The sequence below is a fragment of the Chiroxiphia lanceolata genome, chromosome 1 (genome assembly GCF_009829145.1).
Source record: "Chiroxiphia lanceolata isolate bChiLan1 chromosome 1, bChiLan1.pri, whole genome shotgun sequence".
Classification (NCBI taxonomy): Eukaryota; Metazoa; Chordata; class Aves; order Passeriformes; family Pipridae; genus Chiroxiphia; species Chiroxiphia lanceolata.
The window spans coordinates 24,574,320-24,862,677 of NC_045637.1; the positions used below are offsets into that span (position 1 = coordinate 24,574,320).

The 288,358-nt window shown below is 41.6% G+C and overlaps 7 protein-coding genes and 1 long non-coding RNA gene across 24 annotated transcripts; 6 read left to right on the forward strand and 2 right to left on the reverse strand.

Moving 5' to 3' along the window:
• Positions 1–1,614: 1,614 nt before the first annotated feature.
• ESRP1 (epithelial splicing regulatory protein 1) lies at positions 1,615–36,323 on the reverse strand. 5 transcript variants are annotated; one of them, XM_032697558.1, is made up of 15 exons: positions 35,939–36,323; positions 35,604–35,732; positions 34,612–34,725; positions 32,070–32,184; positions 24,701–24,799; positions 24,544–24,598; positions 22,554–22,664; positions 22,333–22,465; positions 22,207–22,249; positions 20,468–20,769; positions 18,792–19,010; positions 16,649–16,835; positions 14,495–14,663; positions 4,451–4,556; positions 1,615–2,938 (listed from the first exon to the last, which is right to left on the reverse strand). In XM_032697558.1, exons 1-14 carry the CDS (start codon positions 36,068–36,070, stop codon positions 4,466–4,468), a joined length of 1,899 nt encoding a protein of 632 aa, XP_032553449.1. In that variant the 5' UTR covers positions 36,071–36,323; the 3' UTR covers positions 1,615–2,938; positions 4,451–4,465. The 5 variants fall into 5 exon arrangements, 4 of the variants coding, with proteins under 4 accessions (XP_032553449.1, XP_032553438.1, XP_032553462.1 ...); XM_032697547.1 differs by having other exon boundaries at positions 16,637–16,835; XR_004358769.1 differs by lacking the exon at positions 1,615–2,938 and adding an exon at positions 6,342–6,445 and having other exon boundaries at positions 4,475–4,556; positions 16,637–16,835.
• Positions 36,324–42,250: 5,927 nt separating this feature from the next.
• VIRMA (vir like m6A methyltransferase associated) lies at positions 42,251–69,815 on the forward strand. The gene is made up of 24 exons (XM_032708678.1): positions 42,251–42,337; positions 44,849–44,964; positions 45,838–45,924; positions 46,318–46,366; positions 46,829–46,997; positions 47,875–47,997; positions 49,191–49,490; positions 50,169–51,321; positions 52,299–52,790; positions 53,504–53,658; positions 55,627–55,709; positions 56,180–56,273; positions 56,402–56,946; positions 57,499–57,734; positions 58,446–58,692; positions 60,237–60,454; positions 61,661–61,793; positions 62,382–62,534; positions 63,871–64,031; positions 64,280–64,376; positions 65,450–65,616; positions 65,781–66,112; positions 66,932–67,075; positions 67,529–69,815. The coding sequence occupies exons 1-24, from the start codon at positions 42,275–42,277 to the stop codon at positions 67,684–67,686; spliced, it is 5,475 nt and encodes a 1,824-aa protein (XP_032564569.1). The 5' UTR covers positions 42,251–42,274; the 3' UTR covers positions 67,687–69,815.
• A 21,399-nt stretch (positions 69,816–91,214) lies between these two features.
• On the reverse strand, positions 91,215–125,801 carry LOC116797334 (RING finger protein 151-like). 6 transcript variants are annotated; one of them, XM_032708738.1, is made up of 8 exons: positions 125,703–125,801; positions 121,124–121,250; positions 119,918–120,143; positions 118,586–118,725; positions 116,723–116,885; positions 115,228–115,348; positions 114,054–114,296; positions 91,215–91,230 (listed from the first exon to the last, which is right to left on the reverse strand). In XM_032708738.1, the coding sequence occupies exons 3-7, from the start codon at positions 120,121–120,123 to the stop codon at positions 114,060–114,062; spliced, it is 867 nt and encodes a 288-aa protein (XP_032564629.1). In that variant the 5' UTR covers positions 120,124–120,143; positions 121,124–121,250; positions 125,703–125,801; the 3' UTR covers positions 91,215–91,230; positions 114,054–114,059. The 6 variants fall into 6 exon arrangements, with proteins under 6 accessions (XP_032564629.1, XP_032564652.1, XP_032564662.1 ...); XM_032708761.1 differs by lacking the exon at positions 91,215–91,230 and having other exon boundaries at positions 113,333–114,296; positions 121,218–121,250; XM_032708771.1 differs by lacking the exon at positions 91,215–91,230 and having other exon boundaries at positions 113,333–114,296; positions 119,918–120,158; positions 121,218–121,250.
• Positions 91,420–109,410, forward strand: LOC116797359. The gene is made up of 4 exons (XR_004360626.1): positions 91,420–91,823; positions 98,557–98,563; positions 107,989–108,002; positions 109,400–109,410. It is a non-coding gene; the product is annotated as an uncharacterized LOC116797359 (long non-coding RNA).
• Positions 125,802–125,968: 167 nt separating the features above from the next.
• On the forward strand, positions 125,969–190,216 carry RAD54B (RAD54 homolog B). Of its 3 annotated transcripts, none has more exons than XM_032708689.1 (15): positions 125,969–126,063; positions 128,990–129,143; positions 129,825–129,948; positions 165,492–165,692; positions 168,797–169,084; positions 171,538–171,700; positions 172,406–172,631; positions 177,510–177,717; positions 178,243–178,382; positions 178,970–179,260; positions 180,605–180,780; positions 184,237–184,498; positions 185,798–185,864; positions 186,176–186,382; positions 189,392–190,216. In XM_032708689.1, exons 2-15 carry the CDS (start codon positions 129,006–129,008, stop codon positions 189,616–189,618), a joined length of 2,718 nt encoding a protein of 905 aa, XP_032564580.1. In that variant the 5' UTR covers positions 125,969–126,063; positions 128,990–129,005; the 3' UTR covers positions 189,619–190,216. The 3 variants fall into 3 exon arrangements, with proteins under 3 accessions (XP_032564580.1, XP_032564586.1, XP_032564596.1); XM_032708695.1 differs by having other exon boundaries at positions 125,982–126,063; positions 128,995–129,143; XM_032708705.1 differs by lacking the exons at positions 125,969–126,063; positions 128,990–129,143; positions 129,825–129,948 and adding an exon at positions 150,384–150,745.
• Positions 143,624–150,289, forward strand: FSBP (fibrinogen silencer binding protein). Its single transcript, XM_032708719.1, has 2 exons — positions 143,624–144,471; positions 148,793–150,289. Exons 1-2 carry the CDS (start codon positions 144,101–144,103, stop codon positions 149,316–149,318), a joined length of 897 nt encoding a protein of 298 aa, XP_032564610.1. The 5' UTR covers positions 143,624–144,100; the 3' UTR covers positions 149,319–150,289.
• Positions 190,217–223,122: 32,906 nt separating the features above from the next.
• On the forward strand, positions 223,123–232,059 carry GEM (GTP binding protein overexpressed in skeletal muscle). Of its 2 annotated transcripts, none has more exons than XM_032691160.1 (5): positions 223,123–223,271; positions 224,982–225,324; positions 228,449–228,525; positions 229,014–229,218; positions 230,830–232,059. In XM_032691160.1, the coding sequence occupies exons 2-5, from the start codon at positions 224,991–224,993 to the stop codon at positions 231,105–231,107; spliced, it is 894 nt and encodes a 297-aa protein (XP_032547051.1). In that variant the 5' UTR covers positions 223,123–223,271; positions 224,982–224,990; the 3' UTR covers positions 231,108–232,059. The 2 variants fall into 2 exon arrangements, with proteins under 2 accessions (XP_032547051.1, XP_032547044.1); XM_032691153.1 differs by having other exon boundaries at positions 223,123–223,266.
• A 14,460-nt stretch (positions 232,060–246,519) lies between these two features.
• CDH17 (cadherin 17) lies at positions 246,520–272,458 on the forward strand. 5 transcript variants are annotated; one of them, XM_032675727.1, is made up of 18 exons: positions 246,520–246,634; positions 249,158–249,227; positions 251,963–252,061; positions 252,718–252,855; positions 254,385–254,523; positions 255,727–255,885; positions 256,530–256,729; positions 258,176–258,307; positions 259,147–259,297; positions 260,024–260,239; positions 261,529–261,605; positions 262,910–263,101; positions 264,328–264,572; positions 266,292–266,422; positions 267,351–267,587; positions 269,488–269,604; positions 269,711–269,827; positions 271,313–272,458. In XM_032675727.1, exons 2-18 carry the CDS (start codon positions 249,183–249,185, stop codon positions 271,417–271,419), a joined length of 2,502 nt encoding a protein of 833 aa, XP_032531618.1. In that variant the 5' UTR covers positions 246,520–246,634; positions 249,158–249,182; the 3' UTR covers positions 271,420–272,458. The 5 variants fall into 5 exon arrangements, with proteins under 5 accessions (XP_032531618.1, XP_032531625.1, XP_032531633.1 ...); XM_032675734.1 differs by lacking the exon at positions 246,520–246,634 and adding an exon at positions 248,730–248,777; XM_032675742.1 differs by lacking the exon at positions 246,520–246,634 and adding an exon at positions 248,742–248,774.
• The last annotated feature ends 15,900 nt before the right edge of the window (positions 272,459–288,358 follow it).

Sequence of the window (288,358 nt, forward strand, 5' to 3'; positions counted from 1 at the left end):
CTGAAGATATAGACCATCATGAAGGCTTCTGCATTTCGTTGATATGACCGTGGTGAGGCAACCTTTGTCCAGGTGAACGCAGCCCATGGAAGAGAAGACCCTCGCTTGGAGATGAAGGGCCAAGAGGGCTTGGATACCCCCTCATGTACTGGCAGAGATCCAGCTACAGCTGCTGCATGAAGTGAGATAGGCTGCTGCCCTGAAGACACTGCTGCTCTGAGAGTGGAAAGGATCTTTTCCTTCCTCCCTCCTGGACTTTTATTTGGAAGGGAAAAGAGATTTAATCCATTGTAAATACTGTTTTGTCATGGTAGAGAAAGTTAAGATTGTATATAATGCATTGTAGTATTTATTTTGTACAGTCATTGTAATATATTCCCTTCCCCCCATTTTGAGTCTTGTGTGGTGTCTGGAAAACCCATCTCACACTGAGTTGAGATGAGGGAGGGGGGCTTGAACTCAAGAATTGAATTTTGGGGCTCTCAAACCATGACAACAGTTCACTTGCTAACATCTGAGGCCAGAGTCCTAAGAAGAAAGCATATCACCACAAACAAGGCTGGAGGGGACCTGAAGAGGAGATCTTGTCCATGTCTGCATCTGACAGTTGGACCAGCTCTACCAGTGCCATCTCTAATGAGTGCTTGGCCAATCAGTCCCAAAAGATTACCTGGGTGGAAACTGAGCAGCCTCCCCAGGCAGTTCAGAGCAGTATTTAACTACTGCTGCTATAAGAAGGTTTGTTCTGATCCCTTAATCTGCCTCTGTAACTCCATCCCTTCTCTCCTGGCCCCATTCACCATGGGAAGAATTTATTCCTTCTCTCTTCATAGCCATATCTTTAATATACTGTTCTCATACCTCAGTCTCCTTTTCACCAAATGAAGCAATCCCAATGCCTTCAGCAGGCCTCTGGGAGCAGTTTTCACAATTCCTCTGTTCACTCTGCAGTTGATCCACGTTTTGCAATTTTTGTGGCAATTTTTGGCTATAACTTTTTGCTAAAGTTTTACCAGCACTGTATAGAACACTTGGAAAACATCCCAAACTAAAGGCCCATGTGTGTAACCCAACATAAAGTATGCCTTTGTTTTTCAAAAGCATTTAATTATTGTTGCATTCAGTTTGTGATTTATTTTTCCAAGCCTTTTCTGGCCTACTTCTTCCCCTCCACTCACTCCCGGTCTGTATTTGCACAGTTAATATGTGAAGACTCCCTTCCACCATCACTTCCCCAGTGGTTTATAGAGGCTAATGCATAACTATTAATTTATAATCATGCTACAAAATGAAAGGCAAAACCATCTTCCCAGAAAGAAAAGTTAGAAATACCATTTAAAAATATTTTGCGCCAATAAATCATGTTTGATGTACTCATTCTTACAGAACAGTGATTTTTTAAAAAAGGCTCTGTCAGATACTTCAGAATGTAATAGTTTGCCAGGAGAAAATGTAAATCTAGATTACTACAGCTGTAGTGACTGGGGGAGGGTGGTACATTGAAAAGAAAAGTGAAAAATAATAAAGGAAGAACGAAAGGGGGAGACTATCACTTGTCTAGAACAGTTTTCCTACTTTGCCACTCCACCATCCTTGTTTGGTTTTTTTTTTTTAATTCCCCTTTACTTCCTTTCAGAGATAGCAAGGCACTGTTGTGGAGTTGGGCTCATGGGAACTAAATACAGGAGGACTCTAAGCACCACAAACTCAAAGTGCTTGAAGCCCTCACTTCTGCAATATTTATTTTGAACATGCCAGAGAACCTATCCACTTTGCAACTTTTAGCCCCACAACTCTCTTTATTTCAGGGTTTCCTTCCCCCTTTCTTCAGCAGAAATGATGAGTGTAATTGCCATGGAAAGACGTAGTGATCTAACCCTCAGCCTGAAGCCCAGGTTCAGGGCAGGCAGGGAGACCAGAGGCTGCTAAAAGACATCAGTTATTTAAGTAAGAGCACATTTATCACCTGATTTCTCTGGTAAGAGTGACAGCTGTGGTGCTGGGTTACCTGCTCTAGTTCAGAGAGAGACTACCCTCAAACTACCATCCCTGAGTGACTCTCCTTTGAAGCAGATAAGGTGCTGGGTCTTACTAGAGATCACAATTCCTTCTCTTGCATGAAAGGTTGTCAAACACCAAGCAGGGTGGGTAGAGAAGGAAGTGGAAAAATAAAAGTAGTAGCACAGGAGAGACATGAACTACATTTCTCGTTTTCTGACTAAGCAGAGTGAGCAAAGTTTGAAAATGCATACTCCTGTAAGCCTTTTAAAATTTAAATACCTGAGTGCATATGAAAAAGCATACAAGATAAGAATCAGAGACAAAGCATTTAACATCCCACACGTATACTTTTACAAAGTTACAGCATTTTTCCCCTCAGATAATCCATTTTACATTCCTAATTATTTCTGCACTGTGTAAAATATGCCTGCATATAAAGTTTACAATGGTCTCTTTTGCGCAGTTTAGACATATATACAAGCCAAAAAAAAAAAAAAGGTTTTTTTAATTAAAATATCAAGTGCACAATTAGAGGTTGTAAAATACTTTAATTAAAAAAGAACTGTGTGCAAAATTAGACAAAAAAAGAGACTTTTTTGCTATTTCAAAGAACATAAGAGATCAGAATTTTAGGTTGAGGCTAAACTAGGTCTGTGTTAAGAGCAGCTGAATACTTTATCAAGGAGAAACCCTCAAGGACTTGCATGATTTCAACGCCTGTGCTCTCAGTGAAGGGCTTAGTGGTCTGTGTGTGCATGTTTGAAAATTGTGCATCAACTTGAACACAGTTAGAGGTCCATCTGCTGATTTCCAGAGTTCTGGTGATTTTTTTCTCTTGAGCACAACTGGCTTGAGAAGCAGTAAAACTGGGAATGTAATGATAATCTCCATCTATGCTCGCTGTGTTTGTTCAAAACATCAGAAAGGGTGGAAGAATCTGCACAAAAGAGTTGTGCAGGTCACTGAACACCATGATAAAAGCAAATATTTATTTTTTGATTTCCAAAATATCAAATATTTGTTGAAGAACCCAAAGCTTTAGTTTTCACCTTACACACACAGGATTTCAGTGACATTGCCTATTAAGAAAACAGTGTTTCACTAGGAGTATGCCAGAATTAATGCAATTATCACATGACCTTTTACCTCTCAAGGTGAAGTTTTAGTCAACTCCTACACAGCAATGCCATTACTGTCCCTCAGCGTCTGCTTTGTTCACTTCTACCCTCCCATCTCTGGGCCAACGCAGGTACTCGCACAGCTAAGCTGTAAACTTGCTGAAAACGGATTAAGAGGCAACCCCCATGGGTTCTTCCAGTTAGATCAGCTTCCCAGCCTAGTCACTGCATGGCAACACTCACTACAGACAAACAGCTGCGGGGTGGGAAGCTATGCAGCATAGTTTAGGCCGGGATGCTAATGAGCACCTAATTACGGCCTCAGACTGTCAGCTATAGGGATGGGGTTTAACTTTATCAGCGCAGATAAAAGCCAGCTTGTTAGCCAACTACTTGAGATGGTCACTTCTGCAAAGCACATGCAAAAGCAGCACACTTTGAGCAGGTGACAGTGAGGTGATGCTGCAGGTAAAGATTCTGCCCAGAAGCAGATTATACCCTGGGCTAAGTTACCTTTGCGTCAAAAGCAGGAGAACAAAACAAAGGACTGAGGAGAAGCTGAAGAACGAACAGAGGAAAGAAAAGGGCATAAAAGTTCTTTGACTATATGTTTTTAAAGGACTAAAGAGTACAGGACCATTTCTCATAAATATATTTCTATACCTTCCTCTGAGACTACAGCAAATGATAAAGCACCTGGTGCAGTCACCAATACATTGCTTTGCAGTTCAACTTGCATTTTTCTGCACAAGTGCTTTCTGGGTGACTTCACCCTTTGACTGTTCCTATACAGAAGATCAAGTAAACCAAGCTTGAAAGGCTAAAGTGGCCTGATCAGAAAGCTCACAAAGGCAAGAGAGTAGCTGCTGTTATACAAACACAGTTTACTTCATTGCTGCAATTTTACATCAGCACAAGGCTTAGAAATCAGATTCTGTAGTTACCTAAGAAAGTAGCTCATTCTGCCTAACCAACACTACATCCTAGTGCATTGCTAGAAGTAACATCATCTCTGCACTTTGTTCCACAGAGGAAACTGTCTCTGAGGATCTTTCTCTCAGTACTGGTATTAAAGCTTGAAGTGGTATGCATTTGAAGCCCTGGGAACCATGTAAAGCAGCAGCCCTTACAATGACTGGAGTAGTCAAAATCTTTTAAATGATGGCTTTAACAGCCAAGGCTTTTATACATTGCAGCATGACATTCTAGAAATAGGAAAGACTAGCTCTGTTCTCAGGGCAGCAAATGAAAAGTTATGTTGAATATGGTGGTTATCTGAAGCAAACACTATGATGCATCCAAACCCCATCTCCTGGGGTTCATATCCTTACCTTCTCTAAGGAAGTCTAACTGCTGGGGCCTTTAAATACAAATCCATTCTTTGGACACTGTCCTGGCAGGATCATTTGTGTGTACAAGTCCATCCTCTGCTGCATACTACAAACACAAGTTAAGATAGAAGCAATCAGAAGCCAAATTAGTGCAGAAGAGAGCCAGCAGCTGGCTATGCAACCTTAACCTTTCTTAAAGCCCTGGGCAGACAAAGTTCAGGCCACAATTAGACATTCATAATGCTTCCATCACCACGGTATCAAGAGCAATTCAACAACAGAAACCACACTGGGGTAATCAGCCTCCTCTAACAACGCAACACAGGGGTACACACAGTATTTTGTTGAAGATCACTGCCTCCAGACTCTGGCAGTCACAACTGACTGGCCTCACGAGAGTGTCCCTGGAGATCAGAGATAAACACATCTCCTGCATAGCCACACACATTCTCAAAGTCTCTAAAGGGAAAAGTTAACAAGTTCACCACTTGGAAGATTTGCATAGATCACTTGTCCTTCAAGTTGTCCTAATACTGAAGGATGCCACTGGCTACTCCTATTTATTATACAGTTTTAAGATGAAAGTTAAAAACAATGAAACAAACTCATTCCCCAAAGAGCCCATACTTCTTGCTCAAAGCCACATTGATAATTTTGTTCTATCTCCTGAGCATGGCTTCAAGCACCTACCCATTTCTATCACCATTTTCATGCTATTACTTAAACCTAGAATAACCTCTTCAAACTACACTAGAAAGGTAGTTCCCAGACTGCCTCCACTTCTGTTCTCCAAATTCAAGGCTATGAAAATATCATGAGAAAGTTTCTGCTGGGCACTATCAGTCTTCCCTTTCCTTGCTTATATTTGTGTTTAAATCCTTAGCTAAAATGATATTTATGAAGACTGACTTTAGCCCAAACGCTACTGCCTCAAGATGCCTTGTGGAAGACTCCTCCCTCACTCCTCATGAGACCTACACTGTTAGCCTATATTCCATCTCTCTAAGTTAAAGTTCATCTTCTTGAGTGCCTCTGCAGCTTCTAAACCCAGTAGCTGCATTTGCCTCCAAGCATGTGTTTTCACCAGTTTTCAGTCTCGCCCCAAGTTCCCACTATTTGCAAAGCCCTGGGTCATCTTTATGGAGCACAGTATCGAAGGAGATAGTTTAGTCACAGCAAACAACAAACAAATTCAGTAGAAAAGCCATTCCTGGACACAGTATAAACATGTTTGTGGCTTCTCTTCAAACTAACCTTTTCAAAGGGTTTCACAAAGCAAATGAAATTCAATGAAGTTTAACATCGTGAACAACTATCCATGTCTAGGAGAGTTGCTTTTTCCATTTTCCATAGGAACTGCTTATAATGCTTTTTTATCTCCACAGTTTTGTGTTCCTGCGTACCTTTGTGAATAATTCTTCACTAAACAGCAGAGACAGCCTGATGCCAAGGACAAGACTTGTAATCATTTCTATCAATTTTGAGCCTATTGTCAGAAAAACAGCTGTAGGAAGGTTTTATGCTGTAGAGTAACATTTTCACACAAACTCATCACAACACAACTCACTAATGGTTTCCTGCATACCTTTTCCATGATATTAATAGCCATACTAATCCCTAAAAAAATACTACCACAGTCAATATACCTAGGTACTACTCAGTTTCTTAAACACAAGATCCAGGGGTCACCTAATGACACTAATAAGTCTGAAAATAAGTCTTCCCCCTTCCATTCAGCTTTGGAACTTATTGCCATCACATGCTGTCTCCAACCCCATTTCTTTAAAAGTAGCTACAGAGTAAGGATATGAACCCACAGCAGATATGTCCATCCACAGTTTGGATGTCAGATCCGGGCCAACGGTCTCTATTACCTATCTGCCAAATATACCTGAGGGAGGAACTCTCCAGAGCTGCCAGCAAGGCAGTATTTGCTTCCATTTATTTCTGTTTCATGGACTTTTTAGACACAGCATCTTCTGCGGTCAATGGCAACTGTGGGATATTAAAGGTTAGTGCCACGAAGGAACGTGCTTGTCTTGCTTTAAAGCAATATTAATGCCACAACAATATAATTTATTCAGGAGTAATAATTCTTTTCTTATGCCCAAAATACTCCATTTGTAGATGACAGAAGCTTTGATATTCTTTGTCAGGTCTTTCATAGCCTTGTTCCAATTGCCACAAAACTGTAACTACTTAACTGTTTTGTTTTGAATTGGTAGTTCCAGAAAATATCCTCTTTTTGCTAAGATGTCATGTAATCCACATGACTATCCATCTACTGCTAGACGCTTGTATATATGTGTAATATTTAATAAAAAAAAAAGAATTATTTTGCTCTTGGATTTAGTGAGCAAGATGCACCACTCGAGCCTATTTGCACCTGCACAGCTTTATAAAAAAAGAGTGTCATTAACACTAGGTCCTTTTGGCCAGCCAGCTGAGGCTACCAGAAAGGATAATTTGTGCATCTGCAGTAATAGAGAACTTAAGATATAGAATAGTTTAAGTTTTTCTAGAATTCTTATGAGAACAGTGCCATTACTTCCAAAACTAACAGGAAGAGTAAGGAAAGAGACCTTTTGCCAGCTTTCTTTGCAGAGTTCTTATTAGTGGGGATAAAGAGCCCAGTCCCCAAAGTAGACCATGATGCAGCTTTCTTAAGTAAACTAATTTAGTAAGGCAATACAGAGGTAGCTTGTATCACCACTAAAAAAACCCCACCAACAAACCAAATAAACAAACACCCCCCCCCCCAAAACCCAAAAAAACCCAAAAAAACCCACCAAACAAAGCACCACAAAACAATGAGACAGACTCCTTGGGCAATCTTGCTTTCGTTTTGAAACACAGCTACAGCCCTTGTCTTTGGGACATATCACTGTTAAACTGAAGTTCCTCTGCCTCTGCTGAGAGACAGGCCACAAGAACTTGCAGTAGTGGCCAGGACAGCTCTACCTGGTGCTCCAGAGAGCAGCTTTCCCACCATCTCGGCCACTTGGCCCTGCTGCTGTGCTTCCATATGCTTTTCCCTCAGCTTTGGTGGGACAGCATTTGCTGGGGCAAGAGCGTTTCCCTTTCAGTTTTCTTCCTCCCCCCTTTTATTTTTATCATTCCTTCTACAGGGTCTTTGTTTCAAGGAACATGGAAACCTGTTTAAAACTAGCTATTCAGCCTGCTGGCTCTGCACCGCAATGGTAATTAGCACTTGCTAATTTGTAACTCCACCTTGGAGATAAAGGTAACAGCTTCAGCCACCGGTTAGACTAAGGGTGCTATCTGCTCCAATTCCCTTAGGGAATATATGGGCTGCTCCCAGCCAGGTCTGTGTTACCCCCAGTCTGAGGGGTGACAACCTCCTAGAGAAACAGTAGTGACTTAGAGTGGTCGTGTTTCCAGATGGAAAAGCAGGCGATAGAGGAGATGGGTAGTGAAAAGCGTCCAGAGAGGGATACAAGACAAACATTCCAGTCTATCTTCCCTAATTAAACAAATCTCAGGAACAAATACTAGCACATTTTACATCAGGTCAGACAGAATTTCTACAGTTGTTCTTAGTAGTTGTATATCACTATATAATGATGCAGTGCAAGGATTTAACGCTTAATACCCATCCAGTTCTTGAAATCAAACATGGTATGAAGCGTTTCCCAATGCAAACCTCTTTTCCTTATGAATTGATCCTTCTTGGATCTAATCAGGCAGATTGGATTTTTTTTCCAATCAATATTTCTGAGATTGTTGTATTCTCCAAAGACCCTCAAAATAAAACATAATTAAGTTTCAGAAATCAGTTTTGGATGCAAGACCAAGTTTTCACATCTTGTAAAGGTTGATGTTGGCATTTATACCCTTAAAGGGATCCCAAACATTGATCACTAAAGTATGTGGAAACATTGAGGATCACTGTCTCTCCTGATTTCCTAACATTTTTCCATTACACATTTGCTCAACAGATACAAATATCCAGAAGGAAGCTGTGGTTCATATTACAAGTGGGTGTGAGTTGGGAGCAGTCAGCACACATAGCCAAGCAGGTTTTCAGATCTCTGCCAAGTATCTTGCAGGTCAATCAACAGAACCACAGACATATCCAGCACTATTTGCACATAGGAGCAGATATGTGCCTAGACACCATCTAGAGGTTTCATTTCTCTCCCTGCAGATTTTCGATCCCTGTTTTTCCTATGACTTAGTTCTCTGTAGTCTTGAAAAAATCTTTTTTTTTGTTAAGTATTAACTATTTTCTACTTTGTGACAACAGATACTGAAGATAACCTTTTCTCAAGCTATGACAGCTTCTATTAATTTCAGGACTCTAAGACAGGTCCTGTGTTGCAGGATAGTCTTACTGCATATACCTCACTGTAATACACAGAAGAACACTAGTAGGCAAAGAAAACTTGTCAAACTCACCCACTAGCATTTCAACATTAAATTATCTCCCCTTTTGTGAGGTCTAGGAAGCTCAGCAGACCCTAAGCAGCTCTGCAGCATCCCAAAGTCAGATCCTCTGACTGAAGCCAGCAGAAGGGTCAGAAAAAGCAATGGACACACATCATCCATTTTGACAGATCAGTCCAAAATCCAACAAAGAGCAGATTTTTTTCAGAGACTGTAAGGGATTTTCAACTACTTCTTTGGCTGGCACAGGACATGGGTATAATGTGCACATACACACAAGCTTGCAGCATAATGCCTATAATGTTCATTGCTGGAAAGTAGCCCCAAATCAGGAGGAAATGCAGCTTTACTATAAGGTTTTTTTAGAAGTGGTTCATACAAAAGTTTGAGAGAAGCAAAACTAGTGAATTTTGTAGTATAATTACCAAAGTTGAAAGTTTTAGCATGGTACTTTGTTCACAAAAACTAACAAGACATGCTATTAGCAAAAGTATTTACATAACCAGAATAATTTTCCTTTTCCAAGACTGAAATGTTTATCCATTTAAAGAAAGGCCATGTAACTTGACAAATAGCAGGAGTAGTAGCACTAAACCATCAGGTCATCTGTTAATCAAATAGCAATACTTAGATCCCCATGGCTGCTGTTTAATCATGGACAAATATCACAGACTCTGTTCTCAACAAGGAAGACTAAAAAAAAAAAAAAAAAAGCTTTCAGGTGTAGAGGAGCCTTATTCCAAGATCAACCCAACTCTATCCCTGGAAACACCAAAAGTTCCTTCAGTACAGATGCCTTCCCCACATTTAACCAGATAACCTGCTGTCCACTCCATCTGACTACAGCAATCAGCTTCCCAACTGCGTAAGTTGATGGTAGCATGACGACAAGAAGCAGTGGGAATGGAGTCAGAAACACTTTCTGCCCTGGGTAGTGTTGGGACTTTTAACACACCCCATAGAAGGCTGCTTCTGAGTAAAGAGAAGTATCCAGCAATATATCTTTGTGCCCTGAATAATCCGAGACCACTGCAGTGTTTAAGAGAGCCACTTGCATGGATGACACACATACCTTGAGGCATAACAGACAGATCTCTCCCACCACTGAACTGTGTTGTAAATAAGTTAAAAGGAAAAACTACACTCAAACTGATCTCTGCAGCAAACTTGAGCAATGTTGCAATCCCTCAGACTAATCCAAATGTTTTACCAGCTAGCAGAGGAAAAGTCAGAAGACAACAGTGAGAGCTGCTAGCTGAAAGTCAAGTGATTCAGTATGTTACACAAACAAAAGGAAGAATCCATGGTGCCATTTTGTATGGTGGGTTGAGTAAGTCTTGGACACTTGCTACCAGCAGAAACATTTTTACAGGCTTACCAACTTGGAAGGAAGGTGGAGTTCATTTTGTTTTTTCATTTAAATAATTTTACTATCCTGATATACAAATACCTATTGATCCTACAGATACCCACCTTTCTGCTGCTTTTCAGACACCATGGTAATTTTACTAATTAAAACTTACAAACAAAGGGATAATGACAGTCTATGGAGGCATGCAACAATTAATCTTCCCTGTAATGCACTGCTCCTCCAACAAAATACAGTAGCAGTTCAAGGCACCCCTGCTGTTCTAATCCTTGGCAAGCTACATTCATTTACAGAAGTGAATCACTAAATGTCCCACCCAAGAAATCATTCCGGTGACAAGTTTGTGTCTTTAACTAAAGAGTTAAGGTTATTTTGAGAAATTCATGATGGAAACCAGCTCAATATGAGCAAGGATAGGTAAGGAAGAGTTCCAGATTCTGCCACTTGATGTAAACATGTGAACTCCATTTGCTGGACAGCAACTGAAAGCCACCAGTAGGCTTTTATGCCCAGTGAGCCCATTCACTGCAGATGTGACCTCATGCAAGCCAAGCTGACATACTTAGTACAATAATAATAATAATAAAGAGTGCAAAGAGTCTAAGAGCTGTGGTTCCGAGTGTTGCTATGATGCTGTGAGTACAACTAAGCTGATGAAGAGGTTTTGTTTCTGGCTGCTGCTGTTATCCATCTGTGACAAAGCTCCCAGGCTAAATACACATATGGTTGTTTCCTAACCCAGTTCTGTCAAGTGATACTGGTTAGCCAGACAGAGATACATAAACAAAGCTGCTGGCAGCAGCTCTGACTACTACCGCTCTGATCCAGCCTACTTGTTTCTAGCTTTGCCAGCTTTAAACTCCATGTAACTTATTGGTGCTTCAGTAGAGATCTGAGCAATGACCAAGGCAGGAAAAAGCCTCACTTGTTTTCCCATGATGGTCATTACAGAGGATCTGATCCATCACAGAGAACAAGTGAGTTTTTTCTAACCTTAGTTGTATTACTTTTACACACCCATACTTTTGTAGGTATGCATACATAAATATTAATGCTATATGTATGTTGCACATGTATATACAAGTTGATTAGTGTATAACAAGAAAAACCACACCTAATCCATAGCAGGAAGAGATGGAAGCAGACAGATGAGAACACTATGATTACTCTGTATTTCCTTGTGCAGGAAGTGCCATAATTATACCATTATTGCATAAAAAGACCTTTTAATTTAAACCACTCCAAGAGAGAGAACCGTATACACACTGGCACAACAGGAAGATAACCCAAACCTAGCCACTATTAGACCAGCACAACTGAATACAGCTAGAAACACATTAGAACAGGCCCACGCTCTCAAGCAGTGCCTGTATCTCAAGACAAGTACTAAGGTGTGAACGAACAAGTTCTCCTACACACCTCGGTTCAACAGCACAAGAATTTACCATAGGACACAGAACAGAAGAACACTTTTCTAGTTATTTTCAGTTCAAGGACTTCCTGAGCCAGCTGTGGTTTCTATGTGTTCACTAACTCACAATGAATTTCCTGCCATGGAATTTATCCAGTTTGTTTGAACCCATATCAGTCTTCAGCTTCCACATCATGTTTTGGCTGAGTCCTACAAGCACACTACCCACTGAGTAAGAAGCTCCTCTTTCCACTGCACTATTTAAAGTACTGTTAACAAAGTACAAATCATAAATTTACTACTAGATGTATAGACTTTGACAGATACTTTTGAGGTTTTAAAGGTGATGCATAAAAGTGATAAAAATGGCATTAGAATTCAATAAATACAGCAAGACTCATCTTTGTTTTAAAACTGCATACCCTGTAGCAGTAGCTTTCAAGTTTGTATATGGTAAAAAGTTCCTGTAGAACATGTTAGCAATTGCCAAGTAGAGTAGTTATTCATTACTTTCAGTGTACATATAGCACCTAGTACACTCATTTACTCAGGATTAGATAAAGAAAAACTCCTCCCTCCCATGAATCCTATTGTTCTTTCTTAAAAGCCTAGGACTAGACAGAGAATGAGACCACTGATTTGCTGTCAGAGCATGTTGCCAGATATAATTACAAGCTGAAGAGAGATATCAAAGACTGACAGATCCCGAATAACTTGCTCTCCCTCCTTTTCATTAGGAATTCACTAAAGCTATTTAAATAGCTTAGAAGGCATCCATTTCTTTACACAGTTGGGTTTCATCACCAAAAGCTATAAGAGCATTAAGAAGGGAATAAGACTCATCATTAAGATGAGTCTGAGAGTTTCAGGATTTCTGATAGATACCGAAGACCAAAACAACACTTGCCTCTACATTGATTGTTGTGTGGAAAACAGAACTGGATTATTATAAAGCAACCTGACCTTGCAAAACACAAGTGGTAGAACCTTTCGGCAGTAGGTCAAAGAAACTTTCCTTATTTCCATAAGTATTCACTAGTTAGATTTATGAACCATTGTCTGATCATTAGCCATCAGCTCTGTATTGCTTTTCCATGTACATGCATTTAAATGGATCACTTAGTAGAGAGGATACCCCATTCTTTCCTGTAGCACATACTTAACATTTTTGGAATTAGATTTCAGAATCAGAAGACTACATTTAAGAGAGTTCTGATTGCTACTTCAAAGGAACCCAGTTACTTATTGTATCCTTTACAAAGCAAAGAAACTTGTCTAAAAAGTAACGAAACTTCATTTTCTAGAAAAAAAATAGCCCAAAATGTCAGCAACAAAGGATCACTACATCTACTGGAGTATATACAATTTGTCTGTAGATTAAACATTTACTCTGGATAGAAAAGCAAGAGTCAAACACTGAATCTCACAACCCAGAAAGAAATCGACTCCAGAAATTTTTCCTTATTCTCTTTAAGATGGAGGTACTTGTAATTGGCACAGAAGCTATGTAAGAATGGTTTCTTAAGAACAGTAAACAGCTATCAGTTAGACAAGAATATAGAAGAGATATTTAGGGACTTGGGGCTGATCAGTCTGTAACACATAAGCCCACAGCCTAAGCAGCCAGCGACAGGACTCACATGGGACCCCATTCAGTGAGAGATCTGTGTGGGGCCTGACACTAAGCTTGCAGTGGCCAGTCTTATTATTTTAAGAAGTACAACATGTCAAAGTTATAACAAAACTTATTGCTACATTTTCATGACATATGGAACTGTTACTGAGAAACTTGGTTACATTGCCAGTGCAAGTTTGGAATTTTATTTTTCTTAATCTTACATTAATGAGGCTGAATTTGGTAACACATTATCATAACCATAAGACAGTTATTGAAGGCATTATAGAAATTAACTCATGAGTGAAGAAAACATTTTAATAGCACAACTACAACAGGCAGCTCACAGACATATTGGTTTAGTGTAAAGTAATAAGAAAACCTTTGTCACCTTACAGGTACAGGAGAGTCCATATTGCTTAACAGCTACCTAAGTAGCTATTCAGACCCTTCTCCAGAAACAAAAAAACTTGAGTTCTTTAACAGATGAATGGTTTATGGCTTATAAGTAACATGGCTCTTTCCAAGGCTTCATGACTGCAGAGGGCAAATGCTATCCAGAGTTTTTGTTCTATTGAAAACAGTTAATATATCCAGAAGAGCCAAAAGCTCTTTGTGAGAGGTGTTTGAGGTCAGGAAGAATATATGTGTCTTTATGCTTTACATATGCATTCAATATAGATATGCTTCAATGCAATACTTATTTCTAGAAGTAAACAGTTTTCACCAAAAAGGTCAAAAGTTACTTTGTTAAAAAAAAACCAAAAACAGGCAGAATTTCAGAAGTTGTTAGGGCAGACCCCCATCTACCCACTCTAAAGAGGGGCCACGGGCTTCTTTATAGACGTGGGAAGGAATACCTCACACATCAGTTCCCACTGAGGGCATAACAATGCAAACTAACAAGCTTAAGAGGCATGTTAGGTGGAAGGAAAAAGAAAAATCAAAAATATCCCACTTAAATGTGCGACCTAAGTTTAAAACAAAAACAAAACAAAACCAAGTAACCAAAAGCAGACAACAAACAAACCAACTCCAAAAAAAAACTATGGCTACCTGAAATACTCTAAAACTTGGAAAATCCTTAGATATCCTTAAATTTTTTCCCTGAACAAGATACTGAACAAGTTGTTCTTGGTAACACAAGCCTTTAGCAGAGCAGACAATGTTCTTTTGTGAGCTTTGTGCATTTGCTGCAAAGAAAGACTTCTTTGTTCCTGCTTGGTTTCTCCTCTGCTTTACCTGGGGTAATATGCTGTGTAGTTCATGAAGAGCTGAGCCCCAGCAGGGTAGTAGGCTGTGGAGGGCTGGAGTGTTCGTGGGTTGAGGAGCATGGATGGCTGATACAGAGCAGCTTCTGTTGGCATAACTGCAGCAGGAGCGGGAAAGGAGTAGGAAGGGGGTGAAAGGCCTAAAGGGAACAAATGGGAAGTAGATTAGGAACTCTTGAATTCCAGAGATAACAGACCATACGTACACCAACCCTGCAGTATGTCAAGAGCCTTCACAAGCTTCTCATTTCCCTTACTCATCACAGAAAATAAATCTGAGCCACCAACATGCGCTTGATAATAAATGTTGTGTCCACCCCCCAGTCAAAAAGCAAAGTCAGGAATACACTAAAAGCCACCTCTTGCTCTGAAAATAGGGTATCTTTCTGAGGAGGAGGCCAATTTTTTTTGTTCAGGCTTAGATTTTAATGAAGTCTGAAATCAAGAAGTATGAGACTTCTCCACTGTAAGAAAGAAACTTCCATGATAAAGATCTAACATCCTCCAGGAGAGAGGACACTTTCATCCAGATATTCTCCATCCCTCAAACATCTGTCTCCAATTAATCAACAGCAGATCGAACAGAGTCACCGCTTTGCAGCTTCAAGTGTTAATATCAAGTTGTAAAAAAAGAAAAAACACCAAAGTGCACTGTGTGCTGTTGCAACAAGATGTAAGGCCCTAAATGAATTCTCACTGATGAGAGCTCACCCTCCTCCTTTGCCATTCTCTTCTTTTGTTTCCCTTTTCTCCTCTCCAGTGTCATAAAGGTGAACATATAAAAGTTTTAAATAAAGTAAGCCTTTATTTTTGCTATTCAGAGTTAAAAAGACAGTCAGCAAATATTGTGAAATGGGGTAGTGACAAAGCCAAAAACCCTTATCTGAGGAATACATCACAAGCATTCGTAGTTGGAAATGGGAACACTGCCACCTAAGTGTTTCTGAAGTTTGGGACTCTGCCCAAGAACCTGTCCTAGGAGCTCAGAACATTCCAACTCATCTGGAACAGCTGTCACACATAGGACTACATACTTCTGATCCCTGCTCAGGATACTTTCATTGGAAAAAAAAAAAAAATCTCTAAAGGATTAGCTGAAGGTCTACTCATACTCATTCACAAGAAGCCACTCCCAAGAAGTTTGTTGCCATATTAGCAGCTCTGATTAGGGTTAAGGGACATTTCTTAAAAAGCCCAACAATAATACATTTGCATAGAGAGAAAGAGAAAGCTCCTACTTGACTACCTTGCCATTTATGATTTTGGAAGCAAAGTATTATTTTTCCCTTAGGCTCAGATGTATGTGGTACATATGCTTAGTAAGTTAGCCCTTAAGCTCTTAAAGCATTTCTCCCAAACATGGCCCAAAGTCCATGTTCATCCTAGTAGTTCTGAGAAGCAAAATTTAAAAGGAAATACAGTTTCTGCAATTTTCTGAGGGCAAAGCCAGAGTATTTTCTGAGGGCAAAGCCAGTATACTCCCAACACAGGGAACCTCAATTCTGTACAAACAACAAAAAGGAGACTGGATGTGGCACTTAGTGCCATGGTCTAGTAACCACAGCAGTAGTGGATCAAGGGTTGGACTTGATGATCTCGAAGGTCTCTTCCAACCCAGCTGATTCTATGAAAGGAAGAGTTTAGTCGGTAGTGGTTCAAAAGGCAGAACACTTGTGATTAAGTCCCAAAGGGGAGTATTGCCTATTCATAAGTTAATTTTGCAAGTAAAAGGGGAAAGGCTTTTACTTGGCATGTTCACCATGATGAAAAACATAAATGCAAACCAGTTTAAATGGGAGACAATTCTTTAAGGTCTCAGCAGGGCTTACAAATTACTTTTCAGAATCACCACTCACCCCAACAACGTTAAGTTTCACAGAGGGGAGGGAAAAATTACCAATGGAAGAGCAAAAGTAGTTCTCCAGTCATAATAATTCACAACCAAAGGGAAAAATAATGATTCCAAGCTGCTGAAGATTTAAGACAAAAAGACCTCATTTTAATACCCCCATCTGACAATTCTTTCCAGGAACCAGAATCAGAGTCAACAGAGCAGCTCCAACACCTACCCGCATACAGTGTAGAGTATTGACAAGACCCAAGCAAAACTTACATGGTAACTTACATGGTGGTGGGGACAAGCCATTTCGATTTAAAGTGCCCCCCATTAATACAAAGTTCATCTCCTCAGCAGAACATTGAAAGACTTCAACATATCTGTCCTTCATAGTCTTCTTATGACACTTCTGTGCAGCCAGGAAAGCTCGATCTGCAGATTTCATCTGAATAAAAGCGTCTCCTGATGGACGCCCCTATAAACAAGGCAGATAAAAAAATGTTTCTGGAGCTCCCATGAAGGAGCAGCATAGCAATAATTTGTGCTGTTAAAAGCTGTCTCTTTAGTCATTAATAAATTTATTTCCGAAGTCAAGTACAGTCAGTCAACCTGAGACCCATCAGCATGTTTCTCTCCAAGGTTTTTCCCACTTGTGGTAACTTGATTGTATTTATTCACCTGCTTTGATTAAGCTACACTGTAACTTGAGCCATGTTGCTTCTATGTTTAAAAAAAAAAAAAATATTCCTATGGTACTTTGGTGCTTTGAGACCTGCTCTTAAAAATTCAGTAAGAATGCAGAATTGGAAGATCTAATCCCCACTTATTACCTATGACTTTGAAAATCCAAAGATAAATACAGTCAAGTGCCAAATGTTAAATGATTTTTTAAAAAAAATTTAATCTTGTGAAGACCAATATGGGCTGGGATGTTTTATAAGGGTACTAACTAGCCTAAGGCTTGGTATGAGCTTTTTGCAGAGGAAAACAAAAAAAACCAGCACTTTACATATGTAGCTGTAAATGAGTGGGATACACCACTGGGAAGAGTCATTTTAGCCACATGCAGCTGCTGACTTGAAGTAGCCAAAAGTAGAGGTAGAAATCTGAAGCCAGCTGTAACTTAAGTTCTGGGCCAGTTCTTCTTGTTTTGGAGGGAAGAACAACTTTATCACCATCTTTTGTACAGTCATTCGTGATTAGAGGGTTAAACCAGAAATAGCAGGTGCATGGAGAAGGATACAAATCTAGTCAGGCAAAAGCAGTATCTGGGGAAAAAAATTGCTGACAGCTTTGGGAAGGGCAAGGGTTGCAAACAGCCCTTGAGACTATATGCACACACCAATTTCTTCATCCAGGTTCTTTCATTACTGCTGGCAAGTAATTACTGCTGATACTTCTGTAAATCATTATTTGTACTTTAACATCTGCATCGTTTCTTAGCCTATCCCAGCAGTGTGCATTTGTTATTGTTTTTCAGCCTTGACTAGGTCAAGTCCTCACAGACACAAGAATCTCCTTAGATAAAGAGGTACTGAAATAAATATAGTCCCTTCTCCCCCCCCATATTCCCAAAATACATAAGCCCTACTCTGGGACAAGGAAGTATTTTGTAGTTTTGGATGACACTAAGACTAAGTTGGAAGAATTTTAGAACCACCATTTTTATACCACAATTATCAGTTTAATCAGTTATCAGCTGAACCACTCAGAGCATCTCCACAGAGTGAAAGGAGCTGCCAACTCCTCCTCCTAGTCACAAGAATACAAAGGTAAAGATCACAAGAATGCACAATCCTTTGTCTAAAAAGTTCTGGTAGCAACTTCTTCCAGAAAACAGTGGCATTTTGCACTTCAATGAGCTGTTAAATCTTGGTTCTTAGCTGTGACTGTTTAAAGAGAGAAACACAGTGCAGGAAACCCAAAGCTTCAGATTCTGACATGTCATAGGAAATACTGTCCCTAGAAGGCTGCAGTCCCATTTGTCCTCAAACATACCTGATGCACATTGTTCAGCAAGGCAGGGGCAAACCACTCCTTTGAGAACTAACATTGCCCACACTTCTGTTTGGAAGGCACTCTTTGCCTGGCACAAGAGGAATCAAGCATGCTGTTGAGCAAGACTCTTCAGTTCAAGCCTCCTGCAGTGCAGGATCACAGCTGCTGCTCCGAGAGCACTAACCCCTCCAAGACTGTGGTTTAGCTTTCAGCACATGGGTCTCAGCAACAGAAATCACTCTACAGCAAATGCAGCAGCTTACACAGCAGGGTTCAAATCATTTATTGCCAGTACACCTTTAGAGGAGAGCCAAAGGCCCGCTAATACCATTAGTGCCAGTCCCAAAGGTGCTTCCCTACTGATATCCTCAGAAGGACTGTGTTCACATATACAAGCATTTGGCAGATGTCTGGCAATACGTTGCCTACCAACCTGGTGGTTCAGTACCATGTGAACTCCATGGGTCCGAATATCTGTAGAAAACTCTCCCAAGAACTCCAGGATGTCCTCTATAGTAGCAGCGTAGGGAAGACCACGCAAACGTATGCAGTCTCTGATGTTTGTGGGAGGCACAAATTGTTGAGGTAATACTGGAAGAATAGGAGGTGTTGGAAGAGGAATGAGAGGTGTGGAAGAGTACCTGTTCAGCACCTGTGCAGACAAAAACAGAGAGGTTACAGGAAGTCTCCTTACTCATTCTTCAGAGGGACAGAACATAAGCCTAGTGCCATTTGTTTTCACTCACTGTTTCCATTGCAGTATTTTAAGAAACAAGTGAGCTAGATTCTGAGCTTAAACCACAACAGCAGTGCTTAGAATTCAGATGTTTTAAAAATCAATGCTTTTTTCCTGAAAAACAATTTTGTTTTCGAGAATTTACTTGAACTGTAACTCTCAGAAGAGATCTTAGAACATGAAACCTGCATTTCTACAGTATTTTTACACCATACAGAGTCATGGTGACATTTTTATCCAAAAACATCTCCTCTGCAAAACTTTAGGAAAATCAGGGAACTAGAAGCATATTTCACTACCAAACACCCGATTTAGGATGCAATAGTCCATTGAAGTAACAGGTGGCGTTGCTGAATCACAGTATCTGTGACAGTCACGCTTTGAGATTTCTTATTAGTAATTTTAAAAGTAAAAACCCTGTCTGGTGAAGAGTTCTCTGAATATTCAATCATTACTCTTGAACTCTAAGCAAGATAAAGATTTATTTGCATTTACACAGTTACCAGAAGGTTTCACTAAAAGAAATATATGAGAGCACTTGAGAAAAATACAATGACAAGAGTGAATGTTGCAGCTCTGCCTTATCATTAGTGGTACCTTTTAAACATGACACTGAAATCTCTACATATTTGAGAGGACAGAGCTGCATCATTTCTTGGTTACAATGACATGGCTATAATTTGCACCAGAGATGAGACCTTTTAGAATTACATTTAGAAGTTAATGGCCTCAACTGAAGTTCTACAAGTCTTTGGAGACTTAAACAATCCTCTCAGCCCTACTTCCTTTCCCTAACAGCATAACTGCAATTAATAGTGCAGCAAACTCTGTTAACACCAGACTCTTCAGGCTCAGTTTCACAGAGTCGTGCCACCCTCTGCTAGGTAGCCTGTGCTGGCAGAAGATAGCAGAGATCTGCCCTTAGAGGCAATTTGTAAGACTCTTCAGACACATTGCTCTGAAGAGGACAACTACATCAAAAAACTCTGCTTTTCTGTGTCAGTGACTAAAGATAAGTCTTTTAGATCAAGATTTGTTGCTAACACTCCTTCTGAATAGACCATCATTGGACTTTGTAAAATTCAGTATCTGTAGTGCAAAGCACTAGACTCACATCAACTTTCTGCAAGGCTACTGGAAGCCAAAACCCCAAAGGTTTGTATATATGATTGAGAACATCCATATACCATAGTCTTATATTTTGAGGAAGCAGAGCCTCATAGAAATTCAGACAGTACTCATTTCAGCAAAAGTGAAGAGTGAGAGCAGATAAAAGAAGCTGTCAAGTCATGGCCAACTAGTATTTGCTTTCACTGCTGCCAGTGTGGAAGTTTGGATAACAAGAAGCCAATGTTTGCAAAGTTTGCACCCACCTGCTGAACTTCTGCTGCAGTGCTCCTGAAGAGTTCAATGTACCTTTTCCCCAGCAAGTCCTTATGCTTTTTCAGTGCATTTTGTGCGTATTCCTCACAAGCAAACAAGACAAAGGCATCCCCTGTCGGCCTACTGTCAGGGTATGTGACAAACAGGACTCCCTCCTTCCCTCCTGTTACAGGGCAGTGCTGGCCAAAGAAAGTCAGCACTTCTTCTGTTGTTACATTGAAAGGAAGACCTCGCATCCTGACAATCACTTGATTTTCTTTCGACAAGAACTGTGCAACCTCGTTGGAAGTGCCTTTAACAAGAAAAAGTACAGAAGCACTTAAGTCTAGGCAGCCACAGAAAATCATGAGCAAGTCTGGCATAGCTGAGTCCTCCCCACAGACAGTTTTTGAGCAGGTAGAACAGTATTTGCCTTGAAAGCCAGGAAAGATGTCCCTCTGATAAACTAGACATATTGTAGAAGACACCTCCCATTAAAGTATAATAATGTTACTCCATCACTTAGAGAATATTTCTCCTTGTTCAAAAGAAAAATAAGTACTTGCAGTGTTCAAAGTCCAAGGAAAGCACAGTCTCTGAATATCTAGTGTAACCAGTATCTGTGCTACTGTGCGCTTCACTTTTCTAAATTTGGAATACCTTCAGCATGCACTAAAGCCAAAATATATGCAACTAAGTATCTAGATAATCGTGCTGGGAAGGAAAGTTGGAAGGGCATGTTGAAAACAGCTCAGGAATTTCATCCTATCCTGACAGAACTGTCAAAGTCTGCCAATTCTACTTTCAGTACTTTTACGAGAAGCCCAGTGATACTCAAAACACTACCCCATCCAAAGGTAGCTGCTAACCAACTTCATATCTTAATTCAGTCCTTTCACTTACAGCTCTTGTGCTGTGAAGTTTGGTTGCACCAGACGTGCACCGTTCTTCACCAACATCAGCGTGCAATGTCTTTACTTTGGCTAGTATAACTGTTACCAAGCCTATCAGTGAGCTATTTAGTTGGCAGCTTAACAGCCTTTCCAACACTAACACCTCAGACTCAGATATCCAGTTAGTCACTTACAATCCCCAGAACAAATCTCTGTCAGGGACCAACAAGGACCTTAAGGTACTATTGTAGATATAACAGCTTATGGGATCTTAATTCAAATTCCATATACTTTTAGACATAAAGGAGATGAAAAGAGATGAAGGGGTAGTTCGTAGAGCAAATTTTGCTGCCTTTCAATTATCAGCAAATATTTCAATATTCCCCTTCAATAAGCATTTCCCCTAAATCCTCCCCATTATGTTTGAGGCAAAGATTTGATTTGAAGAAAGTTGGTCCCACAAATCTCTTGTATTTACAGTGTGATATCTGTTTGGTTTTATGTGCAAATCTCCACAGCAACAGCAGTCATATTGCTTCAAAAAACTACTCTGGTTTCATTTTTTCAGCAGTCAATAACATTTAGATCCCCACAGTTACGATGACCTAAAAAAATTAAGTTTGTATAGAAGATCACTTTGCCCAATCAAATCCTGCTTTGACAGGCTGCTTGAAAATGGCAAGAATGTGGAAGAGACAGGTGGACAAATTATGGAACATCTTTGACTTCTGCTAGCAGAGTACATAGTAATCAATACACCAGCCAACTTGTTCAAAGACAGAAAATTAAAAGTCACGTTCAATGGGAGCAGTTTAAAGCCAAAAGTTCGTGATCCCTTTTCATCCTCTAAAAATTACCTCCTGCAATTTTAAGGAAGTCTTCACCTGTTGCCTTGTATACCTAAAGGAAGAAAAGAGAACATGTGATTGGCATGCAATTTGCATTCCTTTTGAGAAGAGGATTTCAAAGCCAGTGTCACGCACCTCAATGTATCGATTCCCCATGTGATGCTTGTGCCTTTGTAGTGCTAGATCTCTATGCTCTTCACTTACGAACCTCACAAGAGCCTCCCCATTCCTTCTACCTTGGGCATTGAGACAGAGTGCAGCACCTCCCCTGCAAGATTTAAATCAAAAGAGATGAAACTCTGTGACTTCCACAGCTGAAGCACTACAATTGTACAGGTAAATTCTTAGCTACTAACTTGGCAATATTTAGGCCTTTGAAGAATCTCGCTATGTCCTGGTCAGACGACTGCCATGGCAATCCTCTTGCTCGGATAACAGCATTGTCATCCACAAGTTCCATCTTGCTGCTGCAGGCACAGAAACAGGGAGAGACATTTGCCTGTAGTATCTGTCACACACCACCCTCTCTTCTTGCCATTTGTGTTCCAGGGACAGGCTTCTGTCCCTGTTCCATGTCTACTGGATGGCAGAGGCTCAAGTGCCACCACCATCCAAAGCCACACCACAACTGAAAGCCACTCCTAGGTAAAGTCTATCCTAGGGAAAGTTTGCTTTGTTAAGCTGCCCCTTTCCCAGTTCCCTTTTCCTGCTTCATCACATTTTCTCTTTGACCTTTCACCTCTTTGATCATGTTCCCAATTTATTCCCCTCTCCTGACATCATTTGTGCTTCTCCATTATCTGAACAAGGTTGCTGATATAAAAATCAAGCACTTGCTATTCTAATCTAGATAGGTGGAAACTGAAGCAGAGCAATTAGATGTAACTGAGATTAGTGCTTATTAGTTGTACTGTGACAGTGTGTTAAGAGCCAGTCACCAGCCAAGACCAAATCTGTTCTTGGCTGTACTCAGCACACACAGAACTCCTGCCCCAAGAGTTGAGCTGTAACATTGCTTGTTCAGGCCATCACCATGCTACTAGGGACTAATATAGCTAAAGGCTACGTTGGCTGCTTAGCATGGGAATAGCTCAGCCACAGAAAGCCAGGTTTAATTGGTCATTACCGCAGTCTCTTTTGTTCTCTTACTCGTTAAAAGTGTCGATTACAACAAAACGCTCACAGCTACCCAAGGCTGCCTTTCTGGCTACTGCAAGAACAGGTTTTTGCACAGAAGAGACAATGTGATTGATTAAGCAGATGAAGTGCTGTTCAGTAGCAGAGGACTCCCTCATACAAACGGGCTGTGGTATGCCTTTTTATAGAAGGGTCATGTTTCTCACTCATATTTTAATTTCTCGGGTGGCCTTTCTGTCTGTAGCTGTCTGTCCCAAACTGTTTCCCCTTGTCTCCTAATCCTGTACTTCTCACTAGCGCAAATAAGATGGGAATCTTCCACCTCACCCCAGAATTTTGTTAGTGAAAAGGAAAAAGCTTAGAACAATGCTGAACATAATCTCTGAGCTAATCTATCTGGACACTTTCTGCCAGTCTTGTTGCATTTTTTCTTGCTTCTTTTGACTCAGAAGTGTCAGTATCATCTACCATTATGACAGATCCTTAATCTGGAAGGGGGAAGTAAGTATTTGTGGAAGATGGGAATATAAATAAAGTCAGTTTAACACCAGTCTCATGATATTGCCAAGGGAGCATCCAGCAAACCACTGAGAAAAATCTGTATTTATACATGGAAAGAGCACAGTTACATTTAAAAAACCCAAACCAAACAACAAAGCAGTCAAAAGCAGATAAAGTTTTATGTTTAAAACATATTTGGGAATAAGATAATCATTGCAGCTTAAGCAACTGACTGGTAGCACAGTATCTCTCGCCCAGTATCTTTACAAAAGTGTTTCTTCCCTATTAAAAAAAAAAATCATGATGTATATGCAGTAACTATGGAGTAAATTGCAGGAAGAGTGCAAGATTTAGTAACCAATAGGGTTACTTCTGCAACACTTCTTACATTCTTTGTTAATAGCACAGTACACCTAACACCCATTATAAGCACTTATTAGCAGAACCCAGAACTATCAGCAGCTAACACTGGCAACGTTGAAGCCTAACAAGAAAACTGGTTTGCATCCGATCATAGAATATGTGTTCCCTTTGCCACTTAAAGGATCCAATTGATTTCCACAGCAGTGGCAAGACAAATAGAAATAAAGGTAACAGCTATTTGAAAATTAGAAATACAGACAAGCACAGCTTACCTAAACAGTAACTTTAAACAGGAAGTGATGGGGGTTGAAATATGTGCAGCAACAAGAGGGAGAAAGTACTTACCAAGGCCCACTTTCAAATTTGTAGTTCACTCTTTCTGGATCTGAAAATCGGTGATCTGTGAAATACAGCACAAGTTATTTCCTATTTCATCAGCACACAGCACAGGCAGGAAAACCAAAGAAGGAACAGAGAAAACTCATTCATCACAATCACTTACTGTACGGTTCAGATATTAGTCTTAAAATAATATTCCCCATATCTTCAACTTGAGAGGCTCCATACGGAAATGCTGGACTGTTCTTATCAAGATTTAAATCTTTGTGCTGGAGTTAAGTCAATCATCACCAAACAGATTTCTAATTGGCTTCCTGACAGACAAACACACTTCCATGCTATCCCTGATGGAAAGTCACTTCTCAGGGGAAAATTTAATCCATTTCCCTGCCGAGATATGTTAGCTGCTCTGCCTTGTCCTCTAACTACTGCCACCTGCGGGAATGTGAGGTCATTTCAGGAAGTGTCTGCAGACATAAGACCCCATAATAAGGACATATATTTAATAAATCCATGAATTATGTATGTTTGACAGATACACTTCTGCATGTGGAAGAGACTGGAGTCCTGTCCTCTTTAACTGACGTCATCTTTAATCTCTAGGGAAAAATTTGGAGAAGCAGTAGCAAATAATAAACTAAAAGCTCCAGAAATAGGAGGATATACCACACACTTTCTGAATAAGTAAATCCCAAAGCAGAATAAGTATTTTACCACTTGAACAAAACCCACAAATGGCACTTCGTCTAAACCTTGCCTATTAGAAGTTACAACGCAAGTTTTGTGCTCTTATACAGAAGCATCTGGATAATCTGGTAAGAATCCACCACTCTTATGTTTTCCCAAGATGCAAACCAGTCCCACAACCCATATCTTCTTCAATTTGAAGGATTTTGGAAATGACTGCAATAGAGAGCAGGAAGTGCCCTGTCCTGGAAAGACAGGTCATAGAAAGACCAAATAAAAACCACACGTTCACAAACGGAGTCTGATTTAAGTTGCATATACCACCCTTTTTCACACAACTTCAAACAGTTTACTACAGTATGTCTCCCTCTTCCATTATATTCGCCCCTCTCCAACACCAGGTTACAGGACTAAGATTACTTGCAACTCTACTTCATGAAGCAAATTTTTAAAAAGGTCTTTTTCACTCACATCCCCTTCTTTGAAGAGTGTAGGGTAAAAAAGTAATCAAGAACAGAAAAAAATATAAAGAAACCTGGGAATAAAACTTGCAATTTTTTACTTGCCTTATCACTTTGCATCCAGACTTCAGAGCAAAAGTGAAAGTTTCTCAAACCAGACTCATGCTGGCACGGCAGTACAGTAATGCAAGACATTGAAAACTTGCCCACATCCCCCCCTAAACTACATTAGGCACATTTCAAATGCTCAAGAGCCTGCACTTTGGTGCTCAAAAGTTGCTTCATAGTCCAAGACAGCAGGTTTCTTCCTAAAAGACAAAAAAAAAAAAAAGCTTTCTCCACCTAGAGCTGAGCAAAGTTTGAGTTGGTAGATGCCTACGTGAAGTGCAGGGAACAGAACAGTTCCTGTTAGAAACAAACACCTCACAGAAGCTTTGTTGTATCATCTAATCAACTGGTGAGGCAGTGCAAATTCCTTTGGAAATAGAGTCTTACCTATTATTTACAAGATGACTGCAAGTCGGTTCTACAAAACAGATTTTTTTTGTCTTGTTGTGAGATGAAAAATAATTTCAACTGAATTAATGCATTCCTCTTCCACAGTAACAAAACGAAAGCTGCTGTGCCACCACAATACACTTGAGGCTAACTTGATTTTGAGACTTTGTTGGTTTTAAGTGTGCACTAGAGTATGGAAGGTGAGAGGATGATGTTTAGTCTTAGAACATCTGAAGTGAATTATCATAGTTTAAAAAAAAAAACCCAACTTAAACCAGTGATTCCTCCTCTCCAACTGCTTGACTATAAATAGTTTGCTAGTCATTGCCTTTATCCTCCTTCCTGGTACCTTCTCTGGGGTAAAGTACTGAGAAAATTAAATAGTTGTCTTAAAAACCAAGCTAAAAAACCTGAATAATCTCAAAAACACAGTTTAAGAGATTACACTATTTATGACAATAAAAAATTTCTTCATTGTAGTATCTCTTCCTAAGCTTTAAACTTGACATTGCCTCCTCCCCCTGTCCCTGGGAAAGAGGAGGTTGAAAAGTAACCCACACACAGACTCCCTTGCAGAGAGGGTACCTAAGCAGTACCACACAGATGTTTCTGGGCACCTTGTGTATTAGAGCAGAGGAGTGCATCTCCTCCTTTTCCCAACATCCTTCCCCCTGCAGCAAATAGCTCCACACTGGGCTTGTGCAGAGTCTCTTCTGTCCGTCCAGGGAAACACAAGCTGCTGAAGATGCAGGTATTGGAATAGTGGTCTTGCCTGACACATTTTTATGAAGATTTTGGAAATGTCTTTCCTCTGTCAAAAATGAAGAGAAATTGGGCAGCAGTTTCAATAGCTATTCCAGCAGGGGACATGCATACACATGTGCACACACATACACTTGGCTGTTAGACTGTGCTGTCAGAACTGAAAAGACATTTCAATATTTCCCTTGTACAGAGCCAAAGATCCCTACAAGTGATCAGCTGCCAGGGAGGGAATGCAGCAGTGTGAAGGGGCTGGGAATTTGAAGAGAGGCTATCACACAAGGAAAACAAACAACTCCACCATCCAATGTTCATTTCCTTCAATGAAAACGTTTTCTGAAGACACTGATCCACAGAAGCTGTAGTTCCTAAAAACACCCTAGTGCCAATGCAAGCTAGTACCAGATGTCAGACAAAGTCAGTTGTGCCAAACTCTAGATTAACATAAACACAGTGGGAGGGGAGGAAGAAAGTCATAAACATTAGCAGGAGTAAGAAATTGCTCACACCTTCACCTCCAATTAGTTAAAAGCATGGCTTTCAGCTAAGATTGGAGAAGAGAATTGATATTTTTCTGCACATAAGTCACTATTATTAACATGCTTTTAAGTGAAAACCCATATTCTAATGAACAAGACCAATTACATAGAGGTGGACTCCTGTGGACAGAAACACTAGAAGTTCTCAATACTTCTGTTAACTGAATAGTCTCTATAAAACCCACCCCTGGTTCTGTGAAGAGATAGGAGATCATACACATTTGTGTACATTTTTATTTAAAGGATGCCTCTCTTGGGCAACTGAAAAGAGGTAATTGCTGTGGATAGTCCAAGTTCACATTTAAAGAAGTGCTACAAACCAGACCTGGCTGTCTAAAGCTACTATATGCAGTAGCATACAAACGTATATTCCTAACAAAGCAACAAGCAAATGATACTCCCAAATAAGGCAGGATAGGAAACAAGGAACTACTTAATCTTGCTGTGCAGCTATGGTACCATCTCCTGCAACATTCAGGAAGTTAAAGGGACCAGGAGGAAAGGCATATTCTACATCATGGTGGCCTCTATAACACAGAAGAAGTTTCTAGATAGCTTCCTCAGATTCATCACCACAGCTTCACTTAGTGCCCTCCAAGACTTCTTCCTTCCCACCGTCTCTTCCATTTCTCAGTCTCTTAACTCTTTTCTTACCGAACAACTAACTTAACCTGAGATGACATGAAACAGCATTGCAACTGTGCTCTGCATTGACCCTTTCCCCTTTGTTCTGTTTCTTATTTAAGTCTCTTAAGACAGAAGATAATATCTTTTTAAATAATGCTTTGCATAAAGGTAATCTGATATTACCCAGTTCCTGAGTACTATCACAGGAAATACAAATAGCAATATCCAAGATTCTCAGGCAATGCCCAGTTAAGGGCTTTTCATTGCCAGAGTTAGGCACTATTGGTTTTAACTGTGCTCCACATCATTGTTTGCAAGCCACACAGGTCAAAAAAACCAAAACAATAAACCCTCAACAAACTAAGTTTCAGTACCACAGTATCCCACACATTAAGCAGGTTGTTCTGAAGTGCACCTGTGTTCCTACTCAGAACATGGTCAGATACTCCTAGTAAGGAGTTATTCTCATAAATCCAGTTCACAAGTGGAGCAAACCAAGCACCGGAGGAAGCAAGAGCTATTTGCCATTTAATGGCTCCTGCACACCCAATCTCGAGGCAAAGGATGAGTCTTCTGCAGACCTAATATGAATAGTCATGCAAGCTTTGTTCACTCCACCCTAAAGGCACTCACAGGGTGAAAACTGGCTCGGCAAGCTTTGCAAATCAAGAATTGCAGCAAGTATGGGAGGTACAGAGGGTGCAAGAACTACCCTGCTCCTTTTGTATGCTTACACATTAAAAAAAAAGATTTCAACAGATCCAAGTTCCTTTCTCTGCTGGGACATGATCACTTCTCTCAAGTTTTGTTATTCGAAATTTCTCACAATTGTCCTGCTGTCATTATACTTACACAATTCCAAATAAATTCTGCCAGAAGACTGTCTCCTACATTAAGAACTGTTTCGAGACCATGAGTTAAGCAGCAGTAGCACTCAGAGATTGAGCAGTTACAACTAGTTCCAGTTCTTCCTTGGTCCCTCAAATTTCACGGCATTCTAAAAATTGCTTTACCTTGAATTAAAAGAAATCAGTGGCTATTTGTACATGAAATGTATAATTTCTTGGAGGAAGGAAGAAGGAAGATATGTAAAGCTTTCCCTGAGCTTCTGGAATGGTGTCATTGCTGTACACAAATTTCAAGTAGTCTGCTGAAAGAATAGGTCCCCAAAGGATTTTCTAAAGGAAGAATAACCCAGTCAATTATTCAGTCTATTATCTCTATGTTCTTTTTCAAGATTATGCTTGCCTTATCTGCAAGAAATACACAGCTAATTCCCTACTATCCAGTGTGTTATATACTGAAATATATATCTAGAATGACTGTGCAGTAGGAAGTTATCTCCCCTGATTATTGGGAGCAATAGAGTACATCCTCCATTTGCCTGCAGTTTGTTGTTTAATCAAATGTTACGCATAAAAATAAAAGCTTTTGAAGATTTTTAATAATTTAAGTAACTGCAGATTAATACCCAGCTTTCCCTTAACTATTTTATATCATACAAGTTTCCTCTTACTGACCACAACCATTTTACATACAGATAAATGGAGATGTAAGTACATGAAGGGATGTGCCCAAAAATTATTCTATTCCTGTTCTTACCAGTTTGCAAATACACATTTCTTGAATCCCTAGTCAGTACCCCATCCCTGTACTAAAACCTTCCACCCTCAACAAATGCTAAGAAAAGCAGCACAGTATAGTTTATGTGGCAGAAATCATGGAAGATTCCCTTCATGCAGCCTCTTTAGCAACGGGGCTGAATTTCTGCACTTTCTACAAGAATAACAAGAGCTTGGTCAGATTCTGTGCACTAATCTTCAGTTTCATTTCAACCTAATGCATTTGTTTCTGTGTCCCCCACAGCATATCCACACATCAAGGAAAAGAAACCCAAACAATTCTGCATACATCTGTACTAGTCTTTAGACTTAGCACCTGCTTCAACAACCTTTTTATCTCAAACATTACATACATGTCCAGACTCTCCAAGTGCAATTAATTTATACAGCTTCATTTGGTACATTTCAGCAAGGTGGGGAGAAAAAAAATAAAAAATTATATTTGTCAATAAAATGAAAACAAAAATTGTTTTACCCTTTTTGGTCTCTCTATCCTCTGCCCCCAACACTCTTAAACAACACAGGGCAGAGACAGTCTATTTTAGCCATGTTGCATAACCATAGCAACTTTACAAATAAGAACATTAGCAGTTACAAAACAAGACAAACCACAAAGATTAATATAAGACCAGAATGAAGTTAGGTTTATATACCTTAAGAAGCATATCATATCCAGAATTCAGACTCATGCTGAGTGCCTTTGGATAGACTGACCAAGCCCCTAGGAACTTGGAGAAAATACTGTTGGCACCTGCCAAAATCACTCTCAGATGGTACTGACTCTTTAGGGGCTTCCTGACAATCAGGTAACACAGGGTGGTCTACTTTTCTCTCCCAGCAGCCAGGGAATACACAGTCCTCACCATGCTTTAGCTGACCAGTGACACTCCAGACAGCTACAGTCATACAACTCCTTCCAGAGTGGCAAAACATACCACAGACATTCACATGAAAAGAAAGCAAAGGCAACTCTCCAAAACAGTTGAAATAGCTCATTGTCTTTAACTTCTCTAGTTCATGTCCAAGTATTCCCTAAACAGTGTATTAAATTTGACCATAAGTTCAAGAAGCCTCCAACATCCAGTTTCTATGCAACACAGCCTTTATTTCACTTTTCTACATAGTCAGACTCCTACTTTAAGTGTACTGCTTCGCTTCAGAGTAGGGGGAGAAGTAGTTTCTGCCTCTTCACTAGCAGAGATTAATCTTAATTTGCAGATGACAAAGCACAGCAGGCAGCCTCCAGTATTCAACCTTATGGTTAAACACAAAAAAAAAAAAATCCATAAATACATATGTATTATGTATTTTATGCCCCCTGACACAGGTACAAAGCCCAGGCAATACTAGTCCTGCAGTGAAAGGACAAAATAATTCAGAAGCCACAGCTCCTAACGGCAAGTGCTCTACAGACACAGTAAGCTAGTCAAAGTTATTAAAAACAATAGCCACAACAACTACCAATAATAGAGAAGAACTTCAAATTCCTTTACTGCTCCTTCCTAGATAGCTTTTTGTGATCAATACTTCAACAGCTCAGTAGGGAAGTCAAGTGTTTGTGTCTAAGAGTATGTTTGAGATGAGGACTGAAGCTTGTAACAAGGGAAGCAAGGAAGAAGGCACTGCCAAATCATTCACAGCCTCAGCCCTCCTGACTGTACATGGCATACAAACAAAAGCATGCTGAGACTAGGTAAAGAGTCAGACAGAACTAGGTTACAGACCACTTCAGACTATTCAGAAAGTACTTTTAGACATCCCTGTCACTGAAAATGGAAACATATTACTGACATCATCTTAGTGCCAGCCGAGGCTTGTGAGGTGCAACATATGCACCTCCCAGGAGACTGAATATCACATGCCAACAGCATTCCTGCCTTAGGTTCACTCCCACATTGGAGATTCACTACAAGTTCACATCAAGAATAACCATTCACTCTCCTGAAAATTAAGATAGTCCCCCAACATTCAGTCTTGTCTAAAAATTAGATAAAAATCTAACTGATGCAATGAACCACCTCAAACTTTAATATTATGATTCACAACAGCAATTTGAACAGATGTGCCAGTTACACTAAACTGTGAAGTTTAAAGAGAGAAAACTATAAAGATGATAAACAAAACATAGAAGTCAAGAAGAAATACAGGTTTTTCTCCATGGAAGCACACATCTTCATATGTTTTTATCTTTGTGAGAAAGCTCAGTACAGCTCCGAGTCACTCATTAAAGTTATATCACCCCTAAGCATATGTTGCAAGCATTACTCACACACCTCTGTCCTAGAATTCAGCCAGGACTGTAACAGCAGCAGACACCATCACTGTTAAAAGGATACATTCTGTCATGGCCACAACATCGAGTTTGCTAACTTCAGGTGAGCCAGGGCAACACTTCTTGAACTCTTTCCGCAAGTCAAAAAAGGAGTAGAAGCATTCAGGCAGTAAGATATTCTGTAACAGGAACAAAGTAACTGCTGTCAGGGTGAGTTTAGTGTACTTTGTCTTTAGATACCAAACTGTCTAACAATTTCTATATAATAGGTAAGAAACACAAGCATCCTTTGCTGCAGAGAAACTCACGTAACTCTTCTTAGCCAGGTAAGTACGTTTTTATAAACTTCTTTGCTTAAGTAGCTTTCTCTCTATATAGTTTAAAAAGAGAAACGTGCTTTCGCGCTGCCAGAGAAATATTTGCGATTATTACTAGAGCCTCAAATCCAATATATATGCACAAGAGCAAATGCCTGCTATTGTAACTTATCATCAGTTCTTGATTCCAGTTTTAACCGTAAAAAGCCAGAGGGTACTCAGTTCAGCTTACAGAACCAAACACAATTTGCGAGACTAGCAGATGATATTTCAGTTTATAGACAAGGCTGAGTTTTCAGAGAGTAGTCACACTTCAAATATTTATTCCCAGCAAAAAAGATGAGGGTTTGACATGGTGCAGAGCTTGGCAATCTATGCATAGTAACTGCTTTAATTACAGTGTATGAAGCCAGAAGCAAGTTAGGTAGCCCAATAGAAGCCCATAAAACCCCTTTTGCCCCCCCGCTACATTTACCACACACTTAAATTTTTTTGGGGGGTGTCAAAGAAAAGACATGGAGAAGTCTTGGGGGAAGCTGTTGAAACCAACACAAAACCTTACTCCTTCAGTTAGCTCTTCACCCCAGAGGTTCCCCACAGACAGAATACTTGATACTCCTTTTGGCTGTTTGTTGCTTGCAAGGCTCTCTAGACTAAAAGTACGGACTTTCTGGGATATAACTACTAGTTAGCATCTTGACATTATAACAGAATAACAGGCTATGTGAAAGCATACTTAGGAAGCCCAAAGAAAGAAGTTTAGGCTCTAAAAACAAGTTCTGCTTTGAGAATGTTAGAGCTTATCTTAGCATATGGACATTGCATTAGGCAAACAACACTCTTAAAGACAAACTTATGAAAATGCAAGTGTGCTTGCCAAGATTTTCTGCTTTAGTTTTAGGATGACTCTTTCTTCCATGATGTAAAATGAAACTTTCACTTGGAATAGTTGATGCCAATTCATTCTCTGAATACCGTGAGTTGCTAGCTGGGTTCAGAATGGGCATCTTAATCAAGAGCCTAGTGATTTCTGCCTATCTGGATTTTAGTGATCACACAGTCAAATCTCTGAATTAGGGTATTTGCAAAAGAACTATTTAAGAGTCTCATACGCATCTGGTTTACTTTATCTGCAGGCATCACAGAACAAATTTTAGATGAATAATTCTTAACAAAACAGCAAGACAATATTTTGATGAAGATTTGATTCCTGTCTGTGACCCTGTGATGATATAGAAAAAGGATGCCTATCCCCAACATCAATCAACTTAAATAATTGTAGGAGTTGTCCCTTCTTTTATCCACATAATTTAAATGGATGAAGAGACTTATTAACCAAGAAGAAAGTCCGCTAAAAACCTGTTTCCACATTTTCTCACATTATACATCATGGAAGACAAGTTACAGGACTGTCCCTTTACCATGAATCAAGCTATTTCTCCTCTAAGCATTCAAAGCTATAAACACTTAAAGCCCCAACAAGTATTGCAACCAAACTCATTCAGTATCAGTTTTGTAATAACCCAGACTTGCAGCAGTGCCCTTTCAAAGATGAAGCAGCAAACTGATGGGCACAAAAGTCAGCTGCAAAGAGAGGAGCAGAACAGCTCAGTTACAGAGCAATGCATGTTCATACCACAAAATTAGGTGTTATTAATATTGAAGCAGTTATTTCAGAACTAGAGAGAGACAGCATATTGCTGGAACCCTATCACTAATGAAAAGTAGGTAGGACCTTGTAACACTGTTAGCGATTTGGCAACTCTGAAGTTATAGAAAACTCTAGACTATGAGACTAATCATCACTCATAGCCTGCCTCAAACTACTGTTCAGCTCCTCACAAATAAGAACATCGCCCTCAGAGTGTCAGCTGAATACACAAAGATTGAAAGTTGCCAAAGCTACACATGAACGTAAAATTTCAAAAGACAGTTTATGATTAAGGTGGTTAACTATTTAGCAACATTTCCAAATCCCACCTCTTAATCCATTGTAGCTCCTACAGCCGTAGAAGCTATGAGTAGTACTGTCAGTGCTCCTCTCTCAAACAGTTAAGAGTATCTTCCTTTTGATTCAACTTAAAAAGGCATCTCAAGGCTACATAGGCACAGGGCACTGTCTATTTCTTCCACATGGACAGGCTCTTTAGCCTGGTAAGCACATTAACATACGAGCGATGTTCGTGCTATGGTTGTGTGGAGGTACCCTCATACTAAAGAGAAGTTATCAGTTTCACAAGAAATCATAGAAAGCACATTAGGATTCAAATTTAAGCTACAACTACATACCTTTTTGGAAGCTTCAGGGTGCAGAACCTGCCTAATGTGCAACTGTCCATCAGTACAGAAACAGAAGGAAGTACCTACACCAATATTCAGCTCATTGCTCACAGACTGATTAAACTGTATGCAGGAACAAGAAAAAACATACATGTTAAAGAGATCAGAATAGTTGCGCTATGCAGTGTCATCAGTTGGTAACATGTTATTCCAGGTCAGCAGGAACATGGAGCTAGAATTCCTTTTTGCATAAGCCCACTACTTCACTTCTGTAGATTTGTTTCTTACTAGCTTGGCACATACTAACTTTCATAGTTATCATCACTGGAAACCACCCCTTTTCCCCTTTTTAAGGAAATATGGCTACACAGGCAGTCCACAACCCAGAAAAAAACCCAACCTTTTTGAGAAACATTTGCAAAAGCACTGCAATGAGACATAAAGCTGGTCGCAGAGAGCTGAGGCAGTCCTGGGGCAGAAGAGCTTTTCAAACAGAGTAGTCAAACACGTTGGAAAGGAAACAGGTTTTCAGCCCTACCCTCAATGGAAATCACACAAACCTCCTTATTAACCTAGGGACTTTAGTACTGTCACCTTCTCAGGACTGATGAACACAAGCTCTGACAGGGCCTGCCACCACCCAGCCTTTTCAGGGGACACCTAAACTTGGCTTCTTCCAACACTGATTGGGGCTCACTCTCAGGTGAGACTCACTCAGGGTCCAGCATGGCAGGAGAGCAGGGTAGGGGAATGTCTAACTCCGACCTTCCTCACTTGGGGGTTGGTTCCTCACAAGATGAATGAGCAAAAAGCAAGGAAGAAATGCCCACAAAGCCCTCCACATATAGGCTGCCTGGCCCACACAGATCAGTGGTATCCCTGTGCCAGGTTCCACTGTCCTGATAGTGGGGTGGAAAGCGTAAGTGGATGATAACTGCCTCTACCCCACGGGGGAGCTCCCAAGGGAGACCAGCACCCAGCAGCCAGTTATGGGGTGTCACCTGTCTCAGTGCCTGCTCCAGCGGCGGAGCCAGTGCCAGGCTCTCCACATCCACCTGGGTGATCTCCTGGCACTCAGCCGTCAGCTCTGGGTGGTCAGGCCGGACCAGCACGTCATGCAGGTGCCCCAGCTCCAGAGAAAGCAGAGGAGGGGTGAGTCAGCTCCCCAGGCTGGGGGTCCTCACCTGCAGCACCAGCCCCTGCCCTCCACCAGAGCCTGCTCCAGCCTGGAGCACCCATTGCCAGCCCAGCGCTGAGACCACCCTACCCGCACCCAGCATGGCAAGGGCCAAGGGGAGCAGCAGGTTGGGGTGCTCCCCCCCTCGGGTGAAAATACCTCCTTACTCCTCAGGTCGACCACTTTCCACAGGAGCTGGAGCAGCTCTCGCTCGTCTGAGCCCAGCCTTGCCCCGTTGGTGCCCGCCGTGGTCACAAAGAGGATCACCAGGTAGTCGGGAGACGCCGTCATGGTGCCACAGGGTCAGCAGAAAGGATAAAAAGGAGAGAAAGAAAGAAGAAAGAAAAAGGAGGAAAGGAAGGAGGAGAAGGGGACGAGAAGAGAGCGGAAACTTTCCCTGCCCGAGGCGCTTCCAGGCGAGACCCAAGCGGCAGAGCCCCCACCTGCAGCCTCGCTCCCCAAGGACCTGGCGCGGGGGAGGCGCACGGCTTCCCCCCCCCTTTCCCACCCCCTTTTTCCCGAGGCGGGCGGCGGCCGCTCCCACTCCGGCTGCACCCTTAGGAAGCGCGCAATGGCTGCGGGCTTTTCAGCGCGGGGCCGCGGCACCACCTGCCCACCCCCGGCCCACGTGGTGCAGGTAACACACACCTGGCGCCGCCGCCCATTGGCCCCGCCGGGCGGGGATGTGGCAGCGCGGCGGGGGCGGCAGCGGGAACGGGGGACCGGGATTGCGGGCGGGACGCCAAGCGCTGTGCCGGGATTGCGGGCGGGTTGCGGGAGCGCGGCGGCGGACGAGCCGCCCCCGGCCTCCGAGGAGCCCCATCGGGCACCGACGGCGGCCCGGACCCTGTCGGGCTCCGCCTCCCGCCGTCGGGGCGCGCTGCCCGGGGAGGTCCGGCTCCTCACCGGCGGGACGGGGCCCCGCTCCTGCCGGGACGTGTCGCGGAGGGCAGGTCGGTCCTGCGTCCGCGAGCAGCCCCGTCCCCTGGACGCAAGAGGAGGGGAGATGGCCACGCCGCCCGCAGCCCCCTGGCAGGTCTCCTCCCTCGGTCGGGGGCCGCAGAGGCCGGGTGCGGTGCCAGGAGCACGGTCGTGGCGTGCGGGCCGGCTGTCCCCGGGAGCAGCTCCGAGGGAGCCGAGGGGATCTGGGCGGTGGAGCCTCTTCCTCTGTCGTCCTCAAGGCAGCGGCATCACAACTTCTGTGCGGCTCTGGCACGGCGGATTGAGTGTTAAGAGCTGGCCAGTGAGGCTGTTGCAGCCTTCCCTCCGTTAACTTGTGATTTTGGCCCTTGTGACAACCTCACTTCTGCTGATCGCTGTTCCGCGGTGAAATCTCTATTTTAAATGCATAATGCTCAAAACCAGATCTTTTAATGACAAATCACTGAAGGCAGGGTAAACAAGAAACGCTAACTTTCCTCAGGGAAATTCTGTTGTACGCCTGGTTCTTTAGGATCTCAGTTGTTTATTTCCAATGTCATTGGGATGCAGCTTTTTGAAATTTTTACTGAGACCATAGAATCTTAGAATATACTGAGTTGGAAGAGACCCATTAAGATCATCGAGTCCAACTCCTGGCCCTGCTCAGGAAACCCCCAAGAATCACACCATGTGCCTGAGAGCATTGTCCAAATGCTTCTTGAACTCAGGCAGGCTTGGTGCTGGGACCACTTCCCTGCGAAGTCTGTTCCAGTGCTCAGCCATCCTCTGGGTGAAAAACCTCTTCCTGATATCGAGCCTAAATCTCCTTTGACTCAGCTTCATGCTATTTCCTCGAGTCCTGTTACTGGTCATGAGAGTGAAGAGATCAGTACCTGCCCCTCCACTTCCCCTTGTGAGGATGTTGAAGACCACAATGAGTCTCCCCTCAGTCTCTTCTCCAGGCTGAACAAACCAAGTGACCTCAGTCATTTGTCATATGGCTTCCCCTCAAGGCCCTTCACCATTCTCATGGCCCTGCTTTGGATGTCATTTTTATATTGTGGTGTCCCACAATATAAACCACACACAATATTCAAGGTGAGGCCACACCAGTGCAGAGCAGAGTGGGACAATCCCCTCCCTTGCCCAGTTGGTGATGCTTTGCCTGATGCCCCCCGGGCTGCCAGAGCCATCATGGCTAGGCTTCATGAACAAAGATTAGGGGACTGCCAGAGCACTGCTGACTCATATTGCCATTGACCAGGAAACAAAAGAATGACTCAACTTGCCACTGACCAGGACCCCCAGGTCCCTTTCCAGGTCCTCCCAATTTGGTGTGTCGGCAAATTTACTTAGTGTATTCCTTTGAGTCCTTCATCCAAGTAATTTATGAAGATGTTGAAGGGCTGAGGATGGAGCCCTGTGGAACCCCACTGGTGACTGGACACAAGCCCCATTCACTATAACTCTTTGTGCCCGACCTGTGAGCCAGTTGCTCACCCATGGTGCAATATGGTTATCCAGCTGTGTGATGGACATTTTGATGATGGTGTGCACTGTGTGTTTCTTCATCACCATTCCTTGCGTTGGTGCAGGTTCACAGCTTGCACCGCCTTTTATTAATGCATACGCATTTGCTTGTAGGAAGGGAGCAGATGTTTCACCACTACTGGGGATCTTGTCAGCCACTGACTCCTCCACATAGTGTCCAGAACCCTTGTCCTGCCCTGCTGCAGTTTGGTGCAGCCTGGTTCTCCTTGCAGGGGCTGCCACCAAATTCCTGCTTGATAGTTCATGTGCTTCAATAGACAGCATGACACAATGGGGTAATTTTCACTCTCTCTGGTACAAGATTTCAAAAATGGCATGCACTGTTAGCAAAGACTGCAATTTGAGGGTTAAAATATCAATTTAATCACTTCAGTTTTTTAAAGCGTAGCTGAAATTGGCCATGTGAATCTCACATTGGGAAACACCTGAGCTAGTTGTGCCCCATTTGTTGGAGGGTTAGAGCACCTGGGTTTCTTTGGGCATTTCACTTCTGATGTTCTGATGCATTGAGTGAAACATATGGGAAGGAGAGGACTGGAGTGTGTGTCCTCACCAGTGGCTGCAGCTGATCTGTACTCAGCATCTGAGGAGTTTGCTTTGTGACCTCTGCCTAGCCTGGAGAAGAGGGATTCAATAGGATAGGATTTCTTTGTGCAGTTTCCATTTCAGGTTTTAGTTTAGTGCAACTTCTTAAAAAAATCTTTACAGTTTAGTACAAAAGACCAGAAGTACATTTCTGAAATGATTCCACATTGGAGCACGCCAGACAGAGAGCCCCGGCTCCTCGTCTTTCAGTGAAACTTAATCATCCATTCTAGGAAGTTTGCTTCCCGATGCCTGCTTGGCTTTTGAGATGCAGCTCTTGTCTTTGTGAGAACGATTTTTGGATGGGCACCTGTTTCTTTACTTGTTGTGTTCTGCTTACATATATCTTTTTTTCTTCCCTTTTATACCTGATTATCTTATCCTATCTTGTCTCTTTCCATCTAGGAGTATGAGACTTCCCAGCTTATCACTAGAGCAGGCTGCATTATGTATAGTAACCCCTTTCAAAGGTAAAACTCTACCCTGAAAGTATTTTTAATTCCCACTATGTCCTTTGAGTTCTCGACTAACCCTTGTTTTATTTATTTATTTAGGAAGCTAGTCACCACTAATTGTTACTGTAGTGCTTTTATTTTTCTTATTCTTGGATAACACATTTCCTAAAACACCTGTTTTACAGTTACAGTTCCCATTCCACCCTCTTTCTTGCATGCTTGCAGCACCTGGTCTGACAACATGTACCAGTTGGTTAAGTTCCTTGTGTTGTGTTGCCCAGGCTCCTGGCATTTGTGTATTCCCATTCCAGTTGCTTCTCCCTGCCTGTTCCTTGTCCCAGGACTGGTTAAACAAAGTCTTTGCATGAAGTGTCACCTTCCAGATGACATCGGTGTTGTTACCTACAGGAAGGTACTAAGGTGCTTTGGGGCACGACGACCTCTCAAGGCTCCTCCCAGCACCCTGTTGCTGTATTTCTCTCCTCTGGCATGCCTTCTGTTTCCTGTCTGCTGTCCATCTGACCAGCCCCTTTGCTAATCCCAATGTAACTGTTTCTCTGTCCTTTTTGTATTAGTTCTGGTGGTTTCTCACCACACATTCTTTTGTTTCACTTTCTGTTTCAGGACATTTCTGAAACTACTCACACCTTCCTTCTTGCCAAGGAGCTGGTCCTAACATCCCCTCCTGAGCACTGCAAGAGACTGACAGGCCTGCTTACTTATTTCCCACATTTTCCTGAAGCTTCCCTCTCTCACTCAGTGATCCCCTTCCTCCCAGTTTATTTGAACAAACCTGTGACTTTGCACTGTGTCCAGGTTTTTTCTGCTGGTTCTGCATCTCCCACCCTCCTCTACAGGAGGGTCTTCAGCCCAATGCCACCTGCATCTCTGTTATCCTTTCCTGCACAGACCTTTGGTCTGTGCAAAGTGTCCCACCTGTATCACTCCTCCCTGTCAGTGCTCTAGTTTTCTTCCTGAATATAAACTTTTTACAACTGAAATTGGAGAATCATCTGTATGATGTTTTTTGAATGTGCTAATGTTTACCACCAACTGTTTTTTTTTAATGTCTCTAAGATAACTGCTGCTCCTAACAAAATTTTGTTTTCTCTACTTTCACTAGTGGAGAAAATACCCCAAAAATACCCAAATTATTTCCTGATACTGTGCAACTGGGTGTGACATTCAAACACTGCTGCTCTTCCTTGCAGCAAGGAAATACCATTGACCTGTAAGCCCAGCCATTTGCTGAAATCAATGACACTGCATTCACAGCCATCTGAATTTAATCCTGCAAAGCCAATTCTTCTCACATCCAGAGCTGCAGCTGTTACCAGCAATGAGGGAGTCACTGCAGATAAAAACACAGGGCTGGAATTCCCCTGCCAGTTACTGAAACAGCTCCTGCTAGCTGACCTGGTGGCAATACTGTTCCAGGCTGTCCCAGGAGAGAAGTCATCTAATTGGGACTGCGGTCCTCTGGCACAATGGCACACATGGTGTTGTTCATGTTTGGAGTAGATCTACAAAGGTACTCTCCCACAGAAGTCTCCAGAGTCCATAAATGTAACCAAAACAAGCTGTGCCTAGTGTCACAAGGCATTGTGCTACTAAAATACATAGAGAGGATTTTTTTGTTTTCTACATTTAAAAAAATATATATATATTTTACTTCAGGAGTTTAGATCTGGCTGTTAGTGTAAGAGAGGGTCCTAGCTTGGGGCAAATCTGCCAACATGGCCAAGGAGGCCCCTTGATTCTCAAATTCTGAAATGTTTCTGTCAAGGGATTTGCAGTATTTCAACTACATCTGTTGAAATGGTATGAGGCAGTACCATGTTTTCAGTGTATTGAGAATAAGTTTTAGCTGATGAGTCTCCTTGCAGTGCCACAAAACATTTCTTCAGGTGCCAGTAGAACTGGTTGTGGAATTGCATGTTGTGGCCAAGCTCCACAACACGTGCTGTGGGGACGAGAACTTCCTGAACTAGTTTCACCACTGCAGATGGATATATCGAACCACAGCCTTGTTTAAATCGATGCAACATTTTCATGTGGAGTCCGACCCAGAGGACTGCTGCTCCCAGTGTAAGCTGAAGTTTGGAATGCTGGCAAAGCACCAAGCTCACCACCTGAAATGCAAAAAGGGACTTGCGAATTCCTGATGCACGCACAAAATAGCACATTTGATTAAGCAGCTGTTTCAGAAACAAGATGCGGGTAACAAAGCACAATTATCACTCTTAAGGGACAAAATTATCATTGTTAAGGGAAGTGCAGGTATGTGGCTGAAGTTTTGGTCCAGAGATGTAACATGTCCTGTTGTAGCTTCCTCCAAAAGCACATGGTGCAGCTCTGCTATCACGAGAGCTCCTACTTGTGCAACCACACAGCGCTTGCGTAAGATTAATTCCACATCGTTCTCCTGGCCACGGGCTGGCTTTGGCTCCGTGGTGTCCCCGGTGCTATACAACTTCGTTGCTGTTGCAGAAGGGCAGTGGCTGCTCAGCAGGTACGTCAGGAGCTGCGGAAAGGTTGAGAGGAGCGACAACTCCTTACACCTGGAAAGGGTTTGTTTTAAGCACGGCAAAGGCTGCAAAAGAAATTTCTTAGGCAGGATTGAAATTAGCCAGCCCCGAACTTGTGAACCCCAAATATCAGAAGCAAAGGCTCGGCGCGGGCTGCGGTGACGCCCAGCGGGGACGGGGCTCTGTGGAGAGCGAGGGCACCGCCCCGCTCACAACCCCGACTGCGGCCCGAGTTTTAGCAAGTCACAGGTTAGAGTCGACGATCTCAGAGGTCTTTTCCAACCTAATTCATTCTGTGACTCGCTGAGTTCATCAAGAGCCCCAGCTCTTACCCTGGGGCTCTGCGCCCCCACACAGCGCTGAAGGCGGCGGGACCCGCGCCCGGCCCCGCCCCGCCCTCAGCCCCGGAAGCGCTGGAGCGCGCGCCGGATGCGCGTCCCCCTTGGCCGGCCAAGATGGCGGCGGAGGCCGCCACAGAGCTGCTGTTCCTGGACACGTTCAAGCACCAGAGCGCGGAGGTAAAACGGGGCGTGGGGTCCTCGCTCCCTTCACCCCCTCTCCCTTCTTCCCGGCTGCTGCCCGCGCCGCGGCCTCCGTCGGCCGCGGAACCCCTGCTGGGGGGGGCCCTGGCGGCGGCCGGGCAGGAACAGCCCCAGGGCAAGGGCCGCTGAGGGGCCGCCACCACCTCGCCTGCCCCGGCCCGAAGCCTTGTTCGAGCCGCTGTCCGGGTATCCTGAGGTACCGCCGGCCAGGGCGGAGGGTGGTGGGAAGGGAGCGAAGATTTAAAAGTGACAGAAAACAGAGGCGAGTGGGGAACAAAGAGGATAAACGTGCTTGCATAAGGCGATAAGGGAGGGAGCCGGGTAGAGGGCCATACCCGGCCACTTGTGAGGTTCCTGATGCTCTTGTATAGTTGATGATGAGAAGAGGTGTTTGTCTGCTTGTGAGATATTCTTTTGGATTTATGCAGTCTCTGTGCATCGTGCACAGATGAGTATTTATAGGTTTTTTTGGCAGTGGGAGATGGTGCAAATATTCCACTTCGAGGCCATTGGGAACCTGAGCATCCTTAAAACTGTTGGTCTTGCAGCAGGTTTGCCCAGGGCTCACTCTGTTTTGCTGTTTAGGGAGGAAGAAAGGGACCATTAGGGGGAAAATGGTTGTGTAGCGTAACACGACAAAGATGCTACAGTTATAGAATATCTTGACTGTGTTCGTGGACAGGTGTTAGGGGAAGAAAATTGAGTATTTTGAGCTGATGTTGCAATCAAAAGCAATTAAAAAGTTATTTCTAGCTGTCAGGATCAGCTAGGTCCGAGTGTATTTTTAATTCTATTATTTCAGACAATGTTAGGCAGAAAATACTGACCACTGCTGTTGCCCTGGGCAGGAAACAGTAGCCACTCCTGTTCCTCTCCAGGACAGTATGTTCACTTGTTGAACGTTTTTAATCATGTACTAGGTTTTCTGGCACTTTCATTCTTGCCAGTGACATTTTCTAAACCTGAATCATACTGAGTTTTTATTAAAGAAAAATACAAAATGTATTTTACATGTTCCTTAAAGGCCTTCTTTATGTTATGCTAATTCTTCAGCTAAGCAGATAATGAGTCTTGCCTTGGAACTTGTAGTTCTTGAAAACTACTGCTGTGTTTTTGAATAAAATTAATTATTTGGCTTAGCTATTCAGTTTACCAGTGTTGAGCAGTTCTGATGTAGGGTTTTCTTTTCTTAATGTTTTGTAGAGAAAGTGTATTGGATTCACTTGCCATCTCGATGATGTTGATGAGTGGCTGTCAGGGTATAATCACTTATCATTTAAGCAGGAATTTGTCTTTATTTTGAGCAGTGCTCCTGGGTACAAAAGCCTTCCCAGCAGCAGCCACCCTTCCTCCAGAAATCTGAGACCCCCACATGACATACAGACATGTTTTAGAGGCAAAGCCATGGGCACCCACCACCCTCACTCCTTGCAGGCTGCACTTGCCTGGTTCCTATTAATGGATCTGTGCTCCCCGTCCTAGCAGGATTCCTTCAGTTCCAGCATCCAGCTTTAATATCAGCCCTTAGGCCAAGGTGTTGTATTTGTGGGCTAAAAGATGTATGCATAGATTTTTCTTATTAGATGGCAGCAATGTGTTCCCAAAAGCACATCTTAAAAGCTTTTTAAAACTTTACTTGTGTCTATTTCATTGCTTATTAGCTTTCTAAAAATCTCAGTGCTTTCTTGCTTTCTGCTGGCTTCATTTGCTTTTTGGTTGTGGTGAGTTATATAAATTTTGACTGCCATTTTGACTTTTTAAATGTTCATTTTTTTTGTTGGTAAACACTTGGACAAATAATTGATGTGTGTGTACTGTTTTGTGAGCTCATATATGGTAGAGATGATGGATCAATAGGATAAGACCTAATACAGTTAATTTAGTGAGAGAAGACTTCCAGCATTAATTATTTGGTAGCTGCTACATGGGAGGTTACTGTGACTTTATGAGTACTTCTTAGTTTGCTCAAACATCTTTTTGGATTGCGTAAGAATTCTTTGTAACTGCTATTTCTGTGTGGGAAGTAGAAATGTTATTCGCAAAAGGTTTTCAGATGTTGTTTCAAAATTGGAGAAATAAACATATGGGATTTTTGTACAGGTCTAGTAAAACAGATTTATAGTGTCATTACAGTTTCTAGTGTTACATTTGAAATATTAAATTTGATAGTGTTTAAAGTTAAACCACATGTATCTTCTGTCTGAAAAAAACAACCTGTTACTGTTTAAAAGATTCTTGCAAATAAAGGTAATGAATTATGTAATTAAACCAGTAGCATTTTCTATAAAAAATACTGTTAAATATATGAAAAGTGCCAGAAGATTAAGTGAAACCCCCCATTTTTCTGTCTAACAGTGTTTACATTTTACAAAATTGAATTTTATTATTATTAAGATTGCAACCCTGGTTCTTTTAGTAAAGACTATGGCTACATTATGTTGTTTGCATTTTACCTTTCTTAGACTTTGTTTATTCTTTGTTTTGTAGCAGAGTACCAATATAGACGTAGTTCGTTTTCCATGCGTGGTTTACATAAATGAAGTCCGTGTCATTCCTCCAGGGGTGAGAGCTCACACAAGTTTGCCTGACAACAGGGCTTATGGGTGAGTGAAAGGCACCAGGTATCTGAGTAAGGAACACCTTCCTGTTTTTTTTTTTCTTTTTAAACTTTTATATCTCAATAGACGCTTCTATATAAAAATGTAAAATGCATTTATGTGTTTGCTGAACTTGTAAGTATTTTTGGGAATTACTTAAACGGTATAATTTTGGATTTTTTTTCCCTTGTTAGTCTTGCTTACTGTGCTGGTTTAAAGATAAACCAGCAGAGGAAATGAACTCAACTCAAAAGAGAGATTATAAATCAGAATAACAATTTAATAAAATAATACAATAAGTACGATTATACAGACAAACAATTGGTTTTAACCCACAAAGCCCAAATGTATAACCCAGCACCCTGGGGCATGAACAGAGTGGTGTTCTTTGGGCCCCCTGAGTCCAGAGTAAAAGGAGAGGGGAAAACCTGTTGGTGAGAGCGCTGTTGCAGTCTGGTTGAAAAGTGGTGTTTGCAGTCTGGTTGAGAGCAGTGGTCTGCAGTCTTCCTCTGGATCCCATGAGTGGTTAAAAAAGTCCCAAGACTCCAAGATTATATATCCTCCAGTTCAGGCAGGAATGCTCAGTACTTCCCTCAGGGCGGGGAGTTCCACAAAAGAGTGTGAGGACAGGGAGGCACCCTCCTATCTCGCAGGCCTCTTAACACCCAGTTTATAGCCTGAGGAGTGAGACTGCTCTGGGCAGAGGGTGTAAATAGTCTATTGATACCAGTTTCTGGAAAATGGCATGGAAGGCTATAGAATACACAGTTTTGGGTTACACCCATCCAGTGATGAACTGGTCCCAGCTGTTCTAACTAGGACACTTACTCTGATAAGGAGCTTGACTAATCTAATTTTTACCTTTGTTCTGTTTCTTAGAGAGACATCCCCACATTCATTTCAACTGGACTTGTTTTTCAACAATGTCAGCAAGCCAAGCGCCCCTGTTTTTGATCGGCTGGGGAGGTAAACTCAAGATCAGTGCATGACTTCATTATCTTCATTTTCTTCCTGAGAATTTTTATAGTGCAGAAAACGCACAGTAGAAAATTCTGTATCTCCCATGATTTTCATGTTTGATTTGGATTTTACTAGTTTGTGTACTTACCCTTTTCCTCCAATCTGTGTGGGAAGACAGGGTTTCATGCTTAAAATAAGAAAAGTTTTTGTTATTTTTAAACTTATATGTATTAATGAAAATAATTTTGTAGAAATAAGTGATTTTGCACTCTTGTTTCATCAGTATGTATTTGTTTACTGTTTTATTATTGGCTTATGTGTTTAGTACTGCTATGTTTTATTTCTGTAAGCATGCTTTATATTAATGAAGAAAATGACTTTGTATATTTTATTTAATAGCCTTGAATATGATGAAAACACTTCAATTATTTTCAGACCCAATGCAAAGGTAATGCAATGTGATTTGAACTTCCTCTTCTTTTTCTACATATCTGTCATTTAGGTATCAGTATGTGGTGTATCAGCACTCTGTGAGGCATTTGTTGTTTAAAACCATATTCTAAAACCTACCTGTACTTAGATACTCCTTACTTTAGGGTCTTCCTGGTGGTTTCTTGTTGTTGTTTTTGATTGGATTTTTTTTCATTAATAGGCTGTAGTAGATTAGGGATCTATCTAGGCAATAGGTATATTGCAAGGAATTTAATGCTTATAGGGAAAGATTATTTGTTGCAAAGACTGATGTATTTAAAGTTTTCTCAGTTTTCAAAATGTGGGATAAAGAGGTATTTTAATGTTTGGTTTTCCTCCTGGCTTTTATGCAGATATCGATACATTGATATTAAATTAACTTTTTTTGAAGTTGTCTTTTAAGTGCCTTTTTTTTTTTTTTTTTTTAAAACCCCAACAGGTCAACACAGATGGGTTGGTTCTTAGGGGATGGTACAACTGTCTGACCTTGGCAATATACGGCTCAGTCGACAGGGTAATAAGTCATGAGAGAGAGTCACCCCCTCCACCCCCACCTCCACCACCACCTCCCCAGCAACAGCCTGGTTTGAAAAGAAATCCAAAACATGGTGAGCCTTGTGAGAACACATAGACTTTTTTTTTTTTAAATCAGTGTTGTAGTATCCCATCTGAGAAACAAACTGCCAATCGTTTCACATGTTGGATTTCACTGGCTTTCATTTTTGCCTTTGTCCCTTGGTTTTGTATTTTCTTTTAGATTTATATTGAATGGTTTTAAGTATACTATCATCCAGTGCATTTTGAGAGTGGGTTACTTGCTCTGTTACTAATTACTTTCGATGGCCAAAATGCACTTTAATTTCTGTGAACTCATTAAAATGTAGATGACTGAAATATCAAAAAAATTATTAGAATGGTATTAAAATCATACCAAGAAAATTTCACAGTCATGATTAACTTTCCTTTTGTGACTTTGTAAAGTACATTACAGAAGACTGTTTGCTTGGCATTGGTTTTAGAATGGCCATGAATAGAATCCGTGATCAAGTTTTGGCTTCAATTTTGGTGTTAGATTTAAAATTAGAACTGTCTTGTTCAAAGTACGAGTATTAGACTGCAAAATTTGAATACTCTGTGTAGTAAAACCAGTTGGAAACTGTAAAAGCCAGTTGAGTAAAATGTAAACTCTTTTTTTAAAAGCAACTCAGATATTATTGGTTGAGTTACAATATGGCCAGTGTCAAAACCAAAACTGGCAGTTACCCATGAAAGTTTTAAACCAGTAGTATATTAAAAGAAATCAGTAGTGTTGAATAAGTGACTTCAGAAAACTGCCTCACCTACTGCAGATGCAGAATAAAGGTTAAATAAGAGCTGGGCAACAAAGGTGTTCCCTCATCAAAAGTAGCACTGAAAACAAAAACTTTCTGTTTCTATTCCTGTGATTCCATTAAATGAAAGTTTTTATTTTCACAATAAATATAGTTGATGGAGAGAAGGAAGACCAGTTCAATGGCAGTCCTCCAAGACCACAACCAAGGGGACCAAGGACACCTCCAGGCCCTCCTCCTCCTGATGATGATGAGGATGAACCTATGCCAGTGTCAGGTAGAATGAAAACAGACTGTGTTTTACTTGCTGCACATCCCTGCTTTAGAGGAGGCAGGATTTTGTGTTCCTGCCTGGTGTCAAGTTTCCTGTCTGCTGATATTCCTGCTGGACAGATTCAGTTTTAGAAAAGGGATTAGAAAAAAAAAATCTGTTGGCTATGTTAAATTGTATTATTTTTAAAGTTAGTAGATGGAGACTATTGACTGTAGATCAATACACTCTTGAAACATGCTGCTCATATTTTATATAAGTGTTCTGTTGACTCTGCTATCCATTTGTCCTTGTCCATCCTTCTGCAGCATCTGCCAAGTTCTCTGGTCACTCTATAGGTTAAAAGTGCCAAGAAACCTGTACATATTTCTTCATAGTCTTACCGAACTAAGTGATTGGTTTTATTCGGTCAAATCACCTGAAGGTTTAAGATGCCTTTTTTTGTGTCTCCACTATATGTAATGCAAAATTCTAAAACATACTTACTGCCATAAGAGGCAATAAAAATGATTCTATAAATATGTTAGCAAAAAAAAGGGGGCTAAGGAGAATCTCCATCCTTTATTGGATGCAGGGTGATACACACTGACAAAGGATGCGGAAAAGTCTGAGGTACCTAATGACGTTTTTGCCTCAGTCTTTAATAGGAACACCAGTTGCTCTCTGGTTACCCAACCCCTGAGCTGGAAGACAGACACAGGGAACAGAATGAACCTCCCATAATCTAGGAGGGAATGGTCAGCCAGGTGTGTGGGGCCAGATGGGATCCACCCATGGGGCCTTGTGAAGGCTCTGGAGCACAGTTGTTTTTGAGGAGTGGCTGAGAGAGCTGAGGTTGTTTAGCCTGGAGAGGAGGAGGCTCAGGCGAGACCTTATTGTTCAGTAAACTACGTGAAAGGAGGTTGTAGCCAGGTGATCTCCTCCCAAATAACAGGAGCAGAGGAAATGGCCTCAAGTTGTGCCAGGGCAGGTTGAGCTTGAATACTGGAAAAAATTTCTTCACTGAAAGGGTGGTCAAGCATTGGAACAAGCTGCCCAGAGAGGTGGTTCTGTCATGATCCCTGAAGGCACTTAGGGACAAGGTTTAGTTGTGGACTTGGCAGTGCTGAATTAATTGGTTGGACTTGATGATCTCGAAGGTTCTTTATCATTAGATTTCAGAGAAGTAGTCTTATTTCTGAAATTGTATGTATTTCTAGTGGTTGGGGAAAAAGAAGATGATGTGGACCATAGGGAGGATTACTTTGAGCCCATTTCTCCTGATCGAACATCCATTCATCAAGAAAGCCAGTATTCTGATGATGGAGAAGTGGAGGAAGATCAACCAGAAGAAGGGGAAGATGATGATGATGATGTGGATGTTGAGGAGGAGGAGGATGAGGAAGAGGATGATGATGATGATGATGGTCATACGGTAGAGAGTATTGCTGATGAGGAAGAAGAGGAAGAGGAGGAAGATGAAGATGAAGAAGAGGGTGAAGAGGAGGAAGAAGGTGAAGGTAAGTGAAGTTGTAAAGAGTTAAGGAAAAAAGAGAGGTTTATCAAATTTTGATGGCACTACCATTACACTGATTAAGTGCAAAGAGAACTGGATATGTTTTCCTTGGTTGTTGCACCATTGCCTGCCTTATTTATGGTTCCAACATCCCTTGAGAATGAATATTTATCCTTTATAGTAAAACTTCTTGTTCCTTTCTATAAATAGAGGAAAATGGATACAACTTGTGTGGGAGAGAGCGAACATTCAATCTTGTTAGGTTTTGTTTAAAAATATAGGAAAGTGGTGAAAGACATTATTTCCTAATTAAAAACCAAATTAAGTTATGTAATAGTCAGTTGTCATCTTCCCGTATTACTTAAAGTTCCCGCCCATGCCTTTGCAAAATTTCAGGTTAGAAGTTTTATGATAGGTGCAATCGAAAGAAGAAAGTTGGACAATATTCTTTAAGTAAAGTTATACTTTCTGCTTTATACATTTTTTGAAACGTTTCCATAATTACATAAAAAACCCCTATCAGCTGGGGCTTTCACTTATATCTGGAGAGAGAAGGCTTTTTGTATGTAAGTGTGTGATTGTTCTCTAGCCAGTAATATTTGTAATAAATAAATTATTACTTTGAAAATATTCTCTGCAGTTATAAACATGTTTATTCTTAACTGAAGCTTTTTGTTTTTAGGAGATGATGGCTATGAGCAGATTTCAAGTGATGAAGATGGAATTGCTGATCTGGAACGTGAAACATTTAAGTATCCAAGCTTTGATATTGAATATACTCCTGAGGATCTGGCATCTGTGCCTCCTGTGACATATGAGCCTTTTGAAAAGGAGCTTGGACCTCTTTTATACTTCAGCTGCCCTTACAAGACTGTATTTGAAAATGAAGTTGGTAAAATAAAAGACCAAGACCCAGAAAAAGAAAATTCAGGGGCAGTGGAAGCCTCAGTTAAATTAACTGAACTGTTGGAATTATATCAAGAGGAAAGGGGTGCAAAGTGGGTCACTGCATTAGAAGAAATTCCGAGTTTAATAGTAAAGGGATTGAGCTACCTGCTGGTGAAAGACACAAAGCAAGACTATATTACCCAGCTAGTAGACTGGACCCTGCAAGCTTTAAACCTTCAGGTGGCTCTCAAACAGCCTATTGCTTTGAATGTTCGACAACTCAAAGCTGGGACAAAACTGGTATCATCATTAGGAGAATGTGGGACTCAAGGAATAACAGCACTCTTGCAGGCAGGAGTTATTAATGTGTTGTTTGAACTGTTATTTGCAGATCATGTATCATCCTCCCTTAAACTTAATGCTTTTAAAGCTTTGGACAGTGTCATTAGTATGACCGAGGGAATGGAAATGTTTCTAAGAGGTGGCGTAGATGTACATGAAAAAAGTGGTTATCAGAAGCTCCTGGAACTCATATTGTTAGATCAGACTGTGCGAGTGGTTACAGCTGGTTCAGCAATTCTCCAGAAATGTCACTTCTACGAGATTCTGTCAGACATTAAAAAGGTGGTTGATCAGTTAGCAGAGAACACACCTCCTCTTCCTAATCACACAGAGCCAGAGCAGGACCAGGACTTGGCAGGACTTGAAAGAACCAGCCAAGAATATGAAAATGATGTGGAGGCTCCTATGGACATGGATCATCTTTTGGAGTCCTCTAATATAAGCGAAGGAGAGATGGAAAAACTTGTTAGTCTTCTTGAAGAGATCTTCCATTTGATGGAAACTGCTCCTCATACAATGATTCAGCCACCTGTGAAATCTTTCCCAACCATGGCACGCATTACAGGCCCTCCAGAAAGGGATGATCCTTACCCTGTCCTGTTTAGGTATGGCAGTGGCAAATTCATTTTCTAAAGCATATTTCCTTCAGCTTGATAGAGATATATTTCAGGGGTGACTTGGTTGACTTAACACTTTTCTAGATGTTTCACTTTGTTCTTCATTGGAGGATTCTGGATTGTGCTTATAAAGTCTGAGAGAGTTTGATAAGTTAATGTACCTGTTATTGTGTTGGCTTTCAATCAACCTAGCTTGCATATAACAACAAGAACTTAACCTCTCCTTCTTACTGGTGCTGTGTTTGTACTTCAGTCGCCTTCACAGATGCTGCCCAGTTGTGCTAGCTGCTGTCCCATTTGAAAATTGTTATAGATCTAGAGTGTTTTCCCTTTGTTGTCTATGTGTATGGATAAAACAGGTCGGGAATCCCTGTCTGCATGTCGAGGTGGCAAGATACAAGTCAGCCTCAGTTAGAAGTCATGCGGTTGTGTCAGCATCGCTCCCTGTTTCACTGCACAGGCAGGGGAGTTGAGGCCTGCCTGCCTTCAGCCACTTAAAAGATCCCATGAGTTATTTCCCTGTTAGCAAGTTTCTGTCTAGAAAGTGTTTCTCTAAATGCTAGCAGGTTTCTTTGATAGTAGAGTTGTAGGTCATGGCTGAATGTATCTAGAGGCAAAGAATCTTCAGAAATTCTCTTACATATGCTATAATGATTGATTTCTTAGCACATTAATGCAGCATTGATAACAATTCAGATGCAGCAAATTTAATAAAATATAATTTGCTACTTTGTGTAGAAAAGGTTCAGGGTTTTTTGTTTGGGATTTATTTCTTGTAAGTATTATAGCAATTACGTTGTGTAAGGTTGACGTTTTGTACTACTTTGTAATTAGTTATTATATCTCGAAGTCCACAGAGCAATAAGTACTGAAGCTAGGAGGCATGTAATTTTATATAATGTTTTCGTGCAATGTTGACAGATGATTGTAATGTTGCTGATTATTTTCCTGGGTTTTTTTTTCAGGTATCTTCACAGTCACCATTTCTTGGAATGCATTACTTTGCTACTGTCTCTTCCAGTGACAGGTGCACATCCAGGTGTGCTTCAAGCTATACGAGATATATTGCGTTTCCTGGCACAGTCACAGAAGGGTCTTCATTTCTTTATTTCTGAACATGAAGCAACAAACTTGTTGGTTAGAGCACTTTGTCAGTTTTCTGATCCAGATCAAGAGGAAGGTCTCCAATCTGATGGTGCCAACGAAGATACTTTTGCCCTGTGGCTCCTGCATTCAACACAGACGTTACAGTGCATTTCAGAATTGTTCTGCCACTTCCAGCGGTGCACAGCCAGCGAGGAGACAGACCATTCAGATCTGCTGGGAACACTTCACAACCTTTACTTGATCACTTTTAACCCTGTAGGAAGATCTGCTGTGGCTCATGTATTCAGTCTAGAAAAAAATCTCCAAAGTCTTATTACTTTAATGGAGTACTATTCCAAAGAAGCTTTAGGGTAATTTATGTGTTTCCTTTCAGTTTTTCATTTTAAAAGTATCTCTCTTTTATAAATTATTCAGTAAATCTAAAATATTTTTCTTTTAGATCATGATGTTTTTAAAAACAAAACAACATCTAAGTACAAGAATGTAATACAAAATCAGGTCTGTCTTTTGTAATCAGGTACTTAATACCTAAAATCTGTGTAGATCTTCCACAAAGTTTTTGTAATATATATAGGACAGACTTTTGGTTATATGAAAGAAGGTAAGTAGGTAGTTTTCATTCAAGCATAAAATGTTGACTGTGAAACAAGCAAAAGATTTGACTTGGAAACTGGACACTGTACACTTCTCTGGGCTTCTTTGAGTTCTTTTGAGTGCTAAATACAGTCACTGTTTGGACAGGCAGTTGTACTACTTTAGATAGCAGTGCATTTAAAATGAGATTTGTAAAACGGACAAAGTTATGGAAAATATTTTTGTGCCACTTGACTCACATTTTTTGTTGATGCTGAAATAAGTATGAAGTCAATGTACAAGAAAGTGTTTGCTTATCAAAAAGTATAGGTGAAAATTGTTTGGGAGCTTTTTTTTGATGAGTATATGGGCAATCCTTGGTGAAGGTAAAAGTTCTGTAGGTAGATTTTTAGGAGTCAAATAATGCAAATCTAACTGATAGCCAGATGTATTAGCTGAGATCTAAAGAAAATCCTTATTGTTGTTCCAGAGACTCAAAGTCTAAGAAGTCAGTTGCTTATAATTATGCCTGCATCCTTGTTTTGCTGGTGGTACAGTCTTCCAGTGATGTCCAAATGCTGGAACAGCACTCAGCACCTTTGCTGAAGCTTTGTAAAGCAGACGAAAATAACACCAAATTGCAAGGTATGTGTCATTATCAGCTGAATTGTTTGAATGTATAGAAGAAACCTTTTATGTGTGGATAATTGGTGCTTCACAGTCGTCTGGGTTGGATAATGAAATTCCTTTTCCAGCTGGATCTGATTAGTTGAGTCACTGAGATAATGTGTAATTTTTTTCTGTTAATGAGAGTTAAACAGCAAATTATTTATAGTTAAATTATTTCTCAAGCAGTGCTAACTACCATGAATTTTGGATAATTACAGGAAGTTTGAAATTATTTCTGTGTTGAAAATAGGGGAGAAAATAGGAGAGTAAAAGTGGACTAACTAGTCAGTAAGCTGACTCTTATTTTTGTTGTTCACTATCATGATTGTTGTGGTTTAACCCCCACTGCCAACTAAGTACCACACAGCCCTTTGCTCACTCCCTCACCCTCCCCTGATGGGGTGGGGAGGAGAATCGGGGAAAAACAATAAAACTCGTGTGTCGAGACTAGAACAGTTTAATAATTGAAATAAAGTAAAATATAATAATAATAATATTAATAATAATAATAATAATTGTAATAAAAAGGAGAGAATGAGAGAAAACCCAAGAAAACAACTGATGCACGATGCAATTGCTCACCACCTGCTGAACAATGCCCAGCCCATCCCCAAGCAGTGGTTGGCCCCATCCAGCCAACCCCCTCCAGTTTTCATACTGAACATAACATCCTATGGTACAGAATACCCCTTTGGTCAGTTTGGGTCAGCTGTTCTGGCTGTGCTCCCCCCCAACTTCTTGTGCAGATCCTCACTGTCAGAGCGTGAGATACTTGGAAGTCCTTGATCTAGGGTAAGCACTACTTAGCAACATCCAAAACATTAGTGTGTTATCAACAATGTTCTCATGCTGATTCCAAAACACAGTACTGCACCAGCTACTAAGAAGAAAAAAAGAGCTCTATCCCAGCCAGAACCAGGACAGGGATGTAGTCTTGTAGGATCTTAACTAATGAATAATCCTGGGATTGTTTTCTGTCACCAAGGCCAACTGGCATGGAATAGTCCATGTTACCCTGTTACTGAATCTTTTGACCTCCAAGCTGTGTCTTGTGTTCTTGGCTTGTGTTGTCTCACTGATCAGTCCTGCTGGGGATTATTTTGGCACATGAACATTGAAACTGGTATCTGGAGTTGTGCTCTGCACTGCCTACTTGACACATGTAGACATAACAATAATTTCTTCCGAAACTTAAATGCACTGAAAGAAATCAGAATACTTCAAAGTTTTAGTTTAATTCTCTTCTCTGCCATGCTTTTATTTCTTTGCTCCTCACCCGATCATCAGACAGTTTCATGAGAAGTGGGGCTAGTTTATTAAACTAAATCATGAAATCAGTCGTAGAGTAGTTGTCAACTCATATCCACTTGATCTTTGAATCTTCGTGTTCTTTTAAATGTTTTTAGGAACAATAGATTTTAAATCTCTTGTCACAAAAACCTGTGACTTTCAGGTGATTCTGGACTAAGAGAGAGACTGTTAATCTATAAGGATTTCCAGCATGAAGGTTACTGGTGCAGAGATTGGCTCCATGTGGGTATTTAATAGAAATTTTGTACTCAGTTTATGATAAGCTATTCTGTACATCAAGAAGAACAACGTTTTGGTTCTTGCTCTCGATGGCCTCTTTTTTTTTTTTTTTTTTTTGGCTGACAGTGACCCTTAGTGTCTTTTATAAAGTATGTTTAATTACAAATAATACAGTTAATGAGATGAAAATTGAGTGTTCTGGTTGACTTGAGTAATTTTGTCTGTGGACATGACATATATTGCCTGTTCTGAAGTCTTATTTTTTGATACTTTTTAGCTGGCTACAGCTGCACTATATGCCTCACAAATTTCAGACTTGGCCTTAGTACCTATCGTGTAAATTATGTACATTTTGATTGAAAAAAGTTTTATGTTCATAAATTCACTGACTTAAGTCTTTTTTTTTTCCCTCAGAGCTCAGCAAGTGGCTTGAACCTTTGAAAAATCTTAGATTTGAAATAAATTGTATTCCAAATCTTATTGAATATATCAAACAGGTTAGTAAAATACAGATAAAATGCTATCTTTTAGTTGTGCCCTATAAGCTTGGACCTTTTGTAATTTGATATTTTGTCCTAGATATGTATTAATGTCTGATATTTAAAAATGTATACAGTTATCCAAAACAGATGGTTTAATTAAAACTTCTGATCTAGGCCAGGTCTTGCACTATTACATTAATTGAAACAAAATCTAATGTAAATATATGATGCAAAGATCCAATTATTTAAATCTTTTTGCTTCCCATAAAACCACAATGCAAATGTTGACCCTCCTCTTTTTGCTTCTACCTTATTTGTGACTGCTTCCCAAAGAGTGGGATAATTGCACTTAAATTCTGGGACATACTTACAGTAACTAAATATTGAATTTGAATACTAAACTAGTGATGTACTCATAAACTCCTTCCTTGTAATATAGTTTCTTTCCTTTTTTTTTTTTAATTTTTTTAATTTTCTCCTAAAAGAATATTGACAGTTTGATGACCCCAGATGGAGTTGGTCTTCCTACTGCACTTCGTGTTCTTTGCCATATTGCATGTCCACCGCCTCTGGTAGAAGGTAACGGTTGACAGACATACTGTACAAACTGTAGTTTTTTAAGTCTTCTACTTAAATGTGCGTAAAGTGTAACTGTGGTTGCCCAGGAGAAATTAGACATACAGAAATGTTATTTGTTTTCTGTACAGGTCAACAGAAAGACCTTAAATGGAATCTTGCAGTTATTCAGCTCTTTTCTTCCGAGGGAATGGACACCTTTATCCGGGTATTACAGAAGCTGAACAGCATACTTATTCAACCTTGGCGACTCCATGTCAACATGGGCACCACGCTCCACAGAGTTACTACTATTTCTATGGCCCGCTGTACCCTTACTCTCCTTAAAACAATGCTAACAGAACTCCTGAGGGGTGGATCTTTTGAATTCAAAGACATGCGTGTTCCAGCAGCACTTGTTTCTTTACACATGCTCCTCTGCTCTATTCCTCTCTCAGGCCGCTTAGATAGTGATGAGCAAAAGATTCAGAATGACATTGTTGATATCTTACTGACTTTTACTCAAGGTGTTAATGAAAAACTTACCATTTCTGAAGAAACTTTGGCGAACAATACTTGGTCCTTAATGCTGAAGGAAGTTCTCTCTTCAATTTTGAGAATTCCTGAAGGCTTTTTCTCTGGACTTATACTGCTTTCAGAATTGCTGCCTCTTCCACTGCCCATGCAGACTACTCAGGTATAACTTAGATTTATTTGGTTTTTAAAGAATTTTTTGTATGTATAACCTTAGACCATTTTCATAGTTGTGGAAAAAACAGATGTGTGAAAGGATGAATTAAAGTTGTAAAGCATTTGTGTTCATATAGATTGTTTGTAGATTGGTCTTTTTCAGCAGAAACAAAATTGGTATTAGTTGGAGCATTTTTCTTGAATTAGCAGTCATACGTTATTCTTTCATTCCTTGGGAGATTATCTAGACTCCCATTCTGTTACTTAAATGATTGTTTATGAAGCCTTTGAATTTAACCCTGAATGCCAAACTCTTGGTGTATTAAGGCTCCCCTTTCTATTGTCATGGATCTTGAATTTGTGATCTATAAGTGAACATAAGAGCATAATGCTCCTGAAGGAGCCGGAATTGTGCCCTGTAATTTGGTTGTAATAATGAAAATGGCATTCCATGGTTTTGGTGAGGACAGTACTTGGTCTTTGTTAATATCTTGTGGTAGAATTCAGGTTTTATGATAAAAGTTGAAAGGAAAACCCTCCTGTCTTTCTGTTCCTGCAGGTAATTGAAGCACATGACATTGCAGTGGCACTGAACACCAGGAAGCTGTGGAGTATGCACCTCCACGTGCAGGCCAAGCTGATACAAGAGATCGTTCGATCCTTCTCCGGTTCATCCTGCCAACCTATTCAGCACATGTTGAGACGTATTTGTGTCCAGCTGTGTGACTTGGCTTCACCTACTGCTCTTCTCATCATGAGGACTGTATTGGATCTGATTGTAGAAGACCTGCAAAGGTATCTTTGTTTTCTGTTGCAAAGACTTTTTTAATGAACTGTTAAATTCACCTTGGTTCTGTGCAGTAGATTTAGCACGAGGAAAATACTTTCAGAAATATTATTTATTCATTATGGTCTGAGTGAATTCTCAGTCCATTGCTATATACTGTGTCCTGATAATGCTCAATGTTGCCAAGGAACCAGCTCGTACCTTTAAGTTTTGATGTAGACAGTTTCATGTTGTATGTTTATGGTAAGTATTTTAGGAAGATTTTTTTCAGGCTGTCCCTGCAAAGCCTTATCTTGCTTGTGGTTTTAAGGATCTATCTTGCATTAATAAGAAAAGTAGTCCAGTAAAGTTTGCATACTGGGATTACATATATGTAGATGTTTGTAAGATGGAGGAAGTTGAACAGTACCAATTCAGAGGGTTTTTAAAAGCGTGATTATCCACATAGATACTGTTTCTATAAAAGCATATTTATCTGTATATGATTAGATGCCCTACAGTATGTTAAATGCATAGTAGATTAGTTAATTTGTGATACAACCAGAAGTTCTCTAGTGAAAGTTGAGCAGTTTTCAAAGAGTGAATGAAACTGTAAGTTACGTACGTAAACTAGGCGGGTTTTTTCTAAAATGCAGAAATATGACTTCTGTGATGGTTGTTTTTGAGTTTTTGAGATCACTTTAATACAGCTTTTTCATGGTGCATTGGTATCCTTTCAGCAACTCAGAAGAGAAGCAGTACACTGGACAGACCACTCGATTGCTTGCTTTATTGGATGCCCTGGCTTCACATAAAGCTTGTAAATCAGCTATTTTGCATCTTATCAATGGAACTACTAAAGGAGATGAAAAGTATATAGAGGTTTTCCAGGAGCTCTTGGCTTTGATGCGATCAGCTGGAGACAACGTCACTCATCAGCAGTGCGCTGAATATGTAACTTCCCTTCTGCAGTCCCTCTGTGATCAGGTATTTTCTATATTTAATGCATAATGTGTGTTTTTAATTGTAGGAGACAAATTAAATGAGATTATTTCTTAAGTGCTTACTTTTTTTCCAAAAGGGAAAAAAAAAATCAATGTTGTTAAAACACAGAAATTAAAAACTTGCACGGTTGGCTGCTTTGGCAGACTTGTCTTGTTGCTCTTGAATGTAAATACTTTTATTTCATGAGATGTCTTCTGCATTATGTGCACTGTTTTGGTAGCTCATTAGAGACCAGAAACTCAATGGCACAAAAATTGCCTGTCCCCTCAGCTGAGAGAGGGATGTCATTTCTTCTTGTGGGCCACTGACAAAACTTGAGTTGTCACTATTCACCTCTTACCTAAATTTGTATCTCTGAGTTGTCTAACTGAAACCTCTTGAAAATATATTCCAAATATAAAGATATATAAGCTATGCTGTTACTGTAAAAGTCCTCCACTAAAAAAGGTGCAAATTACTAGAGCAAGGTAAGAGATGTTACCTGAAAATTGATTCATAGACTAGCCCTATTAGTTTCTCATTAGTGTGTATATAGATTGGCATGTCATTATTTGTCCTACTAGTGCATGTATTTGATTCAGTGCTTACCCACTTACATGAAAGACATTTGGGCATTGTTGGTCAGTAGAGATAATCAACCATTTGCATATAAACTAGGTCTCTCTGCCCATGCAAATTCATTTGAAAATCAATCTTGTTTTATTTAATGTAAAATGTGGAGGTGACAGTAGACCTTAAACTTCCTGGGTGGTGTCTGCAGCCTCCTAGTTTTCATGGAACCACAGAGTCATAGAATATCTCAAGTTGGAATGGATCCATAAGGATCATCAAGTCCAACTCTCTGCTCCTTGCTGGACTATCTAAACCATGTGACTAAGATTGTCATCCAGATGTTCTCTGAACTCTGACAGTATTGATGCTGTGATCACTTCCCTGAGGAGCCTGTTCTGGTGACCAACCAACCAACTTCTCAGTGAAGAACCTTTTCTTAGTGTCCAACCTGAACTTCCCCTGATGCAGCTTCATTCCATTTCCTTGTGTCCTGTCGCTGGTCACCAGAGGGAGGAGAGCACCTGCCCCTCTCCGTCCCCCCAAGTCACTTGTAGTCTGCAGTGAGGTGACCCCTCAGCCTTCTCTTCTCCAGGCTGAACCAGCCAAGGGACCTCAGCCACTCGTGGAAATCTGATCGGTGTTTTGAGGTTAAGGGATGTTTTGACTACTTAGGCAAGAAAATATGTATGTTACTCAACGACTGTTTGGTTTTTAGTTGTGGCTATGCCATCATATTTCACACTTTGAAGCTTTTATGTTTTTTAAAATAAATAATGGTTTGTAATCCTTTGCAGAACCAAATAAAAAGGATGCTCTAGATTAATATTTTACTGGTCAATAATAACTGAGATACAGGAATAAGATGATAAAGGGATAGCGAAAGAAACTAGTGCTTCTGACTTAATGTGTGGTTTCTAGTTACTGCTGGTATACAGAATGCATTTTTACTATGTTCGTAATAATCATTCTTTTAGGATATTGCACTGATTTTACCAAGTTCATCAGAAGGCTCTGTGTCTGAATCAGAGCAGCTTTCCAACTCCTTACCAAGCAAAGAGCTGATGCCCTTAATTTGTGACTCTCTGATGGAAACATTAACTAATTCGGAAAGCAGTTACAATTGTCTGCTGACATGTATCCGAACAATGATGTTCCTTACGGAGCATGACTATGGCTTCTATCACTTAAAGAGGTATGGTATTTTATGATATCACTAGCAGCTTGAAATTGTTGAAAAAATTCTGCGGTGTGAAATCATTTCCTACCCAATTTATAGAAAACGTTGAGGATAAGGCACCTAAACTTCTGTTTCTCCTTGGGACCTTCAGTGTTTTAGTCAGTATTTTGGTCTTCGTCGCTTGAGATTTTACCTCTGAATCATTTCTGCAGTGTGCACACAGGAGCACTTTCTTTCAAGAAATAAACAAAGCACTGAAAAAAGGTTTGTACACTCATTTCCTACTCCAAGGCTGAAGGATTAGAATGAGGTATAATGCTCGTGTCCTTCCCTTTTGAGAAACCCAGTAATTACAGCTCTTGACTGGGACATTGGAGAGCTGTCTGTAATTCCCTCTTTTTTGAGAGGATTCAGTTTGCACTTCCCTTGAGTATTCTGACCTCCAGGCAATTAAGGCTTTTGAAATGAGGATTTTTTTTTCCCCATACTATTTTTGTTGACTGCACTAACAGAATATATACATGCATTGGACAGTATTGTGTTGTTTTGACACCTAATTCCTTGTCCTGTATTTGGACCTGTTTCTGTCCGCTGAAAGTGAGGTGCAGAGGCAAGAAAGTTATGAGGTTCACAAAGAGGAAAAAGGAGCCTGTCGATAAAAAGGTGTTCAAAACACTCTTTTAAGTAGTGCTGTTAGACTGGAAGAAGCTGTACAACCGTAAATGAAAAGTGAGCCGGTTATGGATGCTGCTATTTCTACGATCCCATATATCCAACAGTCAGCTTCGGTGCACAGCCTTGCTATTTCTGTGTTGATGTTGCCTTTGCAGTTTGTTTTCTGCAGTTAGGCATCATGGGATGCAGTGAAACTGTAACAGCAAGCATGATCCTGCTTTATACTTAAGGCCCTTGTGCAAGCAAATATTTCTGTACTTCTGTCCCTTTTCTGCCAAAGATGAAAATGTAATTTCCTGCAGGTTTTGGAGCTAGTACATATAGTTGTATGGCGGTCTGAAATATCTGCAGATAGCACTGGTGAAAAGAACAGTCTTGTACAGAGAAAATAGTGAAGCTCCAGCTTTGTAATCAAAGCTCAACTTGATAATTGAAAATTTCCAGATTTACTTTGCGTATATGTGGTTTTCTTATAACAAGTTAAAGTGGTACGGTCACAATGTATGCACTAATAAAATATTTTCTCTCTTTTTGTTTTTAAAACAGCTCTCTAAGAAAACACAGTAGTGCTCTGTACACTGTATTAAAGCGAGTAATAACTAGTTTTAGCAAAGACACAGGTGAACTGGCGTCTTCATTTTTGGATTTTATGCGACAGATTCTAAACTCTGATACTCTGGTGAGTATGTATTGAATACTTACATTCAGCTGCATTTCTCTGAAATGTGCAGTCTGAGACACGTTCAGGAACAGTTATTTCAGAAAGCAGTTGACTGGAGATTGCTGTGTAAGCCTTTTCCATCAGTAGTGTTGGTGCCATCTTTAGTTTTTAATGAAATCTGTGAAAGCTGGGCAGAATAAATGTTTAGTAAGTGTTTTTTTTCAGTAGGAAGAAAGGCATATTGGTCCATATTGATTTCCTAAGTGAATAGCATGGTGTAATGTCCAGGTTTTAGATTCACAGAATCCTGTTAGAGAGTTGCTGTATTGCTGTGCAGTAAAGAAAAGACTAGAAAGATATTTGTTAATTCTGTGGTACAAACCTCAGCTTATGTAGGAAAGCATTGCATTCATCTTGGTGCAGCATCTAAACTTGCCTATTGAAGTGTCTTGTGTTAAAATAATTTACATAATATGTTTTCAAATCAAGAGAGAACTCTTGTTTTGCCAAACTTGCTCTAATGCAGGTTTGAATTTAAGGGGTTTGCAGTCCAGAGGTATAATGAACAGTTATGTGTACATATTTCCCAATTGTCAAATATTTCAGGGATGCTGTGGAGATGACGGAAGCCTTATGGAAACAGATGGATCCCATCCAGGCAGAACGCTGGGTCTGACTACTGCAGAGTTAAAGCATCTACTGCAGAACAAAGAAGAAACCCCAGAGAACCTGCTGCTTGATCTGGAGAAACATGTTATGGTACAAGAATTTAAATAACCAAGTTGATGTTGAGGTCTTGTATCTGAAGGAACAATATAAACTATACCTTCTTAGTGAGAAGGATGCACAATTCTTGGCATAGCTTGCAGAATTGGTACTTGCTGTTCCCATTGTTTTAATACTGATATCCAAACCCACCTGTTCCGATGCAGGATGGATTCTGACTTTATTGTTTGTAGCGTGGTAATGGCAAGACATTTCAGGTAGGTTTGGGATCCCTTGTGCTGAGAGTATCTGCATACATTAAGAGCATAGGCAGGTAACTGTGTCATGGAAAACAGCAAAGGAATACAACAGAGCGTTGGGTAGTAGGGAAGCAGGTTGTTAATGTAATAAGCAACATGAACCACTGCTTAATGCAGCTCGATGTTACTGATGACTGGTAACAAGCGGAGTTAATACTGGGGGTGTCATACTGGTGGATGTTTTTATCAGAGACCTGAACAGTGGACACATCTTCAGTGAAGTTGTAGATGACAGTAAGCTGGGGGAGTGACTAATATGACAAACAGCAGAGCCTCAATCCAGAGAGACTTCAGTAAACCTTTTAGGATTTATTTAGCAGAAAGCTTATGTGCTTCATTAGGAAAAATGCAAAGGTCTGCAGTGAGAGCAGGATAATCCCATGCCTTGGGAGCTTTTTTCAGACGTGGCTGGATAAAGTTATGGCTGACCAGATCTGGCTTTGATGATAGTCCTGCTTCAAGTGTGTGTGGAGGGGATTGGACTAGAGGATGTGCAGAATTCAGTGCATCCAACTCTTCTGCGATTCTAATTGTGAACTTAACTCTAATATTCAAATCTAATCCTATGTAACTGATGGCAGCCATGCAGCAGATGACTAATTTAGAAGAATCCATGAAACAGTTGCTCCACAGCCTGTTGGTCACAAATGCCTTTCCAGTGCTATATTCCTTTCTGTCCCTTCCCTGGCTGCCTACATCTGTGGTAAGAGATTAAAAGCTGCAGCTGTTCTGAATGAGAAATAGCAGGCACTTAGAACTTTGGAATGCTCTCGTAGAGAGATTCTTAAATAAAACCTGGGGCGATGTCTTCCTTGGGACTGTTAGGGAGGATATTGCATCAATTGGGAATGAAAACTAGAACATGCATGTGATGACATGGCTTGTTTCATACCACACTGAGGAGCTCTCTGCTCTTGTTTGTGTATTCAGGTTTCTTAGATTCCCTGTTTGTGGCTGGAGAGTCTGTTTTGTATAGTACCCTCCCCCCCCTTTTTTTTTTATAATTAACCAAAGCATATATTCTTCTCTGAGGAGCGGAAAAAGTTCTGACTTGTCCTGTTTTGACACAGGATCGTTCTAAGGAAGATGATGGCCTCGAATCCTTACTGGACAACATTGTTGGAGTGAGGCAGATGTTGGAATCAGCGGGTGATTCTTGTCCACTGAGTGACCAAGATGTAGAGCCTATTCTTTCTGCACCAGACTCTCTTCAGAATTTGTTTAACAACAGGTAAAATTATTACATGTGGGAGCATTCTACCTGTGATTTACTAAAGAAAATGCAGTAATTTATGCATGAGTATAACAGAATCTAAACATCACCATTGTCACTACTGCCTGTGAGTCCCAGTGTATTTAATGTCATGCAAGTATCAAGGATAAGGCAGCAACATTCACCCTGGGTTCTGTAGTGCTGTGTGTGCTTGCAGTCGGTTGTAGTTCACATCCAGACAAACATTTGGCATTGTTTTGTTGCAGGACTACCTATGTCTTGGCAGATGTGATGGATGACCAGCTGAAGTCTATGTGGTTCTCGCCCTTTCAGGCTGAAGAAATAGACACTGATCTGGACATGGTAAAAGGCTTCATTACCATAACTGAAGTGGATTTAAAAACGAGGGTTAATCTGAGCCAGTAGCTTCAGAAAGTCATGGCCAAGTGGTTTGTTTTCCTGAGCTCACCCTTCTAAATTGACCCAGATAGAGGGATTGGCATTTGTTAAAGGGGTTATCAAATGCCTTCAGATTCATCTGGAAGCAGGCACAAAATTGGGACCTCTTGCAGTGCTCTAGTGCAGAAATCGTCATCTTTAGAGAAACAGTTGTGTCACTCCCAACCTGCTTTTTCATTGCTGATGGGCCTTTTCTGCAATTGGTGTTAAAAGTAGAAAAAAATGTGGTTTATTTACTTCTCCTTGCTTATCTTCTGTCATTCCAGAAATATGCACAGAGCCTGACAGCTACACTTTTTATATTTTTTTTTAAATATTTGCTCTAATGTAACAGAAGTGAGAAAATGGCAGTAGTAAATGAAACTACTTGCACAAAAACTTCTCACAGTACTTGAAACTTTTTTTATGTAATCTAAATTGTAAAGCTAATTGTGAAAAATATACAGGAGCATCCCCCCTTTTTTTTTTTCCTGGAATTAAGCAAGTGGCACTGTCATAATTTCTTAAGTGAGAAATTATCCATTTCTGTTGACTTCATTGCCTTCACTTGTTTTTAGTTTTACTCTTCCTTAATTTACATGCAAAGATACTTGTGTTTTAATTGCTTAAGCAAAACCAAAACTGTTGATTCATATGTAAAAGTGGCATTAATAAATTACAGGGCCATAGCTTAAGCAAGAGAGTTGCCTCACTATAGGTCATTTAGTGACAAGACAGATGTTTCTATTTAAGAACTATGCCCCTCACTTTGCTGAGATTCAGAACTATCAGGAGAATTTTGCTGCAGCTCTGCTGCCTTTTTTTTTTTTATTACTGCTGCTCTTTGTTTTGAGCCACACTACAGCATTAAAAGGTAGAGGGTGGAGCTTTTTTGCTCCAGAAGGGAGTTGAATATCCTCTCTCCCTGTGCAGCATGTTTTCTTCTTCAGAGGTGCTAGTAATGACTGTTGTGATAAAACTCAATTCTGTCATTGCAGGTAAAAGTTGACTTAATTGAACTGTCAGAGAAGGGCTGCAGTGACTTTGACTTGCAAGCTGAATTGGAGAGATCATTTTTATCAGAACCATCATCTCCTGGACGCACAAAAACCACAAAAGGGTTCAAACTCGGCAAGCACAAGCATGAGACCTTCATAACTTCAAGGTAACATGAGTTTAATGAGTTAACACTGTGTTGTTCAGCACTGATTTGTGTGTTCTAAAAGTGTTAAATACCTTTCAAATTGCATCTCCAATGTGGAGAATGCCTGACCTTCAGTATGAATACAGTTTTACATTAACTGAATAAATCATGGTTTGTCGTGGCAGTGGGAAATCTGAGTACATAGAGCCTGCAAAGAGAGCTCATGTTGTGCCACCACCAAGAGGAAGAGGCAGGGGAGGATTTGGACAAGGAATTCGGCCGCATGACATCTTCCGTCAGAGGAAACAAAATACAAGCAGGCCACCCTCCATGCACGTGGATGATTTTGTTGCTGCAGAAAGCAAAGAAGTGGTTGCTCCAGATGGGATACCACCAGCCAAAAGGCCACCAAAGGTGTCACAGAAGATTTCTTCACGTGGTGGGTTTTCAGGGAATCGAGGAGGACGAGGAGCTTTTCACAGTCAAAACAGGTTCTTTACACCACCTGCTTCTAAAGGTATGTTGGTTCCATGTTAGAACTGGAGTAAATGCATGCAAAAAAATGCTTCAGTAATACTAACCCAATTTCTGAGCAGTGAATTGTCCCTAGTGTGAGATGTTCCTGAATCAGTGTTGAAATAAGTTGTTTGGCACCAGAAAAGGTTCTCTCGAATTCTGTGGAATTGAAACAAGGCTGTGAATTCCTATGATGGCTGTCTCTCCCTCTCTTTTACAAAAGGAGTCAGCTGTTTTAGCAACTGTTGGAGTGCTTCTCTGCCTTTTTTGACATTGTAGTTCCTGAAATCAAGCACGACAGTACATCTCTGGGTTTAAATGAGGCTTTGGAATAAAAGTATAGAAGTTCCTGACAAGAATAAGATGCAATTTCCAGTGGACCTGCAGATACTAGCTACAGTATTTAAGTTTCTGTCATATAGAGAAAAGGTTGCATTCCTTTCCTTTCCATCCTATAATTAGGACAAGTCCTTGCAAAATAGAAGCAGAAAATACTTCCATTTATAAAGTTATAAATAGTAGGATTTACTTTATCACAAAACCTGAAAGTATAGGAGTCTGTCTTAATACACTGGATAATGTATTTTAAGTTTGAGTTCTTGCCTGATAAATAGATATTTTCCCCCTATTTTGTGTAGAATACAGTAACTTGTAGACTTTGAGTTAGAATACTTGAGGGTATGTTAATGCAGAGTAACCTTATCGATCTGAATTATGTAAATATTATGTTGCCAACTTGAGTATTGTGAAGATTGAAATGGAAAAAACCACAGCCAGTGATGTTTGCTCAACAATGTGTGGGTTTTTCTCTCTTATCTAGGAAATTACAGTCGTCGTGAAGGCACTCGAGGCTCAAGTTGGAGTGCACAGAGCACGCCCAGGGGAACCTACAATGACAGTAGAGGTGGTCAAAGCAATTTTAACAGGGGTCCACTGCCACCACTGAGACCATTAAGTTCAGCAGGTACATGGTATTCATATGGGCATCGAACTATAGAGAATTCCTTGAATTTCATTTTTGCTTTACAAATGAAACCATGCAAGGATGCTGCAGACACCTTGAAATTCAGCAAATGTTTTAAGCATATATGAACAGTTGTCACTGAGACTGTGTCAAATACGTGCTGTCGTACGACCTGCCCTGTAAACCATAAAACTTGCTGAATTGAACACCTGATTGCAGAACCTAATTGTGCGTTCAGATTTTTGCCATTCGGTTGTCTTCGTACCTACATGGTAATTATAGCGCAACTCAAGCAGAAATGCTTGCCTAAGAGAAAGGTGAAAGTTAAAAGGAGGAAACAGACGCTGTTTGTATCTCATCTCGTTTTTGTTCCTTACGCTTTCGCAGCAGCTTCTTCGCCTAGGGCTTTTTTTTTTTTTTTTTCCAACTGAGTATACTTTTCTTTGCTTTAAGGCTACCGACCGAGTCCTCGCGATCGTGCTTCCAGAGGCCGCGGAGGAATTGGACCGTCTTGGACAAGTGCTAATAGTAGTAGCAGTGGTGGCTCAAGAGGAAAGTTTGTTAGTGGAGGCAGTGGAAGAGGTCGTCATGTACGTTCCTTCACACGATAAAATGAGACCTAATGGTGGAACAGCCCAACCTTGTGGACTTCTGTGAAGATGACAAAGAAAGCAGCGTCACTAAAGGACCAATTCAGAGTTTCTGGTATCTGGAGGACACCAAGAGAATATTTTTGTCTGAAGAAAAAGCTTTTGTTTGATACAAGACTTGAAATTTCAATAAAATTCAAGACTTTTTGTGTACAATTGTAAATTTTTTTGTTGCCTTTGGAAGAATGTTTCAATTTTTTTGTGGATTTCAGTAGACAATACTCAGTAAAGCAGCTCTTTTGAGTTGAGACTTGAAGGACTTCTAAAATATTCATTGTGCCAAAAGAAAGGTACAGGTGTTTTGTGTGTGACTTATTACTGCAAGAAAATTAAAAAAATATATATGTAAGACAATTTTAGTTTTTTTCTCTCAGGTTTAGAGCCATTAGACCTTTTCTTCCATTGTTGTTTTCATTTAGCCAGCCTGAGTTATTAATGAATGAGGTCCATCTGACAGCAGGTGAAGTAGCAGATGATAGAAGATTGACTGAAATGAATTATCAGTGAAAGAATACAAACGTAAATGTAATTTATGTAGGTTTTTTTTGTACATCTTGGGTAATGTGATTAGAAACTTAAGGTCCTGCACCAGGTAAAACTAGATTAAAATCTGTCACTGACTTCAGGGAGCACAAGACAACATTCCAGCACTTACTTTACAACTCTGGCTCATGCATTAGGAGCACAAGTGTTATTTCATTGGAAAGCAGCATATGCTTTGCAGTTAAAAATCAAGATACCTGTACCCTTAAAGGCCTGGAGTTAATTTGTTACCTGCCTCTCCTCTGACTTACATAGTGGAGGAGAAGGCAGAGACACAGGTGGATACACTGAGCAACCACACAGTGAGGCAGTGATGCTGAACCTTCCCCTTGGAGAGGTGATTTGGACTGTTGTTTCTGCAATTAGACTGAGATACAGTGCAAAAAGAAAAACTTTGAAGAGTAGGAATTAATAAAGAAATGTCACCACTAGAGTCAATTCTGAATTTATTTTCATATTGAATTCAGTGACTGAAATAAGGTTTACGTGTTTGTTTTACAAGTTTGCATTCCTTTGGGCTCCATGGGTCTCAGAGAATTAACAGATTCTCAGTAGCCATTTATTGCATTTTTGGATGGGATGAGGTGTGGTAGCCTTGTCTAAAGGCCATACGCAGTCTTTGCAAATGAGCTCCACTATTAGACTTAGCTGAGCTCGATTTTTCACTTATGCTTTGGTCTCTTGACATTACAGAAGTGGTATAAAGGGGTCTTAGTCTACTTAAATAAGTTAGTCCAGTTGTAATGGTCTTGTTTTACATAATTTTGACTTAACTTTGGACAGCTCATCTGCCTAGACTCATAAACTTTAACACCCTATTTTAAGTGATTCTAAAGTATGGTAATATGCTAAATTGATTTTTTTTTTTTTTTTAGCTTTATACTGCCTGGATAAGTTAAGTAGGTTTTTATTTGAACCACGAAGACCCCTATTATCTGTACTTTCTCTGTGTGGAGACTCTGAGGGAGTGTCCCACTGCCTGGGAGGTGATTGACATAACCTATGAAAGTGGGAAATTTCCCTGAGTTGACTGGGTGCACCTGAAGGGAACAGTATGAGTTCATAAAGGGTTTAACATTATTTAAAATAACATGAACAGATTTGGATTGGAAGCCAAATGGTAAAATAATAGGAAGATGTAATTTTACTGATAATTGTAATGACTAAAATGGGCGGAGCTCTCACAGGCATTACTGTTATTAATGCTATTTTTTTAAGGAGCACTGCATAAATATTTTTAAAGCTGACTCACTCCTTTAGATCATGTGTTTTAAGGTTGTTTTATTTTTTTAGAAATTTTACTGTTTTGGAAACTAGCAGGGATATGAATCATTTGGTTTCTGTCAGGGAATTTGAACTGAAAAGTAAAGAAAAGTGTCAAGCATGGAATAAATATGTAAATACTCAGTACTGGTTCTTCAAAGTTTAAAATATATGGCATGTCATTAGTAATTTTCAAACTAGAAGGAAATAAAGGGTTGGTTAAATTGATGTATGGAAGCTCTGTAAATTCAGTTAAACTCAAAAATGAAGTGTATGTGTATCATGATGGGGTTTTTTGTTGGTTTGTTGTGGGGTTTTGTGTTTTTGTTTTTGTTTTTTTTTTAATGAATTTAGTTGTGTGACCCTTCAATGCACCGTGGTTCCTTTCATGGATAAATCCAACATGAAATAATGCTGTTTAAAACTTAGGGGTTATTTGGTTGGCTCTTTTAAATGGGATTGTTACCATGAGTAAGTAACACTTTAAAGACTTAAATTTTACTTTTGGTACTCTGCCTAACAAAGAAATTTTCAAGTTTTGTTTCCTGACTGCAACATCAGAACACTCTGAGTGCCTAATGCCATTTTAGTGTAGACACTCCTGTGCTTAGTTGATGAGCAGAACAGGGGGAGGAGGGTGAGTGCAGCGGAGGAGATCTACAGTGCAACACAGACAGACAAAGGTACAGTTTGTGTATGGGATAAGTTGTGTGCATTTTTTTTTTTGCTTCCAAAATCTCTGCAGTCTGTATTGTGGCTGAGGGCCAGATGGAGAGGTGTAAGGAGTTAACAGTTTATCTACTTGCTGGTCTTTAGTTGTGCCGTGTGGGCTTTCAACCTTTTTTCTCTGAGTAACTCCTCCCATCAGGTAAGGGAACATGTCCAGACAACGAAGGTAGAGGACTGCAGCAGCAAATTCCTGCTTGAGTGCCCCATGTCCAGATTGCTCATGTTTACACAAATCCAACCACTCTTGTTTTGCTCTTACATGTTCATATCCCACCTGGGTTCTTGTAGTGGCTATGGAAAACCTCCATTAGGGATGAGATCCTTGCAGTTGAGGGACAGTGAATTAATTTTTCCCTTCTTGCCAGTTTATTGTCCTGTTGTCAGTGCAGGACTGGAGTCCATACTCTTGTAGTCGGGAGTTCTCAACTTTTGCTAGCTCTTTGCCTTCCAAAAGGCTGCTTATCCCATTCAGAAACTCCCATATGTGAGGCAGGAGGGAAATCCTGGATAGTGTTTGACTGAGCACCTGCTTTGTTTATTGCTTACTGTAAAGTAAGGGAAAGTGCAATCACACCTACTCCAGGGCACTGATTCGACATTATGGTTTATTCCTGATTTCTCATACCTAAATGTATTTCAAATTTCAAATTTATCAATTCTCATCTGATAAAGAGGGTACTCGAACTTGTGTAACACAAAGTGAACCAAAGTCCGTTAATTATGGTGTAGACCCTTTATTAGCTCAATTTTTATACAAAGTGTACTTCAAAGTGATACAAAGTGTTACTATTTCTTTTACAGACTAGATAGAGATTAAGATGTTAAGTGCTGGTTTATCCTTCTTGTGCATATAAAGGTAGAAAATGTAAATAGATTGGCAGCGACCGATAATGCTGGAAGACAGTTCAGTGTTTACTCGCTTAATAGAAAGTTGCATAGAATTGTAGGTCTTAATAAAGGCATTTATCTATGTGGTAAAATCTCCCTGTCCTACCATACTCCATCTGACCAGCAGTACAGGGAAAGGCAAGGCTAGTACTGCTCCTTGTAAATACTATCCAGCACTTCTAAGGAAAATGGCTGTAGAAAAGCACCATGCCAGAAACATCCAAGAGGACAGTACATGGAAAATTTCATTTGCAAGGCTACCCATTTCTATATATTGCAGGAACCGTTTGCCACCTGGGTCTATGAATACATTGAACTTCATAAAAGCACCTAGAACATTTGGGATAAAACCCTTGTATATGTGTGCTACTAAATGAATTTATATGAGACTGTTAATCCAGTACTAGAATCATAGCTAACTACAAACTGCCACCCTAATTAGGAAGTCCAACAAAATTCTTCCTTGCCACTCCTGTACCTGACCCATGCACCCCTCTCAGTTCCACAACTTCTGTTGAAACTCATCCAAACCTACTGGAAGCTCTCTCCAGAATTACTGTTCCTGCTCCAAATAAAGCAATCCTAGCAGGAATGGTCCATACTGGCTAAGTGCACTGACCCTTTTTTGCTTTGGGAAAAGTGCAGAATGGGGAATGCAGTTCTAATGCTGAAAGAAACAGTATTTTGCCTTGAATTTGACCTCTCAAGTGGAGAAGTCAGTTTAAGGGAACTAGTTTATCTGTATTTGTAACTGGGCTCTTGGATCTTCAGAATAAATATGTAAATGTTGGATTTTTCTTTTAAAGACTAGCTTACCACTTGCTTTAAAATACTAATTTCTTTAAATACATCCTTAGTGTTATTCTTTTCCACCTATTTTAATATAGGATAAGGAGTTGCTCAACTCCTTAATACCCTGCAGTCTCAAATAATTTACTTAATGCTTGCTCTCTGTTTTGTTTGTGAATGTCCCAGGCTTGGTACTATTACATTGTGTACCCACTTGTGGATAAAGATTTAATCTCCTTTTAATTCTAATGCCACGTTAACTGCAGTGCCACATGCTGGCAGCTCACACGGTAATTGGCTGGTGCAGCCTTAGCACTGCTTTTGGGCTGAGGGAATAGAGTCAGACTGCACACACTTGTTCTCTGCACTCTCCCGCCTCCACAGTCTTTGCTCTCTCTCTACCAGCTGCAAAGTGCCAGGAGAAATAATTAAAAATACAACAATTTGCATGGTTACTGATCCACTTGAGTAACAGTTCCACTTGCAAGGAAATGGAACTGATTAAGTGTGATGTAGTATGAGAATACTAATACCAGTAATTCCATGCCAAGCCCTCCTGTAATGCACTGTTAGCAGTGTCTCTCATATAATCCTAAAATATGATCATGACTAGGGAAGCAGCATTTCCAAGTGAATGTCTTTAACTTACATCAAGTCTAGTAAAATATTTGGAGCCTTAGTTTTTATGAAAAGGTGTGGGGAATCTCGCCTGGACCGAGACCCTAATATGGATCGAAAAGGTGACTGAGAATGGAGGCCTTAGTCCTGACAACATATTGATGCACCCTGCGAGAGGAGAAAAACACCAGGAGAAAGCTGTCCCATGAGAACAAGGACTTATTTTGAACAAAGTGACTGAGTAGAATGTAAACATGAGAAGAAAACAAGAACAGATGTGCAGAGAGACTGTGAGAAAGTAAGACTGAAGAAGTCCACCTATCAGCCATGAGAATTGTGGTTTGTGTGTTTGAATTAACCTATCTGTGTAGAATACGTGTGCCTAAAAAACTGTATATAAGAAGCTGTAAAAGTACAGCTCAGGGGCTTCTCTTTTCTTTCCAATAAACTTTCTTGCTGGATACTTTTGTGTCGCAGTCTGTTCCAACAGCGACAAAAAGGATTAACAGACTATTGGAAAGAAAGAAAAAATCCCTTGCTTCTGCCAAGTGCTATTAAGAGCTGTGTAATACACGAGACTGAAAAAGCTAGAAGTGGATGAAACATTAACATAATGGGCTATTTACTTTCAGTCTAGTCAGTTTTAAGACTGGTCAAATGATGACCATATTTCAGCAATACCAGCCTGTGAGAGCTTCATTAGCAAAGGAAAATCTGAAGTGCAGAACAGTTATCAACCCAAAGGAATAGGATAAAGCTTAAAGTCACTGGAGGGACCTGCTGTTACTAGGTACTATGTGCCCATTTAAACTATCTCTGAAAGTGCTTTGCTGCTGAAGGAAACCCAAGCTGACAGGTCATTCCAGCAGCACGTAGTCCCAAAGTGTTGCCACATTTTCACACTGGAAGTTCAGACTCTCCTGAGCTGGACTGCACAGCAGAAAGTCCTTCCTTTACCACCAAGAGTATGTTTTTTCTCATGCAGTTTCATGTCCATCACTTAGCATTTGGTCTGCTGTCTTTTCCCTGTGTAAACATTAAATAAACCCTACTTTCCATACTAGGAGGAATTAAGTCACGAATAGGTGGGTGAAATTCCTAAAGCAAACAAATGCAGAGATCCCATTAAGGGGAAAGCACAGAGCTAATAACTTGCTTTCTTCTGTGGTCAGAACAGAAAAGATTGGGTTACTGCCCTCCGAGTCAGGAAAGATGATCCAGCTCATCTGAATTCTATACGATTTTGAAGTAATTTTCTTTCACATTACGTAAAGTAATAAAGTCACATCACAGAACCACGTAGTTACGGTACACAGAAAAGCACTGAATCTAATAGCATGAAATCTGGTATTGCCAAAAAGCTTCAAAATTAGTGTGAATGCTGCAGTACTGTCACACACAGCACAGACACTCACAGCTTGCTTATTTAGAACACAAGAGAATAACAGGATTCTATCTTTCTACCGACAGCTTTAATACATGTAAGTATTAAACACACTGATTTGTGAATTGACCACCACACTGATAAGTGAATTGACCACCAAATGTTTAGTGTCAGTGAAGGTCTTCCCAAATTATAGCTACTGGTTTACTGTTCCAGATTGTTAAATATGGCTTCCTGAGATGTGCTATGTCGTGAGTTGGTGAGACTGCTATAGTGACCTAAATAGTCTCAATGACTGTCATTTACTAGAATATAGGGACTTAAAACATGTAAAGATTTGGACATAACTCTTCCTATGAATGTTTTGGGGGTTTTTTTTGTTTGTTTTGGTTTGGTTTGTTTGTTTGTTTTTTGGGTTTTTGTTTGTTGGTTTGTTTGTTTGTTTTTTTTCCCAGACAAAAGCACTTCTATGAAGAGCTATTTATGTCAGTTTTTAACTACACAAGACCTGAACGTGCAAATCTGCCTCAGTGGTACTAAAGAAACAGCAAGTTAGAAGGATATATTAACGCCTGAAATCCAGACAGCTTTGATTACAAGTCTTCGTACTGTAGACTGTACTAAAGAAGATTGCTGCCTCTCTCTTTGGTTATGCTGTTAGCCTGAGTAACAGCAGGGCATGCACAGTAATGTAGTTGCTTCTAAACTATAAAATTAACTTATTCAGGTTGTTGAAACTGCACACATGTAGTGGGTTGGTTTTTTGGATTTTTTAGGCCTTCCTTAGCAACGGGGTCAGAAATCTAAGGAAGTATTCCATATCATCCCTTTCTGTAACACAGCATATAAGAGAGCTCACTTTCTTCTCTCTTCCGGTGGCTGAAGGCGACAGGTCTCTCAGCAGACAGTCTTTGCTTGTATAGGCCAGGGCCTGTCTGCTCCAATCTGCCATTATCTCCGTTCCCTTTGGGAGGCGTGGGGGAGTTGGTTGGTGCTTCGCACAGTTCTGCTGTCTCATTCAGGGAAGTATTTAATTCATTTTTTTAATTTATTTGCTAGCTCTATAGTAACGGTGTATATTTGGAGGATATTTGTTTTAGTGGGTTTTTTTAATCCCTGTTTCCCCTTCCCTTTTCTCTTTTTTCCCCCTTGGGAGCTCCCTATCGTGTGTTCAATATATTCAAATTGTATATATATAATTGTTAATATATATTTTTGCTACAGCTTTGCCTGTTCAGGTTTTTTTCTTCCCTCTCTGGGGAGTAGGCTTTTCTGCTGGGTCTCAGCAATTTGTCAGAGAGCCAGCTCAAAACTCACACATTTTTTTTTTGGTGGCCCGTACGGGGCTATTTTGGTTAATTTGGGATTGTTTTGAAAACATTGCTTGGGAAGACAGCCACGGTGGTATAAACAAAACTCATTGTCTGGGGATATTGTCTAAAAAGCTGCCAAAATATATTGTTTATATAAACATACTTTATTATTTTGGAACACTACTGGGACAGCTGCCAAGAGTTTTTTTTGTTTATATAAGTATTGCTTTGTTTAGGAACAAAAAAAGGATAATATAAACAATGGCCTTTTTACTAATTTTTTTCATGATTCTAGCTGGTTTTGTACCTGTCCTGGGATATCCTATAAGGGATCGTTTGGATGGATGGAACGAATTGCTTCCTTTCCTTAATTTTGACATCCACAGGCAGTTTCCTTAATGGTGGCATTGAAGGTTTGTGGGGAATTTCGACTGGACCGAGACCCTGACATGGAATGAGAATGTGATTGAGAATGAAGGCATTAGCCCTGACAACATATTGATGTACCCTGAAAGAAGGGAAAAGCATCAGGAGGAAAGCTGTCCGTGCGCATCACCAAAAATTTTCAATAGGAGCCACTATGTTGCAGGGTGTGAAGAGACCCACATTAGCCCTTAAATGGCTGACTGACAAACCAATATGGGTAGGCCAGTGGCCCCTCAATCAAGAGAAACTTGAAGCCCTGCATCTATTGGTAGCAGAACAATTAAGAGCACACCATATTGAACTTTCCAACGGTCCCTGGAACACTCCTGTGTTTGTTACAAAAAAAGAAATCAGGGAAATGGTGGTTACTGCATGATTTGCGACGGATCAATGCTGTTATGGCCACCATGGGTGTACTACAACCTGGTTTGCCTTCCCCAGCCATGATTCCTATGCATTGGGAAATCATTGTCATGGATCTTAAGGATTGGTTTTTTACCATCCCCTAAGACCAGAATGGAGCACCTTAAGATCGTCAGGGAAAAGCCTGTTGGTCCCCTGTGCGTCGGTCTCCTGGAAAAGCGGTTTGCCGCTGCCGACAGCACCAGCCGGACCACGTGCGAGAAGCGGTTTTACCGCATCTCAACACCCCCAGCCACCGCTGACCCCTGTGGAGCCCCGTTCCAGTTTCTCTGTCCAGCAGAAACTGTCGCGGCTCCCCGCCTGCTCGCCACTGCTGACTGACCCTGCGGGCGTGCTTAAAAGCACCGCCACAAAAAAGCCCCCGTGCCGCATTCAAACCGCGCGGGCTTTACTGAAGGTGCCACGCCGCGCCTTCCTGATACAGCGTGCCCTGACCCCTGCACCGCCCAGCGAACTGCGGGAGCCCAGGAGCCGCCGCCGCGCTGAACTGCCGCCGCCGTGAACGCTGTCCTCACCAGAGACGGAACCAGACCCGGACCCGCGCCGAGCCGCCACCGTGTGACTGAGACGCTGCCGCCAGCGCCGCCGCCGCCGTTCGCCCCTTTTGCAGCCGCGCACACGCCGATCGCCTGCAGCCCCAAGCTGCCACTTCTGCAGCCAGCCCCGCGCCCGTTGCTACAGCTGCCCCGCACCTGACGCTGCCCTGCACTCGCCGCTTGCCGCCTGCACCGGGACACCAGCCGCCGCCGATGGGACGCCACAGCCCAGCCGACAGAGAGCCAACACAAATCAACAAACCGACAGACCCTCTTCAGCAGCGCACACTAGCAACGCCGAGACTCAAAGGTAACATGGGAAACTTCTTCCCCACTGAACTCTCACAGGACACAGACGCACTAACCACACTGCTGAAGCCTTATTATGTACAGGTTACAAGGGCTGAACTAACAGAGTTGGTATGGCTCATTAAAGCAGCCGTACCAGAACTGCCTCTGGTTGAAGCCCTCCACATACAAATTTGGGACAAAATAGGGAACCTCATCAAACTCCCCGCACGCCCCGATACAACAAACACATGTGACACAAGAGAGCAGACTGGCGATCTGTGCCCCTACACCCCAGCCAGCGCTCTGTGCCCCGCCACCCCAGGCAGCGCTGGGCTGGACTTATCCAACAGGGACACAGTCTTCATAACTTCCACTGAGGTAGTGCTAATCCCGACTGGACGTTGGGGTCCCCTTAGCCCAGGGGTGCATGCACTGCTGATTGGAAGATCCTCCACCACCAGAATGGGTTTGTTTGTGCTGCTGGGTGTAATAGATTCAGATTCTCATAGCGAGATTCTAATAATGGCATGGACCCCTTCACCCCCCTGTTTCATCCCAAAAGGACAGAAGATTGCTCAATTAATCCCCTTCTACAGTGCATCGCCTGCAGGGGAGGGGGAGAGGGAGCGGGGTTCAGGGGCCTTTGGCAGCACGGGACACCCACAGGTTCACTGGGCAGCAGCCATTACAGCCTCACAGCCACTGATGACGTGCCAGGTTAATGGGCACCGATTTACAGGCCTTGTAGATTCTGGGGCTGATGTTTCCATAATAAAAGACTCAGAATGGCCACTTGACTGGCCTACTGTTTGCCCAGCTGCAACCATTCAAGGGGTGGGAGGCACACAAAGGCCCAGACAGAGTGCTCAAATACTCACTGTCTTGGGACCAGAGGGACAATTAGCAAAGGTAGCTCCGTTCATAGCTCCAATCCCTTGCTCTTTGTGGGGACGGGATATTCTTGGACAATTCGACACAGTAATGCAAATTCCTCCTGCAAGCAGCCAGGTTTTTCAATAGGGGCCATTGGTCAGCCGTTCCAAGCACCGATTAAGCTAGTCTGGAAAACTGACCAGCCGGTCTGGGTAGATCAGTGGCCCATGAAAAGGGAACGGCTTGAACATTTAAAAATGCTTGTAAAGGAACAATTAGAAGCAGGACACATTGTGCCGACAACCAGTCCCTGGAACACCCCTGTATTTTGCATTCCCAAAAAGACTGGCAAGTGGAGAATGATTCAGGACCTCAGGGCAGTAAACTCAGTCATTGAGTCTATGGGGGCACTGCAACCAGGGTTACCCTCACCTGCTGTGCTCCCAGCAAACTGGCCACTAACAGTAATTGATTTAAAGGACTGCTTTTTTACCATCTTTCTGCACCCCGAGGATGCCCCGAGATTTGCATTTTCCATCCCGGCATTAAACAACTCAGAGCCTATGCAAAGGTATCACGGGGTTGTCCTCCCTCAGGGGATGAAAAACAGTCCCACCATTTGTCAAACAGTAGTTGCAAATGCTATTCAACCCATCAGAAAGCGTTTTCCCTCTGCAATAATTTACCAGTACATGGATGATATTTTAATAAGCATGGCCACAGAAAATGAACTGCAAATTGTTGTTACTGCTCTGACTGGTGCTGTCCAAGAAGCAGGGTTGCAGGTTGCTACAGAGAAAATCCAGCGATCACAGCCCTGGAGTTACCTTGGATGGAGAATCACACAACAACAGATTTCCCCACAGCCGCTGCAGCTTGAGGTAAAGGACACCCTAACCTTACATGAGTTGCAAAAACTTCTGGGAGCTATTAATTGGTTAAGGCCTATTCTGGGCTTAACCACAGAGGAGCTACACCCTCTCTTTGTGTTACTAAAGGGGGACTGATCTAACGTCTAACAGGGCTCTGACAGCAGAAGCCAAACAGGCGTTAGACATTTGTGCCAAGGCAATAGAAACTAGGCAAAGCAGAAGGAGAGATCCTGAACTGCAAATCTGCCTGGCCTTAATTCCCAGCAGGTACCAGCCATTTGCAGTCTTGTTTCAGTGGGACCAGACTGAAAAGGACCCACTGCTGGTTCTAGAGTGGCTGTTTCTGCCCCACACACCAGCTAAAACTGTATGGTCGATTAATGAAATGTTTGCTAAGCTTGTTATTAAAGGCAGAGGACGATTACAGGAACTCGACGGAAGGGATCCAGCTGTCATCTACATTCCAGCCACGAAGGACAATTTAGCTTGGATGCTGGCTGAGGATGCCGAGTTCCAAGCTGCCTTAGCAGGTTTTGATGGTGACATTTCAGTTAATCTCCCTAAGCACAGACTATGGGCAGAAATCAACAATTTACCTTTAAAGGCCACAACCAGATGTAAAACTGAACTGGTAAAAGGCCTCACAGCCTTTACAGATGCATCTGGGCGATCACAGAAGGCTGCAGTGACTTGGGTAAATCCTGATACAGGACAATGGGAATGGGAGGTACAGACCATGAACCAATGCTCTGTGCAGGTCCTGGAATTAGCTGCCATTCGTATTGCCTTGGAAAAGTTTTCTGAACAACCGGTTAATATTGTCACTGATTCTTGTTATGCTGCAGGGTTAGTTACACGCCTGGAATGTTCATTTCTTCGGGATGTTTCTAATCCTCATTTGTTGTTTGAAATGCGTTCTATTTGGGTTCTTGTCAATCACAGGTGGTTTGATTTTTACATAATGCACATCAGGTCTCACACTGACATGCCAGGGCCAATAGCTGAAGGGAACCGGGAAGCTGACAAGGCAGCAATGTTCAACACAGTACCCAGGACCCTTGAGCAAGCAAAATTGTCCCATTCATTTTTTCATCAAAATGCACACTCTTTAAAGAGACAATTCAAAATTACAATTAATCAGGCTCGAGATATTATATTGACTTGTCCAGACTGTCAAAAAATAATCCCTATGCCATCCCAGGAGGGTGTTAACCCCAGAGGCTTAATATCCAATGAGATCTGGCAAACAGATGTTACACATATTCCCGAATTTGGCACCTTGAAATATGTACATGTAACTGTAGACACACACTCACAGTACATCACTGCGACAGCACACACAGGTGAGAAAGCCAAGGACGTAATAAGACACTGGCTAAGCTGTTTTGCTACCCTTGGCACTCCAAAACAGATCAAAAGTGATAACGGACCGGCATACATCTCTGAAAAGGTAAGGAATTTCCTATCAGAATGGGGAATCTCACATGTCACAGGAATCCCACACTCACCTACCGGACAAGCAATTGTAGAAAGGGCACACCGCACACTGAAAGAGATGTTAGTAAAACAAAGGGGGGGGAGAAGCTATGTAGTCCGCAAGAACGTTTGTGGAAAGCCACATATGTGATCAATTTTTTGAATTGCGACAGTGCTGAAAGAAGTAGGTATGAGAAGCAGCACAAATCTCAGGTGTTTGCCTCTCCCAGGCCACTAGTCATGGTAAAAGATTTGATTTCAGGGCAATGGACAGGACCTTTAGACCTTATGACTTGGGGGAGAGGTTACGCTTGCGTGGCAACAGGAAAAGAACTGAAGTGGATCCTCCCTCCAGGTGTGTAAAGCCCTACTTAGATACACAGTCACAGCTGCAAGAACCAGATAACGCAGGAGTTTAAAAAGAGTTATGTTATGTTTCAGTTTATATTAATGACCAATGTGGTAACAAGCAATCTACAAATATCGGTGTGTGTATGTGTGTGCGTGAATGATGATGGCCGTCAGTGAGTGAGATGAGTGAATGAATAAAAGAATTGTATGACTGGACAAATAAAAAAACACAGAACACCTCACAAAACCACATTACCTACACCACAAGGTCACTTTAGAAGAATTGAGTTTTTGATATGCTTACCCTGTTTCTTAAATAAAGTTTGAAATCCCCAGTTATTAAAAAAACCCTCAGATTAATAAAGGTTATAGTTTACACACGGTTGGGCTAAGGCCCTAAGTTAATAAAATAATTATCCAAGTTGCACTACCCTATAGGACTATAAGAAAGTTATAAAAAAGGTTTACAGTAGAAGTATAAGGAGCCAAGCAAGCAGAGTACTGGGTTACTGCGAGTTTGGCAGTTTACAATGTTTTGAATGTTTTGCACTGTTGTTTGCACTGTTGTTTTGCACTGTTTTTGTGACTTCTTTAGATAATTAAGAGAGGGGATGTGTAGGAAGTGCCTCTGAAGGCACGAGGGATGTGCCAGGGCAGTGGGCCCAAGAGAGCATGCGCGGTCACATATAACTCTATTGGCTGAAGAAGTCACATGGCATACAGGGATATAAGGAGCGGGAATTTTGAAATAAAGCCTCTTTGTCCACACCACCGCACGAGGAGCGTACTTATTCCTTGTTATACAAGGACCCCGCCGCTACAACAAAGCGGACAACACCAGGCTTGAAAAAGCAGCAAAAGAGAAAGTGAGAAAATATCGACATTTGGAGAAGGAGATCAAGGAATTAACTAATACTGATAAAGTCATTTTCATGGGCTTTCCCCTTGGAGCAAGGGGTAAGTGATATAATAAAAATTTTGATCTTTTGCAGACTCTGGGTCTATCAGCCTCAAAGCAGGAAAGGACAGCCCGAGCTTTAGCATCCAGAGCTCTCCTCACCTCCGTTGACATCATACATATATTTGCAAGTAAAAGTTCCACACAGCTTTGTAAGTAGTTAAGTCTTTATGTTGTTACTTTTTGGCGCCCGTGTACAGGGACCAGAGGGGGTCCCTAGGAGATCAAGTCGGATTTCCTGGGTCGGAGTCAAGTCGGACTCCCGAGAACACAGTCAGGTTCTTGCAGCCGTGGTCGGACGTAGTAGTTTCGGTCGGTCTTGCTGTGCAGCACAAGAAGGCGAAAGGGTTGGACGAAAAGAGCTCCAACCTGCCGCTGCCGAACGCCTCCCTCTCGGGGATTTCGGACGGCGAAAGAGTTAAGTTCCGCGCTTCTGGCAATGAAATAGTTGGACCCAGCGCCCGGGAAGACTCCTGAAGAAGGAGGCCCACAGACAAAACCGCAAGAAGTCTCGTGGAAAGGGCTGCACAAAGCATGGTAACACGTTTTTAGGTAATGGAGAGACAGGCGGCACTATCATTACTCCAATGCTTTTTAGAAAAGCGGGGAGTTAAAGGGTTAGATTTTAAAAAGGATTTACCGGAATTGCTTAAGGTGGGGTTTGCGAAAGGGTGTTTTGTGGACCCCAATACGGTCTTTGATGAAGGTGAATGGAAACGGTACGGGGATAAGTTGTGGGAGGATTTACTGAATGATGATAAAGTAGCTAAAAAGTTAGGCAAGCAGTGGCAGGCTGTTTCTAATGCTTTGCAACAACATAAAGCCGAGCAGCAGGCTGCTCGAGCCGCTGCGCAGCGTCTGGGAGACATCGGCAGTCCTTTCGCAGCTGGTCTCCGTGCCCGCTGCCTCCCTCGACTAATGTTGTACATATCCCACCTGAATCCCAAAGGCAGGCTTCTATTACTCCCACTGCCCCTTCCCTAGAGTTCCCTAGCCCGTCCCCTGAGTCCCAGCAGATCTCGTCTACCGGGGCTGCGTCACTCCCCTCACCCGATACATCGAGTACTGTCGCGGCAGAGCGGCGAAAGCTCTGGCAAGGCATTGCCGCAGACACTTTGCAAGCGGGAGATAAAGAAGCGGCAGAAACTTTAACTAATGCCTTTCCGGTAGTTTATGCTCCGGCACAAGGGGGTGGATTGGTAGCGACTATCACTGCCCTTGATTGGAAACTGTTGTTGCAATTGCGTGCTACCATTAATGAGAGTGGAATCCAGGGTGAGCCTACCCGACAAATGTTAAATTATATTTGGGGTAGCAACTTAGTTTTACCAGCAGATATTAAAAGCATTATGAAGTTGGTTCTTTCACAACGCCAGTAAATGCTACATAATGCGCACTGGCAGGCGTTTTGCCAGGAGGCCGTAGCGGTCCAGAGACAGGCAGCTGACCCTTTGCACGGGGTTACGTTAGATGAATTAATGGGCTTCGGACAGTACACCAGAATAGAAGCGCAGGCATTAATAGGGCCAGATAAGATCAGGGAGTCTATGCGCCTAGCCCGTCTCGCTCTAGATCAAATCAAAGCTCCAGGAGGAGTTCCGTCGTATATGGGGATCAAGCAGGGAAGAGACGAGCCTTTTGGATCATTTATAGACAGGGTTGCTAGTGCCATTCAATCAGCAGGGATTCCTGAATTTATGTATGGAGCTTTGCTAAAGCAGTGTGCGCTGCAGAACTGTAATTCTACAGCTCGCAATGTCATTATCACGCTCCCGGGTAATTGGTCAATTGAGGAGCTATTAGAGCGAATGGTGCAAATACCCCAGGGGCCTAATGCTATGATAGTGAATGCGGTTAAGGAGCTAGGTGAAAGCTTAAAGGAGCAGGCGAAGGTTACTAGCTCTCAGGTTTTGGCCGCGCTTGCGCCCTTACAAGCTCCGACCGGAGCAATGCAACGAAGTAGACCAGCAAAAAGACGCTGTTTTCGGTGTGGAGAGTACGGACACGTGCGAAGAGAGTGCCAATCCGGTCCGGTGTGGTGTTCCTGCTGCCAGCAAAACACGCATGTTTCTGCTACGTGCTGGCATGGGTCGGGAAACGGGAAAGCCAGCGCGAAGGGGTCCCGCGCCAAGACACAAGTGACGGCTCCAACCACTCACAGCTTCCCGGCTCAGACCTCACACTGCATCCCGCAACCAGAGGGAGCCTCAGCCTGGACCTGGCAACCGCAATAGACTGCACCCTAATAGACCAGCGTCCTCAGAAAATACCGACAGGAGTGCACGGACCGGTATTAATTGACGGCAAACCAGTGGGGGCGTTGTTAATAGGTCGGTCCTCGTCCACAATGGCTGGATTAACTGTTTTAGTGGGACTGATTGATGCCGATTACACTGGAGAAATATCAGTCATGGTAAATACACTATTTCCACCTTTGCATATACCGGCCAGATCTCGTATCGCACAACTGATACCGCTCCCTCAGATCGCTTCTGGACCATTGGATAAGCCCGAACGAGGAGATCAGGGCTTCGGATCTACTGGTGCATCGGCTCTGCTAACAATAGATTTAACCAGACGACCACAAAAAGCTATTCAGCTCCAATGGAACTCCCAAACTGCACATTTAATTGCTCTTTTGGATTCAGAAGCTGACGTCAGTATTGTTGCAGCTCGCAAATGGCCAACATCGTGGCCCTTGGTGAATTCAGGAGCAACAGTTGCAGGAGTGGGTGGTCTGACTCTGGCAAAAAGGTCCCCTCCGATAACTATCACGTTGGATACAATGACTGTGAACTGTACGGTGTCTGTTCTCCCCCTACCCGATGGAGTACAAGCATTAATAGGGAGAGACATTCTCGCTCAGATGGGGATGGTTCTGACCAACGAACCAGGATCCCCTTTAGCATGACGACCATTGCCTGGACTTTCCCAATCCCGCTCCAGTGGAAGTCAGAAACACCAGTGTGGGTAGAGCAATGGCCCTTAAAAAGGGAAAGTCTTTTACAGGCACACGCATTGGTGTCAGAGCAGTTACAACAGGGACACTTGCGTTTGTCAACTAGCCCATGGAATACTCCTATTTTTGTGATCAGGAAGAAATCTGGGAAATACAGGCTGTTACATGATTTACGTGCAGTAAATGCCCAGATGCATACGATGGGGGCATTACAACCAGGACTGCCACACATGTTCCTGCTTTTGGTCAATTGAAATACATGTATGTGTCAATTGACACCTACAGTCACTTCGTATGGGCTACACTGCAGCCAGGAGAAAAGGTCCAAGATGTGAAGCGTCATCTGACAGATTGCTTTGCTGTCATGGGGATCCCTCAAACGTTGAAAACAGATAATGGGCCTGCCTATGTTAGCAGGATTCTGGGACAATTCTTGCAGCAGTGGGACATAAAGCATGTTACGGGCATAGCTCATTTGCCTACTGGACAAGCTATAGTAGAGCGAATGAATGGAACAATTAAAAGCCACCTTGAGAAATACAAAGACATCAGGGATGCCCGAGAAAGAGTTAGCAAAACTATTTTTGTCCTTAACCATTTGTGTATTTTCGGGGATGATTCAGTGCCTCCTATCGTCAAACATAATCAGAAAGAGCAGGTGTCGAAAGGACCACCCATGAGGGTTCATTATCGGAATCCTAAAACCGGGATGTGGGAAGGTCCAGCAGAAGTCATCTTTATAGGCCGAGGCTACTTCTGTGTGTCTACTTCTACAGGTACCCTGTGGGTTCCCAGTCATTGGGTCAAGCCAGCGATTGAGAGTCCTGGAGGACGAGGAGGAGGCTGCGGTGCCTGCAGCCTCACCTAACCTTAGACCATCACCTCCAGCCTCTTCAACACGTGATTCCCCTGCACCTGCTGATGAGGGAGACACTGGAACAACATCTGAATTAACTGAGTAACTGGACACAAAGGAACTGCAAGACTTACGTGCCTGGACTTGATTTACTGTTTTTGTGTATTGGTATAGCAAAGATGTTAAGATTTCTGTCTATTTCATTGTACGGCTATGTAATAGGTTTTCTTCTTTTTACGGGTATGATTGCCAATGTTGAGGCTCTTCACGCCATTGACCCTCGGAAAAACATGTGGGTCACCTGGGCAAATCAAACAAGATAATCATCCTTTTGCTTGTCCTTGGCATCTGCCTCAGATCCTTTTCATACTTGCTTATTTGGTATGCCTTTTAACTCGGTATATAAGTTAAACTTACTATTTGCTGGTTGGGTTTCATCATCGTGTGGGAAAGAAATAATTATCTCTAATACATCTGCGTGCCTTATAAAAGCTCTCAATACCTCTTTACCCCAGAGTCCCCAGGAGTTAGACTTAATGGGATCACTGTCTGTACGTAATACAAGTGATAATGGGACTCAAACTTGTTTTATGCTGGGAACATTTCATTCTGGGTTAAGTGCACGTCAAAGCCACGATTTGTCTAGATGGACTAATGTCACTTCAAGTACCCCAGGGTTTAATTATAAAAATGTAGGAGACTATTGTGGCACTAACAATACTAACAACCAAGGCCTTGGGGCGTATGGAGCTGAAGTCAAACCTTCCTCGCCAGGTATTTGGGTTAACAACACTGCACGTGCCTTACCACCAGGTGTATTTCTTATTTGTGGTGACAGAGCTTGGCATGGCATTCCTGTACGTGCCTTCAGAGGGCCCTGCTATATAGGGTCACTCACGCTGTTATCCCCATCCTTTTTACAGCTTATTAATCTAACTTCATCACGCAGACAAAAGAGGAGCCTAAACCAACTTTCCTCAGATTGTGATGACAAAGTAGAGCTATGGGGTAAGACAGCTACTGTCTTTGGATCTATTGTCCCAGGTGTAGGCACAGCACAAGCATTAACATCTATTCGCAAACCTGCATGTTGGGCTGTCAAACAATTAAACGTCACCACCCGAGTAATAGCAGAACTTGCACAGGACGTTAGTAGTTTACGTCATGCTGTCCTACAAAATCGAGCTGCTATTGATTTTCTGTTGTTGGCACAAGGCCATGGCTGTAAGGACTTTGATGGTATGTGCTGTTTTAATCTTTCAGATCACAGTAACTCCATACATAAACAACTGCAATGGTTAACAGATCATACAAAGAAAGTGACAGTAGCAACTAGTCCTATAGACTTGTGGCTTCAATCTATCTTTGGTTCTATATCTGAATGGGCTCTAAGTTATATTAAGGAAGGCCTACGATGGGTATTGACAGTTATTGTAATCTTAGTAATAGCTCGTGTTGCCTTTTCTTGTATTACTAGACGTGTAAATGCTACGACAAAGAAAGCATTGTTGGCCCAAAATAAAAACGGGGGAATTATAGAGGATTGGTTAGAAATGCGAGGACATATGAACATGGCTAAGGCCATGGATGAGCTGCTAAAGTATAAGACGCAGTCTGACTAGGCCCATGAGAAGTCTGAGATAGCAGGGCCGTGAGAAAGCGGCAATGTCCTTGGGTATTCTAAATTGAGCTGAAAAACAGGAGCTTGGCATTACCAAAACAAAGACACTTAACGAGCCACCTGTGTAAACAATGGAAGGCAGTTAAAATGATATCACCACCTAGCTGTGTACCAATAAGGAGCCTAATCCCTGTAATATTCATGAACCTATTATAGAGCGTATATTAAGCTGCTGTCAATCTACAATAAATGAAGTTCCTGGATTCTTACATTAAGCGTCTAGAGCTTTCCGTCGCGACAATCACCCATTGTGGAACTCCCCGCCCTGGGAGAGGTACTGGGCATTCCCACTCCAACCTGAGTGTATACAATCTTGGAGTCTTGGGACTTCTGGTACCACTTGTCAGATCCAGAGGAGGACCAGAACCTCGACTGGACTGCAACCACCACTCTTGACCAGACTGCAACTGTAGGAGGCGTGTCCAGGGGATGCGAGCGAGGCATCCCAGGAGAAGTAGTCCAGGACATGAGCGGGAGTCTGTATTCCCATTGGTTACTTGGTCACATGTTCCCAAAGGAATAAAAAGGCGCTATGTTTTGAAATAAATCCCTTTTGGCTGCAACCCAGCTAGGAGTCGGACTGCATTTCTTTATCATATTAATAAACCCAACATGTGGCACCCAACGTGGAGCTACACCTTATATTAGGACCCAAATTAAAAAACCCTTGTAGCAAGGGAAGCAGTAGATTCTGGAACATGCTTGTTACAGAACACAGGAATCTTTTACTGAAAGAAATTTAGACGTCTTAAAAATGTCAGTTCTCAGCCAGTACTGAGAGATGCAAACTAGAAATGAGCTCGGAAAAATAACAGAGAAAAGTGCATGGAAACAGAGAAGAAGAAAAAGAAGAATAGAAGCTGAGAGACCAGGACAGCACTGTGGCGAAAAGCAAAGAGGAGCCGGCGAACATGTGAGTGGAGAGTGGAGCAGCAGGAACCAGAAGCGGGCAGCGTGAGCAGCCAGTGCCGTGGCAGGGGTCGCTCCTGAGCAGTGACTGCAGGCACCACCGCTTGAAAAGCCGAGCAGGGTAGCTGCGTTGCTCAGCCAGGACCCCACTGCCACTGCCACTGCAACCGCTGCCGCTGCCTGCCCCGCGGGACCCTGCAAGCCCCATGCCACTGCCGCCGCTGAAGCACCAAGCGCTGTGACCACATGGACCGCCGCTGCCACTGCCTGCCGCAGCGATCACTTGCCCGTGCGCCGCATAAGCCCTCTTGCCCATGCCGCCGCCGGACCTATAGCAGCCGCCGCAGGATCCCACCGCCGCCCAGACCACCGCACTAATCCGCCAAGTGGAGAAGCCATGTGGACCGCCACCACCACTGAACGCAGCCCCGCATCCCCCCAACACAGCTGTGCGGGAGCCGCGCTGCTGCGACCCGTTGCCACCCGGACCACCAGGCCACTGCTGTTGCCGGACCTGCAGCTGCAGCCTGCGCCACCGCGAGAGAACATTGCGCTGCCGCCACTGCCCAAACACCGCACCACCAGCACCGTCAGACGTCAGCGCTGTGCCAGGAGCGACCCAGTCACCTGCAGCTGCCAGAGAAGCAGTAGCAGAGACCCAGAGAGCAGAAGCTGCTATACAAGTGCCGGAGCGAGAAAAAAACCACGGAGATCAGCCAAGTCGGAACCAAAACCATAACTGGAGCAGCCGTTCCCAAACAAAAGGACCCCACGCCTGTGGACCACAGCAATCAGAGTAAAGTAATATCCACCATGGGAAACTTACTTTCTACGGAAATAGCTCAGGACATAGAGGCATTAGCCCTCTTACTGAGACCTTATCACATACAGACAACAAGGGCTGAATCAACAGAGCTGGTGCGATGGGTTAGATCTATGGCACCAGAACTGCCGCTTGTAGAAGCCTTACACATAGAGACATGGGACAAAATTGGAAACCTCATGAGACTAAATGGCGGAGCAGGAGACCCCCAAGCTAATAATGCCATTCCAGCCTGGACAATAATAATGTCTGCCTTACACAGAGCCCATAAGTGAGTGGAACATTCACCCCACTCCAATACACAACCCTCCAGTCAGGCTGTTAGTGTCCTAGTTAGAACAACTGGGATCAGCTCATCACTGGATGGCTGTAACCCAAAACTGTGTATTCTATAGCCTTCCATGCCATTTCCCAGAAACTGTTATCAATGAACCATTTACACTATCTGCACATAGAGCCTCACTCCTCAGGCTATAAACTAGGTGTTAAGAGGCCTGTGAGATAGGAGGGTGCTTCTGTCCTCACACCCATTAAGGAACCCTCCGCCCTGAGGGAGGTACTGAGCATTCCTGCCTGAACTGGAGGATATATAATCTTGGAGTCTTGGGACTTTTTTAACCACTCGTGGGATCCAGAGGAAGACTGCAGATCACCACTCTCAACCAGACTGCAGACCACTGCTCTCAACCAGACTGCAGACCACCACTCTCGACTGGACTGCAACCACCACTTTTCAACCAGACTGCAACCATCACTCTCGACCGGACTGCAATCACTACTCTTGACCAGACTGCAGCAGCACTCTCACCAACAGGTTTTTCCCCTCTCCTTTTACTTTGGACTCAGGGGGCCCAAAGAACACCACTCTGTTCATGCCCCAAAGTGCTGGGTTATACATTTGGGTTTTGTGGGTTAAACCCAATTGTTTGTCTGTATAATTGTACTTATTGTATTATTTATTAAATTGTTATTCTGACTTATAATCTCTCCTTTGAGTTGAGTTCATTTCCCCTGCTGGTTTACCTTTAAACCAGCACATTTTTGGTGCCCAGCGTGGGGCAGAGAGAGAAGTCAGAATCACAATTTCATTTTCAGCATTTGTCTATTTGGATACAGAAACTCCCTGATCACCATGTTGCTTGATGCATTCATGTGGATGTTGTATCTGAGTCTGTTCATATTTCCACAGATGGGGAACTATTTGCCTGTTTTGATGCTCTCTTTAAGACCAAGGAGAGGGACCCGAATTGCTTTATTAGTATACTATGTTTATGTCATCATAACATCAGAAGCAATGAGTTTCATCGTAAATGTGTATTCAGTCTTGTTTGCCTGTCCTGGTTTGGGTTGCTACCTCTAGGGCCTCATTAAAAATCACAACCAGCCCTTTGGGGGAACAGGAGGGAATGGTTGTTTCCAGCCTCTCACCTCCTTCTTCCCCTTCAAACCTGCTACAACAGTTTTTGAAAATATTGAGTTCTCTTTTGATGTTAAGGACAGCATAATGTTATTGTTAGTGTTGCTTTGTCTGCTCTGTACTGTCTACACCATGTTTGGGGTTAGAACAGGGCCTTCTAGGGAGGTTGTTTGGAAGCCTGCCCTGGGAGCGGATAATGCTGAGTGGCACGGGAAGTGGGAGGACATTGGCCAGTATTTGGAGAAGTTTTCTCCTCCAATGATCTGGAAATTCACCCCTGAACAACTGCAGGATCCTGTTAGCATGATAAGACTGGTGAAGGGAAAATGCTCTGGCAGCTCCAGAGATGGCCAGCTCACAGCAACCTGCTGGGCCCTGGCCACTGCCTACCGGACACTACTTGACAGCACTGTCAGGGGGAGGAGAGAAGGAGCAAATCCACAGGCACCACCTCCACCCAAACCACAGCTGAGTCAGAGGGAGAAAGAAATGAATCAACCGGCACCGTGTCCACACAAACCATCGAGGAGCCAGAAGAACAACCGAAACCAATAGCAGTCGCCCCTGTCCAGAAAAGGAAATCAAAGACTAAATCAGACCGTATAGCAAATGATGACGAAGAGGCAGGACCTTCACATCCACTGGAGGAGACAGAGCCAGAAATAATCACTCAGTCCCTATCCCTGGGTGAGCTACGTGAGCTCCGGAGAGAGTTCACACGACAGGCGAATGAGTCCATTCTGACCTGGCTGCTCCGAATCTGGGATGCCGCAGCTAACGATACAATCCTAGATGGGAGTGAAGCCAGACAGCTGGGATCCCTGTCTCGAGACGTAGTCATTGATCAGGGGACTGGAAGGAGGCAGGAAACACTCAGCCTCTGGCGGCGACTGTTGTCCAGTGTGAGGGAGAGATACCTTTGTAAGGAGGACCTCCACATACAGCAAGGACAGTGGAACACGATGGAACAAGGTATCCGGTGCTTAAGAGAATTAGCTGTACTGGAGATAATCTTTTCAGAGGACGAAAGATTCCCTAAAAGTCCAGATGGTGTACAGTGCACATCCCAGATGTGGTTAAAGTTTGCATGACTCGGGCCAGAAATGTATTCCCGCTACTTAGCAACGCTGCAATGGAGGGAGGGAGAGGACAAGGTGTAAGGGGGGTACTTTTGAATTGATCAATGGAGCATAGAGGCATGAGAAAGGAATCATATTAGGATGTGAAACCAGCTAGAGTATGGTACAATGTAACTTCATGGTACAGGCTAATTGTAAGGTCCATTGTGCTTTTTAGCAAGTTAGCCTGATATCCCCTATTATCAGAGCTGAGTTCTTCCTTAGTTTTGCTACATACTGCAAGATGGATACATCTACCCTTGAAACACAATGGTAGAGGTCATACATAGGGGTGAGAAAGATGATGATGGGAGGAAGATTATGTGGGCAGGGGTCCCTTGCCCCTTGCCCTACAAGTAGGGCATGCGCAGACTGTTGCCATTAGGTAATGATTAGGCGGTGTTTGGCTGCCACTCAGGCATCACCTTATACTGCGTACTGGCCCTACATAGTGTAATGCGGAACTGATAAAATGGGGTGTCTGGACTGCTGAGTTGAGCGATACTCATCCTACCACCGAGACTGTGTTGCTCTGCGGGGACGCCCGCTAAGCATGGGTACCGACCAACTGCTGCAGATCCTGACAGCCCTGGCCTGTCTGTGTGGGTAAGCACAGTTTATTGATAGGAAGCAACTGAGGGAACAAACTTTTCTTTTTAATATCCTTTCAGTGTTCCTTTAATTCCTCATTTTATTATTGAATATTGTTACATAAATAAGTTGTTCATAATATATCCCTTTAGTTTCCCTTTATACTAACCAATATTGTGTTAATAGTTATCCATAATATTGTGTTAAGATCCCTTTTTTGGTATCCCTTTAACCCCCTTTTTCACTAGTTAATACTGTATTAAATGCTGCTCGTAGTATTTGTTTTAATGTCACCCGATAAGGTAGTTATTTTGTATCCCTTTTTTAGTTTTTGATTCCTGTTGCTAAGTTTATTACTATTATTATTATTCTCACTGTAATAAAAGATAGTTTGTGTGTTTGAATATTTCTGGCACTTGTCTTTATTCCAGACATGTATCCAAACGAACTGTTACACAAGGTGGGTGCATTGGTTAGTAAACTCAGGATTTATGAAGACACTGTCACCGCCCCATTACGAGCCCACGTCTCATCTGTGGAAACCAAACTGACTGAACATATCCGAAGCCTGGAGGAGAAGACTGAAGAGGGGCACCAGAAGCTAAGAGAAGAAATTAAGGAAGGGATCTTCCATATTGCGCCAGGACAAACAAGGGTCTCTGCTATTAGGAGCCAGCGTCCCCCAGCTAAGGAGAGAGGGCACACTCCACGTGGCAATCTATGGTTTTACCTCCGTGAGCACGGAGAAGATATGAGGAAGTGGGATGGAAAACCCACCTCTTCCTTAGCAGCCCGGGTACGTGAACTGAAAAGAGGAGCAAGTATCACAAGGAATTCTTCAAGGTTAAATGCTGTTCCAGTCTCTCGTGGGCTGTGGTGGATGAAAAAACAGAATGGGAAAGATATGTTGCCTGGAGAAGCATATATGGAAACTGAATGGACTTGCCACCTACTGGATAATTCATCTACCGGACTGATAGTTTTCCCCAGTTTGCCCCAGTTTATTGTTGTGTGTTTATGAAGTTTTATGTACCCCAGTTTATTGTTAAATTTTTATGAAGTTTGTTATACCTCCATATTGTCCCCATTTCTCCCTCAGACTTTCCCTCCAAAAGTTGTTTGTCACCCTGTCCTCCCCTGCTTTCCCGCTCCTCTGCCACTGATTGGCTACAGTTTGCTGCAGTGCAGAGAGAGCTACCATTGGCCCATTCCCCTGGAGACTCAGGAGTTCCACCCACCTTTTCTCTGTCTCCCTATCACACTTTTCCCTGAGTTGTCAGTCTCTTGCTCCTCCCCAGCTCTAGATCCTCCCCTCAGACCTACCTTATTTAAATCCCTGTTTTCCCTGAATAAAGTGGCATTGCTGCACAAACCCTCGACTGTGCCAAGAACCCTTATTGCAGTGCTTGGTCCCATTTCCCTTTTCCCCGCAGACCGTGGCAGTGGGCAAGACTCCAGACAGTACAGGAATGATGATACGTCTGATCCTCTTGAAGAGACCTCCAGGTCATACTCACAAGAAGAGCGTAATGAGTACCATGACCAGGACTAGGGGTGCCCTGCCTCTAGCCAGGCAGAGGAGAGGGACAATCGAGTCTATTGGACAGTGTGGATTTGGTGGCCTGGCACACCAGAGCCACAAAGATATAAGGCCTTAGTGGACACCGGCGCACAATGTACTTTAATGCCATCAAGATACGTAGGGGCAGAATCCATCTCCATTTCTGGGGTAACAGGGGGATCCCAACAGCTGACTGTACTGGAAGCTGAAGTGAGCCTGACTGGGAAGGAATATGGCACAGACACCTCATCGTGACTGGCCCAGAGGCCCCGTGCATCCTTGACATAGATTACCTGAGGAGTGGTATTTCAAAGATCCAAAAGGACTTCGTTGGGCTTTTGGCATAGCTACTGTGGAGCAAGGAGGAAAATTAGACAGTGGAACACCTTGCCTGGTCTCTCAGAGGACCCCTCTGCTGTGGGACTGCTGAAGATTGAAGAACAATTGGTACCAATAGCCACAGCAACAGTGCACTGACAGCAATACCGCACCGACCAAGACTCTGTGACCTCTATACATAAGATGATCCGTGACCTGGAGACCCAGGGGGTGGTCAGCAAGACTCGCTCACCCTTTAATAGCCCTATATGGCCAGTGCATAAGTCTAGCAGAGAGTGGAGGCTGACGGTGGATTACTGTGGACTCAGTGAAGTCACACCACCCCTGAGTGCTGCTGTGCCGGACATGCTGGAGCTCCAGTACGAGTTGGAGTCCAAGGCAGCCAAGTGGTATGCCACCGCTGACATTGCCAATGCCTTCTTCTCCATTCCTTTGGCAGCGGAGTGCAGGCAACAATTTGCTTTCACTTGGAGAGGTATGCAGTACACCTGGAATCGACTGCCTCAGAGGTGGAAACACAGTCCCAGCATTTGCCATGGACTGATCCAGACTGCATTGGAAGAGAGCGAGGCTCCAGAACATCTACAGTACATTAATGACATCACTGTATGGGTGAACACAGTGGGGGAAGTCTCTGAGAAAGGAGAGAAGATAATCCAGATTCCCCTAAGAGCTGGTTTTGCCATTAAACGGAGTAAGGTCAAGGGACCTGTTCAGGAAATTCAGTTCCTAGGAGTGAAGTGGCAAGATGGACGCTGCCTAATTCCAACGGAGGTGATTAACAAAATAGCAGCCATGTCCCCACCAACAGTAAGAAAGAAACACAGGCTTTCCTAGGTGCTGTGGGCTTTTGGAGGATGCATATCCCCAAGTACAGTCAGATTGTAAGCCCTCTCTACCTTGTGACACGGAAGAAAAAATGATTTCCAGTGGGGCCCTGAACAACAACAAGCCTTTGAACAAATTAAACAAGAGATTGCCCATGTGGTAGCCCTGGGTCAGTAAGGACAGGACAGGATGTGAAGAACGTGCTGTACACTGCAGCCGGGAAGAATGGCCCTTCCTGGAGCCTCTGGCAGAAGGTGCCTGGGGAGACCCAAGGGACGACCGCTGGGATTCTGGAGTCAGGGATACAAAGGATCTGAAGCCAGCTATACCCAACTGAGAAAGAGATCCTGGCGGCTTATGAAGGAGTTCGAGCTGCCTCAGAAGTGATTGGCACTGAAGAGCAGCTCCTCCTGGCAACCCCGACTACCAGTGCTGGGCTGGATGTTTAAGGCAAAAGTTCCTTCTACACATCACGCTATACCGATGCCACATAGAGTAAGCGGATCGCTCTGATCACACAGTGAACCTCGACAGGGAATCCTAATCGCCCTGGGATTTCTGGAAATTATCACCAGTTGGCCCGAAGGTGAGAGTTTCGGACTATCCTCTGAGAAGAGGAGGAGCAGGTGGCACGGGCTGAGAGGTCCCACATATGACAACTACCAGCAGATAAAAGGCGATATGCGCTCTTCACGGATGGCTTCCTGCCCGCATGGTAGGGACAACCGAAAATGGAAGGCAGCCGTATGGAGTCCCACATGGTGAGTTGCAGAAGTGACCGAAGGACAAGGTGTGTCAAGTCAGTTTGCAGAGCTTAAAGCCGTTCAGTTGGCTTTGGATATAGCTGAATGAGAGAAGTGGGCAAGACTCTATCTCTACAACTGACTCATGTGAGGTGGCCAATGCTCCTGTGGGGATGGCTGGAGCGATGGAAAAAGGCCAACTGGCAGCGTCAAGGGAAACCCATCTGGGCGGCAGAGAAGTGGCCAGGACATCGCTGGTCGGGTAGAGAAGCTGAGTGTGAAAGTCGGTCACGTAGATGCTCGTGTACGCAAGAAACGGGCTAATGAAGAGCATTGTAACAACGAGCAGGTGGACTGAGCCGCCAGGATTAAAGTCTCTCAGGTAGATCTGGATTGGCAGCACAAAGGAGAATTATTTCTGGCTCAATGGGCCCATGATGCCTCTGGTCACCAGGGGGGAGATGCAACATACAGATGGGCTCGTGACCGAGGGGTGGACTTAACCAAGGACATTGTCTCACAGGTCATCCATGACTGTGGAGACATGTGCTGCCATCAAGGAAGCCAAGTGAGTGAAGCCTCTATGGTATGTGGACGGTGGTCGGAAGTACAGGTATGGGGAAGCCTGGCAAGTTGACTACATCACCGCTCCCCAAAACCCGCCAAGGCAGAGCGCTACGTACTGACCATGGTAGAAGGAAGTACTGGATGGCTGGAGGGGATATTTTTGCCGGTCATATTGATCTGTGAGCATTCTGTCTATACTTCTCTGCTGATATCTGGCACCCAAACAGGGACCCCTACTTTGTAGAGTTCTGCAGGGACGTAAGGCGAACAGAAGGGGCTGAGGAAAGCAGTCGTGAGTGGTAGCGCTGTCCCCAGTGCTATGAAAAAAGCCGCGTGGGTGGTGAAGTTTGAATCTTGCCTTGGTCAGGTGAGTTGATTGGGGGAGGTAGCATGGGGGCCCGCACTATCCAAAGAGGAAGAGGCTGTGGAAAAGCTCCTCCAATATATGATCTCTCTAGAGAGCCAAATTATGATGAAAAAGCCCTGAAAGGGTTGCTAGAATGGGCGAGAGCAAAGAAGTTAATCCCTACCCGCTCAGGCACCTTTGAAGTGTCCACATGGGATACTATAAAGAACCACTTATGGGAAGAGATGTCTAAGGGGTCAAAGACACAAGAAAATATCCTATGCTTTGGTGTCTGGTAGTTGAATCACTACAGAGACGGAATGCTTTGCACCGAGCACCTATGGCTGCAGAGGCGGCTGCAGAGGGAGCTGCAAAGGCAGTCTTCCAGGTGACGGAGACTGTAGCACAAATGTGCGCAGAACAGTTTGTTTTTGGGGAGGTTTTGGCTTCTGCGCCTGCAAAGGCGCGAACAATAAAAGTTTTAAAAGCCGCGGGCTTGTCCTGGTTCAGCAGTGCGCCAGCGCTGGCACAAAAAGCAGAGACTGCGGAGAACAAAGCTGGCGTCCCGCCATCAGCAATGCCCTCTGTTGCTCCTGCACAGCCAACACTGCCATCTCTTACTGAGCCTGCGCAGTCAGCGGTGCCGCTCCCCACTGTGCCTGCTCCGGGTGCTACACCCAGCAACTGTTACCACACAGGCGCAGCCCGGAACAGCGATGCTAGGAGCCTCTGCGTCACCAGGGACGCTGTAGCGCTACCAGCCCAGAACCACCATGTCGCCAGAACTTACATCATCAGGAACCGTTGCGCCTGAACCCAGAAGTGAGCTGACGAGAACCGCTGCTATAGCTATAGCAGAGCTTTTCCGAAAGAAGCCGCCGCTACGCCGGTGAGAGCCGCCGCTATTTCAACAGAGGTAGGAGTTACCGGAGGAGGAACCACTACCCTTGCACAAATATTGCTGCAGAAGATGAAAGAACAACCGACTCATGACAATGTGGAACAGCTATTCCCTCTCTTCCGTCCCCAGTCTGACTTCTGATGATGAAAGCTCGGAGGATGAAAGTGAGAGATTTGCTATGCTTGCAACAAAAGATCAGATGAACACTTTGTTGCATTGCTTTGAACAGCTGTGGTGGTTTGGGCTAGGCCTTCCTTGGTGACCAGTTTGTAACCAAGGAAGGGTCCAGATTACCCAGTATTCCCTACGATTTTTATGTAAGCCAGATTATAAGAAGAGAGGAGGAGAGGCCTTCGCTCTCTTTCCTTCCGGCGGCTTGGAGGTGCAGGTTCCCTGCTGTTGAGTCTGCCGTGTTGGGGAGCGAGGCCTGGTAGGGCCTTGTCGACCTTGGGAGGCGAGGTTGCCGGCGATCGTACCGGAGCGACTCTCGGTTGTCCCAAGGAGAGTGGTGGGATAGTTTCTTTGCTAACTCTTAGTTACTAGATCTCGGGCTACTGATTGGGATATATATATATATATATATTTTATTTTGGTTTTGTTCCCTTTCCCTTCCCCCTTCCCCTTCCCTTGTGAAATTCTATATATTTTAAATTGTATTATATTGCAATTGTACATAAGTGTAAATATATTTATATATATCACTTAGCTGTCTCTCTTGTTTTGGGTTTCTAGTTGGTTGTTTTTTTCTCCCTCTTCTCCCTGAGGTTTGGGGGACTTGGGTGGTAAGGCTTGGAGACTTGGTAGGAGCCAGCTTCAAACCATATCACCTATCTGGTGTTTCTGCCCGGTTTATCTCTGGTTATCTCCGGTTTGTTTGGTTTTGCCACGTTGTTTGGGAATAAGTCTGGGAAGGGAGCCAAGTTGGTGCAAACACTGCCCATTGTTTGGGACACTACCGGGAGAGCTGCCAAGACCTATTGTTATATAAATATAGCTTGTTGGGAACAAAGAGAGAAAAATATATAAACATGGCCTTTTTATTCATTTTCGTGGTACTTTGGCCGTTTTTTATATATGCTGCTGGGTATCCAGTGAGAACTACCCAAAGGCATCTACCAATATCTGCCTTTCCTTAATTATGACATCAAAGGCCTAGTGGCTGAGGTCCCTGGGATCAAAATTGGCCCCAATCCTTACATAAATTGTTTGGCAACAGTTATACTATTCCATAAAAGCCATGGAAGTGGGGTTTAACATTGGAAAGGTGGTGCGGTAACTGCTTTCTTGTTGCAGGAAACGCCAAAACTCAAAGAGATTTGCTGGAACTTTGGGAAGGGGCCTTGAGAAAACCATTCCTGGATGGCAAGGAATCTGGGTCAACTTTGGTAAACTGGTAAGGCGTGTGACACCTCCCATTAGTTGGGATTTCACACCAGAGCAGGTGTTTGATCCTGATGAGGTGGCACGTCATCTGGCAGAAGGGTGTTTATCTTACGAGGACCCAAATATGCAGTTTTTTGCTTTGTACTGGGGCCTGGCGAGTGCCTATCGAGCTGCTGTGGACTATGCTCGGAAGACTAAGGCTGAGGCGGAAACTCAAACCCTGCCACCTGAGACCAATGCCACCTCTACTACGTGCACTGAAAGCGGAACCCAGACTACACCACCTGAGATACCTCTCGCCCCTGTAGTGAAAAGGACGTCATGGGTATCGACGCCCAAAACTTTAAGCCTACGATCAGATGGAGAGCAAAACAGGTCAGAAGACAACGGAGAGGGGACTGATACTGATGCCAGTGCCAGAACTCCACCTCCACGAGCAGCACCATCCCCAAAAATGGAAACTACAGAGTTGCGGTCAATGACCCCATCAGAACTCCGGGACTTACAAAAAGATTACACTCGTCGGCCTGGTGAGCGAATTCTATCGTGGTTGCTCCGATGCCGAGACCGTGGGGCTAGAGGTCACATATTGTCAACTACTGAAGCAGAACAACTAGCTTCCATCTCCGGAGACCGTGAACTTGATCGCTTAATTGCAGAGGAGAAACCTGACCTCAGTCTTTGGGCGCGACTTGTCTTAAGTGTGAGACAAAGGTTTCCATTTAAAGACTATTTACCGTGCCCCGTGAGGAAGTGGACCAAGATAGAAGATGCCATCCAGTACCTAAGAGAATTGGCATTGCTGGAACTAATGTATGATGACCCTCAATATGATCCCGTCACTGATGACCCAGAGGTTATTGCTTGCACAATGCCCATGTGGAAGAAGATAATCCAGGGTGCTCCTGCATCAGACGTCCATATCTTGGCAGGAGTAATGCTTCCAAACATGCCAGAAACGCCTGTGAGCATGCTGTGTATGGTTCTGCGACATCTAAAAGAAACAGTAGAATCTAGGAATGAGTTTTCTAGAGACTATTCTGATTCTAGTTACAGACAAAGACCTGAGAAAGATGAGCCTTACGGACACTCTGATTATGAAGATGACTACGGAGACCACAGAGACAGACGCTACAGAGAGAGATCAGCAGACCGGTCTCGACCACGATCTTGATCTTGGTCCCGGTCCTGCTCACGATCTCCTTCCGTCACACGCAGAAGGAGTGAAAACCCTAAGCGCAGATCTAAGCGCAGTGAGCTATGGTCTTATCTGCGCGCCCATGGAGAAAACATGAAGAAGTGGGATGGTGAACCTACTTCCAGACTTGAGGCCAGAGTGAGAGAACTAAAACGCAAGGAAGCCGATAAGAAAGTTGTCTACGTAGTAGATGCAGATTTCTTTGAAAGAGAACTGAGATCTCCCAGACGCAGGGGGTCTGGAATCCGCTTCCAGGATGACAAGAAAGCCTCTGAAAAGCCGAAGCAAAGATCTGATGGTGAATGCTCCGACCAGAACCAATAGAGGGGCCCTGCCTTCTGCCAGGAGAAGGAGAGGGATGAGAAAGATAACAGAGTTTACTGGACTGTGTGGGTTCGATGGCCTGGCACATTGGATCCTCAGAGATACCAAACTTTAATAGATACTGGTGCACAGTGTACGTTAATGCCCTCAGGATATGTGAGCACAGAGACTGTTTCAATTTCTGGGGTGACAGGAGGGTCTCAAGAGCTGTCGGTGGTAGAGGCTGAAATAAGCCTGACAGGAGACCAATGGGAAAAACATTCCATTGTGACAGGGCCAGAAGCCCCTTGCATTCTTGGCATGGATTACCTCAGGAGAGGATACTTCAAAGACCCGAAGGGGTACCGATGGGCTTTTGGTATAGCCGCGGTGACTGAAGAGGAATCCAAACGATTATCTGCCCTGCCCGGCCAGAAGATCCTTCTGTTGTAGGATTACTGCAAGTTGAGGACCAGTGAGTGCCAACAGCCACCAAGACAGTGCATAGGCGACAGTACTGGACGAATCGAGACGCTGTGATCCCCATCCATAAGATGATCCGCAAGTTGGAAAGCCAAGGGGTGGTTAGTAGAACACACTCACCCTTCAATAGCCCCATTTGGCCTGTACGTAAGTCAGATGGCGAATGGAGACTGACGGTGGACTATCATGGCTTGAATGAAGTCACGCCACCATTGAGTGCTGCTGTACCAGACATGTTGGAGCTCCAATACGAGCTGGAGTCCAAGACAGCAAAGTGGTATGCTACCATCGACATCGCCAATGCATTTTTCTCCATTCCCCTAGCAGCAGAGTGCAGGCCACAGTTTGCTTTCACGTGGAGAGGTGTGCAGTACACGTGGAACCGACTGCCCCAGGGGTGGAAGCACAGTCCAACAATCTGCCATGGACTGATTCAGGCCACACTGGAGAAGGGTAAGGCCCCAGAACATATCCAATACATTGATGACATTATCGTATGGGGGGACACAGCAGAAGAAGTTTTTGAGAAAGGAGAGGAAATCATCCAGATTCTCCTTGATGCCGGTTTCGCCATTAAGAAGAATAAGGTCAAGGGACCTGCCAGAGAGATCCAATTCCTAGGGGTGAAATGGCAAGATGGACGACGTCAGATACCAACAGATGTCATCAATAAGATTGTAGCAATGGCTCCACCGACCAACAAGAAGGAGACGCAAGCTTTCCTGGGGGCCATAGGTTTCTGGAGAATGCACATCCCTGGGTATAGCCAGATTGTGAGCCCTCTTCACTTTGTGACCAGTAAAAAGAATACCTTTCAATGGGGTCCTGAACAGCAGCAGGCATTCAAACAGATCAAACAAGAGATTGCACATGCTGTGGCTCTTGGACCAGTTCGAACGGGACCAGATGTGAAGAACGTACTTTACACTACAGCTGGAGATAAAGGTCCCTCCTGGAGCCTCTGGCAAAAAGTGCCTGGTGAGACGCGAGGGCGACCACTTGGCTTCTGGAGCCGAAGCTACAGGGGTTCTGAAGCCAACTACACTCCTGTGGAAAAGGAAATTCTGGCGGCCTATGAAGGCATACAAGCAGCCTCAGAAGTGATTGGCACTGAAACACAGCTTCTCCTAGCACCCCGACTACCAGTCCTGAACTGGATGTTCAAAGGGAAGGTGCCCCCTACGCATCATGCCACCGATGCTACACGGAGCAAGTGGATAGCCTTGATTACGCAGCGTGTACGATTGGGAAGCTCAAATCGCCCTGGAATTCTGGAGGTTATCACAAATTGGCCTGAAGGTGGGAACTTCAGTCTGGCAGAAGAAGAAGAAGAGCAAGTTAGCCGAGCTGAAGAAGCTCCGCCATTTGATCAGCTACCAGATGAAGAAAGGCGTTATGCTCTTTTCACTGATGGTTCTTGCCGTTTGTAGGAAGGAACCGGAAGGTGGAAAGCAGCCGTTTGGAGTCCCACCCGACGAGTGGCAGAAGTTACCGAGGGTCAAGGCGAGTCGAGTCAATTTGCAGAGCTCAAAGCCGTCCAATTGGCCCTGGACATTGCCGAACGAGAAGGATGGCCAAGACTCTACCTCTACACTGACTCATGGATGATAGCCAATGCACTATGGGGATGGTTAGACCGATGGAAGAAAATGAACTGGAGGCGTGGGGGAAAACCCATCTGGGCTGCTGACTTGTGGCAGGACATCGCTGCCAGAGCGAAGAGTCTGAATGTGAGAGTCCACCATGTAGATGCCCATGTGTCCAAGAAGCGAGCTAATGAAGAACATAATAACAACAGAGAAGCGGACCGAGCTGCACAGATAGGAGTGTCACAAGTAGACCTAGACTGGCAGTAGAAGGGAGAGTTGTTCTTAGCTCAATGGGCCCATGATGCTTCCGGTCATCAGGGCTGAGATGCCACCCACAGATGGGCACGAGACCGAGGAGTGGATTTAACCATGGATATAATTTCTGAAGTTATCCATGATTGTGAGACTTGTGCCACTATTAAGCAGGCAAAAAGACTGAAGCCCCTGTGGTATGGTGGACAATGGGATAAGTATAAGTATGGAGAGGCATGGCAGGTTGATTATATCACACTGCCACAGACCCGCCAAGGTAAGCGCTATGTGCTTACCATGGTGGAAGCAACCACCGGATGGTTAGAGACTTTTTCAGTGCCCCACACAACGGCCCAGAATACCATTTTGGGCCTTGAAAAGCAAGTCCTGTGGAGACACAGGACCCCAGAACGTATTGAGTCGGACAACGGGACTCATTTTAAAAATGAATTAGTCACCAATTGGGCGAGGGAACATGGTATCGAACGGGTGTACCACATTCCTATCATGCACCAGCTGCTGGGAAGGTTGAAAGATATACGGACTGTTGAAGATGAATCTACAGTCACTAGGTGAGGGAACTTACAAGAACTGGGATAAGAACTTAGCCAAGGTCAACCTGGCTAGTTAACACCAGGGGTTCTGTCAATCGAGATGGCCCTGGCACAAGCAGAATCCCTCCACTTGTTGATGGAGATAAAGTTCAGCAATCCATTTGAGGGGAATGCTAGGGAAAGCTGTTTGGGTTACCCCTGCCTCAGGCCAAGACAAACCCATTCGTGGGATTGTCTTTGCTCAAGGGCCAGGACATACGTGGTGGTTAATGAGGAAGGATGGAGTGATCCAATGTGTGCCCCAAGGAAATTCAGCCTTGGGAAAAAACTAATTGTATGTCCTGAGTTGTGTTTTTACAGGAAGCCAGTCACCAGATGAGAGAGAGAGACCTGAACTAAGCCGATGCCAGTATCCAGTGATGAGACAGCTCAGAATGACGAAACAGCCCTAAAATCAGAACTGCAATTGTGACTGAGGAGACCAAAGATCTGGACTGAACTGAACTGATGTCAGTATTGATTTCCAACGACGAGACAACTGCGCCGAGAGACCAACAAGGACTATATATGTATATGTGTATATATATGCGCGGGATGTAGGCGAATGTGAGACACAGGTGTTACGTAAAAATAGTATGGAATAAGGGGTGGAGAATGTGGTGGTTTGGGCTAGGCCTTCCTTGGTGACCAGTTTGTAACCAAGGAAGGGTCCAGATTTACCCAGTATTCCCTACGATTTTTACGTAAGCCAGATTATAAGAAGAGAGGAGGAGAGCCTTCCCTCTCTTTCCTTCCGCAGCTTGGAGGTGCAAGTTCCCTGCTGTTGAGTCTGCCGTGTTGGGGAGCGAGGCCTGGTAAGGCCTTGTCAACCTTGGGAGGCGGGAGGTTGCCGGTGATCGTACCGGAGCGACTCTCAGTTGTCCCAAGAGAGTGGTGGGATATTGTCTTTGCTAACTTTTAGTTACTAGATCTCGGGCTACTGATTGGGATATATATATATATATACATATATTTTATTTTGGTTTTGTTCCCTTTCCCCCTTCCCCTTCCCTTGTGAAATTCTATATATTTTTAAATTGTATATATATATTTCAATTGTAACATAAGTGTAAATATATTTATATATATCACTTTAGCTGTCTCTCTTGTTTTGGGTTTTCTTAGTTGGTTGTTTTTCCTCCCTCTTCTCCCTGAGGTTTTGGTGGTGGTGGGACTTCTGGTGGTAAGGTCTGGAGACTTGGTAGGGAGCCAGCTTCAAACCATATCACCTTGGTACCCCAAAATCGATAATGGACCAGCTTTCATCTCAGAAAAGGTAAGAATTCTGTCAGAATGGGGAATTTCACAGGTCACAGGTATCCCACACTCACCAACTGGACAGGCAATCGTGGAAAGGGCACATCGCACACTGAAAGATATGTTAGCTAAACAAAAAAAGGGGTAATCAGTCTGTAACCCGCAAGAACGTCTGTGGAAAGCCACGTATGTTATCAATTTTTTAAATTGTGACAGCACTGAAAGAAGCAGGTACGAAAGGCAGCACAAGCCTCAGGTTCTTGCCTCTCCCAAACCACCAGTCATGGTAAGAGATTTGATTTCAGGGCAGTGGATGTGACCGTTAGATCTCGTCACTTGGGGACGAGGCTACGCCTGTGTGGCTGCAGGAAAAGAACTTAAATGGATCCCTTCCAGGTTGTTAGACCCAACCTAGGTACACAACCTCAGCAGCAAGAACCAGAGTAACGCAGAAGTTATAAAAGAGTTACATTTACGCTTCAGGTTTACATTTAAGGATGACCAGTGTGGCAAAAAGCAGTCTGTAAAAAATCTGTGAATGTGTGTATGATGAATGGACGACGGCCGTCAGTGAATGAGCATGAATGAAAAAGAGAGTTGTTTGACTGGACAAGTGTATTAAACACAAAAACACCTCACAAAAATAACACTACCTCCGCCACATGGTCACTTTAAGAGAATTTAGTTTTGCTAAGCTTAGCCTGTTTCTTAACTAAAGTCGAACTCCCCAGTTATTTAAAACCCTCAGATTAATAAAGATTATAAGTATGCACAGTTGAGCTAAGACTCCTAAGTTACATAAAGTTATTTTCCAAGTTTCGCTACCCTTTAGGAATATAAGAAAGTTTTATAAAGTTTACCATAAATGTATAAGAGGCCAAAGCAAGCGATGGGCTGGGTCATTGCAAGCTTTGGTAGTTTACAATGTACTGTTCCGATTGTTTGCATTGTTGTTGTTGCACTGTTTTTCGTGACCTTCTTAAATAATTGAGAAGGGGTGATGTAGGAGGCATGTCCCAGGGGCAGGGGAACCAGGGGACATGCGCAGGGACAGACAACCCCATTGGTTAGAAGTTCACATGGTTTTAGGGGATAAAAGGAAGCGCCAAATTTGAAATAAACCTCTTTGATTTCCACCTCACGAAGAGCAGACTGCATTTCTTTATCATATAAAGACCCGCAACATTACAACGAGTCCCAGTGAAAACCTCCAAGAATGACCACGAAAACACAAAAAATCCAACTCAAAAATCCCTGATAAAGGACAAGCCCCAGAAAAATGAGCACGGCGGGAGGGAGAAAAGTGGCGCGGGGAACACGCAGTCTTTGGCAACGTGGCGACAGTGGGGGGGAAGGGTTGCTTGCATGCGCATGGGGCCAAGGTACGCGGGGGATGAACAAGGGAACGCACGCCATGTGGAAAAACGGCACACAAACTTTTGCGCGTGCTCTGTCGGTTCCGCCCCCTAGCTGAGATATCCTGGCCTGCTAAGAAACCCCAATACCAGTTTGTGATGGTCCATCTCCACGACATGAACGACATAGAAGCTTATCCTCACGGCATGCCCAGTCCCCACCTCCACGTGAGAGATACAGGGAGGAGGTGGGAGCAGTTCCACGTAGGAGCAGAAGAGTAAGAGGGAGGTGGAAAGATTCTACGTGGGAGAGATGGACAAGAATAATGCGAGAAAGCGAATTATACAATCACTGACCACAAGAGACGTTTGAGATTTACGGAGAGATTATATGCGCTTGCCTGGTGAAGAAGTCCTCACCTGGCTGCTGCGATCCTGAGACAAGGGAGTTGACAGTCATGTAATTGAAGGTGATGAAGTACAATTGGGTTCCATTGCCCGAGACCCTGTGATAGAACAAGAAATGGGGAGGGAGAAAAACGGCGTCCAGCTTTTGTTCCAAATCCTCCACGTGGTGAGAGCGAATACCATTTAAGGAGTCCCTGAAGAGTTCTTCAAGAAGGTGGAGGACTGCGGAAGAAGGCATCCAATACCTACCGGAATTGGCCATGCTGGAGATCATCTACTCTGATCCAGATTATTATGACATCCAAGTTCCCAAGAATGTTCCCTGCACACAACCAATGTGGAAAAAGGTAATTCAAGGTGCCCCTAAACCATATATCTACTGCTTGATAACTGCATATCATCCAAAGATGGAGGAACCAAGTGTGGACACCATGTGTGCCTGGATAAGGAGCATAGAGGAAAATCTGGAAGACTCCTTCAATCCCCTATACCGACGTACCTATGATAGGGAAAGAACAGAGAGAGATTATGAATACTCCAGATATGAGGATGACCCTAGAGACAGAGATGACAGAAGGTATAGAGATTACAGAGAAAGGCCAATGGAAAGATCATGGCGGGATCGACGAAGACGACCTCGACCTAGACCTCGATCCTGGTCTCGATCTCGCTCACGATCCCTGTCATTCACACGTCTAAGGAAAGAGAACCCTAAGCGTCGGTCACGTAACCAACTACGGGCATACCTTCGTAGTAAAGGAGAAAACATGAAGAAGTGGGATGGTGAACCCACTTCCAAGTTTGAAGCTAGAGTGAGGGAGCTGAAGCAAAGGACACTAACAAGAAAGTTGTCTATGTAGTAGATGCAGACTTCTTAGAAAAGAAACTGTGATCGTCGAAGCATAAGAAGACGGAGGTCCCACTTTGATGATGGGCCAAAAGTCTAAGAAGTCAAAGTCAAACTCTGATGACGAATGCTCTGATCAAGACCAGTAGAGGGGCCCTGCCTTCTGCCAGGAGAAGGAAAGGGACCAAGAAGATAAACCGAGTTTACTGGGCTGTGTGGGTTCGATGGCCTGGCACATCGGATCCTCAGAGATACCGGGCCTTGACAGATACTGGAGCCCAGTGTACTTTAATGCCTTTGGAGTATGTGATAAGTAAACTAAAGAAATTTGCTGTTCAATTAAGGGAATTAATAAAGTTGCTATATTGTGTTAACTGCTCAGTTAAAATCATAAGTTTAATTGTTGTGCAATGTTTAACCACAAAAGTTCTGTAAGCTGCGGATGACTAACACAACGCAATAATGATTTAGCACTTTACGATTTAAAAGCGGTTTGTTCCAAGCATATTAATAAGGGCCAAGATGGAGGGGTCGACCACGAGGAACCCGGGTGATCAACCGTCATCCTGATGGAAAATTCCAGGACCCCGGACCCACAGAGACTAATGACTTTAAAACCATTGTGGGCACCCCTCGGCAACAGTTATTGCCCGCGAAAGGAGGAACCAACCCCACGTTAGCCCGTGAAGAGGGAACCAAGCAGGATGCAGCCTGCGAAACCTCCACCAATGAACTGATGACGTGACTTTGGGGGGGAGGTGATTTCGAAGGGTATAATTGGTGCTGTTTCTGTTCCATTTTTTGTGGACGTGGCAGGAACTGAGGTTTCCTCCGGTCGCCCGGCTGGCCGTTTTTGCTTGTTGGTATTAATAAATCTTTTTATTACCTTGCAACCTAAATTGATAGCCTTGTTTCATCAATAACAGAGCATAAGAGTACTGAGACTGTTTCTATTTCTGGAGTGACAGGAGAGTCTCAAGAGTTGTCAGTAGTTGAGGCCAACATGAGCTTGACAGGAGACCAATGGGAAAAGCATCCCATTGTGACGGGGCCAGAAGCCCCTTGCATTCTTGGTATGGACTACCTAAGAAGAGGATACTTCAAGGATGCGAAAGGGTACCGGTGGGCGTTTGGAGTAGCCACGGTGATTGAAGAGGAGTCCAAGCAATTGTCTGCCCTTCCTGGTCTCTCAGAAGACCCTTCCATTGTAGGACTACTGCAAGTTAAAGATCAAGAAGTGCCAATAGCCACAACAACCGTACACAGACGACAGTATTGGATGAACTAAGATGCTGTGATCCCTATCCACAAAATGATCTGAAAGCTGGAGAGCCAAGGGGTGGTTAGCAAAACCCATTCACCCTTCAACAGACCCATCTGGCCTGTGCGTAAGTCCGATGGAGAGTGGAGACTGACTGTAGACTATCGGGGCTTAAATGAAGTCATGCCACCGTTGAGTACTGCCGTGCCAGATATGTTGGAGCTCCAGTATGAGCTGGAGTCCAAGACGGCAAAGTGGTATGCTACCATCGACATTGCCAACCCGTTTTTCTCCATTCCCTTAGCGGCAAAGTGCAGGCCACAGTTTGTTTTCACCTGAAGGGGCATTCAATACACCTGGAATCGACTGCCTCAGGGGTGGAAACACAGTCCAACCATCTGTCATGGACTGATCCAGGCCACACTAGAGAAGGGTAAGGCTCCCGAACACATCCAGTACATCGATGACTGGGGGGGACATTGCATGGGGACATTATATGTGGGTACATAGCTGAAGAAGTTTTCAAGAAAGGACAGAAGATCATCCAGATTCTCCTTGAGGCCAGTTTTGCCATCAAGAAGAGCAAAGTCAAGGGACCTGCCTGAGAGATCCAATTCCTAGGGGTGAAATGGCAAGATGGACGACGCCAGGTACCAACAGACGTAATCAACAAGATTGTAGCAATGGCTCCACCCACAAACAAGAAAGAGACCCAAGCTTTTCTGGGAGCCATAGGCTTCTGGAGGATGCATATCCCAGAATACAGTCAGATTGTGAGCCCTCTTTACTTTGTGACCCATAAAAAGAACAATTTCCAGTGGGGTCCTGAGCAACAACAAGTTTTCAGGCAGATCAAGCAAGAAATTGCACATGCCGTGGCTCTTGGACCAGTCAGAACGGGACCAGATGTAAAGAATGTACTCTACACTGCAGCTGGAGATAAAGGTCCCTCCTGGGGCCTCTGGCAAAAGGTGCCTGGTGAGACGCGAGGGCGACCACTGGGTTTCTGGAGCCGAAGCTACAGAGGTTTTGAGGCCAATTACACCCCTGTGGAAAAGGAAATCTTAGTGGTGTATGAAGGTATATGAGCAGCTTCAGAGGTAACTGGTACCGAAGAACAGCTCTTCCTGGCACCCCGATTACCAGTGTTGAGCTGGATGTTCAAAGGGAAGGTGCCCTCTACGCATCATGCCACTGATGCCACATGGAGCAAGTGGACTGCTTTGATTACGCAACGTGTCCGAATTGGGAACTCGAATTGCCCTGGCATTTTGGAAATCATAACCAATTGGCCTGAAGGTGGGAACTTCAGTCTGGCAGAAGAAGAAGAAGAGCCAGTGAGCCGAGCTGAAGAAGCTCCGCCATTTGATCAGCTGCCAGATGAAGAAAGGCGTTATGCCCTTTTCACTGATGGTTCTTGCCGTATTGTAGGAAGGAACCGGAAGTGGAAAGCAGCTGTATGGAGTCCCACCCGACGAGTGGCGGAAGCCACTGAAGGTAAAGGCGAATCGAGTCAGTTTGCGGAACTCAAAGCAGTCCAATTGGTCCTAGATATCGCAGAGAGAGAAGGATGGCCAAGGTTCTACCTGTACACTGATTCGTGGATGATAGCCAATGCCCTATGGGGATGGTTAGACCGGTGGAAAAAGATGAATTGGAGGCGTAGAGGAAAACCCATCTGGGCTGCTGATCTGTGGCAAGACATCACTGCAAGAGTGAAGAAATTGAATGTGAGAGTCTGCCACGTAGATGCCAACATGCTCAAGAAGCGAGTTAATGAGGAACATGCTAATAACAGACAGGTAGACTGAGCTGCACAGGCATGAGACTGAGGGGTGGATTTAGTCATGGATATTATCTCTCAAGTTATCCGTGACTGTGAAACCTGTGCTGCTACTAAGCAGGCAAAAAGGTTGAAGCCCCTGTGGTATCGTGGATGCTGGGAGAAATATAACTATGGAGAGGTCTGGTAGATTGATTATATCACATTGCCACAGACCCGTCAAGGCAAATGCTGTGTGCTTACCATGGTGGAAGCAACCACAGGATGGTTGGAAACATATTCGGTACCGCATGCAACAGCCCAAAACACCATTCTAGGTCTTGAGAAGCAGGTCCTGTGGAGACATGGCACTCCAGAGCAGATTGAGTTAGACAACAGGACTCATTTCAAGAACAGTCTAGTGGCTACTTGGGCACAGGAGCATGGTATTGAATGGGTATATCACATTCCATATCATGCACCTGCTGCAGGAAAAGTAGAAAGGTGTAATGGACTGTTGAAGACAACTCAAGAGGCACTAGGTGAGGGAACTTACAAAAATTGGGATAAGAACTTAGCCAAGGCCACCTGGCTAGTCAACACTAGAGGCTCTGTCAACCGAGCTAGTCCCGCCCAAGCAAAATCCCTCCACACTGTAGATGGAGACAAAGTTCCAGCGATCCATCTAAAAGGTATGTTGGTAAGGCTGTTTGGATCACACCTCCCTCAGGCCAAGACAAACCCATTCGTGGGATTGTTTTTGCTTAAGGACCCGGAAACACCTGGTGGGTTATGAGGAAGGATGGAAAGATCCAATGTGTGCCTCAAGGAAACCTAAACCTGGGGAAAAACTAATTCTGTGCCTTGAGTTGTGTTTTACAGGAGACCAGACACCAGATGTAAAAGACCCAAACACAGCTGATACCGGTATCCAAGGATGTCCGATGATGAGACAGCCCAAACCAATGAGCCAGCCCTAAACCAGAACTGTGATTGCGACAAAAGAGCCAAGAATCCAAACCGAGCTGCTGTTGGTGCTTATCTTCAACAACAGACAACAGCCTCAAAATAAACATAGACTATATGTACATATGTATATGTGCAGGATATAGATGAACACAATATACAGGTGTTACGTAAAGAAATAGTATGGAATAAGGGGTGGAGAATGTGATGGTTTCACTCTAGGCCTTCCTGGAGACCAGCTTGTAACCAGGAAGGAACTAGGGTAATGACTTAGGAAGTATTCCATGCTATTCCTTTCCGTAACACAACATATAAAAAGGCCAGCATTTTGCAAGTTTGAAGAATTCAGGTCACCTAACAAAGAAAATTGAAGAGATCAAATTGAAGAAGATATCTGTGGTGACCACCAGAGGGATGAAGGCTTGAGGAAAAGACCTCTAGAGTAGAAGACTGTGCATGTCTGGAAAGACTCCACTCAGAGACTAGCCTACTTATTAATATGTATAATAAATGATGTAACCATGTATCTAAAGTGTATAAAATGGCTTAGTTTTGCACTTTCAAGCTGAACACATTTGTCCAGTGTGAGCTGGCTTGTTCCCAACATTGAATAAACAAACACCTTGCTGCTTAAAGATACAGAAGACTGAGATACAAAATACTTCATACTAAGGTTTTTCGGCATCATGATCATGGAGGCCATCACACACGTTATTCACGAGTGTGAAACGTGTGGAAATCAAGTGAGCCACGTGAGTAAAATCTCCCTGGAATAGAGGGCAGTGGCTGGATTTCCAGTATGGTGAGGCCTGGTAAACTGACTACACTGGACCACTGCCACAAATGCCAAGGTAAGAGTTACATACCATGGTGGAGGCAATGACTGGCTGGCTGGAAACATATCCTGTAAACCAGGTCACTGCTCAAAACACCATCTTAGGCCTCGAGAGGCACATTCTGTGGCAACACGGGACCCCAGAGAGAATTGAGTCAGACAATGGGACTCACTTTCAGAATAACCTTATAAGCTCTTGCGCAAAGAAACATGGCATCGAGTGGATATACCACATCCCTTATCACCCACAAGCCTCTGCAAAGATTGAGAGGTATAATGGACTGTTGAAGACTATGTTAAGAGCGTCAGGTAATGGGACATGGAAGCATTGGGAGGTAAATTTAGCTGAAGTCACTTGGTTGATCAACATTAGAGGATCCGCCAACCGCCCCGGTCCTGCCCAAACAAAATCCCTACACACTGGGAGGAGATAAGGTCTCCCTGCTACACAGGGGAAGTGACTGGGGACTTTGGTGTGGGTTTCTCCTCCTATGTGGAGAGGCAAACCCATCTGCGGGATTGTCTTTGCTCAGGGACCAGGGTGTACATGGTGGGTAATGTGTGAAGATGGGGAGACCTGGTGTGTGTCTTAAGGAGATTTAACCTTAGGGGAAAGATAATATGCGTTTAAGTTGTATGTTGCAGGAAGTAGAGTAGCAGGAAAATGAAGAGTGAATTTTGCGAGGAGGAAGAAGAGTGACAGTGACCTGAGCTGGGCTGGTGCCCAATGACAGTGTTACTTCTACTGTCCTGAGTACCCATCTTGACAGAATGGAGCCCAAGATCTGGAGAGGTGGAAGAAAGCCATAAAGTAGAAAAATAATATCTACCTATGAAAGCACAGCAGATAGTCAGAATATATATATATATATGTGTGTATATATCTATATATAATGTGGGATCTGAGTATGATGCAAATGCTATGGAATAAGAGGTGGAGATTCTATTTCGTCTCGCTGAGCTGGAATTCATTTCCCCACAGTAGCCCTCACAGTGCTGTGTGTTGCATTGGTAACTAGAAGGTTGTTGATAACATACCAGTGTTTTGGCTACTGCTGAGCACAGCATCAGCACTGTAACATTCCTTCTGGTAGGGGACACAAGTAGGCCAGCTGACGCAAGCTAATCAAAGGGATATTCCATACCATATGGCATCAGCTCAGATACAAAGGCTAAGGAAAGGAGCAGGAAGGGGGCCATTCATTGTTTCCAATGGTTGCCTGCTAAGAAACCACTATGTGTTTTGAAAACCCTGTTTCCCAGGAAGTAGCTGGATGTTGCTGCTGGTGGAAAGTAGAGCATAAACCTTGTTGATTTTTCTCTGTGCTTTTGCATGCACAAGTTTTTACTTTTTTTGCTTTAGTAAATGCCCTTATCCCAACCCACAAATAGTTTTCCATCTTATTCACTGTCCCTTTTTCTGGCTGGGAAGGGGAGTGATAGCGCAACTGGATGGGCACTTGGTGTACAGCCAAGGTCAACCCACTACACTCTGTCACCCTCTGATGCCAGTGCCAGGCTCTGGCACACCCTGCAGGCTCCTGAGCACTAATACAGATGTCTGAAGTCCATGTGATTGAGCAAATATTCATCTGTTGTGGATATTAATGTTCAAGTAGCCTTAAATATGCCAAAAGAAAGGATACTCTAGGTATTTACACATGCTTTAAAGATACTGAGCACCGAATGGACTGGTCTTATGCATAAAGGACCCTGTAGAAATAGCTGATACTTTCACATATAAAAGCTTCAAATTTTTAAATAAAATGTAGATCCCCTCCCACAAGCTCCAAGTTACTCACACATCTATTTAAAAGGTTCTAGGTTGTTCTGTTACCTCGGGCTTTGGTATTAGTCTCTTAAGTGTGTATGAACTTGGGTAATTAAAGAAGTTCTAAAGCAACAGTCAACCTAACCTGAAGCTGTTACATAGCAGAATTACAATTTAAAGTGCTTGCTTCCACCTTTGAAACAAGATCTCCTACAGATTATAAACAAAAAAATTATTAATTTCTATTACTGACTTACTAATTCTACTATTCACTTTTCCCAAAATTAAGTACATCCCAAATGCCATTACTTATGAATCATATTTGCTTTCTCATGCTTTAAACATAGATACTCCAAGATTGTTTCCTTCCTGGTCCATTATAGTCTGTATCTCTAACTCTTAAAGAGTCAAGTAAATAATGCATTGAAGAGATAATAAATCAAGTCTCCTTCCCCCTTTTTATAAAAACATGAGCTAAAAATACATTTGCCAATTACTGGTTTTAACTCCCAGTGTTCCTGCAGAAGAAAATTCTCCCATTTGTTTTTATGCCCCCAAAGGAAATATAGTTGTAATTTAGACTTTAAAAGAAAACAAGTGAATCAGAAACGATATAAAGTTTACCAATCATTTGAAGAAAGTAGAGAGGTTTGCCAGAAGCCAGTATTAGAAGAAAACATTTTTTGAGCTTACTACTGTTTAGATAACTGTAACTTCTCTAGGCTTTCTTTTTACACTCTCTAGTCGTGTCAGAGGACGGAAATTCATTGACTTCTTGCTTCCCTCTGTAGTAGTTAATCGGCAGTCCTTCTGCAGCCCCTTTAGCAGCTCCATTAACTCCCGTTTTTCCAGCTCTGCCTGCTCCAGCTCCTGACGGTGCTGTCTCTCTGCAGCCATCAGAGAGCGTACATCTGACATCAGTCGTGATATCTGACTCTGAAATGCAAATGCAAATTTACTGCAAGAAATAAACCCTTTTCTAATGATGGTGGGATGAAGTTGAACTGGCCATGCATACAGAACAATGGATTATAAAGAATAAGCAACACTGAAATAATTTTTTGATAGTGGAACAAATGTAAACAATCTGACATAATCCAGCATCCCCCTTCTGAGATTGTCTTGTTTTAAAGATTCCAATACAGTTTTTCAAAAAGTTTCTTTTAAAGTATGATAAAAAACAGCAGATTTACCCAGTTCCTGCTTATATTTTCTATTTCAAGACCCCAGTCAAAATAAAGTTTTGGTTATGTTCAGATACATTCTTCATGGATTTAACATCAAATCCAGTAGAAACTAAAATGTAAACTATAAAGCACATCCATTGTTTTGGGCTTTACAAACTATTATTCTGTGATAAAACAACAACTGGGTGAATGAAAAGATAAGGTGCTCTTGCTTTTTACTTGATGACATTTATAGTGCAACTTTCCACCCTTCTGACCACAGCTGGAACACAGTGTAAACGACACTGTTGGCAGTAGTGCTCTGTGTCAGCTCTGGATTAAGCTACTTTGGATAGCATCAAGAAAAGGAGCTGGATATTTATTTGATTTGTGATCTCTGCTCTGAGTTTATAGACACTGAAAATCCACAATGTTACATATGCGCAGACCACTGCAATCCTTGCAAGGGGTACCCAGGTGAGCTCCAAGTGAATTTGAAGCAGATAAGCCATGGCAATACAGCGCTCAGACTGCTCCTCCACAGACCTGATTAACCTGACAAAGCTTTGCCAGCTTTGCTTCCCATACTTAATGTCATTCTCCTCTGTACAAGACTATTATTTACAAAATAAGAGACTGCTACCACTCAAAGCTAGACTGCTAAGAGAGGGAAAAAAAGGAAGGAAAGTGATCATATTTACCTTTAGTTCTTCAATTTCATTTTGCAGAATACTCTCTTTTTGGACCATATGCCTTCTCTGTGAATCTAACCTTGACTCCATCTCATGTTTTGCCTCCTCCACTCTGCAGATCATTTCTGACCTAAAAAATTTATTTCTCCTTGTTAAGTCTTGTAAGTATGGAAAAGAATGATTTTCAAATTCCAGAAAGCCTTCTTGCAATGGTCTGATCTGATTCCCTTCAAACTCTACAAGGCACACCTGTAGAGAGGCATGATTTATTAATCTAATAACAACTAGCATAAAGAAATGCATCTTGCCCAGGGGGACTAAAGTGCCCGTGAACAGCCTATAGAGGGTCAACTGGATCATATTCCTGAAGCAATTTTATGAGCTCAAAAACATGTATTTATGACTTTAAGTGATTTTCAGCCATTTGCCTACAATATGTGCCGGCTTAGTATTGCTAAATGCAGGGAGTCAAGATAAAAAGTCTGAATCCTGTAAAAAGGCTGAATCCTACAGTATTGCTAAACATGTAAAGTGAGACTGTGCAGATGTGGTACTTTGGGACACAGTTTTAATGATGGGCTCAGCAGTGCTGGGTTAACGGTTGGACTTGATGGTCTTGAGGGTCTTTTCCAGCCTTAATAATTCTGTGGTTCTGTGTACTCTTTTCACTTTCATGGTGCACACTAAATGACAGTATGCACTAAACCATATCTAATCACTCACCAAACCTAATCACTCAAACAGCTTCACATCCAAAAACTAGCTTGTACTACATTAACCTGAGTTCAGAAATAGGTAGAAGAATCCCTTGTCTCAATGCATTTAAACCATATCTGAGCCTGACTTCACAGCAATGTTCAAGAGCACAACACTTAGAGAGCTGAAAGATAGAAATGGGAGGGAGTATGAGAAAAAAAAAAAAGAGTGCAACTGGAATAAAATGGAAAGGGAAAGCTACAGAAACATACATAAGAGGAAAAGGAATATGCTGGTATGAAGAGTCATATTCACTTATTGTTATTTATCTATCAGAACTTTAACAAAAAATGAAAATTAGATCTTCAGCAATTTAATCTACCTGCACCTGTCAAAATAATTACAGATTTTTATCTTCTGCATCTGTAAAAACATAAACTTAATATAATTATTAAATAATGTGACTTTGGGTCTGTAACAGGCTAACGGAAAAATTAAATCGCCAACTTAAGTTCAGGTTTCTTAGGATTTTGTCATTTTATATAGTAAGCTCACAGTTTTGTTCAACTGTAAGCAATAGTATTTTATGACTTATAGCAACTTAGACAAAAAAAACAAAACAGAAAAGGAATCAAATCAGCAAGAATTTAAAATCTATGCTGACACATAATAAAACTGGCCCATTAGTATCAAGTAACTAACAGACTATTTAGCACACACCAGGATCCAACACCAGTATTCGAAGTGCTTTATGCAGTGATTTTAAGCCCAGACTAAAACAAACACCAAAGAAGCAGAAGATTTGTACCGAAGCAGTTCCAGCTCTGTTCTTAGCTCTGCTACACAATTGTGTTGTGTGTCTTCTGCGCTGAGAATGGTGTAACCACAGCCATTGGGGCACTCACGGCTCCGGTACTCGCACACGGCCAGGTGACCATCCAAGTTACGGCGCTCAATCTGCACCGTACAACCTGAACAAGGACGAGGAAGGTGCGCCAGTCAGTTACAACTAACAGAAGCATTTTGATGAATTCCAAACAAAAACACTCAAGAAAGGAAGCTGCAAAAAGCGATTTCTTTAGAACATGATATATGACAATTATACACACATAGCTGGTACTACAACACTGTTAAGAAATCCTAAGATATTTATCCATTAACTGAAAATAGAGATCGAAAGGAGGTATTTTCTGTAAAGTCTTCTGCTGCTGGTCTGGTATTAAAGCAACTTCTGTAATGACAATGCTGATGCCAATCTAAGACACTGGCAGTTTGCATTTGCTTCCATCACAGATTGCAGAGACTGGAATTGATGAAGAATGTACATGTATAAAAAAATATTAGGTTATTAAATTTAGAGAAAAAAGCCTAAAGATATGTAGAAAGAGAGACGGAATGTAACCTTGTTTTCCTGACAGTTTGTTGGTCTTGTCTATAATGTACTAGACCACATAAATAAGAAAGAACATTTACGTATGAACATTCAATACCTCATCCAAGAATTGAAACATTTCCACACAAATTCTAGGATACAAACTTTGCAATTCCAGAGTGATTAAAAGTAAAATGTAAAGAATCAAAAATTAACACTATATAAATTATTGTTATATTTAACAGTCTCAACTTGAAGTTTGTAGTCTTAATGTTTAATCTTTGAGGACCTGTGTGCTGTAATACACAACTGCATTTAATTTGAAGAGAAAAATCAACATAAGGGAACTGAAACAACAGAGTAATGAAACTTTCCAACAAACCGTATCAGAAAATGACAAAAGAGCCCTCGAGAAGAGCTTTAGTAATAAATATAATGATTTGTAATTGAGGTACTCAAAATACACTCCAGTGTATTCTTAGAAGAGAGTTCAAGACATGTAAGAACCCTCATACTCTGAATACAGACATCAGGTGTGGTAACTCTCTAGACACTGCTTCTGTAGAAACTAGAATAGGTGAATCTGAAGCATCTGCGGGAGTCACTTACTGCTGAGAGAAATTATAACTTCCAGTAGAGCGATTCTAGCACCTTAATCATCTTATAACTAATTACAGTGGCAGATTCAACTATGCCCTTAGCATTATTAATTAGAAATTAACTTTATCTAGAAACATACAACATTCTGAATGAGCTCAACCAGGAAATTTTAGCAGCCTTTTAAAAGGCATGTTTCTTCCTCAGAAGGTGTAGGCTTGTTTTAAATAAACACCTCAGCATGAACAAAACAATTCTAACAAGAACTTAGCTTAGAACAATTCTTATTTCCAAGACACATTTTTGTTAAAACCACGAGACAGAGAGAGCACCAGGCAACCAGCTGTTATATAAATAAATTGTGACCCATGAGTGTTCTGCAGGTCCTACTGCATTCATTCAAACATCAGAATATGCAGTCAGAATTGCAAAACAAATGCATCACTACATTTCATACATTTGAAGTCCATCATACTCATCCATTTTGATTAGTTCTTGGATAAGAAACAGCTTTTAATCATTGTGGCTGCCATAAATTGGTACCATGTTTTGTTCAAAAACACTGCTGTAAAGAGCAGATCATGCCAAAGCTTTGAATTTCTGTTTGAAAATAATGGCCATTACTGCAGTTCTGTTGACAGGAAGATTACAAACACATCTTTTCTAAACATAAAGGATTCAACTTCTTTGAATGTTACTCACCGGCATTGGAGCAAGGAATCTGACTGTACTCACACTCCCTTTCATGCCTGTCTATAGACTCCAGAGAACAAACCATTTCACAGCCGTACTCTCTGTTTCTGCAATGCAGCTGAAGACGGTTTAGATCATTTTTCATGTATCTATGTTCAAAGAAAAAGAATTTGTTCTTAAATCTTGGAACATTATTACAAAACTTTATTTTCAACTTTTGGACTTCCTAATTCCTCCATTAGGAAAAATTGTGAGCAACCAGCTTAATTTTTTAAAAAGAATTCAAGTGACCAATCAGAAAAAAAACAGCTCGAAAGAAACAATGTTAAAGGAAAATTCAGTCTCCAAAACTAATGTGCAAATGAAATCTTATTTTTGAATAATTTCTAACTGTGACCTTTCACTGACTCAGCAGATATTACCAATAACAAACACCAGGGCTACTCATTCATCATTTAAGTTTTGTATTTCTAAATGTGCTAAACTAAACAAACTACACTGAGTACAGACAAAATAATCTAAACATTAAACTCTAGTGCTCTGTCTACACTGCAGTTAACTTCCAGACAATAAAATCTCATTAATAACAAAACTAGGTTGTGAGTACTAATGAAGTAAATTTAACACCTGCAGCTGAAGACTTTAAACATAACAATTCTTAATCTGAGCAAGATTAGACAATGCAGGTGTTAAACAGCTGGGAGCATCTACTGATGAAACTCTCTCAAGTGGGCAATAAACAGAGTTTAAAACAGAATAGTTTGTTTGGAAAGGACCATCAACAATCATCTAGTCCAAGTGCCTGACCAGTTACGGAAGGCAGTTGTGAAAACAGCCTGCTTTACATGACAAGGTGGCTCACAACAGGCATTCTTTTGTCTAAAGATCTTTTTTTTTTTAAAAGAATTGAAGGTGAGAAGTTTGGGTCATATCTCCAGGAATTATTCATTACAAACCCCACTACAGTATAAGACTGAAAAGAAAGAAGATTCAGTGTAGTGACTGTTGTCCAGAGTTGTTTTGCTTGCTTTCTCTAAAATAAAGTATGGAATGTTTTGATGCTGCAGAAGGCATTCAGAATAATGTCCAGACAGGTATCTAGAAATGGCATTCAAGATATAAAAAGGTAGAGAATAAACTAAGTATTCTTTCAATTTTGAAATCTAAACACCCTGAAAGTTAGGAAATGCTAATGCTTTTATGCAAGTGATCAGATTCCGCCACAGGCATACTGGATAAAGACAGTCTGAGTGAGTAAATGACAAGAGATAAAGCTGTGCAAGTAAAATTGATAAATCCTAAATTCATGTAATTTCAACATACAGCAAGATTGTGGAATACCTGTAGAGAGGCCGTAGCAAAGACATATCAATCGCTTGTCTGTCTTCAGGGCAGTTACTGTGATGAACAAGCCAGCCATGGATGCAGGCAGTGCAGAAAGCGTGTTCGCAGGGAGCCTGCAGTGGATTCTCTAACACGTCTCGGCAGATGGAGCACAACAGCCCTTCGTTAACGTAGCCCACAAAACGCTCAATGTCATAACCCATGCTCTCCACACACTTTCAACCTATTAAAAAAAACCCTACATAGAAGTAAAGCCATCTTTGTGCTCAATCTGTATGGTTAGATCCACAAAAAGGCCTGAAAGCGATTCTAGGAACATGGGGACCTCAATGTGAATAAAGAATTTCACAGATGTGAATGCAAACACATACTTTGGAGACTTTGAGGTTTCAGTGAGAATTTGAGGATTGTACTGTTGGACATCAGAATTCCAATTTTATATCAATATTCTCTGAATTCTGAAAGCAAAGACTTTAGCAGATAGTTGAGCTGCACTTGCTCTGAACTCTGTTACTGAATGTAACTGTAGCAGCCACTGTGAAACATACAGTTTCTGTTTACATCAACTCTACTTGAAGCAGAAATATCATTGAAGTTCAAATGCAAATTTCTGCTTTCCATTTTAATGCCTTTTATGTAATGCTTACAAGCTTACAAAACTGTGCCCTTACAGACAATAGCTGTGGCACTTTCAACTAGCAGATCATGTATTTATGAACTACACAACCCTTAAGATATGAATTTCATACTTTCATACTGCAAAAAAAAAAAAAAAAAGACTAAGATTCTCTTTTCATTGTAGACTTCCATTCCAGAGGGAACAGCATGAAATCTCCACATGCCTAAAGAAATACTTAATATTCAGGAAGTAAAAGAAGCCAAAAATGCAGCTAACTCTGAAATCATGAGGAGTTACTGTCTTCTCCTACATGGTTTATTTTATAAAATAGAGTAGCCTTTAAATGGATTTGAAAGCTTTGTGAAGAAGAACTAATGGGCAATCTGCCTTCATCAAAATCCTATAATGAAAAGGCTAGTGGAACTCAGTAAGATTTCAGAGAACTCATTTAAAAGAATATGTTTTAGGTTCCACACTGCTCCTTAACATACAAAATTACTTTTGTAACCCCACTGAGACTTGTAAAAGACGTTTTCATTACTTATGAGGTCTTCTAAATAAAACAGAAACAGAAGATATCCTACCTTCATAGATTTTACTACATATATATGTAGTTTGTATGTATATTACTGAAGTATACTTCAGAAACAGTCTTCTGATCAGTAAGGCATATAATACCTTCTTCAGTGTCTCTTCACTGCTTTATTATGCCTAGGAGAAAAATTAGAAAGAGTAAGGTTCAGTAGTGTTTCCTAAGTTACTGAGTCCTATGTCTAACCAGCCAGCTACTGAATAGATGCTATCCTAACAGCCCATTAAAACCAATTTTTCCAAAGCAAGCCACTGAAAAACCCACAGCACAAGAGATCTGACTAGACTGTGGGGAAAAAAAATCATCAGTCTCTCTTTCGATCATTACTGATGCAGATACTTATCACATAACTGAACACCCTGCTGCCATTCAATTTTGAAGCCAGTTTTGTTTGTAAGACTGAAGACAACAGAATTCAATATTCTTGAAAAGCAGCAACTGAAATCTGGTAAAACTATATTCCTCAAAAAGATGGAAGTTTCTTATCTCATCTGTTTTTAACCAGGCATGACATGCAGTTAATTTTTAAAACAGAACTATTATAGTCAAGTTCATTGCATTGAGAAATATCATTGCTCTGATGTGTAGCATAACTTGCTACACAAGCTTGTTCACTTAAAACAAAAATGGTATAGCAAAACATAAAGAATGCCATTACTTAAATCCTTAAGTTGATATATAACAACTGCAAGGATCTCTAAGGACTAACACCAAATTTTGTTCTGAAGAGAAAAAAGAACTCCGCAATTCCTCTTCATGAATACAACATAAAACTGGAATTCAGAAGTTTTTATATCTGAGTATCAAAGCATATCTTCACTGATTATGAAACGTGCTTGTTTTAAAAGGGCATTTGCTAAGACTAAAGTTAATAAAAGCTATAATAACAGCACACATAACACAAGCAGGGGTGCACATTACCCGAACACAAAACACATCATCTGCTGCATGGTTTCCATATTGTGCTGTGTTTCTACTGGCATGTTTATGGTACAGCCAGCACCAAGGCTTGCAGAGATGCTTGAGCCAGCTTTAGATTAGCTGGGACACCTACCAGCCATGTCACCTACTGAGTGTTGCACAAAAGCAGGGCGTGCAATCCACACAGGCTCCTGACCATGTCCCTGGCACATTTTACAGGCTGCGTTTAACTCTGTGCTTCTGTGGCTACACTGTCACCAACAACACACTGCAAGCTAAATTTACAGGTATCTCGGCTATGCTGTTCCTTCCTCCACAGCATAGACTTCTATGTCTTAAAAGAATCTTTTTTAGTTTATCATCTTAGAAGATGCTAAACAATTATTTTTACACCATTGTTCCTTGTATGTTTTTACAGGTCTCCTGCAGACAAAAAACTCAAGATTTTCCCAGTTCAGTGCGAACAAAATGTCATCTTTGCACAAAGCTGTGATTGTAAGAAAAGTGAGGACCACAAGAGAAAGTTTAAAAAGCAGAGAACAGTGCTAATTATCAGTAAGGAGAATGTGAAATCAAACATCAGTTTCCAATACTGATGAAAAGATTGAAACATATAGTATGTTTATGCTAGAAGACAAACAGCACCCATACATTCAGTACTTTGAACAGTGAGCCTATATTTTGATTTGGTTTGGCTGATCCCAGAGGATTCTGCTTTTAGAAAACTTTCAAGGATGCATAAAAGAAGTCAACAAAACTGTAAGTATTTTTGATGTCCTAGAGTCTCTGTTCACTGGAATTGTGGATGCTGTAAGATACATTTTGCACACACACTGCTGATCCCTGAGGATCAAGTCTTCAAGAGACTCTTTGGCATCTTTTAATGAGTTTGAAGTCTAACAGAACAGAGGAAAGAATATTTTTATCAAAAAGAAACAAAAACTTTATTTGTGCCTGACAGAAAAATGAAGTGCAATAGATATATATGCATATAAATAAATATATGTATGTATAAAGCCCCAAACAAACCGTAGTTCCAATGAAGAGTGGATGGGAACTTTGAGGCAAAAAACACAAGGAAGGGGGTTCTAAAGATAACATTCCAGTTGTTACTGAAGTGCCAGACCTCTTCCAGTAGACTTTTCCTGACCTGAAAAACCAGCGAAGTTTTATGTTCTTGCCGGCTTCAAGAGACAGACTTCAGTCAAGAGAAAGGCAGAGAGAGAGAGCATCAGATGAATGCCACTCTAGCAGTACAGATCACTTTACTCAGTATTTCCACCAGAAAATGAGCTAATTTACAACCTCTGGTCATTCCCACATACTTCTCTTTCCTCCATTTGGCCTCAAAACTTATTTTTGTATTACAGTTCACCATTGTCACTCTCCTGTTTTGTTTGCACCTAAAAACTATTTTGTTGACAACTGTTAGTTGTTTAGCATAAAAAAGTAACTTTTAAATAGAATGAGCCACTTAACACAGTTACAACTCTATGTGATTTAGTATGCTGTTTACTTACGTTTATTTGTTTGTTATGAGTAAGCCTGAGTTGCTGGAAGCTGGCCACAAGCTGTGGACTTTCACTCAGATACGCTTTTGGCTGGAACAGAGTTAATTTTCTTAGTAATTTTCCTAGTAGTTGGTACAGTGCTGTGTTTTGCCATAAGAATGAGAAGAATGTTGCTAACACAGTGATGTTTTAGATGTTGCTAAGTAATGTTTAGCCTAAGTCTAGGACTTTCCCATGCTCTGCTGGAGAGCAGGTGCACAAGTAGCATAAACCAGAAGATAAGAAGCTCACAGCCATCAGCAGAAGCTACAACTCCACAAGATAAGAACAGTTAATGGCTTGCCTGCATGCAGATGGAGAGAGAATACACTAAGGTGTTAGAAGACCCCAGACCACAAAGCACCAAGACTAGCAAGGAGCATGAAGAACACATGGGGGAGGATGCATAAATTGTAAAGGGTATAATTGCACAGGGATGTCTTTGTCTGGGAGAAAAAATATAAACTATTACATGCTATTTGCTTTCCACTGTTTCACATATATTTTATTTCCCCCTGTTGCTTTTGACAAGCAAAAATCTCCTCTAGACTTCATAGGTATTAACTTCTCAGCAATTGTCATCCCATGTTGTTTGCCAGGCAGATGCACACCTAAAAACAGCCTTGAGCTATAGAGTTACTCCCTCTGAGTGATGCCCTGTGGAGTCTCACGAACATTGTGTAAGAGAAAGGGAACAGAAGAGAGTAAGAATGAATGGACAGCAATACCAGCTTACACTGGTGTAAACAACTGACTTTTTTCAACAGAAGCTTCTATAATGAGCAGTATGAGCTACACAGTTAATTTAAGGCCTCTACCAGAAACTAGAACTAATCTGACAAAGAGCATTTTTACACAACACGTGTCATTGCACTGCAAAACCCACTCAAAACAGAGTGATTGATGCACAACCCGTCTCTCACAGATCAGAGTCCAGAGAGGGGCAACAGAGCTGGTGAAGAGACTGGAGCACAAGTCCTGCGAGGAATGGCTGAGGGAGCTGGGCTTGTTTAACCTGGAGAAAAGGAGGTTCAGACCTTATCATTCCCTACAACTCACAGAAGGCTGTACCCAGGTGGGGGTTGGCCTCTTCTCAAAGTAACAAGCAAGAGGACAAGAGGACATAGGCTTAAGGGGGAGGTTTAGGTTGGACATTAGGAAGAATTTCTTCACAGAAAGGGTGATTAAACACTGGAACAGACTGCCCTGAGAGATTGTTGCATCACCACCCCAGAGGTGTTTAAGGAAAGACTGGATGTGGCACTCAGTGCCATGGTCTAGTTGACAAGGTGGTGTTTGGTCAGAGGTTGGACTCAACAATCCCAGAGGTCTTTTCCAAGCCGACTGTTTCCATGACTCTGTGTGAGCACCTCTGAGGCTGTGCAGTGCCAGGCTCTGCTACAGGCAGGAGCAGGGTCAGAGGAGCTTCTCTCTCCTCGGGGTCGTGGGAGGGGGAACTTTGCACAGGAAAAAATGGGAAGGCCTCTGGGTGTGGCCTGGAAAGGCACTTCAGGGAAAGGCAATGATCCTGGTCATGGAACACAAAATTGGCTGGAAACATCTGGAGCAGCAACCTGATACTGAGCAACAGCACCTACGTGGCCTCAAGCAGCTACAGACACCCCTAAAGCTGCACATAGACACACAGAGCGCTGCACACACACAGCTGCACCCCCCCGCCCCAGAACTGCACCCCCCCCCCCAGCTGCACACACACACACACACAGAACTAGAGACACACATACAGAGAACTAAACACACACACGCACCCACACAGCTGCACACACACGCACACACACAGACAGCTGCACACATCCCCCGCAGCTGCACACCCCTCCTCCCCACAGCTGCGCACACACACACACACAACTGCACACACACACACACACAATTACCTTTCCCTTCTCCACACGACGGCGACGCCGCCGCCAGCCCGGCACAGAGGGCGGCGGTCGAACGGGCCCCGACAAATGCTGCGCGCAGCGCCCCCCACCCCACGGCCCAGTCTCGCACGGCCCCGCTGCCCGCCACCGCTGCCGCTCCCGCTCAGGCGATCCCGCCCGGGCCCCCCTGGCCCCGCTCCACCGCCCTCTCACTCACCCGCCGCCACCACCGCCCGCTGTCGCGCAGCCCAGGTTCCCTTTACGGTCGCTCTCGCTTGGCGGCGGCGCGGCACGCGCCCGCTCCGCCATGCTGTGTGTGTAGCATTGCACACGCGCACTCAGCTTCTCCCGAGGGCGGGAAGGGCCTTCCCAGGGCCCCGCCCACCGCCCCCCTCCCGCGCGGCCCCGCACGGTCCCGCGCACGCGCGTCCGGCGGGAAGCGCCACAGCGCCCGGGCGGGCGGGGGTGGTTGCGCAGGGCGCATGCGTGGCGGGGCCGGTGGGGTTGCCGGGAGCCCGCGGCGGGACAATTGAGCGGCGCTGAGGTGGCGGGACCGGCGGGGAATGCGGTGACTGGAGGTACGGAGGGATCGGGGGCACGGACGGGGGACCTCAGTGCAACGGACCTGAAAGATCACCCAGTTTTATCCCCCTGCCGCGGGCAGGGACACCTCACTAGACCAGGTTGCTCATAGCCCCATCCAACCTGGCCTCGAACACTTCCAGGGATGGGGCACCCACAGCTTCTCTAGGAAACCTGTACCAGTGTCTCACCACCCTCATAGTAAAGAATTTTTCCCTAATATTTAATCTAAACTTACCCTCTTTTAGTTTGAAGCCATTCCCCCTTGTCCTGTCACTACATGCCCTTGTGAAAAGTCCTTACGGCTACTTATCATATGAAGTGATTTTTTCACTGATATCTATGTTCAAGGCGATGCACTCGCTGCCTTCAGTTTAAATGACTAAAAGCTGATCCCGTGTCACACCTTTGTAGTTGCCCACAGCCCCTGTTTGCCTCACCATCTGTGCCGGGAGTGCCTTTTCAAACACTCGGGAGAGCAGCCGAGGTGCTTTTAGCAGGGCTCTGTGCACACCGAGTTGGGCTGGGTGTGTAAAATTTTGAAATGTTCTTTGTATGTGTGTTTTGTTGTAATGCAGCTATTAGTGTACCAAAAGTACTACCGAATGCAGTGCTTGCCAAACCAGATGCACTCCCAAGACGGTTTGGGCTGTAGTTTCATGGTGCCCTGGCTTTGGTCAGGCCAGGTGGTTAATAAAAGGCAGGAGCTGTGCTTTTTGCATTGCTTGCAGATGTTTCCCTGCAGCTGTTCCCCTACAGCCAGACCTAAAGGTAAGGCAAGTACAGGATGGTTTGGTATATAGGTGGTGTCTCTGAGGAAAGGCCATAATTGCAAGTTAATTGATGTAGTTGTAGGGTGGAGCTGTTTCTTGCCCTTGCTACATCCACTCTGATCTCATCTACAAACAAGATTTGGCATCAGTCATTTGTTGCACATCCATGATGGTCTATTTTTTTCTGTGTGCTACTGTAAAGATACAAAATATAAACACTTTAATTATTATCTGTTGTATTTTTTTGTTTTTATTATATTTTATAAAAGCTTATATTTTGAAGACAGAGAGGAAGATGTATTGCTGGAAGCAATATTCCATTTTAAAAACACAAACCCCCTAAAGGTTTTTGTAGCTGCAAGTGGGTAATATTGGAAATATTCTTACAGGTTCTAAAATTTAACATGAGTGAAGTTATTGAGTTACCAAGGGTATTAAATTTCTTACTATTTTGGAATTTCCTAACGAGTCTGATTTTGTGGTTTAAGACCAATAGACAGCACAATGCCCAAATGAATTTGGAAACCAAAACACTTCAATCACAAATATGTGCAATTTATAAACTGCACAGCTCCCCTGTTCCACTGAAGATGTGACAAGCTCTGGAAGTGCATGGGCAGGGTTAATGTAGCAGCTCAGCCATGCTATAGATGGTCCTCACGCAGAGTCGTGGGGTGTCACCATGTATTGTTGGGTTGGGTAGAGAACTCAATCAGATTCACATGGCACCTGAAGCTGGCTGTGCTCAGTGCTGACACTTGCAGTCTGCTCATCTGGAAGGTTCTTGACTCCTCTGCAGTGTTCACAGTGACTATCAGGTGTTCACACTACGGATAGTCTTGTTATAATAACCAAGCTACTCCCTTATTGCATAGGGTTAACTAAAATTCATATGCTAACGCTGTTGTCAAGTAGGCCTAACTTACGTGAACTTCTGCTTACACATAGTCAGGGGCTTCTTTCCTTGTATTTTTAATAACAGTCACAGTGGAAGTGACAATAGTTCAGGCAATTTTGCCATTAAGGTTTACATATAGTAACAGCATCATATATATCCTAATTGTTCAGATATGGAGGAGAGAGCTTTGCTTATGTTAGTGTCTGCGTGTTTGCAAAGTGTTTTGACCATAATCCATTATTGCTTCTATGCAAACCTTGGGAAGAACGGTGGTTGTGCCCCAGGAAGCCACTGGAGTGCAGAGTAGCACCAAAAAAAGTGCAGAAACACACTGGCTGTTGCAGCAGGATGCAAACGTGCCTTCGAGATAGTAGAGAAGTTTGTATCTGCAATCTGTATTATGGTTTGTTTTTAACCTAGTAGTTGGAGGGATCAATTAAAGGAAACAGTCCATGAGAATTAAACCAAAATATGCTCCATAAGTTGCTGTACCATGCTTGGCTTCTTCATTTCAGCTACTGTGTTATTTTATTGGAATTTTCTTCTCTTGTTTTCTGTCTACTGCTTTGAAGCATTAAGATTATAACTCATTATTCTAGTGGTTGCAAGTAAACTTTGCCATATTAACATTGGCGTATTGGTTTTGTCCTAAGGTTGTTCAGGGGAATAATATTCTTATACTTTGAGGGAAAACCTATTATAGATTTCTTCCATTATTCAAGTGGACACAACATGGAGCTCCACTCTAATTCTGAGCTTATTTCTTGCCCAATTGTAATCTCATTATAGTGGATGAGACATACCTTCAACATTCATTGCTCATTGTGCACTAATAAAGGGCTTTTCAAAGTTACGTTTTAAGTGTTTAGAATAGTTAGTTTTGCTTCAAATTTTCTTTCTTTTTACAAACTTATGTAAGTTTGTTAAGCAGCCGGACAGTGTTTATCTCCAGAGTATTTCTTGTGATTGGTAACTGCACTATTGGCTTTTTAAAAGAAAAAGGAAGTGTTCAACCACAGAATTTGCTGTAGTTGATCCTTCTTAGTACTTAATGCATTGTAACGATACTACTTTTTCTTAAATTGTATTATGCTTGTGAATTAAGATTGTTATTTGAAAATATTTTATGATATCCTTTACGTTGTTTTAAAATAGTGCTTGCTTTGTTATCTTTGGATGTATTTTTGTATTTAAAGCTATTCTGACTACAGTTGACTTTATCTGCTTCCTTCCTTCCTGTCCACCTGCCAGAGCAGTACAGCTAAAGATGAGGCGATCTGCAGCTCCGAGTCAAGTCCTAGGAAATGTAGCCAAAAAGCCAAAGTTTACACCACCAGGAAAATGTATTGCAGTTTATCCCAAGAATGCAACTAAGGAGATGGACCAAGAAATGACATTAAAAGAGGTAAAATGAACAATGCACTCACTGAAAAGTATATTTGTTTGTACAGTATCGTGACTAAAAGATAGTATCTGAGCTCACCACAAACAACCTCTGCTAAAATTATCTGTTCAGAATAGATTTTGATAGCTTTGCTCTCAGCACCTTTGATCTTGCTTCTCAGGTAGGTTTCTCTAACTCTGTGAAGTGGATACAGAAAAATGTTTTTCAAGTAAATAAAAGTAATCAGTGTTGAGCCCAAATACAATTCCCAGTGTAGCTGAGGTAAGGATTGTATCTTTGCATGGGCTTTGTTGGATATTTTTGGTAAAAGTAGTTAAAAACCCAAGATACACGTAATAAAGTGTCAGTACATTGAGTTGCAGTTTTGCTGCGAGGAACTTTACCTGAAGCCTTTAACAATAACCCAAAAAAGCATCACAATTTCTATTTGTTTATCTACATAACTGAATTTGAATTTTATTAAATTCGGTTCATAAACTATTGGCACAAGTGGTGTTTGATACTGTGTGCATATACTTTCTCTTGTGAACACTGGGATACATATAGTTGTGTAGGGGTGTATATATTTATGTAGACAGTTTGATAACGACAATCACTGTGCTTGAGATCCCTTGCTATTTTCTCTATTTCTCTTCACCTGCATGAAAGAAATGCTATTGTGAACTCATTTCTCTTTTGCAGAGAGATGAGAAAGAGGGAAGTGCTTCATTGCTTTCTAAAATATGTGTCCAGAATCAAAATGAAAATTTTACACAGTCTGTGGAGTCAACTGGAAAAGTAAAGACAAAAGCAAGTTTCAGCATTGGTAAGTGTAGCAAGGTGGAAATGAAAACAGTAATTGTGCCCAAAGCTGGTAAGAAGATATTTCTTATTTACTGCCATGTATCATTAGAGAATTTTAAAGCTTATGAATAACATGCTGCTTACTGAATTTTCATGGAATACTATTATAAGGGTTGTGCAATGGTGGCATTATTTAGTATTCTATTGGCTAGAGAGTAAAAGAAACAAGCATTAAATGACTTTTTTAATAAAAAGGGGGGGAAAAAAGTATTTTAGAAGCCAGTTGATAGTGTCACTATTCAGATTTGTGTCTTCCAGAAGAGCACTATAGTCAACTCACTAATCCACAGTTATAGCAATACAAGAGCTGCGATGCCCTAAATAGTGGGAAAGTGTTGTAATTTGGAGACCTTGCTGATCTCGTGCAGAGAATGCTAACCCTTCTGAATGGATTTGGGTTTTTTTCCAAAATTCATGAGGGTTTCTCTTCTTCAGTGTCTCCAGTGGGCATTCAAGGCTCAAGCCAACTCTACCAGCAGAGCAGAACTGGCTCTGCTCATCTCTGTGTGTGTACTCTAGTCATTTGTGTTCTGGTAATGAATATTACTCTGAAAAGCTGGGTAGTAAGCACTGCAAAGACACTGAAGTGTCTGAACTGTAGCAAAGGCACTCTGATGGACTTGAACAACTGTGTGGGGTTGAGTGTCTTCATTTCCCAGTCTTGGTGTGCCCTGACCACAGAAAACAGCATAGTTCTGTGTTGTGCGAATACGACCTCAGAGTCGAGTGCATCTTGAAAGCCTTGCACTTGAACTGGGTTATTAACACTGATGGATGAAAATCACTCCTTTTGGAGCCAGCTCAGGCATTTCAACACCTGTCTTAACAGTTATTTCACTGTTGTTTCTTCATAATTAATGACATTGGATAATGATGTTTTAGGGTTTATTTAATTGATACTTTGTGTAATGAGTAGAGTTTTAAAAGAGCATTTCATGGTCACTTATCACCTTGAGTTGTTGGAAATATAATTCAGAAGGCTTTAACAAAGTCTTATTTTATTTGTGATAAAAGTTGCTAAATCTTGAAGCCTGACTGAAGCAAAGCTGCCATAGCTCTGCATCCCAATTAGCCAATAGTGAGGCTAATTCCCAATAGGGAATTATTCCCAATAGGCACTCATACATCCAATGTACATATACACACGGCTGGTAACACAGACCAACATAGAGAGAGAACACAGCATTCGGGCAAGCACAAGCAGTGCCAGTGGATGCATCCTGTTCCCCTCTCTGGTTGATTGGGGTGAAAGCCTATTCATGGAAAATAAATGAACATACATGTATCTATCTATAAATACACATGGACACAGAGAATACAGATCCCTCTGGTAACTGATCTTATGCACTCAGTCTGTTCAGTAACCAGCTCCTTGATTTGCTGGACACCCCAGCTGTGGGCACATGAGCCACAAAGGCCCACAGCTCCCAGTCCAGGTGCTGGTATGCAGACCTGCACTCCCACAGGTAAGAGCACACTGTAGGTCCCTCAAGTACTTGGCCTTAGCCACTTGGTCTAATTAGTGGTGGGCTCCTGGATCCACTTGTCTCCCAGCTGCTTTGTGCACTAGGGATGCACAAGTAAAAACGTGTCTGTCTGGTAGTGAGACTTACCAGTAGCCAACCCCCTGGTGTCCTGGTCTCAAGTAACTTGCTTGGACTTCTTGGTCCCGTCAGTAATCAACTCTCAAACTCCCTGGTCTCTCCAGTAGTTGGCCCAGACTCATTGCTGCTCCAGTATTTGGCTCCCAAGCCTCTTATCCTACTGCCAACTAATCCACGTTGGTGTTAGCCACCAATCACACACTGACACATGGATCCAGGCAGTGTATATGGTTTCTGGCTTCTCTGCTGATACTTCATGTACCTGGGCCCTATGACCTGTGTGTGGTCCAGCTCCAGCTGCTGGCATGTCCACTTCCATACACACTTATGCACACAGAATAGAGTCCTTTCACCTGGGAAAATATTTAGAAATGTAGTTTAGTACGAAGGTGGGACTGGCTCCAGCAAGAGGATGCAGTGTGTTGCTGAAAGAGCTTACTGACCATCACCTGTTTAAAGGTGGCTGCCTTTTTCCTCTTATTGTTACGTGCTTGGTCCTCCCTGAACCACCTTCGTCTCTCCCTCTTGCTCGTCCTTGTGGTTTTCTTCCCCCCTGCCCCCAATCAGAAATCTCATTATAAGCCTTGTGCAATCTCTAGATGCCCTTTCTTGCACAGGTTTCAGGCCCTAGGAGGCAGCCACCCCCTCCATTCTGTAAGGTGCTTTGGAGAGGCTTTCCCATTGACTCTTCCTGCTGGGTTTCACCTCCAGAAAATGGGGGTGTGATAGCCCTGAGAGGGTGCTGCCACTGGCATGTTATGTGACGCAGAGTAGTGTATGTACTCTGTTTGGATGAGCTAATATGGAGAAATTCAGCCTCCCTGTGTGTCTTTGTCTTACGGCTGGAACTTCCAGTTCTTCTGATGAAGCTTCCACTTGCAGAAGATTCTCTGTGTGCATGGGACAAGTAGTTTGAAGCGTCATGCTTCCCTACAGGTACATCTGCAAAAATTTCCATCTGCCGGTTCTGACTAGCAGTGCACTTGAAAGATAAACTGTGGATTTATTTCCAAAATAATCTGGGAAACCAGCAGTCTTTCCAGCAAAAAATGTTGTGAAATGGAGAAGATACTAAATGCCTTTTCAGTATCATGAATTCCGGGTGCGGCTGGTATGGGTCCTCTCTGATGACTTTTAAAAAATAACCAAAAATGCTGTGGAGTGAGACTGGGTGAGCTGCTTCAGTTGATGTGCTGTTGCCTTTCTAAGTAACTGAACAAGCCATTTTGTGTCAAAGCCTTTCTATGCCTGCAGAATGGAGCTAACCCTGCAAGGCTTCATAAAGCTATCATATAAAAGAAGGATATGGATATCTAATGTCAGTGTTAGTTATGGTCTTCAGGTTCACTGGTGATGCAAGCACTGTAGTGAGAAAACAATCCTGTCTCCGTTAAATCTTAAGTAATTTCTTAATAACTTAGATTTTCCAAGATGGTTTCTGCCCTTTATGTCACTTTTGTCTGCTATTCATTACACTAATGTAGCAATTACATAGATTGTGTAAACCATACCCTCCTTTGTAGTGTGAAATGAAATTGTTTTGTCAAAGCTGGTTTTGGTATGAAATTCAGAAGTAATGGAAACCATTTGTGAAAGCCAGAGTCAGTTTGGGGTTTTTATTATTATTAATATTGTAATGGAATTATATCTGACTGCCAGTCTCTGCAGCCAAAGAATACTTTCCTGTTAAAGGGGCACTAAAATAATTTTAAGATTGAAAAAGTTTGTGTGTATGCATTATTTTGGTTTATTGTCTCTGTATCATTTAATGCAGATGATAAACAGTTTGCTATTTTTATATCTTGCTCAAAGCCGCTGTGTTTGGGTTTCCAGTGCAGCAGTGGAATGTGTAAATAAATACCCTAGTTTCCATTGAGATTCTTGTGAAACACCTGTGAACCACTGGACAACTGCACACTGTTCACAGAGCTAATCTTTCTGAAACCCAGCCTTGAAAATGCTGCACATTCTTTAAAAAAAAGCTTGTTATCTGGCACATGGTGTCCAATTCCTGGAGTAGACAAGTAAGGATTTGATTAGATAGCAGCAGTCTAAAAATTACAGCATATCTGGCTTAAAAACTCACTTGATTTTCTAGGCTTCTTTTCAAAAAAACTTCTTCCTAAAAATGTCACTAATAAAAGTAAAGCATAAGGGACTCAGAAATTCTACAAGATGAGCTATTTCTAAAGACGTTTAATAGTTTGTAGCAACTGTAAGTGAAACCTGTCTATGTGTTGTGATTTTAAGACTGAACTGTAAGATACTGAACATGCTATTCATTGGGCAGTTTACTATTTGTGATTATAACTTCTGAATACTGGAAAATTATGTTATGTATCTTTGTAGGAAAATGAACTTTACTACTGCTTTTTGAACTGGTATTTGCTTGTGATTAAGAGGCAAAGAGCACAGCAATCTCCTTGGTACCCTTGTTTTGTATTCATAATACAGTACTTGTTGACACTGACAATGGATCTGGGTGGGGGGAGGTAATTTATTTGACATTGTTGTTAGTGTTTTTTCTCACATGCCTCCAGAGAATTCTATCAGCTAAGTCTCCATGCTCTTTAAAAATGAAAATCACTTTAACATTCCTAAACTATTTAACAGTAAGTGAAAACAAAATCATAAATGTGTTTGGAAGGATATTATTGCACCTCTTAAGTGCTTGGTTTCTATTTGTCCTCATTACATTCTGAGAATCTATAAGCAATAACAAGAAAATACAAATAATTTGAATGGAAGAAACAATGGACAGGCAGATCCCTGAACTGTACTTAGTATCTCAGTGTTGCTGGTGAGCAGGATTGGCCAGAACTCAGGTTTTTACTCACATTTTCATCTTCAACTTAATGTTTTTAATATATATATTTATATAAAACATAATGAATTTAATTGATGCCTATTATCTGAGTTTACAGCTTGCCTTCTGTTGGTATTCTTAATTTAGGAGAATGTTGCTCTGTTTTACTCTTTGAGCTTACTACACCATGTGAGGAAATCAATAGCTCTTTCACCTGCACACTTAGGTGCAACATTCCAGTTGGACTGAGATTTCATTCTTTGAACCTAATGTAAGTGAACAGAAAAACTGGATGTAGTTTTATTGTGTTACAGCTCACCTCCTGTTTGGTTTTTGGTTCAGGAGTACCTTGTCCTTCATCCATCTCTGACATCTGTTCATGTGTCTTCCAAGAGGAACTTTGTCAAAATGCATACTCAGATATTATCTTTGACCTAACAATGAGGACAGATTGTAAATATTTCACAACAAGGTTAATGTGTTCATCCTGTGTCTCTCAATAGATGTTGCTGAATGCTTTCCATGCTGATGATATTAATGGTATTTATTATTTGTGTGTTCTGAATATATTTTCTCTATCTTCTCTGCAGTGTTAATGTTTACTGAGTACATTGGTCTGTAAGGTTTGGACTCTCTACACACTTAAGTTTCCTTTTCCATAATGGGAATCTTTGTTGGCTCCTTCAGCTTTCTAGAACATTGTTACAGGTTTGTCTGGTACCTTCTATCACTTGATATGAATAAAAATCCTCTTAACCAATTAATTTGAATATTGTAAGAGACAATCCACTGTTCATTTATGACAGTAGCAATCAATTACCTATCACTTGTAATCAGAGGATTCAGAGGATTAAATGATGTTATTTTCAGGGTTTGTCATATTGTCCAGTTTCAGTCTAACTGCTTACTTTAGGTTTCTAGATAACACAAAAACATTCAGGCCTGGCATCTCATAATCAAGCATATTATTGCTAGAATTACTTGGATGTCTGCAAAAGTAGAAGTATTAATTCAATTTCTATTGTTGCACTTTACAGATGAACTGGAAAAGATATTCCAGTGAGGAGTATTTTTACCATCTGTCTATTTAAGCAGTGGAGCTGCATGTATAGCTGCAGCTCATTCAAAACCTTGAAATGTTTTTATAAATAGCTGGTAAAGCAGTTAAGTCTTTGGGTAAAAGATACTGCATAAACATCTGTAGCTCTTAATAATTACCAAGTACACCTTAGCACAGCTAAGGTGTAACTGGATGCCTGAGCGTAAGTAATTTATTACTGCATTGGTTGCAAGTTAGATTTTGCAAGTTTGTAAATTTGTTATAATTTCTTATTCAGAATATTACCAAAGTACTTTGCTAGCTCTTTATGTTTCACAATGACCTCCTTCTCCTTGCAATGTTCTAGACAGAATAGTTCGTAATAGTGAATAGACACATTAATAGACAAACCAATTCTCAATTCAGAATAGTTTCATTGCTATTTAGTGTCATCTGTACCTGTTTGATCGGGCCATCTTAGGAAATGGGGATTGGTTAATAGAACTGGATTGATGTACATGTATCATAAGAGAAATTGTCTATATCTCTGGTGGGAAATTGCTTCCACAAGCATTCATTTATTGCATCAGCCACAGTGGGTATACACGCACAGTGTCACTGGCCCAGTACCACACTGCCCAGCAGTCAATGTGTTGCAGGGAGACTTCTGTGCCCTAGATGGCTTGTGTTTTCACTTTGGGACTCTTTGGCATCTCCTCAGGACAACACCTTTTAGTTGGTGCTCTTCCTTAGGATGTGAGATGATGTCTTCTACTCTGCTGCTGTTTTAAGACCTTCCCTGGCATTTTCCCAGGTGACTGTAAACACTTGAAATTCCCTGGGCTGTTGTCATGTCCCTAACCATTGTTACTCATCCTGGATTTGGGATGCCCACCAGCTGAGTGGTGAGATACATGGTGCTAATAGAATTAGCAGCCAAGAGTGAGATGGGAAGAAGGAACTTGGAGAAGCTTCACCACCAAAAGCATCATCTCATATAATGTTCAGCAACTGCAAAGCTGCTTTCCTCGACAGGGCAGCCATCGGCAATGCTGCTGTAAAACAAATCCAGACTTGCATAATTCTAGTGTGATATTTCCACAGTTAGTACAACCTAATTTATAATTTCATGTGATCATATCTTGCTGTCATGTGAATAACTAGGCTTTATGTGATTATAAATGATATAACCAGGATATTTATGCATTTGAGAAAAGAGCAGTGAATTGACAGAGAAATGTACTTTTCATTTGTCCCAGTTAACTGTGCTCTGTCTTTAAACTTATGAAAATAATGAGAGGGGAAGAAAACCAGAAATCAGAATGGTATTACATGATCAGAAAATAAAGAAAAAGAGTTATATTAGATGTATGATAGTCAACATTTTCCAAAGAAGTTGGAGGGATTAAAATGAAAGTTTTCCAGTCACAGCTTGTCTATTGAATGGAACTGGGGCTGCTTCTTTACAATGAAAAAATATAAATTGCCAGGTTCCTTACTTTTGAGTAGCAATATATCCACTATCAAAGAAAGTTGTGCTCCATGTAAAGATGATAATCTTTCATGTATTTTCCTTTATATTGCTAAGTTACTGGAAATTAAAATTTGTAAACAAGAAAAAAAAAAAGACTCTTTCTTGTGCAGAAACAGATACCTAATTTTGAAACTGCAGACAGAAAGCAAACTCCCCTTTCCAAGAGCTGGCAGGGGATGTGGTGGGAAATGAACTTACTATTCCAATATATGTATTGCAATTTAGCTCCCTGGAGTTGCATGCAAACACACAGCATATAGTCTGCCATATATATAAAAAGAAATTATCTACTTTTTCATTGAATCATTAAAAATTAGGAACTTGGAAAATACTCTGTATAGACAGTATTTTAAACGATTCAGGTTTATCGGTAATAATTCTTTCTGTTCCCTCATTCATTCAGAGGGAAGGTATTCACACAGTTTCTTCTTACTTTTTTTCTTGGTTATCAAAATTTATTATCAGGCTATGTGAATGTAAGACGAGCAAAAGAGAAACACATGGCTATTCACATTTTCTTGCATGTTTTTCCTTTACATTCTTCCACACTTTGGAAAGTCCTAGTTTGGAGTGTTGAGGGTTGGGGTGTGTGTGTTCCCAGCTCTCCTGTCTCTAACAGATACAAAGGTGGACTTAAGGGAAGACAGAGAGAATGCAGCTATCAGGTGGAGGGACAAGAAATGCTTTACTGAAGGGAACTGGGAGGTTTTCTTGAGCTATCATCAGTATTATTGCAGACTAGGCCTGGATGCCTTCAAAGACAGTTGTCAAATCTTTCTGGAGCTGTGCTCATTGTTTGGATTCCCTCTGTTGCCATGCCAGCATAACTGGAGTCCAGTCCCAGCTTTTGGCTTTGGGCCTTAAGTTTTCCCCTGAAACAGAAGCTTTGTCACAATATGACTTTCCTGAAGTCAACAAGATAATAAGATGGTTATCTCACTGTCCTCAAAATATCCACTGAGCAAAATTAGAAGAATGGAGAATGCTCCTCTGTCTAATGCAGGGAGTAATGCACGGTAAAGTATTTTGAGGTTAGTATTTAAAAGCATAATCTCCCAAATTTACATGTCTCTATGAAAAAATGTCAGCATTGCAGGAACTTGACTTCTCTTATACCATTTCTTTTTCTAGGGATATCTTGCTAGTGGGGATGTGAGAATTTAAGCAAAATATCCTGAGAAAATCATACTTTCAAACCTTTCTGTATTTCTCAGCTGCTTCTCATCAGTCATCAAAAAGCTTGTTGGAAGAGAGGATCAGAGAAGATAAAAAGCATGTATTAGGAACGGACATACTTCTTAATTTGTAAAGAATGGTGCTCTTAGCTTTTCTATTTTTATGGACCTGACTTATAAAGTGAAGAGCTAATTCATGGTGCCATATAGTCACATAGTATTATAATTTATAGTTCTTTAGCTTTAGTTTGAAGGATGGTTACAGATCTGAATGTGTGGGCCTTGGAATGTCAGACTAAGATGAAGATAAATTCTTTAAAATTTGGCATGGAAGGCATTTTAATTGTCTAAGGGATATATTTATTCCCCATTTCAGTGGGCTAAATGTTGAGAGAATGCCTTACATCAGCAGAGGGAACGGAAGTGTAGTTAGGTTTTATGCTTGGAATTTTAACTGATAAGAGCCTTGTTGTTGTAGCAGTTGCAGGAACTGTTAGAGGTTAGAAGTTAATACAGGCTAGATGGTGATCATAAAAATAGATGCAGGAAAAAAAAGAGCTAGAGCTTCCCCTTGTTTGCCCCACCCCCAACGCAGGACAGAGGTTTTAGAATAATTGTACAGGAGAAAGGAAAAGAGTGGTCTGAGAGGTCCAGGTACACCAAGGATAAGAACAAGGAAGTACAAAAGTGATGGTAAAAGTGTTGATGAAGATGAGAGGAAAAAAATCAAGTGACATGAGAAAGCCATTTGAAATACAACTTAAGTAATCTAAAAGTACTTCTAAAAGATCTGGTGCAAATGTATTTAAGCACTCTTAACTTCCAGGTGGGGTTGTCTTGCAATTTTCATTTCACAAAACTTTGTCATCTTCAACCCTCTTCTTAATGAATAATGCCTGTACCCCTTAGCTTTAGAGATTGCCCATGAAACAACTCTTCCTATGAGAAATCTCTGGAGTTGAAAGCTTTCTCACCCACCCTTTGCTGCAGCAGGCTCTTAAAGACAAGCAGATCGAATGACTTGGCACTGTCTTGCTGTTGTGTCAGTAGAAAGGACTATATGATGACCTAATGGTCAACTGTCTTGATACTTGACAAATGTTTCCATTGCCAGTATAGCTCAGTATATTCACTGATGGGTAACATACACCATCCTAACTGCTGAATCTTCTTACTGTTTATCATGAGCACAAGAGTACTAGGGTTTCATTTTAGCTTTGATTCAAATCTTGCAATTGTCCTCTTGTTCTCTAAGACTTTCAGGCTCCTTGGTGATTGAAAATGCTAACCCCAGGTCTCTGTAGAGCTGGTTTACTTGCGTATTACTAAATAAGAACAGAAGTCCTTCAGACTTATCCTGGGGCTACCACTTTGTGGGCAAAGCACCTTCACAGGTCTTAGCAATCTCTTGGTTTGGTATTTTTTGCACTGGAAGGTCCCAGCCTAAATCACTCAAGCTGGCGTCATTCCCTTCAATATTCATGTTTGCTGTCTGATCCAAACTGCATCTTTCAAAACAGCTGCTTTCTTAGGGCATCCTTAATTCTCTCAGATGTCTTTTTGCCTTTGAATCATGTGCCTTATAGTGATTATTTTTTTTATGTCTGTCATGGAGAGATTCTTCCTCAGTTCTGTGTGACAAAGTATTCTCCCTCTCCCTCTAAGATGCTCCCCTGATTTAAGACACTGTCCTTTTCAGGGTGTTCTGTCTCATAATGTGCCTAAATTTACATGGGCCACTTGATGCAGTTACTGGCCATGATATAAACCTATCACTTGTAAAATTTGTGCCCTCTGAGCTTTTTCAGCAATTCATAGTAATGCAGCTACTTAATCCCTGATTGTGTTATAGCTGTGACTAATTAATCTCAATAGCTCTCCAGACTGGACGGTTTGTATCTTTTTTTGTTAGTAATTCTAGACATTTTCACAGCAAAACCCCTGAATTACCTGTTACCTGTAGTTCTAAGTCTTATTTCCCAGCTGTTGAAGTTCTGCAACTGTTGTTGTCCCCTCAGTTGTGTTAACAGAAGTCTTTAGGAATATGGTTTGCAATTCACCCTACAGTCATCCAGATAAGAGGCTGAAAAAGCTTTCTTTTTGTGAATTATTTGTCCTGTGGCATACTGGATCAGGGAACTACTGACCCAGCTCAGAAAAAATTATTAATGTGAGTACACATCAGTTCCCTGGTCTGATTTGCTCAGAAGATTTGTGAGTGCTCATACCAGCACAATGAAGGGGCAGGAACATGCCACAGTTGGGGGGAGGCAGAAATTACTGTTTTGGCAATGTACCACATTTATGTTGACTTAAACCAATTATTAAATTATTATGCTTGCAAAATAAATAAATAAATAGATTATTCTGTAGCTGGATCATCTTGCTGAACTGGCTGTACCCTATGTTGCGTAAGTGCAAGTGTTGGTGGTGGAAGGTGTAGGATGAAGGGTGGATTGTGGAAACTTTTTTTTTTTGTAATTGTCTTGGAGCTACAGCTATTGTTTCAGCTCAAAGTCTATATGTATCATTAATATCCAGGCTTTCCACTTTCTGTGATTTCTCATCCAAGTACTGGTATCACCTTAGGCTGATGAGCAGAGCTATTTTAAAAAGGAAAAAAAAAAAGGAAGGAAAAAATCTTGGTTGGCAGCCAGCTTCATTTTTTACAAGGGTTATTTTACAGTCATGCAGAACAATATGTAATTCAGACATTCCATCAGGCACTTGCTCAAAAGAAAACTTTATAGCAGTATTTTGCTATAATTATTTGAGTGTGGAAACTTGGTCTCTCTAACGACATTAAGGTGATAGAATGATACAAGTTTAGATAGGTCTAATATAAGGAGTTGCTGCATCTGGTAGCCCATTATAGAGGAGACTGCTGCAGTTCCTTGTGGCCAGGACCATAAGGATGTATCCCTAAGAGGCACATGTGCACACTGTATGTGTATATACAGCCAGACATCAAAAAATACAGCACTTGCACAAACACAAGCAGCTTCAGTGGCCTCATCCTTTCCCTTCACTGGCTGACTGTGATGAAAACTGTCTGTGGGGAATACTTATGTACATGACATGGATCCAGCCTTAAATTCTTATTCTGCTCAGTTACTGGTCCCTAGGTCCCCTTGTCTCCCAGTTGTCTCACAAACATGCACTGGGTCTCTCTGGCAGCTGGTCTGGGTTTATGACCTTGCCAGTGGCCAGTTGCCAGGTGTCCTCGTGTCCCTCCAGCAGCCAAATCTCAGACCTTCTGGTCTCTGCAGTATCTGGCCCAGACTCACAGTCACTCCAATTCTTGAATCCCAAGCCTACTGCCTGTCTAGTCTGGCTTGGTGTTTGCCAGAGGTCACACACACACACAGGTATCCAGGCAGTGTACCTGGGCTTCAGTCTCTCTGCTTGCCAGTACCTTCAGCACCTGGCCCATTGTGACCCGTGGTACAACTCCAGCTGCTGGCATATATGCTTCCATGCATTGTTATGCAGAATGAAGATTCCCCTCAGGAAAACAGTTTACTACAAATGTGGTGTAACAAGAAGATAGTACAATCTGCAATGATCAGGTGCAGGGCATGGCTGAACAACCATGAGCAGCCACCTGTTTACATGCACCTGGTCCCTCTTATGCCATTCCCACCCCCCACCCCCCGCCAGTATCTTCATGTGCTTGTTCTGTCCCAAACCACTTCTTCCATGGTTTACCCTCCCTTGTCTTGCCTTCATTTCTTCCAATCCCAAAATACTATTCCTGGCATCTCACAATGAGTCCCAACCCAGTGGGCAGTAAGCCCCTCCTTCAGTCTGCAAGGTGGCCTAGAGAGAGCCTCTTCTTGAAACTTGTCCCTCTGGGTTGCACCCTCGGCCCTGGGAGCAGCTGAACTGAGGGCTTGGTTTCCTTCATTTGGGTTATGTGGGTTCCTCTGCCTGACACTTTTCACTTGTGCTCCTTGTGTCTGCGGGGAGGAGCCTTTAATCACGCAACCTAACAGTGACTTCTTTTTGTCACTAAAAAGTCAAGAGAGTGGGCGGGCACTGCACAACTGCTTCAACAGCGGATGGTACAGCTTGCCTCTGACTATTTAATTCTAAATAGTTTCTGCCAGAGCCTAAACTACCTGAAGCACATCCAATTTTTTTTTTTTCGGTTACAGAAGAACAACAAAGTGCATAAATTAGGGGGAAAAAAGGATAGCCACCAGCTTTGTACTCTTAATATTAGTAAAGTGCAAAGTGAGAGGAAATAGGGAAGGATTAGGTGTTTAAAAGTGGTGGTTTTCATATAGTGCTTCTAACCACAAGAGTATTTTGTTTCTCAAATTTAAGTATAATGGGCTTCAGACTATAAAATGCTGTATTTAATCTTGGTTTGAAAGCAATTCCAGCAAAGTGGACTGGTCCCAATTTCGTTGGGTGGTACAGGAAAGCCAAGTCTCAGAAAGGGTTCCAGAAGTGCTTGTTATTCTAAATGCTAATTGATTTTCAGCAGTTAAAAGTCTCCTTTTGTTTAATGTGAATTTCTTGTTTTGAATGTGGCTTGTGTCTGCTTTGGGTTTTCTCCCCTTAGAGCAAACAAATTTATACCTAGGTCTTTATAGCCTTAGGATATTTCAAGCTATATAATTATTTCTCTTTCCTCCCCCCCCCGCCCTGCTTCTAGGCTCCCTTGTTTTCAAGGCTGAACATGTTAAGCTTAGGAAGCTGTTGCCACTATCTCAAATGGTGTTTGTTTCCACCCTCCGGACTCTTTCAGTGGAGTACGTAATTTTTCAAACTTAGTTTTTGCTTTTCGTGTTTGAGAGCACCTCTCCTTCCATCTGCAGGTTTTTCTCTTTCTCCCATTTGTTGATTTAGTTTAGACCACACAGATGTAAAGCCTTGCATGCGTTTTTATGTGAAGACTTGGCTTAAGGCGATACGTTGTCGAGTAGACATTAGGAATGCAGGCACGTCTTGCTAACAAAAATCAGATTTTTTTTATCCTGAAAGAATGCCTGGATGTGTTATAATAGAAGTCGTTTGTTTGCTGGTGGATATTAGAAGATCCCGGTACCCGCACGCTGTAACACACTCGGTGAAGCCGTCACGACTCGGCCGCAGCCCTTGTGCCTCCTCGCAGCCCGCGGCCGAGGGGCGATGCCGCGGGCCGGGGCGAGCCGCGAGCCGCCTCAGGGCCGGCGCGGCGGCGCTCGGGGCCCGCTCGCACCGGGGCGTTCGTGCCGCTCCCGCCGGTGCCGAAGCCCGGCCGGGGAGCGCAGCGGGCTCTTTAAGAAGCCCCCGTGTCGGTGGCTGTCGCCGGCTGCCAAGTGCGGGAGAAGCCGAGCTTTGCGGCGAAGCCCGAGCGTAACCAGCCGGCTGGGGGAGATGCCGCCCCGCGGTGACTGACAGCAGGACCAGCTCTATGCAAATGGCGCCGGGGGCTCTGCCGGGGCTCTCTCCAGACGCCGCCGCCTCTCGCCTCCCGCGCCCCGTAACGCGCCGCGCCTCGCACAAAGCAATTGTTGCTTTTTTGAGGGACGTCGTTTTACACGTAAAATCATCTCCAGCACGGTTTCAGTTTGAGATACGTGTGAGGGAGCTGGGGAGATGTGTCAGAGCTTGTTACTCAAGCTAAATTAGGTAATTTTTAGCTGGGTAACGTGCTAATCTTTAAACCTTTATGTTTCTAAATCCTGCGTATGTCTGGTCTCTTCATACAAAAGTGTATTTTGCTTGTTTCTTCTCGCCTTCTTCAGTCTGAAGCCTTATGTAGGTCAGGCTTGGCTTAAGCAGATTTCCTGAACCTGCGTCAGCTTAAGCTGAAGGAATTTTAATAAACCCTCCCTTGTAGGCGTGGGCCTAAATGAGACTAGCCTAGTTAAGCCTGATCTTTTTCTGTTTGTGGAAAAGAGCTGAGCAGAGCTAGGGGCTGCATGGTGGCTCCAGGAACGGCTTCCTTAATTCGAAGGTAACAATGGTTGGGAAGGCCAGATCTTCTAATTTTACCTTATCTGAAAAGCTCGATTTGCTAAAACTCGTGAAGCCGTACGTTAAAATTCTCGAGGAACATACCAATAAGCATTCTGTAATAGTGGAAAAAAACAAATGCTGGGATATCATAGCTGATAACTACAATGCCATCGGAGTAGATCGCCCTCCTCGTACTGCACAGGGCCTGCGCACGCTGTACAAGAGGCTCAAAGAATATGCCAAACAGGAGCTATTGCAGCAAAAGGAGACTCACTCAGATTGTCAAAGCAGCATTTCCGAGCCAACCAAGAAAGTTGTGGAGATGATTCCACAGATTTCCAATGTGTGTTTAAGAGACAGGAGCGGTGTTCAAAGGTGAGACAATTCTTTTTACTTTGTTACTGAATGAAAATTATGGCGCCTCCTATCTACTATGTAACGCTTTTGCTTGTGCTCAGGCTCCTAGAGGAAATGTTTATCAGAGAAAATTCCCAAATGGGGAACAATGACAAAAATAATACTGCTTTTGTTTTATGGGAAGCTTTATGGTGACTTAGCACTGCATTCTTTTTTTTTTTTTTGTTCAGCTCTCTTTCAAAGCTTGTTTCAGAGTCTTTGTCATACTCTGGAAAGTGAGGGTTAAGAGAGAATCAAAGGGAAACAGTAGCTCCAACCTCTACCCCTCCCCTACCTTTTAATAGGCAGATTATTCAAACACTGGCAAAGTGATGGCTATTCTCCTCCATTTAAGGTAATACTGCAGTCATTTTGCAACATATGGAACTGTTAGCAGTTTATATACGATATTTAATAAAGTTAGTTCCCAGAGCTAAGAAACCTCACTCACACATCTTTTTTCTTTCATTTACTCTGGTGTTTGCATGTTACATTTTAGTTGATTCCAACCCTTTAAAAAAAAAAAAAAGACTCCACACTGCAGTGCCTTTGTGAGTGCAAATGTTTTTTTAAATTATACTTTACTTACATTGACGGTGGTTCCCTGAAGCTGGAGCAAAGCTAATTGAAGTCTAAACGCCAAGCAATTCTGTGTCTTACATGAGGTAGTTTAAATACAGAGAGAAACTAAGAGGTACAGCATTAGAAGTTTTCCTTTTTTTCTTTATTTTTGGTTGGTGTTTTTTTTTTTTTTTTTTTACTGCTCAGTAAAGTGAGACACACTGTCTAGATTTGAGCCAGACATAATACAGGCAGGCAGCGTTCAGGCTTTCTCCCACAGCTGGCTAATGCCCCTCATATCTGACTTGCAACACTCTGCTGGTTCTGTATTGGTCCTTGAGGGATCAAAAAATGCCTGGGTCAGGTTTTAGTTTCTCCAGATACAAAAACTAAGCTTGGGGGGGGCGGGGTGGGGAGTCAAATAACTCCCCAGCAACCTTGAGAAAGCTCTGATTTTTCTTATTTTCCCAAGCAGATTAATGGGAAGCAAACTTTCCATATTTTAATCAGATGTACTGACAGTGGGTGCAGCAGCGTAACACTCTAAGAAAACCTGGCATGCGCACACTCGCTGAATTGGACTCATGGTGCCACTGGTTGAACTGAATGGTAACAATTGTCTAAATCCCAACATGCCAGATGCTCTAAAAATATGCTGTTGTGGGTCCTTTGCGTAAAGAAGTCTAAAGCAACTGGGCTGTGCTGCTGCTCCTGGTGAATGCCCCTGGAGGAACCATTCCAAAGAATTCTCTGGAACAAAATGAGGCTTTTAATTGCGCTAATAAAGGTTGTAGTGTCTTGACTACCAACTTTTGTAAGGAGGGGAGAGAAAAAATAGTGTGAGAACTTTGGTTTGTAGATCGGCTTATAAAAAGCACTGACGCTTTTAGTGAATGATTAAGAGCTAATGATCTCCATAGTTTGTCTCCTGTAATTTAAACAATTTTTGCAGTTCTTTATGGGTCTGGGAACACTGACTTGATTATTGCTTACCCAAAATGGTTCATCTCAGGAACAACCACTACACTGTGTCCTGAAAGAAAACAATATAATTTAAAAGATTATTTTTTTTCCTGCCCAAACACATCGTTGTTTGATACTTCTAATTTTAACTCTGAGTTGCATTTTACCCTAGTTTTATAAACCCTGTACTGGGTTTTAACTCCCTGGGATGTGGCTTAGGTTTTGTAGGAGGGAAATACAACTTAAAATGAGTCCAAATTCTTAATCGCACCTTTAAGCAATTTCTAGCTCGCTGTGATTAAGCAAAACCTGGTGAATCATGGGTGCCTGCAGGGTTATAAACACCATGCCCCAATTGTGGTAACTGTTGTTTGTCTTTCTTTCAGTCAAGTTGTCAGAAACCACATTAGTAACCACCATACAGGCAGCTCTTTTGTTTCTCAATTCCTTCTTTCTCTATTTGCTGTCTAATTGTTTTCCTCTTAAGAGGCTGACTAAGGGGAAAAAAAAAGCCTCATCAGAGTTACCTGAAGATTTGATAGTTTTTTAGTTCTGTGTGGATTTGACAGATGGATTTTTTTCACTGCTTGGAGGCTCTAGTCTATGTTAGACTAAATCTTACCTTTCTTCTATTTAACCTCTCTCACTTTCTCTTTCTGCTGTCTCTCCATTTCCTTTTGTCAGAATGACCTGCTTCTCCTGCTGGTTGTTTCCTATTTTCTCAGGCTAGAAGCTGGCCAGGAGCCAGCAAATAAGAAGGAGGGAAGCTGTATTAGAAGCTGCAGTTGGGAAGAAGGAGGAAACCCGGAATTACAGTCAGCACTAAAAAAAGTGAAAATTTGTGTTCAGAATAATGCTTTTGATGCTCAATAAGAGGAGTAAAAGGAATGTGAGAAAGAAGTATATAGGAAAAGGTGAAGCTTTGTGGCATGAGGAAGAGGCAGTGAGGGGATATAATTGATACTCCATAGGCAGCTCAGGTAACAGTCAATAGAATTAAGATTATCTTGGCGTTTTCTTTGGGGGATTAAGGAAAGGTCAGTTTTCAATACCTGCTTCAGATGGACTGTTTTCGGGGTTTTTTTAAAGAATCTTTAGTTAAAATAGTTTGTGTGGTTGACAGGCTTAATTTTTTGAAAATACATTGCTCTGACCCTGATGAACTTTTTTACAACTGATTATTGAGAAGCTTTCGTGCTTTTATTCTAGCACGAATTCTAGCATTGAATCTAGTATTTTCATGTTAATAGATGGCAGGCTAGTCAGGGTCCTTTAGAAATTGCAACCATGACTGCTTATTTCTTTTAAAACCGAGAGTTTTGAAGACCATGGGATATCTAGAAGTTATGATCATGCCACATTTTTATTAAGGAGTTAGTGCATTTACATGAGAATAGGAAGTACAAATTACATTTCTCCTTGCTTCCGGGAATTTGAACCCAATCTATTACTAACCAGGACAGTGTTTTAATAATCAAATAGTGTGTGGATTGTAGGGCTTTCAAGACACTTAAAAAGTGTAAAAAACCCCCACTTTCCACCCCTCCCAATTTAATAGAGAGCAACTTGGGTTCTTGTGTTGGGGAGCATCTGTGAATATTCTGTTAATCACGAGATCCACTCACTGCCTTTAACTGCTAGTTAAGTAGTGGCAGCCTAGTTTTCAAAGGGTTGGGAAGTGTCTCAAATCTTCAACCACCAGTTAGAGACCGTTTTAGGCAGCCATGGCCATCATGGCACACTGGCTTCGCTGTCAATACCAAGTTAATATATTTCTGTTCCCATGTTACACTATACTGCCTTCCCAGTCATGCTGCAAGTATTTATTCTTTGCAGATCTGTACTGTAATAGATCAAGAAGCCGATCTGGCTTAAAAAAGCATTACCTGAATAAAGGAGTGATGTGCAGAAGTGTAGGGTTTCAAGCACAACCGATGGTAGAGAAGTGTCAGGAACAGCTTGAACCATTATTATCATCAAAGCCAATGCAATGTCAAATTGTGATTTGAGATGCTGCTGACTCAGGAGTTTACACAAAGACAGATGAGTAAAGTGGGCGTTGTTCTTTTGAAAGGAAATGCACAGAACCATAGGCTTTCTTAATGGAAACACTTCAGTGTCTTCTCTTGAAACTTCAGAAAAGTATTAAGATTGCCAATTCAAAGAGAAGGAGCAGGGATTAGCTTGATTCTCAAATTGACTGACAAAGTCATCATTTGGGCTCTGGTTTCTTCTCCCAAGGCTCTTTGCGTAATTTTATTTAGTGATTATTGTACCTTTTAGAAAAAAAAAACAAATACTTAGGTGCATGAGTCAGAAACAGGGAGCACATTAGGACAGAGGGAGATTAATAAGTTTGTGAGATGGAAATATTTCTCTCCACTCAATCTCAGTTATCTCCTTGTAAAATCATATTATATATTATATAAACTCTTTTCTCTGTTACTTTCATGGCTTGGTGCTTGGTTTTTTTTATATTTTCATGTCACTAATAGCCTTCCTTGCTTCTCCAGTGCCAGAAGGGCCTCCCAAGGGAAGTTCTCTATTAGCTGTACTGCCTTTATAGCAATAGATTCTGAATGTGACATGGCTGTGTCTGTGTCACATTCTGTGTCTGTGGAAAGAGAGAGGGGTACAGGTGGTGTTCAGGCAATGAAGTAGAGGGTCCCAGGCATAGATAGCAGAGTAGTATTCAAATGAAGTTTTGGTTACTTACAGCTATGCCTTTCCAAATAGTTTTTAATGGATTATTTAAATATGATTTTGTGTGTTCTAGTGCTAGTATCGATAAAGAAACAATTGCTGGTACCAGTTCACCACAGGCAATGTTGGATCACCATCCTGCGACAGTCATGATGGACTTACAATCGGAAGAGGATGTCAAACCTCCTCCTTCTTTGATTATAGACTCACAGCAAAATGAGAACTTAGAACAAGAGGAAGAACACCAGCTGGTGCATATTATGGAAAGGTCTCCTTCAACATCAGTATCTTCAGTTGATATGAGAGTGATGATGTCTCCATCCCCTGTACCAAGAAGAGATGAGTTTTTTAGGCTTGAGGTTGGAGAACGCTTTAGACCAATGTGTAGTTATGACCCACAGATGTTACAAATGCTGAAAGAAGAGCATCAGATAATATTAGAAAACCAAAGAAAAATTGGTCTTTATGTCCAAGAAAAAAGGGATGGTTTGAAAAGAAAGCAGCAACTGGAAGAAGAACTGTTGCGAACAAAAATCAAAGTAGAGAAGCTGAAGGCCATACGACTACGGCGTGATCTGCCAGAATACAGCAATATCTAAATATTTTATTACTTCTGTCATATTCTTTGATATACTTAATAATAAATGCAGAATTGTTCCGTATGTTAATATGGATGGATCAAAAGCTGGACTTGAGACGTGAAAGCGTATTTTCCACATTGTTGTTTATGTACCTTAGAAAAATACCTCGTATGCGTTTGAATGCACCAACTCTTCTGGTCTAAAGTAGTCAAATCCTGTACATTTAAGTGTTTAGATTGATAAAAATCCAAACTTTTAAAATATTTCCACTTATCTCTATTGGAGTAGTGATGAGCTAATGAAATTTAGTCAGGTCTTGTTAAAATTTTGTTCATATGCATTGTTTTTTCAAATAATCACCTTTACTATCTTAATGAAGTTACAGGTTAATAAATACATATAAGAAGGAGAAATAAGAGGTTATGTTTAAATGTCTTACTTTTTTCAAGTTAGTAAATCTTACGACAGTGGTGAGATTTTGCTGACATATCAGCTTGGAAGACAAAATTACTGGATCGTTATATTTTTTTAATGTTCAGTAGACAGTTGAATAAATGTACATATTTTTTAAAGTTAATACTTTTTAATTGTTTCCAGTGGAGGAGTGTTTCCGTAGGATATTATCAAAATAGAGACAATGAATGCAACACTTGGTTTTTAAAACTGCATGCATGTGTAATTTGTGTGTACAGTTACCATGATCGTATATTCAGTTGTAGTAATTATACTGGTGATCAACCACATAAATGTCTGATTTCCTCTTTTGCATGCATAATTACTACAGTGCATGTGCAACCAAGACAGTTGCAGGTGCCTTTGATCAGTATGACTAGGACTATAAGCTACTGAAAAGAAATCCTTTCTGTATGTAAGTAACATGTGACTTGAAATCAACAGAGGATTCTGTGTTATTCTGGGTACCTTTTATAGATGCTGTTGTTCTGATCTTTCGATTAGTTTCAAATAAAAAGCCCCAAATAAAAATAAAATTGATTCTTCTGTCTGTCCTAGTAGCAGCTCTTTCCTCTGTAGTTTTGATCAATGTTCATAACTGAAAGAAAAATATCTGGAAAACATCAGTCCCAGATGATTCATTTCTTCATAATTCTAAGTCCTGCCCGTTATGAATGGATCCACAACTGCCTTAGACCTCTGGCTCCTTATTCCCCATAACAATACTTTCCCCTTCCTCTAACCTTTAGTGCAAGAAAAGGAAATGAAGCAGAGAATCAAGGAAAAAGAGAGAACAAAGGAGATGTAATTCCTCTTGTGCCTCCCATCTCAGAGGGCCCCAACAACATAATGAACAAAAGCAATAGGAAGGAGACTGTTTCTTCCTTGCTCCCGTCACCAGTGTTTTCCCAAATTTACTTCTTTCTCCACACCCACAGAACCTCAGCATGCAAGCATGAGGCACTGATCTGCATCAGCAGATTCTGAATGAGGTAAGCTCCTCGTGTGTCTTCTGAGTGAACCAGGTTACCTTTGTAGCTACAGGGATAGATGCTTATGGAAAACTGTGAAGAATGGGAGCATGTGAGTTTGAGGGCCTAGTGGAGCTTCAAGAATTGTGGTTAAATTTTGTGATAGTAGACAAGAGAATTGATCGTGACTGTCAGGGCCCAGGATAACTTTAACAGGTTACAGGTAGGAAAAGTTGAGGAAGCAAGTCTTTTGTTTACAAACTGAGGAAAAATACAGAACAGTGAAAACAGATGTTGGCAATACAGAGTTCCCTGATACTTTTTCAGTTGTTTTCTAGAGAAGAGAGAGCTGTAAATGTCTTGGGAATTTTTGTGTGCACTGAAAATTATGGTGCCTGGAAAAGTGGCCATCGTTTTTGTACAGTCCTTGGCTTTCTACTGTATTTTTTAGTTCAAGGACGTCGATCTGTTTTGTGTAGCTGGAAACATTTCAATGAGACATTCACTTCCTGAGTTCACAAGAATCAAAATGCTGCCTTTAATAAATAAATAAGGATTTTATTTGTTCTACTTCTCAGAAATAGGAAACAGCACTGAATTACCTGCCCTCATCTTGTAGTTTGGAAATGTCTGATCTTATCCTTTTAGTTGAAAATCAGAATTCTGGTTTTCACTGGTAAGGAATTAATTTCTATTTCTTGTTTCTGTTCTTAGATATTATGCAAATGAAGAAGTTTTTAATAGTTCAGAAAATAATTCCCATACAACTCATTGTCTTGCAGTGGGTTTGAATTACAGCTAGTCCTATGCTGACCACCAAAATGCTCTAGAGACTTAAGAATATTTTCTGTTGATGCTAGATGAAGAGGTGACCTCCAGGGTTTCTATTGGCATGGTATTTTTATTTCGAGGACTAGAACCAGAGGAATTTCCAGTCTTGGAAAGCTTACAGTCTTTTCTGAACTGGCAGGCAAAGTAGTTGCAATAATAGGACTCTGGGTAGAGCAAAGTCTCTCTTGTGTTCTTGGTGCTAGAAGGGGAGGAATGCAAATGAGTAAAGAAATAAAATACACCAGCCTGGTCAGAACTGTGCTGTTATGGTCAGTGTTCTTCCACATTTGGTTGTTCTGGCTTTGTCTCATTTGTTAGTGAGAAGCCTTTCATTCTTATCTGCAGGCAGCAGCTCTAGTTCAGAGGTCTCTCATGCTTCTTGTTTGCTTTGTTCTCAGTTTTGTTTCTTTTGGTTTTTGGGGAGCTTGGGGAAGGGGGAGATATCTGTTAAGTCCCCTTGGAGCTTGCTGATTTCTTTACTAGTGAGGTGCTCTTTATTTCCTTTCACTATAGACATGTTTCCTCCTTTAGTGACATTATATTGCTCTCAGAGCAGTGTGTTGCTGACTATATATTATACTTTCTATATCGATGAATCTGCATTTCTTTCTCACTCCACATCTGCTTTACAGTATCAGGTTATCTGTCTGAGTCAGACTTCACTTCTCTGTGCCTGTTCCTGGGTTTTGTTCCATGTATTCCTAATGTTGGGTATATGCACCACAGCTGTGGCTGGTCCTTCTGGACCATGAAGTGCTATGAATTTTTACTGTTTTAGCAAATGATTCTGTGTTAGTGTGTGTGAAAGGGATGATAGGAAACCCTTCCCTCCTTCACCCTCATTCTTATCCTCTTACTCCCTTCGCTACATCTGGCAGTGCCATTCACTGTCTGCATGTTTATAATGTACATAGTACAAGCAGAGTAATTTTAGGCAAGGACAGTTTTCTACCGTATGTTCATGTCCTTCTACTAAAATAACTGAAATAAACTGGCTCTAGAAGTAATTTAATTCTCAGCATCTAATAGATTTATGTTTAGGATTCGAATAAAAAGCTGTAACGATGATAACGTGATAATTGTGATAGCATCTTGTGTAATTTCATCTGAGTAATTGTCTAACGATCAGTCTATAATTTTATCTGCTGCTCCCTAATTATTTTGCTTTTTTTTGTACCTCTCTGCTTCCCTCGTGTAACCTTTTGACTCCTGTGGAATCATCTCAGTGGATGTGCTTGCCTTAGATCAGAATTCTTATCAGGTAAAACTGGTAGGAGAGAGTACTCCAGGACCAGGAGAGATTATTCATAGCTAAAACCTTGTTTTCTGAAGTTTTCCACCTCAGTAACTTAAATTCCTTTCTTTCATATATATATTTCTACACATTTTCAAACTTGGGATTTTTTCCCACATACAATGAAAACGCACAGACTGTCTTCTTTGGGAAGACTTGTGCCCACCTAATTTCCAATAGGCAAAGCCATTAAGTTGCTTAACATAAATAAATGAGAGCTGTTTCTGAGTCAGAGGAACAAATAAGGAATTGTGATACCCAGGCTGCCTGCATAAACTGTCTTTTAAAATTTCCTGTATCTTGTTTTAAGCTGCTTTAGAATGGTTCAGTGTGAATTTTCACTTCAATAATGTGATAAAAAGACTACTCAAGAAGATGATTAAGTTTTGTTTTCCTAAGATGTTGCTTACTTTTCCATTTTGCACATGAAAATAAAAAGAGGACTTTAAAACGATTGTTTTTAACATTAAAATGCATTAAATGTAGCTTCTCAGTGTGTATTCCTAACTAGTCATGCTACTATTCTGTTTTAAATATCTAGGTCTTAAATAATTTGAGAAATGTTGCTGTCTATATGTTAGATTAAAAAAAAAAACAACAAAAAAAAGGTGCTGTTTACAGTAGTTAAAATAGTGTCTGTTAGCTGGCTATGTAACACATAACTAAATTTCAGCCATTCTGTGACCTATGTTTCTATCTCTGATAAAAACAAAAGTGCTTGCCTTGGTGTTGACCACTGCTCAGTGGAAAAGTAGTTGAAAACCTCAGTTCTGATCTGTGTGTGTAGGAAGGTGGATGAGGGTCAGAGAACCCAAGGAAAGCTCAGCCATCTGTAGGCGTTGTCATTCCCCACCACCTCTGCCTTTCTTCCATGCTGTGGGATTTCACACTATTTTATCCTAGAGATTACACAGAATGATTTGTTGATATGTCCAAATATCTCTGAGTGAACGTAACACCTTGTTTGACTCTGTATTACACAAGAAGAATGTCATATAATTATCACTGAATACTTAATCGGCAGTTACTTCACATAATAGATGATTTTTATTTGCTCTTCAGCAAAACTGCAGACTTGGAAAATGCTACTGAATTTTTTGTATTTTACATATGCAATTAAATTTATTTTTTTAAAGAAATCAATTGTTTCCTGGCCATTTCCTTTTGGCTCTTGATTTTCATCTGTAGTTAGGATAATTGCAATAATTAGCATAATTAAGCATATGTATTGTGAAAAAATAATTCCACTGGATTATATTGCCCCTCTAAACTCAGTTGATGTCAGGACTTAGTTTGGTTAAGGCTCAGTCTTTTTCACAGAATCACAGAATTTTCTGAGTTGGAAGGGATCCACAAGGATCATCAAGTCCAACTCTTAAGTGAATGGCCCATATGGGGATCAAACCCACGGCGTTGGTGTTATTAGCACCACACTCTAACCAACTGAGCTAATCTCAGGTTTTTTGTGTACTGCAGCCTATGTGTTGCCATTTGTTTACTTTGTATGTCGTGTAAGATCCTTGTCTGTATTGCTAATGCTTTCTTGAAATACGTCAGTTTTCAAAGTTAGGAACTTTCTGCATGGTTGAAATAAGAAAATCAGTTTATAAATTACTGATTTTTTTGTTGTTGTTGTTTAAGCTTTAGTTTAACAGTGAAGCGATAGGACAAAACATTTATCTAGTTTGGGGATGGGGAGAAGGGATATGGGACTGCTTGTGGTTAGTTACATTATTCGTGTCCTGCAATTGCATCAGATAAAAACTGGCCATAGTGTCAAGTTGTATTTGTTATTAATGACTGACGATGTCATGTGAAAGAAAGTAATTTATAACTCAGCAGCAGTTTGCAGGTAAATTTGAAGTAGCCCACTTGTTGATACTATTAAGAGTATCATTTTGTGAAGTCAAAGCATTTATGTGTGGCATGTGCTGGAAATATAGAATTAAAATCGGTGTGTATACATTGCTATTGACACATTCTCTATCGTAGTATGGCGTTTGCTTGGGCCTACATGGTAAGGCCCCCATCCTCCCCAAAAAATTGACGTGTAAATCGTGCAGGTTTCACCCAGGTGATCTTTGCATCATTTTGCATTGTAAGGAAGCTTTGGCAGTAGGTTGTACATTGTGAGGGACTTCCAGATGACATTAGTAGCATCAACTATCAGTTTGGCCAAACTACTTCATGCTGTTACCTCCTCTTGGGTTATAATGTGTGTGCTCTGTGTATGCATTTGTGCTTGTTTATGTCTCAGTTTTTTTCTGTGAAACAGATTACCTGGAGAATACTCTGTTTAGGATATACTGAGTTTTGATCGTCTTTCCTTTGTAGTCTTCCAGTTTCCTTGTGCTTTCGAAAAAGTACTCAAAAGGCATCAAGCTGGTCTTTGGCCATTCCTATAAAACCTCATTCAAGTTTGTTTTATTTGTAAGTCATTGGCAAACATAATTTGGTAATTTTCAGTACAAGGTTGTTACACTTCGGATGTAGTCCATAATAAATGAATTCTTAGGAGAGCCTGTCCAGCCTGAGCACATTGAGCCATTGAGAATGGATCAAGGACTTCTCAGCTGTGAACGCCTTGAATGAGAGCAAGAAAATGTGTCCCTCATTTTGCCACTAACAGGACAGACAAACTCAGTAAAGGAACCACTTTGTTTAGATCCAGAGAGGATGACAGCAAGGATCCCAAGCACAGCTGTCCTTCTTTTGGGGCAGTAAGTTTTTAGGAGCTGTTGAACCGTTCAGCTAGATAGGTAATGGCCCAGCTCTTTTGCAAAAAAACCCAGCAATAGCCTGGAAAATACTGTTTGTAGCTCTGGGATTCAGAGTGCTGCATAGTATGTGCGCAGAAAAGGAGTGAATTAAGCTCATTTAGGGAATTTAGCCATTGCTGTTTGTTATAATTATTTCTGCTAGATAAAATCTATTCCTTTCAGAATAGTTTTTGTTATATAACTGTATATGCTAATTTGCTGTAGTTGAGTTTTGAAAACACATTGTTCCTAAGTGAACTCCTGAGATGACGCTAAAGATACTTTTCAGCAGTCCAGAAGTTAAATATATGTTAGGAGTTTCAGGTACTTTAACTCTGAAGATCTAGTGGGCATCTATAAAGATTGTTTTGAGATTAAATGTAGTAGAGGTAAATTTAATCTTTTCCTAAATCTCATCCTTCTCTGTTGAGCATGCACATGTGCCTATGTTCATAGGCACATACAGACCCAATGAGATACACATATGGTGAGTTGATAAGGAGCTCCACATGCTGCAGAGGCTTTACAGTGACATCAAGGGTCAAAGAAGTCCCTTGGGAATATTAAGTAGAGCTGGTCTGCTGATGGAAAGCTGCCACATCTCTATGTCTTCTAGTGTTTCCTTATATAAGTGGTCAGCTCAGGACCAAAAATAGGCAGAGTTGACACAAAGTAGGCTCTGCTAAAGGCATCCTGAATTTTAGGGTCCCTGTATGATTCCATACAGGGAATCATCTTATTAATTTGCATTGGAGTTTCTATGCAATTTAGGTTGTATTCAGTTTTCTTACATCCAGAGCCAGCAAAGGCAGCACAGTGAGCACTGCTTACCTCCACAAGGATGAATTTCTTCTCTTCCCTCCTCCCTCACCTTCTCTGTTCCAGTTTTGGTTTCCTAGTAAGAATTACAACTAGACCTCTAGGTTTTTGTGTTTGGGTCATAAATATTACTTTTTTGCTTGGACTACTGAATGGATTACACTTATGTAAATCAAAGTTATGTAACTTGATTTGGAAAGATTACTCTTTCCCTTTCCAAATATTTCATCAGCCACTCTGCAAGTAATCATTGCTGCATAACACATGAAAATTCTAAAAAAATATGACTCATCCCTTGTGTGCCTCTTCCCAGAGTAATGCCATAAATTTTAAACAGTCCTGCTTAAATAATTTAGGATAGGAATATATTGTGTTTCATGCTTGTGACAGTGGGCGCAAGTTTTATTGGTTATTTGTATTTTAAGGACTCTTTACCGTAATACAGGGACATCAAAGATGGTCATTAATAAACACAAACAGTACATTAAAAGTGGTTTTCCTTCCAGTATATACTAAAACAGATGTTAATACAAAGGAGACATAATCTTAATAAATCCCTTTCTGCATGCTTGAGTTTTGTTACAGATCTAAAAGTCTTTGCATTTTAGGAACAGAGATTTTGTGCAGTACAGAAATAGTTTTATTTTTGATAAAAAATGATAGAAGTAATAGCAAATGCTTAAGAGAATGCCAAACCATGTATTTTCAAAGTACCACATGTGGGATTAGCCGTGTACCTTCCATTAACATTTAAACACAAAAAGATCCACACTTACATCTCTGCAAGCTGCTTCAAAAATTAGTGCTTTTTGACAATGTTACAATTAACCTGTGATTATGTAATAGTTGATTAACTATTTCTTAGTGATTTGCTTTTTTTGATAATTTAAATATTTGGAATTTTTTCATATCCCATTTAGACTATAATTTATTGCAACAACATTCAATATTTACAGAACCCAAGGATAAATTTTACTTGCAGATATCAGTTTTGCATTTATTTTTTGAAGTAAAAAACCTTTACTTCACAAATTAATCAAAACAACTTTCAGTGTGGATGACAACATTAAGAAGTGTAGTAAACAATTGATTTGGATGTCATTTGACTGGTTCCAGTGTTTTACCAACCTGATCTGGCTCACTGCACCAAAAGATGCCTGCAGCCTTTCAGAATTCTCAATGATGCTGCTTTTTCCTTTGATAATAGGAGTTGCACATCTATTTCTGTGGACTTGACAGAAGCTTTCAGCTTAGTTCATTAAATTTTTACAGTGAAAGCTGGAGTCAGTTGCATTTTTAGACAGTTGAGAGGTTTAGGAAGAATAGTTTTCTACCATGGAGCTATAATTTTGAAAGTATGTGCTCTTCATCCTCCCTCCTCTGCAGCTGATACCCTTGAGAGGTAAACGTTTCATTAAATGGTGATGATAGGATTGTTCCTACTTGTTCAAATTAAGCACATCTGCTATCTCTGTTATTGTATATAGAAGATTCCTATCTGAAAATAAAATTAAGTTTACAAGCTCAAGTACCCAAAAACTTGCCAATAGCACAACCTGAACCCAGCTTTCACATTCTGTTGGGTATAGTAATTAAGTACATGATTAGGGGTTGTATTTCTGTACTCTTCCTTGCCAGTTCCAGTTCACAGAATGGACTGTGTCCACTCAGTGAGTCACTAGTCGGTATTTTCTTTCTACCTCTTTGTTGGGTTATAGACCTACCCCTTGTTCTCAGCACACTATTCAAACTATTTTGAATTAATTAGCTATTTTTTTTCCTCTGTTGCTCATCATGATACTATCTGAGTGCCTCCCAGATGTAATTACGTTCCACAACAATCCTTGTGAGATAAGAAGTTGGTATAATCTCCACTTTTTAGGAGATAAAGCAAGAGTTGAGGCACAGAGAGAGTAAAACCAAAAAGCCCCATTTTTATGGAAGGTGCAGACTGAATCATCGAGCACTGCATTGTCTCAGTGCTTTGCTATACTGTACAGTTAATCTTTCCACAACTACAATTTCCAGTTACACCCGTGAGTGTTCACTGTTAATACAAATGAGACTGAATCACAAGTCAGGTGCTCAGACAAATATTTATTGCTAAAATTGGGGTGAAATGGCTGCCATTACACCACAGAGGAACTCTAGGAGACGTGCAAGTAAAGTCCAGTTCTCTAAGGCATTATTCAGCTTATTTAACCACAAGACTGTACTATCAGTCCTTGCATTCTCAGCCTCCTTCATCCCACACCTTTTGCAGTTTACAACAAAGCAGTTCAGGGATGGCACAGGCAGCCCCAGCTTTTTTTCCTGCCACCTTTCCTGCCTTTCTAGCAGTTCAGTTCTCTGCACTGAATGAGCAAGAGGTCCCATGACAGTGTAGTGCAGCATGTTTTCTGTAAAGGCTTTATCATTAATGCATATGCAGAGTGGGGCAGATCAGGTCACTGGAACACTGTTATTTTTGACATCTTCAAACTCTGCTTGACTTCACAACCTTAAAACTATTCACTTAATGGAAGGTGGCTTATGGGGGTGATGAGTGGGTGGGTGACGTAGTTTTGTAGTACTGGGTGCAAAATGTTAATCTTTTGGCTTTTAGAGGAAATTAACATTTCTAAACAGATTATTCCATATCATTTGTTGTTTTCACCCATGTGAGACAGATAAGGTTGAAAATCTTATCTTTCTCCTTTGGGGTTATGAAGTGAATTAGTATACTAAGAGGTCACTGAAGTCAGTGTAGACCATTAATATCATGGCATGCAGTGTTTTGCCCAGTGAGTTTTGCACATGTTTGCTCACAGCAAAGAAACTGAAAGGCTGACAATTTTTCAGGTTGAAGAGCAGAATGTACCAAAGGGACTTCAGGGAAAGTGATATGATGATCCAAGCTTTGGGTCCTGCTTTGCCTTCATGGGCTTGTCCACTAGAAATTGTTTGATTCTGGGTCTTCTACTAGTCCTAAAGTCGGAATTGATTTGGGTTTGTCTTGCAGGCTGTGATCTGTCAAACGTAGCCAGTTTAGGAGCTGAAGTGCCTCCATCTGTTACGTTGTATCTCCCATTGCAGCCCTATCCACCTGTAGAGCAACTATCAAACTTGGGTCTGTAAAATTACATAAAACAGTGTAACAATTATAGTAGTTTTAGGTTCACTACCTTTAACACTACCTTGGTAGTCTTAAAAATTGAATTAGAGAAAAAATTGAAGGATGGGGGAAGAGAAGTTGACCCTGTTTACCATGAGGCTGTGTTGCTCTGAGTGCTCTTCGTGTCTTTGTGCAGTCAGTGCCCTTCTGCACTCAACTGCTTGCCATTTTTTATGTTGCACTGCCATGTTGCCTTTGGTCTGTCATCATTTTCTTCTTCTATTTTCCCTGTCATTGCCTAGTCTGCTCCTGTTCTCATTTCTTCCTCCCAAGTCATCCCTTGATTTCCCTTGATGGCTTTCAGCCATATGCTTTTTTTAGTGAACCTTGAATTTTGAGGGTCAGAGATGAGGGGCAGTAAGTTTCTCTTGCACCAGCTCCTGCTCAGAAAATCCTAATTCTCTCTCTACTCCTTATACTGTACCCCAGTCCCGGTCTGTCCCAGTAGTCCTCCGCATCCGTTCTCTTAACCTAATCTGTTGTCTTCCTACTCTTTTCACTCCCTGTAGGGTTTCTTGCCTTTCTCTGCATGCTTTGCTTCTAGCTCAGACTTATGGTCTTTTACTTAGTTGTCAGTTTTCTGCTGGTTTAACATCAGCCTTCCTTTCCAGCAATAATCTTCGTTTTCAGGCTTTGTCTCCCAAATTACTTTTCCTTGTAGATGTCCTTGTCCCCTCTGCCATCTTTCCCTGTTTGGTGTCAGGACAAGGGATGATGTGTCTAAAGGAGAGGGCCAAGGAAAAATTCCCTGCTGGCACGCGTGGAAGAAACCCAGCTTTGGTCTGAGCAGTGAGAGCTGTGCCTACAGAGAAGTCTATTCTTGGCCTCAGTTAGAGTATGTCCAGTGTGTAATCCTCAGGAAATTAAGAAAATGTGCAAACTACATTTATTTCCAAGAGCTTTTAGCTTTCAAGGGTGGAAAAGTTTTACCTCAGCCAAAAAAAAAAAAAAGTGTTATCTTCTTCCCAGATTTTTAGATTCTTTTCCAAATTATTGAGTTAGTAGAGCTTCTACAAGAAATAAGAGTTTATTGTGGCTATGACTGCATTAATCTGTTATTTTTGTTCTCATAAACAGTGATTTTTCTTTCATTGCCAGTTTTTATGGGCATTGTACATGTGTGTGAATATGTGTGCTTAAACTGAGACAGCTAGCATGGAAGATGTACTAGGGACTGATAGTTATTAGCTATGTAAAATAAAATCTACTAATGGAAATCCCTATAGTATTGTATGTTCAGCAGTCTAGAGGCTAGTTTGGTTGGCATTTCAGATTATAAAGAGACTTTGACAAAGAAGTTTAAAAACATTTAAATTTTTTGATCATTTGTATTTTTGTTTTAAAATAATTTTGGATGTAAAACAATAATGTGTTTTTCAAAGAAAATATTCCTACTTGAAATATCCATCTGTAGGTGAGTTTGCTAACAATGCTGATATGTTAATATATGTTAATATATTAATGACATAAACATTTTGTGTTTGAAAGGGATACAAAGCACTGGGTTGTAATAAGTGACTCTGAGATGTAATCCTAGCTGTCATTGATTCCTGTGGGTTTAGGGCAAGTCAACTCGACTGTTACTGGTTGCACTTCTAACAGTGTCACAGAAGTGTTGTGAGAAGAGTTGATACATATTTTCCATCTTAGAGGCACACTAATATACATTTACATGTTAGCTTAGTATTAAGTTTTATCATTAGACTCAAGTTGCTTTGCAAATGAAGGATGATGCTATCTGTCTCATATTTCTTTAAATATTCCTGGGATATCTTAGGAGTGTTTAACATGTAGGTATTTCATATGCAACTAGACATTTAACTACTATGTAAACATCTGTTCTCAAAATGTTATGAATTAATTTAATGAAGAAACTTTTTGATTACTTCCTCTGCTCAGAAGAAGGAGTTGGTACTGGCTCTATGGAGCAAGATCCATGGCACATGTTCAGAGTGACTGTGGAAGCTGTAGCAAAGCACTGCCATCAAGTTTGGGCTGGGATTCATTCAAAGCCCAAATCTCCTTTTACAGTTTTTTTGCTCTGCCTCCCTCCGTTTCCTAATTATTCCTTAGCGCTATAGAACGCAACTTGAATCAAAGCCGTCTTCTTTAAGTTGTAATTTTTGCATTGCGACAGTGCTTTTTATTGGGAAGATTCAGAGCAGTTGAGGGAAAATTCCCGATTGTTCCAGACGTGCTTTCAATGTTCAACTATGGAGCTGTTGGGTTAACTTGACAGGTCCCATGGTTTCAAAATCACCCCAGCCTAACAGCTGCTAGAGAAGAATGGGCAGACTCCCAGTCTCCTTGTTCCAAACCTCATGTACCCCTTCCCTGTACTGACTGTAGTTGCTGATGGGATTCATTGAGCTGGCTTGCCTGCAGCTAGTGGATGAGAAGCAGGGGGGGAGAGGGGAGGAAAGGTGAGCTCTTAGGCTTTGGCAGCAGCCTGCAGCTGGATGGGGTTAAGCTATCCATTAACCCACACCTCAGGCCAAGGCGTCGAGTGCTTGGCTCACTGGACCCCGTGTCCCTCACTCCTTGTGGTAACGTGTGTGTACTTACAGTGCTGCAAAAGCTGCAGTGCACAGTCCCCTGAAAATGCACGCTTGAGTTACCTTCTGTAGTCTTTCGTAATGCAGCTACTTTCTTGCTGCATTGGAAGTAACCTAATGCACTTAATTGATGCATTTTCTCTAAATCCTGCTCATCAGAAACTGGTTAAACTAGTTTGCCACTGGAATGCTCCCCATCCCCTCTACTGGATCCTGTCCCGATTTCTGTAAATCATCACCTTCCTGAGGCTGCTGAAACTTTTCCTCATATCAGTTAGGCTGTGGTTTATATCTTGAAACTTAAACCTTTGCTTTCTCAAGCAGAGAGAGAAAGCTTTATTTGTGGAAGTTTTTCAAAGCCCTGTTAGCCATGTCTTTAAAGTTCCCAAGGCCTTCATTCTGGGAGGAGAGACTTTTGCTGCTTGCTGTGGTTTCTTCATGGTTAAGCAAACCGCACTGCCAGGCCAGGTGGTTTGCTCATCGGGAGAGAAAGGAGTGGGCATGATTTTGTGATGTTTCTCGTACTGTGGTGCATGCATAGTTCCTGTTACTTATTGTTTTCACTCGAAACTGATTAACAGCAGAGCTCAGAATGTACAACTGAAGTTTGTCTTCCAGGGTCTCAGCAAATCCAGCTCTGTTTCAGATACTGTCTAAGGTCAGTGAGCAGCAAGGGGTTTCTGCTGAAACCGCTGCTGTCTGTACCCCTGTATCAAACAATGAACTTAGTCCCCGTGAGTAACATACCAGTCTCATTTCAATTCCTGAAAAGCTCATGACACTGTATTTATCAAATTTGAATATTCCGCTATTGCACTGGAATAAATCTTTGAAGTTAAATAGATGTGATGCTGATACAAACAAACTGATAGGATAAAAAGAAGGTTGAATGAAAGTACCTAATCAGCATTGTTGGTGAACAGGTTTAGGTTTTCTATGCAAGGAAATTATATGGAAGATAATTTTGAGAGGATATAATTATTTTTACATAAAAATGTTTAATTAAAAAAAATCCTTACACTTTTATATGAAACTAAGTCATAGTTATAGGTAAAAGGAAAATAATTTATGTAGCATAGAAACAAATTGTTATTGAATATTTCTATAAACAGGAGTTATGATAATTCAGAAGACAAATTGAGGGAAGAAATCTGAACATTGCAGAGTCTATTTGTTTTTTCTTTTTTCCCATAGGAACCTAGTACTATTGTATGGAATATTGGTGCTGATTTGCTTCTCACTGGGGGCAGATTGCTTTGGAAATCCTTTTCACTAAAAGTCACTTTTACAGAAGGCTAGCAATTTCCAACTCTGTTTATAAATTATTGGTTTTCTAATTATTTTAAATGAAGCAGGGATAAGAAGAGTTTGAAGACTTGTTATTGCCTTGAAAGTTAATCTGCCGGTGGTTCAGATAACACCATGCAGGATTCCCTGAGTAAAAGAGCAATGACCATAAAACGGATCTCAGGGGTCACCAAACTCATGTGAGAGGTCAGTGGAGGAGACAAAGAGGTTTGTTTGTGAATGGCCATCCTTCAAGAGAGAAGAAGAAAATTCTGCAATGAAATCTCCAGTTCTTGCAGTAACCGTTTAAAATCTTAACACGAGGGAAGAAGTTGCTGATTAAACCAAGAGAATCAGTTGGAGAAAAAAAAATCTTGTATTTTTCTGTCAAATCAGTTTGCAATTAGAAGCTCAATATAGAGTAAAAGTAGTCTTTTGTATTTTAGCAAGGTACAGGTTTCCCTCTTCCCCTCTCTCTCTTTCACTTCTCTAAATCTTATCACTTGTGATTATTGAAGATCCAATAGAACCTTTTTACATTTTTACAGAACTGCAAGGATTTATTATTGTTCTTTGGCTCGTTTACTAGGGTTCATCTACAAAGAGTCCCTGACATTACAAGAAGGACTTCTCTGTTCCATTTTCTTATCCTTCTGTGGCATAGCAGTGTTCAGTAGTTGCTCTGTTACTCTTTGGACATGGGGGCATCTGCCACATGAAACTCTGTAGATGTTTGGCTAATGCCCTAAAGAAACATCCACATATGGAAAATCCTATCTGCTTTAAGCACTGTATTAGCATAGGGTTGTATACAGACAATACAACTTTCAGAGCTCTTTGAAGAGAAAATTGGATTCAATAAATATAGCGTTTTTCATTTAGATAATACCTTTTTAGTAAATGCTAAAATGCACGTGCTTTAGGCATGTAACTTATGAGTATTTTGCAGTTTTCAGAATATGTAGACAATGTAGAAGTGGTAAAACTACCTCTCTATTGGACCATTATTGTGAGCAGTTTCCTCTTGCTGCTTCTCCTTTAAATACCAGCACACTTGGAAGTTTTGGAAAGGTTAGTCTGTGGCATAAGCACTTTTCTGTAAGAGATTTGTATAGTGTTGAATCCCAGATGGAATCAAAGGAGCAAACCGATTTAAGCTTTTAGCCAGAATGCAAGGGTATTTTAATGAAAATTAGTCTGATTCTCCCTTTGAAGCTGTGCATGTGCTGAAAAGGAATGCTACAGATATTCCTTTAGGTAATGCTGGGGACTTATTTACCATTACTTATCTCAGATTGCTAACTCTTGAAAGCATGTGTTTATTCTTAATTGATATTATAATCAACTACTGTCTGTTCTATTATGATTTCTTAACCTTATTAACCTAAATATTTCATATTAATATTTACATCTGTGACTCTTATAATTGGGTAACTGCTGACAAATCTAAATCAATCTAAGCCTGGTAACAACATTTGAGTTGAACTCAAGAGATGGTCTGTTTCAAGATTTACACAATTATTTATTTTTCAAGGGTGCAAGGAAAGGAGCTGAAATAATATTTCGCATTACTACATTTATGGTTATTCTGCCACTTAGTATGGATGACTTTAGCTCCAGATCTGTTTACTGGCTGCCTGTGTTCCCTTTCCTGAATTCTGTGTTCCTGTCCTTGCTTCCAGAACCTTGCCCAGCACTATCTCACCAGGACTCTGCTTTCATTTTCTGCTATGGTCATTTCCCTTTTGCTTTTTTCCCAGCCTTTCTACTCGTCTTGTATATGTGCCAAATCAGGAGCTCACTTACTAGTGCACCAAGTAACCTGCTTTCCCTGGAAATGCATACTTTCTGAAACAATTTAATGTTTTGGGGTTTTTTCAGGTTGAGTCCTGATGTACTCTTCTCTCTCAGTCCAAATTTACCATGAGCGGCTCAGGACAGGAAATGCACCGCATTGTTTATATAAGATGAAATGTATAGATTGTAATTGATTTTTTTGAAATGCAAATGCCTGTATGCTTTGTCAGGATAATCTGAGATACTCTTTGTTATTTTATTTCCCTTTTAGATGGGTTCAATTTGCCAACATCAGGGACTGCAAAGGAAGAAGCAGCTCAGGAAGCACCCGACTGCCTTGCGAAATATTTCAGTGTTGTGTGGTGTAAGGCATCAAAGAAAAAGCACAAAAAGTGGGAAGGAGATGCTATTCTTATTACAAAAGGAAAGTCAGTAATACTGAAAGATATGGAAGGCAAAGACATTGGAAGAGGTACTGTTGATTTGCATACTTGTGTAAGGGAGCAGCTGGCATAAAATCTCTTAGTGCTTTGAATAACAGACACGCAGCTCTTCACATAATTTAGTTCTCCATACCGATGTTGACCTTTGGGATGAAAAAACAGTTGGGTTTTTTGGGGGTTTTTTGGTGTGTTTTTTGTTTATTTGTTTATGGGTTTTTGTTTGTTTGTTTGTTTTTTATTATTATTATTATTTTTGGTTTTAGTTTTTTTGGGGGGGGGCAGGGGTTGGAAAGACTGCAAGAAAGCTTTATATTTCTTACATATAGGGCAGATGCATGGGGGAGGCTGGAGCAGGCTGATAACATTATTCACAGAAACACCAAACACTAGTCCAGAGAGAGGATCTGGAAATCAACGGCTGTACTAATTCAACAGAAAGCCAAATGAGGGATGAGTAGTTGATTTTAGTTGCTCACATAATGCAGAAGTGAAGGTGTTAAAATTAGGGGAAAATACACAGTTAAGTTCCTTGTAGATATTCCAGTCTGCAGTGCAGCAACCAGGAATTTCAGAGGTTGGATCTCTACTTTTCAGCCAGTCTAACAGCTAAAAATATTATCTTTATTGGAAAGTCAGGCAAACAGCTACATTTTCCAACACAGCCAAAGTCAACTGTGTAGCAATTTTTAGTCTTGTAGTTTTAGCAGCAGCTGCTGCTGTAAGACATAGTTTGGGTTGATATCAGAGTTAAAAATAAGACTTGCAAACCATAGGCTGCAGTCAACTTGAAGCAGTAATTTTTTACTGAAAGCAAAGCAAGAATTAACTTTGCTAACCGAGCCAAAAATGTTCAGTAAGGGAGTAGGATTGAACAGTGTTGCTACAAAACATAATTTGATAAATTTTAGGTCTGAGATGGCTACTCTGCTCTTTTGTTACAATCATGACATTGTGAGCCAGGCAGTTTTGATTTGCAAATCAGTCTGTAACTTAGAAGTTAATTTGAATTTATTTATAGCAAAGCAATATATGTACAGACTTGCTTGTTTTTGAAAAAGGCAGAGAGAAAGAGAGTAATGCCTGGAATGCATCAGCCACCACCCTGTTGTTCTTGTGTTTTTTTCAAGTCCTGTCTTCTTGAATTAGCAGCAAACACAATGGAAAAATGAACATTCCGATTTTTGCTGGTAAAAGTCTTCTTGCCATGTTTGATGGTGTCAGATAACACAATGATAATAACATCATTGGTGCTAACTTACCCGTTCAGAGTTGCTTTCAATGCTTATTGATTCTAAGAAAATCATAAATTGATCAATTAAAGCAGTGTGAGTTTTAAATTTGTGCAATTACTTAGCCCACCAAGTGAGAAGGAAAGGTCCAGTAGTGGTGCTTACTTCCAAAATTGTATTAAAACTCAGAAGTTTATAGTAAATGTGTATGAGCATTCAGGATTGTTATTTTTAAATGGGAAGAAAAAGTCAAAGGAAGAATTTTTGTCTTTTTCATAGGCTTACCAGGGCTGGATCTCAGATGGTACAAGGGAACCTAAAACCGGCACAGGCTATAACTTGGTTTTGAGACAGCAGAACATCTTGCTGTTCTCCTCTGCAAATGTCCTAATTCCTTAATAACACATTACAAAGAATTTAGGAGGTGGTCTCTTGTAAATTGCTGTATGTTACAGAAACAGTTATTTCTGGAAACTGCATCAACAGTTGAGCTGTGCAGGATGCTTTTTTACCTTTCCTGTTTCCAAGTACCCTCAAAGCCCATCTTGTCTTAGAATTAGACTCTTCAGACCAAAATCTGCACAGGGATACACCTGTATTCAGTATGTTCACCCTGAAGCTATGTGAAGGTAATAACAGAAAGCAAAAACGCAGAGCAAAGGAGAGGTCATAAATGCCCTCCCCAGCCACCTTGTTTAGGAAAGCTCGTGCATTCTTTTGTGTTCAAGCTCTTTTCTGAAACAGGCGTTCTTCTTTCAAGAACCAAACAAGGTTCACTGTGTGCTTTTTGAATACGTTTAGAGGAGAGGAAGAAAAGTAACTCCCTTTCCCTTTTGGCCAGACTATTTTTCAGCACTTGCTTAGACTGTGAAACACCTCGGTTATTTTTTTCTCTTAAAAGAATTCAAATCCAGACCTTCACCTTCCAACCTTTCATATCCCTAGAAGTGGGAGACCTGAGCTTTGCAAACAGCTTCCAGCAGTCTTTATATGTAGTGTTTGTTGGATAAAATATATGTAAAACCTTGGGAGGCCTTGCCCTTTTGTTCACAGCTGAGTGATTTAACTGCTGGTCTGCAGTTATTTTGGCCCAGCTGAGGATCCAAGCCTGTTTATCCAAATTCACACAAATTCAACAGTTGAGGTAAAGGATTCTGAAGTAATTAACTCTCTGAGTTAAGAAAATAAATTATTTATGTCCTCTGTTTCTTACGTGAGAGCTTCAACCACTAGAATGTTTGAAAGAAGGAACCCCCACTGTTACACTGTTATCTTAAAAGAAAGGAGCAGCTCTAGCTGTGTTTTGTAATGAGACTGATAGTATATGTAGCTGCTCTGAGAATGCCCATCTGATCGAGTCCACAGACTTTTGAGCTAACTGATAAATCCTGACAATAATCAGAGCATATATGTTTTGGAGCATGGGTAGAAGTAAAGATTTCAGATGTGTCTGAATCTTTAATTGTAAAAAACCTAATTTAGAGTTGTTTTAAAAGAAGAATATTCTGTTTAGATCAATAGCAAGAGATGCTAGGGGAGTTCATGGTGGGGCATGAAAGAAAGGAAGAAAGAAATAGAATGGTCATTAAGGCAAGCTGCTAGATTTTATGATATGGGGCAAGTTTTTAAAAATTGTCTTAAATGATTATCTGACATTCAGTAGACTTGATTGTGGATGAGGATGACTTGATTATTGGCTCACATATTCTGCTACCTGATTCTGATTGTTAGCACTCACACGTCAATCTCTGTTAAGGAGAGAAAGGCTTTATGTGTAACAATCAAATGTTTCAGAATCAATACCTTTCCACAGTTTTGGTTTTCTTTCCTGCAGATGAGTACTGGTGTTAAGGAGGTAGTAATTGCTGTGTTGTCCTAATTAATAAATATTTATATTCTTTTAGGTACTGGATATAAAGCTAAAGAGCTAGACAGTCTTGAAGAAGGTCAAACACTGATGGTTGGAGGAAAAGAAGTTGAAGTGATGAGTGTAATTTCAGCAGATGACTTCAACAGTGGCAGGTGTTTTCAGGCTGGAATAGGGACTCATGACACAGTCCCAACTGCATTATCTCAAACTAATATGAAACCATTCTGTAAACCATTCAAAAATGTCTGTCAACCCAGTAGTAAAGACAATATGCTCAAAGATTCTCAAAGCTGCAAACCTCGCCACGATCCAAACGCTTCAAGTAAGATGCAGATTTTTAAGTTTCTTTAAACATCCTCTGGCTCTCAAAAAATGTTGAACGTGTAACCAAAATTTTCATGTTCTCTTGTGTATTACTGAAATATTTCTGACCTATTGTAATAGTGTCTAACCATGTTAGGATTTTATCATGTGTGTTTCTAACAAGGGAAATACTCTACACTGCATAAAGTTTCTCATAGTTGTTACAGATGGCTGTGGCAACACATTAGAGTGATTTCTGAGAGTTTTGCCAAGGAAAATGAGTTATTGATCAGAGGAACAACCTGACACATGCTGGGAGTTCTAGATGATTTCCATCTTCCCACTGGGGTCAGTTAAGCACCGCCATAACGTGGCAGCATGGTAATTGCAGCGGAGCATCAGTAATAGAGAAGTTGAACCAGATTCAGAGAATTGCTTCTGACAGTGCCTGGTCCTTCACAGCCAGCGAGTGTAACTGCACTACTGAAACTCAACCCGATACATTTTGCAATAAAAGTTTTGGTTTATAGTGCTAAAAGTATTGTGTGCTGCAGACCCGTGGAAGTAGCATATTGTGTAGAAAAAGGCTGGTTAAGCAGTTGTGTAAGAGGGACCCTGTAAGTAATTGACAGCTTCAGGAAGTGGTCTTGGTTATCTAAACAGAAATACTCTTTTGTCTGTCAGTAATAAACCATTTATGTTCTGCTGGTGGCTCTGTCTTTCAGATGGAAAGACACAGTTTAAAAAATGTTACTAAGCAGAGCAATGCATATTTAAAAAAAAAAAAATTTTTTTCTACATTCTGACTATAATACCTCCATCTTACTTCTTGCCTCATATATTGATAATATTGAACTTTTTGAAGCCGCTTTCTGGCTGCTATGTAAATAACAGTGAAATCTTAATCAAGTGGTAATATAATTGGCTGTTTTGTAGGGGAGCCTTATTAAGACTAGCTTCCGGTCTGAATTTAACTTGATTACATTTTATCTACGAATGTTCCTTCCTGTGGTTGCAAGGTGATGCTGCATTAGCATTCTAACTGAAAATCTGGAAAAAAAGCCGATATATTCAACACACAAATTAACTTCTTTGCTGTTTCTGCACTAGTCTGTTAAAATGTTACATTTTATTCTGATTGTCTGCTGTGACTTCTCTTCTGGTGAATTTGAATACCTCCCAACAGGTTTCGAGAGCCCTCAACACACAGTAGGTTGGACTCTCAGTCGTTAGATTTGGTTACACAGAGGAATCACATTATTTAATGCCTGATTGCATAACCTCTTGCAGAAGTTACTGAGATACTTTACAAGACCAGGAACAGTCCAAGGTTTTCATGTTGAAGTCTATGACTATAGTTGATTAAAATGCAGCTTTTTCAAAGTCATTTATCCCTGTTCTCAGCAGAACAAAGCACAGTGACAAAGATGTAAAGCTGTGCCTTCCACGTATGATTTCTAAGCTTTTAGTCTATTGTTTATTCCCCATTTTCACCCAAATTTTTGTCAGAAAAGTTATCTTTTTGTCACCACTGGCTCTTAAATATATACACTTGCTGTTTGATGTAATCCATCAGAACTCAGCCCCTTGTCAGTCAGAAATAAAATCTCCCTGACTGATACAAGCCTTCAACCAGCCTATTCCCATGAATAAATTATCAGTATAGATCTACTCTAGTGACAGAAGACTGTGAGTGGCTATAAACTGCTTTCTCATTCTGTCCTCTGACGATACAACTTTTCAGCGAAGGTGTGTAGCATCAATAGAAGCAACCCAATATGGACATTGTCTAGCAGAATTAGGATGTTAGAGTTTGTAAAAAAATTATGGCAAGCAAAACTGCTATTCAGATGTAACCCAATACTTCATGCTCTCTTTATCTCTGTGTGTCTTCAAACTTGTCAACCTCTTTTATTCATGCATTGTGGCAGTCTTTTCAGCTCATGCTCAATCCTTGCCTATTTTTCTTCAACAGATCAATGCCTTTTACCTCTGTTTTTCAGGCAGAGAAGTCTTTTCTGGGAAACTACGAGAATATCTCCTTGAAATGTAGTGTCTAGACTTTATGCAGGTCATTGTTTATGTTCTTTTTCTTAAACTTTCAATTCAGAAGTCTTTTGAAACTTCTTCTGGTTTAAACCTATGCATTCAAAGTCATTGTACAACATTTATTAGGTAGGCAGTTTCACCCATCATAAAAAAACCCCCTCAGGTGTCTCAGTTTATCACCTTTACCTTTGAGAAAAATACAACCTATTTGGAAAAGCTTTGTAAAAGGATTTTTTATTTAGAAAGCAATCTAGGTACTCTGTAAATGCATTTTCTGGCTGAGAATGGTCAATATATTAAACAGTATCTTGAACAGTCATTATATCATTACTTTATTCTGCAGCTGAGTTAGACATAATACCCTTTGCTAACAGACTAAAATTAATGTTTTTATTCCATACTCACATATGCTTTGAACTTCAGATTCTCTAGTTATGCCACGACCAAATGCAAGTCATCAGTGGACGTTCAATAAGGCTGGTTTACCAGTGGTGGATGTAGTTGTAGATCCTTACATTGCAAATAATCTCCGACCACATCAGAAAGAAGGAGTTATATTTCTGTATGAATGTATAATGGGAATGAGGTAAGATGAAAATTATCCTTTTGGCTTTCAATACCTGTAATATTTTCATGCCCATGTTTGAAATTTGACAATTTGAATGGGAAGATTTGAGCTATTTTTCGATTAATTAATATTAGTAATTTTTTCCCAATAAAGGCTGCACAAGTTTTTTCTGACCTGAACGTTTCATCATGCTTACCGTGATTTTGCCAGATGTGATGAGAAGCTAGTGCACCAGATGACCTGTCTGGAAATACCGAGTCTTGTACACACAGATACAATCAAACCCATGCTGAAGAACACTGCTTTCTGGGACTTATAAACCATAGAATTCATCATTATTTGTGTAATTTATAATTCAGACATTTAGAATAAACAAACCATTTTGCCAACCTGTTGAAAAATACAGGACTGTTTTCAGAAGTGTTTTCTCAAGTCATAGTTTCCTTAAGGTATACACAGCTTTTAAAAATATTGGATAATAATTTCAATTCTAAAAGCAGATTAAGACTCTAGTTTTGGAGGACTAACACAATAATGTAGAAAAGGATTTTCACTCTAAGGTCTTCTGATATAACTGAATGAAACCCTCCAGAAGAGCACAGTAAATATAAATAGGTTCTGTATACTTCAGAAAACAACTACAGAAGCAAATCCCTAAACCAGTTGTAAATAATTATAGATATGTCTTTTAAAATATTACCGCTGCCTCATTATATCTTACAGAGTTAGTGGCAGATTTGGAGCTATTCTTGCTGATGAAATGGGCTTAGGAAAAACACTGCAATGCGTTGCACTTGTCTGGACTCTTCTGCGTCAAGGGGCCTATGGATGCAAACCTGTACTAAAGCGGGCACTAATTGTCACCCCTGGGAGTCTGGTAAAAAACTGGAAAAAAGAATTTCAGAAATGGTTGGGAAGTGAAAGGATCAAAGTCTTTACAGTTGATCAGGTAATAATTTATTACCAAAAGGAGGTTAGGTAATATTTGGCTCAGAGTATAGGAACTGTGATTTTTTTTCCCCCCCTTTTTTTTAGCTAGAGACCAAACCTAGTAATTCTCTGTTAATATTTATTTGTAATACTTTATTTCTTCCTCAGAGAATTGTCCATATGGGCATTTAGCTGTCAGTAACCAGGACATAACTCAAGCTCACCTGCCTGTGTAGCATATATCTGTCTTATCTTTCCTCAGGTTTCTCCTGTGAAGATGTAAAAGGTGACACACTCCTCCTTGTACCTCTTCAGTTTAAGGAGTTTTCTGTTGTCTGTCAAAGTACCCACCTTCCCTGCCTGACGTACCAGAGCATATACTTTGTTTCTGTGGTAGTTGCTTTTGTTCTGTACTGAAAACTTCTGATATGTTTCAACTGTGTGTTTTGGTTACTTCAGAAGGTTATTCCCTTTACTGTCACAGTCAAGAATCAGATTTCTGTAGGGATGGTTTAAGGTCTCCTGAGTTACCAAGCCTAGAGTCTCAGTGTTAGGTAATGTGAATATCTCTCATCTGTAGAAGAATGCAGACGAGTACAAATCTCATTAAGAAGCGGGATGATGCTGATCCCTGTCCCCTCCTATAGTGAAGCTGTTCCTGCTGGTGTTAACATTGCGGAGTTCCAAGGAACTACAAGTTCCAAGCTTGTAGTACCTGCATCAGTGCTTGCAACAGAGATTAAGATACTTGTATTCCAAAATTATTTTTTAATCTAACAGTTTCATGCTAGTAGCTTGAAGAAACAAATAGTACTTCATTCTAAAGGTCACCCAATTCTTACATCAACCAGATTTGCCTTTAGTGTCTTACATTATCCTTTTGGCTGTATGGAAGAGTGAATATTTCAGATGAAATGGAAGTTTTCAACCTGTTTTTTAACTTCTTGGTAGAGTGTAGAAAATTTTGTAACAATAATTATTTCTTTAAATTCCGCTCATTATTGTCGAACTCTTGAAATGGCTGATCTTCCACTGAAAACAATCTACATGTAATAGGTGCACCTAGCATCATTTGCTTTTCTTAGTAGCTTGTTTCAAGATGTGAAAATGAAACAAACTGACTTGTTAGGAACTGTAATGTAATATAGGTTAGGATGGGAAATATGAACGTTCCTAAAAGAAGCAGATACAAGGCAAAATATAATATGGCAACATTTTCACCTCAAAGGATAGTTGGAGATAATTGAATGTTTTCTTGCATTTTTTTCTGAATAATTTTGGGAGGAGAAAGCCTGAATTTGATGACAGTTACTATGGCCCAAAATTACAGTAGCTTGCATTTTCTTTAAATCTAAATAATATTCTTACATATCTTGTTGGACCCATTTGATTGAGGACACTCAGCAACTTTTAACATTTTGTTCCCAAATAGCAAGAATACGTTGTCATGCAAAACGAAGACACAATATGACTTGCCTGGGGTGTAATGAGGTGTTTCCAAATAATTTACTGTCTGTCATCTCTGGAAAAACAGCAATTACCATACTGTTACTTCTCCAGTATAACTCAAAAGGAAGAACTTGTCTCAAATGTTTTTTTTATCTTCTTGCCTTTGAGGAATATATTTAAAGAGCTGGCAGCTGTTTTAAAATGTTTTCCTCACTTTCATGCTGAAACACCACAACCTGATCCGAACCCCTCAGTAATAGACTTTTCAAAACACCAGACCATTATCTGCTTTCAAAATGTGATTAGAGTTTAATTCTGTTAAAATGCAAATGTCATGTAGAGGACATCTCTTTTAAAATGAAGGCATCCCCACAAAAGTTGATGTTAGGTCTTGTTAATCCGTGTTATCACCATTTGAGATGTGTTTGAGAGAATTATTCCTTTCTGTGTTTGCAGAGTATCACTTCTACTGTGGTTGTTTTAATTTGTTTTTTAAGTCAAAAAATCTTGAGAAATAATTTATTGAAGGTTTACATTGTTTATGATTCAGCATTTTTGAATTTACTCTTCACCAGCTACATTGGATTTAAACTAGTGCAAAGAAAGGTGAATTCAAAGAGGAAGTCTGGGACATTATGGATTTCTAATACTGATTGACAGTTGCTCCATATGTGGCTCCAGGCAACTCACTTAAACCTGTCAAGTCACTTTGGGTAATTGTGAAAATGGAGGCTATAATGCAGACATATCTTGCAGCCAGTTAAGAGAATGAATTAATTACTTGAAATTAGCTTGTAAATTTATTTTAATTTTTAGTCCATCATCCACTGCTGTTTTTATATACAGGCAGAAATATATTATATTTGTCTACAGGGGACTCACAATATGCCAGGACTCTCCTACTTTTTTTTTAAGAGGTTCAAACAGTCCAGAAGAGTTGATGATTTAGTAGGGGAGGGGTGTTGGAGGCTGTTTGCCAGTGCCTCAGCCCTCTCCTGCAGTCTCACCTCACCGCCTGAAAGTGCAGAAAAACAAAATGTTTTCTGAACTATGGACATCTTCTGATGCTTGACCATTGCAAGAGAAGTTTAGAGAGGCATTGCCTCTGTGTTCAAGGCTGCAATGTGGACCTGAATACTGGGCAGGAACAACATTGAGTGTTGCCTACAGGGCTTCTCTGTGTCTCTGTTCGTGTGTTGGGAAATTTTCTGCTCCTTTTTTAAAAATGTCAGTAAAACTATGTCCAGAAAACAGTCAGTTAACTACAGTACTGGGAACAACAGGAGTGCTGAAATCCAGTCCCAAACACCTGGGGAAATAGGTGCATGCCCTTGTTACCTGCTCCTCAGTAATCCTTGCTTCATTCATCATGTGCTGGGCTTCTTTGTGAGCAGGATGTGGGGTACTGATCCACCTCAAGGTACTTTGTGAGATTAATGTGCCAGATTCGTCCCATAGATTCATCTGACTCACCTGCTAGGAGGCTCTAAACGTTGTGATAATTAAGTGGTGCTGCTTTTACAGTGCATTACACCATCTGGCTCCAGATTTAGTTGTCTGTGTTTGGTAACTGATCCTGTTTGGAAATAAAAATATCTTCTGAGGTTCTAGATTGATTTGCTGTCATGATTAAAGAGGTTCTTCAGCTTGTCAGCTGCACTCATAGCCTGCTTAGTTAGTGAACACTGTTAGGAAGTAGGAAGAAGCAGGCAGGAAATTGGCATCTGGACCCAAGCCGAAAGGTAAGGGACGTACCCAGAGTAGATTTTTTCATTTTTATGCATAATTGCAAGACAGGTAAACAACTCTAGTACATTCACAAGTCTGCACAGAAATGTAACTATTTCTAGGAAGCCTTTTTTGGAAGAAGCTGGCTGTCCCATTACAATGAGTTTTTATTCATCGTGTGTATTTCCTTCAATAGACATGAAAATTCTTTGTGTCTGTTGAAGGAAAAGGGCTTGAGTGGTATGTAAAAGAGGAGATGCTCACAGACATTTTGTGACCAGTAGTACCAGGTTTGGAAATCTACCAGTAGACAGACAAGTTTTCTGGGGCTGGTTAGGGACTCTATTTCCTGAGTCCCTTACCTATTGGCCAACCCATCAATGTTAAGGGCTAGTAACAAAGTAAATGATAGAATAATCATAGAATACCAGTTTGGAAGGGACCTCAAGGATCATCTCTGAGATTAGCTCGGTTGGTTAGGGCATGGTGCTGATAACACCAAGGTTGTGGGTTTGATCCCTGTATGGGCAATTCACTTAAGAGTTGGACTTGATGATCCTTGTGGGTCCCTTCCAATTCAGAATATTCTGTGATTCTGTAATCTGATCCAACCTTTCTCAGCAAAAGCACGGTCTAGACAAGATGGCCCCGCATCCTGTCCAGCCAAATCTCCAAAGTGCCAATGCTGGGGAACCCACCACTTCCTTTGGGAGATTATTCCAATGGCTGATTGTTTTCATTGTGAAAAAATTTCCTGTTGTGTCCAATTGGAATCTCCCCAGGAATAACTTGTACCCATTACCCCTTGTCTTTTTCCATGTGACGCCTGGTAAAAAGGGAGTTTCCATTTTCTCTACAGCCAGCCTTTAGATACTGGATCATGGTGATAAGGTCTCCTCTAAGCCTTCTTTTCTCAAGGCTGAACAAACCCAGTTCTCTCAGACTTTTCCCCTCTGACAGGCTTCCCAGTCAGATGCAGAAGCTTGCAGTTAAGCCAAGGAGGTCTCTTGCTCCACCTGCTTCCCTTATCATTAAAGGGGATGAACTGTTTTCATGCTTCCAGGAGAATGTTCTTGAAAAACTCACAGCACTTGTGAGTTTCTTTACCCTCCATGGAAGCTTCCCACAGAATCCCTCCCAACTGAGCTCTGAGCAATCTGAACTTTGCTCTTCTATAATCTGATACCTAAAACATTTTCAATAGGTTCAATAATATTTATATAACATAATATTTAATAATATAATATTCAATTTAAAACTACAAGGGGAATTTTGGTAGAATGCAGCAACTTCCTATGGGACCACATTACTGCACCTTGCAGGTTGAAATCCCAAAGTGAATGTACGGGGAGCTACCTATGGCTCTTTGTTATCTTGGCTTTAATTATTCATTTGAAGCTTACCCAAACACCAGCACTGGGAAGCTGTTGCAGGAAGTCTGTGCTTTTCACCTTCACGGTAATGTGTCTCAGAGGATTTGAAGGCCTAAAAGAATAATAAATTTTCTTTTAATGAGGTGGTGAAATTCTAAATTGCTGTATCAGATCCCGTATCTCCTTTGCAAATTAGGAAAAAATCAATAATCCGGACTCATGAAGGAGATAGTAAATGTCTTGTGTCGTGCTAGAAGAAATTTCTCTGGATACACAATGTTTAAGGAATATGATGAGTGATCTCCAAAGATGTATGTTGTCTGATGTATTTTTCTTTATGCCTGCAGGACCACAAAGCAGAAGAATTCACTGGTTCTCCACTTTATTCAGTTATGATAATCAGTTATGAGATGGTATTGCGATCTTTGGATCAAATTCAGGCTGTAGAATTTAACCTCCTAATCTGTGATGAAGGACATCGTCTGAAAAATAGCACTATTAAGACAACTACAGCCCTCACCAGTCTGTCTTGTGAGAGGAGAATTATCCTTACTGGTTAGTATCTATAGTTACTTTTAATATTTTGCTATGCTAACAGTGCTAGGTTGGGTAAAAAAAAAAGGCAGGAGATCAATATGAATTTTGACAATGGGTATTAAATGCAGAAAAAACCAGTAAATTAAATTAAGTGCAGTAAATACAGGTTATTTCCAATGTTTTTTAAATAAAGTCAAAATTTGTCAGTGTCCAGGGGCAAGCAAGGAGCCTGGGAATTTCTATAAGGAAAGCAGGACTCTGTTTGCATATGCTTATTGTTTTCCTTTGTAGTTATTTAATAAAATTGATTTAGAACTTGACTTTTTAAATTCCTTTGTCAGAAAATTAGATGTGCAGTCTGTTTAGTTAGGAGGACAGTATCTTGTTATTCATGATAAAGTCTTAGATCAGTTCAGGACTCTGAGTAATTCCCATTGAAACAAAACATCTATTTTCAAGATGCATTGTCAACATTAAACCCTGCATTCAATCAGTTTCAAGAAAAAATTATTGAATGCAGAACTATTTTTTTTTTCTTTCAAGGTACTCCAATCCAAAATGACTTGCAAGAATTTTATGCTTTAATAGAGTTTGTTAATCCAGGAATACTCGGTTCTTTATCCACATATAGGAAGATATATGAGGAACCAATTGTCAGATCTAGAGAACCTTCAGCAACAAAGGTACTTTGTTGAAAAAATGCAGAAGAAAACTCATAGACAGCAAAGTGAAATTTCCTTTCTATGGAATAAAGTGAAGCTCAGGACTACTAATAGTAGCAGAAGCTTTTCACCTTTCTATTTGAAGTAAATTCACTTGTTCTCCAAAGGAAGCAGAAGGAGTACATGCATGTTGAGATCACCTCATTTCAGCTGCCAATTAATTTGCAGGCAACAATTGTTCTTCCAACACTTGCATTCCCCAAAATGCCATGTGCATTGCCATGTGACAATACTTCATTAATGCTTAGTTTTTCCACAGCACTGCAAAATCTGCATGATTTTATTGCACCTTGAGAAACTCTAGAATATAATTCAAGCCTTGGATGTCATCTGGGACATTAACTTCCTTTTTTAAAGGCTTTAGAAACCTGATGTAGAACTAAGCTAATGCAGTGATACTAATTGGAGAAGAATTGGTCATTACAGTCCCATGTCAGAAAGTGGTATCATACTTTTAAAACTTTATTTAAATACCTAATTGAAATAATACAGAACATCATTCTGATGAAATACAAGATTATAATTAATTTTGTGGTTTGTTCTTTTAGGAGGAAAAGGAATTAGGAGAAAAAAGAGCAGCAGAACTGACACGCCTCACTGGACTCTTTATTCTAAGGCGAACACAGGAGGTTATTAACAAATTTCTGCCCCCCAAAAAGGAGAGCATAATCTTCTGCCGACCAACAGCACTGCAGCTTGAATTGTATCGAAAACTGCTTAGTTCTCGAGTTATTACATCCTGTTTACAAGGCAGGCTAGAAAACAGTCCTCACCTAATATGTATAGGAGCACTGAAAAAACTTTGCAATCATCCATGTCTTCTGCTTAAAGCTATAAAGGTATCTATTTGCATAGGGGTGGGTGCCTGCAATTAGCCATTTCAGCAGACAAAGGTTACTAAAACTTTGTATGTCACTTAAGGTCATGTCCATACTCTCACGTACAACTTGCTTTAGGAAATCTGCTTTCACAAACAAATGTTAGGAAATCTGAATGTACTCAGGGAAGATATCTCATCAGTTTCCTATTGCCTTATGGTATTTTTTTCCATGTATTTTCCTTCTTAACCTTGTCTTTGAATATTTACAAAAAATACCAGTAAATGTGAATTTTATGAAGGACACTGTTAACTAGAGATCACTGTACGTACTTTGTCTGCTGATTCCTCTGAATCCTCCCTGTCCACATGATAATTTCGCTTTCTCAAGCTCAGTGACACTGGGAGCTGCAGGCCCAAGATTAGATGTCTCCATTTCCACTTCTCCTGGGATCCTGTCGTGCTGTAGACCTTGCTATTTCTATAGAAATGTTCTCATTCCTGTAGGTAAATAATATGATAATTAGAACTTGGTAATAGTAACTTCTATGGCCACTAGTTGAATTCCAAGTAAGGTGTGTGGAAATGTAAATCTTTCCTAAATGACATACTTCGTGACTTTGTAGGAATGTCCACAGCACAGACCTCCCTGTAATTTTCAGCACTGCCAGGTAAAGTTCATTGCCTTTACTTCATAGTATAAGCATTAGAAATTTTTCATATGCAAAAGCATAAGCCTTCAGAAAATACAGGGATAGGAAGGACTGTATGTGCAAGTCATTTATTGCCATTGTGGTTTTGACATTTAGTCTGGCTTTTTCCTCCCTGTGAAACATTGATTTTCTAAGTATAGCAAGATATTACCTGTATGTCTTCTATTTTATTGGTTTTGCTTGCTAGCTTTTCTTCATTTCCAGTTGTATAACTGAATCTTAATGACAGCATTTTCCTAAACAGAGTGAATGAGTAGGAAGTTCATGGAAAATATTATGGGATTTAGAAAGAATAAACAGTGTATTGATTTCCTCCTCACTCCCAAGGTTTAGATATGGGGTTTTTTCTGTGAATATATATTTGTGTGGTTGTTTAAATAGAGAAGTTTTATACATTTTTCAGTTTTAAATATTTCTACTTTCTACTCAGCTGCAAACAGTGTCTTAGGTTAGAGGGTGTAAACCAAAATGAACACTCACGGTATTTTAAAACTTTGCTTTCAATCCAGTGCTGAGAGGTTGTCATGATCACATGATACACTATTTTGTGGCAGCTTTTGATACCTCCTTTTGTTGTCGTAATAAAAATATAGCAAAGTTTAAAAAAAATATGTTGAGGGGATATGGAACTGTAATCCTCTTATTTTCGATAGGAAAAAAGCTGTGATCCTACGTCTGAGGAACACGATGAGTCCAGCCTCTACGAAGGTGTAATAGATGTCTTCCCACAAGATTATACTCCACACACTTTCTCTGAAACTGATTCAGGAAAATTGCAGGTGCTGGTGAAGTTGTTAGCTGCAATCCGTGAGCTCAACTCCTCTGAAAGGCAAGTGTGAAAGAAAGCTGGAAGGGAGGTAATGGGAGTGACCTTCTGAATATTGATTTGCTTTTCAAATGCATGGGGGCATAACATTCAAAATAAAAGCATTACAGGTATTTGCAGAGGTGCCAAATGTATTTATGTATTGTAGTCCTGGCTCTTTCTTGTTTAACTAGGACTTGCAGCTGACATAATTTTCAAAGATGCTCTTCGTATTTTTTCCAGATAGAAATACTTGTATTTTTCACACCAAATTCCAGCAAGTAAGATAATTTGCTACAGCCCTTGTGTTGTAGTTTGAGACCCCTAAAATCCAATTCCTGAGTCCAAGCCCCCCTCCCACATCTCACCCCAGTGTGAGATGGGTTTTCCAGACACAACACAAGACTCAATATGGGGGAAAGGGAATTATATTACAATAACTACACAAATAAATATTATAATACATCATATACATAATCTTAACTATCTCTACTATGATAAAGCAGTATTTACAATGGATCAGATCTCTTCTCCCTCCAATAAAAGTCCAGAAGGGAAAAGGAAGATCCTTTCCACTCTCAGAGCAGCAGCCTCTCTTCTTCCATGCAGCAGCTGTAGCTGGACTGTTGTAGCTGGACCTCCTTCTATTACACACAAGGAGGGTCTCTTCTCACCCCTTCTCAGCCCTTCGACTCCAATCGAAGGTCTCTCTCTCTTCCGTGGGCTGCATAGCAGGGACAGGCTCGCGTCACCACGTCATATCACAAAGGGGTCTTCGTGACGGTCCCTTTTCCTCAGGGGGTTTACCTCTGAGTCAGAACGTCTCGGGCAGCTCAGCTGACAGTCTTTGCCTCAACCGTTCTGTCAGAGCTCCTGTACTCCGTCTCAGCTGCTGCCAGCTTGGCAGAAGCAGAGGTGGGGGGGGGGCAAGATCACCCCCTCCACATTCTGTCTGGCCGTCCCGGTCCAGCTCCGGGACACCTGAGCTTCTTAACTCCTCTCTCCCTGGTGCATGCTGCATTTTAGGACTTCCATCCAGTAGGAGTCCACCACCCCTCCTCTCTAGGAGGTCTCAGAGGGGTTTTGGGGGGAATTGGTTCAGTTCTTACGCCAAAACTCTGTAGAGCTTAGTTCTGCTCTGTTGCTCTTTCTCTCTCTCTCTCTCCTTGCAGAAGTTCTCTCTGCGTTGCTGCATGCTGTCTCTGCTGCTTCTCCTTTATCTCTTGGCTTTCAGCCGTAGCCTCCATTCACTGCTGTCTCTGCCATTGCTCCAGCTGCCCACTCAGTGGAGAAAACCTCCCAGCTCTCAGCTACAGATACTTGGCCCAGTCTAACACTGTTCCAAGTTCCCGCAGCCCCCAGCCAGGGCTGGGGCGGGCCCAGCCCCCAGTGGGGCTCTGAGCCCCTCTCTCCTCATGGCCTCAGAACATGGCCATTCTCCTCCAACAACAGCCTCATCAACCTTCTTTTCCGATCTGGTTGTGATATGTTTATATTTTGCAGGAGCGCTGATTGGCTCAACCCCAAGGGACACCACCCCCTCGGGGGTTACCATTTTTTTAACTCCAGGGGGAAAAACCACCTTTTTTTCCCCACCACACCTTGTAGTATATTAGCTTTGCTTGCAGAGAGTTTCCAATGCTTTGTATCTCTTCGAGGAGATGTATCAATCTATTACATTGCACTAAAATATTTTCATTATTAGAGTATAAGTTTTTTTAATCATACTTAGCTACTCAGTGCTTGCTGCCTTTTCTGTTCAGGGCAACCAGTCTCAACAGATGAGACTGGAAGTGCTTATTTCCCCTGTGGTATGCCACTGGCATGTAGGAAAACCTCTGTTTATCATGGAGTAATAGGATGCACATGATTAATTTCTGTGCAGTTGCTGATTGTGGAAATCTCACATGACCTGGTGTCACATGATAATTTTTTATGGACTCATGCCTCAAAGTCCAGCTGTTCCAAAAGTGTTTAGCTTTTCTTTCAATTGATGCTTAAATAGGATGTTGTAATTCACTAGTGGGAAGTAACAGGAGATCTCTTGACAGTGATGTAATGCAGTATGAAGATGTTCTCTTTTTACAAATCAGAAAGATGAGCCTGTTGTTGGAGTTGATATACCTAGAATCCACTGAGACCAACAACAGCTAAATATCTAAAGTACTAGCTTTATTTCTTGTAGGTCAGAAAAAACAGGGGTATCAATAAAAAGCACATATCCCTGTAGCAGTACTGTAGGAGATGCTGAGTTACAGCTGTTGTTGAGGCATTATTTTACACCCTTAAATTTTGTTGATTTAATTCAGTGCTTTCTTTTGTTCCTTTTTCCTTTGTGTCTCTGCTCTCATGGGTACTAAATAGTTTTTGCAATATACAGACTCAATTCTGGTCCTCTTCTGAAGTTTATATTCTGTTTTTGAGGGAAAACAAAGGTGTGAATGTGGTGTTGATTGAGAAAAAAATAGTAAATCTTGCAAAGTCTTTGCAAACAAGTCTTGGATGTAGTTCAGTTGTAAAGTGTAATAATAAAAATATTCTAAAACATTTTAAAAATCTTACTATTTCTGTTTCTTCATGAAATTATTTGTCTAATTCTTCAGAACTTGTTTTTAATCAAAATTATTTTTAAAAATAATGAAATTTGTTACACCTATTTTGGATTATAAAAGACCTCTGAACAAGATATGGTAGAAAATGCCCTAACTGTCCCTATTATTTTATTTATGGCTTAAATTCAGAAGATATTTGTCAACTTAGTAGAATCATCCTCAATATCTGGGAGGATAGAAATGTTAGATTTGCAGATCTTTGAAACTTACTTAGGCAAAATTTCAGAGAAAATACACCGACATTGTTTGGGTCATTAGATCAGACTTATTTTGTTTTTCAAAAAAATAACAACAGACTAGCATAAACTGTATTGTTTATGGTATCTTTCGCTAGCCTTCATGCCAGTTCTTTTCAATCATAAAATGTCAAAAAGAATCTTGACTTTCCTACTCCACTTTCAGTATGTTTCTTATTAGAATTTTCTGAGGTTTTCTATAGGAGTTCATAGTAGCTTTTTCAGTAAGTGGAATCACATATATATTATTTATTTGTTCTTACAACATCCTCTGCAAATGCTGCCTTAACAACAGCTTTTTTGTAAAAACAGAGGTATTTTTTGAAAAATCTGTCTTTGTGATTGGTTCTGAATCCCTGCAATCTGTGCATTATGCCAAATTCCGTTGCAAAGGGAAACATTAATTATTTAACATTTAAACGCTTGACAGTAGGTATAAGACATCCAGATCTAGTACGTGATTCTAGTTAATAGGAAATGTTTTATTTCTTAGGAAATAAAAGTAACCTCAGGTTAATGTGTAATTTTTGCTTGACTTTTAATTTTATTTTCTTAGATGTCTTCAGTAATTTGTTATCAGACTTTAATTTTACCAAGGTATAAGATGATAACTTTGTTTTACTGTTTGACAGAGTCGTACTGGTATCCAATTACACTCAGACATTAAACGTATTACAAGAGACGTGCAAACGCTATGGATACTCTTATACCAGACTTGATGGAAATACTCCTGTCTCCCAGAGACAACAAATTGTTGATACTTTTAATAGTAAATTCAGTCCAGCTTTTATCTTTTTGCTGAGTTCAAAGGCTGGTGGAGTAGGACTGAATCTGGTTGGAGCATCTCATTTGATCCTATATGATATCGACTGGAATCCAGCTACGGATATTCAGGTGTGATAACAACTATGTATGTGTGGTTTGGGATGGGCATCAAATGAATTCTTGATTGATTTTGAATTGCCTGTCTTTACCTGTCTTATTGCTTCCCAGTTGTCACGTTGTGTCTGGACAAGTACAGTACTTAGGGAAAGCTCTTTCTGAGAAGAAAAGAGGAAATATTTCTCTAGCATATTGTATATATTAGGATCATTGGAATGCCTCTTGCAGTAAAAAATAAAATGATTAAATTCTGATTTCTTTGGAGGAGTGAATCATGTATCCTCTTTGTCTCCTGACATCTTTTTAACTGGAGAGTTGCTATGTTTCTAAAAAGAAAAGGAAAACAGGATTAGATTGCATAGGAAATGTTGCTGTTGATTTGCAATCCCTGAGAAAAAGGGAGAGATTCTGATCAGAATTACAAGAATGAGAAAATCCCATGGTTATGATGCCAAAAGAAAGAAAACAAAGCCAGTGCTGTGCTATTCTTGTAAAGGCACTGTTCGCCTCAAGGGATTATTTAGTTGGCATAAGAGTATTCAGTTAAAATAGTTCTTAACAATAACAATTAAAAAAATCTTTTTATGAACTCAGTAAGAAACTTTTTATTGTGGAGCAATGCTGTGTGCTTAGTACCTGAAATAAGCTCTGATTCTTGGCCCTCTTCCTCTTCCAAGGGTGAATTAGTACCCTCATGTGGTCACTTGTCTTGTTGCTTGAAACAGTCTGCTAGATCAGACAAAATTGCTACAGGTTGCCAGAGCCTGCAAACCATATTGTGGGTACTTCTACCCAGTATGTAGGTGTAGCCCATACCATTCTGAAAAAAATCATATAGTAGTACTCAGTTTTACGTTTTGTTTGTTGAAGGGCATACAAACCACCATTTTTATATTTTTAAAAGAAATGAAAAAGTCACTTTTAAAGACATATTGTGGCAAAAAAACATTTTGGAGATGTGGGAGAACAAGGAGTATTCCTGAAATATTAAATGGTTGTTAGTGCTTGGAAAACAAATACGAAGAGAGGATTTCTGGCAGGAAAGAGTTGAAACCCCCACTTTCCTACTATAGTGTACAGAGAGAAAGGGGAGCATATATAGCAGAAAGCAAATTACATTTTCAAAACTGTTTATAGTTAATACCAGAAAATTCACAAAAACAGTCAGTTATTGAGGAATGCTTTATTTGGACAACATCTTTTTGCACAAGGCAGTGGAACTGGTAATTCAATCAGTGGAGGCTACAAACTTTAGTTAAAATATCATTGTGGAGTAAGCTGTTAATGCCCTTCATCTTTTTGCTTCTTCAGGCTATGGCTAGAGTGTGGAGAGATGGCCAGAAACATACTGTACATATCTACAGGCTGCTAACCACAGGTCAGAGATGGTGCTCAAACTTACTGTTGAGTGAGACAGCTGTTGAAATTTTGTCCATAAAAGAAGGGAAGAGAGTGTTTTTGGAAATCACTCGATCTTTAAAAACATATTATTTGTTCTGAATTCAGTTAAAATGGAGAAATCACACTGGTTTATTTGCCTTTGCTTTGCTTTTGCTTAAATAACTGAATATACTGGTTTAGCATTTTCTATGTATACTGTTTTCAAGAAATGGATTTGAGTTCTTCTTTGCAAATACTGGTCAAAAATTATCCCAATTTATGTATTTTTCATTTTTCTTTTCAATACAGGCTCAATAGAAGAAAAGATTTATCAAAGACAGATTAGCAAACAAGACCTTTCCGGGGCAGTTGTAGACCTTTCCAAGACGTCTGAACACATCCATTTTTCCACTGAGGAGCTTAAAAATCTCTTTACTCTTCATGAAGATTCCAGCTGTGTAACCCATGATTTGCTTGAGTGTGACTGTGACTGTATGGGAAAGATTGACCATCAGAGTGAGTTTGTTTTTCTTTACCTCTGGCCATTGCTGAGGAATCCATTCTGAATATACAGTCTATCTCTGGAGAAAACCTTGATGCTCAGTAAAATAGGATTTAAATAGTGAAGTTCATTATAGGGTCTTTCAGATGTTGGCTGATTTATCTAATCTGTAGGAGCCCTTGACAAAACTAAGAGGAGAAAAGATTAATTCCTTGCAGTAACAACCAGTTCATTTATTATGCCTCTTAATTTGAATTAACTATGTCCAGCTCAACTAGTGATTCCTTACAATCAAATGACACAATATGGTGTTCTGTTTCTAAATATTCAAGGACAGTAATGAGTAGCTGGTAAGGGCTAGTTAAAATGCAGGTTATCTGAGGGTAGCTATACCAGATGAAGATCTGCACGAGCTCACTGTATATAAGCCTTCATTTCTGAGCTGTTAACTAAAGCTGATGCAGCATGATTAAAATAGTTATTTGAGAAATGCTGGAAGACTCCCTGGCAGTTGTAAAGTCAGGTTGCAAATATTTGCCTCTATCCTTTCTGTAGGAACTTGTCTCCCGTTCTTTTGGCATATCAAAATTGGTTTCATACCTTGCTGCATACAGATATATAGGTTTAGGTTAGGAGAAGGATTAAGAAAAAATAAATTGTCATAAGGTGTGTTTGCATCTTATCCATTTTAATTTTCATAGTTCATCTAGTTTCTTAAAGGAAACAGTGTCTGTTGCTCTGATATATTTCCTTTGGGCATGAAATATCCCTGTACACTATTTACAGGTGTGATAGTGAGGTACCAATACTGATATCTTCCAAATGCACACAAATATGTCAATAAAAAGGACTCAAGAAATGGGTACAAGAGCATGTGTTCTCAATAGACATGGGCAAGAAATGAAGTAATGTGGACCCAATATGGGACTATTTTGCTTGATGATTTGCATGTTCTCAGGTAATAGGCTAGAATTCTGTTTCTTTCTCATCTCATTCTACCCAGAACAGGGAGGACTTGGCTAGTGAAAACACAGAGCTTCTCTAGCCATAAGAATTTGATTTTCTCCTTTATTTTTGCTCCACATGCTGATTAAATCATCTTTGTATCTTTCTTTAATGATTGAAAAATTAGACCTTCTGTTTTTGCGTGAGTAAGTGATGTTCTAAAATATACCAGCCTCCACTTAGGTACTATTACAGGATCTGTGTGGGAAAGGCACCTTTCATGTTAAATGTTAGCCAGATTTTCTCAGTGGCGTTCAGTGAGGCAGGTACGGCTTCTGGACTGCAGAAATCCTGAGAAATTTTGTGTTGTCGCTGTGATGAACACTAGTCCGTGTAATTTTATTTAGCACTTTGCAACTGTCTTAACACTCTTGACTTCTTATCTTATGATTTGAACATGTCTTGGTTCCATCAATTCAACCACAGCACTAGTCTCTTGGATTCTGTAACTGGGACTTCATCGAGGGTAATTATATCCTGGTCCCAGTGAACAGAAAATTTTGGCAGTAAATCAAGGAATAGCCTGAAGGCCATTCTTAGACTTAAGTGGTGGTAATGACAGAGTGAGAGGAAGGTTAATTTTCTAAAGAGCAGGTGACAAGCTGGCTCATCGTTTCCCTGGTGAAATTGCTCGGAGTCATGGTCTTCAGTTTGATCACACCAGCATGCAGCTACCACTAGTTGATCTCTGCCTTTCCTGAGAACAGAAAACTGTCAAATTACTGCATCAGGGGACATCTGTGCACAGAAAAGCCAAGAACTCTCACTGATTTGTCTCATCCATTTTTAGCAAGTATGATTCCAAACAATATAATACAGGCTTCACAATATACAAGCTTTTCATAATGATCTCCATTAGATATACACCAGTAAGACTGGATATTCTTGACCAAGCTCCTGTGGTCCATTCACACTGGGACCATCTTTAGGAAACTACAGGAGCCTTCAAAGGAGAAAATTACCTGTGTATGGATCATGCAGATGTGTTGCTTGCTATTCTACTGGCCTTCAGATCAGCTATAAAACTGTAAGCCTATCGTTTTACCTCATCATATTATAATTTAAGGAGTTAAGAATGCAGAATCTCTAAATGCATCTATTCTAAATTTTCTTCTGGCCAGTAAAAGAATATATTTCAAGTCTACTTGAAATGTGCATCATGTGTCAGTCAAACGGAAAGTCTTGTGTGTATGAGTCTTTATGGACTCTTCAAAACTTTAAAAAGCTCAGGAATACTCTGAGTCATGCTACTTACATCCCTGGTCTTTCCTAAGGAGCACATAACGCTGCTATGAAAATACTTGGTAACAGGTTTTAAACCAGTAACAGCAGTGATGCAATTTTTCCTATCCAAAATAATTTGTTCATTTTCCTATGCATCAGATGAATCATAAAGCCACCAATCTGTGACATGCCCTGCAATGACTGGTTACTGTTTGGGGCTTTAGGATCCTTTGTTGAAAGTGAATTCATCTCTTTGTGCTTCACAGCAATTTCTTTTCCTTACTGTGATATATAGTATTGTGTATATTGAACAACTTGGCATAATCTGGATGTACAGAGTGTACAGATCTAGTGTGCTGAGTCAATGAAAAAGCTACATAAACTATTCTTAGCTGTCTGGAACGATTCCTCTGGGAAGCAATTGAAGCTAGTGTGAATTCTGCTGCACCATACATCTAGATTCAGGTTTACTTAAAGAAGGGGAGCAGCCCAAATGTCACAGAATTAAGGAAGATAGAGGAAAGGAAATTGCCAGAAAAGATATTTCCTGTCCCATCCATCTGTAAAAGGATTTGTCTTTATGCTAGCATATGGTGATTTTGATAAACTCAATCACTGAGGAAGAAACAGCCTTCCCCCTCTTACTGTGAATACATATGTTTGGGTTTGACACAGAAGGATTATATATGCTGTTCTATTTTCTCTCATTTGTTATCACCAACTGGCTTATTGATTCAGACTGAAATTTTCTGTCTTATTTTTCTCTGATTAATCTACTGCATCATTTTTTTCAGATACTTCCTCAGAAAAGCCTTCTGTATCTAGAAGTTGCCAGCTTGGACAAAACCATGGGAAGACTAATTCAAAGAAACCACTCTCCATGTCACAGTTGATGCAGTGGAAACATTTCGCTGGGCAACGTCAGACTCTTGCTGATCCTTTCCTTGAAAGGATAAAGGAGAATGTTTCTTTCATTTTCCAGAATGTAACCAATTCAACTTCCCCACCTAATAAAACTTAAGTGCCTTTCCCTGCCACTTGCATCGTTCTGGTCATGGGCCAAGTAAACAACTGATGTGCAGTTACCTTTTGTTCTTTTTACCTAGTTTTGTGTGTTTCTGATGAAGTTTCTGAGTAAATGTGATTCCTAGTGTTTATACAAAGTTACAGTTACATAATTGCTGTAATTATAATACAGATTTTTAAAGCTAACTTTGCTTTCCAGTCTTTTGTTCCTTTGATTAAAAAATTAGTAAGACTGTTTTTATGCACATTCCTACTGTAAGTCTACTTTGGTTTATAGTTTCCATTTGATCATGATGATTTACTGCTTGTAAAGCTGGCAACTCTTCAGCCAAATTTTACAAGATTAGGCAATGCTATATACAGGTATATGCTGTTAACAAGATTCTGTTTGGATTTCTGTTATGGCAGTGAAAAATTATGTATCTCTATAAGTGCGGCTTTATAACAAGGTAGATATTTTTTCACTCAAATTTACAACTTAATGAAATTCAGAGCAATAGTCACTAAAGTCCAAAAATCTGAGGCCACAGATTGATACTGTGTCAAAATATTCTGAAATTCTACTATTGCTTTTACTTGGGAAAATAAACTTTATTTCTCAGACGTACAGAGTACAGGCTTATCTACATTTAGTAACTCCTTTTAAGGACACTTTCTACCAAACACTGAGTACTGAGCATATTTTCATGGTTTATTTTTTAATGACTATATTTTCCTTCTTCTTTGAAAACATAAACATTCAAAATCAGTTTGTAGCTTTTAAGTGAAGTATTTTCAAAGGCCCACAAGAGCATAAGATTGGAAATTTTCAGAAGCACTGCAAACTTACAGAATTTGAAAGACCTTGAGCAAGGGCTCCGTTGTGGTAATTCTGCATTGCGTCACATGATGTACAACCTCTTGGTATTTGGTATATGTGACAACAGAGGTCAGAAGCTGAACTAACTTTCAGAAAACAGTTTAAATTGGTTTATTCTCCGTATTATAACAGTTAGTGCTCTCTTTTTCCCTAGACTGTCACTGAGTTCAGAGTCCATCCTAACCCATGATCAAACATTCTCTTTGCATTTTGATGCAGTTTGGGAACTGAAAGACATATGCACTGACCTCTATTTACTGTCCAAATTTACTTCAGAGGGTTTTTTGAGGTTTCTTTGACTCTAAATGCTGAATTACACCAGGAAATAATGAAGACCAAAGTGAGAGAATGATTGAGGAATTCATCAATTCTGAGCATCTTTTTGGCATGCAAATTGTGGTCTTGGTAGCAATTAAAATTATGCTAATAGGTAGGGTTTAATTCTTTAACATTTTAGGCTGACTGTTAAAGAGTGTGTTCTTCCCCCTGTGCATGGGGAGCGTGGCAGCTTATCCGGGTGCTGTGCTGCTGTGGTGCCCATTCGCTGTTAGACAAAGTTCCCACAGCTTATTTTACTTAGCAAGGACAAAGTTTGCTTTCAGCTTTGTAATTCAATAAGGAGATTCTAGCGAATCTGTATAATGATGATTATTGTAATTAATACTTATTTGAGACTGATCATACTTAGATCTGTGCTGCCCGTAAGTCTCTCCAAGTTCGCTCCCGTCCCTGTCTGTGGGAAGCAGGCCAGCCTTCTCTGTTCTCTGCTGATGCTGATCTCATATGTGGTTTCTTGCACCTGCATGAACAAGTGTATGGTTCCATGGAAACAGTTAGGTTCCATTGCTCATTTGTTTGTGGGACCATGATTGTCTCCACTTAACACACATGAGCCCACTCTGCTTTGGAGCAAACCAACTGCAGTGCTGTTGAGGAAAGCTGGGCATAGAAGAAGAGTTTGCTTCGGGATCCACACCAGGCTGTTTCATCTTTTCTGATGAACATAGCCCCTCAGGAGTATCTCAGCAGGCCTTCTGACCTCACCTGTGGATTCTTGTCTCAGACAATTGTGCTTGCTGTCACGTCATGCACCACCCCACACAATACAGCTGGAGCTGCATGCTGGCTGAACATGGGTCAGGACAGAGAAGCGCTTTTGTTTGTTGGCCTCCAGGGTAGTTTTATTCTGGTAGTTTTTAAATTAAAAGCCATCAGTGGACCACCGTGGAGCTCTTAGAAGGCTAGAGGAGAGGAGCCCCTGGACACATACTGCTGTATTTGTGCAGGTGATCCAGGTTCAGATCATTGTTCTGGGAAATGGGCTATCACACTTAAGTAATGTTGCTTCAAGGTTAAGGAGGCCAAAGCAGCCTATACAAACACACATAATTCCAGTTACTGCTTCAGTGTGATTCCCTGTCTGTGCCCTGCTATGCCAGGCTGCCCCAGATCTCTGACAGTGGCAGCTACATGGTGATGCTCAGTGGAAAGCTCCTCCAGCATCCACCCAGCCAGCCAAAGTGTCCTTCTCATTAACCTTGTATGATTTGGGCATAGTGGAAGTATGCATGTGCTTCTTGATTGTTTGGGTAAGACAATATTACCCAAATAACAGGTTGCACATGGCATTACCTGTGATGCAAATTGAAAATCTGATTCTGAAATTTGATGTATCCTGGAAAATTATGGTTCTCACTGAAAAATAGGTTGTTGAAAATATAGTAAGCATGAAGACAGACTAATTTATTGTGCCATATGTGATTCTCCCACAGCAGTCTGCAATAGCCTTCCAAATGAGACCTGCTCATGTAATCATAGTATAATAATCAGTGTTTTCATACAGACTGCAGCAAGTGGACATGTGAATTTCTTCACCCATAGGTGAAAAACGTCTCCTAGGAAAAGTCCCTGTGCCTAATTTACCCTAATTTGACTGTTGACTGGTAAGGTATATTGGGAATTTCAAGTCTCCGACAATGTCACGTTGCCCGTTCTCTTAGTAATTGTGAAACCCTAGAGGATGGGGAGGTGGATGGTGCTGAAAAGCAAGTATCAGGAGGACCTGATACTTGGTCTAGCAGATGGTCTCATCTGTGGCTTTGGGATTCACTGCCAGTGATGCAAGCTGTAAAGCACTGTAGTTTATGTTGCATGATCCCATCAGTCAGTCCTAGTCTCCTAGATCCAAGACTTGCACTGCTGAAAGGGGAAGGCAAGGGCTGTTGAAGGGCTGTGGTCTAGTGCAGTCTTGAAATACGAGTTGTTGATTAATATACTTGGTTGCCTTTTTCAGTTTTTGAAGGATGCAAGTGTTCATCCACCAAGTGGTAATTCTTATGGACACATGCCAAAGAACGAGGCGAGTCTGCCGAACAATAGGTCTCAAGAGGTGCTTCTTCAGTGCAGCATGAAGAGCAGCAGATACTACAGGTGTAAGCACAATGACAAGGAGCATATTTTTTCAATAAATGCTAATCAAAGATGGCCAGTATTTGACATTTATTAGTGCTATAGGATCTGCATGGAGGTATGCCTGGGGCAGGAGGTGGTGAGTGCAGTGCCGGCTAAACATCCTGGTGCCTTTATAGGTGTGAGATGTTGGGGGTTATCAGTAGGGTGTGCCCCATCTGAGCTGAGACTGTTGTTGGGCACTCCTGTGAATGACAGTGATTTGAGCTGGTTTGCACCAGTGGGCCCTGTCAGAAGAAGAGATCCCAAAAATGTGTTCTTAGAGAATGGTCTGCTAATCTTAGAGTGGCTGCTGCAGGTCTCTGAATCACAGTGGGCATGGAGGCCTATCAGCCAGTCCTCAGATTCAGCAATCAATACTGTGTTTGTTCCTTGCCAGCTCTTAGATGGGAGGAGGGGATTTTGGAGAAATTGAGTTACTTCTGGTACAGGGCATGCTGCCAGAGAGACAAGTGTACTGCATGTTCCTGCCTGAGAACAACCCTGATTTTAAAAAGCAGAAGGAGTGATGTTTTATTTATTTCTGTATACTGCAGCAAGGTTTTTTTTAACTGGTTTCATATGACTGTTTTTGTTGATTCAGCTTTTAACCATCTTGGCTCAGGTTTTCTTGTCATTGAGATGGTGACCCTTTATCATTAACAGTTGTAGAATAGCAAGCAGAATTGTAGCTCCATTCACTTATTGTCAGACAAGGAACTGTATAACAAGCTTTGGGTGTCTACACGTTTGTATGGCAACTGCCATAGATACATCTTGCAATCTGACAAGAGGTTGACATCAAGTGCGGTTAAGGGTCTTTTTCAAAGATCATAAAGTTCTTTCACTCGTCATCTGGTACAGAGAGGTGCCAAGTGCTGACTGAATGATTCTGTAATGAAATAAACTCATGGGAATTTCTCAAAATGCGAAATATGGAACAAGCTCTGACAACTGCCTGAGGTTACCACTAGGAATTTGGAAAGACATACTCCAGCCCTTGCAGGCAAGTTACACAGAAGGAAAGTAGTTCTTTCATGTGCTTTCCATTGAATGAAAAATTGACGTAAATCATGATTGTTTATGTGTGGCTTAATTCAATGATGTGTTTGTGGCTAGAAGATCTGGGAAGGCTATAAAGAACAATGAGAAAAACCATTTTGGGCTTTATAAAGTAACTGAAGAATAAGCTGAATTGAAATCTGTTTTTAACAAGACCTTGTGTGCTGTTACTTAGTACAAAAGCAAGACTGCTTTTGTAGGCATAGGTACTTCACAGGACTTACAACATATGATGCAGTGTTCCACTCTTGAGGTGACACGTTTGCACAAGCAGCACCAGTCAGGACCAGATAAGTAATCCTGAACACTGCAACCAACTTGTGAGAAACTTCCAGAAACTTCTTTTGTTAGGTACATTGGTTGCTGCTACCTTTCAACAGGCTTTTCATCAACACGTGGAAATACAGGCCTATTTGAAGGAAATATGTCTGTCTAAAAGCCTCTATGGATGTTGTTGCTTCCAGCCTTTTTTCCTCTTCTCTCTCAGCCTTGATCTCAGCCTGAGTTCTCCCTGTACTCCTTTGTTTGCTTAGTTTGATTTACGCCCACTTGACAACATATGCTCTCCATTCTCCTCTAATTCATTTCCTTCCAAATAGGCAAAATGTCAGTCACTGTGACAAAAGTCTGGGCTCCTACAAGCTAGATTTTTGGGTGTTTTCTGTGAGCCAAAAATCTTCTCCTTCGCTTCATGATGACTGCCTTGGCCCAGGTTTTAGTTTTCTAGGGTGTGAGTTATGGCATGTAACAGTGAGTTCCCTCTTGACCCTTGAACCTTTTCAAGGTTCCTTTTGAGGGATAGGGTTTGTTCAACAATAGAAGTGCAGCATGAAACTTCCTCCCTCCAGCTGAAAGGTGTTGCCTTTCATAGGGTTTTCATCCTGTCCTGTAGCTGGTTTGGAAACATGAGGCTCCACAGCCTCAATGAGTCAACAGAGTTTCGTGCAGGAGTCAAGGCTTATCCAAAACCTTGAAGACCTGGGATCTAAATAAGATCACCAAATCAATGAGTTAAGTAGGTGAACCTTTGAGGGTTGTTAATGCCAATGGTATATTTGATATACATTCTACAAATGTCGAAGGGGTTAACAGCAATTCTAGCTATACAGCACTTTTCTCCTTCTGTTGCTACTTTGAAATTTTTCCTGTTTGGACTAAATTTTTCCCCCATCAATTTTGTGCTGCCAGGCTGATTTACATTTGTGTTGCGTCAAAAGCTTCAGCCAAAATGGCTGATCTGTTCCTGAGACTGTGGGTAGGAGAAAACAGGGTTTTTTTGTCTTTATTCCAAAACTGGAAACCCTTCTGCTGAAATGCCTTCTTGCCTTCATATTTTGGGTTAGGACTTAGAATAGAGGTGGGAAGAGATAGGAGGAAAAGACATTACTTCTGTATTAGCATGTTTTTCACTGTTCCCCTTAGATTCTGCACCAGTTTATAAATATTTGCGAAAAACAGGCAATAGGAATATGTATGGTAAAGACTTCTTTCTTTTGAGCAGCTCACATGTTCTCACTTCTCCTGATTTCTTCCACACTAGAACTGGAAAAACTGCAAAGTTTTACCAGTTTGAGCAAGCTGCATTCAGAGCTTCTACCTGGGATCAGGCTCTGAATACCCCACATCCCACAGGGTAACTAAACATAGTCTGACCAGAGTTGTTTCAAGAGATTCTTTCTGTAATTCTTGCTTCCAGTTGCTCTCTGCTGGGCAGGGCACAGTGCAGCAGCTGACAGCAAGGAGCTTTCTCATCTGTATCCTAAATCAGCCTACCAACATCTCATCCACCTCCAGGAGGAAAAAGAACCAGGTCACAGCAGTAAAACTAGAGCCAAGGTGGTATGGGGTAAGGAAACCAGTGAGATCAGGATTGTCACAGAGAGAGAAAAGGAAGTGGGGAGGACTTAGAGGAGCAAGGAGCTGGTAGGGGGAAGGACCAAGACTGGGCAAACAAAGGCTAAGATGATGTCCTCCAATGTGAGTCTCTCCCATGGGAGACAGACCTCCACAAACCTTTCCAGTGTGAGTCCTTCCCACAGGCTGCAGTTCTTCATAAACTGCTCCAGAGTGGGTCCCTTCCATGGGGTGCAGTATTTCAGGAAGAAACTGCTCCAGTGTGGGTCCCCTGCAGGTCACAAGTCCTGCCAGCAAAACTGCTCCAACATGGGCTCCTCTCCTCGTGGGTCCACAGGTCCTGCTGGGAACCTGCTCCAGCTCTGCCCTTCCATGGGGTCACAACCTCCTTTGGGCATCCACTTACTCTGGCCTCCATGAGCTGCAGGTGGATCTCTGCTCCCCTGTGGAGGCTACAGGGGCACAGCTGCCTCACCTGGTCTTCACCAAGGTCTGCAGGGGAATCTGCTCTGGCACCTGGAGCACCTCCTCCCCTCCTGCTCTGCCGCTGTTTCTCTCACATGCTCTCACTTCTCCAGTTGCTGTTCCACATTTCCTACCCTTTTCTCCCAGCTCCGCTTAAACATGTTATCCCAGAGGCACCAACCACCATTGCTAACAGGCTCGGTCTTGAAGCCATCTCGCATTGGCTCTATCAGACATGGGGGAAGCTTGCAGCCCCTTCTCACAGAAGCCAACCCTGTGGCCCCCCTGCTACCAAAATCTTGCCACTTAAACCCAATACACCTGCAGAGTCACTGGCAAAGTGACTGTTTCCTCTCAGCTCATGTCTGTAAGCTTTCAGAGTCATTGAACTCTTTGCTATTGATTTGTGAATCACTGAAAATTTGAAAGTGTGGTCCAGATGAAAAAGTTTGCAACATTCATTGCAGCATGACCTCTTAAAGGGCACAGATACTGTTTTGTAAGATGCGGGTGTTCAGGATTAGCGTTGTGCAGTTAATAACTTTTCATCTGACAGCAGTGGTGTGAAGATAAAATTAATCAAATTCTCTGCAACACTTGGCTGTATATGGGGGAGGTAAAAAAATCTGACCTGTGATTTAGAGAGAAGGTGCATCTGAACTCTTATCAGAGGTGCACAACAAAAGTGTAAGAAGAGACAGCTATTGACTTAGGAATTAAAAAATTGACTGGATATAAATAATATAAAATAATAGTAATTTTAAAAAACACAAACTGAACCAAAACCAAACCAACAAACAAACCCATCAAAAAACCCCAAAACCCCACAGAAAATCCCCCAACCAACCAACCAAAAAACCCAAACAAAAAAAACAAACCAAAACCACAAAACAAAAAAACCCCAAACAAAACCAAAAACCACAGCAAAAGAGATTAACTCTGAAAGAGGCTTCTCAGGAGACTATGGAAGCTTCCTCCTTAGCGGTTTTTCAAAACTGAACTGAACAAAATCCTGAGTAACCTGATCTAATGTTGAAGTTGGCCCTGCTCTCAGTAGATGGTTGAACAAGGCGACCTCCAAAGACTACTTCAAATGTAAGTTCCAAAGACCTCCTGGACTGTATTAGGAATATGGAGAAAGTACAGATCTAAAAGGTCTGTGACTGTCACTGACTATTGTCAAGAGCTCCTTGGGGTCTAAAACCTGTGAGAGATGTAGAGCAAAATCTGCTCAGGTACAGTGAGATTTTAAAATTTCATATGACTAAAGAATTCAGGAATCCTGCTTTGTGGAGGAAAACTCAATACCATATGAAATCAGCAGCCTGGAAAGAGTTGTGAGGTCTTACACTATGTGTTGGCAGCTTCCAGAAGCCAGTGTTTCCCAAGGAGCCTGTGGTGTGCAAATGAATAAGTGGAAAGTTGCCTAAATCCAAGAGCCGCTTGAAATTGTAGTACCAGCTTTCCTGAGGATGCTTTTAGCAATGGCTCTACTCTTTGTCTCGTCATTGACAAAGTATGTTGTTTTGCATAGCTGTGCAATAAAGAAAAGCGTAACTCAAAAGCAATAGTAGTCAGTGTATCTCCTCCCAAAGATATTGCAAGCTTTAGTGGTGTGAAAAGCTCTTTAAGAAACTGCAAAAGTGTTGCAAGTTCTGAAACGTCGACTTTGATTAGAAAGCTAAACAGTCCACAAATTACCTCGCTATGGCTTTTCTTCCTAAAAGCTATGATGGTCTCAAAATCTATCAGACAAAATATTAGAAAGGAAGAACATACTGGACATAGAAATATTGCTTAACTTGACACTTTCATGAACAAAACTTGTTTGGAAAATAATTTCTGTTTGCACCCTACTTCAGCATGCAAGCAACCTCTGGAAAGAAGCTTCCAAGAAAAACCCTTATTATCAGCAGTAACCTTAAACATACACTGTCAAGAGGACATAAAATTTCCTCCAAGGCATGGTTTATTTAGTTCTGCACTTAGATGTGCCAGTAAATGTGGTCTGTAGATGATTAATTTCCTTTCCCTAGGAGAGTTGCAGAGGTATCACAGAGGTGAAGAGACCACAGGTATATCAGGAGAGCAATAAGAGCAAAGATTTTGCCCACCTGTCAAAACTGGTTTTTGTTTATCTGGCTAGGCTGTAAAAGCCTACCCCCTGGCTACAAAGGACTGCCAGAAGCCAGGTTTGCTCCACCAAGCTCATCCCTCCTCCTGCAATGCTGCAGCCCTGGAAGCAAGGAGGGATACTGCCTGCCTTCAGAACAACACCCTCCCTTACAGCACTGGCAGTTTCCCCCTCACTGCTCTCTCATCTCACCTGTGTCAAGGCCTGTGCCCCTCAGCTGGTACAAGCTCATGTAAGTGGTGCCTGATTGTACAAATGCAAGCAAAACACTTGTTAAAAAGCAATTAGGATTGCTTGATGCAGCGTTTTTTTCCAGCCTTGGCCACAGCAGTAGTCTGACTGAAAATGCACTATTACTACTGGGGAAGAGAAGTGTAAGGGTGTGAGTGTCTAAATCCAGCTGGGAATTTGCCTGGGGGTGTGCAAGTGGGGAATTCAGGTGACTTCAGGCCACCTCTTTCTTTAGCTCCGGTTTCCAGTTTCCCTCTTGCAGTTCCAGTCCTTACAGGTATCGCGTTCCTGGGGCAGGCACAGCTTGTTTTGAGCTATGTGTTCCTGCAGGCCAGGTGCAGCTGCCTGGCGGGTTGCCCAGGTGTGCTGGGCTCGGAGGGTTTTGGGTAGCAGAGAGCTGAGGCATCGCGCGGCAGAGAGGGATTGTGTGCTGCTCCCTGGCTGCAGGTTTGCACAGCAGCCCCATTCCTGAACCTGAAACTCAGTTCTACGAGGGGACTCAAGCACTGGAACAGTCTGGCTCGGAAAGTGGTGAAGTGGCACTTGGGGACATGATTAGTGGGGGACTTGACAGTGCCAGATTAATAGCTCTAAAAGATCCTGGAGGTCTTTCCAGTCTAAACAATTCTATGATTCTATGACCGTGGCCCTGCTGGTCCTCCTGCTGTGCCACTCACGTCAGAGATGCTTCTACTCCTGCTCTTATGTGGAGCATTTTAGAGCCGTACCCACAGCAAGCATTGCCAACATGCCAATAAGGTGTGAGAGTCTCAGCAGCTTTGCTGTGTTCGATTTTAATTTCATTTTGTTTTAGAGCCAGCAAAGGCAGAAGTCGAGGTTTCCTGGAAGGGTGACCTGAGGGTGGCAGCAGCTGCTCACGGTCCGTCGGTCCGAGTGCCGTCTCAAGGAAGCTGCAGAGCCCTTGGAGCGCTGGGTTATCGCCACCCCGAGGGACCTCGCGAAGGTGAAGGTGACAAAAGATCACTGTCATGCATCGGGAGCGCCTGTGACCAGGAAGGTGACTTTGCTATAAGAGACATGTGAACATGATTACTGCTTCCAGACAGCAGTAAGGCACGATCATTCTGTTTCTGCAATGAAATCAGTGAGGTACCATTGATCTGGTGACCGGCTCTGTCATGAATTATGATGGGATGATACTTCCCGGTGAGGAAAGGGCAAGCCGTGCAGGTTGATAACTGATGTGAAAGACCACAGTTTGTAAGTTAAAGCTGCAGCTTGCACCTGACAACCCCAGGACTGTGGGTTACAGCAACAGAGGGATTTGGGTGCCTAAGTACTGCCTTAGTGCTGCTATAGGCACTGGAAAACTCAAGAGTCCTGAAACCACTCTGCAGCTGCAGGCTGAGGTGTGAAACATCTGAACACACTAAATGCCCATTGGAACCAATAAACTCCCTGAGGGTAATCTCAGGTTGGTGTTTAGTTGCCAAAGACTTGTCACCATGATTAAAATGCCCTTCTGATTTTTCCTGATGCTATAGACATTTATGGACCCCATTGAGGTACTCAGCTCTCTCCAGGCATTGCAGTGTGCCTGTGCATTTGACTCATAACTGTGATTTCTGAACACGGGGAGAACACTGAAAATCTTGGTGCCATAACGGCTGACTTTCAGAGCACCTGCCTCTGCACATCTATCTGATTCTGGTGTCCTTCTCCAAGACTTACTTATGAGCCAAGAGGGAAAAGTAGAAATGACTGCATAGAACTGCTCTGTTCTTTTCATTTCCAGGACCAGCAGAATTCAGTAGGAGCTTATAAGTAATTTAAGACAGCCTGAGCACTTTCTAAATTACAATGTCTTGTAATAGTTTTAAGAGGTTGTTCCATCACAACCCACTATAGCCTTCAAAACTGCCCTCAGTGGTAGCTAAGACCGTGGAAGGTCCCAGCTCTATCCATTACCAAATTTGGCCACTTTGCATCATTCTATCAAGATTCTAGATCTTGGGGTTTTGTTTGGGATGGTCAGAGTCCCATGGGACATAATTCTTACTACATTACAATTAGTTAATAAAATCTTGAGACCACACATAAAAATTTCTTTCAGGCCACACTTCTGAAATCCTTGGGTAAGAACTGAGCAGAAGAGGAACAACGCTTCAAGTTTGGCTCTTTGGTTTTTGCCAAATCATGGACACTCTCAGAGTCAGTTCAAGCAAGCCTGGCAGTCTCCATCTGCTTTTCCCTGTTATCTGTGAGGCATTGCACCTTAGGAGTGCTCAGCTGCAAATAGAACAGAGTTTAAGGTACAGAGGGCTGACCTGCTAAGGAAGGTATCTAAAACTGCTGTGTCTTGCTTGTTTTGCCTCTTCAGATATGACCACTTCTACTCCACCTCCAGGTGCTCACCATGTGATTAGTAGATATCCCACTAAGACATATCTTCTACAGCATCCAAGCCAAACCTAACTAGGTTGATTCCAGCGTGATGACATCAGAAGGGCATTTGTAAGAATCAAAGTAGTACCACCTGAGAAAGGTCACAGGGAAAAGTTCGGCAAAATGTGGGGAAACATTTGCTAATAATCATCTATCGAAGTGGGTGCTGCTTCCATTTCATTTGTCAGTGTGCCAGGCAGACAAGTTCTGGTGACCAGAAATCCCTTGTAGAGGTTGCACATTATTAGCCAAAGCTATGTGCTGCTCTGCTTTGCCCAAACACATGAGAACTTGCTGAGCCGCCTGGAGATGGAACTGATGAGAGCTTGTGTTTGAACAAGTACAGCTTTTAGACAGTCTGCAGAGTCGGGTTTAATGAAAAGTTAAAATTAAGTATCCAATGTCCAGCCCCTGACTGCTACCAGCAGCTGTCAGCAGCAGGTCCTGTTTTGGGGTGGCTGAGGGTATGCTGGGCTGGTTGTGCTGCCAGACAAGCAGAAGCTGTGTCTGGAGCCACTACAGGCTTCTGCTGAGCTCTGCAGAACATCTGCTGTGGAACCCTTTTTCTCTCCTTTACGCTTTCTTACAGAGAAATAGGTCAGGAAGCAAAAAAACAAGAGCTGGGAAGGAGGATGAGAAGTTACAGAGAGCAGGTGTTCCCCTTAGACTGGAAATGACTTGCTGGGAATAATGCACTCTCAGTGCTGAGCTCCTTTGACATTCCCTCTCTGCCTGTGGGAGCACCTCTCCTATTTGTGGTCATGGCCAGCAAGGAGCTGCAGGCATGTCAGGGCGTGGGGACCCACACCAGCCCTGGGCATGGCTGAGTGGAAAGGTAATGGCTTTCTTTCAAACAGACAATATTCAAAATAATGTTACCCCCCTTCTCCAGCTGCCCATATGATTTGGAAAGCTAGGAAACCTATGGACCTTTTTCCCTGGGGAGTCTGATTGAGAGAACTCAGTACATGATTTGCAGCAAACAGCAGTTGTCCTGGTGAGCTGTTCTGGTAAGAAGTTCTGATCTTACACTGCTTGCACTGCGTTGGAGTGAAGGCAGCAGTCCCCTGAGGACTGTCCTAGTGCACCGGGGCTGTGGCTGTGGACTGGGAGGCTGTGTGGGGATGCTGCCAGTGTGACCCCAGGCCAGATGTGGTGGCTTATTTGCTGCTGCTGCCACGCCACTGAGTTCCCATGAGAATCCACCCCTGTGTCTTCCACCTACTATCTCTAGTTTTCCACCTAATGCTGCTGTGAGTGGTCAGGCTTGAGGACGAACAACTTCCAGCAACCTTTTGGCTGGCCATCATTAATAAAGGCTCTCTCTGTCCTTCTTAGGAGGGGAGCCACACATTTGTGGTGCTAGAAATGTGTGCGAGAGGAGGCCTGCAGAGAAGATGGTGTTGTGGCTGCTAACATGATGTCCTGGTCAGAGGAGACAAGTCTGATGAGGAATCATCCCAGCATCCTAAGTGGGTAGTGCAGTGCTGCCCAGAGGGAGGAGCACCAGCATTTCCCAGATCACTTTGGCATGCCTCTCGTTATCAGAGGATAGTTCAATGACAATAAAATGCATTTTATTATGTTTAAATGAAGAACTAAAAAATCAGATTTCTAGAAGTAAAAAATTATTTGCAAGTGTTAGAACAGAAACATATGTTTATAATCACTGGTAACATTGAGGAAGACTCCTGAGACCACCCCTCCCTTTGTGCACTCTAAGCTCACAGAATTAACCTGCAGCTGTTAAAGTTGTCTCAGTCCATCAAGTCTACCTTCATGCTCCAATATGTGATGCCAAGTAGGGGCCATAATCCTGAATGATCTCTCTTTATGTATATTATTTCCTGGAGATCCACTGGTTATAAATCTTTATTCGCGAAGCCTAGCCATGACTGATTATAAACATTCCTTGGGCTTCCTGGTAGCATAGTGTGTTGAAAATTAATTACTATATAAATTTCTGCTCCTCCTGTTAATTAATTTCAGCAAAGAGCACATACATTGACCTCCCATAGGTGAGGAAGCACAGCAGGTGGGTGCACATTTCAAAGTAAAGCAATTAGTGGAGGTAAATAAATGACATTGGTGGTGGAGTCTCCTGTTTTTTTATCAAGTGTAAACACTGAAAGCAGATACTTTTCTCCTCGCACTTCAGGATGGCTGAGATGCCTCTCTCTGCTAACTTTGCTTAGCTAAGATTTTCTAGTAAAAGATATATCTTAAAAAACACAGGGGTACAGATATTCTGAAGTGGCACCTTAAAAACCTGTCAATGCCAAGTCAGGCAGGGGGATTTAATGTAATATTGCAGAAAGTGGTTTTGAGGGTGGGATGTCACATTGCACTCACTAGTACATCTGTGAAGCTCCAGTGCTGCTGGAATATGGGGTCTGTAAACTACTCTTACGCAAATAGTGTACGTCAGAGTGACAAAAACTCATGAAAGTTGAGAATGGCCCTGCATCCTGGATGGACTTTCTCTGGCTATTTATCGGCACTTGACGCTGCACAAACTCAGTGACACAAGTTCAGTATTTAGGTGCCTTCCAGAAAGGCATAATCTGTGCTCTGGAATTCCTTGATGTTTGCTGTAGTGGACACGTTTGGAGCTAAGGTTTGACTGGCTGGCTTCATCAGACTTTTGGGAAAATGGAAGAGTTGCTAATTAACTATGTATTTTAGCATCAGACCTTCTCTTCCTGCCTGCTGTGACTGTCTGTTGGTCATGCTGTTTGTCAGCCACTGCTGGTATCTCAGAGAAAGCACTGAAGTAGGTAATGTTTCCTTTAAAGCCTTCTGAGCTCATGAGAGTGAGCTAGTGCATTCCCATGTGGTTAAGTTATACACTCACAAGCCCCGGCTAGAAGTGTTAGCAAAACAGCCTTGGGTTGCTAGGAGGTGCTGTGTGGGGATTAATTAATCAGGACGGTTGTGCCTTCTGCTTGCCATCATTGCTGATATAAAGGAGAGGTTTTCAAAGCCAAAAGCTGTGATGGACTCTTGCTGGGCTGAGAGATTTGCATATAGAAACACACATTAAGACAGTTGCGGCAAATGTTAGTCATTGCAAAATACTGTACAGAAAAAAATCTAAACTGTGAGGCCCATAAGAGGCTCTGTCTCCTCTAAGCTGCTCCTCTGTGCATGTTGTTATGTGCAGTAGCCACACAGAAACAGCTGAGACTCTGTTAGTCTAGAAGATTTACATATTACACTAAATGGGGAAAAGAGGATGATAATTAGCTGAAAGATTTTTATTCTGGTTTTGAAGCAACGTCCTAAACTTTCTTAATGCACAAGTAAGAGAGTTGTCTTGCCCCTTGCAAACACAGGGTATGCTACCACAGTTTGCAGCTCCTTTACTGTAGCCCGTTGAGCTGCCCAGATGATAATTTTCTGATATATTTCCATCTATATGGAGTAAGTCAATAGATGGGGAAGGAGATGGGATAAAAATAAATCAGCAGGCAAAACAGAAAAACCATGAAGAGACTGGTGAAACCTAACAGAGCTTGGAGCAATCTCTTAAACTGGACAATGATGAGTGCCCAAAGCTTCAAACTGTAGTAGACACAAAGCAGTCTTGACTACATGCACACACAGAGGGTTGAATCCACACAGCTTTTAAATGTTTTTAGACATCAAACTCATTGGACTCACAAGCTTTCGGCTAGTTGTCTCCAAGCATTCGTTCTCTGGGAGGTACTATCCAAACAAAAATACTTAATTTCCCCTCAGCTAAAGTCAGGTATTTCCTCTGCTCTTTGAGAAGAGTGTAGGAGGAAGGCAGGCATGGTTGTTTAGATTCCAAAAGCCCTTCACTGGTGACCCTGCATAATGAACTTTAAGACAACTGTCCCCAGGGTCCCATATTCAATATGCCCAGAACCAGAGATGGGTGCTCTAATTCTGCATCCCACGAGGCTAATGCTCCTCAGAACTGATCCCTTGTAAGTCCTCTGTGAGACTGGGATTCAGAGTTGCCCACAACTATTGTCTGGTGCACGAACAGGTCAGTGTGTGCAATCATAGCAGCATGTTCCACACTTGTTGAGCGCGTCGGGAAAGGAGAAGGCTGGATCCAAAAATGAGCAGGTGAGCCTTTCCAGTGCAGTGTAGGGGGACCTAGCTTTATAGAATAACCCACAAAATCACATCTAATGCCTGTGTGTACCCTGTTCTGTTACCTTTGTCTCTCTTTCAGCCATGAAAAGAGGGATCTGCACAGAAGGTAAGGCAACCTTTTGGTAAATAGTCAGTTCCTTACACTGTTCGTTCATAGGAGAGCTCCTTGTCCTGAAGGAATTCAGCTCTGCAGCTTCTTCTAAGGAGCATGCCTGAACTCCTGGTTTATAGAAGTATTGCAGGTGACAGGGAGCAGCTTCTTGCCAAAACTGACACAGTGGGCTGATAATATTCATGGAAACACTCTAATATATAAAAGCAGGAATGTAGTCTAGTGGTTAAAAGACTCAGAGTGGAAAGGTGGGCTTGAGCTTCCTTTCTGGGCTCTGTGTTGGTTCCTCAGGGATACATCACAGCAGCAGCCCAGGGAGTGTATGGCTTTGAGTCCCTTCCAGGAGAAGAGAGGCATATGTACTGTTTTCCCATTTCCTGCATGAGTGCTGTGTCCACAAGGCTGCTATGGGAAACCTGTTGGAATTCATTTCAGGATGGAAATGACTACTGTTTGGGCTGGGATTTTTGTTTGATTGTTTTTTGCTAAATGGATATTGCTGAATACTTTAGACATGCTGAGAATCCCAAAGGGACCAGGCTGTCAAGATAGTGAGCAGTTTGTGATTTTCAGACAAAGAGGTATGATAATCTTGGCCACAGAAGTGGCACCCGAGGGCATGCACAATGAGGAATTTTAACCACCTGAGAATATTGTTAATGCAAAATCCTTTATGCCTATAACCCCTCAGGTGTGCTGTTGTTCTAGTGGGGTTTGGTAGCTTGTTTTGCCAGTGCTAGTCACCTATATTCCCACTTGTATTGCACTTAAAGAACTCATGCACACATTTTTGTTCCCTTGCACCAGTGTTGGACATGAAGACTGATACAATCATTGCCTTGGCTGTACTCACAGTAATGTATAGGTTATAAGTGTTAGATGTGATCATAGTCACTTCTCCTGTACGCTGCACACTTCATTGCTAGCCTCAGTGTAGAACACCGCCTGCCTGAAGCGGAGAAGAGGGAAGGCTAAGCAGTTTTTGTTTTGTTTCCTCCAAGGCGTTTGAGCCCAGGCACTGCAGCATCATTGTTTCAGCTGCTGCTCTCACAGCCCTGCAGCACTGGAGCAGCACAGCGTTGGTAAGCTGTTCTGCAGCCTGCAGCGACACTGTCTGCTGTTTGTAATGAACAGGATTATGGAAATACTGCAGGACAGCAGTCAACAGACCTGCTGTGCAGGCTGTGGAGCTATGGTAAATCAGGCTGTGGAGTTAACACACGCAATTCCAGAAAAAGGAGGTTATGCTGCTGCCAGAATAACACATTGCCCCACTGGTGCTGACACTTCTCTCTGAGCCCTGTAGCTTCTAGCAAAAGATTTGCATAAAAGAGTCCTTACTATACAAGCCTCTGTTTCATACCTGTGGTTACCTACCCCTACAGGGCTCATCGTCTCATGCCCACCTGTGTTAATAGATGAAATGACCATCAACTGGCATGCCAACATCGTGGCACAGCTCAGGGCTTGTGGAACTCTCATCAGTACAGCCGATGAGGTTTATTAGTCACTGTTAAGAGTGCCTTTTAGTGCAGCTGCTTACAAACTGGTTTTTATTTTGTACCTTTTGGGTGAGTGATGGTGGCCCTCATTCTGGCAGTTATTTAGGTTCCTGCTACTGAAATCTGTGGGGGCACACTGTCTAAATTTAATTTTTCAGAATGTGAGACCTGTGGGACTGTTCTACTTGCTGCAATTCAAATGCATACAAGGAACCCTATAAATGTTTCATGGCCTCAGTGACAAACTGTGATGTGGCTGCAAAACTAGACACACGTACATCTCCAGAAGAAAAATCACATTGTGGCGGCAATGGAGAAACCCTGCTCCTAAGCTGTCAGTACTTACAGCTGACAGATGCAGAAAGACAAAGTATAGTTTATGTTTTAGTAATTGGCTTTGCACCAATATAGGTGTTCAGTTTTCAATATGTCTTTTAAATGAAGCAGAAATTACATGCCTATCTGCCCTCAGATTTTCCTCGTTAGCATTAATCAAGCACACTTGACTTGCTTACAAATGTATTTGATTATGACCATGTATACTCTTAGGAACCAAAAATAATGAATCATGACTTGAGTGTACGTGCTGTTACAGCCAACATTGTTGCTTGGTGTCTGCTGCAGCAGTGTACTAATAGAAAGCTCCTGGAACTGGGTTCCAAATCATTGGCAACAGGAGGTGGTAAATGGCACACATGAAGTAAAGCAAGACCACACAAAATGGAAGGCTACAAAGTGCACAGCTATTTAAATGACTATATTATTGGTTGAAATTCTTTATTTTCTGACATAGAAAGAGCTATAATGGAAACTTGATTTTGTCTACATACATATACAAATATTTTTGCATATGTTCCAGACTCTGGCCCACAATGTGTAGCTTTTAGACCTGCGAGCTCACTTACACTTCTCATTTTTTAATGCCAACAGATTCTTCTGTTCTTTTAGCACTGAAGAAAAAACTCTGTGTGCAAATCATTTTTTACACATTCACCTCTGCACATGTAAATTCATGCAAAACCCATGTGCTCAAGCACTGGTTCAGAAGCCAGCAGGGGGTGCAGCATTGGCTGCCTTTAGAAACGTTTGTTGATAAAAAGACAAACACAGAAGAGAAGAATGTTTCTGTTTTGACAGTATTGATATTCCACATAATTAATTCTGACCTGTCATCTTCTTTTTTTTTTTTTTTTACAGTTAGTTTTATTGTGCAGTAATTCTTATTCACACTCATTTCACCGGTGAGGTCCATGAGGACTGTCTGTGTGATAGAAGGATGCAGGACTATATGTGATATCTGTTATCCCTATTATCATGACAGCTGCTTGGGCCTTTGACAGATCTGCAATCTACTGAATCATTTACCTAAGTGCCAGAAAATATCTGTAAGAGGAGAAGTAGGCATACGAAAAGGGAATAATACATAAAGAAACATCTGCATTGAGATAATTTGTCATTTTTTGAAAGGCTTTGAAGAACGATACATACATTTAGTACAGTGTCATGCTCATGACACTACGGGCCTTTTATTCAACTGGCAGGCCTTATCTGGCATGTATCAAGCTTTTATCATGTCTGTAGGATCCCTGCTGTGTGCTCTGGCTGCAGGGCCTTCCCTGACCCTCCCCCGTACTCACACTGGATAATGAGACACTGCCCTCCCTGCTATGCCATGCTTTGCAAAGCTTAGTTTGCAGCAGGTGCCTTTTTCATTAACTGCTTGCTTTTTTTTCTTCTGCCATCTCCCCCGTTTGCCAAGCAAGCCCCTGGAGCTCTCTGTGCTGTCACTGCTTTCCAGTCTTTGTTGCTGTTGCTGCAGTCCTGGTTGCAGGGTGATTTCACCCCAAGCCCCTCTGTCACAATGACATCCTGTGCCTTCAGATCCTCCAAAGCATGTTTTAAAAACTGCCTTTTCAGGAACAAAATCTGCCTATATCAATATATGGCATGACCAGAGAAGGTAATTGTGCTGTTAACGAGCAGAGGATGCCTGGACAGCAAGTGCTGATAAAAGATTTTCACATTAATTCAGATCCCTGACAAAGAGTTGTAGTTACCTCGAATTCTCTTTGTGATAACAGCAACAGAAAAATTACATGGCATTGCACAACTTCTTGCAAGACAAAATGCACAGCTAGGGAGTCACCTTGGAAGGGAACTGAAGAGACAGCGTCCTAACTGGCTGTGGCCATAGGCTGATGGTACAACTCCCTCATTCCCACAGCTTGCTGGTTTATGGAACACTGGAATGGCCTCAGGGTTAGCTCACTGGCAAATATTGAGTTCTTAGGGGAATACACAAAGAAAGGAAAGTTTGAAAAGTAGAAACGTATTTCATACAAGGTTTTAATTGACTTTTTCAAGGGTAGATGTGCCAAAATGTTTCCACTGGAAACTTTATATAAAATTATTAATATAAAGAGGTTCTGCAATCCTGGCAACTCTCACCCCTCTCCTAAGAGCTATCATAGCTCATAACAGCTCTGTTTTGTATACTGGGAGCATCAGCAGCTGGGATTTATCATTTTTCAGTCTTAGTATTTCTGTAGCTCATTTCAGAAACTCCACTGGTAATGACAGCTCTTGCCCTTTTACCTTCAGGACAGCTTGGAATTCATCTTTTAGGGCCAGAAATCACTTAAGCATCAAATTTATAACAAGAAGAAAATAAACAAGCATTTAGTACAGTATCAGACCCGATCCTGGCATTCCTTAAATTCCTTCAAAGGACAGTCAGAGGGACGGAGTGTCATTGCAGCTCTGGGCTCTCTTTCACCACTGCTCTGCAATTGAGTGATGCTCTTCCTAAAACCTTCCCCTTGGTTTTTAACTCTTCCTTACCTTTCTAAAGATTTTAACCAAGAGTTTTCAGATGCCTCTTGGACTAATGACTACCTTTTAACCTCAAGGCTTTCTAATGAAGTCCCATCCCTTTCTTGCAGAGCTGGGCTCCTGCATGCAGATGTGACCGTCCTTGGCTGCCTACTTCAGTTCCTGAGCTATAGTCTCCTGCTTTGGTGGCCATGTGGTGAAAAGCAGCTTTCTCCAAAGAGGAGGAGATCGGGGATCTGCAAGTTTGGGAAGCACAGCATCTCCCAGGGCTTCTGATAAGGTGGATTATGGGACACTTATTTTGATTACAGCTTTACCACAATGTCAAGGTCTGCTGAACAGAGGGTTTTCCTGGTGGCTATTTGCTTTCTCAGAAAGTTGGGAGGATTATATTTTCTCTTCTTCCCTGGTTCACAAGAACTATTTCCTTGAAAAGGCTGACATAAATTGAATCCATACACAGAAACCAGAGGGACCAGCACTCCCTGTATGTCAGAGAATTTCTTAGAATAAACAGGGTGAAAGAGAATAAAGCTGTCAGCTACAGCCAGTGACAGCAAACAAGGTGGCTTTTTCTTCCTCTCATTCCCCTGAGCATTGTATTTGCTCTGCCTCTTGATGGCTGGATCTGTACTCTTGAGCAGTGCAGCACCCTGAGGTCCTCTTGCCCCAGATGTTCTAGACCAGGGAACCATCGTGGCTCATATGTATCTCTGTGTGGAATCTCCTTCCAGATGGGAGAGGATGCATGTTTATGCCTTGTCCTCAGAACATTTCCAGCACGCCTACCCTGCCTTTGGGTTAGGAGTGACACTGCCAGCAGGAACCCCCTGCCACCGGGATCCCCCTTTGCCAAGTTCTTACACAGCCCTTTTTCCTACTGGTGCTAAGGGTGCCTGTTTAAGGAGCAAATGAATCTGCCACAAGAATCTCTTGTATTGGGATTACATGTGCTATTAATAAAAATCGCCTTCTACTTCTAAATCAAGGCATTTAAAACCCACAATGAATGCATTCTGCAGTAATGAAAAAACCCACCAACTTTTTTTCTTGAAATTTAAATAGGCCCATGAACTTTTGTATCATGCATGCTATTTTAAAACTGTAAATCTATTCCACTTTTTCCATTGTGGTTGTTTTTATGTTTCATTGTCTTCTTACATAGGAAAGTCTTTGGTCTTTTAATATAAAAGATTTTATGTTACCAGGCACAGGTTTTTGCGCCCAGCTCAATACGTTTGGTAAGAAACCAGTTTTCTGACACTATTTTTTCTATGGTATGAGGCTAAAAAAAAAGGAACTGAAGAGAATACCAGAGCATCAGGAAATTATTGTTAACTTGAAGTTATTGCTAACTTCTGGAAATTTAGATTAAGGTGTTCTAAACATGTTTTAAAAATGAAAAAAAAAACCCACAAAAAAAAAAAAAAAAACAAACAAAAAAAAGGAAAAATGCAAATACTGACAAGTTAATTCTTTTCTTTGATTTCTGAGAAAACCAAGCAGAACTCAGGCTAACAGTCTGTCTAAGTCCAAATGTTGTGTTATTACGAACATGGCCTGAAACTGGATGATAAAATCTGTAGGTAATGTAAAGGTGTCCTGAAAGACCCAAAGCTGTTTAGAGTTCTGTTAGAAAATGCACTCAACTCTGCTCCCCCTAAAAAAAAATCTCTTTTCCATAGTGATGAAGGGGAATTTGTCTACAGTTTTCACTTTTCCATACTTTTTCCTCTGCTGTCCCATGTGCTTAGAAGATCCCTACAGACCACAGAGCTATTTCATTCTCTGTTAAAGTCTACATAAAAGTCATTGATTATTCTACAAGTATTTGATGCCTGTTGTGATGCTGATTTTCTCTGGCCACTGCCTTTTCTGCTAACCAGTGTGCTCTCTTTGTTTGCTTCTGTTTCACATGCCTCTAGTTAAATAATGGGGCTGACAGTTGTCTGAGACAAGGACTATACTTTTGATATATGTTTGTATAGTGCTTGGCACGATGTGACTTGGTTTCTGACTGTGTATGTCAAATAATAATGATTTTGTTTCCAATTCTTTCAATCCCCAGTTTTGTAACAGTTTCAGAACTTCTCTTTAAACAGTTAGAAGCAAATTACTGTTTAAGCAATATTTTCCACATCAGTTATGATTTCTTTTAATAATTTAAGTGCTTTTTCCAATACTCCTCACAAGCACTGTGTTATTCCTGTGTCATTTTACTGATTTAAAGACAAAGACCTAATGATACAGAGATCTGCTCCAAACATCTGAATAAAACTGCACAGTGCAACCACTGAAAACCAAGTGCTGCTGCTCTGGAGGGAGGCAACGCAAGGAGTACAATGGGTGCCTTCTAAAACCTGGTGTATGCCCTCAGTGTCAGAGATAATTTACTCTTCAGTGTTATTCCCTTGGAGTATTTACCTGTCTCATAATACTTAAGGGATGCCCTTTTCTTAGCACAGGAAATGACATAAACATCAGAGGTGTCAGACCACTGTCACTGACAAACATCCCTGACCAGTGAAAGCCACTATTCGCTGGCTTGTCACTCTGTGTGGCCTCTGTTGTTATTGTCAAGTTAATCTCTTTCTATTTCTGAAGTGGAAATCAGGATCTACTTCTGTGTTAAGCCAGTCTCTAATCCTTGTACCCAGCTAAACATAACCATAATCTATTTATATATGGGGCTATCCCCAATTAAACTAAAAAATAGTATAACCTAGTTCAGCCATTGGGTAACACCGAGTATTAGCAGTGGTTATTTATATCTTTAAGATGTTTCAGACTTGCTGCATTAAATTGCTTGGGCTGAGCTTTTTGATGTTTGCTGTCGCTTACAGCCACATGGGCTTGAATATGTAGCCATGTGATGATAACCTCAAATATTCTGGGCCTGGCTGGCTCAGCTGCAACCTCCTGCACGTTCCCCATCTGGGGTGGCAACTGAAGTCCCTGGCTTGTCTGAGCCATACAGGAGAGAGTTCCTGTGGCAGCTGTGAGCGTTCTCATGAAGTTTTGAACTTGGCAGCTCCTTCCCTCCACTGTAGCTGGCGAGGTGACAGTAAGCAGGAGGGTCTGTTCAATCTGCTCAGGAATTTCTCCATGTATGTTGATGTTTGATGAATCATTTTTCCCTGAAATGCATATGGGACAGTTTGTGTATTTAAACAGGTGCGTTTTGGGAACTCACTGCTCCATTTGCAGGGAAGTATACACTCCATGAGTGCATCATGGAAAGACAATAACTGAAGTAGTGACGCAGATTTTAATAAACAAAAAAGTTATTACCAGGTGATTTGTGCAGCTCTAATGTAATTAGTAATTAATATTAGAGACAGCATGTTGCATTTGCCTCTGCAAGGCACTATATCTTACTTTGTTTTTTTATGTCCTTTGCATTGCTACAGGATGCACAGAGCTGATGTGGCTGTCAGTCTTCAGACATTGCTATGATTGTTGTTGTCACTGGGTTTCTTTTTTTTTAAAGAAGATGAATATATGTGATTGCTACTTCCATTACTTCTAGACCAAGCCAGGGCCAGGACCAGGCAGCTCAGTTTCTCTCAGTATTGGGTGCTGATCTGGTGAAGGTGAAGAAGTATCTTCAGCAGGGGACTGTGATACATACAGCTGCCACTGAGAAACGGCTGGTACGGTCTGGAAGTGAAATTAGAGTTGTAAGGCCAACAGCAGAGTGTTGCCAAGTAAGTTCAAGATGCCATAACATACCTCACTTCCCACGTGTTGTCTGTTAAATATCTGCCCTTTCCCTTACGTGACTTTTTTATTGCACTTTTCTAAAATTTAGGAACTTTTCCACTCACTGTGCAAAATATTTTCCAGTATTCTTCAGAAGTGGAAAATAAAATAGTCCAAAAACCAGATCTTTGCAAGCCAGGTATGTCCTTCACAGAAAGTTACATTTTGTGTCTAATACCTCCAGAACGTGACATCTTCCTGGGTGAGAATTCCTTCCCCCATCTTGTCTCAACTTTCCTCTCATCGCTGATAAAATGTTGTTAATGCAGGCTGTCCTCATCTCCACATTCTCATCCTCACTTTCTCCCAGTTCCAAAAACTTTGGGCCTGAAGTCGATCAAATGTGCATCTTCCTTTTTCTGTTGAATTTGAACAAGCCCACACGTGACTTTGTGTATTTGCTCCATAGCCCCCAGTGTGAACAGAGCAGCTGATGCTCACTTCAGGTAGAGCTGCAAGGGTTTTGGAGTCAGCCTGTGTGAGAGCACCTACAGGGAAACTTCTGGTTTATCAGAAAGCTGAAGAAATGCCTCCCCTGCCTGTATGCTGGGTGAAAATCCACGATAAGGATCATTATGTTACTGATGGTTGAGAGGCCCTTTGGAAAGCCAAAATGGTGGAGCTCTTAGGTCTCTCCTAGTCGTTTTGGGCTGCAGAGGCTTCGCTCCTTAGTATGGTCACATGACTGTAAGTAATAAGAGACTGAGACACTGGGAGCTGGGAGCACTTTCCTGGGATGCTGGCAGTTTAAAAAGTATGAGTGACACTCCACAAGTGATATAACATCTTCAAATAAAGGACAGTGCTTGAACCTGCACAATCTCAAATAGGCTATTCTGAGAGCAGGACATATCTTTCTGACTCTTTGTCTCTTTACCTCTCTTCCTCTCCTCAGTTTTTCTTTTTTCATTTAGCCAGAAGGTTAACAAGTTATGCAACACATAAAGACAATACTAATCATGTGGTTAATCAGAAAATAATTCAAAGGTGGAGTTGAGGGCCTCCTGAGTGAAGACAGCAGGGAGAATCCAGGGAAATGAAGGCGACAGCTATGTTCTGTTCTCCATGAGAAGTGTGAGAAGCACTGAGGCACAGGTGTTGTACAGTATTGTTGAACCGGAAATGTGCAGATATATGGGACAGGGGGTGTTCATTCCCTGTGGAACATGTGGACTTTTGTTTTGCCTTTGCATAATTTGGGCATGTTTTTAAATATCAGTTATGCTTGATATTGACTTATTTTAAGGGTGACTTCTGGTGTATACCACTGTGAGAGAAGAAAGAGCAGATATTTCATAAGAGCAGATATTTGAAGATGTTCAGGTAAACTGTCAGACAGAGTTTTTCCATGTGATCCTCTAATGAAAGAATGTTTTGTCCACTAAGGGTGCTTCTCATTTTAGCTTCATCTTGTCCTTAAACTGTGAGTGAGGGAGAGCATGGAAGGCAATTCAGTACCAAAACCAACTTTAGCTGCTCTGCTGTGCCTGCTGAAGGAGCCTGTTTCCCTCCACTGACTCACTCAGCTGAAGTTGCTCTTGTGCATACCCTGCTAACAAGGCAAAGAGCTACTGGAAGCAGTGATATACTGGCCAGAAGTGGTGATGTAATTTCCAGCAGCTGTCTTGGGTCAGAAGTCAAACAGAAGTGGGCTTGTAACTAGGAGATCCAAATATTTTCTCTTCCTTTTGCAGTGGGACGTGTCTGTATTGTTTCCCCTTGTTTCTCTCTTTGTTCACTATGATATATTTTATCATCTCAGTTCACATTTGTGTTACATTGGGTCTTACTTTGCAATGTAACAGAATTATTTAAAATCCATCAGACCAGGGTTGCAGGGAGGGCACAGTGTGGCGGGAGGGGCAGCAGGGCCGATTCACTCGCTCGGCTCCAGTGGCCGAATTGTGAGCTACATAGAACTGAGATTTGTAGAGCATCAACAGTCAGATCTAGTTTATGAGTCATGCTAGAAATACATTCCTTGAGCTTGTGACTTTGAATTAACTATTTTTCTTTTAGCTTCTAAATTTGCCAGCCTAGCCTTTGATTAAACTTCCAGTGACACACCAGATTTGTGAAAAACAGGGCTTTAGCTACTTCCAGAGGCTCAAGGAATCAAAGCTTTTTGCTACCAGTTTCTCTAATTTTGTACTTCGTGGGAACAATGCGTGTCAGGTATCCAGCTTCAGAGCAGCTCACCTGAGAAATGTTCTTGAGCAAGTGACAGACATTCTCTTTTACAGTCATCTACATCTTTTAGTCAGTGGCACCCTCCGTGTAGTTGGCTTGATGAGAACAAGTCCTCCCATATTCATGGGAAATTTTAGTAGCTTTTAGTGTAGAAAATAATCAGAAAGCATTAAATAATATGTTAATTACCATGAAGGAGGAAAAACATGTGACAGAGTCCTTGCAGAGCCCCCTGCTTCTGAAAAGGGTGGTATTGTCCTACACATTATCATTGAGATGTACATTTTGCAGATACATGATTTGCACTGGAGCACAATGCAGTGAAATTATTGAAGGTTCTGCTAGCCATCAAAATGATGGTTTATTAATTATGGCTTTTTTTCTTCTATGCCCGGCTCCTGCATTTACTGCCACTTTCAAAATGAATAAATTTTATTAAAACAATAGAGAAGAAGCAAAAGACAAACTAAAAACTAATGGTGGTTGTAGGAGGTCACACAGACAACTTCAGCATTGTCATACATGTATGCATGTGTGTGTCCCAGCTAGAGGGTTCAAGAAGATCCTGCTGTAGCTGTGCCACACGTTTCTGCCTCCTATGGAATGTAAGGGCCTTCAGTGATAAGGAACTGGCTTTGTGGAGTAAGATAGAAACTGACAACACTGTAACTGCTGCTATTTTATTGAGTTTGTTCCCTGAAAAACACGCTGGATGTGATATTCCTTTTTAAAGAGGCTGGCTGGCTGGAGCAGGACATATGTCTGTGGTGATGCAGTGACAGCACACTGGCTTGCAGAAGCAGGGCAGAAAACTCCACAAGCCGTGATACCATATGTCTAAGGCTGTGCAGAAACAGCAGTTGGTGCTCCGTCAGTGTGGATGGCAACAGAAGTAATTAGTCTCCAGAAGTGTCCCAGCAGCTACTGTGAAAGTGGGCAAGTGTCCCTGTTGCAATCCATGTTGAACATGGCTCATGTACTGATATCTCCAATTTTGTAAACAAGTTGCTTGTGCATTTATGCATCTCCTGTACTACAGCAGGAAAGTTCTATTCAGCACTGTATATGCAATGATTACATCTTAAACCTTGTCTTATTTGCCATCTGAAAAGGCCCTTGTAAAAATCAGCCTTTAGGCTGTTAGTGATGTCTTCATTTCACTTGACTGCCAGTATAATTTTCAGACAGTGCAGTTTAAGGCCAGCATTAGTGCAGAGAGACTCATTTCCCCATCCCTCTGTTGTCAGTGGGGAGAGAGACATCTCCATGATTCATGTAACCTGTGTTGGATGAATCATCCTGAAGCTACTTGGTTAACCCTGTCTGCTTTCCTCTGGGAACAAAGGCGAGTAGTTTAAATGAGGTGAAGTGAATCCTACCTGCTAGGCCCAGTGTTCAGTTGTCCTACTGTCCTGTCATGAACACAGTACAACAGAGATGAAGAATTAGATCTTCAAAAAGAAAATAAAAAACATATCTTCACTTATATGTTCATTATCACATCTTACATTTTGGAAAAGTGGAAGGTACATGCTGAACGACATGGCAGTAAAACCGTGTTAATAAAAGAGGTACTGTTGTTCAATTAAACAGACATTAAATATGCCTGACTGTGTAGAGCATCTTACTCAAAGGCATTTCGTACGACTCCAATCTGCTTACAGCCTGACACTGGAGAGTGTGTATTTTGCTGATAAACATGAACCCAGGAGCCAGAAAATCCAAACAAGGCAGTGAATCACTGAGCAATCTCATGAAGCATTATTTTACTAGGTGCTAGTGTGGTGAGTGGGCAGTCAAGCGCTGAACTAGGGACATTGGATGGGTGATACTGTAAATGGGGAAAGATGAGAGCTCCCTCCAAGAACACCATATTTAGCTGTGGTTTTGTTACTGCTAGTTGACTGCACAGTAAAGAGGGAGCAGGGGAGGGATTTGATGCCCAGACACTGTAGTCCAGATGTGACTTGAACTTTTGGAAGAAGAGCTGGTTTAGCCACTGTGATGTGTGTTTTAGCACGTCACCTTTCTACTGGTGCAAATGTGAAAAACAGCCCTGGTGTGACCTTGACTGAAACCAGCCCAACCAAACTCAGCTCTGCCTCAACCATGTGCCATTACCTTTCCTCAAGGAGTGAGCCAAGTTGGTGTTGGGTCCTGAAGACACCCACAGCCTTGCACACTCTTCCAGGGCTCCCCTGCCTTGCCCAAGACCCCATGTCAGCCCCTGCCCCAGCAATGGGACTTCTCCACCCAGGCAACGAGCCCAAAACACCTTTTAATGAACAGAAGGTGTTTTGCAAGCTGAGGTGGGTTGCAGAGCTCAGTGGTGCTCTCTTTCCATCCCAGGCAGGCTTTTTGTGTCGAATGCAATCAAATAAATAAATAAATAAGCAAACAATTAAATGCAATCAAGACCTCAAAGTGAAGACCTGACCACCACATGGAATATTTTTGAAGTAAGTTTGCTTCTATTGGTTGGTTTTTGAGGGCTTCCTTTGTACTTTCGTGTGAATATGCCTGAGTATTGATAGTTATTGTTGGCTGCACTCAATGTAAGAGTCTTGGGCACCACAGTGAAGAAGAAATGGTATTTGGAGCAACAGACCTTTTCCTTCAACAGTTCTGAAGACCAGAGGCCCATTGTTCTACTGAAGTTCCTAACCTATGTTTTGCTGATGCAGCAGTTGCCTGTTGTTAAATTACCAGCATCACTTAGTGCTATAAAATTAAGTTATTGAATTCTGTGAATCTTGCAACTGCAAAGGAGACCATGGCTTCTGAACCTGATTGCACTGAGGACTGTGGCATACTACAAAGATCAACTGCAAAAAGTTGTCTGTGCTGGTGCCATTTGTCTGAAGATTTTTTTTGGCTCAGTATTCAAAGAACATTTATGTCTAGCTCACATCCTACTATTATTAGTATATTATGATTTTTTATTTGCATTGAAAAGCACATCTATTTATGTCATACATGACTTAATCCTGTTCCCTGGACAATTATTGGCAGAATTCATTAACGTCATTGACTGCAGGAGTGGAAAATAGTCAGTCCTTTTGCTAAGTACTGAAATAATCCAGTTTTACCATTTGCTCTTTATCATTGCTCTTTTTTCTCCCCCCAAAACTGGCAGTTGTTTTAATTTCTTTTCAGTTAACTAGACTGAAAAGTAACTTGTATTTTATGATGAACTGAACTGCATTGCTTCCTCTGGCTGCTCATTTCTCACTCCCTGCTGAGACTTCAGCTGTGCTGGCTTAATAAGTTAATGGGAAAAATACCTTTTGGACACCCATTATAGTCAACAAAGCTCTGCAGTGCGCAGATATAGAACACACTTTTCTTTTGGTTCATCAGAATCCAGATTATCTGCAAGTAATAGACTAATAAGAAGTGCTCCAGTGAGTCAGCTGATTAAAGGCAATCCTATTCCCTGAGAGCTCTAATGCTGGCTTTTACAGCTATCTCGTACACAAGGACTACAGATCACTGCTTCTTACTTATCCTTGTGCTCCCTCACCAAAGGATCATGTTCTGCTTTTAGTGCTCAGTCAAAGAATTGTAAATGCTGCTGTGACGTGGGAGGAAAAAAGTTGGTGGAACAAATTCAGCACTCCCTGCAAGCAATTGCTGGGAACAGTCTACCAAATCTACTCCAGTGAAGGGAGCAACGGCTTTTTTTTTTTAGATTGGATGGTGGCACTTTCAGGTGATCCTGACTGTTTCCCTTAAAACAAATCAGTTTTATTATTCCTTAATTTCTGAGTGTCTTTCTCTGCCCTGCACCCCACATAAGACCCTCAGCAGTTTACCTCAGGCACATAATTCTTCATTTCCCTACTTCATACCTCCCAATCTCAAAGTATTTGATCCCCTGTACCTTTCTCAGCATGAGACTTCATACCCAGTCATTGGCTGTGAATTGGGACAGGCAAAAACAAAGCTGTGGACATGAGCTGGTATAAATAAGCTGATGGTCCCATTGCTGTGGGCCTAATTGTGCTTTGTCCCACATCTATTATTGCTTTTTGTTCTACATTTGCTCACCAAGATACCTGTGTCCCCTGTGCAGTAGGAATGGATGATGACAATGGAGCAGGTTCCCTAGGGTACGTAGTGACTGTGGGCACTCCCAGCTTGTCCAGCAGTATCCACCCCAGCACTCAAATTGATTTCTGTTCATAGCTGATGTTGCTGGTGGGGTTGAGAATAGCCAAGGGCCAACCAGCACTGCCAGATGTGAAAGGCAGAGCAAAAGTGAAGTGCCACGGTACCCTGGAGGAGAGTAAGATGGGTGGACTTCATTCAATGCCTGTTCAGGCAACTCACTACTGGGAACATGGTCTACTAAATCACGTCTTCTGAGAGGAAGAATGAAGATGTGTTCCTCCACTAAATGCACAGGGAGAAAGTGCACTTTCAGACATGTTGCATTCAGTTTCTTTTAAAATAAATCTGAACTTTATTTTTCCTTCTTTTTTCATTTCCCCTCTCCCCTTGCATTTCTTTCCTACTCCAAGTTGACTTAGGTCTTCTCTATGGACAACCCTTATGTCAGAAGGTGATTTGAGGAACTACTTTTGTCTTCATATACATAAATACAAACTAGCTAGGTAAGTGTCAATTAAAAAGCACTGCTGTTTTATATCCAATAGAAAATTTCTGCCTAATTGCTTTGTGTATCACCTTGTCTAATTGTAACTGGCTCGGGAAGGATTGCAGAGTTGCTACTCTGCGATGTTTACTTCATTTTGGCTGCAGGGAGAATTCCTTGAAGATGTGATTATTGAAGCAGAGAGTGGATAAGATGGGTGAAAAACAATTGCTCTGAAATTTAGTATTGCACTGGGTGGTTATGTTTGAGCACTTCTTTTGCCTCTGTCTTGGGCAGTCTGAGTTAAAGAGGTCTCACCCAGCAAAGAGGGGAAAAAGGGCTGAACAGACCAGGACTGCACTGGTCTCCATCAATCCATGAGATTGTATTTGGAAATCCAAGCCTATACTCAGCCCTAATGAGTATACAGTTCATGTATTTCATTAATCAACCTGCTGTTATCCCTTGGAAGGAAGTACCAGAAGACCGAAAAAACTGTACCTCTCCCCAGCTTTAAAGACAAGTAAGCGTTTTGCCCACAGATAGAGTAATTGAAGTTCATGAGTGCTGATGGTATTCCTTGAGGAAGAACTCTCCATCATATGGAAGAAGACAGTAGTACAGAATAGGACCTGGAGAGTTGATTGTCCAGTTGGAAAACCGGAGTAGGCTCAGAAGAGAGAGCACAAAGGGAAACAACTGTGCAAGTTCCCTAGTACAAACGCTTAATGCTATGGTTGGGACAACCCTTATGGATGGCTTTATGGAAGAAATATATTGTGTGGTTGCTGGAGAGACTTGGGGTTTTTTTCTGCCTTGAATTTTATGAAGAGAATGTGAAAGATGACATCTAGCAATTCCTAATTTAACAGTAACTACAACTAAACACAAATGCTTTTCTGACTTTGGTTTATTTCTTCTGTCTGCACTTTCTGTTATAATGTATGTTAAACAATTGGATGAGATGTTAGAGCCTACAGTTCTGCTGAAATAAGTCTGGCCATAAATCTCTCCAGTCCTGCAGCAGACAGGTTTTGCTCTTTTACTCAGTGGTGACAAATTACAGACAACTTAAAGAGAGTAAGTAAACCAGAGGTGCAGAGCACAGTACTCCAACCACCCACTCACCTTCATGATTTCCAGCATGTTTCAAAAAAATGAGCTATTTCAGTTGAGTATGCCAACAGCAGAAGTATTTTTGCAAACAACTGTCCATGCCATAAACCTTCCTTCACAGAGATGTTGTTATGTTTTGTGCTGTAATTATTCCAAGCCCCTCTGTACATCCTACACAGTTGGAGGTGGCACTTTGTGATCTTTGGGAGTATCACGCAGCAGCAGAGACCCAGAGGCTGATGAGTAAGAGACAAGTGAGGCGGAGATGCGGGACCTGGGACCAAGCACTGAAACACAGGTGAAAAAAATCAGGACATATTTTTGCTCAGTTCTACTCTTGGTAGAATCTGCATGATTCCCATGTACATTGATGAGTGCCTATTACTTTAGGAAAAGCTCCTGGCCCTTCAAACTTGAGACAGGCTCAGGAGGTCCCTGAAAATCCTCATGAAAGACACAGGAATTCAGTAAAGTCAAACGGGAAACAAAACAAGTAGATTTCAATTGAACAATTTTGTAAAGGTCTGCTTTTTGCAGAAGAAAAAACATTTTACTGCACAGGAATGTGCTAGGCTACAATCACAGAAAGAGATGTTCTTTTCTGCATATCATTGCTCCCTTCAATAAAGGTACATCATTAGTTAAAGACTTGCCTGTAGTATGAAAAGAAATTCTTCCCCTCCTCAAAACCAAAGTTGTTCAGATTTTCTACATGCAGGTTAAGAACTAGTTCTTATTAGATTCAGGGACTGATAAAGTAAGAAGGAGATTGTAAACATAAAGGAAAGCTGTAGGAGCTTGGTTTTGAGGTCATCATACTTAATCCAGAGCCTGAATAATTGACAGCTGACTACAGTATTTACATATACTTTTTGTTGTGATAGCCCTACCGAGGAGTTTTGTGACAGTTTCTTACTCTTCATTTGTTAATCAAGAAGTATGTTGTTACAATTGTCACACACTACAAGTTTGGATTTTTTTTACTTCTGGAAAAATGTCTTCTGCTGATCAGCTATGAGACTATAAAAATTTAAGGACCACACCCTGGGTCTATGGCATGTACACCATATATTAATCTTTCCTGTGGACAGCCTCAACACTGTGTGTCTTTGTGCAGAGTTTGTGTGTTCTGATGCATCTTTGCTAATATCCAGCTGTAGTAACACTGAATTTCTAGTTTTATGTCTTTTCCAGCCCTTGCTAGTAAAGGGTTGCAGCAGAAGTGAGAGCTGGTTAAGCAGTTCAGGAAATTGGGTGCAGTCACTTTGAGGCTGACAGAGAAAAACAGATTTGTAAACATCAGAGCTTTAAAAAACAAATGAACAAACAAACAAACTAACAATTCACCCCCCCCCAGTAATATTACTACTTCTAAGACAATTCCAAAATAACATTCAAATATTTTATTCTGAAGAAATGTTTTATCCAGCAGGGGCTTAAGTGTGTTTTGCAGACAGAGATACATAATGTATTTAGAGAATTTAATGCATTAATGAAACTTAGGTAACTTTTTAATCTTCATTAATTCTGGTAACATATATATTAAAAACTGTCTGAGGCAAAATGGCATGTATTATTTTGCTTTGTTCCACTTTCCTGTTTTCATCATGGAAGAAACAAATGTGTTTATTTTACCGGCAATATTAAAGCAATCATATGATTTTGAGTCTTTTGAGATTGTTTGCAAGTTTTTGCTCTTCTGCATGTCTGCTTCCTCCCAGCTGGGGGCTGGCTGTTGTATGGAAAGGCCAACCACGTCACGGAAAAGCCCTGTCTCTGATCAGATGGGCTTAATATAAACCAGGTTTGCTGAGAAAGAATTAAAGGGGCAGCCCCAAAGCAGGAGAGAATTTACTTCGGCAGAGCAGCTCAGTGCACCACAGTCCACTGAGAGAGAAGGGCAGTGTGAACGAGAGACTGGACTGCCTGGAGGAGCCTGGCACAAGTAAGGCAGAGTGGATTCTGACTTGGTCTTTTACTGAAGGTGCTGGAGACCCAGACAGCTTAAAGCAGTATGGGGTATCAAAACCAGTTTGAACCTGGAAGGCAGTGTGTGACAGGGACGCATTTGGCTTTGTTTAATGAGGGATGGTAATTAGTTAGAGGCTAAATCGTAAAATGTTTGTGTTTGTGATGGTTTTGTGAGTGACTGTTGCAGATTGTGAGTTATGCTTTGTTGTTTGACTGAATCAAAGCTGGCTATTCTCATCTGATCTTTTCAATAGGGATACTGCAGGGGAAAAATGCATTTTAAAATTCAACTGTAGTAAATATTTAATTTTGTTTGTGAAGCAGCCTCTGCTTAGCGCATGATTTCTAGTTTAGACATATTTCTTGCCAGCAAAGTTACCGTGACTAGGACCACGCGTATAATCTCATTTTGCCCTGAACTACTGTACATCACAGAGAAAATATTGTGTATGTCATAATAAGTTGAGATAGTACTTTTTCTCTATATTTGACCTATGTCCTTCTGGGCACTTATTCACAGAAGTTTTCAGACAGTCTTGTGTGAAGAAGAATAGTAATTTGTGCATGTTGCTTTGATGCTTTGATGTACTTTTTATTGTTCACCACCTATTACAGAAGCCTGAAAGTGATTGGGTACATTTTATGGACAATTATCCTATTTACTAACGTGGAAGAGAGAGCCGAGAAACAGAGATATATGGCAAAAAAGCAAAATGTCTAAATAACGGTCGCTTTGGGAGCTGGAATGTATCAAAGTAACTTTCCTAAAAATGGTAGCTGTTGGCCTGTGAGAATGACATCACTGTTCTCTGCCTCCAAGCAAGGCAAAATAGAGTTTGTTGAGTAAAATGAAATTATGAGCTATACTTAGACAAGAAGAGTGAACCTATCTAACTAATTGTGCAGTAAATGAGGTTATTGATTTAATACCTATAAAGTAATGATAGTGATACCTCCTATAGCAGCTATAACCTGTACCTCCTCAGAAGAGCTGTTGGACTTCACTGTGTTGTCCCTCTTACCAGCCAAAAAGTCACTTTCTGAGGCAGAATCATTCTTTGTTTATCTGGCTACAGGCAAGATCCAAACTCACCCCATCATAGCAAGACTTGCTTGCATGGCTCTTTTCTTATAACAGGGTTGTCTAAGAGTGCAGTGACTGATGCCTTATTGCTTTCTCAAAAGTTTCAGCTCTTAATTGAGACAGTGAGAAAGATGCTATTCACCTAGTCGCACTGGCAGTTGGAGACTACTGGGACCAGTGCCTCTGTTTGCCTCCAGTCAAGCCAAAGGATAGGGAGTGTTGCCTTTGCCACAGACAGTCTCTCAGCAGGCCTACAGCTGCTGTGTACAATAGGTGTGGTGAGCACTGCCCCTTCCTTCTTCTCCTGGGACATAGCAATGCCTCCCTCTCTCCAGGTCTGGGCTGCAGCTGGCATATCTGTGGGCTTGTAAAGGCTAAACAAGATAGGATTTAGCATGTGAGGGTGGCATTATCTCTGCGCTCTGACTCACTAACGAGTAGTATTTCTTTGTGTACTAGCAAGTATTAAAGAGTGCAGAAAGGCTAACTTTTCTTATATATTAAGTCCCTACAGAGGACGTGCTGCCTTGAAGTTTGTAAGAGAGCATTAATGCATTTCTAAATGTTTTGTGGGTAACATTTGTTATTTCCCTATTTCTCACTAGGAGTTCAAAATGACTCTCAACAACGTTACCATGCGTCGCACCCACAATAGCAGTCTGCACCAGCAGCAGCAGCGATGGAGCATCCCTGCTGATGGAAAGAATCTGCTGGTCCAGAAAGATTCCAATGAGTACAACCCACAAAAGCGATACACCATCAGTCCCGATGAATATTACAGAAGGAGCTGGTCCTCGGAGTCATCTGACTCTGTCATCTCCTCTGAGTCTGGCAGCAACTGCTACCGGGTGGTGCTGATTGGGGAGCACAGCGTGGGGAAGTCCTCGCTAGCCAACATCTTTGCAGGGGTGCATGACAGCATCGACAGCGACTGTGAGGTGCTGGGAGGTAGGTAATTATGTCCTGGGGTCTTTGTGTTTGCTTGCAGTCAGCTCTGCCAGTAGTAATTGGCACAAAAGAAACAGAGGCCATTTAATAAAAAACAGAGGTAGCAAACATTTGGATCTGATCATCAAAACTAATTTGAATCAAGCATCTCTTTTAAGAAGACAAGAAAGGAAAATGAGATAAGCAAGATACCAACCATGACTGAAAGCCCCTGAAAGAGAGCAAATCAGATTCCCATGCTATTTCATTCCAAAATACCTGTTGGAAACTGCCTCATTCCTGCCTGTGATGATGCTATACAAGAGGCTGCTTCAGCTTTCTTGCTGGTCCAACATTTGTGTCACCATTGGCTTCATGTGACTGACTCCATCTTTCTGTGTGGGAGAGAAAATAACTGAAGGTCCTCATGGTCTACAAGAATTAAATATTTAGGAATTATATATAAAGAAAAAGTCACCTCCAAAATATTTGCCATTAGAAGTCATCTCAGCCTTTCTGTATAAACACATTGCCTCAGCACAGGCTGTATGAAATTTGAGAAAAATATATAAAATTTTGAGTAAAAGTCTCATTTCATATTACTTGAACAGCATAGGTTCCCCCAGGGGGAAAACAGACAAGGGTCTTTTAAGAGAGCAGGAAAATTCTTATTACCCACTGGGGAGGAAAAGGCACAAGCTACAGGGTTTTCTTTGATGCTTCCCCCTTGCTATCCTCCTCTGCTTTGTTTAGGATTGCAAAGTGTTCTTTATTCTGAAAGATCAGATCATGCAGAAGGTGAAGCTGTGGCACCAAGTCCTGAGCTATATTTTGTGCTGGATGTTGATGTGGAAACATTGTGCTGCCACAGAAATCTGCAGCGGCTCTAAGGATTCAGTCGCTGTTGCTTTCAGGGGACATGCAGTTTGTTGCCTGGTTTTGCTTATCTGCAAGTATGCAGGACTTTCTTTGTCTCTCCAATATCCCTTCCTTCTCCTGCCTGTACTCCCTTGGTGCAATGGTGCCAGTGCTAACACAGAGAGTTTCTGGGCTTCTCTTCCAGCTGTCCAGGCTGGACAGCTTTTTTTTTTGTCTTTAACTCCCCAGTTGGGGGAGGTTTTGCTCAGGATTTAATACAGCCCAGCATCAGAAGGGTCAGACTCATGTTTTCCCTGCTTGCTGTCTCAGACTGGGGGCACAGGTCTTCATGCCTTTGGAGGATTTGAAGTTCATGGATTTAGGTGTGCTCTGCCTTCAGCTTCTGCCATCACCTTTTCCTGTAGTCCCACCAGCTCCTCAGCCTGGAGTATCTCTGATAAAAGTTTTCCCAGTGCTAAAGGAATGACATAGAGTAGGTCTGTGGGGCAAACAATCAGAAAGTGCAGCTGATTTGCTTAGCACACCCCTGTCAGGCAGTTTTCTTCTCCTTCATGTGAAGCCATGTGGTTTCCTCTTTCCGTCGCACTCCCAGCAACATTGCTTGGAGTGTAGCAGTGACAGATTTTCAAGGCCAGCTCTGCTGAGGTACTGGAAAACTTGCTGTTGTTACAACTCTCCATTTTTAGTGTCAGCTTCGAAATAAGCACAACATGAACTAAGATCTCACTTTCAGTGTGTTTTATGTTCTGCGAAAGTTCTTTAGGATTGATCAAGGTGCAAATCAGTGCTGAATATGACTATTTAGGCATAGTATTTTCTAGGAGTACCTATTTGTACTTTCTCAATGTGTAAGAGAGTGAAGAAGGAGCCTTTCGGATGTTGTCTTCTGGTGTACATGGAGCTTATTCTCACACAGATGCTCAGTTACTTGAAGAAACGATTCCCCAGACTTTGGCTCGCAAACTGGAAATTTTATTATAAGAGGGGATAGTTTCGGGGTGGCCAGCTCATGGAGGAGTACAGCTACTTTTATGGACAGGCTTTGCTAGTGACTGCAAGATGAAGCTAACCCACAAGCACAGATGTCATGGTATTGGGTCTTACAAGGGAAACCACTCCTAGTGATTAGCTCTGTCTTTTTAATCTTGCCATTTTAAGCTGTTTCAAGCATGGGCTCTATTTGATTTTATTTTGAATGTGTAATATTTTTTGCTCATTCTTTTTCACGGCTTTGCAGAAAGACTGATTACAATTTTGGGGAAAGTTCATCAATGCCCTGCAGAAGTATTATGAGGCACAGGTTAGACACAGTCCTATCTACAAGCATGGCTAGGGCAGATCCTTCAAATGCTAGTTAGAGGGCTGGTATGTTCAGAAGCCCTAAGACTGCCTTTTTTCACTGACCAGTAATGTAAGGTTAGAAATGGGTCCAACTCCCTTATCGCTCATCCAAATGCCCCTGACTCTGTGGAAGAGAAGAGAGAGTAGTACTTGAAGTAGAAGCTACACTGAGATTTCACAGCAAGGGGTGATTAAAATTCAACCCTTCCAGAGTGGGAACGGCCTCCTCAGATCTAGGCAGAATTTTGCCACATAGCATTTATAATCTAGGTATGAATTTTTGTGACCTCAGTACAAAATAACTGCCCTTCTTTTTTTTGTTTGTTGATTGTTTTGTTTGTTGATTCTTTTGCTATTTGACATCAAAGGTAATATGGGAAACTGAGAAATGGGAGAGAAGTAGGGTGCAACAGAAGTCTCAATCTCCCGAAACTCAACAGCTGTTGTCTCACACACCCTGTCCCCATTGCTTGGTAGGCTGTTGGCTGTATTGCTCTCAGCAGCAGTGACTGTTCACCCGTAAACTGTCCATGCTAAAGCGAAAGCAAATATTTTCCATTACTCAGCCTCACTGGACTCTGCAGCTCCCATGGGGCAAATGTTCAGCCTTTGGTTATTTCTTCCACTGGTTTTATTTTCTCTCTCCCACATAAGATAAAGAGAATATCAGCCAAAATAATGAACATTTTGTTTCCTGATCTTTCAGCCTCCTTCATATATCATGGAAAGTAAGACAACCAGTAATGAATAGAGTGCAGGTTCAGTGCTGATGGAAATGAGGAAAGAACTGAATGTGAGCCAGCCTAAAATTTGGCTCAATAACTTTAACTGTGAACAAGTTACCCATATTCAACTGCTTGGTTTTTTGTAATGTACATGATGCCACAAAATAATACATTACCAACCTTTCTGCTTTTTCTTATAGAAGACACATATGAAAGAACCCTGATGGTGGATGGGGAAAGTGCAACCATTATACTGCTCGACATGTGGGATAATAAGGTACTTTAATTTGTTCTAGTCAAACACTGAAAGAAAAGTGCATATGAATGACTGCTCATATCAAAAGTAGGTATCTTTTGGGAAAGAAAATACGTGTTTTCCATACAGCAAAATCAGGGAAAATATAGGATTAATGCCACCCTCACATCAAGGCAAGCATGCCTAATGGCTCTGCAGTGTGAGCCTGAGAAGTGCAAGTCTTCTTCATCTTTTCAATGATAAAACAAAACATTCAAGCTTTTTTCCAGACCATGTTCATTCTAGACCATGTTCATTCCAGCACAATGAATTATGTGGGGCAGGTTTTGCGCTCCTTCATCGTGAAGTATTCGTACTATCACCACTTTGGAATTACTTTTAGTATAACTGTGATTCAAACCATACCCATTACAGTTTACAGCAGGAATGTATTTGGATTCTCTAATGTTTTACTTTCTAAGTAAAACCTGCTCTGGGCATAACGATGTCTGACCATTTCATTTGAACAGCGTGAGGGAGAATGGATTCGGGACCACTGCATGCAAGTGGGAGATGCCTACTTGATTGTCTACTCCATCACAGACAGAGCAAGCTTTGAGAAGGCCTCTGAACTCAGAATACAACTCCGCAGAGCACGCCAGAAAGAGGATATCCCCATTATTTTGGTTGGCAACAAAAGTGACCTTGTCAGGTGCCGTGAAGTTTCAGTGGCAGGTAAGGAAAATGATAAGCATAAACCCAACATAAACATTAAACGTCATCTGGTAGCTTTTGGGCAAACTCTGGCTGACGGAGTACACTGTGATCAGGACTGGGCAATAAAAGAGCAGTAAAACAACAGAGGACTGGAACACAGGACAGAGTACTGGGTGGGGTCTGCCACATCCTTAAGCCTCTCTTGGTAACGCTGTTATATGTCAGATAATCCCTTTTCTATATTTATTAAGTACCACCATAAAAGCAGCTTGAATTGCTTTCCTTCCAGCTCCTAGTGTAAGACCACTGCAGTGTGTGATTTCTCCAGTAGCTGGAAACCCTTTGGATTCCGAATACATATTTGCATATAATGAGTTTAGCCCCCTTTATTCTGCTGACAAAGACTCTCTTCTTTATAACCTGTTCTCTGTCCTCACTGACAAAATAAAATTCCCTCTCAACCTTTGTTTTGCTAGTGTGGGCAGGGAGTGTGCAGCCTTTTAGGAGAGGTCTCCTTTCTGCCTTGCTTTGGGATACTAAAACAGCCATCCCTTGGCTGCACACAAATGAATTACCATTAAGCCCATAAATAGGAATGGAGAGACTGCTGAGAACGCTGCTGCTGACTCTCGACATCTGCAACCAGTAAAATCTCTTCCTGGAGAGCCTTCCCCAAGGCTTAGGTGACACAACATAACACACAACAGTGTGATCTCAGCACATCAGAAACATGGGTTCCTCTGTTTTGACATTTTCTTCTCTCTTCAGCTGTTCTACGCTTCTGTTTCCCAACTGAGCTAGACTAGTTTTTCTCTCTGGGTATGTGCACAGTTCCTCTGGCTCTTGTCATGGTTGCCCCAAGTGAAGAGTTTGAACTGAGGAGTTCATAGAAAGCACAGGGATGGTTCTCATTCCTCTCTGCCTATACTGAAAGTTCTTTTGAAAGATGAAAGATGAATTCATGTCTCTTTAGCAGTCCTGTCAATGAGTTCACAGCATGCCAGAAGGCAGCATGAATTGGCTTGTGCGTGAAAGACGGCTGTCAGGTTTAGCTTAGCTTAGGCTCATGTAACTGAGGGTAAGAACTATGATTTCAGATGCACCCCTAAAGCCACAGACATAGTTCTGCCTTTATTAAGGGTTTTGTATGTAAGTCTGTTCACACCAAAGTTGGTACTGTCCCCAGCCCCCTGTTTACACCCAAAGCCCATGGAGGAGGATGGTGCCCTACCTCCTATGCTGTGCTGCATGCCTGCAGGTCACCCTTAAATGCAACTTGAGGGAGCCTACATCTAAGATGACCACGTGGTTTTGAGCCTTCCAGCCTTTGGTGTCTCAGCTCAAGTCGGTCAGTCCCAGCTTCCTTTGCAGCCAGCAGGAGGGCCTGGGCTTTTCCAGGAGGGGATTTGCCCCCCCCTCTCTGGGAAGGGACTGTGACACAGAGCAGATGAATCATGGGCTAACAGGCAGCACGAGGTGATTAAAGACTTATCTGGGCCTATATTAAGCTTGAGGAATTCCCTGATGGCTCTGACTCCTCCACACATGGCAGCTTGTTGTTCCGCTTCCGCTCCTGCTGCCCCTGGGGCTCGTGACCCGCTGTGACATATCCACCTTGCAATTTTGCAGAGGGACGAGCCTGCGCTGTTGTGTTTGACTGCAAGTTCATCGAGACCTCAGCAGCTGTGCAGCACAACGTGAAAGAGCTGTTTGAAGGCATCGTGCGGCAAGTCCGGCTCCGGAGGGATAGCAAGGAAAAGAATGAGAAGCGACTGGCGCTACAGAAGCGGAGAGAGAGTATCCCCAAGAAAGCCAGGCGTTTTTGGGGCAAAATAGTTGCCAAGAACAACAAGAACATGGCCTTCAAACTCAAGTCCAAGTCTTGCCATGACCTATCAGTACTTTAAGAGTGCTGGACTCTGCCAGAGCTTGTGGCATTTTATGGACATTATCTAATTTTGTCATGGGACAATCAATCAATCTATATTAGATTGGGCTATCAGTGACTTAGGTTCACAGTTGTGATTATGATGATATGTGCTGGCATAAGAACAGCACAGTGTATGGAAATATCTCTCTTCCTTTTTTTTTTCCCAGTAGTTTTAAAAGTAACATATAGACCAGAATGACCCAAAATTATGCTGGGAGCTGTTCTGGAATACCTGTTCTTTCTCCTCTCACTTTTGGATAATAGTGTACGAACCTTGAATGCCATGATTTGGGAAGTGAATACTACTGTCTTTACTCTCTCTCTTATTAATATTTCCTCTTTAAAACTGTGTAAAGAATTGAAGAACTGACTGGGGATTGGCCTCTTGCTAGTTGGCTGGTCAGACTTGGGCACCCACAGCTGAAAAAAATGCATTTTTGTAGAATAGCCACCAAGATACATGTTTGTTTGTTTGTTTGTTTTTTTATTGAGGATTAGTTTCAGTGAGTTTACACATCTTTACTCTGAAAATATTTAAAGGAAAAATCCTATAATCAAACAAATTTTCCTCTCATATTTTAATATTATGGGACTTATTTAAAAATCATAATAAAATTAAAAGTGCAAGTTGTTTCAAAGTGCATCAAGTGCAGGATGCCAAACCTTTATAAATCACCTGAGCTTTTTTATGAAACCACATGGACTTCTAGTATCCAGTCTTGGCCTTTCTCCATGCCAGAGCTATGCTGTATTTATTGTTGTGCAAAATAACAAGCATTTTAATGTTGAGAGGAAATGTATTTATTACCAATTTTCTTAAAATAATAATGTTAATTTTATTACTGTTTTCTATCTAATATCTTTTTTTTCAGATATGCAAGTTTTTACTTACATGCCTTCTAATAAAATAAATAAAATATATGAATGTCTTTGAGCCTCAGTGGGAAATGCCTAAGAATGTTTTCAAGTAGAGAAAATATTTTGAATGCTGGGCGAAATTGCTGTTTGAGAAGTGCGGTGGGCGTTCCTTACATCTCTAAACACAGGCTACTTGGCAACCTAGGATTGCAAGGCAAGAATCACCTGGAGACTCCAAGTCACAGTATCCCTCTGATAGAAATGGGATTGTGGGGACAGAGTTAAAAATAAATCATTCCTAGAAAAGGTAGTTGGCCTTTAGCCTGGAAACACTTTAGAAATGTAGATAAGTACCATTACCTCAATTCTGGAGAGAAGCGAAATGCTACATTTGAGGACAGAAAGCAGGTAGCTGGCATGGTGCATCCTAACCCTCATTTCCTGTTGGGTGTAACTGTGCTATTTTCCTCTCGACTGTGCTTACAGTGATTACAGGCACAGTGATTACAGGCACACTTTGCCCGCATACGGTTCAGAAAAGCCAAGTCTCCAGCCTGGCAGCTCATCTTCCTTGATGATGAAGGCAACAAGACGAAACACTAATACGGTGAAAACTGGATTTCTTATTTTGAGCTGTACAGCTATCATACACAAAATACTCTGGAAAGGAGTGAGCTTGCTGAGTGTTTGCCCAGAATTGCCTCTGCTGAGTGGGTGACTGAGTTCTCTCTAGGGGTAAAAGCTCACACTGCAGTATGACTCTGTGCTAATAAGAACTCCCTGGAAGGGTATTCCTAATCTAGAATAAAGTGTTGACAAGAACAGAAAACAAAACTTTTTGAAAAGAGCACAGACAAGATCCATGTTGCTGAATTTTGAATTAATGCTTTTGAGCTGTTGGCATGCAACATAAGGTCAGCCCCGAGAAGTCTAGAGAATTTAGTTTTCAGGACTTTTAAACTCTCAGAACCTTTTCCCCATTCAAGAATGGAAAAAAATTGCACAGATTAAAGAAATTTTTAAGATTATATTTAAGAATTCAAAGTATAGCTCTGTGCAACCAGCACATTTCTTTAGCCTATTCTATATCAGTCAAGCTACAAATCTAAACTAAATAGATTTTGAAGAAATGTAAAATGTCCATATTGATCATACAGCCTTTAGGGATAAAACTCGTCCGTGTTCATAGCATCACTTGATACATAGATGGCATCATAAAAATTTGGAGTTACCTAGTAAGTTTTCATGCCCTCACTTGTCTCTTTCCATTCCTTCCAGGATAATGAAAATTCCTTCTAAAACATGATTTTAAAAAGAAAAAAACCAATGTGATAGGGCCATTCCCCAGAGCTGTCACAAGTTGCTATAAAGAACCATGTGCTGGGCATGATGTGTCACCTTGTTTTTCCTGTGGTTATGGTGAGCAGACACCACTGCAATTCTGTCTTTGGGGGCTGCTGCTCTGAAAGGTTCAGCACTGCCTTTGGACCAAAACAATTTAAAGATATGCTTCCACCTTGCGTGTCCCAGTCATCCTCTCACTGGCCCTCTTGGTTCACCCTGCAGGCTCCTGGCTTGCCCTGAGCTTTCAGGGAGAGCACAGAGGAAGCTGTGGGATGAAGAAACACAAGCAGCAGCATCCGCTCCATGGAGCTGTTGCTTCAGTTCACTCAAACACCATTTACACTCTCCGGCCTCTGGATGTGGAGTGAGAGAACTGGTGCTGAGTATCCATACTCTGCACATTTCAGGGTTTTTTTTTTTTGCTTTGGACTCAGTCTAATCTCGTTCTGTAGATTAATTGTCCACCTGGGACTGCAATGCTTGAGATGCACTCCTGAAGGACACTGTGAGTTTCACCTGAAGGAGACTGCAATCATCTGCTGTGATCTGCGTGGCTCCAGTGAGGTGGGAATGGAGGAAGAGCTGGGGCTTTCCTTTGAAGCTTATGAGATGAATCTGAGTCATGGTTTTAGTTGATCATCACCAGATTACCAAATACAGCAACTCTTACTATATATATGTATATATATATATATATATACATATATATAGTTTTATATATATGTATATATATATATATATATATGTATATATATGACAGCTAGTATACCTGGAATGACTGATTAAAAGTAATTTAATCTGAAATGCTGACAATCCCTCTGTTCATCTCAGATGTGAATGTCCAAAACCACGGAACAGATCAATCAGCAATTCTAATCACTGTTCTGGCTATTTATTAAGTCAGGGCTATAATGACAGATCCTAATGCAATAATTACAATACTGGACCCAGAGATCTGGCAGTAGCTGTGGAATACGTGAGTCATAGCAATGAGCACACCAAGGCCAAAATGGCAAAACTCACAGAGTCCAAATAAAATAAAATAAAATAAATACAGAAAAAGAGTCCAAGAACACACAAAGTGCCAATTATAGTGCACTAACTGTTATAAAAAGCTCTTTTCAAGAAGATAGATCTGCAAGTGGAATTACTGGGTATGTCCAGCTTAATTAATTTAATTGTGACAGACAAACTGCAAGAAGAAAGGTTTACTTATGCTTTGGGACAAAAAAATCACACTAAAGAATTATTTGTTATTATGGCACTATGTGGATTTGCAGGGTGTTACATGCTTTTGAATGTGGGCGAATTATTGATAAAATTTAGTCAGCTAAAATAAAGAAATTTTCAGTTAAATCAATGGATGTACTGTGGATTTAACCCTCACATATTCAAGCCTTTCAACATCAACCCCTTGGAAAGCTTTAAAGACCAGAGTTCTCTCCCTGAGGCTGTTAGGACTTGAGATAGAAATGGGACAAAGGGCTCCTGACAGCATCAGTCCTGGTGATAATAACGAGATCTACAGAGAGCTGCTGCAGAGGAAGGAAGCAGTTGAGTTCTGTGCAGTATTGTCTTTATAATCTGCTACAGCTCTTCTTTCTCTCTAGGAAGGCTTTTTTAGAGAAAGCTGTTGCACCCAAAGAAGAGGCAAGGTACTGAAGAGATCCCTGGATTAATAAGTTATTGAATCTTCAAAAATGAACCCTACAACTCATGCTTTGCAACACCTCTGAAGACTTTAGAGCTGAATGCATTGCTTAAATCATTCCTGTGCCTGACCCAAAAATGCATGAGATAAATGCTCATGAGAGCTGTGAGGCTGGTCCTCCTCAGGCTCTCTTTTGTGGACTAAGCGTTCCTCAGTGACAAGGTCAAATGCTGTGGGCTCTGATGGTATTCAGCACACCTCAGGTATTTATCAGATGTGGCTTCCAGGTGCATTAAATAATATTTAATGAGAACTGCTCACCTTGTCTGCAGTCCCCACCAGTTCTGGTTCATTGAGGTTGCTTTCAGAAGAGACCATGGGTTAGATGTAGGGACGGGATGCAGGGTAAGAATGGCTGCAGAAAATACGGTGAATCCCAACATATGCCACAACAAGAAATTCCATGATGTTAGTGTGCAACCTGACAATCCCCCCACCTGCCCTCTCCTTCTGGTGTTCTCACTCCAGAAATCTCCCACAGGTGTTGCAGTGAGTCCAACCTCCTCTCTCAGTGACCACCTCACACAGGAGCCTGCAGTATTCTGCCTTTATCCTCTGTAATCATGTATGTAAGATCATCAAGGTAGTGGTTTTTTGCCTAGAGACACTGATATTCAATGTACTAACTACTTATGATTTTAGCAATTGTGCTGCAACAGGTTCCCTTTTGTCAGACAGTGAGAACAATGTACCCTCAAGAGAGCACATGAGTCCTGTGTGGCTCACTTTACAGTGCTACCTGTAACCTGGCTAATAATTTGCTAAGAAAATGATTAGTGTAACATACTTCCTCCAAGTTCTGAATTTTATGCATGAATAATTTTAAAATTGAATTATTTTTTAAGTAACAGTCACTTCTAAGCTGATACTCTGCATGTGTGCACTGCTAGACACAGGTTGCCCAGAGCCAAACTTTGACTACTCTTTGGGCCAACAGGAGAAAGGGAGGTGGGAATTTTCAATAAGAAAATTCAGACTGTTACATGGTTACACCTAAGGATGCCTGACTTCAGCTCCTGCATCTGTCCTTACTGCATACAGGACTAGCATTTCTTCCCTCTTGCACTGCTCTCTTGGTGGGTATGGTGAGCCCAGGGTGCCACATCCCTCACTGGACCTGGCATTGCCCCCCTGAGGCCCAGTTAGCAGTGAGAGAGCTGGGAGGAGCAATGGGAAGGCACTGGGCAGGCAGCCCTCCCAGGCAGGGGTGAGGGGGAGCATGGTGACCAGACTTCTAGCTCTGCTGAGGTCTCTGATGCTCATTCTCTGATGCTATTGTGTTTCACTGAATTGCTTAGTGGTTTAACTTCCACTGAACTAAGTATGAACCTCAATAATTTTGACATGGTCGGGATGCTGTTTCTGTGTCTACCTGTGGCTTTCTCTACAATTCACAGCTTTGCTCTAACGTTGCTCAGGATGTATTCCCTCTCTAAATACTGTCGAATCCCAGAGAGATGCCCAGTAGGATGTTCTCAAGCTTTCCCACTGTAATATCATTTTAGTTCCTTTTTAACTATACTTTCAGTCTTCTATGTTTTAAGGTTTTCCTCTTCCCCTTGATGCAATCTTGTGTCATGAATGGCTGCGTTTGCTCCTCCTTGACTTGCTCCATTCGTGAGTAAGCCACTGGAGCTGGGATGCTCCCTTAGCACCCATGGAAGAATTTTTGCCAGCAGTAGTATTTGGAAGTCACCCAGCCCCACCAGGATGTGTGTAAAATCCTTTGGCACACGGACTTTGACAGAAGAAGCTGCACTGGCGTTGGTGCTGTGGCTGGGATGGTGTGCCTAGCTGATGAAACCCAGGGAATGGAGGTGCCCAGTGCAGCTGTACTGACACAATCTATCAATAAATGCAAAGCACCTTAGCAGGAGCATGCTGAACTCCTGTCCACGTCCCAGGAACTCCTTAGCATGTTGATAGAGAAAGTGTGGAAAAAGCTTGCAGTAAATAAGCCTGCAGTTTAGAGAGGTAATGGAATAAATATGCCTCTCTCACGTCACAGGTAAGTGCTCTACCCATACAGAAATCCATCCTCAGATATTTTCGGCAAAGCAAATTGATATTCCTTGGTTTATGGACTTCAGACTGCCCCTGGGTAATTTTCAATAAAGAATCTAAGGACACAGAGAGAAGAAATGCCCAACTACTTTGGACCTGTGGCACTTCCAGCCTTGTGCTCTCTCTGAGAAGGGAAGGGAAAGTGACAATAGGAGATGCTGTTTAGGAATATCATCTTGTGAACAGCAGTTTTTCTCTCACTTTCTCTCACTAGCTTTGTGAAACTGAAATTATCCATCATTTCACCCTCAGCTTTCTCCTCTCCACACTGAAAAGTCCCAAACCTGTTAGTATTTCCCCTAAGGCAGCTGCTCCAACCACTTAACTGTGTTTGTTGCCCTTCTCTGTTCCTTTTCTAATGCTTTGCTACCTGAGAGACAGAGGCTGCAGCTCATCCTACTGTAGATGCTAGGTTTTAGAGACTGATAAAACATACTTTCCTGCTTTCAGAACACTTTTTGATTATGTCTCATGTTTTTTGGCATATTTGGCTGCAGTTACACACTGTGTTCAGACCACAGTGAACTGTGACTGCTCACCTGCTATCTTTTTACCCACTGACTTGGTTTTATGAGATCCTTCATCATCAAAAATAGGGTTTTTTGTTAACTACACTCCATTTAAATGCACTGAGCATCTCTTTCATGCATTAGTTTGAAAATGACTGATTTTTAATCCACAGCTTTTGTTCTAATTAGGGATTTAAATACATATGTTTGGCCACAGGATACAACTCTTACATTCTAAGTGCAACAAAACTTGTCTTCATAAGTATTATCAGATTGAGACCTTCTTGCAGATAAATATCTTCTACTGAAACCTTAAAATAGGTGACAAGTTTGTAAAGGGCAGCACTGTTACCCCTGGCAGTGTTTGGGATTGTGTCATACAAAGAGGAGGAAGATGGATGCCTAATCCAAACATGCTTGCAGATTTTTGCTCAAGCAAGTAATGCAGGTGATGTTACTCACACCAGTGGCATTCTGAGGATGAGACAGTGTCCTTTTTATTGAATCAAGAAAGGACTAAGTGCCAAAAAATGATCTGTTGCTTTGCTTGTGAATAAGAAGTTATGTCATCCTTCTGCATGAAAAGGAACCATGTTATGGTTTCACCTGGTCCATCTGCCACTTCCTTTAAGGTGTGCTCCTATCTCCCACGAGTGGGGGCCTGGAAATGTCCTGCACTTTGGCACACAGGGAAACAAGATATTGTATTAAGAATAAGCATAGACTTTTCTCTGAACTGCTCAGAACTGGAGGTATGTTAGATGAAGAAAAATAAAATTTCCATGCAAGCATAATTTTCCATTTAGGTTGTACAGGCAACCTCTTTTATAACTTGTGGTCCAGACTACAAAAAGCCATTAAAAAGAGCTCTAATCCATGACATAGCATATAGATGCACTAGTTGACTCACATTTTCCCTGAAAAAGTAATTTCATGCATAGAATTTGGTTGGAAACAGGTGCCTCAGCTTACAGCAACCTCAGTGTTAAGGATGACATCTTAATTTTAGCCTTAATTCCTTCTTTGACTTCTGATACAGTTACAGTCAGTCTATTTAACAAACATGTATCTCAGTTTCCCCTCTTCATGCTGAGAGTAGTACTGCCTCCTTTTCTACCACATATGGTTGAAAGATGTCATTTTGAATGCCAGTGCAGGACTCAATGCTGGCCGCTGTGTTGTGGGAGGTATGTTCCTCAGGAAGAAGTAGGTGACTTCTAGCCCTGCCAGCCCCACGTGGAGCACAGGACATTTGCTCCACAGGGACATGAGGATGACAAGAAACATAGGATCTGCCATGAGGAGGCTGACTTATAGACCTGTTACTGGGAGAGGTCCAGACAAGCCTTATCTATGGTCCAGCTCCACATTTGAAAGCCATTACTTTAATAGTTCCTACCTGCAGTATTTCACCAGCATGGTGATTGAACTATTTAAATAGGGGAGAGAGAAATTACTGGAGTGCTTCAGATCCACAAAAAGATTTAAATACTTTGCCCAGGAAAGCAGGATTTGCTCTGACTACCATAGGGACTGTGAAGAACATCTGCATCCTTGGTGGATGGCACCTGCTGCAAGGCTGCTGAAGTGCAAGCTACCCATGGCAGTTCTGGTTTCCAGACAGAAAATGCTTGTTTGTGGTCTGCCTGTGAGAGTCAGGTCTCGGTTACAACAGTCTAGACTGATGTGTGCTACACAGCAGAGGAAACCCTTCTGCAGAACTGTAGCCTCAGACACTGCACAGTCTCCGCCATTGTGCATTTACTGCAGGGATGCTGTCAATCCTTGGCAAAGTCTTTGCCAAAGTTTACTGCAATATAAGTGAATCAACAACCTCTTCCCTCTCTAGTTAAGAGTTTAGCATGATGGAAAGTGAGTGTATGTAAGACATATAGTGTGTTGAGATTTTGACCTTGAACCACAAGATTAAAACAGGCTGTCCAGAGAGGTTATGGAGTTTTCCTCACTGGAGGTGAGCAGGGAGGTTGGACCAGATGACCCACTGTGGTCCCTTGCAACATTACTCATTCTGTGATTCTAAGAGAAAATCAGCAGAAATCTGAAAACTGAACAAAAATTTAAATGTTTTCAAAATAAATAGGCACGTGGTTAAACATGTTTGGGGCAACAGAGGACAAAAAACCCCTCCAGTTTTATTAAAAGAATGTGATCAATTGCCACAAAGAGCAATATCCTATCCTCATCCCATCTCTCCTCTCTGTCATCTAGTCACAGTAGATTTCATGAACATCAAAGACATTGGACATATATTGCTTCTTTTCTTGCATTAGTGGTTCATTGTGCTGTTTAACTTTCCAGCAAGTCATTAATAAAAACGTACCACCTGAACTACTGTTTCATGAACATAACTCAAAGCCCTTTGACTGATAACAAGCTCTTTATGCTTTAGATTAGATAAAGATAGGAGATAATTATCTTTGCAATTCCAAATAGTGCACTTATTTATTTGAAAAGCACATAGAAAGTTCAGACAAAGTTATATTTTAATCTTCTGAACAGACTGTGTTGAAACTTTCTCATTTTTTTTGATAACTTCTACAAGTTTATGAATGTGAGAAGTTTCCTTTTGTTCAAAGAAACCTCTCTAATCTTTATAAATATATTGAAACATTGTGAGTCACACAACAAAAGGTAAATAAAAAGACATTAATTCATATTGGTTTTCTCATTAAGACCTTTTTAAGCCTAACTTGGTATTTCGGGCCTGAATTATGGTTTTTGAATTCTTGAAATTAATGGCAGCACCACTTTTGTGGAAAGGAGATTGTTTTTCTTACAGATCTTGCAAAACTGGATTAATCCATGTCTGCAAAATACTTGGAACTCCTATAATGCTTATCTAAATGTAAATGTATGATTAACCAGTAATTGATACAACTTATTCACTATCCCATGAACTACTGGGTTCACTCAGCACTTAGAGAAGATCCATTAAAACGAAGAAATTCAGGCAAAGTGTTCTTCACTAGGCTGGTTTTTGTTTTATAGATGAGCTACAAAGTATGCTGCTCTCCCTTTGGACTGGGAGGAGATTCCAACTTGTGGCAGTTGAGCTTGCTGGGTGCCAGGGCTTTTGTTTGCTCAGCCCTGCCCTTCCGTACCCGTGCTGGGGATACAGTCTGGGTAGTACCTACAGAAAGGAAATGCAAACTTGAGAGCAGACACGAGGTGCTGCTCTGGCCCAAGCCCAGCCAATCACAAGACCTTGCTGGAGTCATGGGTAAAAGGAAATGGCTTTGCCCTTCTGTTCCTTGGTGAAACCTTTAACCTTGTGTTTGGGCTTATAAAGAGGAAGTCTGTTCTGTTTTCTATTGTACTTGACATTGAAATTTAATCCCTGAATGCACAGCATTTAGTTTCAGCTTTGCTGGTCCTGGATCCCTGGAGCCTAAGATGGCTATCGGTACCAGCACAGGCCAGCACCACAGCATCTCTTCTCATGGGCACTGCAATGTTAAAAGTACTGGTTCATCCTCTGGCTGCACTGACCTTGAGATCCAAAAGGCAGAGGTATCTCTGAACTGATGAATTTATCTTACTGACTGCCCTTGTAACTTGAAAGGTAATGAAATAGAGGCACATTTGAGGCTTTAAGGTGGGAGATGAGGGGAGGCATTAAGTTATGGAGTTTCCATAAATGTCAAGCAGAGGTGTATGTTCAGGGAAACATTTCCATATAAGTCACAAGTGAGACAGAAAAAGAGCTAAAATGGTTGCACTGCAGTCTTTGGAAGTACAGAAGTGAACACAAAGTACATACACTGACAGGCCAATACCACAGTTATTTAGTCATAGAAACAGTCCCTTGAGGTCCCAGCTTGTGTATGGTGTGCCAACAAAAGCTGGTCATACACCACTGGCAGGAGTAAAAATTATGTGGTGGAGTAAAAATTATGTGGTATTTCTGATATTTTCTATTCTGAGCACAGGAATTAGTACTTTAAATAACATTCCTTGTAGGTGGCTGCAACACAAAATGTGCACCCTCCTCTCTTGCAGACCATAGGCCTTGTCTTCTAATGGCTCAGCCATATGACTAGGTCTTGATTACCAAAGTAGGTAAGTGAAATAAATGAAATTATTTATGCTTGGCTTGGCCTATAATGCATGTAAATTCCTTCCAATAAAGGTCAGTCTCAGCATTGATTCAGGTTTATCAGGTGAGCCATGTAATTTGATGTGAAATTTGAAATGAAATAGACAGATCCCTAGAAGGTTCAACTCCACTTTTAGCACTTCTCTGGAAGTTCATAATACTTTCAATGGAAGACATAGCTGCAACCAAACCTCATGGGCCTGCTGAGATGAGAGGTAATAGAGCATGGTGTTAATAATGCCAGGTCATGGGTTCAATCCCCATGGACCATTCACTTATGAGTTGGACTCGATGATCTCTGGGGTCCCTTTCAACTTGGAATATTCTGTGAATATCTGTGAACTGATTTGTGACAATTTTTCCGTCAGGAACCACATTTATGGCCATCTTGAAGTTCCTCTGAAAAGAATGAGTGCAAAAATGAGAACAGAGTTTGATATTTGGACATAAAGTACCTTCATTGCTAGTTACAGTCAATGCAAATATTCAGTTCCTTGATATCTCTTCCTACTCTTGTCAGTGGCTTCAAGGAAGTCAATTCAGTGTTCAAAATGCACATATTATTTAGGGAAATATACTCGGGGAACTCAACTATCAGGAAAAATTCTTGATGAGCTGAAGCTTGCTGCTTTTCTTGCTATTACATTTGCCAGTACAAGTACTTATAAGAGATGCTATGTACAAGGGAACACTTGGTATCTTATCAGGCTGTAAAAGTTCCACCTTGTGATGTAAAGCAGTGGCAGTACGAATATTGTCTATGTGGGGAGAGAAGAGCTAAAACCAAGATGAAAATAAGCCAGGATTGACTTATCCCTGCTCAGGGAAAAAACATAATTTTTTTAACCCATCCCAGCAGACCTAGCCGGTTGATTATAAACTGTAAAGCTGAAGCAGTTCTGTCTTCACTGGGCAAGCTCTGCATTTCTTAGGTTTGTTTTAGCATGGCAACAATAAATCCTACCCTTTAAGACGAGTCATCAGACTTGAGATGAGGGTGTTGGACTGATGTTCTGTTGCTGATTTTACACAGCCAGGACAAAGTGAGAGCCAGGAAAGCAGAAATCAAGTCTGTATTCAAAGCTGGGCAGGTGGGAGGGAGGGACACACACAGCATCAGTTTCCAGTGCTGGTTTCGAAACATGTGTTCCCTCAAAGGCAAGTTTTCCGGATTCCAAGCTGAGCAGTGGGACATGTGACTGCCTAGGCACTGCAGATTTGTCTGTATGGTCCACTGAATTTCGGTTTGCCTTTGCATTATGAGTCAGTCACCATATATATATATCATATATGCATATGCACTATGTGGATATTGTAATAGTAGTTTTTAATAAAGAAGTTGAGAACCAGATATAATAAAAAGCTTAAACACTGATGAGCTTTTTTGCTCAAGCACGTGGAGCAAAATGCAACCCCAAAGCTCCAGGCTTTTATTCCTGACCCAGCTAACAGGGCCAGTGAAAAACCACAGGAGGGCAAATCCAGGAGGTGAGGAGGTGAAGCAGTGAGCTTCTCAGTGCTGGGGACAAGGGAAATCTAAGCACAGGGCTGAACATGAGCATCTGCCTGAGCTCTGGGGCTTGGATGGTGCCAGGAAAGTGTTTGTCCCTACACCTGGGACCCAGAGCCACAGATCCCTCAGGATCTGAAGGGATTGCCTGGCTGTGATGTCTGATGAGAGGAGAGGAGAAATGAAGAGCACCTGAGTCCTGCTTCAGTTTGAAGGAGGCGTCTTGATCTCTGGACTTTGCTCCTGGGTTTTTTTCTGATTCTCATCCAATGACTGCTATATGTACCTGTTCAGAGCGCAGAATTTGTGATCACAGTGATAAATAAAGCCCTAGAGACTAGTTTGTTTTATCATGCCTATTTTAGTGTCCTGCAGGTGGGCACATACATCCAGATGATAGACTGCTCTAAGACCATCTGCTTCAGAGATCCTATGGCCATCTGCAATTACATACGTGTGTGAATAAAAAAAATAGTGTCAGCCTGCCAGCTTGATGGTTGTTATAATACTACCATGCTTTGTAAAAAGACTGTAGCTGAGAAAAGATTTTACAGAGTGTTATATATTTTGAGCTGTGCAAATTGGCGACATGTCTTTATATGTACTGAGCAATGAATGGAAGAGGTAACAAAACTGCTTCTTCTGCATTTATAAGGAAAAAAGTAATTTTGAAATATACAGTTCATAACTTATAATGCATATGCTACCTAAGACATCAGGAAAATTAGCTAGAGGACACCAGCACACTGAAAGAAAGTTAATTTTCTTGTGCTTCAGTATGGAGCTCAAATTTTAATCTCCTTTGGAGGTCTTGCAATGTAGAGTAAACACAAGTAATCTCTAGAATATGCCTTGTTTACTCCAGAAGAGCCATTTGATTCCATTATGTCATTGCTTGCAAGAAGAAATAGGGAAACTAAAATCTATCATCTTGACCTGGGCAAGTTTAATAACCTGTGAGTTTAACAGCATTAGCTCAGCATCTAACAGGGACTAGGACCTAACGGCAGCAAATAAGGAACTTCTCAGCAGGCCTCTTCTCTCAGTGATGAAGAAGGCAAGGTAGTATGGTCTGTCTGTGTGCAGGAGGAGAGGTCATATTTCCTTGCCTGAGGAGGTGGGGAGCATGGCTGAGAGCATCACATGTGTGAGGCAACTTCTGAAGGGATGGGGCTGACCAAGCCCTTCAAGCAGATCCTCTGGGAATGAAGGTCAAGGTGTGCTGTTAATCAGAGTCAGGTGTGCTGCTGATTCAACTTCCTCCTGCTTTGAGGATGGCCGCATCTAACTATAAATGAAATGAGCTTGGGAGATCTCTGCCCAAGTTCTGGTGTGGATTTATTGAAATGTGAGGTAGCATCAGGTACATGGCGAGACATCAGCTGAACTGAAACCAGGAAAAGCCAAAAAGAGAAAATGAAAAAGGAGTGAGGGAGAAATGACAGACCTGATAAATGGGAAGAGTGAAAAGGATGTGACTAATGATATGAGAAGAGTTGTTCCTGGAAAAACCGACTCACTGAACAATGATTCACACAATGAACACCTGGACATTTGCCTTTTCTTTGTTGGATTTACTCAGAGAAATAGCTGGCTCGAGGAACCACTCACACTGCTGAGTTTGTTCTCATGATTTTATCTGTGGCACCCTGTTATGACTGTTGTAAAGCCTTAAGTGTTTCTGGACTTTGTAATGAATTTGACGTGGGAGGTTTTTTTTTTCCTGTGTGGTTGCAACCTATAAGCAGTTGCTCTGTGCCTGGAAAACTATTTCAACCAGAGAAAGACACTGGGTATGAGAAGCCTCCCCTCTTCCAGTGGCTTTAAAAAATAGAGGCATTCAATGAAGCATATTAACTACCTTACATTTCTATATTTGCATTTCAAATAACACACTGTACCTCCTAATAATTGGACTTGCAAGCAGAGATACTACTATCTGAAAGACAAATGTGAGACTTGTTCATGTGGCTCTGACTTCTGACATACTGACTTGAGTTATTCCGCACTTATGTAAAGGAGGGCTAAAATGACATCAGGAATTTGTGAAAGTTAATTTGGTTTTGCTGCTGTGAATTCTTGCTATTTTGAAACTAATACTCCATGTTGAAAGTACTGCTCATTCATATTCAACTAGTACACGATTATTCTATGTGTATGTACTTCAAATCAACATATTTCCAAGAAAGTTCAATTCCCTCCCCTTATTATATTTACTTAGAATCATTAACAATGAGTTTTAATGCTTTATTGATGCTGGTTTTGAACTGTGCTCTAAAGAGCTAGCAGACTGCTAGCAGACAACTTTGAGAAAGTCTGAATCATTCTGACTGCATGAGCAAATGGAGAACAGTTGTCTTTGAAAGCTTGTTGAAAGCACAGCCTAGAGGTGTTTTCCTGGAGAAACAAACACTGATTTCGAGGGAAAAGGGTGGTCTGAAACACAAAACAGAAAGCTTAACTTTCCCCAGAACTGTACACCTTTGAGCTGCAATCAATTCTAAACACTTCTTTCTTTAGATGCATAATTCAGAAAATAATGTGTTGCACAAATGTTTTCTTACCAAATATATTTTATTTTTTATTTGTTTTACCATAGTTCTTTATGGTCCAGTTGATTTCAGTCCCTTTAATGCAGGTGTCAAAATACAGAGACTAGTGGGGACTGGTTCTCTTGAAAGGCTGTAAACCTAAAGAGACATGAAATATGACACTCGAGAGAAAGGAAGGATTACATCCATTATGAGATGAGTATCTGGAAAAGGGCAAATAGAGCGATTTGGCCAAAGCTACCTGAAGTACATCTGTGGTTGAGCTCAGACAGAATTTGAACTTTTTGAGTTGAGAACTAACAAATTATTCTCATAACTAGGCTGGTTTCTCCCCATGCACAGATCTGCTGTGAAAACAAGCCACCTTTATGTCCAAATTATTGTCTTCTGAACACAAATTATTTCTGCAGCTGGGAAAGTAGCAAACATTCTTCAACCAAGGCCCATGCCCTGTCCACTCCACCTCCTCTTCTACAGAAAGGCTGACTTACCCACCGGAGCTCCAACCCACGCCCTGAGTGTTCATTTCTCACAGCCCCACTGAAAATAATTACTTCAGAGAGAAAATCACAAAGGACCTAAAAATATTGAAGGCTGTAAATTACCTTGGAGCTACACTGCTTCCTTACAGGGCTGCTGTTTCATACCACACCTAGTCATTAGTATCAATAATTCTCCATGCAGTTAATGTTTGAGCTGCGGAATCTCTATAGGCAAGTCCGAAGAACTATAAACTGTGTGGATAAGCACAGACAGACACTGCCAACCTGTGCAAAGGTGATTCCCACAGCTGAAAGAAAGAAGCATTTTTAGAGCAAAATAAGCTTTTCATGTCACAGGTAAGGGATGATCTAACTGCTACTTAACAGAAAGATTTTAAAAGCTGAAACAAGGGTTTTGTTAAAGGATTTTCAGGCAGTGTTGGGAACTCAGTTGTCCCTGTGAAATGGATGACTGCTGTGCTAAGGCTTAGTCTGGTTTGTATTTGATTTGGATCGATTTCCTCTGTTTTCTCTTTGCTGAATTTGAACATCTGAAATCAATCAACTAAAGAAAATAGTATTTTTTTCCATGGAACCAAATACTTGTGATTGTTACTGATCTTTAACCTCAGGGAATATTCTTTGTTCTCTGAATGTTTATTATTGAAAGTCACTGGGATGTTTCTATGATGGTTATCCTAGAGATTTCTGTTCAGTCATGAGAACCATAAGGAATTATTAGGAATAGAGTATTGAGATGAAGCTAAGAAATGAAGGAGAAAATATGGCTCCAATCCTCAGCCAAACTCCAGGCTGCATTTAGCTGAGCTGATACTATTCTAGTTCTGAAGCTGCCTATTACTGAAAACTTTTATATGAATCTATATATACTGAAACTCTATTATGAGTGACAGAGGAGTATGTATTTTGGGTCTTTAGTCCTTGGCAGGGCAGTGCTTCATGAGACTTGGTTAGAGTTTCCAGTCAAAAATTAATGTTCAAGGCCTAATCAACAGGTACTTCAAATGGCATGACATAAGGAAAGGATGTTTATGTTCAAAGAGAAGGAAATAGCAAAGGCACTCATCATGCAAACTATGAAATGGCTGTATTTCCACTGTTGCATTTCATAGTTGGATCTGGGCAGAAGAACCCAGCTGTGACACAGTGCTGTAGGGCAGCCACACAAAGGAGTGCATTTTCCAGCATTTTCTGACCCCTCTAGTAAGGCTGCATGTGTCCCTTCCTCAGACTTTCTCCTCTCCATAGTAGGCCTTGCTCCTTCTCTTTTCCCTTAATGCAGACCATGGTATCCCAGACCACCCCGTACCCTTTTCTCCTACCTCCTGCTGGCCTCCGCCAGTACTTTTAGCTTCCTGGTGTCCCTCCATTGCTGGCTGGCCAAGGGGCATATAAAACTGTGCCTCCCTTGCTGGGCACACGCTGGGCACAAAATGCAGCCTTATGCCTTGGGTCCTCTGTCCCACCTGGCTCCCCAGATTAGTAACAAATGAGTTTTTTGCTATTAAGTGCAGCTGAAACTGGCCAGTGTATTCAGAAGAGAGCAGCAGGAGGGGAGTGGAGAGGCTGTTGTACAGGCAGAGAAATTGAAAGAATTTTCATTGACTATCTAACTGAAATATCATCAGCAGTCCTGGCTCAAAGTGTCCTTCCAGGGGCTTCAAAGTGTCTTCTCCTTCTCTCTGCCCTGCCTGTAGCACCTCCTCTGGCTTCAGGAGGGCAGTGAGGGACCAGCTCGACAGGCATCCCTGCCAGGCAGCTACAGGGGGCTCAACTTCAGCATTCGTTGCCTGATAAATTTAATTATTTTCCTGGTCACTTCCATTTTCAAAGGAGTGTCATATTATTTTCTTCCAGTACTCACACATTTAGCTCCAGCCCAAGGAAAGAGCCTAACAATTTCAAAGGGTGTAATCGCACACACATATAACCCTGCTTAGAATGGGATCTGGAAGATAAAATCCTGTAGCATGTCCTAGAATGAGTGCTAGAGAGAACAGTGATGTGGGCAGTGGTTTCTATATGTACAGGTCCCCTTTTGGGTCAGCCACTGAGGAAAGAAAAGGAGGGGGAAGAAAACAGCATAATGAGAAGCCCAAGCAGAGAGGTGTTTGAAGGGAGCTGTGCCTCCACACTGTGTTCTTCTCCCTGGGAGGCTCCATGGGACAGAGCTGTGGTGGCTGAAGGATATTCACAGAATATTCTGAGTTGGAAGGGATTTCATTGTGAGAAACCCATCTAGTTTTCAGGAGGATGTAACACAAGTCGCGGAAGTGCGTGCTCAGCATTTCTCTGAAATTTGAGGAGACAAATGCTCCTCGGACTTGGAAATTTAATTTCCAGTAACTGTGTTTTTTTAAGGGATGCAGATAACCTCAGGCTTCCTCTGCATCTGCAAGTTGAAGCAAACAGTTGTTTTTTAGGAACCAGAAGACAGATACCTCAAGAGTAGTCCCTGAAAGACTTTCATCTTATTGTGGTTGTGTTTTTCCTGTGAACATGTTGTTGTGTTCAGCAAAGGGGAAACGAAAATGGGGCTTGTGTGACAGAATCATTGTAACAATCAGGTTGCATGGCTTAAATTTTTGTCCTGGGTTCAATCTCTGACAGCTCTTTGGGACTCTCACAACATGTGGCACCTCTTGCACCATTGAGCACAGGTCTGATGGGCACAGACTTCCTGGACAGCCTGGAACACCAGCGGTCTTGCCTCTCATGGGCAGAGCTGCCCCTGGTCCTTCAGAGCTCACTCCTCAGTTCTCTCCCTGCAGCTTCAGGAAAGCTCAGCTGTTGCCTTAGTTTGCAAATAGACTGGGCCAACTCTATGACATTAAAGTGACTGTCATCTCTTCTTTGCAGGACCTGAAGCAAAGCATATTCCAGTATGCTTAAGCTGTGTGGACTTCAATTTCTACTTGTCATTCACTCGGTGAGTTACAGGTTTTCTTTGTTTGCCTGGGAGCAAATGGCAAAGGTTACCTGTGAGCCTCTGAACTCTAATCCATGGGATATGCCAGCCTGCAGGTTAGGCTGGCAGTTGTGCCAGCAGAGGGGCTGTAACTCTGGCTATGGGAGGGGGGCCCCAAAATGTGTATGCAATCTCACGGCCAAAAGCTAAGAAGACATCTCAATCATTAAGAAAAAAACTTTAAAAAGCCTGAAAGGCACCAATTTACCTATTTTACCTCTTGTGCTTCATCTTTAGACATCACTGTTTCCAGTAACTAGATTTCATATTTGAAAAGATTTAAAAATGCTGGAATAAATCACCAAACAGTGAAGACATCTGTATCATGTGTTCTCTATTATAATCCATACGTGTGATGACATATTAAATGTATTCTAAGACATATAATGGCACATAGTTTAAACTGTGCACATTAATTATGTATCCTCATTATTCTGTCTATGTGAATCCCTTTTCAGAGGATTTTCTGGAACTGAAATATATTAATTATGTTATTTATGGACCTCATGTATTAAATTCAATAGATTTAACGATGTTTGTAAAGGCTACAGCAGCGGTGGCTTCTACTTCACAATTGAAATTAATAGAAAAGGTTTAAAAAAAGAGTAAAATTCAAGTTCAGTAAAAAATGCCTTAGAATATGGACACCCTGAGGGGTGGGAGTGATGTGCCGTAGTGAGCACCTCCTTTTTCCTTCTTATTGCAAAAGCTGCTGCCCATGGCAGTGCTGACCCCCCCCATGCAGCCACTCCGCAGGCGTTATAGCCATCTTCAGAAGGGATGCCACTGGATATGGACCAAGGAGTAAAGTGTCTTTTCCCTTTCACTCCTGAGTAGTGATTCATGTTATAGACATAAGTTTGAAGATATTTATGGTCCACATAAAATAGTTTTAATCGAGAGAGGTGATATCTCTTACTTGCTTCACAGACTGCACTTTGAACTTGTTGGGTTTTATAGCATCAGCCTTTGTTCCTTCACGGCAAGGAACAGGATCAAGCAAAATCTGTCCACAAAATGGCCCTGAGAAATGCCTCCAGGCTGTGCTCACTTCTGTGACACGGGAACAGCCTTAGCAGGTCAGATTCAGGGTCCTGTTTCATGTCTGTGGCAGAGACCAGCAGTCAGCATTTAGCAAAAATAGTAAAAGGAAGCTGTAACTACTCTTTCCTGAATGTGTAACTATTAGATGGCTTTTTTTCATATTTTTCTTTTGACACCAGAATTCACTAGCATCCCTCCCCCTCCTTCCCCATCTCTCAGAGTACTCTGCTTTTCCTGTTGGCAAAGGGATTCCCAAACCCTTGTAGGTGAGGAAGGCAGCATCTCTGGCTATTATTAAGGACAATCTGACTTTATTGAAACACCACTTGTGACACACACACACAGAGCAGTGCTTTAGGGTAAATTGTGCTGAACTTAGCTATGTTTTTTTCATAGGCAGAATTAAGTTTTCCCTTGGTAGACTGTGCTTTTCTGTGAGAGCTTGAATAGCTGTCCCAGCAGCAATAGGACCAAATCCAGGGGAAAAGTCATGCAGCAGAGAACACGCACTCCCAGAGCTCAACTCCATGGGCTGTTGGACAGGGTGGCCCTGGGACTCTAAATGTGTAAAGCATAATAAAGTAATTTTTACTCTGGAAGAAAGGGAATTTTACCCATGCAGCCAAATGATGGAGCCCTAATTCTGGCAGGCGGATTCTCAGCATTGGCAAGACAGGGAGTGAAGAGTAGGTATTCAGGGGAGTTTGGTCTTGCTTTTGGAGAAACAGGTAGATTATCTGAACTGCAGTCTGAATTGTCTTGTGTGCAAGGGCTGCCCTCGGAGGCTCATTTTCGCTTTACCTTTTTTGTTTGAAAAAAGGAACAGCCCTGAAACATTAGGGCAGAAATGTGTCTGGAGGTCTTGGGGCACTAGGGAGTGGCGGTTATAACACTCATTAAAAAATCAGCAGAAAAAACGTGATGTGAAGATATTGCCAGACATTAAGAAAAAGACAGAGGCTGAGGCAGAACCATATGGTATTTTTGCCATCAGGTAAAAGACAAAGATCAGGAGGACATGTTTGCTCTCTCTGTGGCTTGCATTCATATGCAACTGATGTGAAGGCACAGGGCTCTAGTGACTGGTCCAGATGGCTATGGCACTGAGGGTGATGAGGTAGGGGACCCAGAGAGGTCCACCTTGTTCCCTTACAAAAAAAGATTTGAATTACTGAGGAGATTATGAGGGGTGCAGTCCCCATTCCTCCCCATCCCCAGATGTGGCATTGGGCCTCCAGACATACTAGTTGTCACAAGACCTTTTGACTCCTAGATGGGACATAGATGGTCCTGCTGGGGACACAGAGGTGATACAGCAACGATTTTCTAAACTTTCTTTTGGTCTCAGTCTACATTCATCTCTGCTACTTCTGTTTGCTGTTGAAGATAGATCAAATCTCAATTAATTATGTAGTGGTTAGAAAAGGGCAGGGGCCAGGTGTTTGTTCTCAAATTAATTAATAAGTAACACTGCTTTTAAACATGGATGTGCACTAAAGAACCTGGAGATGTTCAGTGCAAACCAGCAAGAGTCTCTGCTGTTATACTATAGCAAAATAACTTGCAAGAAGCTCAGTAATGGAAAGCTGCTGTTTATGCATGGTGACAGCAGACAACCCTCAGCTGCTTTCCTCTATTCCTTTCTCTCACAGGCTATGTGCCTTAATCTGGGGGACCTGCATGTAACTGGGCCTCTGAAGGACATGAATTTCTCTATTCCAGAAGGAGGGGGTGTGCGCATCCTTTACCAGGTAATCAAGTGTCTCTTGTTATCCACTCTGGTCAAAACCCCCACAGCCTGCACTCAGAGACCACATATGGAATGTTGTCATCTGTGTTGGTGGGAAGAACAGTCCCCCAAGAGGATCTGAAATTAATTTTTAATTCCTCTCTCTGGGAATTCGAGAGTCTACATGCAAACAACAGGAGACAACCCCCTCTATGAAACATATTTTTAAGAGGATATCCTAAGACAGGGATTAATAAAATCAGCATTCCTAGGGAATGGGTTTCCATGTAACTTGTGTCATCATTTTCCTTTGACTCTGAGGTTTTCTTCTTCCCAAAGCCATAACCAGAGGACAGATCCAGCTTCCAGGCAAATGGAGAATGTGTGTCACTATTTTCCATTCCCGTGCTCAGACAAAACCCTGTCCTAAGCAGACGTTTGCTTTGGAAACAAACTACAGTTGGGATTTCTTGCAGCATTAAGGAAATAATATGAAAATTCCTCTGTTGAGGATCAGAAAAGAGCAGATTTGTTCGAGCAGACTCTCAGAATATCATTCTCCCAGCCAAACACACTTCTGGCAATAGATTTTAAAAGTCATAAAAGCATGGAATGATTTTTATTGTGGTGAAAACATTGAAAAAGGATGATTTTCCCTCTGATTTTTTTCCATTTTAGTTCACATCTGAGCCACCTGCTGTGAAATTCAGGTTGTCTGGTGATACAGATGGAATAATAGGCATTGCGCCGGAGAACGGCATCCTGTATCTCAATGGGTCTCTGGATTGGGAGACCAAACCCGTGCACTGGCTGCAGGTAAAGACTCAATGAAAATCAGAAAGAGAGAGTAAATTCGTTCTCTTTTGGTAAACCTGAAATTAATAGAAAACTGTTGAAATTTCCAATTCTTTATTTTGTCTATGTTTACAGACAGCATTTTCACTTTTGACATTGAGCTTTGCTGGAAGACACATGGTTTCATAGTTCTGAAAGGCTGCACAGGAAAATGCTCCTTAGCGGAGAAAAGCTCTGTTGAGAAAACAAAAATTATCCTGATGCCAACACCAGTCCTTTAACTCTCTTAAAATATGGGAATACTTGACTGGAAGTGAAATCTGGCCTCATGAATGAGTTTTGTTTGTTATCCCTGAAGACTGATAGGGTGAATTCCATGTCCGGAGTGGGAAAATAAACTATTGTAATCTATTTAGGAAGGCCATAATCTGCATGGTAACAAATGGTGTGAGTAAAAGACATTTAGACAGAGAGATACAGATCTAACCTATGTTAGATAACAGCAGAAAGCTGTTTTGCACATGTTGGAGTCTATTAAAGGAAAAAGCTTTGTATGCTTGTCCTGCTGTTGTACCCTTTTCATAAGGATCTCATTGTAAACACTGTTGGGTGTGGGACAGCGGATAGGCAGTCTTTTGGTCTCGGTATAGCCTTGTGCTTTTATTCTATGTCAAAAATGGTGGTGTTTTTTTTTGGAGGCACTAACAGCTGAGAAGGAAATGGCCATGAGAGGATCAGTATTTGAACAGACAAAGTACATGATGATTTTTTTAGCTAACCTTAGCTATCTCACTTAAGTCTAACACTTCAGGTTTAATGGTTTCAAGTTCTCAGCTCTAAAGCACCCTTGGATTGGAATTAGAGAGGATAATTTTATATCTCCAGACATTAATCCTAAGCATGTGAATCATTTATAGACAAGAAGTGATGACAGAACTAAAAACTTATGATTTTTTAGGCATAAATAATCATGATTTTGTCTATTATGTGCAAATAAAATAAAGTCTGACAGATGTAGTATGTACTTGGTGCTTTAAAGTCAAAGAATGCTGGAAAATAAGAAGTCAAATTGTTTGAAAAAAAAGTCATTAAAAATAAGAATTAATTTTTCTTTACTAATCTTTAGATCAGCCTATTTACCTGGTTGATATTTATAATAACAATTATTTATAAATGCTATATCACGTTGGATTTTCTACTTGTTCTTTAGGAAGTATATGCTTCTGTTTAAAGAAAGATGTAAATTCTGAGCTGTGCAAAAATACAAGTTGTCTACTGAACCTGGAAGTGAGAAACTGTCCTCTGAAAAGTGCCATCAGAAGCACGAGTGGGTTCTTTTGTTTTGTTGGCATTATATACTGCGGTAAATTATTGTCGATGAGCTACAGTGGCAAATTTGTCCTTGTAGAGGGAGCTACCCAGTGATGACTCTCACCAGACCTTATTCACAGTAGGAATGACTTGACATTTGACATCCTTATGTTAATTTATGACTTTTAATTTACCTACATGAAAATATTTCCTTGCTGTTGCTTCTTTTTTCAAATCAGGTGGAAAGTCTGGATGCAAATGGAAATGTAGTGGAAGGTCCATATGCTGTTACAATATATGTGGAGGACATCAATGACAACCCACCAGAATTCGACCAGATAACATATTCTGGAGTAGTGAGGCAGAACTCTCGTCCAGGTAATTATCTTAATAGTTAAATATTATAGTTTATAGGAAGGTAGGTAAATTAAACAGGAAGATAAAGTGGGTGCTATATTTCAACAAGCTACAAAATTACCGGTTTTCCTTCCCCCAGGACTGTGCAAAATAAGGATGAAAACCTGTATAAATATGATAAAAAGGCAAAGAGGTCACCACTATGTAGTGCAAAGAGATGAGTGTAATCAAAAATATTTCATAGTACTTATTGCTTTGCAAGTATCACTTAGCAGGCAAATATGACTGGTTTCTCCATTGCACTGAAAAAAATTCCTGTGCTAGAAGGATTTTAAAGTTTAAAGGTTGCCAAAGACCACACAGAAAGAGAATGCTAAAAATATGTAACTCTTTGCACATCAACGAAATAAAATGCCAGGGTACATATGGGGTACGTGTTTTCTGTGACTGATGCTTCTCAGAACATGGACTGAACCTTAGTATTTAGAAGAGAATCTTAGATTATCGATTACAGTGATCCAGTCCATAAGTCAGGAAAATATCAAAGAGCAGTTTCATCTTGGAAATGAAACAAAAGACTCATACTGCTGTTATCACTGTGACTATGGACACAAGAAGAAACTTCCACTAAAGAATATGCATATAAACCTCTATGGGGTTAGAAAATCATTCTGAAATATATTACCATATTCTTAACTGCATGCAAGTCAGAAATATTTTGAAATTTACATTGGTGCTCGAAAGGTAAAATTTGAGTTACATTACCATGTATTTCTATATTTTTTTCACTATATAATTGTTCCTTTGACTAAAACTGTGTCACAGCTGTAGGTCACTTTTATAGAGGTGCTTTGGGTTGAACTGATTTGTGTAAGAACTGCAAAGTGTCCTTAAAAGAGAGATACCAGTGAGCTGCATTCCGGGTTCAGGTACTCTTATGTGGTAGATAGCTCTCTGCTGATTTAACTCTGTCACCTTCTTCATCTACTGATCTTCACATCTACTATGATCCTACTGGTGGAGATGGGAGGAGGGGACCTGTGGGATGACATGCAGTCAGTGTAATCTCTACACACAGTCATGGCTTCCCATGAGAGATGAAATATGAATTAATGGCACTTCCCCATAAGCTGCCTTTCTGGCTTGAGAGCTCTGCCTTGAATGGACTATATGTTGAGGTTTCAGTCTCTTCTCTTACCACTTTTTCTTCTCTAACCCAAATAGGCAAGCCTTTCATGTATGTCCATGCCACTGACCGCGATAATCCTGCAACTCCCCATGCACAGCTGACGTACAGCATTCTCCATCATTTTCCCAACCCTTATAAAGAAATGCTTTTCCAGATCGATAATGTAACAGGAGCCATCTCACCGAGTAGGACGGGTATGTAAAAAGATTCTTGTTTTCAAAGAGCAAACATGAGTTCCACGGTGTACATAGGAACAAAACAACACAGGTCTGATGTTACATTCTGAATAAATGTAGTCAGTGGGACATACTCCACTGAGCCCCTGGTTTTGGGGAACTTGTTTTGTGTCCCACCAAATCCAAGAGAATTTAGCAGAAATGGATATTGGGATCTAAAAGTACACTGAGAAGAGAGATAGATCCTCTGGCTCACAGGACTACACTATGTCATATTTTGGGATTAATTCTCTTCCTTGAAATCTAGAGAACAAAAGCAGTAACATGAAAAATGCAGAGGAAACTCAGCCAGCCATGTGATCCCAACTAAATTGCAATGATTTAGAAATGCCTGTCTCTTCTGCTGGGCTGAAGAAGTGCTTAACTGGAGTGAGGGCATCTGCACAATATGAGACCACAGCACAGAGGTCTCATAGGATTACACCTACATGATGCTGTGCTGCATCGTTCAGAGAAACTGCTTGCTGAGATTTGTCACAGAGGACCATCTAAGGAGTGAGTCTGAAGCAAATAAAGAAACAGTGCATGAAGGAGGCAACAGGGAGATGAAACATCCCTACAGCCTCTGCATTGTTTCACTTGGCTCTTTACTCTGTCTCTAGGCTCTTATTACTTAGATCCTCAAAAGCAGGACACCTTCACACTTGTTGTTTCCGTGAAGGACATGGCAGGAATGTCAACAAATGCTTTCACCAGCAGTGCCGATGTGATCATCCATGTGAAGGAGAGCCTGTGGAAAGCTCCCCCCACCATCCGCATCCAAGAAAACTCAACCCAGGTCCATCCTGTCAACATCAGCCAGGTAGGCTCCTTGGCCACACTCCCTGCACTTCTTGGTGCCACAGAGTCGTTTCCTCCCAGCTAACTGGGAAGATTCCCCCACTACATTCAACATTGGGCTCTTCAGAAGGACTTCAACACCTCCCAGTTATTTTTCATATGGTATCCTTTGGAAATGATTGTTAGTGCAGGTCTCATTGACTTATTTTTAGTATGAAAGTTAACAATTTGAAGGTGACCAAGATACAGTCAGTACAAACATCAGAGTGATTGGACTTTGCCCTTCAATTTAGATGCAAAGTCCAGTCATGGGTCCTCAAGGCTTTGGGCAAATCAAGAGTTAGTCTGTTGAAGGTTATTTTGAGGTTAGATTCTTCCAGCTGCAGAAGAGCTTGGCAGGGGAGAAGCTCCACAACAGCCCTGCTGTGGGCAGTGCCCCACACTCAGGGACACCTCATGTGACCAGTTTTGTATCATGTAGCACACCTGCTACACCAAAAGTACCTAGGGAGGACTGAAACATCCTCCTTCACATCCTGCATTCCCATGGTATTCCTCTTTTCACAGTGCAAACACAAAATATTTTGCTGATAACTGCAGACCAATAGCAATGCATACAATCAGTACATATTAACTAACAGGCCAAGAGCCTTTCAGAAATATTTGTCTTTGAAAAATGCCTTGGCACTGACACCCTCAATGCCGTCATCCCTCGAACATGGCAGGATTCCCTGGGTCCTGTTTGCAAGAGTAACCGACTCGATGCTATTCTCACTAGTCTCAGTGACAGACCAAGGAAGTCCAGGGTGAAAACACTTGGAAGAAAGTTTACCGTGCAATGGTGAATCCTTTCTGGGGTCACTTGTATACAAATTTCATGTGGCAGCCAATGACATGTTGATTCTACCCAGAGGAAAATGAAATGCAGTTGCTGCTATATAGTATGAAACATAAAAAGTAATACTGACTCCTTCATTAATTTGACAGTCTGTGTACTTATTTCATTTTAAATCCGCAGCACCCCAGTAAAGATTCTTCATCACAGACTTTGATGCATGCAAAGAGTGTGTACACACCTATGTGCAGATAGGTACCAGATATTTGTTTTGTTGTTTCACTTCTCTGAATTACAGGTAGGAAGAACCAGTGTAAGGAGATGGAATAAATTAGTGTCAATTTAGGTCCATATCACAAAACCCTTCCATAAAAAAAAAAGTGTTGTAGCCTATCTGGACGGTTGGAGAAACTGGGGTACAATGGCTTCACCACACAATTCAGAGAGCAGAGGTGGATTATCAGTCTGATTTTCTGCAGTTCATCCCAGGAGCCTGCCAAAATGTTATTTTTCTGGCTTATGAAACTAACAGGAATGCAATCTTTTCTGTTTGTGGTCCAGAAATGATCCCTGTTAAATCTCAGTCTGCACTTCTGACTTCGTATCCTGACTTATTTTTTTGGTTTCTTTTAGGTGCAGTCAAATGAGCCAAATGTAACTTATGACATTTTTGAAAAAGAAGAGGTGTCCAGGCTCCCATTTTCCATCAGTCAGGATGGGGTTATTTATGTGACCAAGCCATTGGACAGGGAAGAAAAGGATACTGTAAGTAAACACATAAAATCTTGCTGATGCGAGAGACCATAGCTGGAAAGTGATTATTGGTGTGGGAGTAAATATGAGAAAGCTCAGTAGAAAGGACAGAGGGGGAAAATGAATAAAAGCTTTGTTTCTTACCCCTTCTGTTTGGGAATGACTTGATATATACGGAAGTGCAACATTGTAAACAGCCTTCAGGTTGTTACCCTGTCACTGAGCTGGCAGTAGCAATCACTGCCTACAGCATATATACGATGTACAACATGGATCATCTATGGCAGGATTGTAGGTGCATAAGCAAGAGATAGGTGGTGGCATTTGTGAAGGGCAGGAGATCTGGATGTTTCAGAACTGCTTCAGACCTCAGGAGCCTCAGAGATCTCTCCACACCAGAAGCAGAGTTTAACTTTGAATTGCAACTGTAAAGTTACCTTGAAGTTTCCCATCTGGAGGTCTTTTAGACGGAAAACCCTCTGTTCCCTTTTGTTCTTGGAGGAAATTTGGGCACAGAATAGGCCAGAGATCAGATATGCTGGAGAAATTCTACCTCCAGGTGTAACAGATGAATTTGCAAAGTGACAAAAAGGAGCTATTCTTGCTTTTCTTGAATTTTTGCAAGACCAGGGCCAGAGTGCAGTCAAGGAATTTTAAATTCTTTTGAGAACTCAGACCTCAGCCACTGAGAGGTAATGGAAGAGTTCTGAATTAAACAGAATGAAAATACTGAACACACTTATGAGAGGATACTTCATTTGTGTGGAACGCTTCCCCAGTTACATATTTAAATGTCAAATATCATCACAATGGACATTAAAAAAAATCTAATCATGCCATTCTTATTGCAGTATACGTTCTTTGTGATCACAAAAGATAACCAGGGAGAATTGGTGGACAAGCCTTTGCAAATTCATGTTATTGTGGAAGACATTAATGACAATCCCCCTGTGTGCAAGCAGGCCCTCACTGTAATTGAAGTTCAAGAAAATGAAGTTGGAGGTAAGAAAACAGCTTCTATTAATTTATACACATCATTCTAGTCCTGTTATTGTTTCCAGCTGAGTGCAAATGAAGGTAGAAATTCTGATCCCAAAGAGTAAAATGTAGGTCTCCTAGACAAATGTTTTCCCATGCAAATAGCCCTGTTGTTTTCACTTCAATATTTTATGTGGAAAGGATTTCAATAACCTGAGAAGGGCAGACCCAAGACACCTACTACAAAAATGCTGTTCCATTTAAAACAAAAAATTGCATTTTCTCACAGTCACAGTTTTGGACAACTCTTAGAGTGTAAAAAGAAAAACACCTCTTTTATTACTAATACAAGAAATAATGCTCTAAAAGTGGTATGAGCCCATTTTCCCTTGTCCAGATACTCCTCAAGGACTTTGACTTCAGTGGACCATTACTCAAATTTGTCCCTAAATCTTCACATCAGTTATTTGGTTTCAGGACTGAAGTGCCTGTTGTCACAGCCACTTCTTCTGATCAAAATACGTGGCCCAGTCCTTCTGGACTGCCCCAACCCTAAAACAGTAGGTTGGGATGTTAAAAGAAAAACTCCCAGAAGTGAAATTATTTTGTCTGTCACAATGTTTTCCATGCAGTTTTATTTTTACTCACCCTCTACTCTTTGCATTGGTATCACTGTTGCCAGTGTGTACCTCTGTGGAGAAACAGGACCACTGCATTATCTGCCTGACTCTGATGTCTACTCTGCCACAGGAAGCAATATTGGCACCCTGTTTGCTACAGACATGGATGAGGAGAACACCCTTAACTCTCGCCTGCGGTTCAAAATCAAAAGTCAGGTTCCTGAAGTTCCCACGAGCAATTTGTTCTATACTCAGCAAGAAACCGGGATTTTGCAGTTAACTGGCCGTTCCTTAAGCAAGCTCTATGCATCCAACTATTCGTTGGAGGTGCTGGTGACAGATGGAGGTATGTAATGCCTGCTGTTAAACACTGGAATAGCTCTGTTGACACTGGCATCCCCCATGCTCAGTGTCCAAGGGATGTGAGAAGACATGGAAGATTCACTGCACGGGCAGTAGCGTTGAAAACTACCTTGCTCTGTTGTGGTACTTGCCTCATTCTTGAGACACAGGACAGTTAATCATGATTCATAGTGCAAGCATGAAAGGAAACCAGCTCTAGGTCGGAGTGTGGCTAAATTGGGAAGCCAATAAGTTAATAAGTTAATAAGTTCTCCAGTGAGAGATTTCCTTCCACAGGGTAAAAAAAATGAAGAGATCATGATTGTGATTTTCCCCCAAAATCTTTCAAAGGGACTTGCTGAAAAAAAAAATCAAGATATTAAACACAGCTGCTCAGCGGTCCAGATAACGTATTTGAAAACATTAAGAGCTGAAATTAAACTTTGAAAAGAATCTTGTCCATTATGTAAGTTCCCAAGAGTTTGTGGTTCACTGAATGGAAAAGAAATTGAACTCCATGCTAAAGCTTAAAGCTTTGTGCTGGAGTCCTTATAGCTAAGCAAAACTTATAGATGGAGGAACTGGCATGTAAAGAAAGCAGTGTGACATGTCTGTAAATGAAATAGCATCATTTAGGCAGAAGATAGAAAACTTTGCAGAGGGAAAAGCTGGTGGTTTGTTTTGGATGCTTATTGAGATTTCATCCAAACAGTTTACTTAGAATATTCCTTAACTTTCAGCTCATGAAGCACATCTGTAAAACACTAAAATCCAGCTATATATGAACAGCACATGACCAGACATTTTATGCTTTAAACCCACAACTCTCCTTTGCTATGGATGCCTTCTGCTCAGGTAGTGCTTAGATTTACACAGATTTGAAGTTTAAGTCTGGCTGTAACAAAAACGAGGGTGCTGCCTGATGGCCTGCCAACAGGACAAGGTAGCATAGCAACCCAGGGCTTACTTTTTGACACACAAAAGTGATACTGAGAAAGCTAACACAATTCACAGCTACCATCATCCTGGTAAAGGGATATGGTTTAAAAAGTGAAGGACATAAAATGAAGCAGGATGGGATGATGCTCAAGAAATTGGAAAGGTGAATGGTAAGATAGACTGAGGTCATCAGTGACCAAGAGATATTTGAGATCAAGTGCTTCTTATAACGGCAGGACTTTGCTTGGATTGGGCAATCTGGCAGTGCTCACTTTTGCTCACAGTGAACCGTTTTGGAGGAAAGTTATTTTTGGCAGAGGGGCTGCTGTGACATTGTTTGTCTCTTCCATGTAGCATTTGAAACAATCTGTGACGTGGAAGTACATGTCATTGACATCAATGATCAAATTCCCATCTTTGAAAAATCAGATGTGAGTATTTTTAACATTGTTTTGGATGCTTTTGACAATTGTTTGAGTGTATGTTCAACGTCTGTAGAATGTAAATGGGAAACTAACCACTTACAGAACAAGTAACAGAGTAATCCACTACTGAAAATAAAGGCAGAGTATTGCTGCAAGCCTGTATATAGGCTCTATCTGAACAGTGAACACTGGGACTCACTCACAGTTAATTCTCAAATTTAAGGTGATTTGCTTGGTGGAAAACCACATGTACAGAAATAAATTATTCTATTAAAGCAGTTATTCTATTAAAGCAGAAGTGTAAATTCTGAAGGAAAAGGGGGGAAGAAAAGCTTTTAAAATTAATTAAATAGCTAATTGGAAAAAACCTGACATCGCCCAAGTTCCCTTCCAAACACAGTATTAATGCACCCAAAACAGCCAGAAGGTGGATGGAAATCAAAGGCCCTATTTGGTTTGACTAGGAACAGTAGTCCAGTGATCCATGTCCAAACACATACCTGCTGGCCCTCAGTTCCAGAATGGGCATCAGGCTCTTGCCTTTTCCTCTGGTGGAGGTGCTGGCATCTGGTAGAGAGACCTGCAGACCTCTTGTGACTTCTACCTGATGGCCCAAGACTCCCGTGCAGACACTGAAGTGGCTGAAGTGCCTACATATAGGTGTCCAAGCTCCCACCATTCTTGTAGGCAATGCAGGCAGTGGGCTCAGGACAGCTGTCTGGCTCATCCAGTGCAGGTGTCCTTTTTGGAAAGCTTTGTTGCTTTTGGGGCTTTGCTGACTGCATTGCCCAGGTCTCTGTTGATGGCAATGGGAGAATGGTCACATGCAGACTAGGTGGCTACATAGCAGGTTGTACACCTCACCTCAAGGCCTCAGTACTGGAGCTGGTCTCAAGATGAAGCTTCTGGATGAGGGCACACATCAATCAGAGTCAATGGAGCTGAGATGCTAATGTGGCAACAGTCTATGGTGCATAGAGCAATTAAATATTTAACAGGGAGTAGCCAGAGTGCTCATGGGGTACTGAGGAGCTGTGCTGTCCATGCTGCTGTGAGCACTGCATGAGCCACATGAGTGGTTACAACAGAGGAGGTGAAGGATTGTGAATGTTGCCATACTAGTTGTCTACTCACTAACATAGATCCCATCACTTTTGACAAATGTGTGGCTAAAAACTTCCCTCCGTCACTTGGCTGCTGTGGATTAGAATACATTCATGTCTGTGGGTTGCAAACTTGTTGTAGTGCTCAAGTTTTTGTCCACGGATGGTGCTTGGTGTATCATGTTTCAATGATCTCTCTCTCTTCAGTATCACAATGTGACCATTGCAGAAAGTGTCCCAGTAGGAACTGTGATATTAGAAATTCAAGCTCACGATGGAGATGAGCCTGCCACAGGGAGCTCCCTCATCATCTACCAAGTGAAGGAAGGAGATCCAAACAACACGTTCATCATAGACACTGATGCTAAAACAAACCGAGGGTTCATCAAGATTAACAAGGTGAATAGATGGATTCATTCTTCTCCTTTATTGTTATTTATTTGTCATAAACAGTAACAGCCTTGGTGATGATTTGCAGGGAGTGGTGTTGGCTAGTGGAGGGGTGAGGACACTCTAAACATGGTGCAGACTGCAGAAGGCTTCACTCTTGGGGTCAGGCACTGTACCTGTGAAGTGGTCACCCCCCCCCCCCCTGTCCTCCTGTCTTTCCTGTCCCCTAACCACCAGCCATCAACAGCAGCTCCCTTCACCAGCTCGGCTGCTGGCTCCTTCTCCAGCAGAGAACGAAGGCCAACGAAGTAGGTCCTTTTGCGCCATAAAGACAAAAAATTGCATCATTTGAGTGATTTTGCAGTTGCACAGGAAAAGAGAAAACCAGTTAAATGCTTCCATGAGCTATGGTGGTAGTGGCGGGTGGTGATGGGGCAGGTTCTCCTCCCTGCTGTTGCTCTGGGCCATTGGTGGCTTTTGCAATGGGAGGTGAAAGTGAGGCCAGCAAGTCTCAATGTCAGGATGGAGAGACACTTTGTTCCTGCTGAGGGAAACATTGACTGCAACAAAGCCAAGGTCAGCGTGTGCTGCATTGCGTGATACAGCTCATATGCTGAATGCTGGAGACACGAATACGAGGAATGCTTTTGCTGTGTCCACGAACTTCAATGGCAAAATTGCTCTCCCTTTGAAATTAGCCTTCTTAAGGTGCTTGGACTATGAGCCCAGAAAACTTATCACTCATTTTCCAAGGGGTACCATGTTGTATGCAACCAGTTCATGTGCTGCTGGCCAGGCCAAGGGCAGGCAGATGCAGCGTTTGGTGGACCATCTTCAGGATCAACCTCAGTGTCATTTTTTTCCAAGGAGGCAATTCTGAGAAACTCTGCAGTGTAACAACCCTTGCATGACCTTTGGCACCCAGAGGTCCTTTGAGGCCTTCTCATACAGAGCTGTAAATACTAGTCCTGTAAACAGGATATAGTTATTAAACTTAGGCAGGTGGCAACATTATTAGAAAATGCAGTTGTTGAGGAGGCCCCTAAACAGGCATATGGTTTCATTTAAATTGACTGTTCTCAGTATCATTTTTCTCCTGACAGCTCTCCCTTGTTTTGTCTGTATCTGGGATGCAATCTCCTCTTTGAGAAGAGGGGGACTTTGTGGTTTCTCACTGGAGCTCTTCATGGCAGCAGGGTCATTGCTTAAAGCACCTTTTTCTTTTTCTAATCCAGGCTCTTGATTTTGAAACAAAGCCAGTGTACAACCTGGTGATCAATGCCACAAACCCCGAACCGCTGGTGCCAGGAGTGCAGTACAACTCAAGTTCCCTTACCTTGTTTAAAGTTTTCTTAACAAATGTGGATGAGCCACCTGTTTTCCTCAAACCAGTTTACAAAGAAGAAGTGTCTGAAGACATTCCTGTCAATACCCTGGTCATGACTGTGGAGGCCTATGATCCTGAGGGGGATTCTGTACGGTAAAAAAGTGTGACTGTAATTAATTCATTGAATCATTGAATTTAGTATTTCGAAAATTGTTCTAAAGAAGGTACGAGGAAAATATGCCCAATATTTGGCATGCAGGAAAATACTTTTTTTTACAGAAATCATGTTTCCTAGTAGAAAGCAGAGGTGTGGTGGGGTGATGGCCAGTGACCCACCTGCTGGACGGTGCTTTTCTGACCAGATTTCTCTCTATACTGTGACAAGCATCAGCCAGCGGGGCCCTTGAAACAGGAAACCACTAGGGAAGAAGGCTAATATATTTCTCCAGGAAAAAGGCAGAGCTGGTCTGAGAATAACAGGTTTTCCATATCCGTAATGCCTTTAACAAATGAATGAAGAATATACTGCATACCCTTAAGAACCACTAGGAGAGTAGCTGCTCTTCATGTCACACAGGAAACCACACATGGCTTTTTCTCCATCAAAACACACAACCTCAAGTCTGCAGTTAACAATTAATTAATTTTCTTTCCCATCTGTCAAAGATAATAAGCCTGCTTCTACTGCTAATGCAAAGCTCTGTACAAGACAATTCCTGTGCCGTGTTGCATGGTGTAAATGTACCTTACACAGTAGAGTCAAATAGGAGAATTATCTGGGGCTCTTGCTGCACCATTCTCAGCTGGAATGCTGAACAAATCAACAAATAGTTATTGAAATGTAACTAAAATTTAGCAAAACACCAAGTAGTTAATAGAGTTGTAGAATATAACTCTTAGGCCTCCAGTGGATTTTTATTCCCAGAGGTTTCTCATCTGGCTTTCTACTTTCCCCTAACTTTTGGCAACTTATCATGTTTGGCCTTCTGTCAAACTGGTTTGAAAGTGAGCCACATAGTCCAGAAGCTCCAGGGGATGATGACAGAGACAGATGACAAATATTCACAAATACATAAACCACATTTGGGCTAAAAAATAGATTAAAGAGCATAAAATAAAAAGTATAAAAAGTAGAAGATGTACAAGCACGTTAGCATGTTGTTTCTAATGTAAGGGGTACTGAAAGAACAAAAACTTTGAGTGAGAAGATCAGGTTGCTTCTACTCAAGCAAGTGCCTGTGCTTTAACTGGCATATTCATGATTAAATTTGTATAAGTAAATACCCAGAGACCTTGGTGTTTTTTTAAACAATGATATAAAGGCAGTTGCGTGGTGATGTTTAAAGCACACTCTGCTTCAAGGCTATCCAATGGTAATTGCTTCTGTCAAGCTTCTCCAGACAGGCAGCAGATATCCACTGTAGTCCAGCTGGGGATCCTGTCTGAAATAGGGTGGCTGGCTGCACTGCTCCCTCTTCCCCCCGAGCCTTTGGCTTGTGCCCCCAGTGAAACCAAGGCATGGGAAATGCAATGAGGAGAGAGTGACATGGGATTGGGACAAAGCACAGTTTTGGATCAAAAGCTCAGGAACACCTCAGGTTTCACAGTTAGGAGGAAAGTGAAGTTGCAAGTACACAGACTGGCATAGTGGTGGTATTTCCATGGTTCTGCTCTCACTCTTATTCTGGATGATTTTAGCCTCTCTTCTTCTGTATCTCCTGCTTGGCTGTAGTACTGTGACTTTTCCAAGAACCCTGTCTTTGAGTACAGGTGTAACCAAGGTGCTTGGCTAAAATCAGTTTGCTTTGTCAGATTCTTTTTCTGCTTCAGAATAGTGTATGTGATTTTTTTTTCCCCTGTTTCTTTCGAAAGATACTCCTTAGAAGGTGATGTGAAGAAATGGCTGAGAATTAATCCAACCACTGGGCAGGTATACACTGCTTCCCGTTTGGATCGAGAAGAAACAGAAACGTACACAATAGATGTTGTTGCAACAGAGCTGAGTAAGTGACGAAGCAACCACATATACACACAGAGGAATCACCTGTCCTTACTCTTTTATGAGGAATTATCATACCTCCCATGACTAAACCCATGAAAAGTACAGGAACATGTATCCTTAGATATACATCCTATGATGTATCCTTAGAAGTAAATATTTCTTAAGATTTTAACTTTCTTGAAGAAATCTTGATGCTGTAGGTAATGAGGATTAAAACAGTTTTCATGAAGTTAGCTACCACGTGATCTTATATTTGCTTGAGCCACATGACATATAAAGAGGGTTAGAATTTCTTCAGTGTTTTCAGCTTCAACATTTTCTGCCACTTTTTCCTCTATAGCTGTAAAGATTTTAATCTTTCTTATAGATATCTTTAGGCTTCCTGAAAACATACCTGGAGAGTAGTCTGCAGCCTTGTACAGAATTTCATTCTATTATGAATAAAACTAATATGTTATCAACTCTGAAATATATTAGGGTTTATAATCCCAGCCATTAGAATCTTTCAATATTGACTTGCATTTCCTGTATACAGAAGAGAGGTGTGAAACTTAAGGAGTTTCATGCTTAAAAGAGCTCCAAAGAGCACTGGTCACCTTGGATATGATCACTTACTAGATATGATGGTCTGTCTGCCTCCTTACCCTTGCTAGCGCTCTGAAGTGAGCAAGAGCTGGTGATAAATAAACCATACTTGTTAAAAAGTAGTGGCAACTACCATGAATTCCTCAGGTCCTCCTGAGACCTTACCTCTGCAACCTTCAGACACAATGACACTCTTCACTTCCTTCCAGTTTTTTCACCAGCTTTGTTTCTGTCCTCTGGACATGTTGATAGTTATTGGTACCTCTAGAATAGCTGCAAATGCAACAACCCAGCATGTGAATTCAAGATGTCCATGTAACTTTGCATTCTGTTAAACTCTACAGATAATGCAGCTCAGAAATCCAGAACATCCTTGATTCTCCACTTACAGGATGTGAATGACAACCTTCCATATTTAGTTAAGGATAATCCTGCTTTCTTCTGCTACCCGGTCAGGGGAGGAGAGAGAACTCTGATTCAGGCTACTGATGCTGATGAACAGTGGTTTTATTCAAAATTTACGTTTTCCCTTGCGGATGATATTAATACAAGAAATAATTGGGAAATCTCAAAAGTCAATGGTAAGCTAATACAGCTACTCTTACAATGATATGGGACTCTCTTAGTACTCTGGGAAATATAAAGAAACATTTAATTCCTTTTCACTCCTGTTATTGCATATCCAGTATTCCATGTAGAAAAAAAATTAGGTTGTTGAGAACACCTAAGTCATTAATTATTTTTTTCAAGAGATGACATGTAGTATGTTGCAAGCTAAAATCTCATGAGTACTTGTGAGAGGAGAAGCAGGTAAGAGTGACACGTACTATGTGCTTAAGGACTACACATCACTGATGAAAAAGAAACAGAGCAGTTTGCAAACTGTACATTTCTAACATTTCCTGCGCAAAACAAAGTCGTGCCTCACAAACTGAATGGAGCTCTTTGAAGGAGGCAATAAACACATGGATAAGTGCTTGGATGATAGAGCCTGTCTGAAATCATAAAATATGTTTGATGAAGTGTCCCACTAGAGAAAATTGGGTTGCCATGGTGTTAAAGGGAGAAGTTATGAAAGGATAAATAATAATTTAAAATTCAGGAGTTGGAGTAAATGGTCAGCTCTTGCAGTGAAGGGAATTCATCTGTGGTTTTCCAAAGGTTTTTTTGCTAGGATCTGCATAATTCAATACATATGGGTATGCTATGAGAAGCCAAAATTTACTCATTATACAAAGTTATTGGAGTAGGAACCAAGTGTGAAGAATTTCAGAACATTCCAGCAAGACTGAGTTGGCTGAACAACAACATGGCAGATGCTAATGGACCCTGGACTCACAAACTCACTTTTGAAATCATGGGTGCTGAGCTGGCCATTATGAGTCAGGAAGGCAACCTGTAAGCAGTTTCATGGAAACGTGAGATCAATTTATCAGTAGTGTTCAGAAAAGCAGATCAAATATTGAGAATTACTAGGAAAGAACCAGAGAAGATAACCAGAGAACACCATTATGCCCCTGTATAAATCCATGATTTGTTCAAATATTGAATTCCAGTCTCTCTATCTCCACAAAGATGCAGTATAACTGAAAACAGGTTTAGAGTAACAAGGATAATGAGAGTTATAGAGTAGCCTGATATAAGAAAGTGCATAGGAGCAGCAAAGTAAGCTACTACCTTTTATCTTGGAAGACAGTAGGGAAAAAATATGATAGAGAGTTATAAAATCATGAATGCTATGGTCAGGGTGCCAAAGGTTCATTCTTTGCCCTCTCTTCCAGTATACAAACCTAGGAACCTTAAATGAAGCTTGTGGAGTTATTTCTCGTGCAAATAGAATGAGGAGCTAATTGACTTTGGAACTTGCTGTCACAGGATGTTGTCTAAATTTTCTACAAGTTCAAAGCAAGAAATTACATCTTGCTCAAGAAGCCCCTGAGATGAAAATTGTTGAAGGAGGGCATTAGGAAAAATAAAATAAATGCTCGCAATCTCCACTTGATCTAAAAACATGATCCTGACATTAGTAGAACTTTGATCTGATCTTAGTGGCTGTTATAGGCTTTTCCAAATTTTAAAGTGTCTCAGATGCAACAGTATAAGTGGGCTAGAAGGATGGCCCATCCTACTAAATTACCCTGTGAACAATTTAAGATAGTATTGGTCTCTATGAGTATAAAGGGCTATTCTTGGTTTAGATGTGATGCTATCAGTGTTGCACTACCCAATGTCAGATTTGGGCTTGCGTAGAAATCGGGAAGGAAATCCTATGATTGTATTATGCTGAAGGCCAGACTAGGCTTTTGGATAATCCCTTTTTAATTCATGTCTGCAAGCCAATGAGACCTTGGAAGACAGGGGAAAACAGGAACTACCATCACGTGCAAAGCAACCTTAAAAAAAACACATCTGCAACTGGTATGAATGTTGAGATAAATTTCTTTCTTATGCTGACATGAGTGTCCCATTTCCTACTTACAGCTACTCATGCTTACCTCTCTCCAAAACATCCTAACTTTGAAGAGAAGATTTATAACGTTCCAATAATACTTAATGACAATGGAAAGCCAGCTTTGGAAAACAAGGTGCATCTTAAAGGTATACTATGCACAGAACTACTAGTTTCAAGACAGCATGTATATTTATGACTAACCAAATGTAACTACTAAACTTCTCATTAACCTTATGGTATTTCTTTTTGCAGTAAACATATGCAAGTGTTCAAGTGAAAACTCGTGCTTTATTGAAGTAGAACGTGAGCACTCCTGGCCAACCGCTGGGCAGGCAATTGGGATTCTAATTGCAGTCCTGCTCATCATTGGTAAGTCACTTTTCTTGGTTGATTTGAAGCCAGATCTCCGAGATACGATGGTGCTGCTGCATTTCTGACACTAATTCACTTGTTGGATGAAATTTTGTCATGAATGCTGCAGAATGAAAGAGGGGAGATCTCATGATTGTGTACCATGATTGCTGAAAACTTAAGTGTTTGGTCTCAAGAAAAGCTTTCTTTACTTTGTGCTTTTTAATCAACATACAATGGCATAGCAATCAGCTAGGACAGAAGAAACTGCTGCACTTGTAACATATTGTCACTTCATTGTTACCTACTGCCTTTTCTTTGTCAAGAAAGGGATTGGAGCCTTGTCTTGGGCACCCAGATTATAGTGACAATATTGAAGTTTCCAGGGATGTCATACTTAAAATATCTGTACCCGTAGCTTATAGTTATGATTTTATTCATTTATTTCAACTTTGTAGGTTTACCTTATTCATATGGAGAGTTACTCTGAACTGTGGGAATTTACATGAACAAAGTATAGTTACATTGTTAAGCAGTACTGAATGGTATTATGTTCTTACAGGCTCAAGCTGATGCAACTTCAATAAGTAGCTTAAAACTTTTTTCAAAACAAGACAAAATATTTTTTAGTATTAGGATAGAATAGAATATTTCAGTTAGAAGGGACCTACGATGATCATCTAGTCCCATTGCCTGACCATTTCAGGGCTGTCCAAAAGTTAAAGCATATTTTTAAGGGCATTGTCCAATTGCCTCTTAAACGTTGACAGGTTTGGGGCATCGAACACCTCTCTAGGAAGCCTTTTCTAGTGTTTGACCACTCTCTCAGTAAAAAAAATGCTTCCTAATGTCCAACCCAAACCTCCCATGGTGCAGCTTTGAACCATTCCCACATGTCCTATCCCTGGATACCAGGGAGAAGAGCTCAGCACCTCTCTTCCCACTCCTCATGGAGCTCTAGAGAGCAGTGAGGTCACCTTACAACCTTCTTTTCTCCAAACTAGACAAGCCCAAAGTCCTCAGTCACTTCTCATAGGACATTCCTTCCAGTTCTTTCACCAGCTTTGTTTCTGTTCTCTGGGCACATTCCCATTCCTTAACATCCTTCTTCAATTGTGAGGCCCAGAACAGCACATTGTGCTCAAGGTGAGCTGCACCAACACTGTTACAGTGGGACAGTCATGTCTATCATGACAAACATGACAAATCCCTGCTCAAAGGGAGGAAGGCCAAAATAGACACTTTGCCATCTGATCAGATCCTAGAGGTGAAATTCTTCTCTGGGGGAAGGCCTCTGAGCCCCAGGGCAGCTGATCCTGCCCACCAGCTCCTTGGGTCCATACTATTGGTCCAAGGCTTCATGGTCATTCCCCAAAGCTGTTTGTTTCTATTCAAGAGGTAAAGCACCATGGATATTACAGTGCAGATGGCAGGGCCCTTGCTGAAACCTTTTTTTAGAAAGTTTTCTCTTTCCTTTACTGATGAATGCTCTCTGTTTTTCAGGTGCCATTTTAGGGGGCGCATTTTTCCACATGAAATACAAACAGAAAAATGAAAAGAGCCATCACAAAGATGCAACAGATAGTGCTGAACTCAACAGACTGACTTAAAGACTGTTTCGTCAAGTGACAAAATGTGGCAAAAATGCCCTTTGGGTTGTGAGTAAGTGAACTTTGCAGCTCCCAAAGCCCAGAAGTCTACGATCACAAACTGAGGATAAAAACATGTTAAAGCAGACTCCCAGGGGTTTGGCCTCACTTTTGTATGTCATACTATTCAGTCACAAAACAAAACACATACACAGTCTTCAGCAGCAGCCACTATAAACATATCAGCTTTGACTGAAGTGTTAACTCATGACAACACCAAATGCTGAGCTCCTGCAAGGGTCAAAACATGGGACAATCCTTCTTTGTTTGACAGCTGAAGTAAATATGGACTTTACAGAGGACTACATTTTATTGACCTGCACGTACTTGTCTCTTTCCATCTCAGTAAGTCACTGAATAGCAGATAAGGGAATAAAGTCCTGCACTGCCTTTGAAGATGTCCCATGAAACGATAGGAATCTCTCTAACTCTCAGCAACGGAGGTCCTAAATATATTGCAATATGTAATCTGTCCTGGGCCATGCCTGCTTACATTATGCTGAATTTGTACTAACTATGTGACATTTCAGTTTTTCATTTTTGATACCCACAGAGTAGAACCAGTTTGTAAAGCGCCATGGCCTTTCATTACAGTTTCCAAGTTAAAAAAACAAACCATGCCAAGTCATGTAGACTTGGGTAATATGCTGTTGTATCAGACTGCTGCAAATATTGCTCTTGCCCCCTACACATTAGACAAGAATAAAAATGTTCTTTAAAGGTTTTAGTGCCTGCTTATTTTATAAAATGAATTAAAAAAAAAGACAGTGTACCTGACAGCAAACCATTGCTGCTTGGTTATCTATTGTATTTAACCCTCATTTTCATGTAATACAGATTAAAAATGGCTCTTAGGCGAGTGATGTGTCCAACTGATTGAAGATGCAATGATTGCTGTAAGCATTTCTATCTTAGTTACAGTAAAATGTACTTGAGCACAGGATGACACTCAGGAAAGGAAAGCCTTTCTCCTGACAGCATGCCTATAGAAGGGCATTTTTGGTGACAGTTTGCAGGAGGTCTTTCTTTTAAGCTATAAATAAAAGCTGACAAATATTGTGTTAAACTAAAAAGATAATCCATTTTTGAAGACATCAAAGAGAAGGTCATATGGAAAAGAGTGTATTTGCTTACCTAGGATTTTTTAACAGCTTTTGCATGCAGCATAGAATTAGGAAGAAAAGAGTGCTTTTTTGGTAGCATTGCATTTATAATAGGTTTTCCTAGACTGCTGCCAGCAAAAACTTTGCTTTTGGGCTTCAACAACACAACTCAATTGTTGTACCTCTTACCCCCGCTTCTCCAGCTGTTGAAGCTCTGTTATTTGCTGTGGGGCTCACTGCTGGAATGTATTTATTTTATCATGGGAATGCAATCCATTATATTTGGAAAGTATGACATTCAGTTACGTCAGTGTGTCCTGGGATTAGGATTAGTATATTGTTTTATAAATAAAGGAGCCAAAGTTCAGGAGTTGTTGTACTTGTGTATAGCCACACAGCTTTATCTGAAGATGAGGAAAATGTGCCGAAGTTCTCCTTTGCTTTACCTCCTCGACCTGTCTTTCTGTTTCATAAGTTTACCCAAGCTCATCTCCTGTTTTCAAAAATTTATTTTCTGGAGAAGGATCAAAAAATTTCTTGTCTCATTTACCTGCATTCATAGCTGGTTTGATAGCAGCACCTTATCCCTGTCCTCAGCCTGCAGAGGCATTGCTGCAGTTTCCTGTGTCTCATGGGGTAATTCACTGCACCCTCTCCCAGCTTCCCTTAGACCAGTGGATAGCAGAGCTTCTCAGACAAGCAAAAAAGTTCTCCCCATCTTCGGGGTCTTGAACACTTCTTTGGTCTTGAAGACTTTCAGTCTCAGTGCATTGGGAGTCAACTCTACTGCAAGTGTTTACCAAAAGTGGTTCACATGTGGTAGGAGAGGTCTGAATGAAACCACCTTGGGGTGCTCCCTCTCTGGCAGCTGCCCTGGGTGGACATCTCTAGGGCCAAGCATGTTTTCCCTTGCTGTTGCAATGACCCTTTGACAGCCCACACTTCTGCCTGCAGCAGAGCACAGACAGGGCCTGCAGCACCCTGACTGCCCCACCTCACCTCTGTCCCCTTCCCCACCCCACTTGCCCCAAATCCCCTCCACTCAAGGGACTTGTGATGTTCATGCTCACACAGGCATAACTAAGCAATGCAGCTACTAACCAACCTGTGGCTGGGGCATCACATGCTTCTTAGTGCTTCTTGTACTGTGCAGTAGTCCTCCCTTAAACAAACAAAACAAACTGAAAAACCCCCTCAAAGAAAAAATTTCCAACCCTGACAAATATTCTCATTTTCTTCGCTCTCCTCCTGCCTGCCTGCCTGCCAGGATTTCATCCTCAGTCCTCCAGGGGTTTATTTAACCCAGTCTTGCTCTGGGTCCTTTATTGGTTCAGTATCTTTTGGGAGCCAGACAAAAATTCTCACCCAGCCTTGACTCTCCCCCCCCCGAGCAGACTGCTGCCCCCAGCCTCCTTTCCAAGGGACAAATTCAGTTTTCCTTGGGTCTCTGGAGAGGAAGAGAAGCAATACTTATTATTATTCCTTCCCAATATGCTTCCCACCAGCTCCAGCTGGTTCCCAGGTCCCTGTAGGAACAGCAGTTATTAGGACTTTTTGCCCTGTGCATTATGTTTTTGCTCTGAATTCAAGTTTTAAAGAATGAGCACTTTTTCCACTTTTTTTTGAGCACCTTGAATTCTTGACAATGTCTGTTAGTCACCATATCCTTCAAAGTTGTTTCATTGACACTTATTGGTAATAACTGACAACACATAAACCACAGCATAAAAGTGTAAAGCTATAGACAGCACTGAAACAAGAATTTTTACAGATGTCAAAAAAATAGTTCTCTGAAGTTGGCTATATTATTGCTTTTTTTAAACGCCTTTGAAATATTTGCTTATACTCATTTTTTATTCTTGAAAAATAGATATTCTGGCAATGGTTACATGCCAGAATACTGCCATGATTTTCACACATGCAGGATTAACTTTGAAGAAATTAGTAAGGTCTGCAAGCATTAAAACCAAATTGGTACTTTAAATGCACGATACTCAAAAGAAGACGATGGAGAAGCTAAAGCTCTCCTACTTTTTATCCACAAATTATTAGAATAATTTTATACATTGATAGGAGGACAAATTTTGAAAACAGTGTTGATGGCTTTGGACTCCAGTTACAACCTTTCCGCCAAGAGCAATAACACACAAGAAATCCAGTGACGAAATCTACTGAGAATATGTCCTCTGGCACTGCTCCTTTCCTTGTCTCCTCCTCCAAGTATGCAACATCTCATTACAAGGTTCACAGATAGCAAAAGATGTTTCAGTGCTTTCTAATCCTTTTTTATAAGATTAGAGGCTTATCAGGGTTTTGATTATCTCCAGGATTAATGGAATACATTAATTAAACTGTCATTATGCATATTTTTCAACCCTTTTGTAAATATAAACTTGAAAAGTACGAACAAGATTTTTATCTAGGTTTATAGAACAAATGCCACAGAACGGCAGCTCTTGGGGAGAAGAAACATGTCCTTAATCCATGTTTTGAAGCAGAGTTCATCAGCTCTACTCCCATGTTCAAACGTACAAGGCTGTATCCACCACACACAGCTACTGCTGTGCCTATTAATGGGGCTAAAGGTAAGGCAGCCCCCTGTGGCATGGGGATGGATGGGGAGGGCTGTGTGCCAGCAGCATGGCTGGGACGGCCACACCACCCGGCTGGCTGGAGCCATCAGCACTCGTGGGGGGACAGACTCCCCCCAGATCTGGGGAATGAAGGCAGAATTGTGCCTTCACCCATAAAATGGCTCTGTACTGAGCTGTGGTCTTGGGGTAGGCAAATAGCATGTGGAGGAGCATAGAGGGCACTTAGGTGGGATTAGGAAGCTGGATGTTAAAGGGCAACCGGTTTTGGCTGGAAGCAGATGGATGCTCTCCTAATCTCTCTGTGTGGCAGCTAATCCTAGGTGCACCTCACTAGGAGTTTGAGAAGACTTTGCTTTAAAAAAAATAAACACATTTATTCCTGGTGTTATTTCCCACAGATTTGCCAGAACTGAGAGCTAAAATTAGCTAATTGCTTATGTAAACTAGAGCAAGGAACCACACAATCCATAGAGTTACCGCTCCTTCTAGACATCAGAGGTTTTGTACCCAGTTTCTAAATGTGATTCCAGTGTCATTCACCTCCTCAGAGAAGTTCTCCTTGCCTCTTGACTGACTTTGTGTCTTGAACAGAGGACTCAGAAATTTATAGCTTCAATTACAAGGCAAAGTCCCAGAGCTACAGGTCTGTGCCACAGCAGGGGAACACTCTTCCAACTCAGGATATTCTGTAATTCTGTGATCCTCTAGGGACAGAGCTCAGAAAAAGGAGGCACCAGAGTCTGTGACCAAAGGATTACAACATGAGCATCCATTAGTGCAATTAAATACCATGGAAATGTACAAAAAGATGGACAGCATGATCATGTTAAGGATCCTAAGCCAGGAAAAACACTTCCAGTTTTTTGATTGCATATTCCAAAAGCAAAACAGAAGATTAAAGGCAAACCAGCAGCAGATCTTTGAACTTGTCGCTGAACAGCATGTTCCTCCACTGATAGTGAAAGACTGTACAGTGCAGGGAGACAAACTATCTGAGCCTGTTCTATTTAGAGCTTGGGGCCCACGGACGGACAATGAGTGCAGTTGCAAATGGATATTATGCCACAGATGAACTCCAGGGGAAGAAGATGGAAGCTGGAGATGAGGGGGGACCTCTCTCGTGCATTAATCCCATTGGCAGGTGAAGAGCTGGGATCCAGTTGCTGGCAGTCAGCATAGGCACACACCTCGTGTTGTTTCCCCACCTGCCAGAAACTTCAAAATGTTCACACCCTGAGGTTTTCATTGCAAAACTATATGCCTACATTTGAATTATTTCTTTTGCTTGGCAAAGCCAAAGAGATGCAACAGCTGAACCCAGAAGACATTTCCTCAGGTGAGGTTCATGGTGGGTTTATCGCATCCCTCTGCTCAGTGCAGTGAGCTCACCCATGTTGCTTGTCCCTTCCCAGGAAAGTGACTTGCCTGTCCTCACTCAGCACTGAAAAGCCATTGTAGGATAGCAGTGGAGGACTGGTAGTACTAGAGCGATGCCAGCAAAGATTTACTGACTTACTACTGATTTACTGACTGATTTACCTGAGTTACAGCTGTTGAAACTAACTTGTCCCAGCTGGCCGAGCAGACTAATAAGAGATGGGGACTGGCATAGCTGGTGTTGTGTTGCTTTCACACATTCAATCTGGACAGTGAAGAGTTACCAGAAGAGCTGATGGTGGGATCAGCAGGTAGAAAGAACAGGAAGGCAGAACCAAGCAAGATATACCAAAAAATGAGAGCAGAAGTGTGTTCTGAGCCTTAGCTGAAGACCTACATGAGTAGACAGGCCTGAAGGCTGTGCAGCAACTCTGAACCATCACCATCATTCCCACCTGGAAGGAGATCAGTGAACTTCAGGATGCATGCACATACTTCTGGATCTGGTGGCCACGGAAGAGTTAGAGGGAAAAAGTGCCAGGGGCTTCAGAAGCTGGAGGATTTCCAGCTGCCACCCCTCTTGTGCTCCTTTTGCTGGTGGCTCCTGCTGCTAGACCTGACTGAGAAGGCGCCTGTTTTTCTTTCATTTTTGGCCAACATCTGAAAGACTACAGATTTTTTTCTTGCCCTTTGGATAACTCCGTTGATGTTAAAATCTACTCTTATGAAACTTTTTCCATTTCCCCAGGAAATATTTTGTGTTAATATATTCTTATCCTTTCCTTATTGATTTTATCTGCAATGCCTTTTGCCAAGTCTAATTTTTAGAGCCTTACGTTTATTGTCTTAGGTCCCAGTTTTAAGTGTTTTGCTCGGCTCCACTTTTTTTTTTCCGTGATGCACAGTGCACTTCTTTTAAGTGAGGCACAGATCAGAGTGGTTTATTATTTCTGTATAAGTCAGGCTGTCAGTGTGGGCTATCAGATAGGGTGAATGAGTAGGTAAGAGGACATCTTCCTACGTGCTTACTTCAGGGGACCTGAAGCCAAAGGAAAGCTGAATGATGCCTAATTAGTTTAAATAAGAGGGAAGCAAGAAGGGGACACGTGTGAAGCCCTAGGCAGTATCTATTTTTGCTCATTTTTCTGTCTGTGTGGGTTCAAGCATTAGTAAACCATTTTGTACTAACAAGTCATTTAGTTACAAATATCAGGTATTTTAGGAGCATCCTCGGTGTCCGGCTTGCAATTTGTCACCTGCTAATGTTTTTTGCCTTTCCAGAGGTCTGCGATTGCATTGTAGAGGACGACTCTGGGGATAGCCTTTCAAGGCAACTTGTGGAATTCCATCACCTGCGCAGAGTTGTTGGCATCTCCTGGAGAGTCCTCACTGGGCTGCCGCCAGCTCAGGCAGAGCCTGCCTGCCTGTCACTAGCACAGCTGAAACCACCACACAGCTCCTTCTGTGCTGTTAGTGTGGATGATGTCCCAACTCTGATGAAAAGACAGCTATGTACAGACTAAGCAAACACCTGGCATAAGCAACAATTAGCAACAGTGGCAGTGTGGTGGTGCCCAAGGTGGGCTGGCTGCCCCAGCAGAGCATCTGGGAGCAGCAAGAGCCCTGCTAGGGAAGGCATTAATGCTGGGGAGGGAGGGAAGGAGAGAGGGAGGGAGGGAGCCAGATCCACTAAGATGCCAAGTGACTCAGGGGATGCCATGTAGAGGATGTTCAGATTCCAGAGATGTGGAAAGGACTGTGTTCCCAGAGGCTCAGGGAGGCATTATCATAGCAGAGCTGTGATGATAGCCACTTTCCCAGAATATTTGGACTGAAAGATACCCTTGGCTTTTAAATATTATTGATACCAGCAATCTCCAGAGCCTGTCTGATTTGCAAAGGACTATCACCCAATCTCGGTCTGCCTTTAATGTGCATTCCTTCATACGCACAAAGAGCATTCATTTCCTTTTGCAGTGTTTCATTTGCTGCTAGGAAGTCTCTCAGCCCTTCAGAAAGGCCTGTGGCTATTAAAACATTGTCAGTAGTTTTCATATCACTGAGAGTCTTAAACAAACTCTGCTAGCTTTCTGCTGCACTGCATACCAGAGTTTTACTATGGTCCAGACTTATAAATTACCACAGTAAGACCTATGTCTTCTCTTCAGAAATTACTCACCACCATCACTGCAACTGCCCAAACTATTAACCTGAAAACTGAGTTCTTGCCAACACCCACTGCAGAGTCCCATTTTCTAACACTGTATTATATAACAGAGCTGCGCTCTCCCACAGAGGTATTAAATGGTGTCATCAAAGCACACAAGGAATAAAAAGATGTACAACTCAATTATAGTCTGAAGATGCTCTTAAAGTGTGCAGATTTGCATCTGGAAATGTTAGTTGGAAGTAGTCTTAACAAAGAAGTGTTTCTGTAAAACATGTCTACAAGAAACATTCCTGTAAAAGCTAGCATGTATGGGAGAAAAAGCAGTTCTCTGTCATTGTGCTGTTTCCTAGGCCATTTCTCCTTGTGCCATGTTTCGTCTTCACATGATGTTTACAGCAGAATTAGTATAATCAGCCTGCCAGTGACGATATTTCTCAGGGTGCCTTCAGAGTCTGATTGCCCGAAAAAACAGCCAAATGTTGCAGCTAATGTGCACTACCAAGGGTGTAGAGTGGACCAATTGAAACTGTAGGAAAGCAGAAATTATGGAAGTAGACAGGATTTGCAATCAAACAGGCTGGGACCAAAGCCAGGGTGGAGGTATGGGCAAGGCAGGTCCATGGCTGAGAGTCAGGTCACAATTTAAAACATCAATGAGCCTTGAGCACAGTGCATCCAGTGGGAAAGCAAGGGTGCACTTTGGAGTCACTAAAATATCAGGAAACCTAAAAAGCAAGGAGAGTAGGGAAGACAGCCACTGGAGCAGGGTAATCGGGCTGGTTAGGAGCAGTTGCTAATGCTTATGAGCCCTAAGCCTACTGTCAAGTCTTTTCCTAAGGAGCACTTTGGTGTCCTCCGTGGCCTACAGGTTCTGGGCCAGGAAGGCTCAGGTTTCAGACACAGATCCTGGGTCATACCCGCAAGGCCCAGGCAGATGGCAATGACATAACCCTTCCTAGCTTGTGAATATGGGAGCTTGTGGCACTACCCCCTGGGGTTCAAGATGTGTTTAAAGCTGTCATGACCATGGGAGATGTCATATAAAGAGTCATGACCATGACTAATGTGAGAGGAAAATGAGATGTGAGCAAACAGAAAAGGGTTAAGTAATGAAACATGACAGTCTTTCCCAGACCCTTGTAGAGTTGGGCAAGAAAACACAGCATGTCTCGGTGCTTTTGTTGAAAATGGGTTTAGATAACAGTGGAAGGTAGTTCTGTGTTTTAATGACTTCCAATATGCAGATGTCAGCTGAAAAGTTAAGGACTTTCGAAAAGAAGCAATACAGGTATTCTTGACAAACTTCCTTGACATGGTGGCTGATCAGCTGTGCTGCATTGGGGATTCAAGTGGAACCACCAAGTTCGGAGTAGAAGCAGGGAGGAGTCCCCAGATGACAAAGAAGCACCCTGGAAAGTGAAGACATGGAGGGCATTGCCCTGAGCAAACATGGCCAAGGGTTAGGTGAACACCACATCACACTGATGAAGTTTCAGAGAACAGTGGTGTTACCTAATAATGATTTTCATTGCAGGGGACTAGCTGACAGAGGGATGTAGAAGGATTTGAAAATGATGTTTAGAAGACTATTTAGCAGCAGGTAGAAGAAATCAGCCTGAAATTACTCTGATTGACACTTCATGGAACCTGTTGCTCTAAAGGCCAGGGGAGGATCCATGCATGGAGCCATCCATCTTCAAGGATGGTGGTCTTCAGATATGGTCTTGTGAGCAATACAGATCAAAGAAGACTTCTGAAAAGAAGGTCACTGATATCTGGAAGGAACAGAGTGCTGGGGGCCTTTGTGAATTGGTCTGATTTTAGGTATTACATGAGTCAATAGATATTCAGATGTCTGGTTTGTATGTCTGTCCACCAGAAATCGTCCACACTCCAGGATTTCCAACCGAATTTGTACCCCCAGGATTAAATCTCACCTTTTTATGACAGAGCAGCCTTTAAGTCTTAATTTAATCCTAGCTAGCTGTTTTAGTCTGTCAAGGTAGGGCAGACCTGTACTAGGATTTTTACTGGAACTATCTTACTAGGATAATTCCAGCAGAATGCCCTCTGTAAATTGCACATTTTTTCACTGTTGGAACCAGGAGGTCTCAGAACAGTATAACACGCATTTTCCCTTTGCTCAGCATTTGCCTTGATGTTTTGATTACTTGGCTGATAAGTTACAGAAATCCAAACATTGAGCAGAACAAGGACCAAGCCGCCTGTTGCTTTGATAGCACTGACTTCACCGCAGAGTCAGAAGCATCTGTCCCCACAGAGAGGAGTTCTGCTGGGTTTCAGTGTGTACATGTAGGGATGAGGTGATTATCTCTTTTGGCTGTTCCAAAGCAAAACAGACTCCCACAAAGAATTTACTCTCTATTTAGGAGAATACAGCTAGGGAGGCCACTCACTTGAAAAGTCTTTGATGAACTTGTAATGTACATCAAAAGGCAGATTGTATTTTTTAATTAGTTGGAGCAGCATTGAAGATCCCAGTATCAAAGCAATGATCCAGAAGAGGAATGTCTATGGTCTCTTGAAAGGCATTGCATAGAAATACCATGACTGTCACTTTTTTTTGGGTTAGATAGTCATTACCTTGACAAAGATGTCCCAGGGCAAAGGGAATACAAAGATTATTCTAGTTTCTCAAGAAAATAGGTATTATATCATGTCACTATGCATCATTCTAATGCTAAAACATGGAAAAAATTCTGGAACAACACTGGAGCATTTAGAGACATTTGGGTATTTAGGCATAATAACAAAACTTGTATGAGATATAGAATATGGTTTTCCATATTCTGATATGATGGGTGCAGGTGTGTTCCCTGAAAGCCAATTTAAATTGTAGTACTTCCTGCTATCTCTGAAATACTTCATTTCTGAAGAGTAGATGATATAAATTTCCAGATTTTACTTGATGCAGAGTTCTATTGTCAACATAAGTGACAAAAGCCTGGACTTGCCCTTAGTATGAACTTCACCTTTAACGAGCAAGCTCCAGAACAACCCTGGATGCACCAGCACAGTGTTATGGGCTTGTTCATAGACAGAACCAAAAAAATATGCCTTTAATGTTGTTAACTCAGTAGAACCACGTAATGCTAATGTATGGCAATTCATCAGCTAGTCCAAGATTTGGCAGAATACCTGCAATGGTCCTCCATCCCTCAAAATATTGTTTTGTTTTGCTTCTCTAACTTTTTAAACCCAGGGCCAGGAGCATCCTAACCTGGATACAGTATCAAGTGTCTTGGCTATGGCATTGGTATGACAGTAAACAACAATAGCAGCATCTTTATCAGGAGAGGCTGCAAGGATGAAACTCCTCTTTTTCACATTTCAGGATCTGTCACTTTCTGCAGGACATGTGAGGACACTGAGGGCAGCTCTACGATCATGCCACTTGACTGCAGTACTCAGTGAAGGGCTAGACTGGGCCAAACAAGAGGAAAACAATGAATAAAAGTCTATAGAAAGGGAGCTTAGAGTTCCCTGCAACAACTGTGAAGAAAAATGTCAAGGATGAGGAAATTCAATGATGGCAATTTAAATTCATTTTTAAGGCAGGAGTAGAGAGATCTCCAGGTGGGTGTGATGACAAAGATGACATAAGTTGCTAGAGGAGTTACCCGACAGCAACTATTTATACATGAAGCCCTACCTGATGTGGTTGATGGAACAGAGCACCCATGGGCAAGCAGTAACCCTGAAGATGGACAGGACATGCATGATGGTGTGGAAAGGGAGCAGGAGAAGTGTGGTATCACAAGAAGAAAAAAAACAGCAAGGAAGAAAGAAAACAAATAAAAGAAAAAGTTCATCCAGAAGTACAAAGAGGAAATAAAGCAGTAAAGAGGATGTGGTTTAACTGAAGAACAGAAGAACCACTATCTCCACCAGAAAAAGAGTAAGACAGAAAAGATACAGTCTCAAGAAACTGAGCTGAGAACAGGAGACCATCATTGTATGTCTTAGTCATCAATCTGAAGCAGAAAACAAGCCTTAAAGATGCAGTGATGAATGCAGTTACGTGAACATATTTTAACTTTCCAAGTTCAGCTTGAATTAAAAATCTCAACAGGAATTTAAGTGTTTCTAGATGTACTAGCCAGGAATCACAGAATCACAGAATATACCAAGTTGGAAGGGACCCACGAGGACTATCAAGTCCAACTCCTGGCCCTGCACATGACCATCCCTAAGAGACACACCATATGCCCAAGAGTGTTGTCCAAATGCTTCTTGACCTCTGTCGGCCTTGGTGCTGTGACCACTTCCCTGGGGAGCCTGTTCCAGTGCCCAACCAACCCCTGGGTGAAGAACTTTTTTCTAATATTCAACCTAAACCTCCCCTGACACAACATCAGGCCATTCCCTTGAGTTCTGTCACTGGTCACCACAGGGAAGAGATCAGTGTCTGCCCTTCCTCTTCCTCTCACTAGGAACTTGTAACTGCAATGAGGTCTCCCCTCAGTGTCCTCTACTCCAGGCTGAACAGACCAAGTGACCTCAGTCACTCCTCATATGGCTTCACCATCTTCTTTGGACACTCTCTAATAGTTTAATATCTTTCTTACATTGCAGGGACCAAAACTGCACACAATATCCAAGGTTAGGCCGCACCAGTGCAGAGCAGAACGGGACAATCCCCTCCCTCGACAGGCTGATGATGCTTTGCCTGATGCCCCCCAGGACATGGTTGGCCCTCCTGGCTGCCAGGGCACTGCTGACTCATATTCAGCTTGCCATTCACCAGGACCCCCAGGTCCCTTTACAGTGCTGCTTTCCAGCACCTCGTTCCCCAGTCTGTATGAACATCCCAGGTTGCCCCATCCAGGTGCAGAATCCAGCACTATTTCTTGTTGAACTTCATGTGGTTGGTGATTGCCCAGTCCTCTAACTTGTCAAGATCTCCCTGCAGGGCCTCCCTACCTTTGAGGGAGTCAACAGCTCCTCCCAGTTTTGTTTAATCTGCAAACTTACTTAGTATCCTTTCCAGTCCTGCGTCCAAGTCATTTATAAAGATTTTGAAGAGCATAAGGCCCAAGATGGAGCCCTGTCTTACCCCACTAGTGACAGGTCACCAGTCTGATGTTACCCCATTCACTGTTACCCTCTGTGCTCAGTCTGTGAGCCGATTGCTCATCCACCACATGATGTGTTTATCCAGCTGTGCTGGACATTCTGTCCAGAAGGATCCTGTGAGAGATAGTATTGAAAACTTTACTGAAATCCAAACAGATGACATCAACTGGCTTCCCTTGATCAATCAGATGGGTTACCTTGTCATAAAAGTAAATCAGCTTTGATAAGCAGGACTTTCCTCTTGTGAAGCTGCGCTGGCTGTGATCAATGACAACATTGTCATTCAGGTGTTTTTCAATACCTCCCAGGATAATCTTCTCCATAACTTTACCAGGCACAGAATGAGACTCACAGACCCGTGGTTTATGGGGTCCTCCTTCCTTCCCTCCTTAAAAATTGAGACAGCATTTACCAGCTTCCAGTCAGCTGGGACCTCTCTGGATTCCCAAGATTGCTCAAAAATCATTGAGAGAGGTTTTGTGATGACATTAGCCAGCTCTTTGAGGATTCTGGGATGAATCCCATCAGGCCCCATAGACTTGTAAGGATCCAGCTGGAGCTGCAGGTCCCACACAATTTCAGGGTCAAGTGGGAGGAAAAATGGTGAAGCTGGTTGAACTGAAAAACTCCATGAACCAAGTGAGGATTAATCTTGGCACTTCTTTTGGTCAAAAATAGAAAAATTGTTCGTAGGGAGAGGCAAACTTACAGAGAAGCACTCCAGACTTAATTGGCTGAGTATCCTCTTGAAGAAGACATTAGGAATAGTCCTTAAAGAATACAAATAATTACGAGTATGTAAATCTATGACCCTAAAGAATACAAACAAATTCTTATGATCAAATAAAACTGTGTTTTGTATGTCAGGAAGTGCAGATGTCAAGTAAGAATAGGCCAAAAATCAGAATAGTTGTTACAATGGAAATGAAAAATAAAACATTTTTTCAGTAGTATAATAAGGAAAAATAGTAACAGGGAAAGAAGAAATGTAGTCACAACAGAGCAAGGACTAAATAGCTTAAAGATTCAATTCATACTTTGTCTTAGTATACAAGGAGAAAAATTAAATAAAACATGGAAAGAAGCAAGGCAACTAAAAGAAATTATCACATTTGAGATGTAAACAAAACTTCAGGAGCTCTAATAATGGGCTTCTGTCTCCTAAATTCTACAAGATTTAGTTGCATGCAACCACAGTTTTGGTAGCTGCAGTTTGGTATTAAGTTAAAAATCCTACAATTATGAGTAAAGAATCACAATTATGATGTTTCAGAAAGGAAAAAATTAGTGTTCTGAGCCAGGACTAGTATTCTCACTTCAGAAGTAGGAATGGCTTTAAAGAACAAGCATAACTGAAAAGAAGGAATAATTAAAGACATGAAAATAATTTCTGAATGGAAACAAAGGCACATGGGTTTACAAAGTTTAATAATGCCAGACTGACAGAAGGATGAATTCCATCCCCTCTACCCCCCTCTCCACCCTCAAAAAAAAAAAAAAGAACCAAAACCCAACAGATCTAATCCCACTGATTGTCAGCTGGTATTTTGATTCACTGTCCAATGGGAAATGCTTAATATAACTGAGGGAGGCAGAGAATAGAAGTGGGATCAAAAATCATACCAGGCTTTCACAACGAGAAGGTAAACGAGATCATATTGGAAACAAAGCTACTAAGCTGGAGTACATATAAGTTAGAGTTTATCAAAGATCAGACTTGGTTTCATTTAATTAAATATTTTCCTTTGAGACTTCAGCAAAAACTGTAATTTTTGCAATGGCATTTGCTAGAGACACGAGTAATCTTCAACTGTCAGCACAATGCAGAACCAGAATATCACAAAGGAATAAAAGGTGACCTTGAGAAATAAGTAATAGGAATGGGTTCAATGTTAATACTGTGAAGGGCACCATTACTTGGGGATCAAAAACAATTTTTGCTGATTTTGAAACCACAGATGGGAATGGCTTGAGGGGAAGCCTATTATATTATTATGCTGTTGGACGAGCATGAACCACTGCTGCAACACAGCCATGAGAAAAGCAAATATGTGCAGACAGCAAATTATGAGTATTGGTGTCTCACAGTGTGAGATCCCATCTGAAACACTGCGGACATTCCTGGGCATCCCCTGTCAGGAAGGATTATTTGAAACAGGAGCAGATGAGACAATGATCAGATTAATGGACACTATCCTACAGGAGGCACTGGCGCCTGCTTAGCAGGGAAGAGAAAAGGAATACAAAAGGTTTCTAAAAATATATCAGGAAAGAGTAAACACCAGGGGAAGAAAAATAGCTATATAAGGGAAAGTGGCATAAGATGGAAATCTAAACTAGTTACAAACAGCATTAGTGTAGACGGTAGAATTTGGCTTTTATGACTCAGAAGAGCAAGCCTGTGGCACGTCATCCCAATAATAACACTGGAATAAGAGATTTGCTCAGTATCAACATGCAGTAGGATTCCCGCATAGCAGGATTGCACTCAAAAGGTTTGCCTGAGAAGCAGGACACTGCAGTTGATGGTCCCATGTGCTGCTGGAGGAGGAGGAGGAGGAGGCAGACCCCTGTTTCTGATGGCATAAACACCTGTGATTCCTGCATATGACCTGTCAACCTGGTTTAACTAGAGCACTGCAGTTGTCCCTAGACTTGAATTAAATGCTGGGTGCATGGAAATCTAAAAGTGCTCATCTTCTGTCAGCAGGGCCTCTCACTCCTGTTCTGCTTTAGCAGTACCATTCATTCCTCCCATTTGAATGAGGAGTCCTCCACATCAATCTGACTGTTAAGCTTTATGCACTGTCAATATATATATTGTGTGATTATACTATATCACTTCCAGACATGCACCACTGTTGTCATCCCATGGTGGAGGAACACATACTGTGCTCCCTTTTTGGGACTGCCAGGTCTCTTGACTGCCAGGAACCCCCTATACACAGTACCACCTTCTTGTGGTAGAAGGTTATCTCTAAGATCTACAGGAAAATCATATTTTCACAGGCCATGCATTACATAATAAAGCTATAGCTGTGTGTAGTTTTACAATGTACTTTCCTTATAACAGTAAATGTCTTCAGTAAGTACACTGTATACCAAAACCCGTCTACAGTTAGTATCTACATGAGACAAAGCATAAAGCAGATTAGGTGCAACCATCATTTTATCGTAGACATGTGCTTTGGAGAACCACTGTGTTTAAAAGTTACAAATCTTTTTGAAGTCTGAGCTTGGATGAAGCTAATCTGCACAGGAAGCAAACAATTTCCTTTCTTTGTATGTCACTGCTCTTCTTCCATTTCATCTCCCTAAGAGCTTGTGCCTTTTTAAGCAAATAAATAAGCAGCTGGGCTGCTGGGAACTGGACAGCTGTGTATTCCTCATCTTGCACAGTGATGGATATGTCCACAAACTTTGGGTTTATTTGAGTGTCCAGTCCAGAACACAGGGCCTCAAGAGTCAGATGTTCAAGTTTCATGTTCACTCCAAGAGTGTGAATAACTTGAGATTCACTGGGCCCAGGATTTAGGAAAATAAGAAGAGAAAATCAATGTTTGTGACAGAGAATATAGGACATGAGAGGAAGCAGGGGGATTGCAATTAGCAGGGAAAGCTTGGATAGCAGCTAAAGTAGAAAAGAAGAAAAGAAGAGGAAGCCAAGCAAAGAGAAAAGAAGAGAGGAAGCTGAGCAAGAAAGACGTCAATACAGGGGGAGGTGGTGTAGTTATTAAAGAAGAAAAGCCCTCACCCACCCAGCACTCATCCAGGAGCTGGATGAGAGGAGAAACATAAGGTACAAAACTACAAAAGATTTCAGAAGCAGTTTGCTGACCATGTAAAGCAGGCACTAAACTCAAAGCACACCTAGGTGCATTCAGGAACATAGAATCATAGAATCATGGTATCATATAGGTTGGAAAGGACCCTTAAGATCCTTGAGTCCAACCATTAACCTGACACTGCCAAGTGCACCACTAAATTCTGCCCCTAAGTGCCACAGCTACGTGTCTTTTAAATACCTCCAGGGATGGTGATTCCACCACTTGCCTGGGCAGCCTGTTCCAATGCCTAAGAACCCTTTCTGTGAAGAAATGTTTCCTAATATGCAGTTTAAACCCCTCAGGTGCAACTTGGGACCATTTCCTCTTGTCCTATCTTTGTTACCCGGGAGAAGAGACCAACCTCCACTTCACTACAACCTCCTTTCAGGTAGTTATAGAGAGTAATAAGGTCTGACCCTCCTTTGCTCCAGGCTAAACAATCCCAGCTCCCTCATCTGCTCCTCATCAGACTTGTGCTCCAGATCCTTCACCAGCTCTGTTGCTTTTCTCTGGACTCACTCCAGCACCTCAGTGTCCTTCTTGTAGTGAGGGGCTCAGAACTGGACGTGGGACTCGAGGTGTGGCCTCACCTTTCCTAGGCCTTCTGGCTGCGCTATTTCTGATACCCGCTAACATGCCACCGGCCTTCTTGGCCACCTGGACACACTGCTGGATAACAAGTTAAAATTAAGCACAAATCTAATTTCTTTTTTGATCCCATCTTGGAACAGA

Excerpts from the sequence above, each read along its gene's own strand:
- ESRP1 (XM_032697547.1), bottom strand. The coding sequence starts at position 36,070 with ATGACGGCGTCTCCCGACTACCTGGTGATCCTCTTTGTGACCACGGCG. Across the intron at positions 35,733-35,938 it reads TCGACCTGAGGAGTAAGGAG|CTGGGGCACCTGCATGACGT; the intron begins GTATTTTCACCC and ends CTTTCTCTGGAG. Across the intron at positions 14,664-16,636 it reads ACCACCATGTAAGTTACCAT|GCCTTTCACCCCCTTCCTAC; the intron begins GTAAGTTTTGCT and ends TGTTCCCTTTAG.
- VIRMA (XM_032708678.1), top strand. The coding sequence starts at position 42,275 with ATGGCGGCGGAGGCCGCCACAGAGCTGCTGTTCCTGGACACGTTCAAG. Across the intron at positions 53,659-55,626 it reads AAATAACACCAAATTGCAAG|AGCTCAGCAAGTGGCTTGAA; the intron begins GTATGTGTCATT and ends TTTTTCCCTCAG. Across the intron at positions 62,535-63,870 it reads ATCTGGAGAAACATGTTATG|GATCGTTCTAAGGAAGATGA; the intron begins GTACAAGAATTT and ends GTTTTGACACAG.
- LOC116797334 (XM_032708738.1), bottom strand. The coding sequence starts at position 120,123 with ATGGGTTATGACATTGAGCGTTTTGTGGGCTACGTTAACGAAGGGCTG. Across the intron at positions 118,726-119,917 it reads TTGCTACGGCCTCTCTACAG|ATACATGAAAAATGATCTAA; the intron begins GTATTCCACAAT and ends CTTTGAACATAG. Across the intron at positions 115,349-116,722 it reads ACAGAGCTGGAACTGCTTCG|GTCAGAAATGATCTGCAGAG; the intron begins GTACAAATCTTC and ends TAAATTTTTTAG.
- RAD54B (XM_032708689.1), top strand. The coding sequence starts at position 129,006 with ATGAGGCGATCTGCAGCTCCGAGTCAAGTCCTAGGAAATGTAGCCAAA. Across the intron at positions 169,085-171,537 it reads CCACGATCCAAACGCTTCAA|ATTCTCTAGTTATGCCACGA; the intron begins GTAAGATGCAGA and ends TTTGAACTTCAG. Across the intron at positions 179,261-180,604 it reads TTCTGCTTAAAGCTATAAAG|GAAAAAAGCTGTGATCCTAC; the intron begins GTATCTATTTGC and ends TATTTTCGATAG.
- FSBP (XM_032708719.1), top strand. The coding sequence starts at position 144,101 with ATGGTTGGGAAGGCCAGATCTTCTAATTTTACCTTATCTGAAAAGCTC. Across the intron at positions 144,472-148,792 it reads GACAGGAGCGGTGTTCAAAG|TGCTAGTATCGATAAAGAAA; the intron begins GTGAGACAATTC and ends TGTGTGTTCTAG.
- GEM (XM_032691160.1), top strand. The coding sequence starts at position 224,991 with ATGACTCTCAACAACGTTACCATGCGTCGCACCCACAATAGCAGTCTG. Across the intron at positions 225,325-228,448 it reads CGACTGTGAGGTGCTGGGAG|AAGACACATATGAAAGAACC; the intron begins GTAGGTAATTAT and ends TTTTTCTTATAG. Across the intron at positions 229,219-230,829 it reads CCGTGAAGTTTCAGTGGCAG|AGGGACGAGCCTGCGCTGTT; the intron begins GTAAGGAAAATG and ends GCAATTTTGCAG.
- CDH17 (XM_032675727.1), top strand. The coding sequence starts at position 249,183 with ATGCTTAAGCTGTGTGGACTTCAATTTCTACTTGTCATTCACTCG. Across the intron at positions 249,228-251,962 it reads TTCTACTTGTCATTCACTCG|GCTATGTGCCTTAATCTGGG; the intron begins GTGAGTTACAGG and ends TTTCTCTCACAG. Across the intron at positions 252,856-254,384 it reads AACCCGTGCACTGGCTGCAG|GTGGAAAGTCTGGATGCAAA; the intron begins GTAAAGACTCAA and ends TTTTCAAATCAG.